The 220,706-nt window shown below is 34.8% G+C and overlaps 23 protein-coding genes, 3 non-coding genes and 1 pseudogene across 31 annotated transcripts; 14 read left to right on the plus strand and 13 right to left on the minus strand.

The window, feature by feature from the left end:
- Positions 1 to 4,537: 4,537 nt before the first annotated feature.
- On the plus strand, positions 4,538 to 7,581 carry LOC110700967 (protein MAIN-LIKE 1-like). Its single transcript, XM_021878531.1, has 4 exons — positions 4,538 to 4,632; positions 5,421 to 6,758; positions 6,839 to 7,264; positions 7,359 to 7,581. Exons 1-4 carry the CDS (start codon positions 4,564 to 4,566, stop codon positions 7,497 to 7,499), a joined length of 1,974 nt encoding a protein of 657 aa, XP_021734223.1. The 5' UTR covers positions 4,538 to 4,563; the 3' UTR covers positions 7,500 to 7,581.
- An 18,312-nt stretch (positions 7,582 to 25,893) lies between these two features.
- On the plus strand, positions 25,894 to 28,300 carry LOC110700968 (protein LATERAL ROOT PRIMORDIUM 1-like). Its single transcript, XM_021878532.1, has 2 exons — positions 25,894 to 27,741; positions 27,889 to 28,300. The coding sequence occupies exons 1-2, from the start codon at positions 26,934 to 26,936 to the stop codon at positions 28,239 to 28,241; spliced, it is 1,161 nt and encodes a 386-aa protein (XP_021734224.1). The 5' UTR covers positions 25,894 to 26,933; the 3' UTR covers positions 28,242 to 28,300.
- Positions 28,301 to 34,808: 6,508 nt separating this feature from the next.
- LOC110700970 (ankyrin repeat-containing protein P16F5.05c-like) lies at positions 34,809 to 39,102 on the minus strand. Its single transcript, XM_021878535.1, has 6 exons — positions 38,949 to 39,102; positions 37,943 to 38,030; positions 36,837 to 36,901; positions 35,616 to 35,684; positions 35,482 to 35,531; positions 34,809 to 35,289 (listed from the first exon to the last, which is right to left on the minus strand). Exons 1-6 carry the CDS (start codon positions 39,018 to 39,020, stop codon positions 35,178 to 35,180), a joined length of 456 nt encoding a protein of 151 aa, XP_021734227.1. The 5' UTR covers positions 39,021 to 39,102; the 3' UTR covers positions 34,809 to 35,177.
- Positions 39,103 to 40,200: 1,098 nt separating this feature from the next.
- On the plus strand, positions 40,201 to 43,661 carry LOC110700969. Its single transcript, XM_021878533.1, has 4 exons — positions 40,201 to 40,605; positions 41,000 to 41,154; positions 42,417 to 42,521; positions 42,843 to 43,661. Exons 1-4 carry the CDS (start codon positions 40,531 to 40,533, stop codon positions 43,339 to 43,341), a joined length of 834 nt encoding a protein of 277 aa, XP_021734225.1. The 5' UTR covers positions 40,201 to 40,530; the 3' UTR covers positions 43,342 to 43,661.
- Positions 43,662 to 44,090: 429 nt separating this feature from the next.
- Positions 44,091 to 46,515, plus strand: LOC110700971. The gene has a single exon (XM_021878536.1). The coding sequence runs from the start codon at positions 45,008 to 45,010 to the stop codon at positions 46,259 to 46,261; it is 1,254 nt and encodes a 417-aa protein (XP_021734228.1). The 5' UTR covers positions 44,091 to 45,007; the 3' UTR covers positions 46,262 to 46,515.
- A 22,390-nt stretch (positions 46,516 to 68,905) lies between these two features.
- Positions 68,906 to 71,394, plus strand: LOC110700972 (ABC transporter G family member 23-like). The gene has a single exon (XM_021878537.1). The coding sequence runs from the start codon at positions 69,371 to 69,373 to the stop codon at positions 71,321 to 71,323; it is 1,953 nt and encodes a 650-aa protein (XP_021734229.1). The 5' UTR covers positions 68,906 to 69,370; the 3' UTR covers positions 71,324 to 71,394.
- Positions 71,395 to 71,432: 38 nt separating this feature from the next.
- TRNAW-CCA lies at positions 71,433 to 71,504 on the plus strand. Its single transcript has one exon. It is a non-coding gene; the product is annotated as a tRNA-Trp (tRNA).
- A 984-nt stretch (positions 71,505 to 72,488) lies between these two features.
- On the plus strand, positions 72,489 to 76,516 carry LOC110700974 (hydroxyproline O-arabinosyltransferase 3-like). Its single transcript, XM_021878539.1, has 8 exons — positions 72,489 to 73,256; positions 73,394 to 73,816; positions 74,820 to 74,887; positions 75,148 to 75,343; positions 75,427 to 75,524; positions 75,622 to 75,763; positions 75,838 to 75,951; positions 76,167 to 76,516. Exons 2-8 carry the CDS (start codon positions 73,418 to 73,420, stop codon positions 76,218 to 76,220), a joined length of 1,071 nt encoding a protein of 356 aa, XP_021734231.1. The 5' UTR covers positions 72,489 to 73,256; positions 73,394 to 73,417; the 3' UTR covers positions 76,221 to 76,516.
- A 362-nt stretch (positions 76,517 to 76,878) lies between these two features.
- On the plus strand, positions 76,879 to 79,356 carry LOC110700973 (hydroxyproline O-arabinosyltransferase 3-like). The gene is made up of 8 exons (XM_021878538.1): positions 76,879 to 77,419; positions 77,775 to 77,842; positions 77,978 to 78,173; positions 78,275 to 78,372; positions 78,495 to 78,564; positions 78,662 to 78,733; positions 78,956 to 79,069; positions 79,228 to 79,356. The coding sequence occupies exons 1-8, from the start codon at positions 77,003 to 77,005 to the stop codon at positions 79,288 to 79,290; spliced, it is 1,098 nt and encodes a 365-aa protein (XP_021734230.1). The 5' UTR covers positions 76,879 to 77,002; the 3' UTR covers positions 79,291 to 79,356.
- A 78-nt stretch (positions 79,357 to 79,434) lies between these two features.
- LOC110700975 lies at positions 79,435 to 84,881 on the minus strand (annotated as a pseudogene).
- Positions 80,372 to 80,458, minus strand: TRNAY-GUA. Its single transcript is given in 2 exon segments — positions 80,372 to 80,407; positions 80,422 to 80,458. It is a non-coding gene; the product is annotated as a tRNA-Tyr (tRNA).
- Positions 84,882 to 95,974: 11,093 nt separating the features above from the next.
- LOC110700976 (protein SMG7-like) lies at positions 95,975 to 102,040 on the minus strand. Its single transcript, XM_021878540.1, has 8 exons — positions 101,887 to 102,040; positions 100,695 to 100,798; positions 99,873 to 100,478; positions 99,615 to 99,737; positions 99,004 to 99,137; positions 97,012 to 98,928; positions 96,778 to 96,920; positions 95,975 to 96,519 (listed from the first exon to the last, which is right to left on the minus strand). The coding sequence occupies exons 2-6, from the start codon at positions 100,761 to 100,763 to the stop codon at positions 97,044 to 97,046; spliced, it is 2,817 nt and encodes a 938-aa protein (XP_021734232.1). The 5' UTR covers positions 100,764 to 100,798; positions 101,887 to 102,040; the 3' UTR covers positions 95,975 to 96,519; positions 96,778 to 96,920; positions 97,012 to 97,043.
- Positions 102,041 to 104,111: 2,071 nt separating this feature from the next.
- LOC110700977 lies at positions 104,112 to 106,254 on the minus strand. Its single transcript, XM_021878541.1, has 3 exons — positions 105,992 to 106,254; positions 104,623 to 105,274; positions 104,112 to 104,531 (listed from the first exon to the last, which is right to left on the minus strand). Exons 2-3 carry the CDS (start codon positions 105,206 to 105,208, stop codon positions 104,434 to 104,436), a joined length of 684 nt encoding a protein of 227 aa, XP_021734233.1. The 5' UTR covers positions 105,209 to 105,274; positions 105,992 to 106,254; the 3' UTR covers positions 104,112 to 104,433.
- Positions 106,255 to 106,986: 732 nt separating this feature from the next.
- LOC110700978 (rho GTPase-activating protein 7-like) lies at positions 106,987 to 121,531 on the minus strand. Its single transcript, XM_021878542.1, has 22 exons — positions 121,131 to 121,531; positions 119,083 to 119,119; positions 118,703 to 118,779; positions 117,275 to 117,345; positions 117,109 to 117,187; positions 116,825 to 116,969; positions 116,543 to 116,662; positions 115,989 to 116,066; positions 115,831 to 115,886; positions 115,670 to 115,739; positions 114,701 to 114,788; positions 113,342 to 113,585; positions 112,254 to 112,475; positions 111,471 to 111,812; positions 110,758 to 110,807; positions 110,488 to 110,548; positions 110,316 to 110,399; positions 109,890 to 110,003; positions 109,637 to 109,773; positions 108,586 to 108,655; positions 107,878 to 108,081; positions 106,987 to 107,623 (listed from the first exon to the last, which is right to left on the minus strand). Exons 1-22 carry the CDS (start codon positions 121,182 to 121,184, stop codon positions 107,438 to 107,440), a joined length of 2,589 nt encoding a protein of 862 aa, XP_021734234.1. The 5' UTR covers positions 121,185 to 121,531; the 3' UTR covers positions 106,987 to 107,437.
- Positions 121,532 to 124,872: 3,341 nt separating this feature from the next.
- On the plus strand, positions 124,873 to 128,752 carry LOC110700979 (pentatricopeptide repeat-containing protein At4g28010-like). Its single transcript, XM_021878543.1, is given in 3 exon segments — positions 124,873 to 126,293; positions 126,295 to 127,640; positions 127,784 to 128,752. Coding segments are annotated over 2 exon segments (2,193 nt in total). The 5' UTR covers positions 124,873 to 125,408; the 3' UTR covers positions 127,603 to 127,640; positions 127,784 to 128,752.
- A 671-nt stretch (positions 128,753 to 129,423) lies between these two features.
- Positions 129,424 to 131,984, plus strand: LOC110700980 (pentatricopeptide repeat-containing protein At1g62350-like). The gene is made up of 2 exons (XM_021878545.1): positions 129,424 to 130,026; positions 131,193 to 131,984. The coding sequence occupies exons 1-2, from the start codon at positions 129,604 to 129,606 to the stop codon at positions 131,607 to 131,609; spliced, it is 840 nt and encodes a 279-aa protein (XP_021734237.1). The 5' UTR covers positions 129,424 to 129,603; the 3' UTR covers positions 131,610 to 131,984.
- Positions 131,985 to 132,049: 65 nt separating this feature from the next.
- LOC110701571 (protein HAPLESS 2-like) lies at positions 132,050 to 137,108 on the minus strand (the record flags this gene model as incomplete). The annotated part of the gene is made up of 18 exons (XM_021879203.1): positions 132,050 to 132,553; positions 132,650 to 132,750; positions 133,300 to 133,415; positions 133,547 to 133,635; positions 133,750 to 133,843; positions 133,940 to 133,972; positions 134,074 to 134,191; positions 134,338 to 134,438; positions 134,522 to 134,602; positions 134,840 to 135,034; positions 135,139 to 135,273; positions 135,381 to 135,459; positions 135,644 to 135,704; positions 135,798 to 135,855; positions 135,969 to 136,008; positions 136,140 to 136,228; positions 136,445 to 136,588; positions 136,743 to 137,108. Coding segments are annotated over 18 exons (2,388 nt in total), but the record flags the coding sequence as incomplete, so codon positions are not given.
- A 2,116-nt stretch (positions 137,109 to 139,224) lies between these two features.
- On the plus strand, positions 139,225 to 146,229 carry LOC110700983 (protein CLT1, chloroplastic-like). The gene is made up of 10 exons (XM_021878548.1): positions 139,225 to 139,985; positions 142,252 to 142,397; positions 142,523 to 142,560; positions 142,859 to 142,974; positions 143,689 to 143,788; positions 143,910 to 143,945; positions 144,396 to 144,446; positions 144,567 to 144,690; positions 145,435 to 145,560; positions 145,736 to 146,229. The coding sequence occupies exons 1-10, from the start codon at positions 139,561 to 139,563 to the stop codon at positions 145,894 to 145,896; spliced, it is 1,323 nt and encodes a 440-aa protein (XP_021734240.1). The 5' UTR covers positions 139,225 to 139,560; the 3' UTR covers positions 145,897 to 146,229.
- Positions 146,230 to 147,794: 1,565 nt separating this feature from the next.
- Positions 147,795 to 161,500, plus strand: LOC110700982 (endoglucanase 8-like). Its single transcript, XM_021878547.1, is given in 8 exon segments — positions 147,795 to 148,475; positions 148,478 to 148,542; positions 149,285 to 149,695; positions 150,589 to 150,681; positions 151,100 to 151,261; positions 159,253 to 159,364; positions 159,528 to 159,691; positions 160,694 to 161,500. Coding segments are annotated over 8 exon segments (1,464 nt in total). The 5' UTR covers positions 147,795 to 148,342; the 3' UTR covers positions 161,018 to 161,500.
- Positions 161,501 to 161,543: 43 nt separating this feature from the next.
- Positions 161,544 to 164,167, minus strand: LOC110700981 (calcium-dependent protein kinase 17-like). Its single transcript, XM_021878546.1, has 8 exons — positions 163,471 to 164,167; positions 163,221 to 163,364; positions 162,979 to 163,131; positions 162,729 to 162,844; positions 162,348 to 162,515; positions 162,134 to 162,261; positions 161,899 to 161,998; positions 161,544 to 161,812 (listed from the first exon to the last, which is right to left on the minus strand). The coding sequence occupies exons 1-8, from the start codon at positions 164,165 to 164,167 to the stop codon at positions 161,717 to 161,719; spliced, it is 1,602 nt and encodes a 533-aa protein (XP_021734238.1). The 3' UTR covers positions 161,544 to 161,716.
- Positions 164,168 to 164,675: 508 nt separating this feature from the next.
- Positions 164,676 to 167,749, minus strand: LOC110701572 (rhodanese-like/PpiC domain-containing protein 12, chloroplastic). Its single transcript, XM_021879204.1, has 7 exons — positions 167,623 to 167,749; positions 167,444 to 167,535; positions 166,737 to 166,837; positions 166,536 to 166,646; positions 165,654 to 165,762; positions 165,515 to 165,565; positions 164,676 to 164,957 (listed from the first exon to the last, which is right to left on the minus strand). The coding sequence occupies exons 1-7, from the start codon at positions 167,747 to 167,749 to the stop codon at positions 164,877 to 164,879; spliced, it is 672 nt and encodes a 223-aa protein (XP_021734896.1). The 3' UTR covers positions 164,676 to 164,876.
- An 873-nt stretch (positions 167,750 to 168,622) lies between these two features.
- LOC110700984 (putative pentatricopeptide repeat-containing protein At5g06400, mitochondrial) lies at positions 168,623 to 172,006 on the minus strand. The gene has a single exon (XM_021878549.1). It carries the CDS (start codon positions 171,742 to 171,744, stop codon positions 168,766 to 168,768), a length of 2,979 nt encoding a protein of 992 aa, XP_021734241.1. The 5' UTR covers positions 171,745 to 172,006; the 3' UTR covers positions 168,623 to 168,765.
- Positions 172,007 to 174,233: 2,227 nt separating this feature from the next.
- LOC110700985 (dihydropyrimidinase-like) lies at positions 174,234 to 179,091 on the minus strand. Its single transcript, XM_021878550.1, has 13 exons — positions 178,807 to 179,091; positions 178,486 to 178,650; positions 177,594 to 177,645; positions 177,007 to 177,276; positions 176,719 to 176,930; positions 176,155 to 176,275; positions 175,974 to 176,061; positions 175,798 to 175,876; positions 175,455 to 175,542; positions 175,320 to 175,360; positions 175,172 to 175,224; positions 174,945 to 175,101; positions 174,234 to 174,572 (listed from the first exon to the last, which is right to left on the minus strand). The coding sequence occupies exons 1-13, from the start codon at positions 178,879 to 178,881 to the stop codon at positions 174,381 to 174,383; spliced, it is 1,593 nt and encodes a 530-aa protein (XP_021734242.1). The 5' UTR covers positions 178,882 to 179,091; the 3' UTR covers positions 174,234 to 174,380.
- A 677-nt stretch (positions 179,092 to 179,768) lies between these two features.
- LOC110700987 lies at positions 179,769 to 188,447 on the minus strand. Of its 2 annotated transcripts, none has more exons than XM_021878551.1 (5): positions 188,346 to 188,447; positions 188,086 to 188,173; positions 183,269 to 183,876; positions 181,628 to 181,803; positions 179,769 to 180,563 (listed from the first exon to the last, which is right to left on the minus strand). In XM_021878551.1, the coding sequence occupies exons 2-5, from the start codon at positions 188,105 to 188,107 to the stop codon at positions 180,041 to 180,043; spliced, it is 1,329 nt and encodes a 442-aa protein (XP_021734243.1). In that variant the 5' UTR covers positions 188,108 to 188,173; positions 188,346 to 188,447; the 3' UTR covers positions 179,769 to 180,040. The 2 variants fall into 2 exon arrangements, with proteins under 2 accessions (XP_021734243.1, XP_021734244.1); XM_021878552.1 differs by lacking the exon at positions 188,346 to 188,447 and adding an exon at positions 186,166 to 186,338.
- Positions 188,448 to 191,034: 2,587 nt separating this feature from the next.
- Positions 191,035 to 198,870, minus strand: LOC110700988. Of its 3 annotated transcripts, XM_021878553.1 has the most exons (9): positions 198,516 to 198,870; positions 198,308 to 198,399; positions 197,918 to 197,989; positions 196,892 to 196,998; positions 196,577 to 196,632; positions 195,961 to 196,135; positions 194,523 to 194,618; positions 193,449 to 193,748; positions 191,035 to 192,669 (listed from the first exon to the last, which is right to left on the minus strand). In XM_021878553.1, exons 1-9 carry the CDS (start codon positions 198,663 to 198,665, stop codon positions 191,810 to 191,812), a joined length of 1,908 nt encoding a protein of 635 aa, XP_021734245.1. In that variant the 5' UTR covers positions 198,666 to 198,870; the 3' UTR covers positions 191,035 to 191,809. The 3 variants fall into 3 exon arrangements, with proteins under 3 accessions (XP_021734245.1, XP_021734246.1, XP_021734248.1); XM_021878554.1 differs by lacking the exon at positions 194,523 to 194,618 and having other exon boundaries at positions 198,516 to 198,862; XM_021878556.1 differs by lacking the exon at positions 198,516 to 198,870 and having other exon boundaries at positions 196,892 to 197,049; positions 198,308 to 198,328.
- Positions 198,871 to 204,292: 5,422 nt separating this feature from the next.
- On the plus strand, positions 204,293 to 204,364 carry TRNAP-UGG. Its single transcript has one exon. It is a non-coding gene; the product is annotated as a tRNA-Pro (tRNA).
- A 59-nt stretch (positions 204,365 to 204,423) lies between these two features.
- Positions 204,424 to 214,782, plus strand: LOC110700989 (heat stress transcription factor B-4-like). 3 transcript variants are annotated; one of them, XM_021878559.1, is made up of 4 exons: positions 204,428 to 205,773; positions 208,671 to 208,831; positions 211,904 to 212,205; positions 213,876 to 214,782. In XM_021878559.1, the coding sequence occupies exons 3-4, from the start codon at positions 211,984 to 211,986 to the stop codon at positions 214,446 to 214,448; spliced, it is 795 nt and encodes a 264-aa protein (XP_021734251.1). In that variant the 5' UTR covers positions 204,428 to 205,773; positions 208,671 to 208,831; positions 211,904 to 211,983; the 3' UTR covers positions 214,449 to 214,782. The 3 variants fall into 3 exon arrangements, with proteins under 3 accessions (XP_021734249.1, XP_021734251.1, XP_021734250.1); XM_021878558.1 differs by having other exon boundaries at positions 211,901 to 212,205; positions 213,876 to 214,781; XM_021878557.1 differs by having other exon boundaries at positions 204,424 to 205,773; positions 208,671 to 212,205.
- Positions 214,783 to 220,706: the final 5,924 nt, after the last annotated feature.

Genomic DNA, 220,706 nt, shown 5'->3' on the forward strand with positions numbered 1-220,706 from the left:
CTATGGCAAATAAATGAAAAACACTTTTTTCGTTTAAATATTCAAATTTTCTTCTAATAAGGAAACGCCTAAAACATAATCACCCTGGTGTAGTTACATCTTTGGTTCAAATTTTCTCGATACATGCATGAACAAAAAATAAGATCAAACATCACTAGGGGCACTATTGCATTGTAGACTTATGTGTATATTTCTTTTATCTTCTCTCCACCCTTGAGGTGTGAAGTTGTGACGATGTGAAGAAGTTTACGATTTCTTGAATTTGGAGTACAATATACAAGGTTTGTTACAATAGCCCGAATTTATTACATAAAACAACTATGATGATAATTTAAAAAATTCCAAAATAATAAAATACTTTGTATATAAACAATAATAAGGGTATGTTTACATTTATTGAACTGAATTGAAGTGCTTGAAGCTGAAGTGAACTGAACAACTGATTAGAGCTAAACTGAACTGGAACTAAGACTAAGGAGTGAAGGACTTTAGTTATGAGGAAATTATATATCCCATGAGGAAATAAAATTATGGAGAAAAAAATAAACAAAATTAATAATTTAACTAGCACGGGTTCTTTGGATCTACTATAGGTTGTGGGATTATAGTTGAATACGAGAGTGGTCCCTTGCTTCACCACGCTTCATCAATGACAAAGGGAAGGAATTTGGTGAATATGAAGATTGAAGCCAAACAATGTCATAATCGAAAAAAAAAAAAAAAAAAAAAAAAAAAAGAGGATTTCCTCAATTTATTCAAAAAAAAATAGTATAATGAACTTCAAATAATACATTATGACCATTCAGTTATTTTGAAGGTAATTTCTAATTTGAGTTAGAGTAAAATATACGGAAAAAAAAGGTTTGATAGTTGAAATACATTTACTTTGTAAGATGAAAGTGTTTTATTAATTAATTTAAGGAAATTTAATTTTGCAAAAAACTACCTTTTAAATCTAGTTTTTTTTGCAAATAACCACCTTTTAAAAAAAATGTTGCAAAAGACCACCAATTTTAAAATTTTTGTTGCAAATTACCACTTTTATAGCTAAATTTATCAATTGTTTTACATTGAATTGGTGGTAAGTTGCAACAAAATTTTTAAAATTGATGGTTTTTTGCAACATTTTTTTTTAAAATGTGGTTAAATGCAAAAAACAAGATTTAAAAGGTGGTTTTTTTGCAAAATTTCCTTAATTTAATTATTATTTTTTGTATATTGTCAAAATTTGCAAAATCATTTATGTGGAAAATTTAAATTTACGTATATCATTATCTAAGTTAATATAAGTTGCTCACAAAGCACCGTCTTAACGATAATACGTGCACCTAATTTAGACATGTCATGATAAAACTATGTAACAAATTAAAATAGCATACAAACAACGCTTTGCAAATTGCAATCCAATCATTATTAGCGTAACAAATTGAGTTTGATGTATTTTTTAAATATAAGAACCCTAATGTTGAAGTCATGAACAATATGATCACGGGCTTGGATTTCCTTTTACGAGTAGTAGTTATGAGATTGCTAGCTACATTGCCTACACACTAGTACTAGGATTAGACTCTAGGATTTGAACTTTCAACCTATTTCACATGTTATATCCAAAGATTTATAGCATATGATTTTTACTTCAATTATGTAATTAAATATTTAATTAAGATCCATAATCTAAGCTTGATTCTATTAATTTATAGTTATAATAGAATATTATAGGCTAATCATAAGAAAAAGTTCCAAAGCTTCTAAATTCATATACGACCAAATTGTTTGTAAGTTGTTTTCTAGCGCAAAAAATGATAAACTAAAGAAATTTAGGAAAAATAAATAAATAAATAAATAAAAATAAAAATTGGGGAGAGAATATATATTCTTCATTTTATTTTAATTATTTTTTTTTTTTTTTTTAAGCAGAAAGAGCTAGAATGATAAGCTTTGACATATAGGGCCAAAGCCCGGAGCCCTAAAAGAATTAAGTGGGGGCCCAGTCTAATTTATTTGCAGCCTATTAGCCCAATAGGATGTTTGAAAAAGACTTTGTATTTTGTCATTCTGTTGTTTATTTACTGCACCGTGCACACCAAATGACTGCCACCATTTGCATGTCAACATGAGTATTAATTGCTGAATTGAATTGATGATATTTTAAATTTAATTTTCATTTTTTAACAAGTAATTTCAAGGGCTCAAAATGGTTAAAAGTTGGATCCTATTCTTTTGAACTGTCGTGATCTGTTCTGCTGAAATCTGCTATGTTAACACCTGCTCTACTCTGTTAGAAACTCAAAAAATCAGGGTTTGACCGTGCAACTCATAGGGTTCTTAAAAAGATACGAGAATTACAATAATAATAATATATTTATCAATCAATGTTTTTAATAAGAGTAATTCTTAACATTTCTATTTTTTTTTTTTTTTTTTTTTTACATTCTTATAAACAGTCTATTTATCACTGTCTTTATTTTTGTACTATGTAGTTATACATGTGTACTAGTATTTGATATTGGTACTTTAACATTATACATTGTATGAATCAAATGAAAATCATTGTACTTCAGCTTGAATGCAAAACTTAATTTCTTATGTCCAATGATGTTCACATAAAAGACAAAATTCTATGGTTCCATTTTAAAAGAGTTTGAAGTAGACTTTATTTAATTGGTATACACTATACCCTAGTGTAGATACCACACCCTACACCCCCCCCCCTCTAAACGATATGTTTAACAATCTCCCTCATATACCCACTTTCTGCACTTGTACAGTAAAAATCAAACCACCATTTATCTTTTTTCACTTTATCTATCCTCACCCATTTTCTGCATTTTCTCTCTCTACACCCATTTTCAGCATTTTCTAATCCAAAATTTTCAACAAACTTTGCGACAAATTATCCAAAAAAGTTGTTCAACTACTACATACTTCAACAAATCAAGGTCGAAATTCAAAGGAGTAAGTGATTTTGTTCATATTTAATTCGAAAAAGAGTATAAACCCTAATTTTTATAATTTATTGTTGCAATTATGTTACAGGAACATTTACTATTTTTAGTTTTAAAACTAGTAATTTGAACAAGTACATTTTGAATTTTGAGTATGAAGTATTTCATTTTTTTTATTGCAGTATGAAGGAAATGGCTTCGGAGAAGAACATCAAAAAAAAATCTGGAGAAAAGTAAGCATTAATTAAATTAGTTCGTAGTGGTTTTTTTTTTTAAAAAAAAAAATTATAAATGTTCATTTTCATTTTGATAAATGTTCATTTATATATTAGTATACAATCATTCACATGTTAATAAATGATTAATACAAATATTTATTTATATATTACTACATAATCATTGTAAAAATCTCCTATTGTAGATCAAGAACTTTTAAAAGATATTAAAACTTATGGTATAGATGTTAACAATTCTACAATTCCGAGGTAATATATGAACATATACTGAATTATAAATGTTCATTTGTATATTTGAATCTATTTGAGTTTATATTTGACTTTATATGCCAAAATAAAAAATGTTCATTTTTATGATACGTTATGCACATTTATGAAATGCATAAATATTCATTCATGTGAGTTGAGAAACTGACTTATGCATACTATGAAATCTTTTGATCATATATGAAATTCATAATGTTCATTTACATATATAGTAATGTAAATCAATGTAAGTATTATACTATAATCTTAGCAATTTTTATTGAAGAACTAATAAATTATATCCGTACATTCTTCAGTTTTGTTGCAGAGCGAAGGAAACCGTTTCAGAGAAGAGAAACAAAGATTATAGTTCGCAGTTATTTTTATTATTATTATTATTTCTTTTTTTTATTTTTATAAATGTTCATTTTCATTTTGTTAAATGTTCATTTATATGTTAGTATAACGTCATTCACATTTTAATAGATGATAAATGTTAATTTACGTATTGATAAATGTTCATTTTCAATATATATAAATGTTAATTTACGTATTGATAAATGTTCATTTTCGTTCTTATTCATGATCAACAAGTAAATGCATTAATTTTAAAATGAATATGTGCATATACTTAAAAGTTCATTTTTATACTACTAATTAAAGCACCTAATTATATCATGATTTAGTTATTTTAACAAATTTAATAAGGAATTTCAATAAGAGTGTGTGCTATGTTGTAGTTTTCATGGAAATGATTCTTACAATTACAATAAGGAGTGAGTGCTACCTTCAAAAAATTTCAATAACAAGTACAAAATTATAAATTTTATACATTTTTCATCTATAATAATGTTCCTTAATTAAATGTTCAATTATAAATAATTGTATGTTCATTTACAACTATTAATAAAATATGTTCAGTTTTGAAATATTATATGTGCAAAATGACGTCACTTGAAGAGGGGGGAGGGTGTAGGTAGCAGAAGCTACCTCAATTGCTAATCATCGCCCGCGAATCTCCACATAAAGCCCACAAAATTAGAGTGAATTGTCACTTTTGCCCTCAAAGTAAAAAACACAATTTCTTCTCTCAATTCTCTACTTCCACTTTCTCTCTCTAAAAAACTTTCCGAGCGATGTCGAGGCGGCCCGGCAAGGAAGTGGCGGCACATGCGGCGGGTGGACAGCGGTTTTCCGGCGAGAAGGTATTTTTTATTAATTTTGTGTTTAAAAATTAAAAAAAAAAAGGTCGGAGGCGGTGGCGGCGCCTAGGCCAGACGCCACCACCACGGCGGCGGCGTCTAGCCCAGACGCCACTACCACGGCGGCGGCGCCTAGGCCAGACGCCGTGACGGTGGCGGTGGCGTCTGGCCCAGGCGCCAGAACCACGGCACCGACGTCTGGCCTAGGCGCCGCCGCCGTGGTAGTGGCGTCTGGGATAGACGCCGCCGCCACCGTCACGGCGTCTGGCCTAGGCGCCGCCGCCTTTTTATTTTTTTTATTTAATTTTTTTTTGGTTTTAAATTTGAAATTTAATTTTCGAAAATAATTATTTTTTTTTTGATTTTTTTTTAAATTTGTTTTTCTTTTTTTTAATTTTATGTTCTTGTTTATTGTTCTTGTTTTTTTTTTTTTTTGAATTAGTTTTTTTACTTAAAAAAAATTTTATGTTCCCTTTTTTTTGTTATAAATTTTTTTTAAAATTTTGATGTTCTTCTTTTTTTAAGTTTTTATAATTTTATATTTTTCACTTTGTTTTTTCCAATTTGTTTTTTTTGGGTAATTTTTTTTTTTGCTTTGTTTTTTCCAATTTTTTATTTATTTATTTATTAGGTTATTAATTTTTTTATTTTTAGGTTGTTAATATTTTGTAATGTTTTTAATTTATTTTCCATCATATGTATATTGTTTTATTTATTTATTTTAATTACTTTTTTTATGTTTATATTACATGTTTATATTGCATATTACATGTGTTGTTATTTTGTGTTAGGCATCGTATTTTCGTTCTGGGGCTGGGAAGAGTATGGACATTATGAGAAGTACGATGAACTCAATGGAGAGCTCGGGGCCCAGACACGTTAGATCCCGTGGTATTTCGGCCTCGGCTCGTAGAGAACGGGTGCACTATTCTGAGGATGATGAAGATGATGATGGTGATGAGGAGGAGGAGGAGGAGGATGCAGATGAGGATGTGGACGATCAGAGTGGACCATATGATGATTACGGTCCATTCAGTCATAGGCTTGATGATGTGTATGAGACGCGTAGGGTAGACGTGCGTAAGGGTAGAGATGGTAGATTTGTTAGTAGATCTGGCACATCATCTGCGTCCACTGTGTCTGCGGTTAGCAGAAAACGGTCGAGGGCCGTTAATGATTCTTGGGTGGTGAGGGGCGAGGTGGCTGGGGGACCTATAGACGGGAGTGTGATTCCTAGCTTTCTAGGACACATCGCTACCCGTATTTGGGAGGACCAAGAGCGGGCTTTGGATAGCGGCATTTTGAAATGCCAAACCCGGGAGAGGACTTGTAACTTCTTGTGTAGTTGGGCTGAGGCTTGGCCGGAGGAGAGCGAGATGGTCGGCCGATTGAGGGCCACTAGAGTGAGCCACCTTCCTGCCACCATGCATGAGAGGATTGACTCGACGCTGATCACGGCTTTCGTTGAGCGATGGCAGCCGGACACGAACTCTTTCCACCTTCCGTTCGGTGAGATGACGATCATGTTGCATGACGTCGAGGCCATCCTTGGGATTCCCGTAGAGGGAAACCGAGCATCTGTTGTCACAGATGCGGATCAGGCAGATTTATTGGCGGAGCTGTTGGCGGTGGATAGGGCTGCGCTGTACACAGCGGCACTTGGTGTGTGGGATCACGGCGGTGTTAAGATCGCAGCAGTTTTGCAGCGATGTTTGCACCCCACTTCACGTAGGACGCAGGACACACAGCTGGCTGCATATGTTTTTCTTCTTCTCGGGTGTACCTTGTTTCCGGATAAGAGCGGAAACAAGCTCAGGCCACGCGACATAGTTGACGCGTGTGAGCCCGACAGAGTAGGCCAGTTTTCTTGGGGGTCGGCTACATTAGCGTACATGTATCGCCAGTTAGGATTCTCGAGCCGGGCTGATGCGGCAGGTATCACTGGATGTATGACGTTGTTACAGACGTGGATATACGAGTATTTCCCGGCGTTTCGACCACACCGCGACCCGGTTCCTATTGGGGATGGCCAGCCACGTGCCTGTGCGTGGAGTCCGCGTGTCGAGAAGAAGTCCATTGACCGCCTGCGATCGATACGGTTATTGCTTGACAGGATGTCCCCATTAGAGGTAAAGTGTTTAAATTATTTCTACTTTTATAGTTTGATGTGTTTATTGTACGAATCTTACTAATTTTAAAAAATGTGCAGGTGAACTGGATGCCTTTCGGCCAGAACCCTAGTAATAGGGTACCCAGGACCCTCTACACGGGACTGATTCAGTATCGTGAGATCGTAGAGGCGTACATGCCGCAGCGCTGTCTTCGCCAGCTTGGATATGTCCAAGTTGTTCCTCCTCCACCAGCATGGCCCAGTAAGGCCGTCCGATCTGCGTCGTTGAAGGAGTACGTCGTCCAATGGCCGGCAAGCATGATTGGCACGTGGGAGCAGTTTCCGATGGTTGCCCGCATATGGATTGAGCAGTTGCAGCGGCCGCCAACTGGGGTGGCTGCCATGTGTGACCAGCACTACATGGAGTGGTACAACCGGCACTCGCACCCGAGGTTGATCAGAGACGTCCACCACGGCGACGACGCCGATGATGATGATGTGCCACCGCCCACTGCCGTGGATGCGGTACGTCTCATAAAACATTTGTAGTTGTGTTTTTTTCATATAATATGTCTCATAATACGTCGTTATTGAATTTTATGTGTTTTGTTATGTGTAGTGGATGGGAAAGATGACGCAGTTGGGACACAGACTTTTTGAGGAGAGGGACAACATGACGACTGCAACAGGCAGAGCTGTTATTGATGAACTGGAACGGGCCCTTGAGCAGTGGCAGTGGGCGTCACAGAGAGATTATTGATATGTCGGCAGTGCATTTATAAAACATTTTCCTAGTTGTTTGTAAAAGTTAACATTATCTGTTCTTATAATTATTATTTTAAGTCCTCGAGAGAGTTCTTGATGCCGTTCCTCTGAGTATCAATAGCCTTGTTTATTCTCTCGAACAGTGTATCCAGAGCAGAGGTGGAAGAATCAATCCAGTCCTTCAGAGCTCTATGAGCGCTCTCAACTCTACATGTAGTAGTGTTTCCAAAATGAAGAACTTGGTTTGTCCAATATTTGACAAACTTTTCCCTCTGAGGCACCCACTGCTGCATCACATAGTCTACGATTGCCGGGCACCATTGGTATGCATCCTTGAAGTTATCCAAGGCTCGGTCGTACTCTGCCTCCGTGGTAGCTTGCAGGATCTTCCGCCACTTACCATTTACCAATCTCTCTGCTGAATCTAAGTTCTTGTTGAAAAGGTTGTAGGCTTTGACTTTCACGCATTTGTTGATGTGCCATGTGCACAGTAAATGGCTCGACTCCGGAAACAGCTCCGCTATAGGGGCAAAGAGACCTCCCTCACAATCGCTGACGATGGCCGATGGCTGAACACTTGGGCCGATGTAATTTCTCAACTTCTCCAACACCCAACGGTAACTCGCAACCGTCTCATCCTTCATAACTGCATAACCAATCAAAAAGTTCTGGTTCGTTGGAGTCATCCCAACCATCTCAACCAGTGGAAACTTATACTTGTTTGTCTTGTACGTTGAATCGATCAGAATCACAGATGGCCAAGACGAAATCATATCAGCACAATCAGGATGCACAAGGAACAAATGAGTCACCTCCGATGTGTCTTCATCAGATTCAAACCAGTACAGGTAACCACGTGCTTGTGCCTGGTGTAGAAGCTGCTGTATAGGGTTCCTTCCCTCCGACCGTTCAAACCTCAATTTATGTCTGACGTTGTAGATGTGTCTTCGGTTTGGCTGGTCTTCAGGAAATTTCTCCAACACAGATGCTAATATTTTAGCAGGCTTCACTTGAGCATCACTCATTTCTTTTACAATTAGTTTCGCAGCAGGACTTAGGCCACTTAACTGTCGATGACCCACTTCATATGCGATCATCTCATGGTTGTGATACCCCCATTTACCGTAACTCTTCACTTCCCAACCGTCACCCCTTTGCTGTTGTCGAACCTTTACTCTGAACTGACACCCACAACCTTTCCGCTTTGTATCAAACCGAATCGCTTGACTGAAATCTCGTTCCTCCCTTTTGCGATAACGGTCGCATCTCAAAATGCGATCCATTCTACCATCCCGTTGAGATTTATGAGTTGCTACTACTAAACAAAAACCTGATCTAATTGCAACCTGTTTCGCCCAATCAACCGCTTGTTGAGCATCTTCGAACAGACCATCGTGTACAAAAATCCCACTATAATCATTTCCGTCTCCACCATAATCCTGCAACAATAACATATAAATATAATCACATAAGAGTAGATTAAATTAATACATTTGACACAACATTAGCACAAAAGCAAAAACAATAATAAATTATAAACAACAAACAAAGAAATAAACAAAAAGTATTCAAAAAAAAAAAAAAAAACAAAACACAAAAATAAAAAACATAAACAAAACTTTAGATTAAATAAATAAAAATAAACCAAAAAAAAAAACAAAAAAAAACATAAAACGAAAAAAATTGTAAAAAAAAAAATAAAAAATAAATAAATTAAAAACAAAAACAAATTAAAACAATTAAAAACAAAACAAAAAAAAAAACAAAAAAAAAAGAAAAAAATTGTAACACAAAAAAAAAAAAATAAACAAATTTTAAATTAAATTAAAAAAAAAAAAAAAAAAATAGTGGTGGCGCCTAGCCAGGACGCCGCCACCGTGGCGGTGGCGTCTAGCCAGGACGCCGCCACCGTGGCGGTGGCGCCTGGCCAGGACGCCGCCACCGTGGCGGCGGCTTCTTGGCCAGACGCCACGGTTACGGTGGCGGCGTCCTGGCCAGGCGCCAGAGTTACGGTGGCGGCGTCCTGGCTAGGCGCCACCACTACGGTCACGGCGTCCCGGCAGGACGCCAGCCGCCAATTCGTGGTTTTAGATGGCATCGTACCTCCTTTTCCGGCGTCAACGGCGTCTCTCCGGTGCATCTACCCGACGTTGAGGGCTCTTCGGTTTCACTCGGCGATCCAGTCCTGCTCCACATTTTTTATGACTGAAAAATTTTATTTTCGGTAAAAATTAAAACAAGGGCAATAATGTCAACATTTTTAAAAAATGTGGGCTTTATGTAGAAAAACGCGGGCGATGTTTAACAAATCCCGAAGCTACACCGGGGTGTAGTGTAAAATTTTCAGACTTTATTGGGTAAATTAGTCCCATGGTACCGAATTTGGGCCAAGGTTATAAGGCCCTTATTAGACAGGATGAATACAATTATACAAGGCTAATACATTTCCTTTATTTCATATCAGTAATAATTAAAACGCTTTTAGTTTTATCATAATTTTGACGTTTTTTTTTTTGGTATTACTCCCTTCGTATATTTTTAGAGATAAGAGAGAAAGAGAGGTGGTACCAATGCTTGAACCCTGGATCTAGACTTCGGGCTTGTTCTCATTAACTGAACTGAGCTGAACTGAACTGAAATTAGCTAAACTGAACTGAAATGAATATTTTATAAGAGAAGGAAATTAAGAGCTGAACTGAACTGAACTGAATTGAATTGAATTGAATTGAACTGAACTGAATTTCAACGTAAGAGAACATACCCTTCAGAGGTTTCATTCTCTGACCACTAGTCCACAAGGGAAGCTGGTTTACTCCCTTCGTATTTTGATAGGTGTGATATATTTTTTTTAACGAAAAACTACATTTTAATATTATATATTTCTCTTTTAATATCCCACCCAACCATATTACAAGTACTACTTTTTATTTATTTATTTTTTTATTAACCCACTCACTTCTTATTTTTTAAATCAATTAAATTGCCTAACACTATGTAATGGTCATAGTATAACATTTATTAAAACACGGATGAATAGTAAAAAAAATTCAAAATATTAAGTAAAAATTACATCTATGTTTAAAATGCGCGTATGCTAATGTAATACTTTGACTGATAATATTTTTAATTATCATCAAGCAAAAATTATACTCCGTAACAACTAAATATTAATAAATTATTGATTGTGCCGATTCCAATTTACTCTTAAGATTTTAATTATTCTTATGTATAAATCACAAATATTAGTTAAAGTAAGTTACCGTAATAATTAGTGAAAAAAATAAAAAAAAAAATTATTTATTAAATACGGATATTTTAACTCATTTTAATACTCCGTATCATATGACTATACTCGTACAAATAATTAAAGGGGGAAAAAACATAGGTTAAAAATGTAAGAATATTAGAATAAGGGTTTGGTGACTGACAAAAAAGATGAAAAAGGGGGTGAGGTGCATGATAGAGTAAAAGAGGACAATAGATATGTGTAAGAGATTAGATTGTGTAAGAAACAAAAAAAAAAAAAGAAAAAAATGAAATTACCAAGAGAGTTTATAATCCAAGGTTGGGTGGAGAAAAAGTAATTGGCAGAGTATTGGTCTGCTTCTTGATTAACAAACACAGGGCTCGATGTTATTCACCTCTTTCTCTCTCCTCCTTAAAACATGCCTGCATTTTCCAATCCTCTGCTCTTGCTCCTACCTTTCTTTCCCTTTTTTTTTTTTCCTTTAAATTAATTTGTAAAATTATTTCATTTTTTTTTAGGACTGTAAAATTATTTCATAGATTAATTTAATCTTGCGTCAGATATAACAAAAAAATATCAATTGATTGTTGTTGCAGTGGTAATTGAGACTGTATTCCTCCGTTTTTAAATACTTGTTTTATTTCTCTTTGCGCGGAGTTTTAGGAGAAATTGGAGAAAGTAATAAAATATAAAGGTAGTGGGGTGGATAGAAGAATAAAAAATTATACTTCCTCCGTTCTGTTAATATTGCAACAAGGAGAAAATTACGCATCCCAAAACACATTTTATATGCTAAATATCTATAATTATGTACGAGTTAAAATTATAAAAAGTTGATATTGTGAAAGTATTAAATGAGACGAATCCAACAAGATCCCACTTGACTATATTTTGGTTAATGTATAACTCATATTATATAGTCAAACAAGAGCGATGAATAGTGCAAAAAGTCCATTGTTGCAATATTAATAGAACGGAGGAAGTATAAATTAAAAATAGTGGAGAGAATTGGAGGAGAGAGAATATATGTTGGGTTCACCAGGTAAGATAAATTAATTTAATATCGTAAAAATTTTCCAAATAAGGAAATGGAGCAAGTATTTAAAAACAACCGAAAAAGGAAAGTGAAGCAAGTATTTAAAAACGGAGGGAGTATTTGATTAGTGGTACCATGCGTTCAATCTCTTATACGAGTAAACTAAAAGAGGATTGAAAGCTAATTATCTAAAACCGAGTTTTGAATCCGAATTAGCCAAAAGGGTGAACTGCCACAAAAGAAATTCTTCTAAGGTTGTCACTTGTCAAACTCATCATTAGTGTATTATGTATATTTCACTAAACTTGTCGTTTCACTATATTTGTTGAAGTGGTAAGGATTTTGGGTGGCATATAACTCGTTGTTATTTTATTTTTTAAAAGCCACTCACATGATTTATTTATAACAATAATAAAATGAGTTTGCATGAAATTGACAATTAGTTTTCAAAAAATAAATAAAAAAATGACAATTAGTAGTACCTTACCAAGTTAATAATCTTAGACCAAACCAAGTTTGACTCTTGTTTACAAATCTAGTACTGTAGTTCCAGCTAGAATCATGCAATTCAAACAGCATTTAAATAATTATACAATATAATTCCCTAATCCCAATTAGCAACATTAATAATGCATCATCTTGTTAATATAATTCCCCTATTATATAAATCCACTTGTGATAGTCACGTTGTACAATTTTACTAATGCAAGTAGATGGTAAAGACTTAAGAGCAAATAATTTATCCGATTGCCAAATATTTTAAAGTATTTTAATTTACTCTTTCTTTATATAGGCTATGTTCTGATTGATTTAACTGAGCTGAACTAAACAAAACTGAATATTTTATGAGAGAATAAAATAAAAAATTGAGCTGAATTAAACTGAAAATAATCTGAAGAGAATAAATCCACGGTAGTCATTCAATTGCTGAAAAGTGGAAGGAGAAAATCAAGGCTTTGAGACAGAAAAGTTTTTTTTTTTCAAAAATATATAAATTGTGTATAATTAATTTATTACAGTATTTAATTTTTTAAAGGCATGCCGCCGCATTCTTTTAGCCAAAAAAACTTTGGGTTTATTAATATTTATAGAAAAGAAAAATATTTATAGAAAAGAAAAATATTTGCCGTGTATAATTTGGAATGTTGATCCTTTTAATGTGCTGAGCTTTTACTGTTTTCGGCTGCTATTTCCCATGTATTTGGCTTTACCTCAATCACACTTCAATTTTCTATTTTAAAATTTTTATTATCCTTTTTTTTTTCTTTTTTTGAACAGGAAAGGTAAAATAGAGTCACTCCATAAATGGTTTTCACTAACCCTAATTTGTCCCCAAAAAAACAAAAACTAAGAAAGTTAGTTATGTAAAAGTCATTGTTATGATGTTTCTAACAACTTTACTCCTTTTAATTTTGTCATTCAACGTAATTTGTTGTATAATTTCCTTTGCAATACATAACTCGAGAGACAACATTCTTTAAATGTGCCAATAACTGTTTAGCCAATTTATTATCATCTCTTAGTTCCGTTAAATGTTATGTGCAACTTTAGAATATTTTATATCTCACAAATATTTTTCCTCAAAAAAAATATATATATCTCACAAATATTACTCTAAAGTTGCACATAACATTTAACGGAGGTAGTATTATAAATTTAGAACCATTGTCATTGAACCATCTAGGCCTTCTAGCAAGGGACATTGTGCTTTATTTTATTTGCTCTATAAATTTTACTCAAATAGTCAATAAATTATCACCCTTAAAAAAAAAACATGAATATATTGCGAATTATTGGATTATAATTAGCTAACAAAATGTCTCCAAGAGTTGATAATATTGGTCTTAAACTCTTGAAGGCTTGTTATTAAGCTGCATCTGTTGAATTAATGCATGAATTACTACGTATGAAGTAATCAATTGGAATTTGGAAATGTTCATGGCATTAGAACAGCACACAAATTAAACATTAAATTACTCAATTCTTAATCTACAAAATATAAATATAAATTCTTTGGAATCAAATATACGAATAATATTATTATTTAAAAATTTTAAAAAATAATTTAGGAGTTAACACGTTCCAAATCAAAGAAGCTAATAAACCAACATTTGGCTTAATAATCATGTTTGAGCTAAATGACAATTAAGTTTCAAATCAGAAGACACATCTCTTTCCTAAGATTAGAAAATAGCCGACATTAATAATTTAATAAAAATGATTATGTTAGCTAATTAAACCGGCAAAATTAACGTCATCCTTGTGATCAACCACCCAAACGTGCGGCTCTATGAACACATTCATTGTCACTAACAACAGTAAATTAAAGCTAGATTTTGGTATGTCATTTTTTCATGAAACATAATAATAATATTACATGATTCCAATTATTAAATTTTATCGTGATTTTTATTTTATAATTATAAGAAATAGTACTCGTAATATATTTATTCAAGGTGTTAAGAAAATGAGAGCAAATTTATAGTACTCGGTCGATTGATCCATTGATTTTCCTCAATTGTTTTCAAAGACTTTTTTCATTTTTTGTCCCTTGGTCTTATTTTTTCCTTTTGTTTAAGAGGACAAGTTTGTTGCACAAAATTGAGGCAAAAAAACTCTATTATTGGTTCAATGTTGATTAAAGTTTTTAAAGGTTATCCGTGAACATATTTCACCCATGTGGGTAATCAAGTTGGGAACATTTACACCAATGGTCCCAAATGGAATAGATCAACATAATTTTTCGTCATAATCGAAATTAAAACCGGTAACATTAGGAATCATTTCAATTAATTTTAAACGGGTATAACTGATTGCGAAGGTTTATAATTAGTTTTGCACAGTAGTTATGACATATTAGTAATATTAGACCTACTTTTTATTTCGCGTGTCTAATATGAAATTATATGGTCAATTTTGTGATTTATCTAAGAAATAATTTGAACTATAAATTGCAACGGAATCATCTCAATCCGATATTATTGTCGATTTGTTTTTATTGGTGATTATTACAATTAAAATCTTGGCGATTTAAAATTATTAAGTCATGCAGACAATTTTTTTTCTTTTTCTCAACCCTAGCTACTCCAAATATTGAAAATTGCCATATGGATAAACAAGTATGGTTGTGTGGAAATGGACCCATTTTAAAATGTACATTGCATCACTAAGGTCAGTACTCAGTAGGATGTTATATGAATCTATAAGGATTGTCATTAAAAAAAAAATAGTACGTGTAACTAAAAATAAAAAATAAAATTAATGAGTACAAATCATTTTGCGCGCTTTCTATAGTGTAATGCTTCAAAACAGTGTTATTATTTCATCAAAGTAAAACAATAATGTGACACAAATTAATAAAGACAAATATTATTCATGAGTTCACATGGAAAGAAATGAACATCAATCTTAGTGGAGTATTATTATTATACAAGTAATAATGCTTCAACACACAAAATGGATTACCCCTAGTAAAATTAGCTCAAAGAAGTTGTACATACTCCGTACTTTGTATCACTCGCTGTATAACAATCGAGTTTGAATATAATCACAATTTGACCTTTCATGATTGAAATAAATTAGTTAATTAGAGCATATTCTCTTCAGCTTAATTTCAGTTTAGCTTCAATCAGTTTAGTAAATCAAAACAGACACTTACATGATCAACTCTTATTTCCCGCAATAATGGACTAGGAAATTAAAGATGCTAAAGAACCTAATTATAGCTAATTATGCAAGTAAATAAGCGACATGTTAGGCAATGAAGCATACGTGCAAAATCATAATCTAACACTAATTAACTTTATTTGTTGCTTTTTCAAATGATTAGGCATATATGAAATCATTGACACTACCCCTCCTATTTTGTAATTTTCAGCACACTAATAATTATACAGTGTTAAGTTTTACAATTATTATTAATGCTACAGTAACAAACACTATGTTAAAGTAATTAATCGATAGAGTATTAAGAGTGTTATTATTAAAAATAATAATGTACAGTTTAAACAGTAATTGTTTCTCAACAGTAAAAGAAGAAGCCCACTTATTATTAAGAAATAAACAGTAATTAATAATAATGACTACTGTAATTACCTCCACTAAAAAGGTGACAAAGTGGGTCCCACATTAAGATGGTTTCAAAAAAGTAAGGCAAAAAATGAAGATGGATTTGGATGGCTAGGTTTATAATCATGATAATTACAGTATTCATCAAATTGTAGGGGTGAGAATTTAAAATAGATTATTAAAAGTTTGATTTAATGTGACGTGGATGAGACATTTATTTCATGGTCGGTGATTTTATTAATCAAAGCAATGGTTCTTAAATCTTACCTTATCATCAACCTAAATAATCCATGCAGGTGACTCAATCATCTTTTTATTTATTTTAAGGCAAAAGCTAATAAACACCCCGAAGCGTTAGATAAGAGAATTAAAGTATTTATAAAAAACTAAGCTACGAGTATTTATAAAAAACATTCTGCTTACAATATGATAATTTAATTAATCATCTAACAAATTAATTTCAAATTGTTATGGAGTATAAAGATCAAATTGGCCTTAAAGTTATTACAAGTCATTCTAATACACTATTACTTTAATTTGTATTAACCATTTATTGTGCTATTTTCAGTTTTAAAAGATAAACCCCTGTTCAACTAACCCTAAGCGCTAATAAATGAGTGTGGTGTGTGGATTTGAGTGTTTAAACAATTCGTTAAATTCATAAATAGGATGAAATTCTTAACCAATAGCCACTAAATCATTTTGAATTGACTAGTTGTAACACTTATTGAATTTTTGCCACCTCTATCCATATAATTATATCTAAATTATATCCTAGTTATTAACTATACTTTATACTACCTTCGGCTACTTTTATTTGCAAATTTGAAACATTATTCTATATTCTCCTTTAGCCTCAGTCTAAAGTTTTCTTAAAAATTTTAGTCTCTTTCTAATATTACGATGATTATGAAACGGAGGGAGTAAAAAACACTTGGGAAGGACACGGTGCTCAAGAAGGCGAGTAAGGGGAGGGAGGGGGCCATTATTTGTAGACAAAGCGAGCCATATTTTGCGGAGTGGGCGTGCTGTCCGCAATTCCGCCCTACAGTAACTGCTGTCCCACTTTCTATTTTTTTTTTTTAGCCTTTAATTTTCTGTAATAATTTTGCAATTAAAATTAGAAAAATGATCTACTTATATTAACCTTGATTATTCATCAGTAATTTTATTTTAGTGTATTTATATTTTGGTGGTTTTGGTACCCTACATGGTGGTATGTCCCCTTTTAGCAAGTAGATCCATTTTTTATGCTCATCTTAACCCAAATCCAAGAAATTACTACTCCGTATTACTTCTTTTTTTTTTTTTTTTTTTTTTTTTAATATATATATAAAATTGTGATAGAGATTAGAGAGGGAGTTTTGGTAAAGAAGTAAAGACTAAAGTAAATTTATTTAATACGTAAAAGATGTAGAAAAACCAACATCTAATGAAATTAAAAGTCAACTAATTAAGTCATCATTCATCGAGCGTGTATCATTTTTTTTTATAAGACATAGTTTACTTAATCCATCTTTGCTCTCTTCTTTAATTTTTTTGACAAACTCTTCTTTAATTTCAAGCAATTCAATAGAGTTACATATGTTACAGAGTATATTATACGTACAAAGTGCATGTGATATATTCCTTCAAAAAAAGTGCATGTGATATATACATACAATTGCGTTTACTTATCCTAACTAATGCATTGTATTTCGGTAACATGGATCGTATTATTGAACATTACTAGATGAATAAGCTAATTAAAACTCTATCTTACTAATCTCCTTCAATATGATTATTACTAAGGGTCTGTTCTCATTGACTGAATTCAGCTGAAGTGATCTGAAATGAATTTTTTATAAGAGAAGGAAATTAGAAGCTGAACTGAACTGAAAATAAACGTATGAGAATAAGCCATAACTACAAATGTGCAAAACAATTAAACATGTTTTTGTTTTAGTAAAATAAAATGATACGTAGTATTAAAAAAAATGTTGGCAACATCGATTAGGTCCCTTTGCTGCTGATCATTCATGTTCGATATAGTCATCCAACTTAAAAAGGAGTACAAAAAAGATGAGCTTAATCTATATATTTTCCAAAAGATATGAATCTTTACCTTTGTTTTCGATATTTCAATTTCTCCCTAAAAGTTAAGCTAATTTATTTAAACAACGTGGAAAGATATTGCTGTTTGTGCCAAAAATTAAGAATTCAGAACGAGTGTTATTATATTTTTCGATAGCTGTATGAACATCGTTCTTAACTTCATCATTAACATGTCACTACTATATTTTTGTTCGTTTTAAATTAATTACAACAATTTGACTCATATACTATTTAATTTCTTAATTTAATCGTTTTTTATTTTAAGTACATATACATATATAAAAACAAATTCTACCGTAATTAAGATTTTCTAGATTTATCTCAAAATGTAATTTTCAACAAAAAATTAACTTTACATACATAATTTTATCATTAGATAACTAAAGATATTAATAATCAAAGTTCGTTATACATTTAATTTAATTTAGAGATAGGCCTTGTTTGGCGAATGGTTGTTGGCGGTTGGCTGTTGACTGGTTCACTTGACTTGTTTGACCAACTGGAATGTTTGGTTGTTTATAATGGCTTTTGAAATTGGCTGTTTAAGTTGGTTGTTTACAAAAGTGTTTGGTAAATTAATTGGTGGTTGTTGGCTGTTTATTAGATAATTTGTGGGCCAACAAGCCAAAAGCCAACAAAAAAGCTACTCAAAGCAGTTTTTTCATTTTGGCTTAAAAGCCAACTTTTTCGCTGACTAAAAAGGCAATTACCAAACATATTTTTTGGCTGTTTGACCACCTTAAAAAGCCAAAAGCTAACCAAAAAGCCATTAAAAAGCCAATTACCAAACATGGCCATAATAATGCTTGTAATATTATGATTGATTTATCAATGTTTTACCATAAGTTGATCATTGATCCAAGTTAAAGAGAATGCAAGTAATTAAGCAAATATCAAGAAGCAAATAACGAATGTTACTTGCTAGTAAGTGTCGACCTAAACTAGCACAGAAAGTCATAGTGACATAAAATTCCACTATAGTAATTAAACCATATACTCCATATGGGAATAAAAATTTGCATACTTTAAGCTAAATAATTAACTTCTACATATAATTTATGTCAGAATTATGTTCCCTATTTTTTATGAAAAAAGAATTAATACAAATATGACCATTACATCAAATATACAAGTAAAATACAATTAAAGTACTTGTACTTTGTATAAGCTATAGTGCCCTAGCCATTAGCTCGAATTTAGCAAGCTAGCTAGCTAGGGTTAGGGTTAGGTTAGGTATGTAGGTTATAATAGGGTGAGGGTCTCCATACAAATTAATCCACAAACAATTATATTTACCTTCCATTTTGTGTCATGCGAGTGTTTGTACTTTGAAAAAGAGAGAATATTTCTTTACATCATCTGCCCACTAATTAACCGTACTAAGCTAAATGGATAGTCTAATACATAAGCTTAGATAACGGCTATCGAAATTCAATATACTATGTACAATTGTATATACAAAGTGCTCCGTATAAGATAGTGAGCAATAAGTTCAAATAAGGTTTAATAATCTGTTGTCGTCTTAATTTGAATAAGATAAAGCTTTTTATGGTTGCAAATGATTGTAAATTTGGTAAGTACTTCATAATACCCATTGGCTTAATCGATTTAGTTTTTACTTAGTATTATTCCTACCTTCATTAACTTATTCTAGAAAAGTAATGTAATCTTAAGTTTTAACTAGTCTTAATAAACCCTAATATTGTCATACAATCATATAAGTATATAGCTTGTTTAATTCAAGTAAAAATAAGCTACTCATAGGAATTTTAAGTTGGAATTTATGGCAAAAGTATCCACCAATTGTTAATCAATATTATACTTCATACTTTGTAGTAATATTTATTAATAATATATATTATTTCTTATATCGGGTTCATTTGTTTGAATTTCAGTTATTTTATTTCAGATCAAAATAGATTAATAAGAGAAATCAATTCATAAAATTTATATTGCTAATTAAAAATAACAATTAAAAAAAAACTAATGTATTAAGGTGTCATTCATCACATAAAAAAAATGTGTAAAGTCTACATCAATTTTCTATCATTTCAATCCCTCAAATATATCTGTGTCTATTTTTTCTTTTTAGTCACAAATCAGTATGAAGATTATTGGATAACCTTAAACCTTAATGCAAATATTTAGTGGTGAAATGATAATCATAGCATGATTAATTAGTGGGGACCTAAATTGGCTGTCATACTTAAGTGATTTTCATTGCGCATATATTCCAATGTCGTCATAAAATACAAGTGTTACGTCAACATTTATATAAATCAAATATCACCTTATTATTGTAATTTTAATTTTGTGGTTTGTGAATGTGCGTGAGAAAAAATTCACAACATCCATCATAGCAATTTCATTCGTTCGTGGATTAGACATTTTGGAACATACCAGATTTTAAACTTGATATGAAGTTAATATACTGAGTTTAATTTAGTAATCAGCACTACTAAATCTACTCCTAACAAAATGATTTTGAATGGAATGAAATTTGTACATAAACCCTAATTTCAAGGCATTCAAATATCATGGACACCAAGATTGATACTTCGTAATTTTTAAGAAGTTTGTTGACACGATAAGTTAATTACTTTGTGTCGTTCCTACATTAAGCGATGTTTGATGGTTAAAATAAATTAACATAGATAAAATGTACCTTTTAATCCGAGTCGGTTTGGAAAATATCGTCTATGTATAAAAGTTAGGCGATGAAGGCCATAATCTTTTGGACTTATTTTTAGATCAATACATTTTAATTTATTTTAGTGAAGTGCAGTTCAAATCTTTTCAGTTCAGCTTTACACTGCATGTATTTCAATAATTTAGTCCAACGCAATTAAAATAAGGGTATGTTTATTTCAGCTTAATTTTAGTTCAGTTCAGCTCCTACTTTCCTCTCTGATAAAATATTAATTTCACTTATATTCAATTCAGCTCAACTTATTTCAGTAAATGTGAACAATGCTTAAATTTAAAGGAACGAGATCTTTAAAAACTAGCCGTACACAAACTTACTTATGTGCGCGTCTTAAATGAAACAAACTAGAGTCGGTTTATAGTTACGAATGTACAAAAGATCGAAAAGAGAGTGTAATTAAGTAAGAATGCGATAGAGTTTTTGTCCACATTAGCTGCGTAAGTATTTAGGAAACAAATTCATAAATGGACCAGCTTTTATGCTAAAAATGTACTACTCTATATTATACTACAATGTTACTCTTAGTAGTAGCATGTAAGAAACTGCACTCAACCCAAAGCACATTCAGTTTTCTGAATTCTGAATAAGCTACTCCGTATTTCTTACAACTACTACTGTAGTATAGTACTATCAGCTATAAGCTATAAGCTATAAGCTAGGTGATGGTAAAACAAAAGCAATTAAAACGCAGATCTCAAGGGAAGGAGATGATATGATATCAAGTTAAAGCTGAAAGCTAAAGGACTCAGAATTTGAGAATCTCTCTTAATTATTTTCGTATAAAGAAAAAAAAAATAATGAAGGGAAAACAATTTCTGAATTCTTAGCTTACTTTTTATCTGATCTCTTTGGTAATGGGGAGTTGCTAGGAGATAGTACTGCTACTACTACTGTGTGATGGTCAACGGGAACACAATATTGAATGGTGATGAACAAATGTTTGTGGGGGAGAATCAAAGTCAGCTTTATGGTTTACTGAGTTACGGGTAAGGCTAAATGACTAACATGTTATAGATATGTAATACGAACATGGAATCATCATTTAAGGTTATTGCATTTACTAGGTATTACGTACAAGTGTTGCTTGGTTGACTATCGGATTATATTAGGCGGTTATAATTAAGATCATGCAAGATAAAGATAGTTGTGGGTTGAGTCAAACTTGTGTATTCTAGGCCTTGAGAAGCCTTACATATGGTTGTGCCACTCACTACATGTTGTATTGGTATATACGCTTAAATTGAATTCTACTTAAACTAACGTGTTTTGTCGTGCTATATTATATCGTGTCATGCTTCTTATAAGGGGGGGGGGGGTGGATTTAGGCCTTGCAAGCAGTAATTATTGTGCCTATTTTGTGCTCAAGCCTTAATGTATATATGTGTCATTTTACATATTCAATGTGCTATAAATTCGACCCGACTCAATGCCATCTTAGATGATGTTTGTTAATTTTAATATTATGGGGTTTCACAAGTTGACTTAACATTTGATGTGACTCCCCCTGGAAATTGTTTGTTTGATTACAAATTAAAGGTAGGTTAGCTCCTCATTATTTTTCTCTTTGAGTCAATTGTGTCAGATTGCTGTGTTCTTTTTTTCCTTTCCCTCCAAACGGGGATCCAGCTTCACAATCACACATACATTCACTATTTACTTTACTTTCTTTTTCATGACAAATAAAAAGAACAAAATCCCAATTCAATTCTCTCATGATCTCTTACATGTTGGCTGGAGTATGTATGGTTTGAAAATGATAATGATAAACCTAAAGAAAATTCGGATAAGATTCATTCAGTGTGGATCATCATCATCATCCTTCCATATCTTTCGTTTCCATAATCATTATAAAGTCATTTTTTCCCGTTTTTAACCCACAATTATTGTTTCACGTCTTAAAAAGACTTCAACCAGGAATTGAAACCTAACCACCTAAAACTGATCTTCGAATTAGCTCAAATGGGGAACTGGTGGAACACCAAAAAAAACTTCAATCAACTACGTATGAAAAAGTGATTTTAAAGGTGTTTATACTGAATAGTGTATTAACAAGATCGAGATTATCGATCATTAATAGATATAATAATAACATTGGTACAAAGAGGGTGAATTTTTGCATCAAATGATATTAAAAGTAGTGACCATGATAAGTCACATTTAGAGCAAATGTTTGGGGGTATAATTTATGTGTTTAAAAATGGAAACCTAAGACAGACTAGGTTTGCTATAACAAGGGTGGTGGTTACTCTGAGCCATAATGCTTCTACCCCTTCCATCCACAAGAAACTCCTTCTGCCAAGCATTTATTGGACAAACCTTCAATTCTCTCTTAAGGATCAACTGATAACAACAACAAATGTGCAATAGGGGACAGAAAGGGAAAACATATCCCTCCTATTTATGTAACTGTAACAATTATTACAACGACCAGTATTAACAACAGGGTTTTCGGATGGAACTAGTGATTTGAGATCAAATTTTGTCTTCATTTCGTGTCTTTATGGTTCCAAATCCGTAAAATATGCAAAATAAACACCGTAGTACGTAACAAGGATGTACTCATGCATATTATTTCAACTGTCTCATTTTAATGTTTACACTTAGCTTCTCTTTTATGTATATTTATACCAAGATAAATTTGAACTAAATTTCAGTTCAGTTCAGTTCCTAATTTCCTTATTCAGCTCATAAACAATTTTAGTCCAATTCAGTAAATTAGAACAAACCCTAAGACAATAATACTTTACTTCATCAAAATTCTAAAACAGGTAAGAATGAGTTACTTTAAAAAAAGGAACAAAGAGATTACTCGCTCATATCATATGCGCGCACCTTAAAATAAAAGGGCACTTGCGTTACTTGATGGCTTGATGCAACTTGTATTTTGTACAGTTGAAGAGAAGAAACTTTAGGCATAAGCATAAATTTTTGATAATGATGGAAGTCATACATAGTTGGATAAAAAATGATTACCTTGATGGTATAATGATGGAGAAATTATATCTTATATTCACAGAAACTACAGTTAAAAATTTGGTACATTTGTCGGTCTAGTAGTGCCTAGCTCTCAGCCAGAATGAAGCTTATACTACATAGGTCATATTCAACTAATTATAATTTCTTGAGTTCAACTAAAGATTATACACATTTCGTACCTCTAGGTCAGTAAATTAATAATGTCAAATCCAAGTTCAAAATTGAAAGAGGGTAAAAAGGAATTACAATTACAAAGCGAATAATGTCTAAGTGGTAATAATACCTCATATATGAGGTATTAAAAATAATTAAGGTTTGATCTGACTTGAATTTTTTAATCACCTCTAAATAAGCGTGGTAGTAATTAAGTACTCCGTATAGTATATATAGTCGCCCTTGGTTTATAAATTTGAATTGATGTGAGGCAGTTGAGTATGAATATAGTAGTAATTTATATTTACTTGGTGTGGAAAGCTATGCTAATAAAATCACTACGGAAGTTAGAATATTATTGCTAGTAATTGACCAAAAAAAAGGTAATTTGTGGACTGCTGTTGCCTTGTAAAATGCTAGGGTTGATGGTTGGTGGACTTGAAATTCAAGTTCACTTATTGGTACACTTATGGTGTGCAACATCTTTGGAGCTAGTGGCTAATTGAGGAATATTATTTCCAATCAATTTTACTAAATTTTGTCACTTTGGTGTAAATTCTAGGGCTATTGTATATTTATAGGTCCTATCTAATTAATTAATAGACCCTTGATTAATGTTTTGTAATTGATGTATAGGTTTATCTACCTAGCTAATTGTCTTTGACTTGTGGTGTGTTTTTGTTATGATCGGATCTTTTGGTCCATTAAGCTTCACGTTACAAGATTTTCTAAGCTTAGAACGTCATTTAAGTATACTGAGTTTTGATCTGTTCTCAGTATTCACAGTGTAATATATAATTCGAATATGTGATCCTAAGACTACCATACATAAAAACTGTAAAACCGAGATACTTAACAATTGTGAGTACCGCGGTAAAACTTTATTCCAAACTATCAAATAATTAGAACTCCTATTCATTTGATCAGTGTATCAGTAGAATTATTGGATTGGATGTGAGCTTAAACAATGCATGATGATTGGACATATTGAGCATGATAGGCAGTACATATAACTATGCAATGTAATGAGAATGTCACAAAAACAACAAATTACAAACAGTGTATGATATTAATCTTAGCAGAATCTATTCTCATTTGCTAGCTGAATTTTCCAGAAACATGACTACAAAAGATCAGATTGGTGGGGGATATTAAGGTAATAAAAAAGAGAAATTATATAAAGTCACTTCAAAAACATGCTTAGGAATAACAAAGGGGACTACTTTGAATTAACACGCTTAACTTCTCTTTTAGAATGGCTTTAAAGACTTGAACATCACTATGAATTCAAAGGACTTTTTAGTTTCCTTTGTGTTTTTGTATTGGGTGACCCCTACTATCCTCCTTTCATACTACTTCACACCTAGCTTTTTGAGGACAATTATGTATATGTATTTTTGGCTCTCTTTTTCGAATTATAGGCGGTACCACTATGGTACCATCGGAAATTTATTCACATCATTTTCATCCACCGAGTTTTTAATTCGATATGATCTAAAGTATATTAATCTTATTACATCGTTATGCAAGTGGACTAAGGCCCAAGCGAATTTTGTTCAACTTATTTTGATTAATTTCATGTGAAAAAATATCATATAAGTTCAGATTTTATAAGTTTAGATCAATTATTTTTTGGCTAAATTTAGACAAAATTACTAGTCACATTGAACATATTTTAACTACACATTGGTATTTGAAATAGCAAAGTTTTAACTACTCAATTTTAACTAATTACAAAAGGGGTATTATATTCCAATCATTAACTTTTTTCTATTCATCACTTCATTTTCTTTAACTTCAATTAATTGGTAAATAAGTAATGACATACCAATCAGAATTTAAAGTATAACTCGTGAAATTTTAATAAAACCACTTTGTATAAATAATATATTCATAACAACATTAACTTCGTTGTAAACTACTCTACACTAATTAAGAATCAGTTTGTCTCAACCTATTATAAGTTAATGCTTAGTTAACTCAAATAAATGAGGTTTAGAGAAATTTAAACAAAATAAGATGAACCAAACAAAAAACCTAATTTAACTCAAATAAGATTAAGTTAAAAATTAAACTTGTTGTAAAGGGTTTGCACAAGTTGAGGGGGATAAAAAGAAAACCACAAATGCCCAAATGAATCCCCCACAAAAGGGGGACCCACCAATGGATGGAGGGGAAGAACTAAATTCTAGAGAGAGAAAGTGAAGTTTGTACAAGTAGTGAGTGAAAGAGATATAGAGAGAGAATTTCTTTTTATTTATTTTTTAAATTTTTAAATAGATAGATAAATATAGAGAGAGGGTGTCATGTGACTTTTTGAACCCAGCTAACTTACAAATGCTACCCAACAAATACCCTTTCTCTCTCTAACCAAAACCAAATTAAATTAAAAAAAACCCCTCTTTCTCTCTCTAAAAAAACACACAATACACTTTGTCACTTTTTCTATTTTACCATAAATTCTGATTATTGGAGTTTCACTTTCTAGTATTACCAAGTACCAACAATAATACTTTCACCCCCTTCACTTTTTTTTTTATAAAAAAACATTAATTTCTAAAAATAAAAGTTGTTGATAGAATTTAGAAGCAAATATAATGAGATATTGTAAGAGAGAGAAAGTTCAGAAATCAGAAGAAGAAGAGTAAAATTCTACTACTATCAAAAAGATTAAAAAAAAAAAGTCGTTATTACCCTTTGTTTCTGTTTATTTTCACACTGATCTTCTTCTGCTCTCTACTGTCTTACTGCTTTAAAAACTGCCACATTTTTTCTCTCTGTCTCTTCTGCAGTTTTTGTAGAAGAAGAAGAACATCCAAGATTATTACAACAAATAACAACCTCCATTTTTTTTATTAAATTATATTCACAACAAATTTACCCCATTTTTTTGATTCTGTTAATTATAATAAGATAAGGAGAAAGTACTGAAGATAGATTAGCGGTGGTGGCTACTACAAGGAGATTAGCGTCGGATTCAGGAGCGTTTGCGGATTGGGTGGCGTCATCAGCAAGCAACGCAGCAGCTGATAAGAGTAACGATCTTTCTTTAGGATTCAATGCTGGCCCTGCAGCAGCATCCGCGTCTGCGGCTGCTGCTGCTGGCACTTTATGGCCTGCTTCGTCTAGGTACGGAATCTCTCCCGAGATGGGGATGTTTGTTGTCGCCCCCGCTACATCGTTCCATCAGCACGAGTCCAGCTTGATGCTGGATCATCACCACCACCACCACCACCATCATGGGGGTGGTGGTGGTGGTGGGATGAATGGTGGGAATAACGCCGCTACCGCTCTTGGAGTTGGGGTGGGAGTCGGCGTTATACCCCTCTTCAACGCCGGCCCGTGTCTTAACGTGGCCGGCGCTGGAGAGACGGGTGGTAGTAGTAATAATAATAATAATAATAATAATACATTGGATGGAAATGATTCTTTCATGAGTCGTAATCATAGAGCGGGTGCAATCCAACTCTGGCAAACTCAACAACAAATGGGAGGAGGAGGAGGAGGAAGCCCGAATTACCCGAGGAAGAGTATTAATTTCGACCCGACTGGCCCGAATTTACTCCATTCATCTTCTTCTGCAATGGGCTGCGGTGGCGGAAGTGGGGCCCTCACTTGTCAGGATTGCGGAAACCAAGCTAAGAAAGACTGCAGCCATCGGAGGTGTAGGACTTGTTGTAGGAGTAGGGGTTTTGATTGCTCTACTCATGTCAAGAGCACGTGGGTCCCCGCTGCTAGACGAAGAGAACGGCAAATGATGGGAGTCCCTGGAGCAGCAGGGACCCACGGAACTGGCGGTGGAAGTGTGGGAGGCGGAGGAGGTGGGGCATCTTCTGGCTCCACCTCCGGCGCGAAAAAACCACGCCTTATTTCCTCTCAAAATACAGCTACAACCTCCCACACTTCCACCTCCAACACCCCGCCTCGTAGCTTTGAGACTAGCTCCAGCCACCAAGGTAACTAATTACATTTGTACGACTACATACATACCTATTTCAATTATATACACGATTGTTAAAGATATGAGATATCGGAAAATATATATGTAATACGATGAAACAACAAAGTGTTGATTGTTTTGTTTGTTTGATGTGGTGAGGTAGATGCGAGCTTCAAGGACTCATTGCCGGGGCAAGTGAAGGCGCCAGCAGTGTTCAAATGCGTAAGGGTGACCGCAGTCGATGACGGGGAAGATGAGTTTGCATACCAAGCAGTGGTGAAAATTGGTGGACATGTTTTTAAGGGCTTTCTATATGATCAAGGGTTTGAACCAAGAGATGGATTTCCTAATCTATCCGAGTTACATTTGGGTGGTGGTGCTGCTGCTAGTAGTAGTGCTGGTAGAAATGGCGGAGCATCTTCGTCGTCGCCGCTTCTCGATCCTTCTGATGTCTATGGTGCTTCGGGTGGTGGTGGTTTGCTTGGAGGTTCAAGCTATGGTAACACTATAAATTGAGAAAAAAAAAAAAAAATTAAATAAAACCCAACCCTTAAAAAAAATAGGAACAAAAAAAATTATATATATACTCTTTAGTATTTGATGAAATTTTCTTTTGAATCTTTTGTAATGTTGTTGAAATTACAAAAGATTCAAAATTTTTAATCAATGTTGTGATTAATTACTACTACTATATTTCTTAGTAGTGAGTAATTAATCCGGCCTTCTTGTATCCCAATAATTAGCTTGTTTTTTATATTTTTATTTATTGGTCTGATTATTCTGATTAATGAATAGGGTTTTCAATTGGGGAATTACTTATTAATTCTTATATTTTATTATCTCTTCAATTTTGAATGAGCTTTTCTAATCCGCAAGAAAATAGTCTTGGTTTGGCGTCTTTTCAATTTCTTCTTCGTGTGTACATTGAAGTTTAGAAACTTGGCATGCAAGGAAACTGTTTGATATATATTCATATTAAATTAATTGTTTATTGCTTCTGTAACTTCTGCCATTGGAATATTAGATAGCAAGGTATGAATGATTTTCTTTGCAGGCAGACCAAAATAAAATACTGCACATTTCACAGGAGACAGTATAGTATATGGTATGAAAACATTACTTACCTTTTATTGTGTGTTACATTTTGTCTTGCTTATGATAACACTATTTTGACTCCTGTGCAATTACATTATTTTCTGATGGATAGAAATTATTATTCTTCATATTATGCTGTTATTTTTTTTTTTTTTTTTTTTGTTATATTTTGTGAACCTTATATTAAAATTTTTCATATGGTGTATTTTATGACACAGATAAAAACATCATAATATATTTGTGATTAATTCTGTAAGTGTTTCAATGTTGTTTTTATGTACTGAGACTACTACTGCTCTACCAAACTTTTTCCTTAACTTCCTATTTGTTCAGTTTGGTTAGTTTAGTTCCAGATGAACTAGATATGTGAATGTACCTCTTTCACCATTATTAGTTTGGCCTGCTGTGGACTTTAAAGATTTGGGGTAGTAGTTGCAAAGTCTCCATCATTTATTGCCATAGGAGAAAATTGTTTTTAAGGGAGCATTCCACTACGAGAAATGGTAACCCCCCTTCTTGCAGATGAGCAAAATCGTTCAATCTTAAGGAGTTTTTTTTTTTTTTTTTTTTTACCCTATACTAATTTGTAACCCCCCAAATCGATCTAGTCAATAATCGTTCATTGTGCATAACGTTCTATAGATCGAGTGAGTCCTTGTCAAGAACACCCTTACTTAATTATTATGTTAACATTTCTTTTTCAAATAGTATGGACAATATAGCTACTGCATGCATTCATCAATGCCTTGATGTACTTGTTTCTTTACCCTTTTTTGATTACTTGAGAAAATTACTGCTTTCTTTTTCTACCACATTTTCGAGTTTTTAATCTCCTAATCCTCTACCTCTAATGATTATATATCTTTGCTGGTTTGCATAAATTTGTTACTGTTGTGAAAACTGTGCATATATAGTCTGTTCATAAATCATAACATTGTGTCTAATTTGGATGCATCTAGCTTATTTACATGTGCTTCTCATAATATAAGATTAATGAGATCAGATCAGCCTAAGATAAGTGTTGTGTTAATCTCATTCGCCTTGCTTGGGATTTCGAGTTTTTGTTAATAATCTTAATTAGTATGGTGCCCACTTGATGTGATTCTATGTTTAATATATATACATACTTCCACATGTTATTGTTTAATCCTTAGTTTGTTCTTTAATAATAAGAGTTGTGATTATGCATGCATTAAGCTGTCTCTTGTTTGGGTATTATATGTTTTTTATGCCCACAAATGCTGACTTAATAATACGGGGATTATCATATGGGTTTGTCTTCAATGATTTGTTTTGTTCTTACCCTTATTTGGTACTCCTCTTGGGATGTCTGCATTTTCGTAACTAACTTCTGGACTTTATTCTCTCTAGCCTTTACCTATCTTGGAGTGATTCAATTCAATGTGTTAGATGAATCTGAGTTTCTGTTTTGTGAATGTACATACATCTTTCATCCCATAGCCTAACCACTTCTTTGACTTCCTAGAACTTGAAAGGCCATATGTAGCGCGACTAGTGGTCTTGAAGTGTGGTAGTTTTCCCCTTTCTATGAAATCTAACTAGCTAAAACCCTCTAAATAAACAAAATTTTATGGAAAGCTTGTTAAGAATCAACTGTATAACAAAATGTTATTGATATTCTAAGGTTTCTAATTCTTTTTTCTAATGGAGAGCTAGAATTTAAGCCGAAGAATGTGAAGGTAATTTTTCTAAATGTTTATGACTTATTGTGCCATCTCTTTCTGTTTTAGATTTAAAGCATTCTCTAACTAGTCTAAATTCATTTATATCAGTTTAATTTGCATCTTTTTTCTTGCAACAGCTGCAGTAAAGAGGTAATGTATGTCATTACTTCCTTTTTTGTATGAACTTGATGAATCGTGTTAATGTGGCTTGATATATATACGTTTCACAACGTTATAATATGATTCTGAATTGATCAAAATTGAAAGTATGTGCTGATAATTCAACAAAGACTAGTTTTAATCAGTGAAATCCTGTTGCCCTTTTTTGATTGACTGTTTGTTCAGCCTTGAGCTCTTGTTATCAGCTAACTAACTTATCTGGTCTTGATATCTTAGGGAAGCTGAGAATGCTGTAAAAACTAGGTTCTGCTCGTTAGCGTTAATCATCCGACATCTCATGTTGTTACGGTTTTTTCCTTTAAACTCTAGTGATAGATGATTAGTCCGTTAGTCGTCGATGTTTGAAGATCGGTTATATCTAGCTGAAGGCATGAACATATACATGTGCATTGCTTAAACATGTTATTTTGTGTTAAGATTGATTTATCATGTTTAATTTGGTTTATTGTCTTTGGTGTATGTCTTCTCTTTAGTTTGGATTAGGGAACATGTCATGCTCCTTGATCAGTTGATCATCCAATTATGTGTTTTGTTGCGAGACTAATAAATGACATTTAGTCAATATAAACAAAATGTTATATAGTTTAAATTCATGTCATGTCCATTATTAAGTAAGCGACAAAAATAACATTCACAATTATTTCTAAACGGAGGGATTATACAAATGTGATGCATGATTTTTAGTTGAAGCTCTTATTTTTATAGTTAAATGTCGCAAAATTTCTAGGTTTTGTTTGTATGATAAAGCTATTGTCCTTGTTTGCCCTGAAAGAGAGTAGCAGTAGTACACTACATCAAACACACTTTCCAGGACTTGTTTCTTTTACTTGTACCTGTTTTTATTCTTTGCTGCATTTCTAAGGTTTGTGTCTGACCAGAAAGACAAATATTTGACAATAATTATAAGCTTAGGTAGAATTAAGGTTGCGTATATGTGAACCTCTTAAGTCGATTTCTTCCATAGTTTCACGGTCGAGGTCCATATAATGTAATGAAATCATGCATGCTGCCTCTAATCTCAGCAAAATCTCTATGTTTTAATTTTTGCATGTTTCATAAGTTTATGCTTTGATGGATCCGTACAAAAGTGGGGTCATTTTGTATGTAAATCAAGATTCCAATTAAATAAGGAATTTCTTCCAATCATCTATGACTTTTGTGTGAACTTTAGGGTTAAAAATCAAATCTCAAAGAATCTTATTAAGCATATAATTTAGATTGTACCTTAGTATTATTAACAATACTTTGAAGGTTAAGATGTTGATTCTTGTTTAGAGGAAAAAAACGGAAAGTAGGCAGAAAGGGGGGCCGAAAGGAAAAGTGGTGCTAGCTTGTAGTGGGAAAATGATTGGTCCTTGTATATATTCTTGCCACTCCCATTTTTGAAGCTGGAATCACTCACTTTTATATTCATTCATTTGCCACACTACTATTAGGGTTTTGTTTCAATTTACTAGGTTCCGCTGAGTATCAGTTTTTTTTTTAACGTTTTACCAGTTAGGAATAAGATTGTGTATATCTGAACATTATTCGAATCCTTTTGTAGTTTATAGGGTGGTGATCATCCTTGCAAATAAAGAATCTCCAAAAAAAAATTACAAGTTTATGTATTTTTTTTGTTTATATAATTCCTTGGATACACTTTCATTTCATTAGAAATAGAATAAGTGAATTTTCTAGAATCATTTTTAGGGAATACCTTGAAATTATCATTATTGCTGTAAAAGTGGCAGTATGTCCTGATAATATTGCTGATTTTAATTTTGTTGGTCACCAATTGTGGAAATTGGTTGACTTATGCTATCAAGTCTTAACTTATGTATTTGTGTATACTTAAAATAATAAAAGATTCCTAGGAATGTAATTTTCTATGTTTTGTATTTTTAGGTAATGGGATCAGAGACAAATATTAATCATATCCAACTGTTGACCTTTATCTTGACCTTGAACTAATGACCTTGTAATATTCAAATCTCATGTTCTTTAAACTATAGTTTATGACTTACTCGTATAAATCAATGTCATTTAAAATCAAAAGACCAGTTCAGCTATTTCTCAAGATAATCACTTTCGATTAGCGAAGCCATTTAGAGATCGGTAGTTTCGTGTAAAGTTTATGTTATACCGTGTCACAACTCACAACCTCGTATTATTTACAACTTTATCGATCCTAGCTATAGCCTATAGAAGATCTACTAAGCTCATTTAACTTCAAACCGAAAATGCAAATTAAATTTACTATAATTAATCAGCTAACCCTAATTAAAAGTATTAACAATAACATATAATTAATAATATTTTGAAAAATGGTTATAAAAGTAGGTTTATATGATTAGGATTACGTAGGTGGTAAGCATGTGAAGCCGAAAGATAAGTCAAGTTGGTAAGCGGCTTATACTCCAAGTAGTAAATTAAAGCTTCTTATTTTATACACTCTATTGTTACCCATTTTGGGAACACCATGTGCTTTGGTACGAGAATTATTCTTCCTTTGCATTATTTTTTTTATAATCAATAATTATGTTAATTATCAAGGGTTTGAAATTAACCTCAACTTAGTGATGTTATTAGTGTATGAAATGGTGTAATTGACTAATGTTGTGTTGTCGTTTTCTGATTGATTATGAATTTGATGATGATCAAGAAGATCTAGTTAAGCCCATTTTGTAACAAACAAGTAGTAATGCTAGAGATTAAGGAGATAAACGCTCGTTTTTCTTAAATCTTTCGAGGACATTCAAATAATAAATTTAGTCATGTCAAATTTAGTATAGTGATATAAGGTATAACCAAACTCTATAGATGTTATAAAAAAAAATTATATTCGCTGTTATTTTAACTTTTTTTACGGATGAATCATTTGACTCTCTTTACCTTGACATTCCCCCTTCATCTACCAATATATCTCTCTTCTTTCCCTTTTTTTCTAATTGCTAATTTCTTTTCTATGCATTAGATAAATAATTCTGAAAGAAATCTTCTTCATTCCCGTTTTTTTTTATCTCCCTCTTTATTCCACCTTTTTCCCTAATTGATTCCTCCATGTCCCCTTTTTAATATAATTAATTTTTCTAATACAGACATCTTTATATTTTGTCAATGACATTCGGCGGTTCAAAGACTATATATTATGTTGTTAATAGTAAAAGATTATAGCGTACACGGCATAATAGCATAAAAAAAGCTAATGTAAAAGGGAATAACATATGAAATTCAAACTTTATAAAAAAGTTGATAAAGCATATGAAATTGCTTGTCCCTTTGAAACCCAAGAGGCTACATAAATATAAACATTCTAGAGTCTAAAAGAAGGTGTTTTGTTTTACATTCCTAAAATAGAAAGTTGCTTAATTATTAGCCTAACTCTAAGTGCTAGAGAATGTGGTTAAATATATAAGGAAATAGAAACTTAGCATCTTCCTAATGTGTGTTTGCTTGCTTTTGTGTTAATTACTATTACTATTGTTGGTGAAAAGGGATGACTTTGAGGAATAGTTTTCTACCTTTCTCTTAGTAGTGGAGATGAATGATGATTATACGAAGGATAAAAATCAATAATAGTGGAGAACTTGAAATAAATATCATTCTTAAAAAGAATGTTGTTTTCGCTTTTTATTAAGTGGACATGGATACACGTACTTACATTTAGTGTACCTCAATAGTTTCTTCTTTAATGAGGTAGCTCAGTCGATACTTGATAGTTATCTCATCTTTCACATTAAAAGAGAATTGGGGTATTATTATGTATCGGTGAAAATTTGAGAGTACATTAATAAAATTTAATAATTAATCATTTCATTCATTCATTCAAAAAAAAAATAAAAAATTTAAGAATATGCATAATTGTAATTCCATATATTTTTTTAAATGACACGTTTTGATTTTTTGCTGGATTCATCTAATTTACTTTGGCTAATGTAAAATTATATTAAGCTCGCTGCTAAAAGATGTTAAGATCATTCACTCCTTGTTCATTACCAGAATTTTAGTAGTGAGATAACATGCCACTAATATCATGCCATCAAACATGTTTACAGAGTTTCTTTAGATTGTCTTGTTAGAAAACTGGCACTGTTTAGTTTGCATATACAAGTATATAGTAACTAGACCTAGGAAGCCAACAGACAAAAACCTGTCATGAGCTTTTAACAGTAAAGAAAATTTAACAAACAACTAACAACTTTAGACTGTCTTACTACAAATTCAGCGATACCTCCATTTTATGCCATTCCTCTGATTCAGTTTTCACAGTGTATTTGATCCCTAAAGGCCAAAACACATATAGCCAAGGATTACATAAAGACAATTTCACAGTAGTTGCTAGAGGGCCAAATAAAACATTAGGGTCGAATCATATTAAATGATCGATGCTCAAACAAGAGTGAGAATTTGGATTTTTTTGTAGATACAATGCTCCCAAATAACTTCCGCTCGAAACCCTAAGAGAGGTCTAAGCTCTATATGGAACTTTGGTGACTTAAAATGTTTCTTGTTATGAGACGCTTGCTCCACTGAGCTCCACCTGAGCCACAGCTGAATTGATGGCATCGAGCACGTCCATCTTCCCCTTACTTAAAGCTTCGTCTATTGGTGTGCGCTCATGGCTAAATATTCAAACCATGGATTAAACTCATTACGCAGTTTCACTGGACTTTAAAGAAATTTTAACTGAGTTTTCATTTGCACCTAAAGTATGGTATGCTTCCCAACTTTCTAGCACAAGGATACAATGTTTACAATGTAATGCTTGAACATTTCAAATCGGACCAATAAAGAGAATTAGAAGATAGTCGTACCTGTTAAGGATCGCGACATTTGCTCCAGCCAAAATTAAAGTTTTAACCACCTAGATCAGAGCAGTTAATCAGCAGTGAATGTTTCATGAATATGACACGTAATACAGTGTATGAACTCCGTAATTAATTAGTACCTCAATGCGGTCATTCAGACAAGCCCAATGAAGAGGTGTGTTCTTTTCTTCATTCAAAGAATTTAGATCCTGTTTTACATGGAAGAATGACTAAGATAAATAGATGTTTCTGGAACAATACATATAAATATAAATAAGCTGAGATTTGCACAAGAACCGTAACACCCTGACCACCTCCTGGTCTCCCGGACCATTAATAGATACAAAAAGGCTGCTTCCAGGTTTAACAACAAGCACCACAGACTAAGATGTCCTTCCAACAAATTATACTCTCACTTGTGTGTGCCCAGGGAAATTTCCTAAAAGGTCACCTCCATCCCAAAACAACTCTCAGCAAAACAAGCTTGAATATGGAATATCTTAGCAAATAGGTTCTTGCATAGAAAGATACAGCTTACAGGACCATTATCTATAACAACAAATTGCTTCAAGTGCCTAGCCCTATTACGACTAATGGAATGAGTGGTGCCATGTATAAAACCATGATGATGTGCACAAACAGCCAAACTAAGTGAGTTATCCAGACCAAAGTGCCCAAAGTGAATGGCAACAGATTATGACTATGAAAATCATCAAACATGGTTCGGTGCATGATTTTTTGGTCCTTTTAAGTGTTAATACTAAGATTTATAAGCCTATGAGAGACAACTTCATCAGTCTACAGTGGGTGCTAAAATCTACCAGAATTCATCACTAAACTATGATAGAATACGCATGATTGATTATTCAATAAACCATGATTGAGTATGAATTGAAGATCTCTTTTTCACCATTTAACTACGATGGATCATCACTTTGTCTACGCACCATCATTAGTATCTTGATATGTAGCACTCACAGTGCTAAGTGAGAAGTTGGGAGCAAGGCCAGTTCTCTTCACTAATAAAATAATATTCAATACAAATATTTTAATTTAGTAAAAATAAGTTCAGTTCAAAGTTCGGTAAAACTTATTTAAGTTCAGTAAAAATAATTTGAGTTCAGCAAAATTAATTTCATCAACAAAAATGATTTTAGTTCGAAAAAAAATAAGGTGAAATGAACAGGGCGTCAGGGCCTAATCAGGAAGACGAAGTAGCAACATTTTATATATTCTCTAATAGAACACACCACAAAATTGACTAGTATTTAGGTGTTATTAAAATTCTATTGAATGATCAAGCACACTCACTAATCACTACTAGGAATAATGTAAATTATGGAAGGATTAAATCTACTTACCACACCTTTACTTATAAGGTATTCGACAATGCCATGGTGACCATTGGCCGCTGCCATATGAAGAGCTGCATTGAATAATAATAAAGACGATGAAACGAAAGACTGACATGCGAAGATAAAAGTGATGCAGACATTAATCTTAGTACGACAAGAGCTTTGGCAGAACATAGAGTCTAGTAGTCCACTGCCAATCACTTAATTGACAATACTAAGTCACTAATCACAATCATGCTTTTTCTCAAGCTTGAAGCTGGCCACACACATGTTTATTTGCCAAATGCATATGGTAAAACAATGAGGCAAAATTGCAATGTCAGGGTGGATTGGTGGAATAATCATAGAGGATATGTAAAAAAGCACAAGGATATATTAGCAGGTACACTAAGGGTACAAAGGGCTTTAAATCAACAAATAAGATAATTTTACTGCCATGTAAGCAAAAATTAACAATTTTGAAAGCAATGGGATGGTAAGTTCATGATTTGGTCCTCACAAACAATCAATGTAGTCTGGGCATGAGGCCCAATTCGATAACATTATTTACAGAGTAACGTACATGTCTTTGCCTGTAAATGGCAGAACTGACACATTTAGTCACATGAAAACCAAAAAAACGGAAAACACAAACGGCCAATAACTTTCACCTTCAGTTATAGCCCTCCCTTATCTTTCAAACTAGATATGGAATAATATTGTAGAAGGACTAGAGAAGCTAAAAGACTACAAGGTCCTCATCAACCTATCACAAATAAATGGCAGTTTTCTGGTACCATATTCACACTATGGACAGCAGCCACAGAATATACAACTTTGTTGTGTAACTACATGGTTAATAGAAATGCAAGATCAAACGAGAATAGGCAACAGAGCAACCAAGCAGTACTATGTGAAACCCAAATCAGCTCTTTGCTAAGTAACTCTGTAAGTTGTAGGAGGACAATATCCAACATTGGCTTGTTGCAACAAAGCAGCAATACAGAAATGAATTGGATTGCAAAAACTCCAGTCTAGACACGAATAAATTGATGCATGATATCATGCCAAATCACAATGATTCAATAATGCAAGTATAAAAAGCAGGAAAACTGAGATAAAGGCAATCAAACCTGTTCGGCCTTGAGAATCCTTGGCATTAAGAGAGACTCCAGCAGATTCTAACTCTTTCAGGTCATCAAGATCATCATATCTAGCCGCCTAGGAAATGGAAATAAAGATTGTCACGTAATGCAACCCATCAATTTCCGTAGTGGGAATAAGAAAATACCATCCATTTAATGAAATTCTTTGATACGACATCGCGGATTTAGGCCAACAATGTGCACAAAAAAGGGATTAAAATCCAAGTGCCACCTCCCCTACCCTAAAAATGTGCCCACGCTAGTAATAGATTAAGTGGGTACATGAATCAAAATAGTGAACGCCCACCCAAACCCCAAAGAACCATGGCACCACGTCTAGAACGAGTGAACCCGAACACAGGTGCACGAGTGCCTAGTGGATTAACTAAACAAATTATGTTCCCCCATTAGTTCCATGAACCAGAAACTGCTATACATGTTCCAGACTTCTTGCTAGCACTAAGCCATACTAACACCTATACTCTCCCTATGTCATTTATACAACTAATTAGAAGTACCATGTCAAAATTTTGTGCAATTAGATGCCTAATTCAACTACTTGTATGTATTTTAATATCACTTAATTTATTCAATTTTGATAGTGTTACTAATTATGGGTAACCAAAAACAAATAAATTAGGCAACATACTAATCCATCTATAAGCTCTCCTGATAATAAACTCATCAAACATAAGCATGAAGACACCAATTACTTTAATCAACACAAATATTAATATTTCACTCATATAACCTAAAAAACAAAAATTAATTAGCAAGATTCTTCATTTATACAAGTATACAGTAAAATTATAAAGGGTACAATAAAATTCCAAATTGGGTATCAAATTCATATGTTTTCAACATGAATCAAATAATCATAGTATGATGATGAATAGCATTGAAAACAGGGGATGATTAATTGCTTAATTAAAGGAATTTAAGCAAATAATTAAGAAATAATATAAGATAGTTTACAGTCTAAGTAAATAATTACCTCAAGTAAGGCTTCAATTTGCTCCACCATCTCCGGTGAAATCTCAGTCGCCGGAGTTTCGTCGACGCCCATCTTTTTTAAAGAAGAAGAGGAGATAAAAAGAAGAGGTTTTGGGTGAGTTCTAAGTTTGTTCTTTTTTACACTGGACTTTGCCTAAACTTTTTGTGCACATTTGCCTCAATCAAACAATGGGCCTTGTATAATCCAGCTCTTAGCCCAACACAATTTTAGCCAAGACAAAACAACTACCAAATACTTCTACGGTTCTACCAACGGAGTATTGGCTCAATTATCAATTGATTGTAGGTGCAGTGGTGATTGAGACTAAATGTGGTAGGGAGGACCTGTGTTCCTTACCGGATTAGCCAAAAGGGTAAATCGGGTGAAACACCTAAAAAAAAAAAAAGCTCACTTGGTAAGAGTCATAAGAAACTTATCTTGAATAAGAGATCTAAGGTTCGTATCCTAAGAGAGTATTTGGAGGTAGGGATGTTTGGTTTATTAAGAACGTGAGGGTTTAGTTTTGTCATGTTTCTGGATGATTTTTTTTTTATAATTAAATATATTATTGGTCAAAGTTTTGCATAGGCATAATGTATAAGAGAGGGTTTATTAGTGTAAACTTTTACATCGTATATTCTTGTGTGGTATGAAAAGAATATGGATGTGTTTTTTTTTTTTTTTTTTATTGATGTGTGTCTTTGAATTGGGTCCAAACTACCTATTTATGGATTGAATTGGATTTGAGGGAACCTTGTTAGGTTTCTCAATGAATTGGACCTAATATTTTAAACCAGTTTCTACTTTGAATTTCATAGAACTCGAGCCAAAATTCAAATTGAAGAAATTCTTTCAACCCCTACTTGTGGCTTGTTTTATTGATCATTGAGTAATTAAAATGGCTAATGGTTACTTCTCACCTACTATCATACTTCTCACCTAATATTAAAAGTGTAACCAATTTTTAGATGCTTAAAATGTTTACACTTGTTAATATTTATTATCGTTAGACGATTACAACAAGATCTCACATTTTAATGTTCACACTCTTACAATCTTATTCCAGATATTGTTACAAGAAACAATGATCAAAGTTACAATTGAAAAGGATTATAGTAAATATATTAAAGACAAGTGGACAACCATTCTACATTACCTCCATAGGAAGCAGATTGGAGCCCTAAGGCATCGAAGGCACATTCCAAGCTGAATTTTGCACCACATCCACAAAAAAATCCAAATGACCCCCAATTATTTTGGAACAATAATCAATTAATCATTAAATAATTCATTTTCAAAGGTGAAAAAAAATTAAAACCCAGAAAATTGACTGGTATAAATTAATATCAACCGCTACATTTCCAATTTTTATCCACTCAAAAAAAAAAAAAGAAAAAAAAAAGGGGGACTTTTTCCTCTTCTCCCTTCTTCTCCAATTTCTCTGTACTTTTTTCCTTCTTTTTACTTGCAGGAATCTGGAAAAAGTATAAGAATTATACCCTCTTAGATTCTATCTCCTTCCCTTTATTTACCCCCCTTTTCTCTCTCCTCTTCTATTTTTATCCTCCATTTTTTTAAAACTATGACTTCACTCACCGCCTTTGTTGACGAAACCTTTACTACCGATCTCAACAACCAGCTTGTCATTCTAGATCAGGTAAACAAAGTTAAGCTCTTTGTTTGATTTTAATTTCTGGGTCATTGATTAATTAGGTATTTTTGTCAAAAATTGATATCAATTTGTGGATTTGAGATTGTTTGTTTGATTTTAGCTTCTGGGTAATTGATAAGTTAGGGTTTTCTTTCTGTAACTGATCCCAATTTGGGAAAGTGAGGTTGTTTATTGATTTTGGCTTCTGGGCGATCGATTTGATTAGGGTTCTAGCTTAAATTGATTCCAATTCGGAGATTTTAGGTTATTTGATTGGTTTTAGCATCTGGGTTATTGATTAATTAGGGTATTTTTTTAATCCGAGCTGATCTAGATTTGGGGATTAGGGATTATTTGATCAAATTTATTGATCATTTTCCTGGGTTATTGTGTGGAACAGAAGAAAATGGAGGAGGAGGAAGAGAGAGAAGGAAGTGAAGGGGGTGAGGTTTCTGCTGTGGCTGTGGTGGTTAATGATGGTGTCTGCGCCATTTGTTTGGATGACATTGAGCTTCAAGAAACTGCCCTTGTTAAAGGTTGCGAGCATGTTTACTGGTTTGTCTCCTTTCTTATTTTTTTTTCCACGTTTTTTCATTCACATTTTGTTTTCTCTGCATTTGATTGAATTTTGTGTGTTTATATTGATCTTTTGGATATTTGGTTTTATATGAATATGATTGATTTGCAATGTGTTGTTATGTTGATCTTCTATATGAAACTTGTGCATTTTGGCAGAATTTGTGCCATTGTATTTGTACAAGTATATATTGATTTTGAGACGACAACTGCCCACAGAAGAGCGTAATATATGGCCAGTATATGTGATTATCTCATCAGGTGTAACTGATTGGATTTATTCAGATGGTTGTGATCGTATATACCAATATTAAGAATTACAAATCCTTATAACTTTCACGAATCATGCTCTGTTTTTTGTACAATATATGAATGGACAATGAAGTACAGCTCTCGCCATTGAATTGTTAGGAAGTTGAAATATTGATTTTGTATTAAGTAGAAGGGGTAGAATTGATCTTGTATTTACGAGTTTGTTTAATTAATAATGTCAACATACCGTGTTGTTGTGTAATTGTGATGAAATTATAAACTGTTGGTGAACATCTGGTATTTGTTACGACTAGGTATTTGTTACGAAAATCTATTCTTTGACTGCTGTAAAAGGAAGATATTGTTACTTGTGCACTTGGCTATTGGAGCATGGAATCTTTTTCTTTGTTAAGTATACACTTGAACTATTATGGAAGGAAAGCTTGTTATATTTGTAGGCTTCACCTGGGAGATGTGGGATAAAATGGGGCATGCTCATTTGTTGTTTAATACTTTAATAATAAGTAGTAATTATTTTAGTGCTTAGTATGATTATGAGCATTCGGAGTACTTAAGGGGATCCAGGCCATCCCGTAGTTGTTCTCATTCTTTTCTGATTCTATTATGTTAGTGTATGAGTAGTATGTCTTTGTCATAAAGGTTGTTAAGCACAGCCAAAAGATGTTCTGACACATTTTTATGCCACCTGAAACTAGGGCTTTTAGTAGAAGCTAAAGGGAAAATTTTCTTTTGGCCAGTATGCACATTATATTAAAAGGTCCATTATATTTATTAACATTAAACTACATGGAAAACTTCTTCTGGAATCGTTCAAACTGGTGTTGGATTCCATTGTCCTTTGAAGCAAACTGTCATCTTATTTTATTGTGATCATGAAAATTTTAAATTATCCTGTGATTTAACTTTATTTACCTAAGTAACTCAGGAAGTTTATTGATGTTTTTTTGGGTGATTTTCTGCATTTTCAGTGTCAACTGTATTCTGCAATGGGCAACATATCATGAGAATCCAAAATGTCCGAAGTGCAAAAATCCATTTGAATCCCTCAGTGTTCATCGTGCGCTTGATGGAAGGTATTGAACTCTTAACACATTAGTAATTTCCTTCCGACCTCTGCCCCGTCCCCTTTTAGAAGGTACAGAATATATAAGAATTTAAATATTGCAGGGAAGGTACTCACTTTGTAGTTTTTCCTGTATCTTATGTTAGCTATCTTATGATTTTTTTTCCCCTCTCACATTGGTAGGCAGAGATAAGGCATAAGGGTGTTGGTTTCACTTGTTATACACTGCTATGCTGTTGAGATAGGATCAGAGTTACACGCTTTTTTCCTGGATGCATGATGCATCATGCATGTGCAGTTTGCTTATGTTCTGCTGCTCTTCATCTTGCAGCTTGCATGACTACATGCTTGAAGAAAGCGTGTGCTTGCTTGTGAGAGCCTCATGGTTTAAACCTTTAGTTGTGGATCATCGAGATGACTTTTATGACGAGCTGGATGATATTTTCTATTATCAATACCAATATCAATATGAATATGAAGATCTCAATGATGAGGATCTTGAGGATGCTTATTTTCATAGCTCACCAAGTCTTCGCATTGGCAACCGGAGGTGGGGAGATAATGGTTACATAAGGGCAGGTCGCCAGGAGGCAAGACCCGTCCCTAGATCAAATTCTCAGAACTCAGGCGCTAGTTCGTCCCGTCAGCGCAAACAGAAAGAGGTGGATAAGGATTTAGATGCCAGCTCTTCTGATACATCCAAGAAGAAAGAGGCTGGAAAAGATCTGATGGGGCGACGTGCCAAGAGGGCACTGAAGCGCGAAGCTGCTGACAAGGCAGCTGCGGCAAAACATCAACAGCATTTGGCTAGGTTAGGTAGGAGTAGCTGATAAGGGGGTGTTGTGAAAAGTACCTTGCAAGCCAGCGGCTTTCTGTGTCAACTCACCACCAGCATCCCTTGTACTGTACCTTCCGTCTCTTAATTTCCGCTATGTAAAATAATGACACCATAGCTGACTGGTCTCTTTAATCATATACTCTGCAAGTAGTACCTTAGTTATCATCCCATTATTTCTGGGCTGGAACTTCTTAAAGAAAGATATTGCAATAACCTTTAAACTTGGTTCTTGTGAATTCTTTGGATTTGTTCTTGTAAATAATTCTTTCAGCTGACACATTTAAGAAGTGCATTTAGTGTATATCTTGGATTCTTCCATTGTCCTCTTCTTTCTCCTCTTACCCTTTTACTTGTCTGCGAATTTTCTCAGGGGAATTATGTGTTTGAATAGTATTCCATTTGAATAGATATGATTTACATGCATACGTAGTCACGTACATACAGCTGCTACGACAATGCTTGTGATATGACTAGTCTCTCCGTGCTCCATTTTTGACTATCTGTGGGTGAGATTCCGTTCACACGGGACATTTTCAACCTGTGTTAATGACTGGAGTTTGGTGCTGGTTGTTGCCCCATCATATTCCAGCATAATTTGATAGTCAAATGTCTGTGCATGGCAGTAGATATGTAACTAATCGAAATGATTTATGTGAATGAAGATCATTAGTTCCTAAAGCATAACTTTTATCACATTTTTTTTCTCTTCTTTGAAACAGACATTTTTGTTAGTATTGACACTCTTGGTGAGTGAATTGGACCATTTGCTTGCCTTGCAGCTCAGGAAAGTGTAGTAACTTTGTGAATTGTGGATGGAGATGTAATCAAAACCCTAGTAAAGGTCAATAAGTGGGACATCCCCATTTACATTTCAGTGGAGGAAGGCCTCATCACTTATGAAGTGGAAGCTGCATTGTCAAGCAAAGCAAAGGTCTTTCTCTCTCTCTTCCTCTACTTTAAATATCTCTATTTATGTTAGTTTTTGTTTTATTTATTTTTTTTTAATTTTTTTTTTTTAATATATACGAAGTATAGTACAAATAACATACCCTCTCATATAACCATTTCAATGAACGGTATTTATATTCCTGATATGTATAGGTTATTTAGGATTATTCATACAAGTATAAGATAGGAGTTAATTTGGAACGAAAAACTGTTAAATTTGGATTTTTTTGTGCATCTTTGAATTAGAAACAGAGCTATTTTGATAATAACACTAAAAAAGATGGGAAAAAGAATATAGGTCTATAAAAAGGAAGGTGAAAAGAGAAGAGTGACACTATATTCCTATAACATCATTATCTACATTCATTTTCTCCCATTCTACCTACTACTTTCACCCACCTCAACTTGCTCAAATTCCTTCCATTCCAATGTATCCTAATTGTTGTATGTCTTTTTCTACTGATTTTTTTTCTGCTTTGTCTTGAGTTTACTTGAAGTTGTTATGTTCTTCATACTTTAAGAATCACTAACTGTCTTAGAAGACTTAAATACACTATTTTTCTAGCTTCTTCATCAACAACTATTTAGAAAACTATACATCACCTTTCTCTATAAATAGATGACTTTTCTTTTACAATTCTTCCCTTTCTAGTCTTTTCATTTGTTATCCTATCTATACATATTTGACCATTATTCATGCTCTTTTCTTCATGGAGTCCTTGAATCAATCATCCAGATTCTGTTACCATTCTGATGATCCTGAAAACGGAGTCGAATTCTCAGGGAAACTAGAAATCTTTATACATCATGCTAGGAACATACACAACATATGCATCTATGACAACCAAGATGTTTATTCTAAATTCTCCCTTACCTACAACCCGGATGAAATGGTTTCGACTCGGGTTGTCGTAGGAGGAGGTAAGAACCCTGAATTTGAAGAGAAGTTGGAGTTGAATGTGAAGCAAATAGATGCTGTTCTCAAATGTGAGATATGGATGCTAAGTAGAGCTAGAAACTTGCTTGAAGATCAGCTTTTGGGGTTTGCTTTAGTCCCAATTCCTCAGATTGTTAGCCAAGGAGGTAAAATAAGCTGTCAAAATTTCAGTCTTTCTTCTACTGATCTTTTTCACTCACCTGCTGGAACTGTTCAATTGAGTCTTTCACTTTCAACAAACTTATCCTCTGTTTCACCTCTGAATTCCTCTGCAAACAACCCGTTTCGCAATTTCTCAGGGAATTCATCTATTTCTTCTGAAGTAGTTTTGCTTGATCCAAATGATTATTCAAGAGTTGAATTCCCTGATATTAATGCAGCAACAGAAGATCAAGTGATGATCTCTGAGTTTTTTAATTCCAATACCTGTTCTTTAGGCTCATTTCTTCATCTAGGCTCGGCTTTAAAAGCCGAGTATGATTATGAAATGGCAGGAAATTCTTCAGAAGAGACTGAGAATGAGAACGAGAATTCTCGGAATGAGAGTAATCGAAATTCCGGGATTCTAAGCTCCACAACAAGTCTAAGTGATGACCGAAACACGGCTGATTCAAATTCAGCCAGTGATCAACAAACACCAACACCAACACAACCCGAAACAGGGGAGAGCCAGAGTAAGGTAGATGGTGATCAAAGAGAGAAAACCAATGAAATTGAAGATTGTACAGGTGAAAGTTCAGGTTATGGGAATACAAGTCGGGTTTTTCCGAATCGAGTAAGGAATGCAGGCCTTGAGGTGGAGCAAGCAGCAATGCAGCAGCAAATTGTGGATATGTATATGAAGAGCATGCAGCAATTTACTGAGTCCTTAGCAAATATGAAGCTCCCCATGGAACTCGATTCGAGCACGGATAGTAAAACACCCGGGAATGTGATTCGGATTATGGAAAGAAACAATGATTTGGATGTTGAGAACAAGAAGAAGGATGGTTCAAGAGTGTTCTATGGTAGCCGGGCTTTTTTTTGAAATGGCATAAAGTTCTTCAATATTTCGTAAATGGTTTAAGGTAACAAGATTAGTGTTTAAAAGATACTCTAATCTAGTTAAAAATGGAGTTTGTGTTTGTTGCTATAAGTTAGTGAGATGGTTTACGAGCACTTCTATTCCTCGATGTAAAAACAAAAAAAGGTTATGCTCGGATTCACTCTAAAACAAATGCATATATGTAATCGTAATGTTTTGGTCCAAGCTTAACTCACGTACAACGTGACCTTTTTAAATGTCATTAGTGTTAAAAATTTACTGAATAAATGGTACTCCGAAGATGCAACTTTTTTTCTATTCCGTAAATAGGTTAGATTGCCAGTACGAAGTATAAAACTTTTTCGACTTGTAAACCTAAACAAGTACTTGGTGTCAAAACTAGTTTCTCTTTCGGCAATCCATTTGATTTCATCGTTCGTTCTATGAGAATAGATTTCAAGCTTGGTACTAAAGAGTAGTGTTCCAAAGATATTTGACTGGTTTTCAAGAGTGAATTTGTTTACATATAATGTGGGTTACTAAAATCTATGTTTTGGATTATGAATTGATTGACACTTATGTAATGTGGGTTAATCATTAAGAATGATAACGGAAAGACAAACGAAGTCTGGCTTTTTGTGATTTTTGTAGATTTACTTTTTTCAAGTTCATTATTGTGCCAAGGTAGTGGGATAAAAAGCAAATTGATTGTCAAGAGAAATGAGATTGGGAATTTGAGGTATATATTTGCGTACTATAATTAAGAGTCAGACATTATAAAAGGAAGAGACAGCAAGTCACAAAAGACAATAATGTAGACATTCCTAATTACGTACTTATGGGTGCTAAAAGCCTTGAAGCCTCGAAGGCTTAAAGCTACTCGAAATCTACATATATTTGAAGGTTTGGTTTGGAGAAACAAAACCTTACATTTGTCTGTTTATACAAAGTTAGTGATCACCGAGCTCTCACAATTGCATTTGGACTAGTTAAGATATTAGTATATCAAGTCAATAATCGACTTGATACTTACCTTTATTGGATTATTACTCACCTAAATATTTATGAACAATATAAAATATATTGACATAATTCTAGCAAGTAGATACATGATTATGCTTGATCTATGTATAAAGCACTAACACACTTAGTCAAAGTGATGCAAATAAATAGTGAAAAGGTAATATCATTGTATTCTGGTTTGCCAAAAGCTTTTATACTCGGATGTACATAGAAGTAGATGCACCCCAAAGCTATTTTCTGCTTACTTATATATTTTTTTTAAAATAAATAAAAACATAGTAAATTAGCCGAAAAAAAAGGGGATTTGTTAAACATCGCCCACAAATTACTACATAAAGCCCACAAAATTCACTTGGTTTGACAATATTGACCTTGACCTAAAAAAAACACTCACACTCTCATCACTCACACTCTCATCGCTCATCTTCTTTCAACCTCTCTAAAAAAAATAAAAAATTCAAACAACAGCAATGTCGAGGCGGCAAGGCAAGGAATTGGCGGCGGCGGCGGAGGGAAGGAGGTCCCAAGGAGGCAAGGTACAATTTGTATAAAAAAAAAAAAAAAAGGAAAAACCGCCGTGACGGAGGTGGGGCGCCCTGGCTGGACGCCCAGCAAGCGGTGGTGGCGCCAGCTGCAGACGCCGCCACCAGTAGGCTGGCGCCTGGGCTGGACGCCATAGCCACGGTTGTGGCGTTTATTCAAGGCGCCGCAGCCGTGGCTGTGGCGTCCAGCCCAGGCGCCAGCCCACTGGTGGCGGCGTCTGCAGCTAGCGCCACCACCGCTGGCTGGGCGTCCAGCCAAGGCGCCCCCCCCCTTTTTTTTTATATTTGTTTTAAAATATTGTTTTTTTATTTTGTGTAATATATTTTTGAATTGTTTTTATATTTTGTTGTTTATTTTTATAAATTTTTTCAATTTTGTTGTATTTTTTCTATGTTTATATTTTGTTTACAATTATTTGTATGTTTTTAGTTTATTTGATTTGAGAGTGGTAGCTATTTTTCGTATAAATTTTTGTATGTTTATATATTTTAAAATTTTGTGTAGAATTCACTGGGTCGTCATGGTGCGGGGAAGAATGTAGAGCTTCTTAGTAGAAGCTATTCAGTGGAGAGGTCGGGGCATAGACATGTCAGATCCCGTGGTATTTCGGCCTCAGCTCGTAGAGAACGGATCCACCGTCGGGATGAGGATGACGATGACGATGATGATGCTAAGGAGGGTGACCAGGAGGAGGAGCAGGAGGAGGGCGCAGATGAGGATGAGGATGTGGACGATGGCAGTGGACCGTATGATGATTACGGTCCATTCAGTCAGAGGGTTGATGACATGTACGAGACACATATGGTGGAGGTGCGTAAGGGTAGGGGTGGTAGGTTTGTTAGTAGATCTGGCACATCATCTGCGTCCACTGTATCTGGGGCAAGCAGGAAACGGTCGAGGCCCGGTAATGATTCTTGGGTTGTTAGGAGTGAGGTGCCCGGTGGGCCTGTTGACGGGAGTGTGATTCCTAGCTTTCTAGGACACATAGCTGCCCGTATTTGGGAGGACCAGGAGAGGCCTTCAGTTACGGGGTTGTTGAAATGTCATACCCGGGAAAAGACTTGTAGCTTTTTGCGTACATGGGCTGAGGCTTGGCCGGCGGAGAGCGAGATGTTCGAGCGACTGGAGGGCACTGGGGTGAATCACGTTCCTGCCGTCACGACCAGTGGGAACTTGTACTTGGTTGTCTTGTACGTTGAGTCGATCAAAATCACAAATGGCCAAGACTTGATCATATAAGCACAATCAGGATGCACAAGGAAAAGATGAGTCACCTCCGCTGTATCTTCATCAGAATCAAACCAGAACAGGTAACCACGTGATTGTGCCTGGTGTAACAGCTGCTGTATAGGGTTCCTTCCCTCTGACCGTTCAAACCTGAGTTGTTGTCTGACGTTGTAGATGTGTCTTCGGTTTGGATGGTCTTCTGGAAATTTCTCTAACACAGATGCTAATATTTTAGCAGGCTTGACTTGAGCATCACTCATTTCTTTCACAACTAGTTTCGCAGCAGGACTTAAGCCGCTCAGTTGTCGATGACCCTCTTCATATACTATCATCTCATGGTTGTGATACCCCCATTTAGAGTAACCAATCACTTCCCAACCGTCACGACTCTGTAGTTGTCGAACCTTTACTCTGAACTCACACCCACAACCTTTCCGCTTTGTATCAAACCGAGTGGCTGTACGAAAATCTCTTTCTTCTCTTTTGCGATAACGGTCACATCTCAAAATGCGATCCATTCTACCATCCCGTTGAGATTTATGAGTTACTACTACCAAGCAAAATCCAGCTGCAATTGCAACCTGTTTTGCCCAATCAATCGCCTGTTGAGCTTCTTCGAATGGACCATCATGTCCAAATATCCCACTGTAATCATTTCCGTCTCCACCATATTCCTGCATCAATTATATATTACAATAAATACATTTAACGGATAATACATTTAATTTCTATATTTACACAGAATTAACACAAAAAAAAAGCATAATTATATATAATCAAACTTAATTTTTATAAAAACCCAATTCGAATTTTCAAACTAAATTTAAAAATTAACCATTTCGAATTTTCAAACTTAATTTTAAAAAAACCTATTTCGAATTTTCAAAATTAATTTAAAAAAAAACCATTTCGAATTTTTTTAAAAAATCATTTTCGATTTTTTTTAAAAAAAAAATAAATAAATAAAAAACAACAACAAAATCAAAAAAGAAAAAAAAAATTATAAGGGTGGCGTCTGCCATGGCTGCCACAGCCGCTGGACTGGCGCCTGGCAGGGCCGCCTCAGCCAGTAGAGTGGCGCCTGGCCAGGACGCCAGTCTGGTGGTCTGGGCGTCTGGGCTGGACGCCACTCTGGTGGTTCTGGCGTCTGGCTTGGACGTCCAGGCTACGGATTGGGCGTCCATCCTAGGCGCCGGAGCCACTCCGACGGTAAACCGTGAATTTTAACGGTGACTTACCTCGTTTTCCGTCGACGACGACGTACCTCCGGCGTCCCCCGCATCTCCGGCCTGCCCTCCGGTCTCCCCCGGCGAGCCAGTACGGCTCCACATTTTTTAAACCGAGATTATTTCAATTTTAGAAAATGGGCATAATGGTCACACCAAATCATATTTGTGGGCTTTATATGGTAATTTGCGGGCGATGTTTAGCGTTTCACAAAAAAAAGCTTGGATGCACCTTGCACTGTTGCACGTAGAGCTGTCAATTCGGATAAACGGGTCAGGTTTGGGTCGAGTAAGAGTGGGTCGGATCAACTCGGATAGGGTCAATACAGATTAATTCCATAACCTATGCGAGTCAGGTTTGGGTTAAGTCATGCTTGAGTCGGGTCACGTCGGGTCATACTTCTTATCGGTTTGGGTCGGGTTTAGGTCGACTTAATAACAGGTCGGGTAACATTCGGGTTGGGTAAATAATAGGTCGGGTTTAATTCGGTTTTTCACGGGTTAAAACTAGTTAGGGTAATTCTCGGGTTCTAGTCGGGTTCGATTCAAGTCAATAATTTGCGGGTTAGAATCAGGTCGGGTCATTCTCGGGTTTGAGTCGGGTTCGGTTCAAGTAAATAATTTGCGGATTATAATTAGGTCGGGTCATTTTCAAGTTAGGTTATTCTCGGCTTCAAGTCGAGTTCGGTTCAAGTCAATAATTTGCGGGTTATAATCAGGTTGGGTCATTTCCAAGTCGGGTCATTCTCAGATTCAAGTCGGGTTATGTTGAAGTCAATAATTTGCAGTTACAATCAGGTCGGATCATTTCAAAGTCAGGTCATATTCGGGTTCAACTAACTATAAATAGATAATTATCATTTTTATCAAGCTAACTATTTCCTTTGACTATAATATATATGGAAATATACTAGGGAACTATACTCTATAATTTAGGAAGATAATTATATCCTTTGACCAAACAACAAATATATACTATATTTAACGCTTAAATTTGAGGATGATGCTCCTTTCTTTTGCTGGCCTGGACCGACTTAGTCTCCCAAGACAATGCTTTGATCAACAATAATAAGGTGGTCTAAATTGCATTAGAGATGATTTGCAACCAGGTCAGGAACAATTTGGGTTGAATTTAGATCGGGTTAATAACAAGCCGTTTTAATTTCGAGTCGGTTTAGTAACAGATCGAGTTGAATTTTTGGGTTGGGTAAGTAATAGGTATGGTAAAATTCGGGCCGGGTCAATAACAAGTCGGGTTAAATTTGGGTCAGGTCAATTATAAGTCGGGTTGATTTTGGGTAAGGGCTGTAATAGGTCGGGTTAGGAACGGGTCGGGTTGAATTCAGGTCAGGTTAGTAACAAGTCGGTTAAATTCGCGTTTTGACAGGTTAAAACGGTTTTGGGTCAATTTCAGTTCAAGTCGGGTTCGGTGCAAGTTAATTAAATTGGCCATTGTAAACGGTAAATCGATCCAAGTTGTAAACCAGTAAATCGGTGCAAGTTGTAAACCGATAAATTGGCAGTTTTAAAGTAAATTAAATGGTTCCACACACCTAATCGGACTCCCGGAGGGTATTAGGGACCATGGTTAACATTTTGGTAATTTTTATTTCCATGAGAAAAAAAAGTCAAAAATTTTTAAAATTGAAGTCCACGCTTTTTGAGAAATTTTGGAGGTTTCGGGGCCCGGTGTCTAAAATTCTATGGGATACATCTCGGGGTCATATAATGTTGTTTGGAACCATATGTGATCATTATTTGTTGTCATAAATGTTCGTGGTAGGCTTGAATTAATGAAATCAATACAAGTTGTAAACCGATAAATTGGTCGTTTAAAGGCAAATTGGATGATTTCACCCACCCAATTGGACTCCCAGAGAGTATTAGGGACCACGGAAAACATTTCGGCAATTTTTATTTACGGGCAAAAAAAATCAAAAAATTTCAAAATTGAAGGCTAATATCCACGCTTTTTGAGAAATTTTGGAGGTTTCGGGGCCCGATGTAGAACAGTATTAATATTTTAGGGTATACATCTCGTGGTCATATAATGCCATTTGGAACCATATATGATTATTATATGTTGACATAAATGTTCGTAGTATGCTTGAGTTAATAAAACTCGTGCAAGTTGTAAACCAGTAATTAAACATTTCGACAATTTTTATTTCCGGGCGAAAAAAATTCAAAAAATTCCAAAATTGAAAACTATCCACGCTTATTGAGAAATTTTGGAGGTTTCTGGGCTGTGGTGTCGAAAAGTCTATACATTTTAGGGGTTACATCTCGGGGTCATATAATGCTGTTTGGAACCATATATGATCATTATTTGTTGTCAAAAATGTTCGTGGTAGGCTTGAGTTAATGAAATTGGTGCAATTTGTAAACCGGTTAATTGGTCGTTTAAAGGAAAATTGGATGGTTCCACCCACCCAATGGGACTCCCGAACGGTAATAGGGACCACGGTAAACATGTCGGCAAGTTTTTTTTTCGGGCGGAAAAAAAAGTCAAAATTTTAAAAATTGAAGGCTAATATCCACGCTTTGTGAGAAATTTTGGAGGTTTCGGGGTCCGGTGTCGAAAAGTCTTGAAATTCTAGGGGATAAATCTTGGGGTCATTTAGTGCCGTTTGGAACCATATATGATCATTATTTGTTGTAATAAATGTTCGTGGTAGGCTTGAGTTAATGAAATCGATGCAAGTTGTAAATCATTAAATAGGTCGTTTAAAGGCAAATTGGATTATTCCACCCCCCTCCCCCCAATTGGACTCCCGAAGTGTATTAGGGAACGTGGTAAACAAAATTTGGCAATTTTTATATTCGGGCGAAAAAAAAAGTCAAAAATTCCAAAATTGAAGTCTAATATCCACGCTTTTTGAGAAATTTTGGAGGTTTTGGGGTCCGGTGTCGAAAAGTCTAGAAATTCTATGTTATATCTCGGGGTCATATAATGCCGTTGGAACCATATATGACTATTATTTGTTGTCATAAATGTTCGTGGTTGGCTTGAATAAATGGAATCGGTGTAAGTTGTGAACCGGTAAATTGGTCGTTTAAAAGGAAAATTGGACGGTTCCACCCACCCAATTAGACTCCCGGAGGGTATTTGGGACAATGATAAACATTTCGGCAATTTTTTACCCGGGCGAAAAAAGTCAAAAAATTCCAAAATTGAAGGCTAATATCCAAGCTTTTTGAGAAATTTCGAATGTTTCGGGGCATGGTGTCAAAAGCATTGAAATTTTAGGGGATACATCTTGGAGTCATTTAATGTCATTTTGGATCCATATATGATCATTATATGTTGTCATAAATGTTCGTAGTATGCTTGAGTTATTGAAATCGGTGTAAGTTATAAACCGGTAAATAGGTCGTTTAAAGGCAAATTCGATTTTCCACCCACCCAATTGGACTCTCGTAGGGTATTAGAGACCATGGTAAACATTTTGGCGATTATTATTTCCGGGAAAAAAAAAAGTCTAAAAATTCCAAAATTAAAGGCTAATATCCACGCTTTTTGAGAAATTTTAGAAGTTTAGAGGCTTGGTATCGAAAAGTTTTGAGATTCTAGGGAATACATCTCGGGGGTCATATAATGTCGTTTGGAACCATATATGATCACTATTTGTTGTCATAAATATTCGTGGTAGGCTTGAGTTAATGAAATCCGTGCGAGTTGTAAACCGATAAATTGGTCGTTTAAAGGCAAATTGGGTGGTTGTACACTTCTACCCCATATTGGACTACTGGAGGGTATTAGGGACCATGGTAAACATTTCTACAATTTTTATTTTTTGGCGAAAAAAGTGAAAATTTTCAAAAATTAAAGACTATTGTCCACACTTTTTGAGAAATTTTAAAGGTTTCGGAGCCCAGGGTCGAAAAGCCTTGAGATTTTAGGGAATACATATCTGGATCATATAATGCCGTTTGGAACCATATATGATCATTATAGGTTGTCATGGATGTTGGTGGTAGGCTTGAGTTATTGAAATAGGTGCAAGTTGTAAACCGGTAAATTGTCCGTTTAAAGGCAAATTGGATGGTTCCTCCCACCCTGTTAGACTCCCGGAGGGTATTAGGGACCATGGTAAATATTTCGACGATTTTTATTTTCGAGCAAAAAAAGTCAAAAATTCCAAAATTGAAGGCTAAGATCCATGGTTTTTGAGAAAATTTGGAGGTTTCGAGACCCGGTGTCGAAAAGCCTTGAAATGTTATGGGATATATCTCGGGGCTATATAATGTCGTTTGGAACAATTTATGATCATTATATATATGTTGTCATAAATGTTCGTGGTAGGCTTGATTTAATGAAATCGGTGCAAAATGTAAACCGGTAAATTGGCCGTTTAAAGGCAAATATGATAGATACACCCACCTAATTGTACTCCCGGAGGGTATTAGGGACCATAAAAAAAATTTCTACAATTTTTATATTCGGGCGAAAAAAGTCAAAAAATTCCAAAATTGAAAACTTATATACACACTTTTTGAAATTTTTTTGAGGTTGGGTACGGTGTCGAAAAACCTTGAGATTTTAGGGAATATATCTCTTGGTCATATAATGTTGTTTGGAACCATATATGATCATTATATGTTGTCATAAATGTTCGTGATAGGCTCGAGTTAACGAAATCGCTGCAAGTTTATAAATCGGTAAATTGGTTAAAAAAATCCAAAATGAAAGTCTAAGATCCATGCTTGTTGAGAAATTTTGGAGATTTAGATGCCTGGTGTCGAAAAATTCTTAAAATTTAAGGATTATATCTCAGGGTCATATAATGACGTTTAGAACCATATATGATCATTATATGTTGTCATAAATGTTCGTGGTAAGTTTGAGTTAATGAAATCGGTGCAAATTGTAAACCGGTAAATAGGCCGTTTAAAGTCAAATTGGATGGTTCCACCCACACAATTGGACTTCCGGAGGGTATTAGGGACCATGGTAAACATTTCGGATATTTTTATTTACGGGCGAAAAAATAGTAAAAAATTCAAAAATTGAAGGCTAATATCCACGCTTTTGAGAAATTTTGGAGTCTTCGGGGCCCGGTGTCAAAAAGTCTCAAAATTCTAGGAAATACATCTCGGTTTCATATAATGTCATTTAAAACCATATGTGATCATTATTTGATGTCATTAATGCTCGTTGTAGGCTTGAATTATTGAAATATGTACAAGTTGTAAACCGGTAAATTAGTCGTTTAAAGGCAAATTGGATGGTTCCACCCACCCAATTGGACCTCGGAGGATATTATGGACCATGGTAAACATTTCGGTAATTTTTATTTTCAAGCAAAAAAAAAAAGTCAAAAAATTCCTAAATTGAAGGTTAATTATCCACGCCTTTTGTGAAAATTCGAAAGTTTCGGGGACAGGTGTCGAATAAAAATGAGATTTTATTAGATACATCTCGGGGTCATATAATGACGTTTGAAACCATAAATGACCATTATATGTTGTCATAAATGTTCGTTGGTAGGCTTGAGTTAATGAAATCAGTGCAAGTTGTAAACTAGTATATTGGTCGTTTAAATGCAAATTGGATAGTTCCACCCACCTAATTAGATTACCGAAGGGTGTTAGGAACTATAGTAAACATTTCGGCAATTTTTATTTTCAGGTGAAAAAAAGTCAAAAAATTCCAAAATTAAAGGCTAATATCCACGCTCTTTGAGAAACTTTGGAGGTTTTGGGTAGAGCTGTCAATTCGGGTAAACGGGTCGGGCTTGGATCGGGTCAACTCGAGTCGGGTCAATTCGGATTTATTTCATAACCTATGCGAGTCGGGTTTGGGTTGGGTCATGCTTGAGCCGGATCGCGTCGGGTCATACTTCTTATCGGGTTTTGGTCGGGTTAATAACAGGTCAGGTTACATTCGGGTCGGGTGAACAATAGGTCGGGTTTAAATCTGGTTTTCACGGGTTAAAATGGGTTAGGGTAATACTCGGGTTCGGTTCAAGTCAATAATTTGCGGGTTAGAATCAGGTCGGGTCATTATCGAGTTTGAGTCGGGTTCGATTCAAGTCATAATCAATAATTTGCGGGTGATAATCAAGTCGGGTCATTCTCGGATTCAAGTCGGGTTCGGTTCAAGTCAATAATTTGCGGTATATAATCAGGTTGGGTCATTTCCTTATGTTCAAGTCAATAATTTGCAAGTTACAATTAGTTCGGGTCATTTCCAAGTCAGGTCATATTCGAGATTTCGGGTTCAACTAATGATAAATAGATAACTATCATTTTTATCAAGCTAATTATTTCCTTTGACAATAATATATATGGAAATATACTAGGGAACTATAGTTTATAATTTAGGAAGATAATTATCTCCTTTGACCATACAACAAATATATATACTATATTTAACTCTTAAATTTGAGGATGATGCTCCTTTCTTTTGTTGGTCTGGATTTGAAATCGGGTCAGGAACAATTTGGGTTGAATTTAGGTCGGGTCAATAACAAGTCGTGTTGATTTCAGTCGGGTTAGTAACAGATCGGGTTGAATTTTGGGTTTGGTTAGTAATAGGTCTGGTAAAATTCGGGTCGGGTCAATAACAAGTCGGTTTGAATTTGGGTCAGGTCAATAACAAGTCGGGTTGATTTCAGGTCGGGTTTGTAACATGTTGGGTTAAATTCGGGTCAGGTTAGGAACGGGTCGGGTTGAATTCAGGTGAGGTTAGTAACAAGTCGGGTTATATTTAGGTTTTGACGGGTTAAAATGGGTTTGGGTCAATTTCGGTTCAAGTCGGGTTCGGTTTAGGTCAATAATTTTCGGGTTACATTCAGGTCGGGTTATCTCCAGGTCAGTTTATGTTCGGGTTTGGGTCTCACATACTCGGGTGAACTCGGGTATAGGGTTGGTTTCAGGTCAGGTCAAGTCGGTTTTGGATCATTATTTTTTCGGGTTTATATGGGTCGGTTAATAATCGGGTTCGAGTTGGTATTTCGGGTCGGGTCAACTTTTGACAGCTCTAGTTGCATGGCTTGCACCTGGGTGCCAATGAAAATTTTACACTACACCCCGGTGTAGCTTCTGCTACCTACACCCCCCCCTCTCCAAGTGACGTCATTTTGCACATATAATATTTCAAAACTGAACATATTTTATTAATAGTTGTAAATGAACATACAATTATTTATAATTGAACATTTAATTAAGGAACATTATTATAGATGAAAAATGTATAAAATTTATAATTTTGTACTTGTTATTGAAATTTTTTGAAGGTAGCACTCACTCCTTATTGTAATTGTAAGAATCATTTCCATGAAAATTACAACATAGCACACACTCTTATTGAAATTCCTTATTAAATTTGTTAAAATAACTAATTCATGATATAATTGGGTGCTTTAATTAGTAGTATAAAAATGAACTTTTAAGTATATGCACATATTCATTTTAAAATTAATGCATTTACTTGTTGATCATGAATAAGAACGAAAATGAACATTTATCAATACGTAAATTAACATTTATCATCTATTAAAATGTGAATGACGTTATACTAACATATAAATGAACATTTAACAAAATGAAAATGAACATTTATAAAAATAAAAAAAAAAGAAATAATAATAATGATAAAAATAACTGCGAACTATAATCTTTGTTTCTCTTCTTTGAAACGGTTTCCTTCGCTCTACAACAAAACTGAAGAATGTACGGATATAATTTATTAGTTCTTCAATAAAAATTGCTAAGATTATAGTATAATACTTACATTGATTTACATTACTATATATGTAAATGAACATTATGAATTTCATATATGATCAAAAGATTTCATAGTATGCATAAGTCAGTTTCTCAACTCACATGAATGAATATTTTTGCATTTCATAAATGTGCATAACGTATCATAAAAATGAACATTTTTTATTTTGGCATATAAAGTCAAATATAAACTCAAATAGATTCAAAATATACAAATGAACATTTATAATTCAGTATATGTTCATATATTACCTCGGAATTGTAGAAATGTTAACATCTATACCATAAGTTTTAATATCTTTTAAAAGTTCTTGATCTACAATAGGAGATTTTTACAATGATTATGTAGTAATATATAAATAAATATTTGTATTAATCATTTATTAACATGTGAATGATTGTATACTAATATATAAATGAACATTTATCAAAATGAAAATGAACATTTATAAATTTTTTTTTTTTAAAAAAAACCACTACGAACTAATTTAATTAATACTTACTTTTCTCCAGATTTTTTTTGATGTTCTTCTCCGAAGCTATTTCCTTCATACTGCAATAAAAAAATGAAATACTTCATACTCAAAATTCAAAATGTACTTGTTCAAATTACTAGTTTTAAAACTAAAAATAGTAAATGTTCCTGTAACATAATTGCAACAATAAATTATAAAAATTAGGGTTTATACTCTTTTTCAAATTAAATATGAACAAAATCACTTACTCCTTTGAATTTCGACCTTGATTTGTTGAAGTATGTAGTAGTTGAACAACTTTTTTGGATAATTTGTCGCAAAGTTTGTTGAAAATTTTGGATTAGAAAATGCTGAAAATGGGTGTAGAGAGAGAAAATGCAGAAAATGGGTGAGGAGAGAGAAAGTGAAAAAAGATAAATGGTGGTTTGATTTTTACTGTACAATTGCAGAAAGTGGGTATATGAGGGAGATTGTTAAACACATCGTTTAGAGGGGAGGTGTAGGATGTGGTACCTACACTAGGGTCTAGTGTATACCAATTAGCCAATGTGTTGTGGGACTTGTGGCTATAATGCTGAACTGCTGATGGGCTATGTTGCTGAAGTTGGGCCATGCATTGGGCTACGGGAGAAGTAAGCTTTATATTTCCTGGGCCAGCATTTTGGGCTAAATTGTTACTGTTAGTGAGGCTTGATTTTATCTATTTTGTACTTGTACTTTTTTATTTACAATAAACTTAAGGAAATACTAGTAATAAAACTCTTAGGGAAACACTTATAGTGTGTGGCAAAGTTAGATTATGTTTAATTCTTATTAACTTTTCGCTAAGAAAACTCAAGCAAGGTCTTAAAATTCAACATTTGATATTTGTTGAATTTTGAAGTATAACAGCAATCAGGGAAATGATATGAAATTAATAAAAAAAAATAAAACAAAATAAAAAAAAAAAAATAAAAGGAAATGGGGTTGTAAAGTTACTGCATCAAATTTTAAAGATTAATAGTATTGTTGAATGCTACTCTGATTTTTACTACAAAAACCATGGCTTTACTTTTTTCAAGATATCTTATACTCCGTAACAAAGCATGATTTGATGGTATAAATTTTGACATTAAATAATTGTTCCTTTATAATACTATTTTAGTTAGCATGGTCTTCACACCTTATCTTTACTTAATTTAGTATTGAGAGTTTTTCATGAAAGTGAAAATAAAGATGAAATGTGTTTTAATGTACAAATGAATAAAAATGGCACTAGATCAGGTTGGCTCAAGGCACAGTATAACTTTGCACGATAAAACATAGAACGACGTGTTACTGTTTGTGTCGTACCATGGACCATCTTTTTTTTTGTTGACGAAATCATGGGCCATCTTTATTTGAGAGAAGCACAAGAAAGCTCAACACGACTCGACCCGGCCCAACAATGCACGCAAAATTAGTAAAATTTGAATACACGTAAATTTCACATGATATCACATAGGTTTGAGTTGTGTTCGACACGACATATAACTAGTGGGTTTGGTCTAGTTAACACCAAAGCACTTGGGCTCACATAAGCCATGGCCCGACACGGCCATATCCATGTTTACATCTTTCGGGAGGAGTACTCTTTATGATTCTTCATGCACAAATAGCACAAGTATTTTTACCTTAACAGTGAAAGACGGTGGTCAATGCTTTGAAACCAGTAATTCCAATGGAGTGGTTGAGCAAGTGAGCAACTGTGTTTAATTGGTTAGTTACTTTAGTTGGTCAATGAATTACTGTATATCTAAAGCAATAAAATTGAGGAATAAAGATAAAAGTGAGGCAAAAACTAACTCATAGAAACATAAAGCATTCATGTCCAAGTTTTGAAGCCACAATTTTTAGAATGTAATGTGTTTATACGTCTCAAGTTTATGCTTCCATTCAGCTACTTATATAGTCAAATAGACATATAGTCACATGTTGTCTTTTTTGTGTGTTAGCACTTTTAGCAAAAACAAGTAGATAAACATTAGAAGAGGTTCATTTTAATGAGATATTTTTAGCACTATTTTAAAAGATTTTGCTTCATTTACAATAGAGTTGGTCTGTGAATAAGCAACCTATAATTTTGAACAATGCATTTTTTCATTAACATGGCTTTATTTTATTTGGAAAAATGTTCTTCATATATATAATGTACATAATTATTCTATCCGCGCGTCCACGCCCTATGATGGAAAGAAATCCTTTTTATTTTGCCCATCTTTCGATTCTAAATTGATTCAAAGTAGATCAATCAAGGTAATTAACTTAACTCACCATATATATATATATTTCATCATATGTGTATTTATGTAACCGCCCCTTACTCTTAATACAGCAAGTAAAAGCACTTAGGAAACTCTATCCACAAACCTAATAAATAACATTAATTAAATTCTTGTGCCACTAATATCTAATGCCTAATACTAATCATGTGCTTAGTTAAATGAAACACTATACCGCCTTCAGTCTTCACCGATAAGAATAAAGACTTCCATATCATGAGCAAATTTTGTGATGTCACATGTCCAATACTTCGATGATTTTATAGTTCAAACGTGTCTAAAATAAAATGAAAATTTGATTTATAATACTAATCATGTTTTAAAAAAATAATAATAAATAAATATAAAAAACTAATCAATTCCCTTTCTGTTATATAATCTAGACCTTTTCATCTCAAGATACTTTGTATTAGACGTGTATCGTCTTCTCATCATTTAGACATTGAAGAAATAATGTTCACACAACTTCAAGGAGTACGGATCGGAATCCGAATCTTGTGTCTCAGCCATGAAATATATCTATCATAATAATATATCACATGATAAAATTGCCCACAACATATGTCATGGTCCCCTATTAAAGAAGCATGTCCATATATAAGACCATACTATAATATAGTCGTATAATACGAACAAACATCATATAATTGATTTATAAATGAAAGAAAAATATCCTAAAGTATAAAGATAAAGACTTGTAAACTAGGACCCATTGAAAATCATCTGCAATTACAAGTTTTTTATAAAGGACAATAAACTCATTTATGGTGTTAGGGTCTAAAATCTCAATAGAATAGGACATTTTGGACAAGAATAATGCACTTCATCCATATGGTAGTTACTTATGTTATGTAGGACGTCTCTAAACCATCCAAATGTCATTTTATCCATTGTTACACAGCAACTATGGCCGTGGATTATGTCTTGTACGTCAACACAGTTACACTTGCTTAGTTACGATGATTGTACTATATTGAATATTAAAATAATTTAAACATGAGATATGACACCATTTTAAAAGGAGACGTTAATATAATTTGTGGAAAACAAGCAGCGTATCTAGACAGATTCATTGGGATTAAAGGTAGTTTTTATGTCGATTATTTTCCAAACAGAATTGCACAAAATAATCTCTAGAATCTATTAAATACATTGTGAGATGTATAGAATAATTAGGTTTACTTAATACTTGAATGTATAGAAAGCCTTGTTTACTTTTGAAATTTTGCCTTCATTTTATTAATCAAGTTGATATAGTGTCTAATCAAGTTTTAACACAAAATTTAGACATAAAATGTGTAGTCAAACTTAGCTTGTCTTGAATCTCTTTAATCTTGTAACGAATCCAAGGCGCAAAATTTGATGTTTTTAAAAAGTGGTAATAAGATAAAATCAAGTACAAGCAAATCACATTAACATGATGATTTTGTTTGCTACATGCTAGACTTCATAAGAGTCATATATAATTCATAACTATATGTTACAAACTTTTCACTGTTGATTATAATTAAACTTTTATTGATGCTTTAATTATGCACCTTAAATACCTATTATGAGTCCATTAATTCTTTCTACTTTGACTTTTTCAGTCAAATTCTAAAATAATTGATATATGTATGTATTTAATGCTATGAAGTGTTGTCCTCATTTCTTATAACTTATTTACTTGCAATTATGCAAGTTTAAATGTGTATATTTGATTATTAATACTGCATTACTCTATCAATATCTTTTCTATTATTACATTTTGACTATGGTGATTACTGTTTAAAAACTTTGACTACACGAGTAGTAAAAATAAAAAAATAAAAAACCCGTATTATAATGAACAAAATTATATTCATGTGAGATGATGTTGATAAAAAATTCATCTTAAAATGAATATTTTTATAAAATATCAATTTTTTTGGAATTATTACTCAAATTATATTGAATGTGAAAATTAAAGATTGTGAAAATGTGTATAGAGACCGTGAAAATTAAAGTGTAAACATGAAAATAAACAGAAGGAATATTGGTCAAGGGGTCACTATTAATCAATTTCCTTCAAAAATACTTCAATTCATAAATTTCAGAGTATAGAAAAATTCACCAAATGAATCTAAAAAGATGACTTCACATAAAAATATTTACTCTATTATCATTATTGTTCAAGTGCCTCAAAAAAATTCTTCAATTCATAAATGTTAGTTTTACAAAATTCATGTTTTTTTATGCAAACAAAATTCATGTTACTAAGTGGCTGATCGACCTTGAAATTGAGTTTTTGATAAAATAGTGGTCAATCACAAAATGTGAAGTTAATGTAGCTCTTATCATAAAATTTTGGCCAATAAATTAATTTTCTTTTTAAAAAAGTGGATGAACAATTGTAATTAATTACATCATCCCACTTCAACAAAATTTCAATTAATCATATTAATTTTTATTTTTTTTACTGTATTAAAAATTAACAACAATGAAAAATAAATGAACATGATAATAAAATTAGAAGGAAGCAACAAAATCAAAATTATTTTCAAAGGATAAAATCCAACTTTCTATTTCATCATAAGATTGAGCATTACAATCAAACCACTAAAATTGAACCCACAAAAAAAAAAGAAAAAAAAAGAGAAATTATTATTATTATTATTATTAATATTGGGCCAATTTTAATCCTAAATTTTAAGTCGTTGATTTAGCAGGAGTCTTGCCATCTGACGGCGGAGCACCACCAACATTCTGTGGTCCCACATTTTGCTGATGATCAGTAGTAGCAGGAACAGCAGTAGCAGTTGATTGACGGTTAGGATTCTTCTGATTATTACCATCAACGACTGTGATCTGATCAATCAGAAAGCAAGGATCAGACGGTGGAGAATCGAATGCCATGATTTCCGGCGGAATAACTCTTGACGCTTGACGGCGATGTCGAGACATTTTCGCGACGGTTTTTGTGGTGGAGAGAGAAAATGAAGAGAGAGAAAGTGTTTTATTTTTTATAACACTAGTAAAGTGTGAGTAGTTTGTATGAAAGAGTTGGTTTAAATAAGAGGTGGAAAATCAATGTGGATGCTTTTTACGCGCTTATAAAATCCGTTGGATTACAGTTTTACATATTGATTTGGATATAGTATCATGTTTGGTACTTTCTCTATAGGAGTATTACCTTTTTTGGTCACAATCTCTTTCTATTTACCTGATTTTTACTTAATACTGAACTAGATTTACTCTAAGCAGTGTTAATTATCGACGCGTAGTGAAGGATTGATGGGGTTAGTTTGCTATTTTGTCACGTGTGTAGTTGTTGAACTAGGTTTTTTTTTACTGTTAGTTGTTGTAAATATTTATGTAGCGCGATTGAATTGTTAATGTGAGATATTTTTTTCTAGAAGGTTGATCATACAAGTACATGTGAAGGTTTTAAATGGTTTAGAAACAAGCAACAAGGAATATTCTTTTGATTTCTTCCTATGTCTATTATGAATCATTTCAGATTTTAGGCTTACAAAATAACTCTAGAGAAAAAGGCATGCAATCCCATAGTTTCAGTATTAAGACTTAATTGCGACATTGATAAGGGAGTAAAACTTCAATTACAGGATTACGCGTTATTATATGACAATTAATCAATTAAAAGACATCCAATTTTAACATGTGTCAAGAACAATTTTGTTAGCGTAACTTATAAGATCATAAGCTATTGGATGACACTTTTGAAAGAGGAGAATTAACACGCAATGGTTGCATGCATTTGTGAGAGCGAGTGAACTGACAGTTGTAAGATCTTGTATATGGTGGTATAATTAATTGAACTGATACTTTTACTAAAGAAAAAGTCATGGTATATATCATTCATCAGCTGAGAGCTAGTGAAATGACACTTGTAAGATCATGTGTAGTGTTATAATTGATTGAACTGATATTTCTGTTAAAAAAAAAAGTCATGGTATATATCATTCGTCAGCTGAGAGCGAGTGAAATGACAGTTGTAAGATTTTGTATAGTGCTATAATTGATTGAACTGATATTTCCATTAAAGAAAAAGTCATGGTATATATCATTCGTCAATTAAGAGCGAGTGAAATGACAGTTGTAAGATTTTGTATAGTGTTATAATTAATTGAACTGATATTTCCATTAAAGAAAAAGTCAGGGTATATATCATTCGTCAGCTGAGAACGAGTGAAATGACAGTTGTAAGATTTTGTATAGTGTTATAATTAATTGAACTAATATTTCCATTAAAGAAAAAGTCATGGTATATATCATTCGTCAGCTAAGAGCGAGTGAAATGACAGTTGTAAGATCCCGTGTAGTGTTATATTTAATTGAACTGATATTTCCATTAAAGAAAATTCATGGTATATATCATTCGTCAGCTGAGAGCAAGTGCAATGACAGTTGTAAGATCTTGTATAGTGTTATACTACTTCCGTTACATGTTATGTGCAATGATTAGACATTTTCCTTCTCTGCTTTATGTCAAGTCGTTGCACATAACCCGTAACGGAGGTAGTAATTAATTAAACGGGTATTTCCTTCACATGTTTACATAATTACATTAAGAGATCCTACATGATTTTTCGAGCTTGATTTTTCTTAATCCTTTTTATTTTTTATCCTAATGGCATCAGAACTAAAACTAATTAATACTCTTTGAGACTTCAATAGATTTGTAGATAGAAACGCAGTCGGAAACTTATCACTTTTTTTAAAAAAAGATTATCGAAAATAACTATGATTAAGATGAAATGGACTATCTGATGTTTAACTTATTCTAGGAAATATTTCCTTTTATTCCCTTTTTGACAACATAAGCTCTATTATACCATACACTCTAGTAATGTCAAAATATCATTAATCATATTAATTATTAATAATAATAATTAGTGTGGCCCCTTCTCTCAATCATATTTGATGTAGCCATTTATCTAACCCTAGCTCTATGTTGTTACAAGACTTGCAACTTCATTATACCATGGACATGCCGCAACATACGTATGTCGTACATAATGATAAGTACGAGTATTGTAGTACTCCCCTTAGTTCACATATTAAAGGTCAACAAAAGATCATTTTATTTATAAAATTGACTTCGATTCTAACGATGCATAAAAGTCGGGAATTTGTAAGCAAACTTAGTAGTATAATCTTGATTACTGTCAAGAACATAACCTTGGAGATCTTAATCTAATTATTTTAATTAGTACTTTATTCTAATTGAACTTATCAAGGTTTATTCACACCCCTCTATGTTTACGTAGAATCTTATCTTTTTGATATGTATCTCATATTCTTGGCACTACGATCGTAATTATTTTGGAATTGATTTTAGAATCAAGATGTGAAAGGGTGCTAAACTCTAAAAATTTTCATTTTTTTTTTCTACCTCAACGATAATAATACAAATTTGCAGTGAAATAACGTTAGTTTAATTAGTTGATGCTCATCAAATTATACCTACACGTCAAAATAAGAGTCAATTGATGAAAACCACATTTCTGTTATCATTAAAATAAGATTGTATAAAATATACTTCGTGTCCAATAAACTTTCGATCCTCACCCTTAATTTTCAACAAATTCTTACAATTTATTTATATTTATCTCGTACTCTGTATACATATTACGGAGTACTATGTATTATTAAAGGAAAACTTGAATCATCTATTTTTTGAATTAAATTAATTATTACAATGACTCTAATATAGTATGTCAATATTATTAATGATGAAACCAAACGTATTATATATGAAATCTCTTCATAGTCTCATAATAAGGGTCTAAACTGATTTACTAAACTGAGTTGAACTGAACTAAACTGAACTGGAATGAATTGTTTATGAGAGAAGGAAGGATTTGTTCTCTTCAGATTATTTTTAGTTCAGTTCAGTTCCAATAAGTTCAGTTTAGTTTAGTTCAGTTCAATTCTTAATTTCTTCTCTAATAAAATATTCAATTCAGTTCAGTTCAACTCTAATAAGTCAAGTTCAGTCAATCAGAATAGACCCGAAATTAGGAGTTGAACTGAAGTGAAATTAAGCTGAAAAGAACATGCCCTAACTTTTAATTTTAATTCCAAGTAATTAACTCATGATAGAACTACTTTATGAAAAAAGACGATTATATGATGTATCAATTCGGAGATGAAAACAAACCCAAATCCCAACCCATGAAAACCTAATCCAAAACTGAAACAAAAGCAAAGATCACCAATATATCTCTTGAAAACAAACAAAAAAGTTACTAAAACTTGTTCAACAAATGATTTAGCTTCTATAAATGGGTTTGACCATGGTAGATTAAACTTAATTAAAATATTAATGGTAATAAAATTGTACACAGACATTGAACATTGATCAACAAATCGTCCTAGTCTTGAATCAACGCATAATAATGTCAGAAGTACCCTTGACTTTATATGTGAAGTGTCTTATTCAACTGTATCTTTTTAAGCTATCACATGCCACTAGGTTGGAGATATGTCTATGACAACTCTGAGTTTTTTGCTCCCTATAAATTTTTATTTATTTGTTATAATTTATTTCAGTTGAATTATTTGGATAAACCATTGCTTTCCAATTTGAGATTTCCTTCTTGACGACTACATTTAATTTTAGCAATCGTGTAAAGGAGGGAATATATTTTTTTAAAAAAATATTTTTTTTTGAAAAAAAAAAAAAAAAAAAAAAAAAAAACAAACAAACAAAAAACAATTCTGGTAAGGTGTTAGTTGCTATTTTCAACTTAAAACAAAAATTTGGGCAAGTGAATTATGGAAAATATATTCCATAAATTGTATGTTTAATTTATATGAAGTATATATGGTTCTAAAATTTTACTTGAATAAGAAGTAAGTATTGATTATGGACGGACCACATTTGTTTATAAGAGTAATCGTTTATCCATTATTCGTTAGTATAAATCCACTTGCCTCATTTTTCCATTAGAGTAACCCCTTATTCCCTATATGAACATCGACGTAAAATTCATTACTTAATTTACTCCTTGTATGTGTATGTATTTGCCACCCCAACAACTAATGGTGTGGTTGTCTGGTTGACAACATATAGGATTTTGTATATGTATGTTGATGAAAACTTTTAGCTTCTTAGAGATTGAAAAGTTATTTGAAAGTCTTAAATGAGTTTAAATGTTGTTTGAAACTAACATAAGCCTACAAATCTACTTTATAAGTTCTGTTTGAGCTAATTGATGATTTACTTTGGGACTAAAAGATAGTGACAATTTAGGAATTTATGTAAACTAATTGCATTATTGGTATTTACCTATGTGTAAATTCTGTTTCAGCTTGATGTATTCATATGGTTATTTGGATTGAAATTCTATCCCCATTTCATTTTGGTCAAAAATGAATTATTTTTTACTAGTTGTTTAAAGTTTTACTCCTGTTTTTTAAAAAATATCTATTAAGGTGATAATTTATGGCAATTTTACATAAACTAATGCAAGAAACAAAACATTCAGTAAAAGTTTTTCAATCATTATTAGCTAACATGTAATAATGTTCTAAATGAGGAAATTTCACAGCTTAACCGGTCCGAACAGGGCGATTACCTATTATTGAAATTGAAAATGCTGGTCTTTGGTCTGGTTTGGTAAACAACCTAATTTAGAAAGTGATTTTATATGTCATAACAAAAATGAGCAAAAGAAGTAACGAAAATGTTATTTTAAAAGAGGTAAAATTTAAATGAGTTGAGGAAAGAGATCATTTCAAAGAAAAATAATAAATGAATTAATGAAAGTGATCCAATATAAGGAAAAAATAAACAAATTGAGTGATCATTTAAATTAATTCAAAAAATAAACAAATTAATGAAAGTAATCATTGTAAAAAAAAGAAAAAATTAATAAAATTAAGAAGTGAACATTTTTTTAAAAAATGTAAAGAATAAACTAACCAGGAAAGTGATTTTTTTTTAAAAAAAAAAACAGAAAAGAAAGAGCAAAAGAGGAAGAAAACAAAATAAGGAAAGTGACCATTAGAAAACAAGGAAAAAAGCCTAAGTGACCATCTCAAGAAATAAAGAAACGAGGAAAATGATCATTTTAATTTTTTTTTGGAGAGTGACAATTTCAAATTTTTTTGAAACAAAAAGAAGGTGTGGATTTTTTTTTAAATAAAAATAAAAATAAAATTGATAGTTAAAAAACAAAAACAAATTAATTAATGTGGTGATTTATTAAAAAGATATCATAAAATCAAGGAAAGTAATCAAATGTCCATACGTTACCGTTACCATGAGAAACTCAGGGGAAAAGTAATCTCCAAAATAGGGAACTACAAATTACTTTCAAACCTAATTTAACCTAAGTTTATGCTGGTTAACCAAAATAAACTAAAAAACCATTATTCCATTATTTCCATTCATACCCAACCCAAGTCTTTAGTTTAGAGTCAACTTGAGTACATAATATTTCTTAGATAACCAAACACAAGAAATTCCACACCATCAAGCAAACTTTGGTAGTTACAACTTCCAACCTCCAACCTCCAAAAATACATAAACTCCCTTACTATAAAATACTTTGCCATATATTAGTTCCAAACCTAAGCATATAACCCCCAAACAAAACCATGGCAAAATGCTTTAAACTACCCGCCACGGAAGATGACGCGATAATTCTTTTTTCGACCTCAGACTCGAACGAAGAATTATCCGGTTGCTCCTCCTCTTCCTCCTCCTCGCGCCACCACTCACCACCACCATCCACAACGGTTTACAAGTTAAGTGTCAAAAACCTTTCCTACACCCTCAAACAAAATGGGGGCCCATTTCATAAGCCCAAGCCCAACATTGAGATCCTAAAATCAGTTTCTTTCACAGCCCAAAGTTGCCAAATGCTAGCTATTGTGGGCCCAAGTGGGACAGGAAAGTCCACCCTTTTAAGGGTCATTTCAGGGAGAGTAAAAGAGAAAGAGTTTGACCCAAATTCAATCTCTTTAAATGGGTACCCAATAAAAAGCCCAGCCCAATTAAGAGCTTTATGTGGGTTTGTGGCCCAAGAAGATGATTTACTCCCTTTGTTAACTGTTAAAGAAACTTTAATGTTTCGCGCCAAATTTCGGTTAAGGCAGTTAACCTCAGAGGAGAGGAAAAACAGAGTTGAGAGTTTGTTGCAAGAACTTGGGTTACTCCAAGTTGCAAATAGCTTTGTGGGTGATGAAGAAAACAGGGGAATTTCCGGGGGAGAGCGAAAACGTGTATCGATTGGTGTCGAATTGATCCATGACCCTCCAATCTTGCTCCTAGATGAGCCAACTTCAGGGTTAGATAGCTCCTCAGCACTTCAAGTCATTGAATTGCTTTCTTCATTGATGTCGAAATCGACACAAAAGAGTGTTATCTTCTCGATACACCAACCGAGTTATCGAATGTTTAAGCGTATTTCTCACTTCTTGATCTTATCCCATGGGTGGGTGGCTCACAGTGGAAGCCTCGAATCGCTTGAGGGAAGGATCTCCCATCTTGGTTACCAAATTCCCTTACAATTAAATGCCTTAGAGTTTGCTATGGAGATAATTTCCAAACTCGAAGATAAAAAATCGACAATTTCACAAATCGAGCAACCTAATACCTCTCCTAACACAACAATTTGGAACAAGGATGAGAAATTCGACTTCCACGAATCAAGCTCATCAACAACTGATGAAGGAATTAAAGGGTATTTCTACAATTGGGGTCTTGAAATAATGATCCTTTGTTCTAGATTTTGGAAAGTGATTTATAGAACAAAGCAACTATTTCTTGCAAGAACAATGCAAGCTCTTGTAGGAGGATTAGGTCTAGGAAGTGTGTATGTGAAGCTAGGAAAAAACGAAACCGGTGTTGGAGAAAGATTAGGCCTATTTGCATTCAGTCTAAGCTTCCTCCTTTCGTCGACAGTTGAAGCATTACCTATATACCTCCAAGAAAGAAAGGTAATCATGAAAGAATCCTCAAGAAAAGCATATAGAATGTCTTCTTATATGATAGCCAATACCCTAATATTCCTCCCATTTTTACTTGTAATAGCCCTTCTTTTCTCTGTTCCTGTGTATTGGATTGTAGGGTTAAACCCTTCAATCCAAGCATTCTCCTTCTTTGTTTTCGCGGTATGGCTAATAATCTCCATGGCTAGCTCATTAGTCATGTTCCTAAGCTCAATATCCCCGGACTTTATAGCCGGAAACTCGCTCATTTGCACCGTTCTTGGAGCATTCTTCTTGTTCTCTGGCTACTTCATACCAAAAGAGATCATACCAAAGTATTGGATTTTTATGTACTATGTTTCATTATATAGGTACCCTTTGGACTCATTGATTGTTAACGAATATTGGGGTATGAGAAATGATTGTTTTTCTTGGGCAAACAATAAAAACCATACTACTAGTAATTGTTTGATGAATGGAGGTGATGTTTTGAGGAATAGAGGTCTTGATAGAGATATTAGATGGGAAAATGTTGGGATTATGATCGGGTTTTTCATCGTGTATCGCGTTATTTGTTGGATTATATTAGCACGAAGAGCTGCAACAACAATCTTGTAGTTCAATTTCATGTACAAACTCATTGATTTTATGTAATGTATTTGAATAATTGCATACTTTTGTTGGTTTAATGTTCTAATATAAATTGTCATAAAAATGATTAACAAATGGATCCGTGGCGCAATGGTAGCGCGTCTGACTCCAGATCAGAAGGTTGCGTGTTCGATTCACGTCGGGTTCAAAACCCCCGATCCAATATCACGGATATATTTTTTTGGCTAATTACAATTCACTTTATTTTTTGTTTCTTATAATCTATGATTTTATTTACATTGAATTTTTAAACAAAGATTTTTCTACAGAAACAAAGACAGCACACCCTAAAATTCTAAAAAAGTATTCATAATTTTCACGTTATATCATAATCAATTTTATTAGAACTTCCAATTACTTATTACAAAATGTTACTTACATTTGAGTTTTACTAAAAGAAGGTATGATGAATTAAAAACGCAAAGTTTGTAATTTTTTGGGTTAATTTTTGTTTTTGGAATGAACAAAGTTTATCAGAAGTTCAGAACTACGTTGTTTCAAAAAAAAAAAAAAAAAAAAAATCAGAACTACGTTTGAGGTTGGGAAGTCTAAAAAGGAGAACGATTGTAGTGTTATAATCTCATGTGTTTATTATAAAAATGTGACCATCTATTACTCTTACATAATGATAAATGAACTCACAAAAGTTTAAATTTTATGATAAGATTTTAAACAATTGTGACTGTGATACATGAAAAAAACTTCTTGACGTGTATATATAGTTGAATGTTTATAATGGCTTGTACTATGGAGTATGGAATTATTGAGATGTGAAGAACATTTTTTGAAATTACAGGGTGGTTTACTGACACAAACATTAATTTTCTATTTGCAACAAAACCCTATAGGTGTATTGAGTCTAAGACTAATCTAATTAGAAATAAGCATGGGTCGATAAGGCATGACACGAAAAAAGCTTGACTCAAAACAATTCCGTCATGGTACTAGAAATACACTGTAGGGTCAATTATTTTTAAAATATGTCATAAGCTTAAAACGTTAATCCATGTATTAGCTCGCTCGCTTGTTTATTTATTAATATATTTTTTAAACTATTTAAAAAATATTGTCACAACACGAGTTGCACAACTTGACACATGAAACATGAAACATGAGGTCCTATATAATAAAATCAACACAAGTCCTACTTAGCAAAAGTTTTGTCACTCCGCTACAAACACAATTTTTTTTTTTTTTTTTTTTTTTTGGTGTTCCATGAGTAATCCGGATTCGGGAATCAGTTCTGGGTGGTTAGCTTCCAGTCCCCTCCCGATTGTTATTGCGGGGGATCGAACACAATTTGTTTAAGTACAAAACACGCTGACATGACACTTAAGCTTAAAGGACCCGGCCTTTTGACGGGCCAGTTATTTTTGACGCGCCGCTTTACCCTAAAAGGAAAATGAGCTTTGCTCTTCTGGGCACTAGGCGCTCTCGTGGTTCGCGAGAAGAGAAAAGGACTCATCCTTTGTTGCATCTGGCACGAGATGATAAAGAGAGCTTCGTCTATCAATGAACAGCGGATTGACGGAGCGTACCGCCCCTCTTACTCTCTCTCTCTCTATAAAAAAAGCCTGCGGGAAGCAGACCGTGCCCAAGTCTAATTCCTAGCATATGCGTGACAAAAGAAAGTCAACTGTTTATTTCTGCAACCTTAATGAATAGCGAGTCAGTCCGTAAAACAAAAACCCCAGTTGTCAAGTTGAGTAACGTTTGAGACGGGGAGAATTTTCTCCTTCCCTCTCACATTCTTCTTCCATCAATATTGTCCCACTTCTCACTTTCCATGTGATTTTAACTCTTACTCCACCCCTTTTATTTTCTCTCCTCTGTTTTCTCTCTCCTCCAATTTCCCACCCTTTTCAATTACTCCTCTGCATCATCAATTCCAGAATTTCAGGTACCCTCTTTTAACTCACCATTTTTACTAACATTTGTTTTAATCAATTTCAATAAAAATTGAGAATTTCATCTGGGGTTTCAATTTTTTTCAAAATTTATTCATACCCATTTTGTTAAAATCATTTTTATGTGCAGAATTTGTTGAATGATTGAGGGAAAATGAATGGGAGAAAAAGCATAATAAACAGGGGAACTCTGTTTTTATGGGTGGCATTAACAATTGGGGTTTGTTTTGTCACTTTAATGTGGTTAAAAAATCAACCTAAAAGAGTGGGTTATAATGATCCGGGCCGGGCTGACCCGGTTGTTGAAATGCCTAAAGAACGGAAAGAAGCCGAAGGCCCGAAACCGAGGTTTCATGTAGCAGTCACGGCTACAGACACACCTTATAGCAAATGGCAATGTAGGATAATGTACTATTGGTATAAGAGGGTTAAGGATTTGCCCGGGTCGGATATGGGCGGGTTTACTCGGGTTTTGCATTCGGGCCGGCCCGATAATTTGATGGGGGAGATCCCTTCTTTTGTTGTGGATCCTCTCCCTCATGGCCTTGACCAGGTGAGTTTTAGTTTTAGTTTTAGTTTTTTGTTTGAATGATTGTGCTTTAGTTTAGTTTAGTTTAGTCTAGTTTGCTTTGCTTTCGTTTCAAGTTTGTCTTTTGGTTTATTTTTTTGTTTGGATTGGTATTTTGTGTCATTTCACTTTATGCACATGAAAATATACAGCAACCAACCAAACTAAACTTTTGGTATTCAAAAAAAAAAAAAAAAAAAAAAAGAAAAAGAACTTTTAGTAGAGGGTGATTGTAGTCATGTAGTGTGAGGATCCTCTCAAAGAAAGATTTTCAAAATTTAAGAAATTTGCAACCTCAAAACCTCATTATAATTTTTCTTAGACTAGGTAGTTCAATAAAAAATTCCGTTCTTTACTAGATTACGTAGTTGTTTGATTGACATCTAAATTTATAGAATGTTCAAATTCATAGGATATAAAAAATTGAAAAGTTGTTTCGTTGGCATATGCATTGAAGCATTGGAAGTGGAACTTTTGAATTCTACTCACCACAAAATAGGGGAAGTTGCTCACTTGCTTACATAACTCGCTTGGGTAAGTAGAACTCTAAGTTATAATGCACATACAAGTTATTAATCTAATCTTTTTTTTTTAATCTAATTATATTTGTACTTGTTAAATTATTATTGGTTGGGCTTTTGGCAATTTTGTTAATTTATTGTATGGTGATGTGGTTATCTAGTCTAGCAGAATATAGTATAGTTTACTTTGCTTTTAGTTCATGTTTCATGAAATCAAGGTCAAATAATTATATGGTTAGGTGCATAATTGCTTCTCTGGTACCTGTTCTGGTCAAGGTTTCAAAATCAGATGTACATCTTTCATCATTGACAATATTCATTGCAGATAATTGGTATAAATAATAGGTTACTTGTTTGATTTGAGAACTACTTTCTACTATTCTATTAACATATTTAAATGTATGTAATCTGACATAAAAATTTCTTATATTTGCTTGTTCTAAAGTGGAGATTTTTATTTTATTTAGGGATATGTTGTGCTGAATAGACCTTGGGCATTTGTGCAATGGTTGGAAAAGGCAACAATTGAGGAAGAGTGAGTAATTGCATCAAAACTTAAGACTTCTCCAAATCTTTGATACTTGCTCCGTCTATAAAAGTTGTCGCCTTTATGAAAATAGTAGTGGTTCGTGATTGAATATTTCACACCCGTGTAAATACTTAGGGCCTGTTCACATATCCTTAATTATAAGATTTTGAGATAAACAACTAATTCGGGATTCAGTAAGTATGGAGTAAAAACTTCCTTGACTGCTTTATTTTGTGGTAAGTGACATTTTACCAATGTTAATGTAGATATGTCTTGATGGCTGAACCAGACCATATATTTCTTAAACCCTTGCCTAACCTAGCACACGGAAAATTCCCGGCTGCATTCCCATTTTTCTACATCAGACCAGCTGAAAACGAGAAGCTTATCAGGAAGTTCTATCCGAAAGGCTCCATATCAAATGTGGATCCTATTGGAAACTCTCCTGTCATAATAACCAAGGTACATCAGCAATGAATTGTGTCACTTTGTCAAAGTTGAACTAGTAGTTTCCTTAATTTGGTATGAATTTTTTCCTGTCATAGTCCTTGCTGAAGGAAATCGCACCTACTTGGTTGAATGTATCATTGCAAATAAAGTATAATCCTGAAGCAGACCGCACTTTTGGTTGGGTGCAAGAAATGTGAGTTTGCTGATACAAGTAACAGTTTTTTATCACCTTGATCCACTATATTCAACTCGCGCTTGCTTGATATTAATGTTAATGTGGTTGTATGAAGGTACGCGTATGCCATAGCTTCTGCATTGCACAGTGTGAAGCATATTCTTCACAAAAATTTCATGGTACAGCCTCCATGGGACGTGTATATTGGGAAAAGTTACATCATACATTTTACTTATGGTTGCGATTATACCATGAAGGTACTATTAGTCATGCCTACATTAGTACATTATTTTCAGTCACTTTGCTCTGAATTACAAATTTATATATGCAGGGAATCCTAACTTATGGAAAAATTGGTGAATGGCGCTTTGACAAGAGATTGTATATAAACAGTCCTCCCCCGAAAAATCTTACCCTGCCTCCTCCTGGCGTTCCTGAGACCGTGGTATGTCTCTGACTTAGATAGCCACTTACTGAATACATCATATATCAGGTTATACACACCAGACACCACATGGTTATTTAAACAACATGACGCGTTGTTCTAATGTTCATTATTAGTGAAAACTTCCACATGACATAACCATTTTTTGTTCATTAACATTGCAACAGTTTAAATCGCTTTTGTAATGATGTGTCTATGCTGATATTTGGGTGCAGGTAAGACTAGTAAAGATGGTAAATGAAGCTACAGCCAATATTCCTGGTTGGTAAACCCTGTAATCGAACGCAGTATGTTATGAACATAGCATCTACAAAGAAATTCTTATACAAAGCATAGGTCTGTTTAGTTTTTGATGGGATGAATATACAGAAAATGTACCGAAATACTCCATATTTTGACAAACAGAGAAAAAAAACTACAGTGTATTTTGTAGAGAGGGGAGTCTCCTTCCTAATGACATACAAATTATGTTATACTTTTAACAGTTTTACCTCAACACAGAAGTAGATGCTTGAATTCAATTATGGAAGATAATAAAAAGATTTACGCCGCCCTCCTTGGTTTCAAAGTGAGCATTAGGTACTGCTTGTATGATCATGGTACATGTAAGTCTTATCCTTGCAATGGTTGGTTTCAATTACAGGTCGATACTACCACCGCCATTTTAGACTTGCATTGGTGGTCAGACCAGTGTAGTTTCGAATCAATTATTAGTAGAATTAATTATACACAACTACACAAGTCAATTGAATTTTGGTTGGTTGGTTGATCATTTCATATAATAAAAAATGGGCTAGTGTTCATTTATCCATATACTAAACACCAATTATCATATATAATCAATAATTTCTTGCAACAACTTATCTTGTCTGCCTTTATTTTATGAACTACTTGTAAAATACAAACAATTTCATTTGTTAAGCTTCATATTTTTTATCCAACCTCCTCTTCTACAATTCTGTAATTGTAATTTGGTTTACATTCATTTTTCTTGTAAAATCTTTCTAAAGTTTCAATATTTTTTCATGTGATAAACCATACTTGTACAAAAATGAATAGGAGAACTAGAATGAGCAGGGGAGCTATGTTTTTGTTTGTGGGACTAGCTATTGGGTTTTGTATAGCCTTGTGTAACTTCTCTACTCTATTGTTGATAAGAAGTCAACCAAGAGTGTTAAGTAGTTACGGGCCGGATCGACGTGTTGAACCGGTTATCAACGTGCCCACGGACCCGGATCAGGGCGTGGGCTTAAACCGGCTGAAGTTTCATGTAGCAGTAACAGCTACAGATTCACTCTATAGCAAATGGCAGTGCAGGATAATGTACTATTGGTACAAGAGAGTTAAAGATTTGCCCGGGTCCGATATGGGTGGGTTTACCCGGGTTTTGCATTCGGGTCAACCCGATAGTTTGATGGAGGAGATCCCTTCCTTTGTGGTGGATCCTCTTCCTGAGGGTGTAGATCAGGTGAGTACCATTGTGATAAATTAATTAATCTTTGAGGTATGAAGTATGATTAATAGACTCAAAATAGTAATCTCTTCTAATTTTCCTCCTATAATCAAATAATAAAGCCATCCTCTCTGTCTTTCCAAATACAAAAAAGTACTGGCACTTACTTGGTGGACCCGGGTGTACAGTGCTCATGGTGCATCAAGTCAAAATAACAACACTTGCTCTTGTTTTGAGTTATACGAAAGATGAAAATATGAAATGTATATTCTTTTGAATTAGTATATGTATTTTGGGTTCAAACTTTATTGACCAAAAATTCTCAAAAATTAATAAAGGCTTGTTCTAAATTTGATAACATTTTGTATAGGGATACATTGTGTTAAACAGACCATGGGCTTTTGTTCAATGGTTGGAAAAGGCAACAATCGAGGAAGAGTAAGTGATTTCCTTGCTTATTTTCAAAAAAAAAAAAGTGATTTCCTTGCTTAATTCCTCTTATGAAGAAGTATTTATTTTGTAACAAGCTAAGTGACATTATCAAACAAAATTACGCATAAAATCTTGATGTAGATATATTTTGATGGGTGAACCAGACCATCTATTTGTGAAGCCCTTGCCTAATTTGGCACAAGGAAAAAACCCGGCAGCGTATCCGTTTTTCTACATCAAACCTGAAGAAAACGAGAAGATCATTCGAAAGTTTTACCCGGTAGGATCCATATCGAATGTGGATCCTATTGGAAGCTCACCAGTTATAATAGCAAAGGTACAAAGTAAATAAGAAAGCAATGAAATTTTGTCCTAGTTACCTCATTTATTTTTTTATGTTCTCATAGACTAATAATGGTACACTCTACAACTTGTTAGTCATTGCTAAAAGAAATCGCGCCTACTTGGATGAATATATCTTTGCGAATAAAAAGTGATCCAGAGGCGGATAGTACCTTTGATTGGGTGCAAGAAATGTGAGTTCAAATTTTACAATCTACTTTTGGATTCAGTCGTCACATTATTAGTTCAAATAATATTATAGATGTACGTGACTATATTTGTCTTGAGATTAAGGTCGAAATGTGCTTGTGTGAAGGTATGCATATGCCATAGCTTCAGCATTACATGGGGTGAAGCACAATCTTCATGAACATCTCATGTTGCAGGTACTAAAATTATGGCTATATTTGCATAATTTGTATTTTAGCAATGTGTATATTTACTTTGATAGTATTAATGTTAACTCCTCTGTATTTATTTCAGCCTCCAAGAGACTGGAATATTGGAAATAGTTACATCATCCATTATACTTATGGTTGTGATTATAACAAGAAGGTACATATTAACCATTGTTTCTACATCATCCATTATACTTATGGTTGTGATTAAAACAAGCCAATACTATTGGCATATACCGCCTTTTCATTCTCTAGGAACCAACTGCTAGTACATCCTTAACTATAATCAGAATGAACCATGCTAGAAAATTTCATGTGCAATTTTCGTTGTAACAAAGCATCTAGCTATTTCTTTGGTCTGATAGTCACAACTATGCAGGGAGAGCTTACTTATGGACAGATCACTGATTGGCATTTCGACAAGAGATCGTTTCAAGACGGTCCTCCACCTAAGAATCTTACACTGCCTCCTCCTGGAGCTCCTGAGACTGTGGTAAGCCTCTAATTTAATTACACGAGTGTGTCTGTCAAGTCTAAATAATGCTGCAAATTTACATTATTAGTCATAATCGACATTGCATGACTTCATTGAGCTTCTTTAAGTAACTCGAAATCACATTTGAGTATTGTGGATGGCTACTCTTGCTGCAGGTAAGATTAATAAATATGGTGAACGAAGCCACAGCCAATATACCTGGTTGGGAAAATCTGTAATTACATTATAACACATTCTTTGAGGATAGCATACATTCATGGAAATTCTTATATAAAGCATAGGACTACTATTGAGATTTTGTTAAGGAGCAAAGTTACATATGAAGTGTTGCAGTGGTGCAGAAGATATATGAACAGAGAAGATAAAAAAACGCGATACAGGAGTGACAGTCAGACAATCCATTCGCGGTGCATAACTGCATTCTTATAGAAATGTGTGGGTTCTGAAATTTGTGATCAGTGTTAATTATATTTCCCATATTTATGTAATGTTACACTCCATATTACAACAAAACTAACTACCTGAAACTTTGGTACATTTTTCGGATTAGATGATCTAATCTACCTATACTGATACACTGACTATATAGGGCCTTAAGGGTGTTGTTGGGTGTCAGATTTTAAAGGTCTTGAAGTGAGAGAAGGCCTCATTTTGACAATCTGTTCTTCATGAACTCCTAACTTCTTGGCAAGTCTTGCTGCCTCGAAGAATCGCTTTACTGCATCCTCCATGTACTCCTTCCCTTGCTTTACTGTCATTCCTTTAGCTATACTCTCAGGATAACTTGACAGTATGTCGTCGCCTTTCATCACTGCTGCAAGATGCATCAGCTCTTGCTGAAACTCACTCAGCTGCCTGTTTTCATCTGCCTCCCCCTGCCTCATCCTCACCGGCATTGGCAGTTGCACTATAACCATAATACCATATATACAAACATAATTATTTATATGAAGAATGAGTTTTCAAGTAATACACGAAGACATTATGTTGTACTGGTGTAGTTTAAGAAAAGTGTGAACTAACCAGGACAATCTGTTCTAGGTTGAGTTCGGGTTTGTACAATGCCCTCAAAGGTGCCAGCCCAAGCATCTCTTTTAGTTAGGAAAGGACTAGACAGGTTGAAGAGTTTCTTGACAGTAGCTGCAATCCACGAGTGCTCGTACTCTGATGTTGGATATGGTCCTTTAGCCTTATGAACAACTGCAAAATTGTGTCACATATGAACAAGTTGAGCATTCTATAAACACTTGTGGAATAAGAAATTAATTTTCCAACCAAAAATGGAATAATAAAAAAAAATCCGACCTGCCGGAATCGAACCAGCGACCTAAGGATGTCTATTTGAACAACTACAGTCCTCCGCTCTACCAACTGAGCTAAGGTCGGATATTAGTTCTAAACTCTATGTTTACTGAACCATCATATACATATAATCATCAATTAATCAATGTTTAAATTGTTTAGAAATTTAGAAATTTTATTTTTTGGTAAATAACTATATTACTTTTAAACTATTCATTAATGCACGAAAAATCGTACAAAAGATATATCGTATATGAATTGAGCACATACATAATAACAAAATAAAACTTTAAAAATACTACGATTATTGCAAATCAAACATCATTTGTATCTTCTACAAAGAAAACTTGTAAATGGAGAAAACATGGATGTGGTAGGAAGTCAATTTACCTAACTCTTTCAAAAGGTTTACCTTCTAATGTGGAAACTCTTTGAAGTATTGTACAACTTAGGTCAACAAACTATTCAATTACAACTTTTTGTTAAAAATAATAATTATTTGGCCATCTATGTTTTTTAGGTTTCTAGCTAATTCTATCTTCAACTTTAGTTGGATTTCATTATTTCAATTATAACATTTTGCATTTCTAGCTAATTAAATAAATCTCCAATATCATCAAAATTTTACTTTGGACTCCACTTGGCCACAATGAAACCAATAATGCAATTACAAAATCCAGCTCTCAACCCATTTAGTCAAAAGCATTATCTAGATACTTTCTCTCATCAATTTCTCCAAAGTCAAATAAAAGTTGATTAAATTAAAATAAACACGACGTTGATTATATACTTACCAGTACCCTTCTCGATCCAAGGTGAAACTGCTATAGTAGGGACCCGAACTCCCAACCTATCAAACTTAAATAAGAAAGGCTCTAGCCCCACAATACCATCTGGGCTAGGGACCCCACTAACCGGGGTAGGGACATGATCGTAAAATCCACCATGCTTGTCGTATGTGATCAAGAGGAGGGTTTCATTCCATTGTGGACTAGCCCTTAGGGTTTCATACACCTCCTTTACGAACAATTGACCATGGTACACGTTGTGTGATGGGTAATCGTCGTTGGCAGGGTTAGCCTTAGTGTCCGTGTATCGTTGCTCCACGACTACGTAGCTCGGGAGCTTCCCTTCTTTAGCATGTCTTTTGAAAAACGTACCATAGGGTAAAAATTTTGTGACATACTTAAGTTTTCTTAGATTGCGGTAGAACAATGTGGCTGGAATATTTTGGTAGTAAATTCCAAAAGATTTTCCTTCACTATCCAAGTTCTCAAATATTGTCCTTTGAGGGTGCCCTGTTTAACAAATATAATCAAGTGAGGTGTTACTCATTAATCATTATCGTTATGCAACAAATCAATACTTGCAACACGTACTCCTTCCGTTGCACAATGTTTTTACACTAGTAATTTTAAATGTTTTCGCATCAACTACTAAACAAGTGCCCAAGTTCTCTAAGAAATAAAATTTCTAACTTTGTGCACACACAAACGATGCATTTAAATACTACAGTACAAGATTAATGTTATAATTCTAACACGAGTAAAAATAGGCGGACTCAAATTTAACAATTATGGATAAATAATTTTTCGGAGTAATTGTTTATAAAATACGGAGTAATGAATATGTGGAGAGCAAAAGCTCAAGTAAGTAGAAAAATTTCAGTTATAATTAACATATCGATAACAGTGAAAAAGGAAACACGCCAATTAAAAAAGAACGACAAGAGGTATACGTAGTAAAAAAAATTAATACTTCGTACTAGGAGTTACCTTTAGCGAGTAAGGCCGGGATATTACTAGTAGCCCCAGCTGAAGTAGCCGAGTGAATAAAAAGCCGGTTCGGTTGGGTCGAGGTCGGAGCGGAAGCAAACCACCGGTCGAACACGGCAAATTCTTGAACCAAAGCTTGATAAACCGGAACCATTTCCGGTCTATACCCATTCATAACATGTGTAGCCATTTCCATACTCTTAGTACGCTTGTTGAGCGAACCCATTCATAGGGGCCGGTTCAGACCCGGTTTGGTCCGACCCAAAAATCTGTTCTCTCATTGCTTGAAATGAGTGGCCCGGGTCAGGGGCGGAGCCATGTAGGAACAAGGGGGGACGGTTGTCCCCCCATTTTTCCAAAAAAAAATTTAATTTATGTTAGCTTAAATAAATGCTGTAAATAAGAATAAATACCTTACATGTATACCTTATATAACAAAGACAACATTTGGTCTGGTGGTTGATGGGCTTGAGTAAAGCTTGTATTTCTCTTTGATCCTAGGTTCGATTCTTTACCCGATCATTTTTTTTGTTTCTTTTTGCTATTTTTGGACTTTATTTTTATTTCATTTTATAGTTTATACAAAGTGCTCCTATTTAACTTCTTTTTCTTGTTTTTGGATTTTGCCATTTTTTTTTTACTGGTTTTTAAATTTCATTATATAGTATGTAATTTATATATACAAAGTATTATAAGTCTTCAAACCTCTAATTACTCTCATTTAACTGTTTAATCAAGTATCGCCTTGTTGATAGTGATTACTAATGTGTTATTAAACTATTTGTAATGAACACATGTCTCCGTATTTTTTTATCTCTCTAATTATGTGTGCCTAAATTCTATTTTTTTTATAGCTTGTTTGGAACTAAGTTTCCAATTTTATTTTTAGTCAAAGAAAGTTTATTTATTTATTATTATTTTTTTTTTTAAAATGTAACCCAAATCCCTTTACATCTACTATCAATTTGTGTAAATGCTTATCATTTGATAAATCATATTTATCGATTATTAAGGATTACATACCTTAAAATTGGGGTTTACCAGCATAAAAAAAAAATTTTGGTTAATAAATTTCTTAATATGCAATTAATTTTTTAACAACTCCTCTTTCACCATATAAGAATAATTGTCATATCTCATAAGCGATTTCAAATATATATTAAACAATTTATGTGATCAATTTCTTTTTTCTTATAATTATTGTCGATTATTAAACATCTAAAAATTGTCCCCCCGGATTACAAATCCTGGCTCCGCCACTGGCCCGGGTCCGGGTCAACCACATAATGGGCCGTGTCATTGCAATGAATAATTGGAGAACCCGGTTCAGAGAGTGAAACCCGGTTTGACTCGGACCCGTTTACGCCATCGATTTTCGGGTTGAGTTTTTTCATCCAACCCAACATGTGGTCGAAGGACCGGTTTTCCATAACTAAAATAACAACGGTTTTGATAGGTGAACCGTGGATTAAAAGAATGTGGTTATTTTGGAGGATAATAATTAGGATAAATAGAAATGAATGAATGAAATATGGGATACTCTTATTTTTGTTGTTAAACTTCATTGTTGCACAACTTTTATTTTGGTTGAGTTATGAAAATGGAGAGAGAAAATGGAGTAATATAGGAAAGTTTGCTAGGCAAATATTGGCTTTCTTCTCTAATCATGGTGCATTGGTGCCTTTATTATTTATACACTTTTTTTTGGTGTTTATCTATTTGTCCATTTTCGACTTTTTCTGTTTTGAACTATTAAGCTTAAAATTATGGTTACTTGTTTTCAATTATTTCTTCAATACAAGAAAAGTTAGTACAAACTGCTTGGTAGTTGTTTATAACCTCGCTTTTGGAGAACTTTGAAGTTTGATTTCGAACCTTATTTTAAAAATAGGAAAAATACACTTTAATAATTCCAACTATTGTCAATTTACTTACAACAATCCCAACTAAAGTATATTTTTTAACAATCCTAACTATGCACCCAGTTTTCCTCCAGCAGTCCCAAAAATCGGTTACCTGCTAAAAGGGTAAATTTTTGTTTTTTAAATGCCACATGTCATCACATGATTGGCTTAATTTTAAAAAAATTTAAAAAAAAAACAAAAGAAAAAAAAAATCGAATCAGCTTCAAAAAAAAAAAAAAATCGAATCAACCAACCCAGCCAGGCAGCCACCCCCTCCTCCCTTCACCCACCGTGAAACCCTAAGACAACCCTCAAAACCACCAGCCACCGGCCGACTACCTCCCTAACCCCTCTAAAATGGTCGGCCGGCCCTCCCAACCCCCCAAGAACACACATTCGAACCATCTCATCCCCTAAACCATTCTCCTCCCTTCGCTCCCCTTTCGTCGGAAAAAAAAAAAAATCAATGTCGCTCCTCCTCCCTTCCTACACCCTCGAAAGTCGAAACCGCCTAGGGGGGTGAATTCGGGGGTTGGGGAAGGGAGGACAGACGTTTTTTTATGGAGGGAATGTTGTTTTCAAGGGTCGATTTCAGTGGTTTGGGAATGAGAGTTTTTAGAGGTCGAATTCGGTGGTTTGGGGTGGGAATGGGCCGGCGACGGTGATTTTTGTGGTTGGGAAGGGCCGACCGGCCATTTTCGAGGGTCGAGGGGGATGGTCGGCCATTTCCCGGCGGGCTGGGGGTTGCCCCTAGTGTTTCGTGGTGGCGTAAGGGAGGGGTGGTGGCTGTGAGGATTTTTTGTTTTTTTTTTTTTAATTTTTATTTTTTAATTTAGACCAATCGCGTGCTGACACGTGTATTGGTTACCTGTTACATCAAGTCATTGACTTGGTGTTGACCGGATGGGTCTGTTGGAGGAAAACTGGGTGCATAGTTAGGATTGTTAAAAAATAAACCTTAGTTGGGATTGTTGTAGGTAAATCGGCAATAGTTGGGATGATTAAAGTGTATTTTTCCTTAAAAATAACAATACTTTAATATTCACCACTTATATTTAGAGTCTGTTCTGATTTACTGAACTGAATTGATTAGAGCTGAATGGAATTGAACTGAATATTTTATGAGAGAAAAAAAATTAGGAATTGACCAGTATTGAACTAATTAAATCTCAACTGAACTAATTAAATCTCAACTGAACTGAACTGAAGTGAAATTAAGCTAAAGATAACAAGTTCTTAATAGGGTTTATAACCCTTATAACCAATGAGTAAGAGGGTGGCCCCTACCCGCCCTAACAAAGATCCGGATTAATTTTGGATTAAGTATAAACTAAGGTATAGAGCTGTCAATTTGGGTAAACAGGTCGGGCAAGAGTGGGTCGGGTTGACTTGGGTCGGGGCAATTCAGATTAATTTCATAATTATGCGGGTCGAGTTTGGGTTGGGTCATGCTTGAGTCGGGTCACGTCGGGTCATACTTCTTATCGGTTGGGTCGGGTTAATAAAGTTCGGGTTACATTCGGGTCGGGTGAACAATAGGTCGGGTTTAATTCGGGTTTTCACGGGTTAAAACGGGTAAGGGTAATTCTCGAGTTCGAGTCGGGTTCGGTTCAAGTCAAAATTTGCGGGTTAGAATCAGGTCGGGTCATTCTCAGGTTTGAGTCGGGTTCGATTCATGTCAATAATTTGTATATTATAATCAGGTCGGGTCATTTTCAAGTCGGGTCATTCTCGGGTTCAAGTCGTGTTATGTTCAAGTTAATAATTTGCAGGTTACAATCACGTCGGGTCATTTCCAACTCAAGTCATATTCGGGTTCAACTAACTATAAATAGATAGTTATCATTTTTATCAAGCTAATTATTTCCGTTGACTATAATATATATGGAAATATACTAGAGAACTATTGTTTATAATTTGAAAGATAATTATCTCCTTTGACCATACACCAAATTTATACTATATTTAACTCTTAAATTTGAGGATGATGCTTCAATCTTTTGCTGGCCTGGACCGACTTGGTCTCCCTAGACAAAATGCTTTGATTAACAATAATAAGATGGTCTAAATTGCATTTAAGGTGATTTGAAATCGGGTTAGGAACAATTTGGGTTGAATTTAGGTCGGGTCAATAACAAGTCGGGTTGATTTCGAGTCGGGTTAGTAACAAACTGGGTTGAATTTTTGGGTCGGGTTAGTAATAGGTCTGGTAAAATTCGGGTCGGGCCAATAGCAAGTCGGGTTGAATTTGGGTCAGGTCAATAACAAGTCGGGTTGATTTCGGGTTGGGTTTGTAACAGGTTGGGTTAAATTCGGGTCGGGTTAGGAACGGGTAGGTTGAATTCAGGTCAGGTTAGTAACAAGTCGGGATAAAATCGGGATTCGAAGGGTTAAAACGGGATTAGGTAAATTTCGGTTCAAGTCGGGTTCGGTACATTGGCCGTTGTAAACTGGTAAATCGGTGCAAGTTGTAAACCAGTAAATTGGCCGTTTAAAAGCAAATTGAATGGTTCCACACACCCAATTGGACTCCCGGAGGGTATTAGGGACCATGGTAAATATTTCAGCAATTTTTATTTCCAGGTGAAAAAAGTCAAAAAATTCCAAAATAGAAGACTAATTATCCACACTTTTTAAGAAATTTTGGAGGTTTTGGAGCCCGGTGTCGAAAAGTCTCAAAATTAAATGGGATACATCCCGGGGTCATATAATTCCGTTTGGAACCATATATGATCTTTATATGTTGTCATAAATGTTCATGGTAGGCTTGAATTAATGAAACCGGTCTAAGTTGTAAACCGGTAAATTGGTCGTTTAAAGGCAAATTGGATGCTTCCACCCACCCAATTGGACTCTCGGAGAGTTTTAATAACCATGGTAAACATTACAGAAATTTTTATTCGCGGGCGAAAAAAAAATCAAAAAATTTCAAAATTGAAGGCTAATATCCACGCTTTTTGAGAAATTTTTAAGGCTTCAGGGCCCGGTGTAGAAAAGTATTAATATTTTAGGAGATACATCTCGGGGTCATATAGTGCCGTTTGGAACCATATAAGATCATTATATGTTGTCATAAATGTTCGTAGTAAACTTGAGTTAATAAAATCTGTACAAGTTATAAACCAGTAGTTAAATTGGCCATTTACAGGCAAATTAGATGGTTCCACCAACCCAATTGGACTCTGGGAGGATATTAGGGACCATGGTAACTATTTCGGAAATTTTTATTTTCGGGTGAAAAAAAGTTAAAAAAAAATCCAAAATTAAAAGCTAATATTCACGCTTTTTGAGAAATTTTGGAGGTTTCGGAGCCCGATGTCGAAAAGTCTTAAAATTCTATGCGATATGTCTCGGGTCATATAATGTCGTTTGTAACCATATATGATCGTTATTTGTTGTCATAAATGTTCTTGGTAGGCTTGAATTAATGAAATCGGTGCAAGTTGTAAACTAGTAAATTGGCCGTTTAAAAGCAAATTGAATGGTTCCACACACCCAATTGGATTCCCAAAGGATATTATGGACCATGGCTAACATTTCGGCAATTTTTATTTCCAGGTGAAAAAAGTCAAAAAAATCCAAAATTGAAGATTTCGGGGCTTTTTGAAATTTTTTGAAATCCACACCCAATTGAAATCCACGCTTTTTGAAATTTTTGGAGATTTCGGGGCCTGGTGTCGAAAAGTCTTGAAATTCTATGGGACACGTCTCAAGGTCATCTAATGTCGTTTGGAACCATATATGATCATTATTTGTTGTCATAAATGTTCATGGTAGGGTTGAATTAATGAAATCGGTGCAAGTTGTAAACCGGTAAATTGGTCGTTTAAAGACAAATTGGATGCTTCAACCTACCCAAATGGACTCCCGGAGAGTATTAGTGATCATGGTAAACATTACGACAATTATTATTTGCGGGCGAAAAAAAATCAAAAAATTTCAAAATTGAAGGCTAACACGCTTTTTGAGAAATTTTAAAGGTTTCGGGGCCCGGTGTAGAAAAGTATTAATATTTTAGGAGATATATCTCTGGGTCATATAGTGTCGTTTGGAACCATATATGATCATTATATGTTGTCATAAATGTTCAAATTAGACTTGAGTTGATAAAATCTATGCAAGTTGTAAATCAAGATTTAAATTGGCCGTTTACAGGCAAATCGGATGGTTTCACCAACCCAATTGGACTCCCGGAAGATATTAGGGACTATGGTAAACATTTCGGCAATTTTTATTTTCGTTAGAAAAAATGGCAAAAAAGTTCCAAAATTGAAGGCTAATATCCACGCTTTTTGAGAAATTTCGGAGGTTTGGGGCCCTGTGTCGAAAAGTCTTAAGAATTTATAGGATACGTCTCGGGGTCATATAATGCCGTTTAGAACCATATATGATCGTTCTTTGTTTTCATAAATGTTCGTGGTAGGCTTGAATTAATGAAATCGATGCAAGTTGTAAACCGGTAAATTGGTCGTTTAAAGGAAAATTGGATGTTTCCACCCACCCAATTGAACTCCCGGAGAGTATTAGGGATCATGGTAAACATTACGACAATTTTTATTTTGCGGGCGAAAAAAAATCAAAAAATTACAAAATTGAAGGCTAATAACCACACATTTTTAGAAATTTTGAAGGTTTCAGGGCCTGGTGTAAAAAATTATTCATATTTTAGGAGATACATCTCGGGGTCATATAGTGCCGTTTGGAACCATATATGATCATTATATGTTGTCAAAAATTTTTGTAGTAGACTTGAGATAATAAAATCCGTGCAAGTTGTAAACCAGGAGTTAAATTTACCGTTTACAGGCAAATTGGATGGTTCCACCAACCAAACTGGACTCACGGAGGATATTATGGACCATTGTAAACATTTCAGCAATTTTTATTTTCGGGCAAAAAAAATTCAAAAAAATCCAAAATTGAAGACTAATATCCACGCTTTTTGAGAAATTTTGGAGGTTTCGGGTCCGTTGTCGAAAAATCTTGAAATTATATGGCATACGTCTTGGGGTCATATAATGCCGTTTGGAACCATATATGATCGTTTTTGTTGTCATAAATGTTCGTTGTAGGCTTGAATTAATGAAATTAGTGCAAGTTGTAAACCGGTAAATTGGTCGTTTAAAGGCAAATTGGATGCTTCTACCCACCCAATTGGACTTCCTGAGAGTATTAGGGACCATGGTAAACATTACAGCAATTTTTATTTCCGGGAAATAAAACATAAAAAAATTCCATAATTGAAGGCTAATATCCACGCTTTTAAGAAATTTTGAAGGTTTTGAGGCTTGGTGTATTAAAGTATTAATATTTTAGGAGATACATCTCGTAGTCATATAATGTCATTTGGAACCATATATGATCATTATATGTTGTCATAAATGTTCGTAGTAGACTTCAGTTTATAAAATCCGGGCAAGTTGTAAACCGATAGTTAAATTGGCCGTTTACAGGAAAAATTGGATGGTTTCACCAACCCAATTGGACTCCCGGAGGATATTAGGGTCCATGGTAAAAATTTCGGCAATTTTTATTTTCGGGCGAAAAAAAAATCAAAAAAAATCCAAAATTGAATATTATCCACGCTTTTTGAGAAATTTTGGAGGTTTCGGGGCTTGGTGTCGAAAAGTATTGAAATTCTATGGGATACGTCATGGGGTCATATAATGCCGTTTGGAACCATATACGATCATTATTTGTTGTCATAAATGTTCGTGGTAGGCTTGAATTGATGAAATCGGTGTAAGTTGTAAACCGGTAGACTGGTCGTTTAAAGGCAAATAGGAGCCTTCCACCCACCCAATTGGACTCTCAGAGAGTATTAGGGACAATGGTTAACATTAAAGCAATTTTTATTTCCGGGCGAAAAAAAATCAAAAAATTTCAAAATTGAAGGCTAATATCCATGTTTTTTTAGAAATTTTGAAAGTTTCGGGGCCCGATTTAGAAAAGTATTAATATTTTAGGTGATACATCTCAGGGTCATACTATGCCATTTGGAACCATATATGATCATTATATGTTGTCATAAATGTTCGTAGTAGACTTGAGTTAATAAAATTCGTGCAAGTTGTAAACCGGTAGTTTAATTGGCTGTTTACAGGCAAATTGGATGGTTCCACCAACCTAGTTGGACTCACGGGGATATTAGGGACCATTTGAACATTTCAGCAATTTTTATTTTCGGGCAAAAAAAATTCAAAAAAATCCAAAATTGAAGACTAATATCCACACTTTTTGAGAAATTTTGGAGGTTTCGTGGCCCGGTGTCGGAAATTCTTAAAATTTTAGGGAATACATCTTGGGGTCATATAATGCTGTTTGGAACCATATATGATTATTTTTTGTTGTCATAAATGTTCGCGGTAGGCTTGAGTTAATGAAATCGGTGCAAGTTGTAAACCGATAAATTGGTCGTTTAAAGGCAAATCGGATGGTTCCACCCACCCATAGGACTCCCGGATGGTATTAGGGTCTATGGTAAACTTTTAGTCAATTTTTATTTTTCACGGATAAAAAGTAAAAAAAATTCAAAATTGAAGGCTAATTATCCACGAATTTTGAGAAATTTTAGAGGATCCGGGGCTCGGTGTCGAAAAGTCTTAAAATTCTAGGAGATACGTCTCGGGGTCATTTAATTCCGTTTGGAACCATATATAATCATTATTTGTTGTCTTAAATGTACGTGGTAGGCTTGAGTTAATGAAATCGATGCAATTGTAAACCGGTAATATAAGTCGGCTGTTTAAAAGAAAATTGGATGGTTCCACCCAATCAGGTGTACCGAAGGGTATTATGGACCATTGTAAAAATTACGGTCATTTTTTTTTCCGGACGAATAAAAGTAAAAAAAAATTCCAAAATTGAAGTCTAGTATCCACGCATTTTGCGAATTTTTTTGGGTTTCGGGCCCGGTGTCGAAAAGTATTGAAATTCTAGGGAATACATCTCGGGGTCATATAATGCCGATTGGAACCATATTTGATAATTGTATGTTGTCATAAATGTTCGTAGTAGATTTGAGTTAATAAAATATGTGCAAGTTGTGAACTAGTAAATTGGTCATTTAAAGACAAATTGGAATGTTTTACCCACCCAATTGGATTCCCGGAGGGTATTAGGGACCATGGTATACATTTCGGTAATTTTTATTTCCGTGCGAAAAAAAGTCAAAAAATTCCAAAATTGAAGGCTAATTATCCATGTTTTTTTAGAAATTTTGAAAGTTTCGGGGCCCGGTGTCGGAAATAAATGAGATTTTAAGGGTTACATCTCGGGGTCATATAATGTCGTTTGGAACCACAAATGATCATTATATTTTGTCATAAATGTTCGTGGTAGGCTTGAGTTAATGAAATCGGTGCAAGTTGTAAACCAGTAAATTGACCGCTTAAAAGCAAATTGGATGGTTCCACCCACCCAATTGGACTCTAGGATGGTATTAGGGACCATGGTAAACATTTCGGCAATTTTTATTTCCGGACCAAAAAAAAATCAAAAAAATCCTAATTGAAGGCTAATATACCTGTTTTTGAGAAATTTTGGAGGTATTTGGGCCCGTGTTGAAAAGGCTTGAGATTTTACGAGATACATCTCGGGGTCATATATTCCCGTTGGGAATCATATATGATCATTATATGTTGTCATAAATGTTTGTGGTAGGCTTGAATTAATGAAATCGGTGCAAGTTGTAAATCGGTAAATTGGTCGTTTAAAGGCAAATTAGATGGTTCCACCAACCCAATTGGACTCCCAGAGGATATTAGGGACCATGGTAAACATTTCGGCAATTTTTATTTGTGGGCGAAAAAAAGTCAAAAAATTCCAATTAGGGACCATGTATCCACGCTTTTTGAGAAATTTTGGAGGTTTCGAGGCCCGGTGTCGAAAAAGCTTAAGATTTTAGGGGATACATTTCGGAGTCATATAATATCATTTGGAACCATATATGATCATTATGTGTTGTCATAAATGTTCGTGGTAGGCTTGAATTAATGAAATCAGTGCAAGTTGTAAATCGGTAAATTGGTCGTTTAAAGGCAAATTGGATGGTTCCACCCAACCAATTGGATTCCAAAGGTGATAGGTTGTCGTACACCTGTCAAAAATAAATTCCTAACAAAGCCAACTAACAATGTAGTAGGGTAAGTAGGGTCGAATCCACAGAGAGATGGTATTCAATCTAACCTCTAAGAAATTGGAGAAACTAAACAAAGCCAACGAAATTATAAAAGAATAAAACAATTAATAAAAATACATAGGGTTGTGGTTCACCATGCTTATAGTTCTAAATCTATCTATCAATAACAATTCAATCAATCAATTATCTAGAGCAATTGCTAAGCCTACGGTCGGGTCTTAACGCTCTCAATTCCACATATGTAGTTCGGTCGCTAACATAATCAGAATTGCTAATTGTAGGTAAGCCTCTAAAAGTAAGATCTTTCAATTCAAACTCTTATTAACAAAAATTAATCAAACAATTGATCAGGTTGCAAGATTAACAATAAAACACTATCAATTAGAGAAATCAATAATCAAAATATTAAAATTATCAATCAAGATTCATAATATAAATATGGATTCTCAAACCCTAGAAATAAAATACTCAAACATGGAAGAAATAATTAAAACTAGATCTAAGGAATAAAACATAATTAAAAATAAGAGATATAAATAAAATACCTCAATGAATTAAAATAGTAAACCCAAGAATCATCCATGGAAGAAATCCATGGAGATGCCATGAGAAACTAGGGTTCAAAAGAGAAAACTCAAAAGAACGTAAAATAATAGAAGATATAAAAGGCATAAGGGAAAAATAATAATCCCTTGAGATATTTATAATATGCTAAAACTAATCTAAAAATAATTAAAGAAAAGTAAAATATAAATTACACAAGTTGTCAAACGATTGGACGATAGAAGATGACGTGGCACGAAGATGCTCAATGGAATCGAGGGCGAAGAAAAAGACGTGCTACGATGCCCCTTGCTTGCTGCTTTCGTGGGTAAACTAGAGCTATAGCTCCCTGGTCGAGTGAGCTCTCGCTCGGGGCTGCTATTGCTCGAGGCCTATGCGAGCTACCTTGCGAGCTCTCGCACGGGGCTACTGGGCATTGTGTCAATTTCACAGGATTGTAACTTCTGATTTATACGTTGTGTATAGGCGTGTACCTACTGTTGGAAAGCTATTTAAGTCTAGTTTCCAACGAAATTTGAATCGCTTCAATCCGATCTGTAGAACTCAAGTTATGATTAAAAGAGTGACCAAAGGTCTGTTTTGCCACTTTGTAAAACATCGTTTAACTTTGTTTCTAACTCAAATTCAATTTCGAAAAGTGCATAACAACCCTTGTGGATGCTATATTTATTCCTCATGCATATAAATCTCAAAATCAACATTCACAAACATGGTATCTACGATTAATAAGCTGGATTCGTCGGCTTCCATATAAATATCATCCGAATCAACTCCAAACACTTCAAAAGCGTCCAAATGTCTATCAAATCACCTGAAACATTAAGAAAAACACAAATGGAGCGTAATAGAGTACAAAACAAACAACTTATGTATTTACGACCTAAAAAGCGACTAAAAGACCTAAAAAGCAACTATAAACTTAGCATAAACGTGCCTATAAATCCTATATAAATATGATTCATCAAAAGGGCATTAGGAACCATGGTAAACATTTCGGAAATTTTTATTTCGGGCAAAAAAAGGTCAAAAAATTTCAAAATTGAAGGCTAATATCCACACTTTTTGAGAAATTTTGTAGGCTTCGGGTAGAGCTGTCAATTCAGGTAAACGGGTCGGGTTTGGGTCGGGAAGAGTGGGTCGGGTCTACTCGGGTCTGGTCAATTCGGATTAATTCCATAACCTATGCGGGTCGGGTTTGGGTTTGGTCATGCTTGAGTCGGGTCACGTCGGGTCATACTTCTTATTGAGTTTGGATCGAGTTTAGGTAGGGTTAATAACAGGTCGGGTTACATTCGGGTTGGGTGAAGAATAGGTCGAGTTTAATTTGGGTTTTCACGGGTTAAAACGGGTTACGGTAATTCTCGGGTTCGAGTCGGGTTCGGTTTAAGTCAATAATTTGCTAGTTAGAATCAGGACGGGTCATTCTCGGATTTGAGTCAGGTTCGGTTCAAGTCAATAATTTGCGGGTTATAATCAGGTCGGGTCATTTTCAAGTCGGGTCACTCTCGAGTTCAAGTCGGGTTAGGTTCAAGTGAATAATTTGCAGGTTATAATAGGTTAGGTCATTTCCAAGTCGGGTCAATCTCGGAGTCAAGTCGGGTTATGTTCAAGTCAATATTTTACAGGTTACAATCAGATCGGGTCATTTTCATGTAAGGTCTTATTCGGGATTTCGGGTTTAACTAACTATAAATAGATAACTATCATTTTTATCAAGCTAATTATTTCCTTTGACTATAATTTATATGGAAATATACTAGGGATCTATAGTTTATAATTTAGGAAGATAATTATCTCCTTCGACTATACAACAAATATATACTACATTTAACTCTTAAATTTGAGGATGATGCTCCTTTCTTTTGCTGGCTTGGACCAACTTGGTCTCCCAAGACAAAATTCTTTGATCAACAATAATAAGGTGGTCTAAATTGCATTTAAGGTGATTTGAAATCGGGTCAGGAACAATTTGGGTTGAATTTAGGTCGGGTCAATAACAAGTCGTGTTGATTTTGTGTCGGGTTAGTAACAAATCGGGTTGAATTTTTGGGTCGGGTTAGTAATAGGTCTGGTAAAATTCGGGTCGGGTCAATAACAAGTCGGGTTGAATTTAGGTTAGGTTAATAACAAGTCGGGTTGATTTCGGGTCAGGTTTGTAACAGGTTGGGTTAAATTCGAGTCGGGTTAGGAACGAGTTGGGTTGAATTCAGGTCAGGTTAGTAACAAGTCGGGATAAAATCGGGATTTGAAGGGTTAAAGCGGGTTTGTGTCAATTTTGGTTCAAGTTGGGTTCGGTTCAGGTCAATAATTTACGGGTTACATTTGGGTCGGGTCATCTCCAAGTCAGTTCATGTTCGGGTTCGGGTCTCACATACTTGGGTCAACTCGGGTCTATGGTTGGTTTTAGGTCGGGGTTGGGTCACTATTTTTTCGGGTTCAGATGGGTCGGTTAATAATCGGGTTTGAGTCGGTATTTCGAGTCGGGTCAACTATTGACAGCTATACTAAGGTACGTATCAAAGAAGGAGGTTCAATTAATAATATTTTTTAAAAAAAAAAAAAAAGAATTTTGATAGATAATTAAAGTTTTATTCAATTAAATCATTATGCAAAGGGTAATAGAAGATCGTTGTGGTTTGTGGGGCATGTGACTAATGCGGAATTGTGGTCGATTGGATAGAGGAAAGGGGGGAAAGGAGACAAAGCAGTAGAGAGGATGTATGTCGTTTTGCCTAGCTTGAGCCTTGTATTTATGGGGGTCACGTTGTCGTTTTATTTATTGTCTATCTTCTTGATTTGTCTAAATGTCGTATAACTTCTCATTTATGAATCAATCAACCTCTTAAAACAAATGATTTAAAATAAACAAAGGTAGTAAACACTAACTGTCTTTAGTATGATCCTCTACTTGTCTACTTAATCATATTATCTAAATTTGATTTCATGTATCCAAAACTGAAAATTATTGACCAGAATTGTTGATTAATGTGTAAAATGAAACATAATCTTACAATATCCTACTAATGTGATAGCTTTCTCAAGTAGAAACTTCTCTGAAAACTCCAGTATGCTCTATGCATTTTTCTCTAATCATCAAAATCAAATGAATGAAGCAGACCATTTTACAGCATTAAACAGCAGTCACCCACACCAAACAGCAGACTTGGTTCGGTAAAATCACCTATGGGGCTAGAAGTTGGAAACCGAGAGCCCGAGAGAGAACAAAAGATAGCTGTTTTATTGCATATCTCATAGAAAGTTTGATATAGCTTAGCAAACAGGAGGTTTTCAGAATTCAAATACACAAGTTTTTTGGTTCAAACAACATACTTAAGTTTCAAATAACACAAACACACATAAAAGCAAGAAACTTCATCAGTTTTCCTGATGATTATTTTGAGCAACCCCTAAGATCAGAGGTGATATGTTTTCTTCACAAACCCTCCAATTATGCATCACAACTCCCAACAAAAGCCTCCAGAACACAACCATCAGTGTTTCAGAAACTCCAGGAAGAGAACACTAGTTCCAGCCATCTTCCGGTAACAGCAGCCAACTGACGAGAAAACTATGACAAGCATCAACACTGGACAACTGTCTGCTTGACCAAACACAGCAGTTTTCTATGTAATTTATCATCCATCGAGTGACCAAATCAACCGGGATATATCATGGTCAAAAGGGGAAAAGATGGCGACAAAAATAATTTAGTTTGCAACAAGCCATTTTAATCACTCCTCCCACAAGAGGAAGCGGCAGAATCTGCATGACAAAAATGTGTTGTCAATAGCAATAAAGTTTAGTGGAGGTTTGCATTCGCTGCAAAGAGATAATAAATATTGAAGGCAGTCAAGTATGAAATTCCAAAACAGAATGTTGAAGTGAAATGAAGCACAGAGCATATCTATAATTTAGAGTAGCTTAAATGTCAACCTGGTATGAACTGAAGCACTTGAAAAACAAACCACAATGAAAGAACATAAAATTATGTTGATGGTAGTATATAAGGAGTTTACTCACAAGTTTGGCAGTTAGTCCTCGCTGGACACCTTACACCACCCATCACCTTGTACACCAAAAAACAGTGAGAACAGTACATAGCTGGGGTGTGCACTTGGCAAAGTAATGCAGGACAGGATATTCATCATATTCAATCTCCGGGCCTTGAAAAGAAGGAAATGACAGTCAGCAATTCAGCATGTATGATTTAGGTCAATGCCAAAGAACCATCACTTAGCAATGACTTATACTCACCATCCACATCGCAAAACACCACCAAAGTGATCTCACACATGATACTGACCAGTCCAGGGGGATTGTCCTTGGTACTGCTCTGGCTGAGGAGTGAACTGGTGATTCCCAGTCATAACATGCTGTTGTTCAAGCAACTTTTGCTCATGGTTGTGATTTAGATTTCGGAAAGGCTGGTAATCTGGATAGTTTTTCGGGTTCCCCCCTTGAAACTGACCAGCAGGAGCTTGCATTCCAGGAAATGGCAAGCCAGTATTTCCATTTGAGCTATTCATAGTAGTTAAGAACTGGGAGTTGGCATGTAAAACATTATTACTAGCATGATTGGGCTCTATATTACTTACTGAGGGCGGCATGTGATAACCATCCAACCAGCTATAATCGTCAACTACTAAAGACCCATTACTCCCAGGCACACCAGACATAGGCATACTAACATGTTTCGCTGGAACAGGACTAAAACCAGGTGGAGGCCCAAGATGCCTAACAGGACGGCCCACTTGACTTTTAAATGCTGCTGAAGAGAAAGATGGCGGCTTTACAGACATATTATCAGTAGACACTTCAGGAAATGCAGAATAATCCATCTTGGATGAGTGCATAACTTCTGGAGCTCTTCTGTAATCTGAGTAGATAGCAGTATCCATAAAACTAGCAGATGGTTGGGGAGGCAAATGTGAACCAGCACCCAGGATACCCAAACTTCCTTTCAATTCAGAATTCGATACATGGCCATTTTCCATGAACTTCAATCTGTTTATGCCATCTGCAAGTGAAGCTTGCTGTTCAACGAGCCATCGTGAATCATGCATATCCCTCACGGGATAAATTTGTGCAGCAACATTGCCAGATGGCGGAATACGTTCTGACGTAGCCTGTTGATAGTGCACGCTGGATACAGGTGGGGTACTCCTTCCCTGCTTTAATTCCTCATTAAAGATCCAAGTTGGTCCAGTGGCATCCATCTGCTTCTCAACAAGTGCTGGCTTAAAAACAATTTCTTCATCATCGTCATCTCCTTCGCCTAATTGCTGAATATTCTCTTTCATTGTCATAGAATTAACAGATGACATTGTAACCACTTGCTCAGTTGAAGGTGATTCAGTTAACCCCATATAGGAACTCGGCATGCTATTGTCAGATACTTGCAGTTGAACTCCAATGACAAATTGTTTCACCTTTGAATCATAGGACACAGACTTGTGATCAACCATTGCTACACTAACCAAGGCTCTGCCTGCAGCAATGATTCTCTTTACTCGAGTTCGTTTTTCCTTACTACTACCACCAACACTGATTAACCGCTTTCTTGAAAAATCTAGAATACTATGTGCAGGAAGAATGGGCAAAAACCCCCTCAACTCAAAATCCTCTGACAAAGCAAGTCGACTTTCAGTCTCCCCTTCATCATACCTGGTCATGTTAGTAAAACAAGTTTCATCCCCATCATCATCAGCTGCAACCAGACGACTGGATAGAAGCTTATTAAGCAAAGCTATGCAATGCTTCCAGAATGACGATCTAGCAGCAGTTGGTTTTTTCTCATTAGTGGTGCAAGCTGCGAATTCTGGATAACACGCTAACCACTCGAGAAATACCAGAATGCTAGGTAGAAGGAAACTAGATGAAGAATCATGAAGTTGCACAGATCTCTCGACGATAAGACTCATAAGTTCAAAAGTAACGTTACGAGCATTATCACATAGAAGATTGTGCTGTAAGATTTCAGCATAAGAGTGACCTTCATTCTTCTTACTCACATTATAAACTGTGAATATGAGGATAGCCACAAGTCTCAAAATGGCAAGCCCATTCTCCATACCATCTTTGCCAAAATTCAACTCTTCCTCTGCTCCAGAAGAAAGAAGCTCATGAAATACTCCTCTTACTGAAGAAAGAACAGCAGCAAATGTCTCCATGCTGAAAGAAGTGATTAAAAATTAGAAGATACTAAAATGATTGTTTGTCGTACCTTATATATGCAAAATTAAGTACCTAGTACGAGTGAATAAAATGCCATGAAGCCGGACAAACTGGGTACAGAATTCCTTATATTTCTCCTTGACACTAACTTCTCTGTCCCCATTGGTCTTTGTTGTCTCAATCAGCTGATTATAGTTTTGACGATTCTGTAATAATCCCAAATATCATATCAGAAACAAACTCTATTAGAATCATTCAACCAGCTAACATGGAGTAACAAATTTACCCCTGCCTCAATGCTTAAAATGAATTAAATTGTGATGATAGACAATACTTAGCTTATTCCTTACCAAGAAAACCAAAAAAAACAAAATAGTAGTAAAAATCTCATCAAAATGAGGAAACCTTGGAAGGCATTTCAAGAGATGGATCATGAGATTCATAACATACAAATCCTTAAAGTAATGAGAACATTATAAATGATAGGAAGATACTTATCCACTGTTTTAAACAAACATCCATCCAAGTGAAACCCAGCACATAGCAGAGAAAACAAATCAAGCAAAAGCACCTCACTCCTCAAGCTTGAGTGCTTGACCAAATACATCCAATGAGAGGCATGAAAACTTAAATTAAAGCACCATATGTTTACATGTAGTATGTGAGTGGTTTTATTTTTGTACCTTTTCAAATGCAATAACCAAATTGTCTTTTGCAGTTGGAAAGGGGATCTCAGCAGCCAAACTTCTAAAATAACGGTAAACAGCCACCAGTTCATCACTTGAGTATGTAGACAATATTGCAAGCTGACAAGACAACATTGACCCAGGATAAATAATTTTTAGAAATCAAACAAAAATCTATACAATATTAAGAAAAAAATTTACTATCAAAGAAATAAGAAAAATAGAACCAACAATCATATAGATAAGATGACAAACCTGATGATGTGGATTGCCGTTGGATGGCCAAAGAGACGCAGCTTGCAGATAGTAACTTGACGCTGCAGAAAACTCACGAACTCTAGATTCACCCTCCCCATACACACCTTTGTAACGTGCAAGATCACCTAGATAAATGAGACTACGATGACAAGAAACTAGTGCCTTCTTCACATCAGATGACTTAGCAGTGTCAGTTCCCATAACAGTATCACTGTCTGAATCTTCAGTAAAATGCCCTAAAGGGAGACCATACTTCGCTCTAATTTTAAGAATCAAGTCATGATAGAAGCCAGTAGCCTCAGATAGGAAGGCCTTAAACTGAACACGGATTTTTGTTATTCTGTCTTGTACTTGAGGAGCTCTCCCGCTGTTAGTTGCAGATGATCGCACAGAAGCTTGAGCAGCACTGAAGTGTCCTCTGAATTCCTCAATTCGCTTGTAATGAAGTTGCCATAGGGAAAATTCAATATTATGCTGTTCAGAAAAGGCATGATCTTCAAGAATTATTGCCTCATAGTTCTCTCTTATCTGATACCAAGCATTAGGATCAGATGGAATCTTAGCCTGGAGAGACTTCTGCCGCTTCTTTTCCAACTCAATGTTCTACAGGAAATGAATTTTCAGAGTGCATAAGATAATATAATAAACAGCATGAAAAATTGAAAAGTATCTGACATAAGACTTCATGTCCAATTACAAAAGCATTAACAGACAAGAAAAGGAGCACATGCACATTAATAAGCTCACGATCAGCAATATCTGACAATGGAGAGAAGCACAACTGCAAAGCATTGAAAATGGAAGGACATAACAACACACCTTGTTATATAACTGCAGAGCACGTTCCTTTGATGCTGAATTAGGTGTCTTTTCCATCTGAACAACCATCAATAATGACTATCTCGATTTCACTCAACATTAACCCTGATCATAAAATTTAAACAAAACCATCACAAACATCTCGACAGAGCATTTGAGGGATGGGGGTGGGGGTGGGGGTGCTGAACCTCCACAACAATTAACCATATTGAAAGCCAATACAGCAGATATTTGATGCCTTAAAAAGCTCAGAAAACTCCAAACAATTTCTAACAAGTCTAAGTTATTGGACTTTGATTCGGCAAGACATTGAAAAGGGTCCTATTGAACTAACAAACTAACAGTATCAATCCAAGCCGAGATTAAAGCCAACTTTAAATTTGCAATTACCTATCCAAACTCTAAGAAAAATAAGTTTTCAAACTTCACAAGTGCTAAAATCATGAAAATGCTGGCAACTCAGCATAATTGGAAGCCCTAGAATAAGACAATTACATATCAATCAGAATTACCAACAAGGCCGACATATTTGCAACCCTAGGCAATTCATCATCAAATTCAATACTAATCAACTTGGTGTTTCATAACACGACTTCAAAATTAAAACCCACAACCTACTAAACCCTATCAGGCTTCAAAAACCCAGATTGCACAACACCTCCATTCAATGATCGCAAGTTCATTCTCATAGCCCAAACCTATATTAGCGACTAATCCGACACCGCAGCAGATGGAACCCCATATACATTAAGCAAACTAAAACTATATTTAAGAACCTGAACAAGTCAAAACTGATGATAATGCTAATTTCAACAAACATGGAACAAAAACCCCAACATAAGCAAGATATAAAAAAATCAAGTCTTGACATAAAGTAAAGGAACCGATCAACCCAAAATTGATTTCAACGCAAAAATCAACACTTTCATCAATATAATGTAAACCCACATAAGAATCCATAAACCCAGAAAAGGGCTCAATCCAATTAACAAATTAATTATTAAAAAACCCCAAATTTTAGGGAAATTTTACATAATTGACAATTGGGAACCCAACAATTAAAGGGGAAAAAAAAATCAAATAGCATAAAAAACCAACAATGTCAATGAAAAACAACAACGACCCATGAAATAATTAGACAATCAGAAATCAAAAACAAGAAATTGAAGAAGATAAGAGTAGAATAACTTACCCCCCCAAGAAGGAGGAAGAGTGGTGAGAGACAGAATGGAAGGTGAAGTAGAGAGAGAAAAGGGTAGAAATTGTATTGGTGGGTCAATCTTAGAGAGAGAAAATAATGTGAGAGATTTGGGGGAAAAAGACTCAGAGCCTCAGGTCTCACAAAACCTTAAGAGGCGGAAGATACCACGTTTTTGTAAGAAATTTTGCAAATAATTACTTGTATCAAAAATTACTCTTCCTTTCATAACAATTAACACATTTAATTTTTTAACTTCGACTATAGTCTTATAAAATGTTTTAAAACAGATTTTGATATATTGTTTTGTAATATCAATTTAATCCGTATGATTTTTATTTAAATGTGTTAAGTTTGACCGTGTCAATTATTGTAGAACAAAAAAAGTATATACATTCCTCCATCTCCTTCTATTTCAAAACAATCGACACTACTCCCTCCAATCCTGAACAATTGACGCAGTCAAACTTGACACATATGTCAATGCACAATTTAGTTATTTAACAATACGAGTATATTTAATGATTAAATTTGTTTTTTTATATGTTAATAATAAACGAGGGTCAAAGTTAGTATATGAATGGTAAAAAAAGTCAAACGTGTCAATTATCACATAGAGTATATTTAATGGTTCAATTAATTATAACTCGAACACAAAACTAGTATGTTATAAATACATAATGTTCGTTTATATATATATATATATATATATATATATATATATATATATATATATATATATATATATATATAGGGTGAGCAGAAATTCAGGGTACCCTGATATGGAACCGGAACCTGTTCGGAACCGTAGGTTCCAAACCCGGAACCTGTTGATCAGGTTCCGGTTTCGGGTAATAAAATTAGGAACCTGTTGCAACAGGTTCCGGTTCCGGGTAATAAAATTTTGGATCTAGAACCTGTAGGGTACCCTGTTAGTACAGGTTTCCTATAGGGTACATGAAACCGGAACCTATATGGTATTAAAAATTCTAGACAATTAGTGGGTTTGTTATATTTGAATTACTATACTAAAGTTGTAAGCTTTTATTGTGATCATCTATTTTAAAAAAAAAAAAATTTGTCACAATTTATCAAGTAACTATTAAACTTACTTAGACAGACAGGGTACCCTGTTTAGGAACCGGAACCTGCAGGTTCCGGTTCCGATTCTCAATTCTTAGGAACCTGTTGCAACAGCTTCCGGTTCCTATTTTTAGGAACCTGTTGCAACAAGTTCCGGTTCCGGGTCCTGATATTTTTACAGGGTACCCTGCTACGCTCACCCCTATATATATATATATATAATATTTTGATTGATTAAAATAAATATAGTTAAATTTATTTATTCAATTTTTCAAGATTAATTGACTTATTAAAGTACAAGAAATTAGGAATGGTGGTGATACATTTTTTTTTAATCTCACACTGTTACACATATAATTATTGAATAATTGTTAATTTGTCAGAGGACAGCTTAAGATGTTGGTTGAAATTCACGATCGATTTATATACTCTACCAGATTCATTATTGAAATAATATAAATATCTTCCTACTAATGATACTAGAGAAAATACACCTTTTATATTATTTGCAACGATTGCGATTAGACATTTTCCCTCTCTACTTTATGTCAAATTGTTGCAAATAATGTGTAACGGAGGTAGTAACACGTAGTGTATTTCAAAAAAAAAAAAAAAAACATTAAAGAGCTAGTTTTTACCAAATAAATAAATAAATAAAGATAGGGGAAGAGATAGATCAATGACTCATAAAATTGGAAGGAAAAAGTCCAATAAATTTCAAACAAAGTCATAGAGTAACGCCTAACCAACCTAATAATCTTAAAATTAAAGAGATAACAAATCATTTGGAAAATGAGATACAAAAACTCTCAACCTGAGCAAAATTGCAGACAAGGTTTTCAGAGTAGGGTATAACTCGAGTCACTTGACGATGTTTTCAGGAGACTTGAACATAAAGTTGAGCTCCTACAACTCTGATTTATGCTGTCAAACTGTTGCTATCGATCGTGCTGCAGTTGCATCTGCCTTTTGGAGTGATCATACGCTGGGTTCTGTAAACTTTTGTACATATTTATGCTGTCAAACTGTTGCTATCGATCGTGCTGCAGTTGCATCTGCCTTTTGGAGTGATCATACGCTGGGTTCTGTAAACTTTTGTACATAACTAGAACGGAGGGAGTACAGAACTACCAATGAACTTGAAACTATTTTACTTCGTAATATATATGAATATATTGATAGTGTATTTACAGTACGGGAAATCATTTCCTCGATTAGCTACAAGCCTACAACAAACATGCAACATCCACCTTCAGATGCAGATAACTACCATAATCTATCTAGTGACACTAGGCTGAGACCTCTCAAACAGTTCAACAGATTAAAACAAAAGTTTGCAATGCTTTAGTATGTACAGAACGTAAAGGACAGCACCACAATTATAAACAAACTTAACTACGAAATTTGATGTATGATTGTTCATTCCATCTTCACATTTGCCCGCCAACTCCATCCTTTTCACCTAATATTGCTCAGCCATCCAAATTGAAGCAGAGATTGTCCTGATCCAAACTTCACGAGATATGTTCTGTAAGGTATGAGGATGTTCCTGAGACCTGCCAGCAAAATCAACCAGCAATTGTATCAAGAATAGGTCAACAATCAACGGTTAAAAGAAAAGTGTAAGAAAACATAAACGCGAAGTACCTTGTGTGCACATTGTTCTATAAACATGAGCAACGTGCTTATTCCCCTTAGTGTGCACTTGAGTCTTCTCTAAGCACTCCAGAAAAGCCAGATCAGCTTCCAGCAGCTTTGCTTGGTCATGAGTGTCATAGCCTATATCATGACAATAGCAACAATAATCCAACCAATCTATAGGGCGCTTGTCCCAAACATGGGAGCCTCCATCCTTCCCACTGGACCAATTTGGCCCACAGTAGTGACCATATCTTGGAAAGAACTGAGACAAGAAAGCCCGAGGTCCAGTATGCCAAGGAACCTTAGATACATAAGGCCTAAACCGTAATTGAGGGGACTGAGAAGATAATGACACATCACCAGCTCTAGATCTTGCTCGTCTTTTCAACCCTTTATTAATAGTAGTTGGCATAGGCAATCTATCTCTAAGATTGACAGCCCAAGGGATGATCGAAAGAAGAGACCATCCAAAGAAGTTGAAATCAATGGATGGCCAATTCTTAGGCGACTCTGTAACTATTAGTGGCGGCTTCAATGTTTGCTCCATCTCGCTATTCTTCCTAGGAATTTGATCAGGAAACTTGAAGCTCATCACTACAAAAAGGGATAAGCTAACCTTGAGGCGAAAACGTCCTTAACACCAGATCAAAAATTTCCCCTGTCAATTTATACACAACACCATACTGTCAATAAAACCTTATATTCACCCACAATCTTCTGAACACAAGGTCCACTTCTACCTCAGAATCTTCATTCACAACATATTATTTGTACTGCTGTATGTTAAGTGTTAACCTTAAACATTCAGCTAAGTCATCCTACACTCGATCACACCAAATTAGACCATATTCGAGATGTCGAAAATTACTTGATGAACATGACAAAATTTATGAGAATATACCACAAACTATGGACTTTCATAAAGCATGGCAAGAAAGAAAGACTTAAACACTCATCTTCTACTCTCAATCAAAATTTTGCAAAAATTCTCTTAATTTACATCTAAAATTCCAGAGAGATAACATGCACACAAATAAATAGTTTATAAATTCAATAAATTCATCATCTTCAAAAACCCAAAAACCTCACATAGAGAAAGAGAAATCCACTTCAATTATTCATCAATTTTCACCCAATTTCATAAAATTAACTGATGGGTTATTGAAAACATTGATGGAAAAAAAAAAAACCAATTAATCTTATCTTTCTCTTGAATTATCAATTCAACAAAACACATAATTCAAATCCTAAAAGGGACGTAAAACCCAAAATTCAAAAGCATTCATTCAATAATTCCCAGAAATTTACAGCAAAATTAAGATTAAAAACACACGAAATCATGCAATTCAAAATAAAAAAAATGGAATAGACTTACATGGGCAATTGGGAAAATCATCATAAGAATCGTAATCAAAAGAGCAACCAGAATGAGCGAGAGGAGAGAGAAAGCGACAATCAAAGGAAGAAGAAGTAAGTGTTGTTGAGTGGCGTGTTAATTTCCTGGTTAAGAAGAGAGAGGAAAACGGAAAAAGATGGGAATTTTGTTTTCAAAAGAATTAAATGGTGGATATTCGATTTCATTCAATCTTCAATTTTCCAATTACAAATTCAATTTGCAGATCATACGCCGCTTTTTATTGGGCATTGTGGTTTGTTTTTATGTTGCTTAACATTTTGTACCATATCTTTTTTTTATTATTATTATTATTATTAATACGAGTATAATAATATTGTCTCCGTATTGACCGTATATATGTATTGCATTATTGAGTACGGAGTATTTAAGTGGTCAATGTGGTAATTGTGGTTTACACAAATTCTCGTACACGAGATAATACTCTTGGTTGTACCATGCACAGTAGTACTGTACACATGGTAAGCTTTGTGTTTCGGATATTTATAGATTGTGCTTAGATAGAATGTATTTATGTATGCTTGTGACGCACATTTAGAGTATGTTCTTTTCAGATTATTTTCAATTCAATTTTTAATTTCCTTCTCTCGTAAAATATTCAGTTCAGTCAAACAGAACAAGCCTTTAATTGCAATATTCGAAGATGCTTATCATTGATGCATCATTGAAGAACCAAAACAGACGTATTTTTGAAGATTGATTTCAATTAGGTTGTGAGAATAAGAGGCCCATTTAAGAATGTTGCTTATCAAAGCAATTTATCATAATAATGAGAGTACAGGCTTTTATTTAGCTAAGAACAAATAAACTCATGCTAACCAGAGTTTGCACAAGGCGATCAAACTACGGTACCAAAGATTGACAAGTACTTATATTACTTTGATTACATGAAGATAAAAGATACACAGACGTAATTATATACAGAATAATAGCATATACTACCGAGTACTCCGTAATAAACTACAACATTTCCAAAAGCTTTGTATAAAGAGGATCACACAATGAAGAGTTGCATACAACAAATTGTAAGAGAACCATTCTACAATACTTACTAAAATACTAGATACATCGCTCCAGGTCTATTTTTGTTCCCTCTTTTTTTGAGTCATTTTTTCATACTGTGATACAAAACAATGATATACATACAATACAAGCTACCATTCTACATAGTTTAGAATCAGAAGAAATGGGAGGGGAGAAAAGAAAGAGATACTATCCTTATCTGCGATTCCACGGCCAAAAACTAAAGAACACAAAACTCTCTAAATCAAGAAAGGGCAAAAGCAGAGATCATTTGAGTAGAGCACAAAAAAATTACAGGAGAACTATATGCAATCAGTAAAAGGATGTACAAATAATAAACAACAGGGTTATCTCTTCGATTGTTCAAGCTGAGCATGTGGACAGTCAGCTCCATGACGGCGAAGATGGTCTGTACAAATAGTCTTGGGAGTTTGCCACCCCATAATTCAAATCCAGGTTGTGAAGCTGCTCCATCAGTTGAGATCGCCGCTCCTTGAAAAAGTCAAGCCGGGTTGTTAACTCTACTAATGTTGATGATGCTGCTGATGGATGTCGGGGAAAATCCAATACCTGCAAGTTTAACAAGTGTGATAAAATCAATGTCAGCAAAGTCTAGCTGATAATGGGTCAGGCCAGAAAATGCCATAACCCGCAAAACTTTGGCAAGGCTTAGCTGCCCTAAGACTAAAATAGCTTGAAAACAAACTTCGGGCTGAACTTGCCAAAAAAAAAAAAAAAAAGTTTAGTTACAGAAGTAGAACATTTCGAAACAGAGTGGAATCAACACATATCTGTGCTTTCCAGAGGTACAACAGAAGCCTTACCTCCGGTAATCTTGAAGTGGATGGCATAGAAGCAGAATCAACACCACCAAATTCATCAAAAGACATGTTGGCAGATGTTTCTGTGCTTTTTGAATCACTTAAACTAGTCGGTTCTAGAAACTGCTTGCGAGGCTGCCGGCTACTACTCCCAGCAGCTGATACTTGTCCCTTGACGTGATTCCACTCTGGCGGCAGCGATCCCTCCTGAAGCATAACATTGCAAGACACTTGTTAACAAGGTGGAAATAGTTCTCGGGCAACAGTGTGGAATCAAAACCGAACAAATACTGGGATTGTCCCATGGGCTATTTGTGTTCACTCTTTAAGGAGGGACAGAAGCTACAGAGCAGAGAAAACACAATTTACAAGCTTTGGGAGTTTTTTTTTTTCCACATTTAATCAAAAGCACTATACCAAACATATGGTGTGATGACCATACTGTTGTAAGAGAAAAGGCTAGTACAATTAATTTAATCCATTTCAATTCTACCATATATGACCTAGATCCAACTATCTGTCTGCTTTTCCAGTGATCAATGAAGGTAAGGCCAATATTGTAAAGGAAGGAGTGGTACCAAGAGTAAAAAAACAAGGAAAAAAAAAAGAAGATTTAAGAAGCATAAAAAAGAAAGAGACGAACAAAACAAAGGAATAAGATCTTTTAAGGTTCCAAAAAACTAGCAAAGGATCATGTCAGGGAGAATATACCTCACTTCGTTGTTTCCTTTCATGATTACAGAAAGCAAGGGTACTATCAAAATCTTGCTGAAGAAATCTCCTGCACATAGCATGATTACAGTAAGACTTCCCCCTTTTAGATCAGGAAAGAATTGACAGTTAAGTCATATTACACAGCATCCAAGTAATTAATAAATCAGACTCCCAATCAATGGGGTAATTAGTTTAACAGACCTTCACAAGATTCACTAGCTATAAATATGCTCCATCCTTTTGTGCCCCCCCCCCCCCCCCCAAAACCCTACACCCCAGAATTTAGAAACACAAATGTTGGCAAAGTTGTAATATGACCATAAACGCAAACTTAGAGGTAAACCCAGCCTCCGGAATGACCATTCTCTCTGATGGAAGAAACGGAACTAGAAGGAAAACAGCAAGCAGTCTAGTCGACGCATCACACAAATTCATACAACTTTGGTTGGAATCAAATCGTATGGTTCTCCAGCAGAAACCTTGAATTTTTTCATACTATCATTGAGTAGAACTAATCAAAATTCCTTGCCTGTTGCAACTGACTGCTTAAGCTTTGAGACCAGAACCCTAATGTTTGGCATATAGGACTCAACCAGCTTCAGCAATCTTATTTACTAAACCCGGCTTATATATGAGTGATGAATCCATTTCACTGTTAAACCATATTATCATGAGCATAGAATCAACTGAATGGTAACTAAAACACAATTAACACTGCATATGCTCAACACTTTGTTTGGATAGGAAGAAATGGAAGGAAAAGAAGAGAAGAGAAATGGAGGGGGACAAAATCTCTTGTTTGGGTAAAAGATTGGGGGAAGGAGAGGGAAGGATCCATTTTCCCTCTCTTTAATAACCATAATCTCTCCAAAATTGGAGAGATTTGGAAGGAAAATGGAGCTCACCTCCCCCTCCCTTTCTTTTCCCTTCCCTTCCTCCATTTTCCCTCCCCTTCTTTTCCTTCCTTCTTTACTATCCAAACAAAGCGCAAAGCAAGAATGAACAATAAGCAATCAATGAAGCAAAAAACAAAGATATACTCTAATACCTGTCACATGCATCAGATAGTGAACCAAACTGATGTTGCCGTTGCTGATTGAGTTGGTGGTGCAATTCTGCCACCTTTTGCTTCAACCGGGCCACATCAGCCTCAGCAAGAGCAATCTCCTCAAGCTCAGCCCTTATCTTCACATTCAGGAGAGCATAATTAAGTAAATATTATGTCCAAGATAGAATGGCAAAGAAAGCACGTGACAATTGAGAAGAAAGATGAATATCACAGACTGATCTAATGTACACACCTTGGAATCCATACCGCGTGAACTAGAAAGTTGCCCAGAGGACATGCTTAAACCAACCTCTAATGCAGCTCTAAGATCTCTTTCAGCTTGCAGCTGCTCTTGTAGTCTTTGTACCTGGCATTAAAAAGCTTGTGTGAAGAAGTAACCAACACATTCTCTAAAAAACACTAAGAGACTACATAAAAAATCACAGCAATACTGTTCCAAGGATACAGATGAACATAATTACTTCAGAAGGACCAATCAAACAATTTAATTAATAACCAAATAGCAGAAGCAGGTGAGCTTGCTTTAACAAAAAAGATTCCAATTTACAAGTTGCCAAGTCATTGGAGATTTTATAGCATACAAATTTGAGATGTATCTATTTAGCTCAATATTATAGACTTAAAAAAGATTAAAGAGTGTGAATAGAGATGAGCATACATCTTGTTCAAGCGCTAAACGCCGCTCATGCAGAGCTTGTTTCCTTCTCTCCAAGCTCGCTTGTAATATCGCATTTCCCCTTGCCTGTCAGACATGAACATAAAATTGTTTCAGCAACAACTAATTATATTCATCAGGCAAAACTATTTCAACATATTATATTTCAATAAACCTCTTTTGCAATTCTGTGTCGCAGGTCATTCTTTGTAATTTCAAGCCTCTGGATGGCATGTCTGAAAAAATTAAAAAAAAAAATAGTCAAAATATTAAGGGGGGAAAATAATTTTAAGCAACAATGATAGTAAAATCTAATAGAAGAGCAGCAGGATCAGGATAATGATAACACAATTACAAAGAAAACAGTTCCTACAAAAATCTAGAGCACCTAATACTACAGAAAGACGAAAGAGCGAAAAGGAGTTTAGAGAAAAAGAGCTCTTACTCTTCCTCTCCCGAGGAATCAACTGACTCCATAGATGGTGTTTTACGAACCTGAAAAGGAAAACAAAAATATCATCAGATTCAAACATCTAAACTAGATGGCACCAATTCATCACGATTTAAGAGATAATATTCCCTTATCAAGATTATAAACAAAATAATATGCATCAGCTAATAGGATACTCAAATCCAGCACATACAAACAATTAAGAGAGGCAAGATAGCAGAAGAAAAACCTAGTCGATTCACTAGCAGCAAAAGTTATTGTTCTAGGCGTAACACAAACAACAAATAATTCATATTTTTTTTGCTTTAATCACAACTGGAACCTTAGCTTTCGACTACTCAATGCCAGCTTTTATGCAAGAGTTATAGGTGTTTGCCAGTTAAAACTAATTGAATAATCCCACATCAAACAAGCCAATATCAAAATGCTTCCCAACCTCTGTAAAGGAAAAAACAACAAATAAAGCTTCATATCAACTTCATAAAGTAAATTCACGGAAAAAAACAAAGCTAACCAATATCAGTCCACTAGTTATAATAAAACAATCCATAAAGAAAAGAAATTATACAAGCTAACATCAGAAATTATTGCCACAATGGCTTGGGAAAAATAAAATAAAATAAAATAAAAGTTTGAGAGCATCATTTTAGATTTTAGCTATACTAGCAACAAAAATGCTTAGTAGAAAGTAAGTAAAGTGAGCTTACAGCGCCTCTGTTCCAAAAATTTGAACGCTTAGCACCAGAGCCAGTGAGTTTACTTGTAGGTTTTTCAGCACTTGATTCAGGACCTGCAACAGGTAGCGGAGGTCCCGGATCCATTGATGACAGTATCTCCCCCATTGAACGATAAGATTCCCCAGCAGTTACCTTAGGACTGCTCGTGCCATTTGTCAAGCTTTCAGTCACCTTTACTGGTTTATTTTGTTCACTCAACTCTCCATTAGAATCCCTCAATGTTTGAGTATCGCTACGAGGTTTAGAATTGACAGATGATGCATTATTCGTTCTAGGTGATCCATCAGAATCATCACCTCCAAAAGGCTGAACCTGAATGTCAGAACAGAAACCAAAGTAAGTGAACAGACATAGCCTTTTATTAATAGAACTCCAGATTTAAAAACCAGATCGTTTCAGGCATTTAAGCAGCAGCTCCAGTACAGAAAAGTAATAGTTATTACCACTAAAAATTTCACCCCATCAGAATTTATAGACTGGCATGCACACAGCCACCTTATATGGTGCACTGTAGTAACTGTACATGTGTACACTAAAGCTTGCATGCATAAAAGCAGGTAAAACAAGATATAGAGTAAAGTATTCTGAACTAGAGTATACATTCATGGCCAAGTGACACATAAATCATAAATTTAAAATTTTCAATAATTAAAAACTGGCTGCAGATCTTATTAATTACTTGGCCCTTTCTAGTATGTCTGATTGCTCATTCAAAGGTTCAAACAGGTTGATAGGAAAATAAATTGAGAGAACCTTATAGTCATAAAGGTCACTGCCTCCATATCCACTGCTCTCACTAAGTTTACCACTCAATACACGTTCCTGGTCATCATCTGTTTCTTGATCTGCTCCATTATCAGCATTATGATACCCATTTTCTTTAACCTCCAGATTTTCATCATCGGTAGAATCATCGCTCCCACTATTTTCAATCCGAGAGTCTGCTGAAATTGAACATCTCTGTAAACTATCATCCTGAAAGAGAAAAAGATATATACAATAAGTAAATAGATAAGCAAGAGAATATATAAGATAAGTAGATAAGATAGATAAGCAAGAGAATAAATATAAGTAGATAAGTAAATAACACAAAATATTACTAAAGTAAGACACAAAGCAAGAGAATATAAAAGTAAATAAATAAGCAAGAGAATAAATATGAGAACATATAAATAAGACAGAAAAATGTAAGAATATCTTATCTTGCTTAAAGCCACAACAAGTAAGACACAGCACAAGTTTATGCCCAAGACAGACATGTAGGAGCAATTAATAATTTAGCTCATATATTATAGAAGCATTCACTATATGAATATAAAGAAATAATCAAACCATGATGAACAGTTCAGAATCAGAGAGAAATTCATATTAGAGGGTTGCTCTTCCTTCCAGGGAAGAGATCAGCTTGTGGTAAAACATGAGTCCAAGTTCATGGGGTAAAAACAGTTCGTACGCCCATTGTTCATTTAAGCATGGGGATTGCAGATAGGTTTTCTGTTAACAACAGAAAGTTGCCAGAATGGTTTTTTTTTTTTTTTGAAAAATGCCAGAATGATTATTAAACCTCTAAAATCGTGCCACAAATTTTCAAGAGATTGTTATTTCATATTTTTGTAGCGTAAGAATGCACGTCCAAGAATGGAAAGAATAAATGATAAAGAAAACAGATAAACCAACAAATGAACTATGGTATGATTGTACTAAGGAAGGGAGAAGAAGCATGAGACTAACAAAAGCCTATTAACCACAGTTAACAAGAGCTGCCCACAAGTCTTGGTCAAAAAATACTTCTCATTGCTTAGGCAAGCATCAAAGCAGATAACAAACTAAAAATAACTTACATCAAAGATATTCTCATACTCCTCCAGAAGAGTTGCAATAATTGCCTGAGCATTATTAGCAGCATTTGCTGCGGCCAGAAGCTGGGCTGAATTATCACCATTCATATCAAAGTCATCATCCAGCTCACACTCGCCCGCTAAAAGAGGGCGTAGAAGCAAAGGTGCCATGCAAGCAGCAACAGCAGAAGGAGTCATCCGATTCTCAGAAGAATAAGAAGCAACTGTGTGCATCATTTTCAAAATTCTGCAAAAAGAGATGCAAAAAAAAAAAAAAACAAATTTGATCAGAACCAATGAAATGACAACTTTAACAAGATTTTTGATACTGCAAAATGCTTTATAAAGCATGCAACTTGATCAATATGAATTATAAGCAATGCTCTCAACACAAATCCAGAATGACAACTAACATTACAGATTACAGAAATGCCGATGTCTCTAATCTCTTAAAAGATACTGAACACCTTAACTCTTAAAAAAAGCACGCTTAAGAGACACACACCTCATATAAACTCCTCTAATCTAATATAGTCCATAGTACGTTTCACTCATGTCCAATTTCAATAGACACTCTCAACCAGTATGCAGCTGTATTAAAGTTCATGCAATTTGCTTCCATCTCTGGTTTTAGTGTCACTCAAAATTTTGAATCACTATCAACCAAATGACAGAAGAATGGAAAATAATCAATAATGATGTACTTAAAGGTTGGTTAGGACCTCAATACATAATTTAAGAGAAGAATATAGTATTCTAGCCTTCAGATAAGATTGTCACATAAGATGAAAACAATAGCAAAATCTTTCACTCGGCCAACAATCAGTCGACCACAGCCCAGGTTGTGAAACTCACCAAGCAAAATTGCTATCCCCCATTTTAATACTAAAGTTGTTCAAATAACAAATCTCTGCAAATCAATAAATGACATTATTCTTTCTTGGCCAGTCAATTTGTTTCTGCCACTGCTACTGTGACCATACAAATGCCAAAACCATTTATTCTACTAATCATGGAGACATTTACAATAGACAACATGCTTTAGAAGCTAAGAAAAAGAGGACGGACAGCAGCAAGCAACAATCTTAAGTGGTTTTCTTTTTGCAGCATTCAATCCTGACATGTTATATATTATTCATATTTCCATAATGCCAAGGGGAGAGAGGGAAGCTGTACCAAAAATGATATTCAGGCAAGGTACTCCAGAAGTCAAAGTAAACCAAAAGGTCATACAGATGATTACAGAAGTATAGAGATTTAAAAATATTTTTAAAAAAAATTAAAAAAAGAAATTAGAAAGAAGTCCCATAAATAAACCAAATTACAAGCATAAAAATAAGGAATAATAGATGGAGAAAACACCTTTGCAACAATCGCCTATTAGGTTCTGGAAATGTCTCCAGTATCGCCGATCGCATAGCATTCACCCGTGGTTCCTTGCGATCTATTTCTGAAAAAGTTACCAAACAGCAAATATTACCATCCTTAGCAAATAAAGCTGAAAAGATGAATATGTGAGATATTGGCCATGATTTTTACTAATCAATAACAAATGCGAGGAAAACTAAGGGCAAGAACTCCTTCAATTTAAAGCTGAAATGGTGTTGGAAAGTCCAAACAGCTCAGCATGAATGTAAACAATAAGTCAACTGGTAACATACATCAAGTTTCCCCAACAACAATCACTTTGAATGAAACCGGTCAGTAAAGAAGAGAGAAGAAAGACACATGTCCCAAGAGTTGTAGCTAAAATAAATAAATGATAATTTATAAAAGAAAACAATCCATGTAGCTGATATAAAGCACTAACTAGCAGAGATGACAGGGTTCAAATATTCACTTTAAGATTCAGTAAGTTGCGTTCAGGAATGATAAATTTAGTTCGGCATAGTTCAGGTAAAAAAAATAATTGTTGAAAACATCACCACAAATAAACTCAGGTAAGTTGTAAAGGGGGGTAGGGCTCCATTTTTCCTTTCAAATATTTTTGGTATTTGAAAAAAAAAAATACTTACCAAAAATAAAGTTCGGGTATGTTCAGTTCAGCAAAGAACTAACATGCTTTATCCATACAACTAAGTTTAGACAAGTTCAGGGGTTTAAAGGTTTGATATTAAGGCACAACAGAAGCCTGAAAACATGCAAAATGACTAAAAAATTCAGTAGACTTCACATTATAGTCCAAAGAAAATCAACAAACTAATATGAAGTAACATAACAATCTAACTAGCAAACCAGCTGAAATTTTGAATTAAGCCCAAGGAACTTAAACAGCTCAGATGTTCAAAAAAAGATATACTTCTACATTAATATACTGTAAGACAAACTTACTGTAAGCCTCAAGCAATGCAGTGCAGCAAGACGCTGGAACAGGAGAAGATGGAAGCTCGCGAAGGACATGCTGAATATTCAATGTTCCAAGAGAAAAATATCAGCCATAATACATAACAAGGTAATAGAATCAATTAACTGATAAAGAAACTCAAAATCACCTTCACACAGTCACCAACAACATGAGCATCCTCGTTGGGATCAAATTCATTATTGCCTGAAAAGGTACATATATAAACCCAATTTTGAAATGAGTACAGAATACTAATATATATAACAATAAAATATTCAGAAGTGATAAAATAAACCAAAAATGGACCTTGTTCATAATCCTGGACTCTGCGCTCCACCTCTTCAACATCTGCAGACTGTCGTAAAATTCCTTCCACTTTATTACCTGCCACAAAATAGGACACCATGAGATAAAGCATTCACTGCAGACACAACTACTAATACATTCCATTAATATCTCAACCAAATGATAAGATGTGCCTTCTATCAAGCAATAATGAACATTAGTATAGCCTCAAAACTATAGGAATCTGGCTGTAAAACAGCAGCCAGAAGTTCTAAATTGGAGTTTGAAAGTAACATTATAAAATCTAAACTACAAGAGAAAAAAGAGGGGGGGGGGGGGAGTTGCGGAGGATTAGAAATAAAAAATGGTATACTTCAACAAACAAAAGCAATCGCACTGAGCTAGAACATGTTGCAACACTGTTCATATTATGAAGAGGAATTTTAAAATAGAAAAGAATTTAAATTTGGAAGATGAAAATGCAATGCTAACAAATTCGAACAAAAAAGTGCCATTTAATCTCCCGCATGGAATGAGCAGTCTTATTTTTAAATATATACAAGTATATAACTCACCATAAGTTTCAAGAAATCGAAGAGCTTTCTCCAAAAAAGAGGGTCCACCATCTATATCCTCCAACGCAAGCAAGATTGGTCGTCCAACGACCAAAGACTTTACTGGGCGCTTGTCCCTCCCTGAAAGAAATTGAAAGAATCCATAGATCAAATGACATCCATCATTCAAAAACAAAAATGGATAACTCCCCTCTTAGAGGAAATACCTCAAAATAAATAGACAGAAATAAAGAAAACAAATTGATTTTCCAATTGCACTAAACAGAAGTAACAAATACACACATTGATTAAATGATCCATCAATCGCATCACTTGTGTCATTTCGAAATATGCCATTATGACCCATCACAAGGGCAGCACTAGGTGCCTGCGCAAGAGCTTGCTCCAAGGCTGTCTTCCATTCATATAAATCCTCTGAAGTCTCAGCCTAAAAAATAATCAGAAAAATAAAAAATAATCAGAAAAATAAAAAATAAAAGGATTACTAGCAGGAATAAAAGAATTCTAACAATGATCACAATATATCATACAGAACACATAGTAACTTGGTGACTGTCAAAAGGTACCTTAAGCGTAAATGCCCGACCATCACGTCCATCAGGGAAAAGTACTGTCAGTAACTTTTTGTCTTCTCGTACAACAACGCTGCAAAACAAGAGAAGAAACTCAGACTGAGACAAGGCAAGACAATGAGAATAATAAACAAAAGTCCCGATAGAAAAAACCACATACCTTCCCGAATTGTTCAAGTCAATACCACCCAACGTCAAATTTACTTCTCCGCCTCTTTGAGGAAGAGCACTCTAATAAAAGCCACAAAAAGTAACTATCAATTCACAAACAATGGGGAAAAAAAAAAGAGAGAGAGGAAGACTGAATAAAGTACAGATAGAATTCTGTTGGAAAATAGCATACTGTATCAAGAATCAAAAAACTGGCATTCATTGTAAATTACTTAGTCTCTATCACAGTTCATTAAAAGATATTTTGTCTCCATCACAGTTTGTATCATAGCACAGATAGACTACATGATAAGGGAACGCATGCTAAGTTAAAGAGAGGTCTAACAAAATGGCAAGGTAGAATAGAATAGAAGCTCTTTGTGTTAAAGGAGGGGGATGGCTTCAGCCAAAATCAGGGAAAGGAGAGATTACACTCCACAATCCAAAATGAAGCATGACGTAGCATGATGAATAGTTAAAAGATTAAAATAACTGTATTTCCAAGGTATATAACTTATCCCTTCAAAAGTCCATCAAACAACACATGCATCATGAACTATAATTGACAGGTATCAAAATTCATACAAACAAGAAAAGCAAAAGAAAAAGAAAAAAGAAAAAAGAAAAAGAAAAAGAAAAAAAAAGCATTCAATTCACCAAGGAGTGTAGGATAATCCTTAAGCCACTCAGACAGACTCCCCAAGAAATAGAACCAGTATCTTTTAGCCACCCCTTCCCAACCAAAAAATGCTAAGCAGCAAATAAAATCCTCTTATGATGGCCAGAAAGGGGACCTCTAAGAAATTTTCCAGTTAGTGGGATGGAATAAGGCAAGTTTCTCCTAAGTTGGATCTTAAATAAACAAAATAACCTGTAAATCCATATCTAAGTACACATTACATTCAGTAAACTTAAATCACCACTTATTCATCATTCAAAGGTCAGGGGCCAGAACCAAACCTACACAATATGGGTAAAAACAAAGGAAGCAACAAGATTTTATCGGAGAATTGTCAATCTATCATAATACATCTTCCATTTAGGGACCATTATCATTAAATCTTACTGCAACATTGAAAGTGAATAAAGAGGGAAACAATCAAAACAGGAACTAAAAATAATTGCCCAAGACGTAACTAAATGTTGAGAAGCACAATGTATCTTCATCTAGCATCATAGTAGTACACTAGGTTCAAAGGTATATTGAGATATCACGCAGTAAACCAACCAAAGGCAAAGCCTTAATTTTTTTTTTAATTTTTTTTTTTTTTTGGTTCCTTCTGATGACTCTCAAAGACTTAAATTCTAATATATCCAAATAAAGTTTATCGTAACAAAAGGAAACAAACTTAGAAAGACCAGCAATATTATTCGTTATACTGAATACCAAATGCAGAAGAGGTAACAACCAAACATTAAAGAGCTAGATGAGACTCACAGGATCATTTTTAAAGAACACTAAGGATGTGCGTGTCAGTATAAACCAACGCTTCTTCCAAGATTTCCAACCCAAACCTGCAGCAAAACAAGATAATGATCAGAGTTGCTCCAGGAATCAGAATCTAACAGAATTGTATCAAGAGGATCAAAAATCAACAAAATTCTAATCGTCAATAACTGGACCAGTCAGCAGGGGCCATAAATAGTGGTTCAGTTTATCATGGAGCCAAATTTGGAAAATATTTAGTTTTCCAGTTCAGATATAAGATTTCTCATAGGCTGTAAGATATTCCAAATGCGCACACAAATTTTGAACCAAATGGGATAAAAATTCACTACCTAGAAAGAATAAAAAAGGAAAGAAGATAATAAACCAACCTTTGGATGAGATGAAAAGTGGTCCACTCTTAAAAACCTGTAAAATTTTATGCACATCAGAACCTGTTACAAATACAGCCAAAAAAAACAGTGCAAAAGAAAAAAAAGAAAGACAATCTCTTTCTTACAAACCCACGTCTTCAATCAAGTAGATAGAGAAAGGGAGAAGAGGTAGAGAAAGAGTACAGAGAGAGAGAGAGAGAGAGGTCCAACCACCCTCATATATCTATATAAGGTGTGTTTCTGTAAGATAATTTTTGCATCATGCTTAATCACAAAGCTCATAGGTATAGACACAGTATAAAGTATTCCTTTCAACTTAGGAAAAAGTTCATAACATAGAATTAGCATTAGAGGATTTTTACTCTGTAGTGTGACCTATTCTCCCACTTTCATAATAAGTATTACTACTTCACTAGATACACCCACAGCTCTAAGTAATTTCCCACCCTTTTCTATGGTATATATGATCCCGCCTAAGGTGAAATTTGACAACGGTCTCCCAGTTTAGAGAGGAGGCAACAATACTAGAACTTGCAGATCCAGTACTAGGAATCCTATGCCCACCAAGAAAACTGTTGGCAGGCAATGGCAGCCAAAGGAATATTTACAGCATGAATGATCTAAAGAACTTAGGCAGGATGAGATCATCCTGCACATATTTGAATTACATACGGCGACACAAGCAATCATGTCAACTATACATTTACCTAGAAGGCTAGAGGTATATTAATCATAAATCTTTTCATTTCTTATATATCTATTGTAGAAATTAGACAACATAACTCTCTTCAGTTTTTAAGTATCTGTTCTAAAAGCAATCAACTAATCATATGTGCAAGGATTGGCCTGAAGCAATTATGTTTAAAGACCATATGAAACTCTATCACAATTCTCAAATTTTGAGTCACAAAATCTTAAGCCGACATTACCAATAATAATGAACACTACATTAAACAATTTTTTTTTAAAAAAAAAAAGCATGCAAGGTCTTAAGTCAATAGCATGTATAGCTGCACTGATCATTAATGGATGTTACCCAACATTTGGGATCCTCCTTAAAGTCCTTAGTAATGCTTTCCTAGCCTAAAATCATAGGTTGTGTCTTGTGCGTAACCATGCCCCGCCACACTCCCCTCGTTCACCTCCTTCAACAGTCCTTACCCCATGTGATATTTGCATACTACTCCCCTTTGAAATCTCTTTGCTGCTTATTTTTCTGGGAACGAATATTTTCTTCACAAGTATTCTGAGACTACAAGTCTGGAAGAAGTCTCTACTAGCCTCAGTTAGTTGGACTCAACATTCAAGATAACCAATTCACTATGACAATTGGACTTCCCCAGACCCTCCATACAGATTCACACTGACTGATAGTGGTAATCTGAATTATGTCATCATATTTACCATCGTCGAGATTAAAAAGTCAGGGCATCACTAATCCAGTAGCTACTCAGGTTTCCAGTAATGAAGGCATTCTTCACGCGATCACACTTAATAGTAACAATCCTTGTCTGAACTTAGAATGAATTCTTCTACACCCAAAAACCCTCCACCCTGGTAAAAAATTCTCATCCAATTCCATTTTCACTCGATTTGTTCAGAGAGCGATGCGATTTGAAGCGTGCTCAACAACAAATATCGCTGACGATTTGCAGCATACAAAGTACATTATTAATTAATCAACTGATAACAGCAAGACATACTTATTTAAAATTAATTAATTCGAACTCGACAATCATACAAAAAAATCTAGAAATTCCCTTCTTAGGTCTCAATTACCACAAAGATCACCCAATCGTGCCAATTAGTATAACAAAACAAATCATAGATTTCCATTTCCAACAAATTACATAAAAACAATAATTAACATACCTAAAATCATACCATTGCATCAATGTAGCATGCAATAAACACCAAATTAATCATTTCATACCAAATCAAACCCTTATTATTCAAATTCAAACATAATATAACAAGTACAACCCAAAATAAAGAGAAAGTCATAGTTCAATTAAAATACTACAAAAAAAACCAGAAAACAGTACCGTATTCGAAGGACCAAGTCTAGGACGTTCAAATGCAGCAATAGAAGCCGCCATTAATGGCACATCGAGAACTACAACAACAACAACTACTTCAACAACAACAACAACAACAACAGTCGAAGAACACTACTTTTTACAGTGAGAGTGAATCGAACGAGTGACTCATTGAGTCGACCCAGTACAAATCGGCGACGAATCGGAAGATCGGAGGAGAGAGAAAATCGAAAAGGGGGGGAAAATGGAATTTAGGGTTTTGATTTTTTTTGGAAGGGAGAAAGAATGGAGGAGAGAGAAAATGAAGAGATGATGATGGTGGTGGTGGTGGTGACTGGTGAAGAGGAAGCCAAAACAAAAAAGCACCCAACTGTACAACTAAAGTTTAGCAGTATACAAAAACAAAAACCCAAAATTATTTTTTTTATTAATTAATAATTTAATATACTCCCCAATAAAATTAATTTTTTTTTTCACTTTTTTTTATAAAAAAAAAAGTATATAATAAAATGAATAAATAAATAAAAGAAAATTTGATAATGGAGTGTTATTTTTGCAAGATTAGGTAGAGTGTAAAAGGGTAAGTGTATTGTTCACATTATTTTTTAGACAACTTTTTTTGGCATAAACTATGGAATGTGGGGAGAAGAAAGAGAGAGGGAGGGTATATTAATGTTTGTGGGTATTTTGTTGTGTGTAGAGTCTTTGTCAAGTATGGTCAACAGACCACTACTACTCAACTAAACAAATGGATTAGTAGTCAAGATGTTCTTAATTACGGCGTTTGCTTTTAACTTGATTGATGAGGTATTGGCTTATTGAAAAAGACTGTGGGTGTATGTACAATATGGTTTAAATTAACTTTTTTTGTGAACAAAGGCGTACATCAATTATTCGAAATTTTTATCTGTGTTTTGAAAGTTCCATAACTAATAGGCAAAATTCCATCTTACTATTGTCGCAAATTGAAATTTTTTGGGAAAAAAAATCGCTAAAAGGATTTATAACAAGAAAAAATGATGATTTTGGCAAATCATAAAATTAGCATCAGTTTTCATGTGTTGTTTGTTTACTCCGTCTCAAGGTTAAGCTTAGGGCCTATTCACGTTTACTTAATTTCGGTTCAATTCAATTCAGTTCGGCTCCTAATTTCCCTCTCTTATAAAATATTCATTTCAACTTAGTTCAATTCAGTTCAGCTCCAATCAGTTCAGTTTAGTAAATGTGAACTGGTCTTTAGTAAGTAGACAAAGAACTAATTTTATGGGAATTATTTATTTGGTCGAATAATATGTTATATTTATATTTTTATATATGGTAGATTTCTAAATATTTTCAAACAATGCATGTTTGTGATAATAAGGGTTTGTTCAAATTTATTGAAATGATTGAAGCTAAACTGAATTGAAATGAAATGAATTGATTGGAATTACTAAAATCATCTTTGTTCACATGTCTTTTTTCATTAAAAAAAATGGTTTTACTTGATTGTCTATGACATCATGATTTTTCTTTCCAATTATGTATTTTTCCAACAAAATTCAAACTCAAAAAGCAAGAAAAAAAACTTAAAATAAAAGTGTGAATATCAATCATCAAACCAGTATTAATGACTTTTCTCTTCCCAACCAACAATACTGTTTCATATACCGTAAGTGATTTTTTGCAAAATCAATTACGACTAGTTAATACTCCCTCTGTTTTAAATACTTGCTCCATTTCTATTTTTTGCACTATTCATCTATCTTAATTTGACTAATGTTTGTGATTTATACATAAAAAAAAATATAGTCTTGTGTGTACTTGTTGGAATCATCTCAATGAATAGATTATTAATTTTCAATTGTTAGAATTTATACTTATTAATAATTAAAGATATTAGTGATCAAATATTAGCATCGATATACGTGTCCAAGAGAAATGGAGCAAGTATTTAAAAACGGAGGGAGTAATTCATAATATAATACTCCATACTATTTTATTTTTAAAAAAAAAAAATATATAAATCATGCATTGTACAATTACTAATCTAACAACATTAATAAAAGAAAGAAGAAAAACACAAAAATAGACTAAGGTTGCATCAGTGTTGATTAATTTTTAAAAAAGCACTATAATTTAGGAGGGGGCCAAAATTCCATGCCTTGCCTTCACGGGTACCGGGAAAGTTGTACAATATTGGACCCACTTTACTGACTATCGCTTTAGAATGTAACATAGTCACCGGCTAATCAGTAAAACCATCTGTTTGATGTGGATTATTATCTGTCTAATGTAACTATACATTTTTTTAAAGGGAAAAAAAAATGTAGTGTAAGTTAAAAAAGCAGAGCCAAAAATGTGAGAGTTGTTAGGTTTTTGGAGGTTACTGGAGATTGTAGATTGTTTAGAATGTATTTGTTCCAAAGCACGTAATGTAATTCCTTCGTTTTTTATTACTCCATATTTGAATAATTGTTATACTTATATTGGGATACGACTTTGACTATTAATTTATCTAATCATATATTAATAACATTATAGGAAAATTGATATTATTAAAGTATACATTATAACGAATCCAATAATGTATTATTCAATATGATTTGTTTTTTTTTATATATTAGTACATTAATCAAGTCAAGACCATTACATGAATAGTGGAAAAAGTCAAACTGTAATACTTATTAAAACACGGAGAGAGTACCTACATCACAATACTTGCAACACATTACAATTAAAAAAGTACTTTATTTGCACTAAATGAGTATATATGGACTATAAGTGAGATGTATGAGAAATTTAATTACGTAGGATTGTGTATAAGCAAGTGCACATTTAAGATAAAGTTGTAATCAAAATGTTTTATATAAAGTACGAGTAGTTTTTTTTATTTATGGTGATGTCTCGGTATATTGATTGAACATGTTTTGTAACTGTGGCAATGTCTTGGCATGTTGATTGAACATCGATTATGTTATATGGTATGATCCTCTTCTACTCGACTTAAATGATATAAACATATGAGACATCATTACATATCTTACATATCTCACATAATTCCAGTCAATATAAATATATATATTTCTCACTTAATATGATTTTTTACAATTATAAAACAGAGTAGTACCCAGTATTTTTTTTTTATTTTTTTTTTGGAGAACTGTTTGTAAAAAAAACTTTCAAGTGTACATTATTGTTTAACAAACCTCAAAAGTATACGGTGCATTTTTCTAAACATTGGGCGTACTTGAAACAATTTTCTTTATTTTTCTTGCAGACAGAGTATGATAGATTATGAGCTATAAACATAATTGACCGAGGAACATGACAAAAGAAAATTATTTAAAATTGTTACATAAATGATTTAAATTTATCGCTAGGTTTTTATGTTTCTAATGTTGCCAGATAATGAGTTAGGGCCTAATCACATTTATTAAACTGAGATGAACTGAACTGAATTGAATATTTTATGAGAAAGAGAAATTAAGAGCTGAACTAAACTGATTGGAGCTTAACTGAAGTAAATGTGAACAGGCCCTTAGGGTCTGTTCTCATTGATTGAACTCAGTTGAATTGAACTGAACTGAGCTGAATTAAACTGAATTAAAATGAATATTTTATAAGAGAAGGAAATTAGGAGCTGAACTGAACTGAAATGAATATTTTATAAGAGAAGGAAATCAGGAGCTGAATTGAACTGAACTGAGCTGAGCTGAAATGAACTGAACTGAATTTTAACGTATGAGAACTGGCCCTTAGTAAATAAAAACTATTCCTAAATAATTTTTAGCATAATAAAAATATTTTAAAATTATCAGAGTCATAATTACATAGAATCATAAATTTCCTATACGATTTCATACAAAATAGCAACAGAGAATCCCCCTACTTCCAATACCATTTTGTAGTTAATAAGGTTTAAACTCGTGACCTCAATGTCACAAAGTAAGTTCTCCACCAACTCCGTATCGGAAAACACTTTATTAGTGATTCTATAAAACCGTATAGACTAGAGAGACGGTACTTTATTAAACTGTTTTTTAAAAAAAAAAATAAAAAATAGACTGTGGTCACTCGCTACTGCTCGTATAAATTTATACTCAACCGTGATCATTCAGTCATTCACCAAGTACATTTTCCTCATCAAAATAGGAACCTTTCCCTGTAATCTGGATTATAACACTCGAAATTCCAAAGGTATGAGTTTTTTCCTTTCAATTTTGTCTTAATCAACGTGTATAAATTTATCTTGTTCGATAAAAAAAATCAAATTGAGTTTATGCCCACCAACTGTTTGTTGAAATGCTTCAGAGACTACTTTTCGACAACCCTCGTTCATATCATCGTAATTATGCCCAATACAACTTAATATGCACAATTTCATCTCTCTCAACTCATTTTTCTGGGGAAAATTCAGTTCAGAGTGATAGTATAGATGCCCAAATAGTATCATTATGCAGAAAAGACCAATCTTTTGCAGCAGCAGCTGCATTATTTGACAATGCCTTTAGTTTAGGGACAACCCCTTCTGCCCAAACATGTAATTTCCTCGTTAATGAGCTTAGGAATGCAGGGGAGCATAAATTGGCATATTCGGTGTATAAGAAAATGACCCATGTTGGTGTTCAGCCACTGTTCTATTCACTGGCTGCCCTGGTTGAGTATTTGGTGAGATCGCCCGAGCCTGCTTACGCTTTAGGGGCTGTTGCGCTGTTACGGAAGCGTGGTTTTGGGGTTAAAGTATACCTCATGAATATTGTACTAAAGGGTTTGTGTCGAAACGGGGAAATAGATAGAGCAATGCAGGTTTTGCAAGAAATGTCGAACAACTCTATAATGCCTGATAATATTAGCTACAATACAGTAACCAATGCTCTTTGTAAGGCAAAGAGGGTGGTGGATGCGTCAAATTTGATGGATCAAATGAAGAGAGCAGGTTGCTGTCCTGATGTGAAATCGTATACTATTATTATAGATGGCTTGTGTAAAATGGGTAAGGTGGAAGATGCGATGGGATTGATGGAAGAGATGAAGGAAAACAATTTTGATGTGGATGTTGTTGCTTATAGTGCTCTCATCAAAGGTTTTTGCATACAAGGAAATGCTGATAAAGTTGAAGAGCTTTTTCATGAAATGTTGGAAAGGGGATTGACTCCTAATGTGATCTCTTATTCGTGTGTGTTGCATTTTTTTTTCCACAATGGGCCAGTGGAAAAAAGTTGCAGCAATGGTAAAAGAGATGACGGGAAGGGGGATATATCCGGATGCAACTATATATTCAGGTCTAATTGATGGACTTTGCAGAAATCAGAAGACTACAAAAGCTATTGCCATGTTGAAGTTGATGCTAGAGAAAGGTGAAGAACCACTTGCTGCAACGTACAATAGTGTGATCAGTGCTCTTTGCAAAGATGGTTTGGTATCTGAGTCTTTTGATATATTGAAAATGATGATGGATAAGGGGAGGAAGCCCGACATGCTTACATACACTACATTGCTCAAAGGTCTTCTTGACATTGGTAAAGTTGATGATGCGATAATGATTTTTAATTCAGTATTTGAAGATGAAGCTTATGTTCAGCCAGATGCTATGGCATTCAATACAATGATCATAGGGCTTTGCAAGGAAGGTTGCCTTAGTAAGGCTGAAGAATTTTACCGTAAGATGGTTGTAGCAGGAATCTGTGGGGATGAGGTCACTTATACCACACTCATTGGGGGGTATCTGAAGGCAGGAAATGTTTATGAATGTCTGGAGATATGGAAAAACATGCTCAGGGAGAGAATAGTTCCAACTTCATACACATATGGCATCTTGATTGATGGTTTCTGCAAGTTGCGTATGATTAACATTGCGAAAGGTCTTTTTTTGAAATTGAAGGATTTTGGTTTGAGTCCCCGAGATGTGGACTATAATATGTTGATGACAGCATTGTGTAAAGAAGGTAGTGTGGATCAGGCAAGGATGTTATTCAATAATATGAAGGAAACAAACTGTGAACCATGTATTATCTCATTTATGGTGATGATTCACGGAGCCCTTAAATCAGGTGATTTCCATTATGGCAAAACACTACTCACCGATATGCTTCAAAGGGGTTTGGCTCCTGATGCTATTTTGTTTTCCACGCTAATTGGGAGGTTCTCAGATGTTGGACTGATGGATGAGGCCAAGCAACTTTTTGAAAGGATGGTTGCTAAAGGCTTCACACCTACTAGTGATGTTTATCAGAATTTGCTTATGGGGTATTGTTTAAAGGGTGATATGAATGAAGTTATTAATTTGCTTCATCAAATGGCAGCTGAGAATCTTGAGCTAAACTCAGAGATGAGAGCAACAATCTTGACATGTCTGTGTCATTGCACTGATTTGAATATGGTGGATCTTCTTCCGACATTCTCTCAAGAAGCTCTAAAAGAAGATGGCATCCCTTGCAATGATTTTCTTGAAAATCTTCAGAAGTTCCATTCTAAAATTCCAAAGCTTGCTTCTTAATGCCCTTCCTGAAGAAACTTTAGCTTGTGTGATGGCTAGTAAGTCCATTCTCTTATTCTGTCATTGTTTATTTTTGATGTCAATAAACCTCTTTGCATCTATGGTTCTCTCTTTTTGTGTACAGTTGTCTGCCTTGGCTGCGGATACATATAGAACTCACCTTTTTTTTTTTGGTCTTTAGGTGGGCTCTTTGTTGATTGCATTCTTCACTTAACCACAAGTAACTTTCTGTTTGGATTCGACTCCTCTAGAAATAGCAGCAAATGAGGCAGCGGTTCTTGAAACTGAGCGCAACACATGCAGATGAACACAATCAAAAGTTTTGAGAGATAAACGAGGTAAGTATGGGTCAGTATCCAAACATTGTTGAGGCATCTGAGAGTTCAGAGACACAAATTGCTGCTCCACATCAATTGACAAACAATGTTGTTGTACATGAAATTCAACACAGCGCTCTTGCTGTTGAAGCTATATAATGTTTACAGGAAATGATCAATAATGGTATGAGCCAGAATTTAAATCTTGATATTACATGTTTACCGAATTGATTGATTAGGCTTACGGGACTAGGCTCACGCATCATGAGCTTGGACAGGGAAATAACCATCTTATAGGGTAGTAAAGCAGAAACTATTCCACAGGAGGAGTCAGATTATTTTTAACATTGACCTTTTTACTGTCTAGATCATTTTTAGTGCACATTATGTCCTATGGTCCAGAATATTGCTCATGATGATTTTTCTTTGAGCTTTTTCATCCATCCATATTGATTATGTATATTAGCTGTAAAAGACATGATTCTGTTTACGGAAAGAGTTGCACATCTGATGACAGATATTACAGAAAATGATTACACTAATTCACTAACAGCTGATTTTTGCTGAGATTAGAATTGTTGAACTGAAAGATAATTAATTATGAGACGTAATTACACAACTGCCAATCTGCCATCCCTCCGGAGTCTGGAGAGCGAACGGAGATAATTAATTAGCAGATGTTCATGTTATCATGTATGCAAATAGTAGATCTTAATTTATCAGTTTTTGAGAAATTTCATATCCAATCTTATGCTAATGCTTCAATCTGTTAAAACTTTACTTAAGCTTTAGATTATCGGCGAAGTCCACTGATGTGCAAAATTTGGAAACTCCATTACACAACTGTTTCCAGGACACAAGCATCTGAGATGTGGCAGCCTCTAAGAAGTTTCCTTAAACAACAGGTTCATAAATCAATCAGGTCTTAACAAAATGCTACAATATCCTAGCAAAATCAACAAGCCTGCTTACATTGTCAAGACTTAGAAAGCTGCAAATGTAAGGACTGCCTGAATAAGCTCATCAATTAGAGCTTCATTTTCACCACAATCCTCAACCCCACGACAAAAATTCCCTTATTTATGTGTGGTATATTCTTATATCGCCAAATTTCAAAGAATAGGTGAGTGATTGTGAGACCCAACTCAATAGAAAACAACGCAAGTAACTTTGGACACTTGAAAGTAATAAAATGGGATAAGTAAATTAGAGCAAAGGGTAAAAATATCACAAATGACTATAATTTTATAGTCCGTATCAAGCAAAATGACGTACATAAAAATTGATCCAAATCTTACTTATCATAAAAAATAAAAAAGAAATAAAAATATAAAATGTTGTAAAAACACAATTTCAAATCTTGAGTGTGGAGTGTCATCCCTAATTCTTGATTAAAAAATAATCAGGTCATTTTTATTTTGGTTTAAAGTTAGACTTAGGACCTATTGAAATATTTAGTCAAAATCTCGCACAAGTCAATCAGACTCGGGTTATAATCAAGTCCGAAATAGCAAGTTGATATAAGGACTAGCTTACTGCTCGTACTCCATCTTGATACAGTTGAGTAGAGACTCGTAGTAATTGAAGTTATCAAATTTCTGCTAATTTGCTGCCATTAATGAAACTAAACAACTACTAAAATTCTGGGAATTCAACAAAAAAACCAAAGGTTGATTCATAATCCATGTTTGTTTATACTCGTTCAGCAAAATCACTTCTTCGAGCAATTTCAATTTCAACATCAACAACAAACCCAGAAACAATTTCTCTTCTTTTCCCTAAAACCCTAAACCCTAATTTCAACAACAATAAATTCGACGTCGAATTTCAATGGTTAAATCGGAAAATTAGCACTAGTTCATCGGCGGCGAGAGGAGGAGGAGGAGGAGGAGTGTGGCGGAACCCTAATAGTATATCAATATGGAGGAGAAAGAAAGAAATTGGGAAAGAAGGTTTAATTGTTGCCAAAGAATTGAAGCGTCTTCAATCAAACCCTGTTCGTCTTCAACGTTGTATTCAATCTCATGTTTCTCGCCTCCTTAAATCTGATCTTGTTTCTGTTCTTGCTGAGTTTCAACGCCAAGATCAAGTTTTTCTCTCAATGAAAGTATGGTTTTTTTTTTTTTACTCTTATTCTAGTATTTTTGGGTGTTAAAATTTGATGATTTGTTGGAATTTATGTTGTGGTTTTTTCTTGTTGATTATGGTTTGATAATATGTATTGGTTTTGGACTTTTGGAATAGAATCTCTGCAATTTGTATGAAATGAGAATCAGCTTCACCTTAAATTAGAGCTGCACCTTAAATTAGTTCTGATCAATATTAATCAATTTTCGTTTACAAATAATCATTACAGTTCGAATACAATAATTGAAAATTAGGTTTGATTGGTGTAATAATTTACAAAGTACAATTTTGATAAGAAAAATCGATTGAGCTTAGTAGATACAGAACGAAACTTTAGGCAATTTACATGATTTAGAAAAAAGATTGATGACTCTATGTGGGGTTTGTAGGATGGATGCCTGTATCTTGAGTTGGTTTGGCATTTCTTCCTGTTTAATGTAGTTAGATGAAGATGGGTTACACATTATGGTAATATTGGTGTAAAAACTCTCTTGGTAGTACATCAAGAATTAAATTATGTATGGTATTGTTTTTGATTGGCTAGAACTAGATGGTTGTGGCCTTCGGGCCTTGTGGGAGCATCCATCATAGGTTTGGAGACGTTGAAGGTCTGATTCTATGTTGGATAGCTACTTTTGGATAGATTGATAGATTTCCTTGTTGAGATGGGTTGTGTATTATCAAAATGACATAAATTTATATCATTAAGTTAAACCGTCAATTGTAGTTTATAGATAAATGAGTTATATATCTGAAGATAAGTACTCTGTAGGTGGGATTCACTTTACGAAAAAGGGGTAGTGCCTGGGTTACCTACTGACCAGGGGAGGGGGGGGGGAGCATGGCCATTTGCTATAGCCACTCCTGCAAGCTGCTGTCAGATTTCAGGTGTAATGGTTATGACTTGTAAGGGTTCTCATTATGATTTATCTGTAATCAGGTATACCGACAACTAAATACTGGTTTTCTAATTTTCAGCCTGATACGTTCTCTATACTTGCTTGATCTATGATTTGAAAATAAACAATGTGACCTGGTGGTGCATTTGTAAGAGTTCAGCAATTCATGCTTCTTTTATTAGAAATGTGAAATATGTATGGTAGAACAACTGTTGCTGATTTTAATTTCTGGTTTTCCCTGTCACAGTTGTATGATGTAGTGCGGAAAGAGATATGGTACCGTCCAGACATGTTCTTCTACAGGGACATGCTCATGATGCTTGCAAGGAACAAAAAGGTAGATGAAGCAAAGCGGGTGTGGGAGGACTTAAAGAGGGAAGAAGTCCTATTTGATCAGCACACTTTCGGTGACATTATGAGGGCCTTTTTGGACAATGAACTGCCAGGTGAGGCAATGGAAATATATGCTGAAATGAGGCAATCCCCCGATCCTCCTCTTTCACTTCCTTTTCGAGTCATTCTGAAAGGGCTTATACCATATCCTGAATTGAGGGAGAAGATCAAAGCTGACTTTCTGGAGCTATTCCCTGGATACTCGGTTTATGATCCTCCTGAAGACCTCTTTGAAGACCAAGACTGGAAAACAGAGAGTGATTTGGATTAGTGAGGTAAGCTTACCAACCTTAGTTGTTTTAGAGAGAGAGAGAGGGGAGATTTTTGAGTCTTTGGGACCGTGAGTATTTATGTTCCTTGGAAAAAAGAAATAGAAAAAGTTTTTTTCATTGGTTGAAACCTCAACTGAAAGTCTGTAACTGGACAAATTTGTATCTATGTTTTACATGAGAAAAATTAAGCCTAAAAGGTACTCTGTACTGTTTATATGCCAAACAATTGAGATTGCTGTAATACAATACACCTGGTGAACACATTCTCTCAAGTTTCTAAAGGTAATCCATTTTGTACTTAGATATTAACAACTCTACATAAATTTTCCGCAATCCCACCTGTGGGTATGAATGAAATTTGGAGTTTTTCTTGCGCTTAAGGGAATTTCATCATAGTCTTTCATTCATGTTTTTGCGCTTGATGTATACTTCTCTTGATACAAATGTTCTCATCATCAAAGAAAGGAAGGTTCACTTTCGTAAGGCTCATGAATATCTTCCTTGTCATATATTTGAAAATCGGATGTCCTTTCGTTGGCTCTCCTTCCTTTCCTATGCCTGTGATGCCGAATCAAATCACCCTGATTATCCAAATGCTGGATTGCACCGGTGCTACTTCGATGCTTGCCATGTTTATGCTTATCTTTATGGACATGATGCAAATACTGATTATAATCGCTTGATCGATGTGCTGCATGGTGATGAACTTGTTCATTGTCCTTCTTCCTGTGCCTATGCTTTACTTCATGCATGTTGTGATGATGGTGTGTTCGGTGATGGTGAGGTTGGTGTCTCTTGTGATGAATTCGGTGATGATCATGCTGAGCTCTATGCCTTGGTACTTTTTTGTGCCTCGGCGTACCTTCCCAGCAATGATCTTCCCACCAGTCGTAGAGAGGATCAAACAGTCCTTTTTGATGTAAAAGCCATAGAAGCACAAGCACTAAATGCCAACAGAAAATGTTGCAATTAAGGTTAGTTAATTGTTATTGGATTCAAATGCTGAAGTAATGATGCAGAGAAAAAATAATTTGGTTACCTGTAGGAAAGATGGACAAAAATAATCCAAACAAGATGACCCAACTCATGCACACATATTGAATGTGACAGTGGAAGTCGAAGAACCCTGAACACTTGCTTCTACTCAAAACAACAATGTAAAATAAATGTTTAGATTCATTAGAACATAGAATGAGAAAGCAGATTTTAACACTTTTGCCTACAGAAGTACAACTACTATATTTAGTTTCATAATTTGAAGCCATCACAATTATCCAAGATAAAATCTAGCAGGTAATGTCTAGAGACATGGGTTACTGTTGTTGAAGTTGGCAGAACTGTCAAAATTTTCGTTCCTCACAGTTCGAACACAATTTAGTCTGAAGTTTGAACTCACAGGAATCCTCTTAAATGGACTTTTAGGCTTGCTTTGTTATTCTGATGATATTTTTTTTGTTTGATGTTAATCAGTCTATGCCGAAACATTAGAATCTGGAGTTTATAACTCACAGAGATCCTCCAATATTAGTTTTAGGCAATTTCTTGGCTTTCTGACAAAAACTGCTAGTATCAATATTTTAGTGAAGTGTATTCAGTTTGGTTACTCTTTTTTAACATGGGAAACGAAAAAACTGTTGCAAAATTATGTCACATCAGCAAAATTTTCAAGGACATACTCCAAACAAATACCTGCAATTCTTTCCTGTGATGAAGTCTAATAAACCAGCCCAAAACTTGTTCCATATGTCTTTGATAATTCCAAATAAACTTGCTGTCTCAGACTTTGGTGGCTGAAAGGGGGCTCCCTGTAGTATATTTTGTTGCATCAGTTATAATCCGCACACAAGCGGTCTATAATGTGTAAACTCGAGTGTGAGTGCATAAAATTGGCATTGTGAAGAATCCTCTTAAAGTGCACTGTGAGAACATTTTATACCTGTGTTCCATTGTCAAGCACAGTGGCTGTAGTGGTGAACTGACATTCAGCTCTATCGACTTCATTAAATTCCGAATCTTTTAAAATTGCTGCATTCAGGGAATCACTTAAACTGAATAACATGTGATACAAATCTATACCAAAGCACAGCACAAGCTTGAAAGCAAAACAATCAGGATCAGCAAAAAGAAATAAATCTGTACCAGAACAGGCATATTTTGAAGCTTGATCAGAAGTTGGATAGATTTTGAATGATCGATTACCAACCTCTTCAGGCTTCATGATAAAAAATTGTTCCTGCAATCATATGTTTGTGAACATAAAATCCAGGAACTCAGAGTAGTCATGAAAATGTAAGATCAATAATCACAATGAAAATTTCGAATCAAGTACCTCCATCATTGTCACACCTTTTGAGCATTTAAACTGTATAAAATATACAAAAATCAATTTACAAACTGTCTAATGAAGTATGAGAATCCAAAGAGGAAAATTTGGGAACACAGATTATAGTATCATTGGCATACCGTCAAGCTGTATGAAGCTTCCAATTTTCCGGTGTTCTTTGTTTTTATATCTGCAGTCCCATATTGTGCAAGCGCTTCAAATGTAGGGACAGTAACACCTAAAATCTTTCCCGGGCTCCTACAATTACACAAAATAAACTTTAGAACATTGCAGTAGAAAACTATCATATCAGAAATAATTCAGACTATAGCAGCAAAAGACAAGAACAAACTTTAGAATGTGGCAAGACTTAGCCAGCATATTTAGTAAAAACATACACTAACCTCTGATAAACATATTCTATGTCATCAGCTGCTAATTCTATCACAAGATTAGTGTTAATAGCTTCAGAAATCCCAAAGGAAAATGTACGAGGCCCTGCACCCTGTATGCCTTTTCAGTTAATGACAGACTGAGACTGACAATAATTTTATAGTTGAAAATGTAACGCAGAATCTGTAGACGTACTGGGTGCTCATTTATCCTTTCAAACCTTCCTACCACACCATACAACGGTGGTTGATGCCTAGCAATTCGATTCTGATCAGCCTGTGAAACATTAGTCAGAACGCTTTCAGTCTCACCAGACAATTTCGGGTTAAAACATGCCAAAATACAGAGAAGACTATAGATAGACGAGCACAAATTTAAAAAACAAACAGTTTTGTACAAACATATTGTCTATATTAACTCAATTAGATCAGAAAAACTCAGGAATAGAGAAAGGACATAAGATGAAAAAACCAGTAGTGCAGTTACTTCTATTTTTCAGCTCGAGGTACTAACTTCATAAAAATTCCACAGCTGGTTGTGCAAACAACTCCAGTATGGGGAGGTGCAGAAATCTGGCTGACCGTTGAAAGCCTCATAACCAACTCCAATTTTGTTGCATTCAAGGCCATCCAATGTGAACCTCACTCTCTCAAGTAGCATATACATAGAAAAATTACGTCCTAGGTCTGGAGGCTGGCCTGGTCCATGCTTCAGACACAAAAGAGGAAAAAAAAAAGGTCAGTCTTAGTTTTCAGTCCAAATTCATTGGTAGCATAGCCAAAATTAAGGTTGCACAATGGCAAGCAACATACCACCCTCGGTATCACTAGGTAGAAGTCCTCAAATGATGGTATATTAGTGTAACCACCAAAATCGCCAACAAGATTCACTCTGAGAAAGCTGTCACTGGACACAGCTGTTCGGTTATCAGGACCAACAATCACTTCCTGAAGGTGAGCCAAGAATCCAACATAATAGCCATATGATTAACAATAAAGAAGGAGAAAGAAACCAACAAATTCACTTAACACAAAAATGTTATGATGTGACTTACTGATACTTTAGATCCAGTCTTGACTTCAACCCGAACACTAAATCCTATAGTTCTCTGCCCAATGCCAAATATATGGAACCTAAAAACATTATCAAGTTCATTATGTTATCTTGATAATATTAGGCTCGAAAATAGCAGATGTTCAACTAGCTCACTCTTTTCACCACATAAATCCACTAGACTATAAGATTATTGACATCAGAAAACTTTATCTTGAAGCAATTCAGGTTCATCAGTAGGCAACAAGGAGTCAGTTGGCTTACCAATCACCAGGAAATCGTAGACAATGTGCAGTATTCGCTTTCCCCTTTACCAGCTTGTCAACTGATAAGCAAACATAAATGATAACACATAAGCTTACAGTCAATCCCTATGGACACAAATACTGAACTTGTTCGAATAGTTTCAGAAGCTTACAGAAGTTTCCACATGAAGAAGGTACTCGTCTTCTATCACCACAAGGACAGCAAACCGGCTGGTGTTGGGCATTAAGATAAATTAAAACCAGGACAGTAATTTGATTACAAATTTCGAAAATTGTATATAAATTTACACATTGTAGTGTTCAAGATCAACAAATAACTATACCTGAGAGGCTTCAATAACATGACCTTGATCATCCTTCAACCTATAAATCGAATGACAAAAGAAAGGAGTCATCAAAACATAAAAAAAAACATAAATCTGTATAAGCCACAACATAATCAAAGCTCGAATTATGGGACTAAGGGCAAACACCCCCAGAGTAAGTAGGATTACCTCTCACATATCTTCACAACATGAGCATCAGCATCCGGTTCACATTTTCGCGTCTTGACATAATACTCTTGAGGTTTATATGGGACATCCTGAAAATTTAATGGTGAAAAATGTCAATTACCATCAAATTTTTCTCTACAAAAAAACACAACAAACAAACTTAAGATTCCTAATTATACAAGAAAGTTGCTTAAAGTTTCAACACAAGTAATGTTAGGCCATTGTAAACATAGACTACAATCCATGCCAAGAACACACATCAGCAATGACACGTGTTATTATAAGCAGATACTAATTAGCCATACTCGTATATAAGTAAGATCAAACACGGCATAAGCAGCAGATTTATTGACAGTAATCACAGGAGGCAATCGCAAAGTCTGCATCTTATTCGTCGAGTTTTCCTCCACCTCTGCAACCTCTGCCACCATCGACGCTTCTCCTCCACTCTTAAAAAAAAAAAAAAAAACCATAATAAGTGAGAAACGAAATTTGTTTTTCATGGGGTATTTTCGTGAATAAATTAACAACTTTTTAATTATTGTGGGCTCTACAATTGAATAAAACACGACAATGAGTTAACAACTAAAACAACCAACTTACAGAGTTGCTAGGAACAGCCATGTTAATGATGATCTTGCGAGTACAATTAAGATTACCATCATTATTAGAACCATTTGCTTCTGTAGGAGAAGTCTTCTCACATTTTTCGAGTTTCGATTTCGAAAGTATCTGAATTGCCTCTCCATATACAAATCCATATCCAAATCTTCCTTCATCACCGCGATTTTTTACTAAAAATGGGAGGATGTTTAACAAAAGCAAGGTTAACAACATCATCCTACAAACCCTTTGCATTGTTACACCATACTCCAAGATTTTCCAAAATATAAGTAGATTTTTTAATGTGTTGATATAAATTCGACTGCAAACATAAACCAAAACAAGGTATGAGTATAAGAAATCATATTGCAAAATAATTTATAGCAAGTAATAAAGTAATGAAATGTAGTATTAATAAGCAATAAACCAAAATCATGAACTAAACAAATACAATAACTTAAAAAAAAAAAAAAAAGAGAAAAAAAAAAAGTGTTAGTTGAAGAAAACATACGATGGTCTGATGAATAATGGGAGGGAAGGAAGGAGATGGATATAACTAACTGTCACTTTATTTATTTTTAATTTTTTGAAATATTATTTTAGAAAAAAAAAAAAAAAGAAAAGTGAAATGGTTTCCTTTACTTCTGTTTTGTACGGATGTAAGTTATAGATGTAACTTAAATATGTTGTGTAGGGGTGAAAGTAAATTGGATAAAAACCGAAAACCGAACCAATCTAAACTGAATAAGCAATTCGGTTCGGTTTTTTCGGTTTTCGGATTGGATCGGTTTGAAAAAATGGGAACTGAAATATTTCGGTGTGGATTCGGTTTTGGAATTTGAAAACCGAAAACCGAACATCGAACCGAAATTTATAAGCCCACTAATCCAGCCCTTTTTATGACATATATATACCCAAAACCCTAGATCTTTTCGTCCCCTCTTTTCCTATTTCCCTTTCACAGTTTCACTTTCCCTCACCAAAACCCTAGATTTTCCCTCCTCTCTCCCTCACCACCTCACTCCGTCCGTCCACCACCAGTCTGGTACTTCGGTATCTCACCGCCGCTCAACGCTCACCAGTTACCACCACGTTCGATTAAGTGAAAGGTAAGAATACCTTCTCTTTTCAGATTTCACTTCTCTTTTCCTGCTTCTCTACAATTTTGTGAATTTGATGTTTTATAGTTCGAATTGGTGAATTTTCCTTTGTCCAATTGTCCCTAGATTTCCTTTATTCTATTCGAAAACTTCGAATTGGTGATAGATTGATTGTTTGGTGATATTTGATGTTCGAATTGGTGATAGATTGATTGTTCGGCGATAATTGATGTTCACCCATAGCCTCTGTTTGATATGTTTTAATAACAACAATTATTATATGATTTTTTTTTTCATTATTTCATATATATTATGTAACTTGTTTTTTTGTTTCTGTTATTAGACTAGAAATTTGACACAATTGGTGGTGGTCAAAATAACCAAGAGTTAAAGCTGCCAGCCAATTAAGCTGCTGCCATTGTTTCATTAAGCTGCTGCCAATTGAATTAAGTTGCTGCTAGTTGGACTGCTATTTCATTTTTAAGATTTCTATTATGTCTGTAATTTTATTCTAATGGCTGGAATGTTTTTTTTTTTTTTTTTTATAATTATTATGCTATTACTTAATGTGACAAATATTAGTCTTAAAGACTTTAGTTTTTTCTTAAAAATTTGTTCAGGAAACGTACAAAATTTAGGCCTTTAAAGTGACTAAAACGATAGGCCCAAATAAAAGCCCAAATTTAAGGCCCAAAATGATAGCCCAAAAAAAATTCGGTTTGGATTGGATTCATTTTTCAAAACCGAATTATTTCGGTTTGGATTGGATTGGATTGAATCCAAATTTGGTTTGGATTCGGTTTTAAAAATCTGAAACCGAAATAATTCGGTTTGGAGTAAAATCCAAACCGAATACCGAACTTTCACCCCTAATGTTGTGTGATATAATGTCTTGGTTTGAAATAAGTACGGGTTTAGATAAGTCTAAAGACGTTTTTTTAAACCAAAATTCAAATCTAATAGAAATCATATGGTAAATCTTATACAAATCATAAATCCTACAAAATTAGGCTCAATTGTAATTGCCCAAAGTTTGATTTTGATCAAGTAATTTTGATCGGATCGGAGTATTATTAGTTTAGAGCAATTCAATTAAACAAGTTCATTTTAATTGAAAAAATTATTCCGTACAAAAGTTCATTTTATGTACTGATATCTCATTTTATTAATCAATGGACAACTTGTCCATTAGAACATAAGAAGAAATAACAGGGGAGCAAAAGTTCTCCCAAACTTGTTCTACACCATGAGGTACTAAACTAGCAAGGTGATGGGCAATAGAATTCTAACAATATAGAAGTATGCTATTGATCCCATCAAATTCTAACAATATAGAAGTATGCTATTGGATTTTTTCAATTGAATTGAGGGAGTATAAGCGTACAATTAGATTCCCCAAATAAATCACTCATTACGTCATCATCAAATGTATAATTTTCTATTTATTTTATTTTAATTTTTTTTTTTATCAAATGTATAAATTAGAAAGCCGTCAAACATCTCAATTCATTTTTCTCCTCTCTTTCCCAATCAATTAAAATATTCTCAGTTAAAGCCTTTTCGATCTCTTTTGTTTTTCTCCATTAAAATAAATTCCCACTTTTTTCTTTATTTTTTATTTTTTTATTTTTTTTCCTCTATAAATATCTACACTTCTCTTCATTTTTCCTTAATTAATTAAAAAAAAAAAATCAGAGGAGAGAAAAACACAGTGAACTATGTCGGCGATTTCCCGGCGACTTTCTGCCGGCGCCGGAACACCACCACCGGAATTCCGGCGATTCAGCATGCAATTCCGACAACCACTAACAACTCTCCGATTATCACGAAATTCGCCGACATCAAATGATAATCAATATCAACGGCCACAATGTATTCATCATCAGGTCAACGTCAACCGTTGGATTGAGGTGAGATCGGACGGTGGAGAAGAGAGATGGAAGAGGAAGAAGACGACGTCGTTTCGGTGTAAGGTTGGAGTTGGAGAAGTTGATGAGATGGAAGAGAGAGATCGAACAGTGAAGGTGATGGTTGCAGCTGGAGCTACGGTAGTACTGGGTGTAGCGAATCGGGTTTTGTATAAGTTGGCTTTGGTGCCTTTGAAACATTACCCCTTTTTCCTCGCTCAACTCGCCACTTTCGGGTATTTTCTCGTTTTTTTTAATTGCAACGTGTTTTCACATTATTTATCAATGTACTTTACTATAAATATTCCGCGGTAAAAGTAGATATTGAGGCGAATCTAACAAGCAACTCGAGTATTTATTTATTTATTATATATGTTTTGTTGTGACTTTAATTACTCCGTAAGTTCGTATTTTCACGGACATCAATGTACAATTTGGAGTATAAATTAAATTGTTTTATTTAAAGTAAATATTCTAATAATGAGGTTAAATGTTCCGTGATAAAAGTAAATATTGAGGCGAATCTAATAAGGAAGTCGAGTATTTGTTTGTTTATTTATGTTTTGTTGTGACTTATATTAAGATCGTATTTTCATGAAAATTAATGTCCAATTTGGAGTATAAAATAAAAATAAATTGTTTTATTAAAAGTAAATATTTTAATAATGAGGTGTTTATTTAGTTTACGTTTTGTTGGACTTAAATTAAGACTTCGTATTATTCATAATTTATGTTTTGTTGAAGTAATTGAAATTACAAATATCAAGTATAACGGATTAGCGGTTTTATATATGGCAAGACTACGTAAGATCAGCCCATATAATCATTATTCATTACAGTAATAATTAATTTTGTCGTAATAATATAAAGTAGGAAATGTTTTATGGATTAATTTTAATGCTAAATATTTGTTATTTATGGTGATTTTTTACTTAATTAGATGAATTTTGTTGCTCAAGTTTATTCATTTGTGCGTGTGATTTTTTGCAATGGGGTCATGGTAATATTCTTTATCGTGTAGTGGGGTCAAATAAAATGATGTTCTGATTCTTATAATAAGAGAAGATGAACTGTGGTGAAAAAGATGGTTCTCCTCGATTAAATAGCTTTTTGAATGTTTTGGAGGTTAAATTCCTAACTTTGTAAAAATATAATTGATGATTTAATATGGAGTCAAATGAAGTAGAATTTATATTGGGAACCCTTTGAACACCGAAAAACGCTAAGAGCCTTTTGGTAATATATTCAAATGCTATGGAGTAGTAATGCATTGCCGAGCATAATGAAGTACGAGTAGATGTCTATTTTTTACGAGAGCATAATGTATGTGTCTAATGTGTGGCCATGTGGGAACTAGGGAGAGAGTGTGCATTGTTGATTCTTTATGATCTGTTTAGATTACTTTTACCAAAAGCAACAGTAGGAATCGTTTAGAAAGTGGAAACGTAAGCTTTATAAAAAACAAGTTAAAGTTGAAGTATAGTTGTAATGATTTACAAGACTTTGTCTTTTGATAGAAAGGAATTTTTTTTCTGTAAGTTATGTAGTTGACAATTTGATGGTGGAGGTGGCTGGTTGGTGTGGTTGATACTAATTTTAGAGCGATTCTGTATGTTTTTGGAAAGCATTTTTGGTTATAACAAAATGATTGAAATAACTGCTCGAGTGAGCGGCTCAAAATCAATTTGGGTGTGGTCCAAACAGGACTATTTGAAATCTTAACAACTTGGCAATGAAAGTTCTTTCAATTTGTCAAAATTAGAATCAGTGAATGAAAGTTGCACAATGTGCATTTTTACCAATCAGCATCTAGATCAATTATACAAAGTATAATTTTTCTACTGTTTAGCTTGCACACTGTTTGTAGTAATTTGTCTCCTACAATCTGCTATGTTTTTCAGGGCTTATTGTTAGGAACTTTATTTATTTTTGGTCATATGGTCCCGCTGTCCACCATCTTTTGATCTTTTGACTTGCAAAAAGTTCAAATAATGCCTGGCACCAAGAGAAATGCTTTTTTTGTATGTAGAATCCTTAAGAATGGTGTGCAAGGTTATACAAATGATTTTACCAGCAATTACTAGGCATGAATTGCTAACTCTAACTCAACTGTTACTCTGAACTCTTTTGCTTCCTCTCCTCTGCATTTATTTATAGTTGATTACTATCTCGTAGGAGATTGAAATGAAAGATAGCATTCTACGAGAGCTTACTCTGGATAGTTTCCTGGATTTGGTAACCAATATAGTATGCTGTATATTAAAGCCATGTTCTTTTCACTTGAAAACTTCTGAACTTAACTGAATTGATTTGACCTCTGAATTTAACTGAACTTTGTTGCAGAGTGAACTTATTGACTTTATCTAAGCTTATTAAATGTGAAAGTTTATTGTTGATTGGTTGTAGAACAGGGCATAAGTTTCTGTAGAGTTGGATCTATAACGATATTAGGCTGTTACTATGTTACATTTATTTATACTTTAGCTGTGTTTCTTTATACAGATATGTATTTGTATATTTCTCTATCCTGTATCTTCGGCATCGTGCGGGCTTTGTCACTAAGGAGATGCTGTCATTGCCTCAAGTTCCGTTTCTCGGAGTTGGGTTATTAGAGGCTCTAGCAGCGGTATCTGGAATGGCAGCGGCAAGTAAGGTTAATGTGTTACTCTATTTGAATCATATTTTTGTTCTTCAGGAGTTTCATTAGAAGATCTTGAATGTTTAGGGTTTAATTTAATCTGATGATTTTCAAATTTTTTGTGGTTTTGAACAGCAATGCTTTCTGGTGCATCGATTCCCATTTTGTCTCAGGTATAATTTATTGAAATATCCAGATTATGTGGGCTAAACTCTCAAGAAAGTTGCAAATATAGCTTTGTATAAATTTTAAACCATAATATACATACATACCAAAATGCATTATTGTATTCGAGAATATTTTGACTTTATGAGTATGAGATGGTCATCAACATGTCCGTTACATGTGTGTTTTGACATATGAAGCAAAGCTTCAGTTGCAAGCTGCAATACGTTAGCAGTCATGGTTGATTGTTGGTCAATCCACTTTGCAGTGGCGGTAAAAGAACTAATGTGTCCATCTTTTCTGCAGACATTTCTTGTTTGGCAACTTCTCCTGTCTGCTATATTCCTTGGAAGGAGATATAATGTAAATCAACTAGTGGGTTGCTTATTGGTCTCTATGGGCGTAATAATAACTGTAGCTAGGTGAGTTGCGTTTCTTCTGCATTATACATTATTGTCCTGATTTTTTTATTCGAACTTTACAACCGTTTTGTATTTAGGATCTGAAGTTTGAGTGTAGAATCCTGTTGTCAATAAATGTTTGGAAACAACTTTGAATTGATAGTATTAGAAATTCCGTTACCAGAAATCAGAGGTTCATCACTCTGTTTTAAACTTCAAGATGCTTTTTTGTATGTTACTTGACCTACCAGTAATAGAACTTGTCTCCTTTCATGCATTTCTGTCGTGCTGTCATAAAAATGTGGATTCCATTTCCCAAAATGGAGGACTGGAGACATCACAGTAATGTTCTCCCAAGTTGGTTGTATGGATTGTACATCTTAAGTTCAACTATGTTCTGCACTAACTTTTCTTTTACTAATATCTGCTTTTGATGGTACTAGTTATAATGATTATTCGAATGTTTAATTTTGCCATGAAAGAGCTCTATATGGGAAGCCATTCCATTTGGACTAATGATATTGATTGTTCGTTTGAACTGTTGTCTTTGCTCCCTACTTCCTTTTTTTTTTTAATGTAGAAGAAGGTAGACTATGATCTACCAGTATTCACTTCAATGGAATCCCTTGCACTATTCTGTGAGTAGAGATAGAAATAGTTTTTGCCACTTGGTGGATTCAGACTTAAATTGTTGTTACTAACTAGATACTGAATGCTCTTGATATTGTATTGCAGTGGATCTGGTGCTGGTCCCTCCTTGAATGACACCGGCCTATTCTGGAGTTTTTTGATGATTTTTTCATTTTTTTTACAAGCAGCTGATACGATTTTGAAGGTAATTATAAACTACAAACCGATATGCTGAACTTGTTATTTTATCATTGTGCCTCCTGTTGTCAAGTTTTGCTGGTTCTATGATTATGCAATATCTGATGGACTATTGCATTATGTTTTAGGAAGTAATTTTTCTGGACGCTGCTGAGCGATTAAAGGTATATCTGTTGCTGGGTTTGTACCATTTATAAGTGCTTTCCTCGCCGTAAGATTCTGATCTTTTGATGGTTGTAATGTGAATGGTTGCGTTATGCGGCTTGAAAATCGGGTGATATGAATGAGAAGTTGGAAAATGAAAGAACTGGAATACTGGATACTGAGGGAGTAAACCAGATACTTGACTCCATATATGTTGGCACTTGATATAATAAATTATAGAATGGTCCTTGAGTTACATAATGAAGTGAATAACTGAATAAGTTAAGTTGAACGTCCCAAACAGATTTTGTAGGCATGGTTCAATATCTACTTTAGGCGTATTACTTCATCCATGTGTCATTATAATGATAATGAAAAAAATGTTTTTTTTTTTAATCTCTTTGTCCAAGGTTTTTGCTATCTGTTATCTTGTGATAAATTGTAAAAATGAATGTTGGTCCTTGTCACAGGGAGGTTCAGTTGATCTATTTGTTGTAAATTCGTTTGGATCTGCTTATCAAGTAAGTATCTGATAACATCAAGACATTTTAATGATTCCTTAGTGCCGCAAGTGGTTTCCATGGGTTACACTACTCATGTTTGATTTCTGTACCTGAAATTTGTTTCCTCACGTCATGCAGGCACTCTTTATATGCCTTCTTCTACCCTTCTTGTCGAAATTATGGGGCATACCATTTAATCAACTTCCGTCGTACCTTAAAGATGGAGCAGCATGCTTTCTCAATATCAATAGTCTCTCAACGGGTACGGCTAATATTAAAACATATTTTACTTTGACCTCTCTTCCCTTGGAGTGTTTTTGAAAGCAGTCTTTCTGTTCAAAGTGGGGTTCGTCTCATGCTTTCAGACTCTGCTTCGGCAGGATCCTTAAAAAATGGTTATAGTCATCGTTCTTTTACGTTATACCATTTGCAACATGACCTTGCAAATTTTGTCTATTAATTTGGTTTATTGTTATGTCACTATATCTAACGAAGTAACAAAGTATATTAGTGTTTGAGAATTCCATAGGCTGATACGTTTGGAAATTATTTTCTTATTGTGCCATAAATATAGTTTAGGGTCATCAATTACATATTAAGCATCTCATATTTACTAGGGCCAAGGGAGCAAATATGCATTGCAATACGGAAGAGGTAAACTATTTTCTTTGGGGTGAGTGTCTTGTGGAACTAGTAGACGAAGTTCTCTCATTTTCATTTCCTGCTCTAGTATTATGAACTATCGATACTTATTTTGGAGTTTATCCTTTCAGTGTTATCATGAACATTTTTAAGGTTGTTTTGAAGCAGAAATAATGATTTATAGACAATTTTTTGCCTGTCCTTTTCAGTAGTACATGTAAATTTTGAGTGTGTAGGAATTGGGCGACTTGCTTTTTTCAAACCTTCCAAATTAATGCTCATCCTTAAAATTTTGTTCAATTTTGTCTTGACACTATTATAGAGTGGAACTTCTGAATAGTCAGTGTTTTTGGCTACTCTGCAGGATGCAATGGTGCTCCCTTGTTGCCTTTGCTCTTTATTATCGTGAACATGGGTTACAATATATCTTTGCTGCATCTTCTTAAAATCTCCTCAGCAGTGGTATCTTGCCTTGCCTCTACAGTTTCAGGTACACATTACATATTTAATTAGTTCAAGCTTTAAAACAGGCATTGATGTTCCGTTTGTTTGATTCTGGAAATCCTAATCACATGTACCATGCAAAATTCACCTTTTGCTTATTCCATGAGAGTCTTCAAGGTTTTGACATTGATATGCTGATGTCCCTTGTAATTTGAATGCAGTGCCCTTGTCTGTGTTTATCTTCACTTTGCCTCTGCCGTATCTTGGTGCTGGTACTGCTCTTCCTCCAGGCTTTGTGGCCGGTGCTGTCGTCCTTGTGCTGGGATTGTTTTTCTACTCATGGAGGCCCGCGATGGTGCCTGCCAGTGCAACCACTTCATGATTTAGTTAGCTCATTAGTGAGAAGAATATTACCATTGTTGTAGCTGCTTTGATGTGCTTGTAGCAATTGTTTGTTTAGTCGTAGGGGGCTTACTGATTATTTAGAAATAAGCATATGTTTAGTGATAGGAAGATTACTGAAACTGACAGGATGTAGTCTATTCCTTGGCATCAAGAAATGTTGATGTTTCATGTGCAAGTTCGGTTTATGACATGTAGGGGGAGCACATATAAACATTCAATTCATCAATGTGTTACGAAGGGTAAACACTTGGATTAGTATTATGCTACACAGGGTTGCACAAAATGCAATACACTGTGCTTCACTTGCTTACCCAATTGTTTGTGTGATGTGAATTCGTTGAGGTGCGAGCATGTGCATCAAATACGTTGGTGCGTCAGTGCGTGCATATAGGATTGCATGCTCTTCCACTCTTCCAGAATGAACCTTATCAAAAATTGATGACTAGAGGAGATATACAATTTTAAACCAAATGATTGTTATACTCAAATTGATACTACTATAGTCTAGGCATCAGTAACTTTAAGATTCAAAAGGACTTGCAAAATGATAATCATATTCAAGTTTTAAGTTGTAAAATGAAGGTCTACAATGGGCCACTTTGTGTGTCATAAATGAGGCTATGTGTTCGGCCCACTATATATGGACCTGGCTCATACATGATTTTGGGCTCTACTACTTAAAAACACTTCGTATAAATAAATATTTATTTTTATTTTTATTAATTATGTAAACTTTTAAGTACACACCTAAGGTTTTTTACCCTCATTTTAAAAGACCTCCAATTGAACCAAACAAAAAAAATAACAAAATGGTATAGTGAAATATCATGTACTGCGACCTTTGGGTATACAAAATAATCAATTTCTCAAAAGAGATTATAATATATACTTGGGTCAAAGTTCACCAAGGGTATATTATTTTGCTCATTAAAACGGTTATTGCTCATTTACTCATCAAATAAGCTAAAAAAAAAAAATAACATTTAGTGCACTGGGAGTTAGGGTGTTAAAAACTTGCAACCGACCCGACCCAAAAAAATTAAATTCAGATATCGACTTGTTTGAACACAATAATTTAGCGTGACTCAAAAAGATAGACCCGACCCGACTTCATCAAATCTAACCCGAACATCCGAATTGACACCTCTATTTGGATATATGTAATAATTTTCAATATTTTTAAGATAAGAAAAACCTTGATCAAATCTTTACTCTCACAATTTATATTTTATTAATTTTCATAATTTTTATGGGCAGATACTTGGAAGTAGGTGGTAAGGTGGAGATCGATCCTCACTTTCAAACAATCTCACTTGGATTATATGAGCAAAATTTGTAAGAACTTGTAAATTTGCAACTCAAACTTTAAAAACTAAGAGTTTTTCTTGCAATACATTGAGATCGAAATTGGTGTGAAAGAGAGAAATAAGGTTGATAGTGGTCTGGAAATTCACTTGTCCACCTACAATGTGTGTAGTGAGTTGGCATTCCCAAATGGCGGTGCCCCATGTTCTCTTAGGAACTAGATTTATTGTAAACTTTACATCTAAAACGGAGTGGGTGATGATTGATGAACCCATGAGAATGAGAACTAGCGCATTATAGTCTGATCGAATATCCGATCTGAAAAGAAAATCCCAGTTCGACTCTGATTATTCACAACCCTACTTAATGTAAGTTTATATGAGGTACTATATTGAGCATTAAGAAACACCTAGACAAATTAAATCAACTTGTTACCCAAAATTTTGGCCGTGTTTAAGGTATTGTTGACTCGAAAGTTAAAATGATTCAACTTAAAAGTAATGTTGACATAAAATTGTACTCCTAATTGACCATTTTTCCATGTCTAATTGATAGAGATCATATAACTATCAGATTTATAATTAAAGATTATATTAGTAAGTTTGCAATGACAAACATAAAACTCCCTATATTTGAATAAGTGAATGTGATTACTCATACTCATTTTTAGTTGTCAAAAACATGAATTTGATATAATTTGCACTATAATATACGTAGTCAGCAGTCCTAAACTCCTAAATTCATAATCACTCGTAATTGATCAACCAAAATAACTACCAAAATAAGAAACTTTAAAAAAAAAAAAAAAAGAGAGTCGATTAAACAGAAATTAAGCAAAATCAAGGCCCCACAAAAGAGTCAAACAACCAATAGAATGAGTCAACCATAGCAGTGATTGAAAACCTTATCCATTCACGTTTAACCACGTGTCCACCGCAGTTGAAACCATACTTTCTTACAAGAATCCAATGAATTAAAACTCTCTTTATACAACGACACCATAACTCCCCTTATTTTACCACTCCATACTCTTCCTATATAAATAACCCGATTCGGGCGTTGTTTAGCAATTCACTATAAATACATCCCTTTCCTACTAATTTCTCCACAAACAAAAAATGGCGCAAAATTCTACATTTTCTCTCTTAATTATCCTCTCTCTTCTTTCTCTCTCTTCCCTATGTTATGCCCATAATTATATGGATGCTCTTAGAAAGAGCATTCTTTTCTTTGAAGGCCAACGCTCTGGTAAACTCCCCCTGATCAACGCCTTCATTGGCGCCGTGATTCCGCTCTTCGTGACGGTCACTCTATCGGTGTATGCTCCCGTCTTTTTTTTTTCAGTTATCGCATTACTAGTTTAAATTACACTATCAACGACACAAGTCATTTTGATCTCGTAGTAACATTGCATGTATTTTAAATTTATAATGTAGTTTATTTGACCTAGCTTTATGTGTTAAAATGTGGGTGGACATTACTAGTGATAATTGATAATTACAATTTTTTTTTGTTGATTTGGTAATTTTGTAGGCATTTCATTAAATAATATAGGTGATGACTGATGAGATTTTTTTTTTTTTTTTTTTTTTTTTTTTTGGACTCAATTTACTGAATTTAGTAAGTTTTTCTTCCTAGGATAGCTGCATTTTGGTTTTGATTTCACTACTTCAGAATGAACAATAAATAAAAATAAAGTAACCAACGTTGTTTTTTTTTTTTTTTTTTTTTTTTTTTTTTAATAATTGCTAATTTAAGACCAATAAAGCTTCTTTAAGACCAAAATCATTGATGTTAATCATAAATAGTGTAAGGGAAATGTAATTTACCTAAGGTGCTAAAAGTGAAAATATTTAGACAAATTAAACATTAATCACGCTTTCTATACTTGTGATTTTGTCTTGCATTTTTTTTATATATATTGTATGATAAAATAACATAAATACCTTATACTAGTAGTTTAAAAGAGTAACATTATGAAAATTTTAATGTTAGTATATTTTACTTTTAGTTATCTTATCCACGTCTAATTAATGAATTTTTTGTGTATATAATTTCAGAAAGATTTAACCGGAGGATATTATGATGCGGGGGACAACATAAAGTTTGGATTCCCAATGGCGTTTAGTGTCACACTCCTATCATGGAGTGTGATAGATTTTGGTAAAAATATGAGGAGTGAGCTCCCTAACGCGCTCAAAGCAGTGCGTTGGGGAACTGACTACCTCTTAAAGGCCACGGCCGAGGTACCAAACATTATGTACGTTCAAGTTGGTGACCCGTACTCGGACCATAATTGTTGGGAGAGACCCGAAGATATGGACACGTTAAGAAGTGTCTATGCCATTGATCGCAACCATCCCGGGTCCGACGTTGCTGGTGAGACTGCCGCGGCATTGGCTGCTGCCTCGATCGTGTTTCGGTCTCGTGATCGTGCCTATTCTCGTTTGCTCCTTAGTCGCGCCATCAAAGTAAGTATTATACAAGCGGTATTTTTAATGCTGATATGTAGTCATAAGGGTTATGTATAGCATATTCCTTAATTTATTTATTACGGAGTAATATTTTTTTTTTAAGTTATCACAATTTGTTATTGGTAATTAACTGAATCTAGACTATTAAATTATATTGCAATTGGGTTTAAATTAAATGTTATTCTGATTTCTGACATATGGTTGATTTGTTGTGGTACGCCACTCTGTAGGAATGGAGAATTATAAAATTCTCTGTTTTTAACTTTCTAATTTTGTTATATTGAAATATTATCTCTAAATAGTCTAATTTGATTTGATTATTAAATTCGAGTAGAGGATATAAATTATTGTGGAGTACTCCGTACTCTTTTTATAAGCATATACGGAGTAATGTTGTAGTGTAACACGTAAATAAACAAGAGTACAAGACGACATATAATGTAATCAATCAAAGCTAGCTAAGTACAGAGCAATTAGTGTCATAAATCAGGATCGGGGTGCAAATTTATAGTGTTTAATTAAAATTCTTGAATTCATGATAATTGTTTTTTCTTTTGAGTAAAGTTTACTTGATATTAACATAAAAGTAGAATTGCACAAAACTGACAAATTGGAAAAAAGGACAAAGTAAATTTATGTAGAGCCAAGAGAATATAATTTGCTTTGGCGCGTAATCAACGGCTCACTCTTTTGGTCATGCCCACTAATAGCGGGGAATAAAATTGACAAAATTATCTAACTACGAAGATTATACTGTACACCCGAGCACATAAATGTCATACTCTATATGTCCACGAATGCAATAACATGACTATATCTTTCTTTACGTATATCCGAGCTGAAAATTAAAATTGCTCGATAATAATGTTCGGGTTTGGTGCTATGTATAGGTGTTCAATTTCGCAAACAAACATCGAGGTGCATACAGTTCGAGTCTAAAAAGAGCAGTTTGCCCGTTTTACTGTGATAATAACGGCTACCAGGTAAGCTTCTTAATTTGCACTCGTATACTTGTACTTGTAGTGTACATGTCAAGTGTCAACTTTTATTCCCGTTTTTCTGTTTTTTTGGGCACTTCCAAGTCTTTTTCCCGTTATTATTATCCTTATTTATTACCTTTGTTACTTGTACGGAGTAATAAATAATTGTAAGTTGTATATATCGATAATTTAAAGATTAGTGTTACAATTTGTTGTGAATATCTATGATTTAATGTTTAAGGTTGTATCTATAACCTACAGTAAATTTTTTTGTTCGAAATTAGTTGTCATATTTATATAAAGTAGAATGTAATTAGAAGTCGTAATATGTAATGAGTAGTGTACTCGGGAATAATTAAATGAGGACGACGGTGATTAAAATGATATTGTATGTAATTTTTGGAAATGGGGGGATATGCAGGACGAGTTGCTATGGGGAGCAGCATGGTTGCACAAGGCCACAAGAAGGCGCAAATATAGAGAATACATAGTCAAGAACGAGGTCATATTAAGAGCTGGAGACACTATTAATGAATTTGGATGGGATAATAAGCATGCTGGGATCAATGTCCTCATTTCCAAGGTATTATTTTTTATTCTTAATTTTTTAAATTAAATTGCAAGGTGTCAATTCATCGGGTATAATACTCCGTACAATTAGTAGTTTTAGTACGGAGTATACCGATGTTAAAAACAGATCTAACTTGACTATAGTAGTCGACCTAATTCGATCTAGAATTGAATTTGCCTGGACTCAATGATTTAACATATTCTAACATAACTCGACCTAGTGACTTAAATCGACACCTCTTATCACTGTTAAAATGTAATATCTGTGATTGAATCTCGTCTATTGCATTGCCTCTATGCCACTCTTCTCCATGGCCATATCGCATTATTGCTTATACCAAGTAATTACTACGTAATTAAGTAGAATAATTGTTATAAACGGAACTGCGGGAACAAAAACAGTAAGAACAAAGTTACCGAAAAATAGACTGAGTCGCGGACTATGTCGCTTTCTTTAGAACATTCACGGCACTGCCCTGAAATGGTGCAAGCAGTTCGTACTAAACCGGATGTTCCCCAGGATAAAACAGCCTTTCTCTATTGAAATTATACCGGTGGAACTGCACAAAACCACCGGGCAACTAAACACCCAAAAAGAAAAGAAACTGCTCGAGGGTTTTGTTTTTGTGAGGAAAAATAGAGAGGAGAAGAAGATTGCTGTTCGTATTTTTTGTGTATCAAAAACAGGAAATCAACACGCCTTTTATAGGAAAAATTGCAACGTAACTGCTGCTGTTTAATTAGGCACTAATCACGCAATTAAAACGGTCATAAGTTGAACGTTCAAAACGGTTACAGAAGATTAATGCGTGGCAAAACGTTTAGCAAAAAATCAGGTAAAACGTTTGCATGATTAACGCTCCATTAATCAGTTTTGAATAAAAACGGTCAAATGCAATCAGTCAAAAACGTTTAGCAAAAATCAAGGAACTAATCACGCAATTAGCCTTGTCCAAAAAATAAGTTTATTTAATAAACCCGACCCGACCCAACCCAACCCGGCCCGGCCCGGCTCGGCTCGGTTCGGTTCGGCGCGCGTGTGTGTGATAGATGGTTTACCATATAGGTCCTCCCTCTCCACAAAATGTGGGTAGCCCAAGGGCCACACCCCTTTAGCCCACTCTCTATATTATAAAGAGAGTAAAACTCTCATTTCCCACCAATGTGGGACTTTGAGTTTTTTCACAAAATTCACACACTACACACTACACAGTTGTTGTTCCAACAATCCCCCACTTGAATTTTTTGAAAACATTTTCGAGCAGAATCCATACATATATAGGTTGCGCATAAACAGAAGTGTTTTTCAACTTGAACTTCGACGTAGTGAGTACGATTCAGATTCAACAAGGGTGACTCGAAGTTTTGAACCCTATCTCTGACAACGTACCCCACACAACCTACTCTTGGTGTTGTTCTAGACCCGTGCTATTTCGGCCATGCACGTCTATCCCAGTGTAGTGAATGCTCTAGAAATGCTGCCACACATTTCATAGGAAGCGGCCTAACTTCCACATTCACATAGGTGAATCTATCAAGAGTACTCCTGTAGCTTGGTACTCCACTCCAAATTGGAGTATAGATTTCATTAAGAGTTCCTATTAACTCATCCTTGATCGCTTCAGGAAATTATGTCTTTTGAACATATTCAACTCATAACACACCATAACTTGTTATTACCCTTTGAACCTATTTCTTGGGATCTCCAGTTCATAGGTTGGGTTACCATTATGTGTGGTTCATTTCAATGGCAATAGTCCCATTTTCTTAGAAGAAAAATGGACTTTCTCCCTAGCTAATCCTTTCGTCAAAGGATCAGCCAAGTTATTCTCAGTGCGTACGTGATCCACTCTAACAGCTCCGATAGAGAGATATTCTCTCACAGTGCTGTGCTTACGACGTATTTGTCGTCTCTTACCGTTGTAATAACGGTTCTGAACTTTTGCAATAGCCGCGGTACTATCGCAATGGATCAAGACAGCCGGTAATGGCTTTTCCCATAGGGGAACTTCACCTAGCAGGCCTCTTAACCAACCTGCTTCTTCACTAGCCGTAGCTAGTGCTATCATTTCTGACTCCATGGTGGACTGAGCCAAAATAGTCTGTTTCTTAGACTTCCAAGATACAGCTCCACCGGCTATAGAAAAAATATATCCACTAGTAGCCTTAGAGTCATCTGATAAGGTGTTCCAGTCAGCATCACTATAGCCTTCTAGTACAGCTGGAAACCTTTCATAATGCAACCCTAGGTTCATGGTCCTCTTAAGGTATCTCATGACCCTTTCAATAGCATGCCAATGCTCATTACCAGGACAACTAGTAAACCTGCCTAACAATCCCACGACATAGGCAATGTCGGGTCTAGTACAATCAGTGGCATACCGAAGGCTGCCAATGATGCTCGCATAATCCGATTGCCTTACGGCATCACCAGTGTTCTTAAATAATTTAACACTGGAATCATAAGGTGTACTAGCAGGTTTACAGTCAAAGTAACTATATTTCTTTAGGATCTTCTCAATGTAATGAGATTGATCCAAAGAAACTCCATTTTCTGTCCTAGTAATCTTAATTCCAAGGATTACATTAGCCTCTCCTAGGTCTTTCATATCAAACTCAGCATTCAACAATAGCTTTACATTATTCACAGCATGAATGTTCGAGCCAAAAATTAACAAGTCATCCACATATAGACAAATTATAGTGCATATGTCATTCTCAAATTTTACATATATGCATTTGTCACTACCATTTATCTTAAAACCATGTGAGATGACTAAGTTATCAAATTTTTCATGCCATTGTTTAGGTGCTTGTTTGAGACCATAAAGAGATTTATCTAGCTTACATACCAGATGCTCTTTTCCTTGAACAACGAATCCTTCCGGTTGATCCATGTAGATTTCTTCTTCCAATTCACCGTTCAAGAATGCAGTCTTCACATCCATTTGATGTACTACAAGATTAAAAACAGAAGCAAGAGATATTAATACTCTAATAGATGTTACTCTAGTTACAGGTGAATAGGTATCAAAGAAATCAACATTCTCCCTTTGTCTGTAGCCTTTAGCTACTAAACGGGCTTTGAACTTATCAATGGTCCCATCAACTTTCAGCTTTCTTTTTAGGACCCATTTGCAACCAATTGACTTGCAACCTGGTGGCAACTCAGTTAGATGCCAAGTTCGATTAGACTCAAGTGAGTCCATTTCGTCGTTCATGGCTTCTTGCCATAAATCTGCATCCACTGAGGTTAGAGCTTCTTGGAGGGTAGAAGGATCCTCCTCTACATTCAGAACTACAAAGTCTGGGCCGAAGTCTTTTGCTACTCTAGCCCGCTTGCTCTTTCTTAGTTCGGGTTCAGCATCCAAGTCTTGTGAGTTAGACCTGTCTTTAGGAATAATAGAGGAGGACGTGCCCCCACTATTTCTAGATTTAAAAGGAAACCTGTCCTCATAAAAATCAACATCATTAGATTCAATAATTACACGAGCATTTAAATCAAAGAATCTATATGCCTTACTGTTAATAGCATATCCAATGAATACGCATTCATAAGCTCTACTAGCTAATTTGACTCTTTTAGGATCAGGAATCCTAACATATGCTAGACAACCCCAAGTTCTGAAATAAGAAACGTTAGGTCGTTTATTACGAAGTATTTCATAGGGAGAAACCTTACTCTTAGTCTTTGGAATACGATTTAAGACATAACAAACAGTTAGTAGAATTTCACCCCACCAATGATCAGCAGCACCAGAATATAAGGAAATAGCAACTACTAATTCTGTAAAGGTCCTATTTTTCCTTTCAGCCTTTCCATTCATTTCTGGGGAATAAGGAGCTGTCCTTTCATGTATGATACCATGTGAATTATAAAATTCTACAAAAGCATCAGTACCATACTCAGTTCCACGATCACTTCGTAATCTTTTTATTTTCTTGTTAAACTGATTCTCAAATTCTGTTATAAACAACTTAAACATTTCAAAAGCATCACTCTTATTTTTCATCAAATAAATACAAGTATAATCAGAACAATCATCAATAAAGGTGATAAAGTATCGTTGTCCATTTCTGGTCAACGTCCCATTTAGTTCACAAATATCCGAATGAATTAAGTCTAATGGTTCTGAATTTCTAATCACTGATTTATGAGGAGTTTTTGTAATCTTAGCCTGACTACAAGAATCACATTTGTCAAAGTCATTGAGAGAGATATTTGGAATAAGGCCTAAATTGCTCATATTTTTTATGAGTCTTTTGTTCACATGACAAAGTCTAGTATGCCAAACATTAATAGTAGAACACAACATATAAGCAGAATTAGAAATTTTATTAACTTCAACATTCAGTTTGAACATGCCATCAGTAGCATATCCTTTTCCTACAAATATTCCATTCTTAGTTAAAGTAAACAAATCAGAACCTATGGTTTGTATAAAACCAGCCTTATTAAGCAAAAAACCAGAAACTAAATTCTTCCTCATTTCCGGAGTGTGTAACACATCTTTCAGAATGAGAGTCCTGCCAGAAGTAAACTTCAACTCAACATTTCCAACACCAGCAATGTTAGTGGAATGGGAATCACCCAACAGTACTTTCTTATCATCGGTCTTTTCAGTGTATGTTTTAAACATTCGACGATCATAACAGACATGGCGTGTGGCACCAGTGTCTATCCACCACCCATCTGATCCACCAGTAAGGTTGATCTCAGTAATCATAGCCACAAAAGGCTCTTCAATCATGCTAGCCTGCGCTGGCACAGGGTTAGGCATGTTCCTGCACTTTCGTGCCATATGGCCTGGTTTTCCACACCGATAGCACAGAAATTGACCAGTACCATTCTTAGGGGGTTGTGACTGTTGTCTTCCATTGTTCTTTTGAACATTCGGTTTATTGAAGTTATTCTTCCGGTTCTGAGGTTTGAAATTCTTACCAGCAGGTTTAAGTACTGCAGCAGATCGCCTAGGAGCATTATTAGCAGAGATTTGTAAAATCTCTTCCTTTAGATCCTGTTTTCTGGATTCTTCTTCTATACGTAGCCGAGTGATCAAACTCTCTAAGGAGAATTCCTTAGTCTTATGCCTGAGATTATTTTTGAAATCTTTCCAGGAAGGAGGCAACTTGTCAATAATAACAGCAATTTGAAATTGTTCATCAAGGGCCATACCTTCGGAAATTATCTCATGGGCAATTTTCTGAAGGTCGTGAGACTGCACTTCCACGGACTTATCATCAGTCATCTGGAATTTTAGGTACCTACTGACAGCATACTTTTTGGCACCTGCTTCTTCAGTATCATACTTTTTTTGTAGGGCATCCCACAAATCCTTAGCAGTGTTTTCCATATTATAATAGTCATAGAGGTTATCAGACAGACCATTAAGTATATAGTTTTTGCACACGAAGTCAGTTTCATTCCAGGTTTCGATTTCACTATTCAAGTAAGCTAATTCATCTTCAGGAGCATTATCAGGAATAAATGGCCGAGGGGCTGTTAAGGCAGAATTAACTTTTTTGACAGTTAAGAAAAATTGCATTTTTTGTTTCCATCTTTTAAAGTGAGCTCCTTCAAAACGGAAGGGCTTGTTAAGGTCAGCAGACATAGTAATATCTTCGGTAGACATATGGTTCTTACAGGCAGAAAAAGATTGTTCTAAAATTGTTATAAACGGAACTGCGGGAACAAAAACAGTAAGAACAAAGTTACCGAAAAATAGACTGAGTCGCGGACTATGTCGCTTTCTTTAGAACATTCACGGCACTGCCCTGAAATGGTGCAAGCAGTTCGTACTAAACCGGATGTTCCCCAGGATAAAACAGCCTTTCTCTATTGAAATTATACCGGTGGAACTGCACAAAACCACCGGGCAACTAAACACCCAAAAAGAAAAGAAACTGCTCGAGGGTTTTGTTTTTGTGAGGAAAAATAGAGAGGAGAAGAAGATTGCTGTTCGTATTTTTTGTGTATCAAAAACAGGAAATCAACACGCCTTTTATAGGAAAAAGTGCAACGTAACTGCTGCTGTTTAATTAGGCACTAATCACGCAATTAAAACGGTCATAAGTTGAACGTTCAAAACGGTTACAGAAGATTAATGCGTGGCAAAACGTTTAGCAAAAAATCAGGTAAAACGTTTGCATGATTAACGCTCCATTAATCAGTTTTGAATAAAAACGGTCAAATGCAATCAGTCAAAAACGTTTAGCAAAAATCAAGGAACTAATCACGCAATTAGCCTTGTCCAAAAAATAAGTTTATTTAATAAACCCGACCCGACCCGACCCAGCCCGGCCCGGCCCGGTTCGGCGCGCGTGTGTGTGATAGATGGTTTACCATATAGGTCCTCCCTCTCCACAAAATGTGGGTAGCCCAAGGGCCACACCCCTTTAGCCTACTCTCTATATTATAAAGAGAGTAAAACTCTCATTTCCCACCAATGTGGGACTTTGAGTTTTTTCACAAAATTCACACACTACACACTACACAGTTGTTGTTCCAACAATAATTATTTTAGTGGTAAATCCAAGCTGGACCTACGGAATTGTTGTCCTAATGTAATGAGACATTATTCTTCTTGTCCTGTGACTAATTTTAGGGTCTAGGGGAACTAAATTGCGAGGGACCCACTCTTGAGCCAATCACGTGCTTGTGGAATATCTATCTGATTATGGTTGGTTTCGGGTTTGGGTCTGAATTTTTCTACCCTATTTATGGGCTACAACTTGTGGGCCCAATCCATTTGTTATCCAATTACTTCTAATCTAAGATTTTTATAATCATGTAATTAACATTTAGGATTAAAAAATTAGTCAAAAGGTGAAGAATATAAATAATACGAGGAGAAGAATTTATGTAGATATGATATGATTGCACATGATATTAGTTGTGATATTGTGATTTTAGATCTTAGTGTAAAGTGTACAGCTTGGATTTTGAAGCATAAAATTATGTTTGTGTTTTCTTCTAATTTTAAATATTTGATTAGTAAAGTTTTTGATTCTTTAAACATGTGAAATACATAATTATTGGTTTTTTCCAACATGTAAAAGAATAACAATAATGTCACACTATGATATCTTATATTGCTTCCTACATAGTCTTTCATCAAAATTCTAAATTTCTAGTTTAATGTTATGTAGTTCTTACTCCGGAGTTAACGATCGATGCATCAATTAATAACACATGTTAGAGAAACTTGTTACACAACAGAATCTCAAATAACTATGTTTTCTCTTTACATATACTCGTATAAATCACTAATCGTGAATAATGTAAAAGTCATTATAGTATAAATCACTAATCGTGAATAGTGTAAAAGTCATTATAATTTTACATTTGTGGAACACATTATGCTCTTTAGGGCTCTAATCATGCCACTAATTTGGGCGCCTAAATTTTTTTGTCTATTTGATAAAAAACATGTTGAAATTAACAAGAAAAAAATGAAAAGAAGTGAAATGGACTGACCAACTGATTGAATCAATACATTGTTATATGTTGTGATATGGAGGACAGTGCATTTTACTGTAAATTTTTTTTACTATATTAATTCCTTGGTCTACCCAAAAGTTGATTTTCCCAATTGGTCTAAATTAAAAATTATTACCATATATTATATGAGTATTTATTTTTGTAATTATGTGGAAATATAGTGGAGAAATAATTGGCAGATGCATGTGGTATAAGGCTGAAAAATGCAGTAGAGAATGCAGAGCTTCCCATTCTGGCCATTAACTTCTGCTTCATATAATAGCTATGTTTGACTTATTTTAGTTTCCTTTATTTTTCTTTTTTTCACTTTATTAATTATCAATTGTCATTATTAAAAAAAAAAAAAAATTAAGGTGTAGGGTTTATGTTCATCATTATGTCATTCAATCATTCTTTAAAAACTAATTTGAAACGGAAGAAATATATAGATGTACCTTTAAAATGTTACCATAAACATGCTAAGTTTGACATCAATGTATCGGACTGTATATTGTTTGTTATAGGAAGTGTTGATGGGGAGAGCCGATGACTTGAAAAATTTCAAGAACAATGCCGATAACTTCATATGTTCAGTGATTCCCGGTGTTGCTCATCCACAAGTACAATACTCTCCAGGTAAACTACAAACACGCGTTAATTCAATTAATATGAATACTATATACGGAATAGTTTGTATCATTTACACATAACGCTACGTGTTACACAATTCACGAATATGAATTGTACTAAATTTGATAAGATAACACATGATCAATCGTTGCAATTGATGTTGTTGTAGGTGGGTTGATCTTCAAGACTGGAGGAAGTAACATGCAACATGTAACGTCTCTATCTTTCCTACTTCTAGCTTACTCTAATTATCTAAGCCACTCCAATCACCAAGTGCCATGTGGCGGAATTGTAGCTTCTTCTCCTCTCCTAAAACAGTTTGCCAAACGTCAGGTATGTATAATTATTCTTGGATTCTTTTAACGTTCAACTTCCTACATTATGGTGTACATATACCAACCATTACTTAGATAACATTATAACCTAAGCTTTGGGGACCAATATTATTAACCATACAATAAGTTTACCGTTACATTAATAAATGCATATGAATGTAGCTTTCACTTGAAATTATTTTCACATACCACTATTTATTCATGTAAGGATAGGAATAGAGTATGTAACTATATATGTACAGCCGGGTGACACTTTCATGCAACGTTAGTTTAAAGTTGAATTACTGAATCGTTATCACTCATCTTTTTTAGACATGATTTGGAAAATCAATTTGATTCCGGAGTCAAGTTAATGAGCTAGTTATGACACGAACTAATTAAACCTATTATCGCTTGTTTCACTTATCATGGTAAATTAATTACGGTTTGGTGTAACCCTAACTACCCAAGTCACAGTTAAATAGTTAAGGTAAAAAAAAGAGGACCACAAGAGAGAATAATTTTTGGACTGAAAATGGTAGGCAGTACATTAAATCCAATGATAATCCTACAAAGTCAAGGCATCTATCTATATCTATCTACTATCCAACTGTATAAAATTTGCTTATTCATTTTTAGGACACTTTATATCACATGACAACGGATTTATTTTTTGACTTTATTATATACTTCTCATGATCTATCATGTTCATGTTCATGCCCTTCATATTAGGTTTCTGATTTTATTTTGGAACTTTGCCATCACTTTGCTGTAACAGCACAATTTCATGTGACATGAAATGAAAACAACTTAATAATTGGATTGTTAATTCTTCACAAGAATTCCTTTGTCCGAAACTAACTGTCACACATTGTCCTAGTTGGTAATTCTTCACAAGAATTTTTTTACAAGGACTATTTTCACTTTCATCTCATTACTTTAACATCGACGTGCAATCACTGCACATACTATTACTGTTTTAGAAAATATGACGTTTTCTGTACGAACATTAATTGGCAGGTGGATTACATACTAGGGGATAATCCAATAAGGATGTCATACATGGTGGGCTACGGGCCGCGATATCCACAAAGGATACACCACAGGGGCAGTTCTCTTCCATCAGTCCATGTTCATCCGGCCCACATCGGCTGTAAAGCGGGCTCTCGGTACTTCCTCAGCCCAAACCCTAACCCAAATAAGCTTGTTGGAGCAGTTGTTGGTGGGCCCAATGTCACAGATGCCTTTCCAGATTCCAGGCCTTACTTTCAAGAGTCTGAGCCCACTACTTACATTAATGCTCCTCTTGTGGGCCTTCTTGCCTACTTTTCAGCCCATCCTTGATACCTAAATTATTAATTATTAAAGATTTTCTATGGAAAGTAGGGCAAGGTTATAGAGGTGAGCAAATTGCCACCCTATGGAAAATTGTAATGTATCACATTCTTGCTAAAATGTCAATGATGTTTCAATTTGTTAACATTGGTGTCACCGTACGTGTCATCCTAATTATTAATGATATTATTCTTATTCGAAAAAAAAAAACCAACGGTGTCAACATATTGATAGTTTTATTACCTTGCTTTTGCTAGTATCAATGTCTTAATAAATCTTATCAGCAATAATGTAAAATCGAACCTTTTGTTTTCGGAGTTAGAACTTTGAAGCAAACGAATACATCATAATGAATCAATTACAACAACAATCAAGAACAAAGGAAGCGAGTTCTAAGCATTAGTTTACAAAAGAGTTAGATTGCACTAATATACACTTTGCGCAGGACAAGATTAAAAGGATGACCCAAAAACAAGAAAAGGAATGAACAAAGAAAAAAAAAAGCAGCACCCCAACACCACCCCGACGAGCCACAAGACAGCCCACGAGCTTTTCTGCTTCTTGTTCTTAGCCCCTCTACCCCTCCTTTCTTTGGCTCAAACATTCAATACACAGTAAGCATTTATACAAGCACCAACTTCTCAGAAGGTTTTTGTACATGTTAAGATGCATGTTGAGCAGCTCAATCACTAATAGCCTCCAACGCGCTTAAATTGCCATACTGCGTCTCTTCTTCAGATTTCCTGCCTCAGGATTTCCTTTCCTCATCATAGCCACGAATTCATCGTAGTTTATTCTACCATCCTACCAAAAAAAAGTGTTTGTATGTTAGGCTAATTTATACATTCCAAACAAAACAAAATAGTTGATGAACTTTTTATTTTACTTACATTATCACTATCCACTTCAGAAACTATTTCCTTAATGTCCCTTCCATCATGCATGCCAAACTCTTGTAAAGCTTGTTCGAGTTCTTCCATTGTAATGTACCTGAGATAACATAAAAATTTAGAAGGAAATAATGTATCATTTCTTGTAAACATGATCAAATTTCCTTTCAATATGATCATGAATATATTAACTGCTAAGAACAAGGCCTAACAATGTCAAATGTTATATCATTACCCGCTGTTATCTTTGTCAAAGTACTGGAACGCGGTATACAAGTGCTCTTCTCTGTCCATTCTGTTCATGTGCATTGTCGCGGTGATAAACTCCTCATAGTCTATAGTTCCATTTCCATCTGCATCCGCCTGTTGATTCAATAAACATTAAGTCATTTCCTCATTTTTAAGAGAAAGTTAGTATATGCACGAGTTTAGAGCAAAACAATACTCACAGCTTCCATCAACTGCTTGACCTCATACTCGGATAGCTTAGTCCCTTGCTTTTGCATGCCTTGCTTTAGCTCTTCGAGAGTTATACTCCCGCTGTTGTCAGCATCCATGCTCTTAAACATCTCTTTAAGTCCCATGATTTCTTCCTCCGATAAACATCCAGCAATAACCTATATCATTACACATCTTTTTCAGTCCCTATAATTTCTCAAGAACTAGCTATGATAACATTTCCAATTGAAAATTTATCAGAACTAAACTTTTCTTCCTGGTATTTGGAAATTGACTATGGAAAACTGAAACTATGTTTTAGCAAAGTTTGGTTTTCACATTAAAATTTTCATCATGTAAAAAAAAAAAAATGTTCAGGAGAATGTACTGACCCTTAGAGCAACTTTCTTGAACTTGTTCATTGCTCTGAACTGTTTCAACCTATCAAGGACCGCGTTGTCAAGAGGAGTATCAGGAGCTTCTCCATCCTCCTTAATCCACGGATGATCTAACGAAGAAAACCCCATAATTTGTTAGGAAGAACTATGTAAAATCCTACATGAAACATAATAGTGCAAGGCAACTAATATATGAAGAGATCAATTTTGAGAAATTACAAAAGACTATTTCCTAGCAACTTACTGAGAACTTGATAAGCTGTAAGCCTTTGTTTTGGATCGGCGTTCAACATCCTCCTAACAAGATCTTTTGCTTGAGATGAAATTGATGGCCATGGATCAGTTGTGAAGTCGATATGAGCCCTTAAGATAGCATTGAATATACCATGTTCGGTTTCTAGTAAAAGCAGAACATTCACATTTCAATCCATTCTTCTAATGGCACATAAAAAAGGGGTAAAAAAGAAAATATATAGGTAAAATTACCAGCCCAAAAGGGAGGAACACCACATAATAAAATGTATAACATGACCCCAACACTCCATATATCAACTTCTGGTCCATATTTTCGCTTCAACACTTCTGGTGCAATGTAGTACGCGCTCCCCACAATGTCTTTGAATGTATCACCTGTCGAAAACACAACATAATGTAAGAAAAAAAATGTAGAAACATTTTTGTAGTCATTGTTATCTTTCTAGATAGAGCAAAGTCATGATCATCAAGATTCATTTACCTGACTTGTAAAAGACAGAAAGACCGAAATCTGTGGCCTTAAGAGGGGAATTCTCATCCTTATTCAAGAGGAGGAAATTCTCAGGTTTCAGATCACGATGAATGACACCCATAGAATGGCAAGTATGCACGATTTGAACGATGGTCCTAAGCAACGAAGCAGCAGCACGTTCAGTGAAGTGACCCTTGGCAATGATGCGATCAAACAACTCCCCACCGGCACAAAGCTCCATCACCAAATGCACCGAATGCTTGTCCTCATACACGCCTTTAAGCTCCACAATGTTAGGTTGACCTGTTAGGTGATGCATGATCTGAACTTCTCTCCTAACATCATCAATATCCTCCTTATTCACCAGCTTTCTCTTGGCAATGGTCTTACATGCAAATAGCTCACCCGTTTGCCTGTGGGTAATCAAATGGGTCACCCCAAATTGCCCTCGGCCTAGCTCCTTACCAAAGCTATACGTGGACTTGACATCCTCCATAGGCCGGCCTAAGACAGGCCCGACTTGGATAGGCTTGGAGTGCTTGTTGTAGGAAGATGTAGGAACAGACGGCTTAGTGGAAGCCTCCGTCTTATGGGGGCTATGGTTATTAGCAGCATTGTTATTATTGCCGGAGGTGGAGGTAACACCCTTTTGATTATCCAAGGGTTCGGTAGGGGCTGCGTTGCCTCGAGGGCAACAATTGCCCATGGAAGAAAGGCAGAGATAACAAAGGAATATCGGATGCTTAGGAATAAGATGGGGGGCTGCTTTTCTTTCTTAGTCTTTTCTTTGGGGGGGGCAGGGGGTAAGAGAATCAAAGGAAAACTGGGTTTTTTGAAGGGAGAAGTTGAAAGATTAGAGGATGAAAGAGGAGAGAGAAAGCGTGGCGAAAGAATAAGGGAAGATACAGGTTGGATTCAAGGAAATTTTGCAAGGAAGAAAGAAGGGGTTGATGCTGAGGAATTGTAGGAGAAAATAAGCAAATTTTTAATTTTTTCAGAAAAAAAGCCCCTTAAATTTTGGTTGAGGAGGATTTCGCGGGAATCTAACTGTTTTTTGCATGTATTTTTTTTTTCCCCTCCAGATATCAACATCTATGTAATCTTTAAGCTTTTATTTTACTCATTTAATTTCTTTTCTCTATTTTGGGACATACATAGTTTTGTACCCAGATAAATACTCTGTAATTAACAATTTACGTTACTACCGCAAATTATTGGACAGTTTAAAATCATTTCTCATAAAATAAATTATTCAAATAAGAATTCATTGACATTACAACTCCATCAAAATAAGAGTTCACAAATAAACTATGGCGCCTATTTTGGAAACTCTTGATGGTAAGGGGAAAAGGACATGGAAGTCCAAAACAAAATTCGCGGTTTCTTTGGTTGTGATACTGCTACCTCTTAGTTTCCTAATAGGTTGGAATTGAAGGATCCACATTCACAGCGTAAGAATGAATACCTCCAGCTACATTGAACACTCTCTTGAAACCCTGAACAAGAGATTATTCATATCAGCAAAGAATACATTAATTAAAACTTTTCTAAAGCTTACAATCAAAGATACAAACAGGAGTAAAAATGAAAAGATCCAGTAATCCTCATAACTACTTAAACTCAAGATCTCAATTAGATACAACTCCATAATCAATAGCAATAAGTATAAAGAAAAAGCCCAAAAAACCGTGACAAAACAAAAAAAAATGGTAGTTGAGAGTACAAGCACCAATTTCACTAAAACAAGTTAACAAGAGGAAAACAAGCATAGGCCGCAACATGCTTAAGGACTATAAAAATTAAACCGCAGCATCACTCGAGAATTACATAAAATTAGCCTATCATATATATCCATTAAAAAATGAGTGCCTTATAATGAGTTATTTTCATGGATTTGAAATTGCATTGGTATCAAAGTTTAAACAGATAAGTAATGAAACATTGATATAATAAGTGACAAATAATATAAAATTAAAATAATTGCTCCCGTAAAGTAGATAGAAGAGTCAAAATGAAGGGAGTAGCAAATAAAACTAATCAAAGAGAAATTTACCTGTGACTGCAGCCATCTGGCAACTTGCATTGATCGCATCCCATGGTGACACTGGATCCAATTAATAAGTGTTAGTGCATTAGGCGCAGATAAAATTAAAATTTAAGACTTGTACTTGTGACTGAAATAGACCACTGACCATAACATAAGTATCATTGTTAGGATCAAACTTGGTTGTAATCTCGGGTCCCCAAGTTCCAAATTGTTGAAGAGGAAGAACCTGAAAACTTGGTAAAGATGCTTTGGCACTGCACACATTATATCAAAGTTGTAGATGAATTTAAAAGTTCAAAGATCAGATCATTGTGCATACAAACACCCAATAGAAGCTTAAAGAGTGATTTTTAAAGGAACAAAGCCTACAAAGTTTTAGCACAAAGTATCAGTTTTTCAAGTAAATGGAAGAAAAGGATTTTAATTCTAAGATGTCAAAGTTACAAGTTGCAAGCAATGCTATCACCAGTTCTCATACTTCTCAAAACAGCAATTAACAGATAATTTAGAGCACTAAGCATTAATACTGCTCCGTGTTGACAATATATCTTCTCTTACCTTGAGTGACAATAAAATATAGTGGCATTCAGAAAGCTGCTTTGTCATGAGATCCTAAATGGCATAGACTAAGGATCCTGTTTATAAACTACAAGGTCTACAACCATCCCGATAGACAAAACCATTCCTAAAAACAGTTTTACTCTGTGACTAGATCTATTTTCTGAACTTACAAGCTCAATTCAAGATTCCCATTACCCAAACTCCTGAAAAGAAGTTTCAAACAATCAAACCACAAGCTCAACTTTTAAATTTCAACACACGACTGCCTCACATTTTTCAGAGACCAAGTATATATATGTTTGTGTGTCACCAACATCATAAACTCAGAATCGTATGAAACCAAAGCATTGTCTATGACGAAGTTTATTGGGTAAAATAAATATGGAAAAATAACTCAGGGACCAAGAGATATTGATCAGACTGTAATACATAAAACCATCAAAAAGTGCAGCAGAAAAAGACATACATTTCTTCTGGCTCTCGAACATCGATCAGCTGTACTGTTTCTGTGAAGTTGGGATCTTGCAATCTCTCATGCAACTCACTTGGTTGAACTTCACCAAGCAACGATCCTTCCCTAAAGTAATTGCATATAAAAAGGTACAGAATCAAGTAAATCAGTAACTTTTCAGAGCTCAAAAAGAGGTAATATCTTCAATGAACTTACCTCTCGGATACAACTTGCAGCAAGTGCCATCCAAACTTGGTTTTACACCGTACAACCTTGTTTAATGGTGCAGAAAATGCAGCCTCTTCAAATTCTGGTACCTAGTAAGAGGAGGATGATTCAAATCAGCTTTCATTCGGAAACATAAATACTTAAATAGCTTTCTCTTCACAAAAACATTCAGAAACATAAAAAGCTTTTTCCAAATAAATCATTTGCTAGGAATTAGCTCAGATCAGAGAGATTAGGAAGATGATCAAGCAGAAAAAAATAGCTAAGTACCAGATATTTGTATTGATGATCAGAGTGATAAAACAATACAATCACTCTTCATTCGAGAGGAAGAGCAGCTCCCCAAAACTAAGCAAAGCTTAACAATATTTTCAGCATGATCATTATTCCTCCTAATGAGGCCTATTTATAGAAAAAGTCTCATAACTAACTCTAACTTATTCCTCAAGACACTACTAATAGGCTCTGACTAATGTGCCCCTCCCTCAAATATTGATTCCTTGCATCATTTGGAAACATGATAAGTTTTCTGTATACAGAAAAGTATCAATTGCTTCCAAACAACATAGGGTATTAAGGGAGGTGAAGAACAGTTATAAACTGATAATATAGGGGTCAAATTTCTTAAGCAATATCCATAACAGCAACTTATCTGATAGCTTTGCAAGAAACAAGTGCCTAAACAATCAGCATACCATTTGTCCTTTTCTAACCCAACCAAGCACTCCACCCTCTTCTTTTGACGGACAAATAGAGTACTCCACAGCAAGATCACTTAAATCCTCCCCTAGCATTTGACAACAGAAATTAGCATAAACCCATCAATCATATCCACATACACAATCACTTGATAACAATTTCAGCAAAAGCATACCTCCTGCAACCCTTTTTTGAAGTTCCACTAAAAGGTTAAGGTCATTTTCTTTGACAAGCAAGTGCTGCACCAATAGTTCCCTATCACCACCAGAGCTACTTCCAGTTGTAAATGCTGTTAAATGCATTCAAAATCATCATCATCAAATCAATTCACATTACATCACATAAACTAGACTGTGTATCAAAAGCAGGATCCGATTAATAATATGTAACTCCATCACCAACATTCATCTTCATCATTACTTGTATCACCTCAAGTACTAATGTTGGATACTCTATAGTCAATACTCAGACATGGATATGAAGATGGACATTGACACAGAAAAGGGAAGTGGGGAAGATGATGAAAATGCGAAGGAAGGTAGATGATGATGATGAGAGTAAGATACCCTGCTCAACATTTCGTCTGCGTTTTCTGCTGCTCAAATTTTGATGGTTTTCTTCTTTTGTTGTCTTGCAATGCAATAGAGGAAGAGAAGGAGTAAAGGGATGTAATTATGCTAACTAGCCGAGGGGAGACTGAGCTAGGGTAGCTTGGGTTCGACTCGCAATACTTTATTTAAACTCGAGCTAAGTCTCATTTAAGACGGGGTTTGATGATTATGATATTTTGACTCGAGTATCATACACGTATTAGCTCTTAATCGTTGCAGTCAACAATGATCAAGTTGATATAAAGTATGTTTAAGTGAATTAAGGGTTATTGTAACTGTAAAACTAGAAGGACCATTCGAAAGATTGTTGTAGGTCTTAGTGGTTATTGTGGCATCTATCAATCTATCATCATTCATCATTCATCAATTGCCTTCTTTGGGTACATGTTTTTTAAAGTGGTCAAAACAGTCAAAAGTGGGAAGAAGAGAAATGCCTTGTTTAGATAAACAAAAATACATCATCTAAAGATTCAATTCTCACTTATGGTGCGAAATTGGGATATGCCATATGCATTTAAAATTAAAGACTAGTTACTTCATAACATAGAATACATCACAATGAAGTGAAAAAAAGAATTGTATAGCTCGCTCATTAGCATGGAAATTAACAGTGCTAGGAACAATACCATGTAACATACTCCGTACAATTTAGGAGTCCAATTCCAACAAGGAAATATCAACAAAGCTGCATCATCCTTCAGGCACAACTATGTTGAGAATTTTCGCTTATTTGCAACTGCATGCTTTAGTTGCATAATTCTCTGTGCCAAATGTTGCTTACCTTCTCTATTCAACCCAAAAAATACAGTCCGAAAATTAACAGTGCTAGGAACAATACCATCATCCAACATTTCAGATAACAACTGCATTGCGACTTCAGACTTTTCCATCTCACAATAACTCGTGATCAACATAGAGTATGCTTTGAAATCTGGAAGTGGTCCTTTTAGTCTCATACGAAGGAACAATTTTCGAGCATCTTCAAAATTTTGTGAGTTGATATACCCACTTAGCAATGCAGTATAGGTAACGACGGTAGGATAGCAGCCTTCTTGCCACATTGTCTTAAAAATATCCAATGCTCTTTCCATCTGCTTTTCCTTGCAGAAATGTACAATTAATGATGTATAAACATGAACGGTTGGATGAATGCCTACCTGTTTCATAGAATCTATTTTGGCCAATGCCTCATCTAATTGTCCGCTTTGTAAGAGACCATGAACTAGGCTCCCATAGATGTAACGGTCAAGTGTAGAGCGCTCTTCTTTGACATCATTTGCTAGAGCTAAAGCTTCTTCTACTTTCCCACACCGAAAAAGAGCCCTGATAAGCAAGGAATAGCTCAAAGGCTTAGTATAACCAACCTTCTGGATATATTCCATACACTTCTTCGCATCTTCCAATTTACCTGATTGACAAAAACAATTGAAGCAAACTTCAACCAATTCTTTATCTGGAACTAACCCTGTGTTAATCATCTCCTTGAACAGGTTTATGGCTTCGTCCAACTTCCTACCCTTTCTTCCACAGAGTGACAAAAGCAAGTACTTGTATGTACTTGCTGTTGGCTTCAAACCACTAGCTTTCATATCATTGAAGTTCATTAATGCAATATTAGTCAGGCCCACTCGACCATATAGCAATATCATGATTGTCCATGTATCAGGTGTTACCAAGCAACCGTTTCTTTGCATTTCAAAGAAGAGATCTCTCATGTGTTTAAAATCTTTTCCTTTACCAGCTATTTTCATTGCCACGTTGTAAGAATCTGTTGAGTGTCTGTAACCAGGCTGATTTCGAACCCATGAGAAAAATTGTAGGGCAGCATAACCATATTGACTGCAAATGCGTAGGATCTCAGTCACAAGATCTGGTGTATAACAAATTTGGAACTCCTCCAAAGCTTTTTGCATATCATACCAACCCTTTGGTGATGACAAAATGGCACAGATTTTATGCAGATCTTTGCTATTGAAAGATTGTGGTAAAGGCTCTAACAACAGAGAGTCTCCATTTTGCTCAATGTTGTTTGACTCCAGATTATGCACCTTCGTCTCAGAAAATTCAACAGTTTTAGATGGTTCAACTGCTTCATAGTAATCCCCCCAACATTTTAGCATCTTCTTCACCTCTTCTGCTTTCTTAGTTTCCCTTTTCCTCTCCAAATAAGATATGACGCAATGGGAAATTTCCTTACTAATCTTAATTTTATTATCCTGCATTTGATACAAAACATTGATCATTTCATCAGTCTTTGAATTCCTACAGAGCTCCTGGATGATTACTAAGTAACATTTTTGTGTGGCCTTAATTCCTTCCTCCTCCATACTTTCGAATAGTTTCCAAGCAGCAGAAATAGAGTCGTTGCGTACATGACCTGCAATTATCGCAGTGTAAGCCACAGAATCCAGCTTCACGCCTCTATCCAGCATCTCATTATAAAGAGCACATCCCTTCTCATATTCGTTCAAGCTAAAGAAATGCTGCATCAACATTGTGTAAGTTGAAGTCAAGGGTGTAATACCAGCATCCTTCAACCCCTGAAACATATCCAAAGCCCTAGCAAAATCATTTTTTCTCAAGTACCCATTAATCAAAGCTTCATAAACCACCTCATTAACAACATTTCTTTTCTTCATAATATCAACAATCTCCAAAGCATCATCCATCCTACGAGCCTTACAAAGTCCCTTCACCAAGATATCAAAATACTCAGAGCTTAACGTCAAATTCTTAGTCTTAAGATCACGAATCAACTCTAAAGCTTCTCTTATGCGTTCTGACATACAGAAGCTCTTTAAGACAAAGAAGTAGACATTCTGATCCGGAATCTGAGAGACATTAATCATGTCATTTGCAACTAAGTAAACCCCATCAATATCTCCACAACCAGCAAGACAATTGAGCAGCATTGTATACTGTCTAATATCAGGCCTATAATCCTTTTGGACCATCTCTTTGTAAAACTCCAACGCAATTTCACCTTTCCTAGATTGACAAAGTACGCGAATCAACCATCCGTAAGCTTCAGCATCAGGTTCAACACCCAATTTCTTCATTTTTTCAAAGATCAACAAGGCCTTCCCAATCAACTTTGCCTTTCCATAATGCATTAATTGGATGGTCCAAGTCCTAATGTCTTTCTCACAACCAAAACTCTCCATTTCCTCAACCAACCTCTCAACTAACTCGAACTCTTTAGCTTCCCCTGCTAGATACAACATAGTATTGTAACTTTCAGTTGTAAGCCAACTCCCATTCTTCAACTTCACCCAACTGAAAAACCTGTTAGCCAAATGTGGGACTTTAAAGCACCTCTTTAACACGTTTACAACAACATCGGAACTAAATTCACAGCCCGAATCATCCAACCGTTGTTCCATTGAAATCCCAACATTACCCTGCCTTACAATCTCTGTTATCTTCTGTACAACAAAACTGTTATCATCATTTCCAGTCAAGTTTCCTACTTTATCACTATTAACAAACACTTCTTCACTTTTACCCTCAATTTTCTCTTGGGCATTTTCACAAACACCTTGTGTGCAATCCCCATTTCCAGAAAAATCTACAGGAATTGCAACAGGGACAAAAACCCCAGATGGAATTTTACTAAGAGCAAGATTTCCAGTTCCCAATATCTCAGTAATTTCACTAAACAAAGAATCATGATCATCTTTTTTCATTAATGTTTGATTCTTATGTCTAGGTTTCTGGGTATTTGGAGATTTTGATTGGGTTTTTTCTCTTTGAAATTGTTGAAAATTGGAGGTATATTTGAGAGTTGCGTGATTGCGCTAATTTGTTGAATTGAGATACGCGGGTAATTGACATCTCTTCTTGATTAAAAACCAAAATTAAAAATCCAACCACTGTATATATAAAAACTAGTGTGAAGAAGAGTTTGAGATGTACTCAAAGGCTCAAAGCGCAAGCTAGTTAGCTACACAAGAGTTGGCCACAGATTGGCTAGGCCGAGTCGGGCTGGATAAGCTCACGTGCTGTGTCAGCAAATCTCATGCTCAATTGTGTTGTGCTAAAAAAAAAAAAATGACATGCTTAGCTCGTGTCAATTTATCATAAGTGTGAAACTCATGCACGAACAATCTGCTAATGAGATATCCTAATCTTGTACGATGTCGATTATGTACATTTAAGTTATTAGGGTAGAAAAAATTTGTAATGTACGCATGATAATGAAATATGTCGTACCATATATATAAAAAGCCAAAAAAGCTTAGTTAGAATTTCTTCTCTTTATTTGTTCCATTTAATAAAGAGAAAATTTGACCATGATTAATCGTTTATATACATAGTATATAAGAAAAATATATACCAAGGATATATAATATATATATACTTGTGTAATAATCAATGGTTGTACATAATTAAAGATATAATTAATAGAATATATGCATTAAAACGATGTAAATAAAAATTAAATAAGACAACATTAAGGAACAACAGGGTAAATTCCTACAATTTTGGGGACAGAAACAACAATAGAAAAGATCAAAAACGGAAAAAATTTATATTCCCGCTTGTCAAGCAAACACACAGATCAACATCACCAAATTTAGACAGAAAGATTTCTAATATCATTGATGACATGAAACCAATGTACAAATTCTTCTTCTTCTTCGCGCTTTGCCATGGAAGGCCGTGGTAAAGTAAGTAAATTCCATCAACAAATGTACAAATACCAACATGTTTTTCATCATTCTTCCTCTTCCTTGCGTTCCTTCCATTTAATTCTTCAAGTTTCATGATCTTCGTGTACTATGTTTATGAAACTGTTTGATTGTCTATTCCTGTGATGTCTTGCAACTCTTATTATAGCTGATGAATGGTTGAATATGTCATGTATAGCTAATTATGTGTCGGGTTGTAGAATCGAGTATGCATATGCCCTGCCTATTTCAGAGTAGAAAATGTTAACCCGAACCAACCAAAATCAGAATGATTTACTCAGGCTGTACACCCGGCTGACATAATGAAAACTCAAATCAGGTGTAAATCTGCCCGGTCAGGTTGCGCCATACATAATCATCTTGAATGGGAAATCATCCATCTCTAATATGCATGAATAAGCTTATGCTTCATATGACATGTCGTCATGATATAAGAAATAGATACCTGTTCTGTTTATAACAGCTAATCTGAATTTCATGGTTTTAGAATGTATTAAGTATTAACCATTACAAAGTCCCACTTTACTAGTTAATGAACATATTTTACAAGATGAATTATGATGCATTACAAATTTACAATACACTTAATAACATTACCTTAAAAAAAATTTCCCCACTAACTAAACAAATGAAACATGCAGGAAAAGGAGTGGAAATCAGTCCCTCAGTTCGGAGCCTGGGATCAAAAAGGAGAAATAAGTCCTAACTATTCCATGGTCTTTGGCCAAGCACGAGCTCACCGAAAACAAGCCAAGATGGATGTTAAGCATGTTGGCCTAAAAAATGAACCGATCTTTAAAGCTCCACCGAATCCTCATGTCCATCACCACCACGATCACCAACATACACACCAAGATGATTCTACATCCATGGTAACTCTCTCATCCAAACATATAAATTGTGCAAGGTTTCACAGAAATTTTATTGCTGCAGCAGCAGTAACATTACTGACATAGGATTGGCTGGTTGGGTAGTAAGCTGATCAAGTAAGCTCAGCCAAGCCTGATTTTACAGGGCTTGGCCACTGTTTTCAAGCTCAAATTCTGGCTGGGCTCAAAAACCAGCTGGCCGTTTAGGAGCCTGTCCTGACCCGACTCATGATCAACTATTAGAGGAAATAGATTTGTACTTGATTTTGATATTGATCAATAGTGTCCTTAGATCAATACAAAAATCAAGTATGATCATGAAGTGTAAATTGCATTTCCCAATCTGATACTTGGAATACTATTTTTTTGCAGAAGAAAAACAAAATTATGGCGTACTGTTGCATAATGCCTTACTAAGAAGAAGAATCACTGCTGCAATTATTGTCAAATTCATGTAAAATCATAGCTACTATAAGGTGATTAAAAGCAAGACATCTGTTATATGAATCAGTAAATAATATTTTTATGCAACTGAAAATCAAGGCTTGGTCAATTTTTGTCTAACTAAATTTTGTTTATTTAGAAAAGTTCAGAAAAACTAAAATGCATATGAGGTTTGTGTAACACCACAGGAACCTTTTTTTTTTCCATGTATGATCCAAAAATTTTAACAATGATGTGCATTGTTCATACTTAATTCAGTTCAAGTAACTGATGCAAGTGAAATAAAGGCGAAACTTTCTGTACAAAGTATTTACAGTTTTAAGTTGAAGATCTGGATCGTTTTACCGGAGCTTGGAGAGAAGAGAGGTAATTGCTATCTGCTTTTTCAATACCGTCAAAAACATAACTGAAAGGAGGCATCTCTACATATTTTCCAGAACCTGGGAAGGCTTTCAGCTCCCCATTCTTCCAGACAATCTTTCCTCCCGCAATAGTCACTTCAACCTTTCCCTAAAAAAAAGGCAAACACGACAGGAAAAGGCTCAGAAAATACAAGGTTTTTATACATAACACTTATTCCATCCCTATATAATAGTCCATATTTCAATGAGTTTAACTTTTACATCACTATACCAATGTAGTCTTTGTTTAAAATTTTGAGATGTGCATCATTTAGTGTAGTATGGGAAGTTCAAATTTTAACTCACTAGATCCAGATGATAGACTTTTGAATTGGGGCAGACAAATAAAATAGTGGTAAACAGAGGGACAGCCGAAGCAATATAAAGATAAATTGTTTCTGATTGTGAATTGGTTCTCAATATCCGTACAATAGTATAGAAAACATAAAAATAAAGATAGAAAAATTAGCAGCAGATTTACCTTGCCTGTTACCCCCTCATAGACATTTGTGTCAGTCCTATACTGATGTAGTTTTGCTGAAATTGTGAAACTTGCATTAGGATTGAGTATTATTATGTCTGCATCAGATCCTGGGAGTATTGCTCCTTTTCTCGGGTATATGTTAAAGATTTTTGCACTGCACAAAGAAACTTATCAAGAAGGACGGACAGATTAGGAACCGTAAGTTTTAAGTGTCAAAAAAATACCATTCTGTGCTTGTTATCCTAACATAATCACTGGCTGATATCTGCCCAGATTCCTGAATAAAGAAAGGCACAATCACACAAATTGAAACCTTTGAGCTTTTCTTAAGCAAAATTATATTCATGGAGGCTACAATCTTTGGCAACTTACCACCATCGTATCCCAGACTAGATGCATCCTCTCCTCAAGCCCTAAGGATGAGATAATAGCAAGAATTCACATTTGAATTATTCAATCAAATATGATTGCTGTTGGAAAAATAGATAGTATCAATATTACGCTTACCATTAACACCATTTGGAATTTTTCGGAAATCATCAATTCCGAAAGCCTTTTGTGTTGAACTAAATGTACAGTGATCGGTTCCAACTAGCTGCAACATGGTAAATTACAATGTTCATCATCTTATGTTTATACATGAATGTCTAGAATGAAAAGATGTCTTCAGCTTAACTAGGATGAGAATCATCCAAACTATAGAACAACCAACAAAATAGTCTAGATGCTAAATTGGATTTTTTTTTTTTTTTTTTGTGAAATTTCGAGTCAACATGTTCCTAAATGGCAGTTTCTTTTTTTTTTTTTTTTTCGGAATCAACATAAAATTTTCTCTTGCAATGGATGAAACCTGAAGGACTCCAGATGAAAGAGCACCCTGAAGCGCCTTAGCATGACCAGCTGCCCTAATAGGAGGACTCATGACATATCTGATCCCCATCAAAAAAAACACAGAACAAAAAATAAGTGAAAAAAAACTGGTAGTTTGATGGAACGAAAATAAAGCAGATAACAAGAGGTACGTGCTTCGATGCAATGGAGAAGTCAGGATCCCAGAGCACAGAATCATTCAGGATTAATCCAGAAACCACAGGCTCGCCGATGACTCTTTGCCCTGTAACCAAGAAGAAAGACAATAAGTAATCAGAATAAGAGGATTGTAACAATTGACAAGACCTGATCCTCAAAATAACCCTAAGCTGTGAACCTGATTTTCGTGCTTTGGCTACTTCTTCCATGGCATCAATGCTCATCACATGAACCACATATAGAGGTGTGTTTACAAAACGTGCTAGTCGAATAGCTCGAGCTGTTGCCTCTCCTTCAAGCTGAATGACCGTGAAAATTATGACAAATTAAAAAAAAAAAAAAAAAAAAAAAAAAAAAAAAAAAACTTCATTTTACTTCAGAAAAAGAATCCCAAAGATATTTGCAACCACTAGCTATAATGTGCTGGTTATACTCTCTATTCACAAATATATTAACCCATGCCTCATGGTGAAGTAGATAATGTTCTAGGAATGATGAGCTCCTAGCTTTCATAAAGATCTAAACAATATAACTTGACTCATCAGAAATAGAAAGTTGATGCACAGAATAAATCCAGGAAGGTAGATGATCAGTGAATAAGAAACAGGTGAAAGAAGTAGGTTAAAATTTGCAATTACTCAAATACAGAAATATAAACAGAAATTTGAAGTCCAAGAAACTCTTCAACTATTGAGAAAGCATTCAACAGTATGTAAATACTGAACAGATGCTAAGATGTTACCAGAGGAGGTCTTGAAAGAGCATGTCCCTCAGGACCGGTGATGCCAAGTTCTATCATTCGCTTCTGTCCTTCAAAAACAGCATCACCATTTTCTGCATGAACCATAGGCAAGGCACCCAAAGACTTGCACTTCTTGAACCCCTCAATCAAAAGCTCATCGTTTATCATGAAAGACCCCTTGTACAACATGAAGAATTTGAAAGAATTTATACCTGAAATATGCAAAGCAATTTTTATACCTAATTTTTAACTGTGAAGGATATGAACCTGAGAAACAGAAGCACTAACCTTCCTCCTTTACCATCAAATCCATCTCTTTTGAAACAACTTCATCCCATTTTGTAATTGCCATATGAAAACCATAATCCATACATGATTTTTGAGCCTTTTGTTTGTACAACTTCAAACCGGCAGTCAAGCTTCCATCAACAGGTATGACAAAGTCAATATGCATTGTCGTACCACCAGCTAATGCAGCAGCTTGACCACTAAAGAAGTCATCGATAGTCTGAGTACCCATGAACTCCATATCCAGGTGAGTGTGAGGATCAATGCCTCCTGTTAAGTGTTTAATACATGAAGTAAGCTAATGGTACACATTATTTCCTATATCATAATACAGTTTACACTACCTCCGACCCAAAATGGTAAGCCACTTTAGTTCTTAAAATAACAGGTCACATTATAAATTTAGCAAAACAAAGTTTAAACCATATTATACTTAAACCTTAAAAGAATTCCAAAGAGAAAACAGATTGGTATGGTGGAGATGTAAGAAAATAATTAGTAAAGAAAAGTTGTAGTATTTTTAGCTCATTTAAATGATCTCATATGTGGCTTATTATGTAAAAATAGGAGTGATAAGTTTGAAGTACCTGGCATGACATACTTTCCAGTTGCATCAAGCACAATGACATCATCACCCACCTGTTTGCAGAATTAAAATTTGATTTCATAGTTCAGTTTTAGATAAAGAGTACTTCAATACAGGACAACTTAAGACCAATTCTGTCACGTGGAGAGGCCTTTCCTAGCTCGTGTATTTTTTATTTTTTTTACTAGGAACTCCCCTAACACAGTGGAGAGGCATCTCATAGTTCCCACAGAGTTTCTGCACTGGTTTACTTGACACAATTGAGAGGCCATGCCTACAGATCTACGACTGTGCTTTTTTGCATGTTGTATGACGTAGCTTCTTCTTGTCTGTCAGATTGTATTAGTACTTTCGAGTGGATTTTTCCACCTCCACACTTTTGTGTCTTCTCCTCCACTTTCAAATTTCTCAATTGTTGTTCTTTGCTTGTTCTTTCAAATTACTTAAATTTACACCAATTGCTCTAACTTCTCCCTTGTGAGAATTATATGATAATCATGGATACCACGTAAGTTTCGTAACACTCTCTAGCTATGATCACTGCACTCTCTACCCCTCACTCATTACAAATGAGGATACCATGACTCATGAGACATCAACCACGGTCCATCACTACTTCTTGATATATGACAACTTTTTCCGAACATCTCAACATAGTACTATATGTAAATAAAATTTCTCAATGTAGTAATGACAGGCCAACAGACTGAACATCATGATCACTGGAAAAATTAGCACCCAATGTCCCACACTCCCACAATAAGATTGGCACACAACAAAAACAATCACAAGAACATCATTTAGGACACTAATTGGTGATTATTACAATATAATACTCCATAAATTGATAACTTTTTCTAATAAAGGGTAAAAAATGGGTTGATGATAATTACCTTAATATTGGGTTGGACAGCAATAATTAAACCATCTTCCACATAAACATCAGCAACTTCTTGATGATGAGAATTAACAACTGTTCCTCCTTTAATCAATATCTTTGATGATGACGATGAAATTTGACACCCACTTTCTCCATAATCAATTCCAGCCTCACAAAACTACCCAGAAATTAAAACCCATCAAAATTTCATATTGTAAAACATGATAATTATCTGCTAAATCATAGATTATATGAAAGTTGACAAAATTCATGAAAATTATCAAAACCCCAGGATGAATTAACAATTTTATTAGCAGAAAAATGAGGAACTTACCTGATTGGTGGCTGTTGCAGGTAGAAGAGAGAAAGTTGCAAAGAGATTCACCAAGATTAGCAACTGAGTGATCATCCTAATTTTGTTCTTGAGAAAAATTGGAATTTCTTTTAGTTATTTTGTTGAATTCATTTGATTTGATTTCAATTGAAAATGAGTAATTGACGTTGAGTGTTGAGACTTTGGTGAAAGGATTTTTGATGCTTTGTTGACGTTTTCTTTCTGGGGTTAATGAGCCAATCATATCATTGATTCCTGGAATTTGCTCCTAATTTTTTATCTATGATTTTTTTAAGTAAAAGATGGCGTTCTAGTTGATTAATTTATGAACCTGGGTTATTTATTAAATGACAAATTTGTAAATAAATAGTCAAAAATTTGCGTGGTTTATGATAGAATCGCTAACACCATTAACGATTTTACCATAATATATGCAGAGTTCATGGTCGGACCTTAAGATCTATATTAAAACGAGCAAAAATTAATTAAACACAAATATTATTTTTGCGTATATAATTCTAACTTTAGATGTGCTTAAGCGTATAAAAGATTTTGCTTTGGAGAATAGGTCATACGGAGTAGTGTCATAAGAGACATTTAACATTTTAATTCCTCATGGAATATTGGAATCAAATGGTGACAATTAACATTGAAATTAGGTTCATTGGGGTTGAAATTATTGCTGTAGTATATCCAAACTGTAATTTAAATAGTGACAATCCCTCATTTGATGAGAGTTGTTTCTTTTCATTTTTTGCTCAATTATGATTTGCAAAAATCCGAACACAAAATACTCGAATAATGTATGGTACAAAGACACAAGGCAAACAAGCAAAGTCGCAAACACCAATACTTACCCTTGAGTGCATGGCAGAACCATGCCGCCAACAAAATATGCCTGCATTTTGCAAAATGCAAGTTTCAAGATCATCAACAATTTGTAGAGGATTAGAGGTAAAGGATGCACATAAATAGATGCTATCTCATATATCAAATTATTTAGAATAAAACTGAAATTCATGTTAATTTGCATTATCTCTGCACATTGTCCTGTATAAGCCCATTGTCCCTTTACTAACGAAGGCGTTTAACATAATCTAACAAGCAGAGGCTACGGTATCAAATTCATTACAGTCAGGACCCATGAATTCACACATGAGATGATGACACTAAACTTTCTCCTCGTACCAGCAAGCTGAACATGATTTCAGTTTATCCCCAGGGCACATTGACTTTAGGCAGGCTTAGCAGAATCAGAAGCAGAAACCCACTTGAAAAACTGACAAGCAGGTCCCTTGTTAGCAGTCCAGTTGCCACAACCGAAGAAGAAACAACCATGATTAGGTCCAGGGTTATTGTTCATCCGCTTCATACTTGTTGCCCCGCAATAGCAGTAAACATAAGGCTCTTTCCAAGGATTGCCGGCTTGGATCGGTTGAAAAGGAAAGACAGTAAACCAAGGGGAAGTATTGTACATTTGGGCTTGATAAGTTAGATAGCTTTCAGAAGCAGGGATCTGCTGGTACTGGGGAACAGCATTAGATTCATCAGCAACTTGCCACCAAATATAATTTGTTATCGATAATTTCAGTCCCAGATGCATAAGGTGAGCCAGCAGGCGAGCAGTGTTTTTAGCATCATCCAGTCCACAATGGGCACGACCTTCCCAAGTGAGCCCAGCAAGCTCCACAGCTTCTTTCAAGTTACGTTTAGCAGATCCAAACATACTGTTAAAGGGGATTTTCAAATTAATCCACCTGAGAAAATTCAAACCAAAATGTCATTACAAAGGAGAATTCTATCCAAGTCCAAACATCAAACTAATAATTACATCTTTTTATACAGCTTCCATAGTATTCATAAATGTAACAGACTGTCCAACAAGTTTATTTATAGAAGATTGACTTGCTCAGTTTCAGAATACTTGGCATGCTCATGATGTAAATTGAAACATCTCCAAGAATCCACACCCAGTTATGATACATTACAAGTACCTGACATGGGTTCTTCAATTCACTTAAAAACTCAAGTTTATGGTGATGGTATATACTGATAACTACATTGACTCATTAAGTAACAACCATTGTTAGCAAGACACTTGACGAAATTAAATAGGTTCAAGGTAGAAAAACACAGTAAGAGGATGAATGATTATTAATGCCAAGTCACTGTCTTCATATTAAGCCTGTAATCAGTTAAGTATTTTTGTGCAACCCACTAGTTAAGCACATCAAGACTTGGAAGAGCATGCTAGTAGAATAGAGACTTAGAAAGTGACTCCCCCAAAGCAGGTTCATCTTACCTAAATAAGGCTTTTCAATCAGATAGATAGTGTCTTCAGCAAATTCAATGGGATCTGTCACCAACAATCTAAAAGAAAACTTATTTACAAAAAGATGGTTTAGCTAAAAATTTGTATATGGCTGTAATCAGTGTTATAGAGGTCCTAGTTGCTCATTAACTCATTCCAAGACTAGAATTTTATTGATGTCACAGACTCCCCCCCCCCCCCAAAAAAAAAAAAAAAAAAAAAGAAATCTAATTTTCTCCGATACTCTCTAATTCCCAAATTTGTATCATTATCCTTTATTTTATATACTTTCTTCTTTAGCCAGCTCATACTTAAGCGGTTGACCCATAATTTGAAGTTTGCAGCTTATGATGATGATTTCAGCTAGAAAGTCAAAGAGAGATGTATCCATGCAGGGCTCTACACAAAGAACAAACTAAAAACTATAACATAAAATTCTGTTTCATCTATTAAAAGCCTGAGATTTAAATAAAACAAAATGAATGTAATCGATAAATTTTCTTTTCTTACCGATTAAAATATAGTGGCTTTTCTATCTTCTTGAATCGGCACTCTGATTCCAACATCACTCGACAATCCCAGCTGGACCAAGTAACTACAGCAAAGTTTGTGTTCTTGATGCCCTTGTCTTCAAGCCATTTGTCATGCATGAGCAATGCTTCACTCAAAGTAACACCTTTGTCCACCTGAAATCAGTTTATAAAATTCAGTCACACAACTGATACAAGCAATTCAAACCAGTGCATCATTTAAAATCATCATGGCATGCTAATGAATAAATAATAATCATTATAATCCTAAATTAAAAAACTGCAATATTCAAAATAGGCCAAAAGGCAATCCTTTGACAAATTTGAAATTCTTATAAAAATTGGTGCACACGCTAAGCTACTCCTGTTCTTCAATTCACCTCAAATACCCATGTCGGATTGCACATTGTTGTCCCACGACCCACTTATATACTTCGTTCCAGTTCCAGACCAAAATCATTCAGAAATATTATATAATGGTATGTTTAGTCTAACACTTGTACATATATCTGGGTCCAACACTTACACTTCCAGCCGAGGCTCAGTAACATTAATGATAACATAAAGGAGCTTGTCTTAGGAACAAAATGCAATCATTTTACACTTTTGGTAAGATTAAAAATCCAATGTAAATATTTTCTTTTATGCAATAAAATTAGAAGATTAATAACTAATATTCTTAGAAATTTATTGTAATTTGTGCACAGTAAGTTATTTTTCAAAACTAAAAGGAGATATTTCAGCTTAAGTTTGCTTAGGTCTTTTTCACGAACAAACAAGGGGGAATATTTCATGAATCATGCAGAGATTTAAGCCCAGAGTTAATAAAGTGTGAGAACTGCTTGCTTAAAACAATAATGAACCATGTAAATCTCTTAATTCCAAGTGTTCTAACTTTCCTTAGACAGCTAAAGAAGTTGGTAAACAGTTTACTATGATAAACCCCCTTTAGAAATTTCATCTGTGATGCTCTTCCATACAAATCCTTGGTGATGCAACTCCTTTTGTTTGGCCTAAGACACATCAATTGGTCTTGCAACAATACAGTTCTAAAAGCTGTTTGTAAGTTGCTTCACCAATTGATGTTCTCATCATGTGGTGTATAGATGAGAGGATGTCCGAAGGTGCGTGATATTTTACACTAGTTTATTCCACATAATAGGTCTAAATTTACAGAAATTGCCATCAGGCATTTGTTAAATGCAGCTACATCCACAAATCATCAATGCATCTTTGCTTCTAAAACATGCAAGGTTTTTTTTTTTTTTTTTTTAGGTTGTTGGTAGATAAGGAGAAGGGCCAGAGAAAAGGAAAGTGGTATGGCCAAAATGACTATTCAGTTTCCACTGAAAGTTGATGGGACAGCAAAAATCTACACATACACTTTCATCAGCATTAATGTTAAAATCATACAGAAAAAAGATGTTCATTGCCAAAACCAGTACCAAGATGAGAACAGCATCAAGCTATCACTTTTGCTGACATACAAAAAGACACCAACTAGAAGACTTGATTTCAAGATCAATCAAAATTCACATAAATACAAATCATATACAGAGTATTCAAGTGATGAGAACTGATATTGTATAAACATAGTAACAAGAGGTGTTATTAAGCAAACCTGAGACTGGTGAATGCCAGTAAGATCTTTACAGAAGTTAGATAGAAGCTGATTATGAGTAGGACGCACATAAATCTGAAAACAGTCCTCCAGTTGTCCAGTTCTACTGTTCACCAGCACAGATGGGAACTCAATTATTTCCTGCGGATGAGGGTTTCTTTCTTTATCACAAGTAGCCTCAAAATCGATGACCACAAAATACTCAAAATCTTGGAGCATATAATCAGGTGAGTAGCTCTGTGGAAACATCTGAAAAGGGATCTGGGGAAACCAGTGAGCTTGGAAGTAGTGCGCATAATTTGCTGGGTAAAAGCAGCCATCAAATGGATGGGACTGGCCATGCACATCCTTCAGAATAGTAGGTGACATTGCTGGCCAAACATAATGATCTTCCTGTCTCACTGGTCTACCACATCTATCACTCGGGACTGTTAATTTATTATGACTCAAGGCTCCATAATCGGAGACAGCATTTGCTTGCTTTCCACCATAAGTATAATTGAACTCCATAGTCTGTCCACTGAAACTCCTCGGAAAAGTAGGGCCATACAAAAAGCTTTTAGCTTGGACGCATCCAAGGGATGCTTCAAGGCCCTTCTGCATAGCGTCTGCAGGGAAACACAAAAGTCAGCCATGGAACAAATACAAAGAAGACAATAAGTATCATGCCTTTGTTGAACCTTATTTGAAAGAGTTTAAGGCAAGATATAATACTTAGCCAAGCTATTATTTAATACAGGAAAGAACTAAGCCAATAAACAAGCAGGTATCGTCTAAACTAGGAACTTTTAAAATTTCTTTACTTCCTTTTATATCAATAAACTCAGATCTAATTAATTGTGTTGAGAAAGGGAAAATCCGATAACAGGAGGTAGGCATCAGAAGTAGAATCAAAGAATTGGTGCAAAGATTCAGGGGATAGCCAACATCAATCAATGAATAGAGCGACAGAGAGAACAACCAACAAGAAAAAGTCTTGAACAACCAACAATACTTCTTAGACAACCATAGATACCCTGATGGTATGTTGGGCTATCAAATGAAAGGCAATAACTTCAATCAAGGTTACACATAACAGGGGAAAAAAAAAAAAAAAAAAGCCATCAATCGATAAAGAGGCTAACAGATCATGCAGAAATGTCAATTAAATTAAACCCTAATAACATTGAAAGCGACACAGATCATTTGGAATTTTAATAAAATTCTGTTTATGGGATTCAAACATCAAGGAATAAGTATGTCCTTTGACGATCAAAGAAAATAACATAAATAGGTGTAAAAAGGCTAACAGATCATGCAGAAATGTCAATTAAATTAAACCCTAATAACATTGAAAGCGATACAGGTCATTTGGAATTTAAACAAAATTCTGTTTATGGGATTCAAACATCAAGGAATAAGTATGTCCTTTGACGATCAAAGAAGATAACGTAAATAGGTGTAAAAGAGAAGGGGGGGGGGGGGAGGGGGGGGGAGGGGGGGAGGAGACAGAAAAATCAACAGAAACAATCGATACACCTGAAGTTTCACCAGGAAAGCGATCAACAAACTTAAGCTTAAAGTCATCTTGGAGTTTAAAGCGCTGCGGAATTGAGGATTGAGAATTCTTCATCTTCAACAGATCTATCACTTACACAAATTGTTATAGATCTTGAGAGAAAGAGGGTAATGTAAAGGATGAAGTGGTGCGGGGCGGATATTAGGTCTATATAAGACAGGGTGAATGCTCAACGGAAAAAAGTTGAAACGTCAAAATTCAGTTTGGCAATTGATGCACAAGGAAGTAATTTAATGCTAAAAAATATACTACCTCCGATTTTTTTTTTAGTTGCAACTTTGGGGTATTTTTTGAGAGATAATTCAAAGTTGCAACTAAAAAAAATCGAAGGTAGTATATATAAACAACTACGGATACACAAAACAAGTCTATTTTTTTCCAAAAGATCAAGTAAACAAATAAGAGTAGAATAGCCTTCAACCAAGGCCAAACACTATGAATCTAATATTTCTAATAAATAAAATTTAATGGTATACAATAGCCACTTATCAATGCTGATTCTGCCCATAAAACCTGAGACTAGATATGAATTTTGAACAAAAATGACAAACACGAGATATAACAAAGATGCATGAAAGACTGTCCAAACCAAACCAATTAAAGCTTCCATCATGACAGATGGGCACTCCAAAACACGGAAAAAAAAATGAGATTCCTGGACTAATTATTGTAGATTTATTTCCTATTGAGATTTTGGATAGAAATGTTGGATCTCATCCTATTTCAATAGATATAAGATAATGTTGAAGGATATACAAGTGAATTAATATCATGTTTGTAGCTTATTTGCTGCATACTTCCTCCATTCTTTTTTAGTTGGCACATTTCATTTATCATATTTACCAATGCACAAATTCACAATCAATATATTTAATTATTAATGTTGAAAAATTATACATAGTTGATATTATGAATATATACATTGAGATGTTTTTAACAAGATCACACATGATTGTATTACATCATAAAAGTCAATCACAAAAGCTAATTAAATTAGAGTACCAAGTTACTATATTTTGTTGTTGTTTTGGCTGATAAGATATTGTTTAAGAAAATAAAAAATTTACCTGAACCATATAGAACCCCCAAAAAAAAAATTCAAGAATTTTAAAAAAAAATACATCAAATGGTTTTGGCATTATGGTAGAGTTGGTGATTTCAAACTCAAAATAAAGAAATAGAGAAGGGGGTAATTACAAATGCTTGTAAGTTCAGACACTACCCAACCATGGTTCCAAAGCGCATTCAACAAGTGGTTTGATCCTTTTTCCGTTTTGATTTAGATAGGGCAAAGGGAGGAAGGAAAAAGATTGAGTTAAATTAAAAAAGAGCTGCTCACCCCATTTTATACCAATACTCCAGTGCTTCCGATGAAGCTCTTCACTCTTGCCTAGGTTGTGGTGGATTTAACAGCTTTTCACTAAATCTAAAAGATTTAGGTTGTCAATTCGTCACAGTAAAGTGAATGATGATAAACTCAGCCCATATTTCAGCTTCCTAGCGCTTCTTTCCCTTCATCATCAAACATAGCCAACAAATTGTGACAGTACATTAGCAATCTGTCTACTGCAGCTTATTTCTGGTATTTAAGTACTGAGCAATCTGATAACTTTGACACTTTGCTCATAACTATAATTATAAAATGAAGCTCTAACATTCTTGTTTCTCTATTGGTGATACAAAGATCTTAGTGTTATACAGAACAACTGGTCGGATCCAAATCAGTCATCAGCTGCACTATTTCGTTGCTGCAATTACCAAAAACCTCTACCCAAAAAACAGCCCTCTCGCTCACACAGAATTTGTGAAGGTCTAGCTAGCGGGTCTTGTCATCAATGTCAAATACAAAAGCTTCACAAAAAATATTGTGTAAGAAAAGCATAACTAACCCCTATAAATATAAACTATCCATGTGAATTGTCTGCAACTCCACATACTGAACCTGCGTCGTCTGAATACTTTGTACCCAAATCATCCAAAAGAAAAAGGTTAAGTTTCTAATGCATTGAACAGGAAGTGGACTGCAATGCATTTCCAAGGTGCCCTGATTCCAATTATGAACGTTGAAGAATAGACAGCTCTTGGGACACCCCAAAAAACTATGAAAAATAAATTTTAAAAAAAAAAAGGGATAGAAGGGCTAAGAGGCTAACACAAAACAGCCTACATTCGGGAAACTTTTCTTCATAAGCATATGTTGATGTGAGGATATAGGTACATCCGTACATCAAGATAGAAAGCTGTATAATAACTTATCTACACCTGCTACAATTTCTTCAGTGAGCAAAATGCTCAGCAACCCCAAAAATAATTAATGGCTTGAATCTATAAACGATGAGTCAATGATGAACAAAGTTCAGCTATCCTTTACAATACCTATAAGGTATACAAATAGCCAGCAACATATGCCAAACAAGACATCATTCATCCAGAACACAACACAAGCTCACAAATTAACAAATGCTAATCAAATCCAAGTCTACTTATGTCAGCTACACACTCATCTTTTTAACTTACCACTTACAGGCAAAGGATATAATCTTCATCACATAGCTAACCTTCAATGTCGACCCTATAAAATGCGCAAAACTAAATTATATACAGCCACCTGTAGCCTCCGCCATAAACTCATGACTCCTTCAACTAACACTAAAGCATCAAATTCCATCCTTGCAGTAAGCATTCATAACCCCAAAAAAATCAAATCAAATTACTTCTAATAACTCATTCAACAACCTCGAACCCCAAGAGAAGGTAATTCACTTCCAAGAGAATGAGACATAGATATGCAATTCTTTTAAACTCCAAAGATAAGAAAGGGAATTTTTTCTTTGAGTAGTGCCCAATGTCACTTAACCCAAACACAAATAAAAGCTATATAACTCAGTTGAATCATGTAAAACACGGGAAAGTGTCCAAGCGTCTAACTCGACTATATTATGAAAAGATAGGTCCAATTTGAAGTGTCTAAAGTGTCCACATCCATGTCCGCGTGTCAAAGATCTAACACATAGGTAATTGAGGTGACATCCAAGTAAACATAAAATAGAAACTTGATCAGTGAGAAACCCAGATAGTAATTCCAACTCCAACCCCAGAAAAATCAAAAACCCATGTAATTAGAAACTACAAACACTGACATTGTCACAAACATAACTGTAAAAAGATCCCAACTTTCAATAAATTCCAAAAAAATTGAAAAAAAAAAACACAATTGCTAATTTTAATAATAAATAAGAAAAATATAAGAATTTCTAACCTCGATTATCAAGGGCCATCATGATCTTGTGAGTCAAAAAGGTTAATTAGCGCGAACATCAGATCTCCCACCAAAAATATTTCTAAACCTGTAAAATTACCAACAATTTAACAAAAACCCTTTTTCTAAAATCACCCACTAAAATATCAACCAAATTACACCAGAAAATCACATTCGTATTTACATTGATTTCTTAATATTGTGTTAAAATCTAATGGAAATACAAAGAAAATTAGTAAATTGGGTGAAATTTTGCTCACCAGTTACGATTGTGGGGAGAGAAGGCCACAGAGAAGGAAGAAGAAAGCTTTGTTGTGACATGAGATTTTTGGATTTATACCCCATTATATATAAAAATAAATTATAAATAAATAAATTTATATTTATTATTTTTATTGTCATTTATTGGGATTTAATTTATTTTTAAGATTTTGAAGAAAAGAATCAGGAAGATGTAGAATAGGAAACAAAGAAAGAGTAGACCCCACGAAACTTGGGTTTTTATTTTATTTTATTAAAAAAAAATCTTTTTTTGAGGGTTTTTTTATTTTTTAAAAAAATAATCAATTAATTTTGCGTGTAAATTAAAGGGTATTCATTGTTTGGAGTTACTTTCGCTTCACTCTTCTTGCAAGGATGTATGTACTTGCCTTTATTTTTCTTTTTGGAAACTTGCCTAAAATTATTGACCAACACTTTTGATCTTCATAAATCGTAGTAATGGAAATTAAATTCTTAATTTTATAAAGTTATGCTTTTTATCTCTATTTAATTTGTACATTAGTAAAGGAGGTGAATTATATTATCGCAACTATGAAGTAATATGATAAACTTATGGTTTACACTAAATTATAATATTAATAAGAGATATAGCAATCGAAAAAGAGTATTAAGTTCTCATTTTATTAAAAGATTGAATACACAAAAAAGATATAATTTCATCTAAATTTTGATTATTGTCCCCTACATATGCTTTTTTTATCTATGTCATGATGAAAAGAAGATTTTTGTTTACACGAAAAAGAAAGGAGGTGAATGCTAGAATTGTCCAAATCTATATATTTGATTAATTGAATATTTACTTATCTCGGGTAGTTGAATAACGGCCCATGGACTGACCCAACAATCCAACATAGCCTACTACTCGGTTTTCAAGTACTTGTTTACGCCACGTCGGACAAATATAAACTTGAGTTACGAGGTTTATGACACAAACACTAACATAATTCACCCATTGTTCTATTCAAGCAGAAACTTTTTTTTTTTTTTTGGTTGGTGTTCCACCCTTTGGGCTAATCTGGATTCAGGGATTAATTATGGGTGGTTAGGTTTCAGTTCCCTCCTAATTGTTGTTGCGGGGGATCAAACACAGGTCCTCTCTACCAAGTGTAATCCCAATCACCACTACACCAACATCCAATTGGTAGCGGAAGCTTGTTATCTATGAATGTAGAGAACTTTGTTGAAGATGTTGCATCATAATCCCCAAATCGATGTTGTCTCTATAATGAACTAGGAAAGATAATAGGCTACCACAATAGTGTATGTTTTTTTAATAAGTGGTTATTGAGTAGTGAAATCAACTGGTACATATACAAAGTTACAAACAAACTACCTAAAAAAAATTGTGGTATGGGTTGCACACTTGCACTGTTGCGTATTACCTAAAAAAAATTTCGTTAGTCTACAAAGATTAGACTTTTTTTTTTTCTAAATGGCAGATTCGAACTTATGATATTGTGAACTAAATTGGAAAAATTGTATCACCTATAACAATAAAATTAGATAGTATAACTAGTCAAAATTGGAATACTAGCACAATTGCATCATGAACACAATACACAACCAAAAAGCTTTGCTCAGTCTTCCGAAAACAATCTTAGTTTGAATTTATTCTAAAACAATCCCGCATTTGACATTAATACCCTTTTAACAATCCTTTTGACTAATAACTCGATTGGAGAATCAGCACAAGTCAAACTGTTGAGGATGGCAACTCCAATTCCCTTCAGAGGTCGCACTCTCGCTCACTCGTCAAGCTATGTTCTAACCATATTTTGGGATAATTTAGCCCTAAAATTGGGTTATTACACTAATTAAGCATTTTAATTGCACAATGTCATACCAATTAGGTCAATATTGAAGCTAACTAAACAATCCCTAAAATTGACACTTCATAATCCAATTTTAGCTCCTAAAACATGAAAATTGAAACGCAATTTGATTATAGCAAGAATAAAAATGCAAAAAATAGAAGTTGAAGAGAGAGAGTGCCTTGGAAGAAGGAAGAGTTTTGGAGAAGAAGCAAGGAAGACCGCCGCGAGACTGGTTGGAGTGATAGGAGAAAGTTCGGAATACAACAATGGTGGTTTTCGGGGTGGTGGTTATTAGAGCTAGAACTTGTAATTTTTTTTAGAAGAATTTGAATTTAATTTATACTATAGGTTTGTAAATTGTATAATGGGGATAAATTTGAAACTAGTTTCAATTCATAAACCAATTTGTGATGTCTAACATTATCAGATGAAAAACAAACATAATTACAACAAAAAAAAAAAAATTGATTTAGAAAGAATAAAGTTTATGTCTGGTGTGACAATCTCCTCGCATACAATTGTACCTAGTGATTTTCACTTGAACCCCTCAAAATATAAATTACGAGTATCAAACAAGTATATCTCGCAATTTTATACAGTAGTAATAACGAGATAGTATTATAGACTTATTCTACTCCAATTCCTTGTAAATACTATATACGGAGTAATTTGAAGCTAATTTTAATTTCCAAACACTTTTATGTGATTACATATCACGCATCAATTTAACTTACGACATCATCTCGGACACACATTAGTTTGGAGCTTTAAAAGGCAAATAGGTGGAGTCTGTGGAGAGAGTCGAGGGGTACTTTGGGAAAACAACATTAACAAACTAACAATCCCCTTTTTTATGGGAAGTACAGTGCCTGACAACTTCAAAGTCAGTACAAGTTACAAAAGGTCAAAAGCAACAGTAGTAGTACAAACTGAAAGATAACATGAGTACAAGTTTCCAAAGCTAGTACCATATCATCAGCAGCAGTACAAACTCAAAGATGAATATGTTGTACAACTCCCTAAACTAAGTACCATATTATATCATGCAGTACACTGGACTAATGGAGTACACATGTACTAGATTTCCTAGTTGCACTATAAATTCCAACACACAAATCCTCAGCTATAATCACCAGCAACCATTCATCACACTATCACAAGATTAATTAAGAGGTTCGAGTTACAGGTGGCGAAGTCCTACAGGAGCGATATGAGAACACATGAATGAGGCATTCTGCTGCCCCTTCCCAAACCAGATCACCAATATATGGGTGATTTGGATTCACGTTTCTTGGGGAGGTTGCTATCCTGTACTGCTCATGTGTTCTCAGGTCGCCCCTGCCGGCCTTCTTCCACCAGACGATTTAATACAGCTATCGGCGTTCAAGATCCACGTCACTTGACATTGGCCGAGAGGTACTGGCTGTTCATAAAACTGCAATAACTGGTACAATTTCTTCAGAGGTACATGTCATTAAGGTAATCTTAAAGACGAGCATGCATAACAACAAATAATTTATCATTGGAAAAAACTGTGGTAGCAAATAACCCAACGCAAAACCAAAACTAAACTCTAAAATGTGATTAACTTACAACAAAATTCGGATACGAGTAGTCCATTAGTCAACTCATCTCATATTCACTAAAATGCTGATGCGGGATTTGATGTCTTGAAGCTCTTGGTATCCCACCTTTTGCCAATCCCCACCAATCAAAAGTAGACCTTTTATCCCATCAGATGTTGCAATAGAATTTGAATTATCTGACTTGCAGAAATCGGAATTCTGAATCTCTCTCATCATCTCCTTGCTCGAGTCATTTATTGTCTCAGTATCACCGCTATGTTTCCTTTTACTGCAACTCTTTAATTCGAGATGTTTCTCGGAATCCGTTGAGTTCAAAGGCCCCTTATTTTCACAATCAACAGCATGGTCAAGGACAGGTGGACATCCCGACGAACCTACATCACGAGGCAACATTCCTATAGGGCATGGTTTCCATGATTTAGCAATGACCCAAATATTTGAATCTTCCACAATGTCATCTTGACTGCTACGGATACCTGCATTGTTAATCTTACGACGTTTAATCAATTCCAATTTCTCAGCAGCTTCATGAATATACTTGTCTTGACGTATAAGATCATTGGGGTTCACATCTGAAGCACCATCTTCAGCAAGTCTTGGATAAAGTTTAATGAGGGAAGACAATTTGCCAAGCTTCTCACTCAGATAGCTATCTCGAACCATTTCTGCCAGCAGCATGGCTGAATCCAGAAGGTCCCGGTTATCAGGGTCTGCGATGTGAAAGCATCTCCTCACAAGCTCAATCAACGATATCTTAGGAAGATAACCCACGTCATCTGTTACTTCGTGTTGAAATAATTTAAGACCTTTGAGAACTAGCACCAGGCACTTAAATAGCGAAGATAGAACTCCAATTCTTTGCATCTCTGGATCATACTGCAGTAGGCTGATATGTTCACTGCCTAAAGATGCATAAAGTGATGTTTAGATAATCAACATAAAAAAAAATAAAAAAATAAAGAAAAAAAAAGAAAAAAGAAAAAAAAAATGGAAGATCAAATTGATAATGTATTTATATCAACGGATAACTATCATATATACACTGAATTATACTAAAATTGAGTTAAACACTTAAACAGTCTAATCTTGTTGCCCCGTTCATTGCTAATTAACCGTATAACAGCAAAAAAAAAAAAAAAAAAGACAATAGTTTAGTCTTAAATTACTTGAGTAAGGCTGCTTTTAAATTGATCTGCCCAGCAAATGTTGTTAAATTAACAGAATATGGCAATACGCTTGTAATAAAAAGTTAAAAAAAAAAATAATAATAATAATAAAATAAAAAATCAAATCAGAGGAAAAGAAGAGTACTAACATCAGAGAAGGCATCTAATTAATCCCATCTACTAGATAACCTTGATTACAAAGAGACATAATTGCATAAAAACACTTGTATGTGACAACAGATCACAATAATGCAGTATTGGAGTACCAAGATTAAAATTAGGCGGTCAAACAATTTGCTGCCAAGAAAAATAATAACAATGAAGAGGTGGTGTCAAGCTAAATGCAATAAGGATGTTTCAGCTGAAAAGGATCAGAATGGCCCTTACCAAAATGGTATAAATCTAACTTTGGTTTTAACAGAAGCAAAAAAAGTTGCTGATATCTCTTATTATCTCTACACAGAAAAGGACATCAGATCAAAACAACAAAATTAAACGAAAGGCTTAGTAATTACCAAAATCATCTCTAATGAGTTTTCGAGACTCAATCATGTCAAGAACTGCTTTTAAGAGACTCAGAAGTAGCTCTGGTTCCTTTTTGGAGACCTTACTTATCACAGGTTTCCATTCATCAAATACAGCCTCAGCAACATCTAAGCTCAACTTAATCTGAATTTCTTCTGGAGCTTTCACCAAGTCTATTGAGTTTGATGCATTAAGTAAGAACTCCAGCAACACTGCGACCACATCTGATGAAAAGAAAGAATATAATCTAACAAGGCTTTTTAAAGCCCTCTTTATCTGCTTCTTAGATCCTGAAAACATCAAGAAAACAAGTGTCATACTATGCTAAGGTGTAGTAGTTTATCATTGTTATAGCATTTGACAAATGCAATCAAAATCCAAAATACCTATTGAAAAAGAGTACCAATTCTAACTGAAAAAAGCTAATTAACCAACCAAATCAGTAATAAGATTGTGTATACACCATTAACAAAAGAATTTCATAGTTGGAAGGTGATGAGTTTCGGGGAAATTTTAGGTCTTACAGGTTCAACTACAAAACAAATTAATAGACCCTAGGAATTTAACATTGTGTGCATTTGCGTATGAGTGTGTTGGGGGGAGCAGTTGGGAATTTCTCTTTCATTTTGTTTCTGGCATATCACCTGTTTAAGAATGTATACATGACAAGATATAATTTCATTTTATTAAATTATAATATACACAAAATTGTTAACAGTTGATAAAATTCACAAAAAGGTGACACAAGTTGGGACATTAGATGGTATGTATGGTTTCTGATCTCCAATTCGGCAAGAACCAGTGCAAAAAAAAAAAAAAAAAAAGATGACAATAACAGTAGAGGGTTCTGAATTTTGCCAGGGGCGAAATTGAAAATTAAAATGTGTGCAATAGAAGTCAGAAAATACTTTCAGATGATGAGAGAATCAAATAATATCAACAGCACAGAATCACATACTTGCATACACATAACATTGTTTTGTCATGTCATTGCAATATAATGTTCAAAAAGGTGAGGGGCTGCATACAGTACATTAGTACAAAGCAATCCAAAAATGACTTACCTACATATTTAGAGGATTGGACTTTCTTAGCCACAACGGACAAAAATTTATTGCGTCTGTGAAAAGCACCAACTATTTGTTCACGATGTTTAAAACCTATATGAGAGAGGCTATATCATATCAAGCCCTAGCCGCTATACGAAAGTATGTAAGCAAATTGAGACATTATAAAGCATATACAGCAATGCAGATGCGCTCCTTATCTAATACAAACTACACAAATTGCATACCAAACACAGGATCGAGAAGAGGCATACTAAAAGGGCTGTGTTCATGGCTTTCTGAAGATAGAGGCATGAAGATTACCTAAGATGGAAGTAAGATATACCAGCAGGCCCATCATGTCACATAAAAGAGCTATTCACTAGTACAGATCAGCAAAAAGCTAATTAATTAGCTATAAGTTAAATTACAAGGGAAAATACCTGTATATCCTATGTGCTTGTTTAGATGCAAGCAAATATAGGGGGGACTGTGAGTTCCTAAGTGCATATATGAGATGTTGTTTGGTTGGCATAAAATGGTTGAAATGGGGAAGTGGAGCATCCTTGAGAGGTTGGAATTCCCATGGGACATGGGAAGTGGCTTACCTACCCTCCTTTTGGTAATTCACAATCCCCATGTCAATTCCCATGAACTACAATATCTACAAATGCCTAAGTGTCAACCATACTACCAAAAGATCAGTGAAAAAACTTACTCCAAGTACATAACTATGCAGTCTGATAATAATGAAGCAATGTTTAACTATGAAGGTGTGTAAGGGTTCTATCAGCTGCAATGTCTGAAACTTTAACTTTTGCACCCTCCTCCTTCATTTACACAGATAATTGACATGCCTATGGGATAACATAAAAAAGACCACAACAATTAGATAGAAACAACCCCAATATACAATCATTAGCTCTTCCATTAGAGCTTAAAAGTTAGAACCTTAGACCAAAAGAAGTATCCTGACCTCTCATGTCTGCAAAAGTGCAAATCAAAAACATTTCCTTTCAAATGCCATCTAAGACCCAGTAAGAAAATCCAAAACTATTAAACTTAATAAGTCTGTTCCTCTCCCCTGGCCCCTAGGTGCCTAGTTTTTTTAGCGCTCCCGTATGACCGTACCTATAAATTGAACTGCTCATGGAGTACTTTCTTATGCAATCAATCAATAGACCTCAAATACCTAACAATGGTAACAATCTCCAAGTTTCGGCAAAAAAGTTAAAGTGAATCTAGCTAAGCTATGATTTAAGAAAAGACATGGTGAGCACCTCAGGTCCTATAAGACAAAGGTTTTCAAGATAAGCAAGGCAATACGGCAATCACAAGATACAAAGTTGGCAACAATATGATAAATTATCCTGACATCATACAAAACCAAAGAAAAAAAAAAGTGGAGCAATGGTACACAAGAATTCTCCAGAAGGTTACAAGGTTGATGACATACGGTTCTCCTTTACTTGTGAAGAATTTGATCCAGAGCTGTGCTTGACTTTCAAACTGACGGCTAGATCACGTAGCTTGGACCTGATTTCCTTCCTGACATCAATACTTTTCCCACTCAGGTATGGAATAGCATTCTTTTGAGAATCCCAATAGAAGGATTTCAACCAATTGAGTGCCTGGATATGTTAATACAGGCAAGACATTAAAACAACTACTCAGTAAATATTAAAAAATGATTATGCTATAACACATATCCAAATATCATGAATAAGCATCTGACAACAAAGACAGCTTATCAATACTATAAATAATGTGCTGGGTTATCATATCTTGTAAGCTTTAACAGAAGCTTCCATAAAATGTGAATCCTACACTATGAAGTGCAATGTAGCTTTTGAAATGTCAGAAGGCTGACAATGAGCACAAAGAGGTCAGAAACTCACTACGCAAATGCAGATCCAGGAACAAATAAGCTCATGGTGTACAGCCAAATTCATCCTTACTAAATACTTTGTATAAGTTTTTTTATCGTCAACCAACCAAAGAAAAGTGCATCTTAAGCTTTCAAACAATAAGTTCCTCATTCAGGCATGCAATAGGTAGAAGGAAGGTCATACCTTAGTAGAAGCTAAACGAAGTATCCGAAGGGAAGGAAGCTCCCGGTGTGAACCCTCTACATAAGGCGGAAAAACCAACTAATATAAGTCAGATTTCATAGGCATTACAAGAAACAGAAAAACAGCACAAGCCCAACAACCAATGGGACACAACCTACCAATCTAGCCTAGAAGACAACCCATAATTAGTTTTATAGAATAAGTCAAAAAACATATGGGTAATCGCATACTTACTACAGATTACATATTAACTTGACAACAGAAGAAATGAAATAGTGAATTATAGCCAAATTGCATTTCTCACAGGAATTTTACCATGACGAACATCGACCAGCATGCGTGGCATGCCGATTTCTACAGCTCCATCAGCTATTGACATATCAGGTTTGCTACGTGTCTTCTCAATAACTCCATTCACAAGCCTTATAATAGCAAAGTAAAGTAGGTAAGCCAACCATTACACTGGATATCCACTGCAAATAATTTGCAAGTACAATTAAAAAAAATGAGCCAAAGAAAAAATCATGAATTCCAATATTCCATGTACCATCGAATAGCATAGACATATGCCAAGACAGTTGGAAACAGCAGAAAATTAGCATATGGTTGTATAATTGTGCTTAATTCTCTTTTAAAGCCAAACCATGAAGAATTGTGTAAATTACATAAATTTCCTGTGTTTTATACTTGAATAAAAACAGTGGAAATTTGGTACTCCTCCCCAGTCCCTCCATGGCTCCATCCCAAATTAAGGTCCCATTTGACCCAAAAATCTTTTCTTTAAATAAAATTCACATTTTCTCTACTATGTACAGTCTTTTTTTTATTCACCTTCACTAATTTGATCAACCAAACTCCATTGTCTTCTTTATTATTCACCTTAGATCATGTCTTCTTTATTATATCCATTATTAAATTCATTCATAATCAACCAGACCCCACTATCTTCTTTTCGTATTCACCTCTTTAAAAAAATAAAAATGTGTGCACAAGACAAGCAGAGGGAATACTTAATTATACTTCCTTTGTCGGCAAAACTTTGGAAATTGATAGTTAGTTAACTGAGGATTTGCACTTCGATTTCCTCTTAATTAACCAAACCATGCAGAATTGTATAAATCACTTTTCTTTTTCTATAGTCCATGACATAGAAAAACTAAGCAAGATAAACCAGTAATTTTGACACTATCCTAGAGTTTTCCACAACTCTACTTTTCCATAGATTTTCACATAAAAGTGTTCTCAACAAATGACATTCAAGAGGCTAAGCAATCACAAAAATGTAAAATGACACTAATGTTCGGAGTATATAATTCCAATTAATCGTCCTGTCAAGCTCACCTCATAATAGCCATGGTATAAAGCATGGCCAGTATATCCTCTGAATCCGAAGCTCCATTACTTAACTCCTCCCTGCAATCCAATTAACAAAGAGCAATTAATGAAACAACCGCCAATAAGATACATAATCACAAATTCAAATGCAATAATAACTTATTGTTGTCAATTTACAATGTTACATTCCGGTTTCGATTCAAACACTCCTAACAAACTTTACATCGCGCCCATAGTACAACCGGTTATACCACGCACACGGACACACGGTACAACCTCACTCGATTTTATATTGCTCATTCTCTTATTTAGGAGCTTCCCAAATAAACACAGCTAGTTAGCCTAATTATACAATGGAAATCAAACTAAATTTCAAAATTAGAAACACATAATCACCTAAAATAAGGATCTTTTTGCTGAACTTCGACAATCGAAGCCGTAAATTCAATCACAATTGGTAAACATCCTCTGCATCGCCAAGCCGCAATCTGCTCCTCCCCAAAAAAAAAAAAAAAAAAACACAATTAAATCAATTTATGCTGAAATTGGAGACTATAATTGTTAATTTGAAATTGATAAAAAGAGGAATTAGGGTTTTTCATACTCTACGAAGAGCTTTGGCAATGGAATCGGGAGAAGAAGAGAAGAGAGAAAGTCTGACGAAATCCCATTCTTCCCAATTTAACCATGGAACCAATTTGTGATTTTCGTCGAGGTTATAGTTCGTCTCTTGTAACCCTAGCACTGACTCCATTGACGAAGTTCTTCAAGAGAAGCTTTCAAGCTTCAATTTGGTTGATTTACTGAATTTCTTAAACCCTAAACCCTTCTTTACCTAAACTATCAACTCTAATCTTAATATTTTTTTTATTTTTTTTTTATTATTATTAGGGAATTTTGTGTAAAACTACGTCATTTGTGAACAACTACCATTTTTTTTAATTTATTTAGAACTACCCACAAGTTTGGAAAAGTTTGGGTAGCACTACCCACTAACGTTTTTCATTCCATTAAAACGTTATTTTAGCCCATTTTTTTACTTTTTTCAATTACAATGGTCAATTAATGCTAAAATAAGCAAAAACCCCAATTCAATTAAATCCCCAAACCTTAGAAATTAAATCCCCAAATAATACTACACTCATGAACCCTAATATAAATTATGATTAAAACCTTAATTAGGTTAATTAAGGTAAATTAAAACCTTTATACAAATTGGGAGAGTTAATTGGGTGACAAAAGTGGAAAAAGTGATCTCCGATAACGTCTTAATTGGACGAAAAATATTAATGGGTAGTGCTATCCAAATGTTTTCAAACTTGTGGGTAATTCTACACAAATAAAAAAAATTAAAAAAAAAAGGGTAGTTATTCACAAATGACTCTATCTTTAGGGTAGTTCTACACAAAATTTCCTTATTATTATTATTATTATTATTAACATATACTACGTACTACGTATAAGAAAAACTATCCTATCGAAATCACTCTTACAGACTTACATTGTCTCACTATTTAGTACTCCGTATTTACTACTCCGTAGTCAATTGAATTCAATGGACAAGACACTTTGAGAGTGGGTTCGGCTCGAGATTTTAACAAATTTAATTTCTAGCACCCTTATTCACAAACTCACAATGTCCATGCACCACGTTGAGTTGTTAGGTGAACTTATAACTACTTAGCTCAAAACAACATACTCCCTTTGTCTTTATTTGTTTGCCCTATTTTTCATAAAAAAGTGTCTCTCAAATTTTGTTCCATATCATATCATAAATATATATAGGGCCATAATTTTACTCGCACAAAATTACTCTAGATTCCACCACTTTTTTCTCTTATCAATTTCACTCAAAACTTTAAAAAGCGACATAGGGACATAGAACAAAGTATTAAGAACACATGGACTATACACTAAAATCTCCCTCCGTCCCATAATATTAGGTAAGCAAATAGAATCTGAAGTACCTACCTTTGTTTACAAACGAGCACTCGACTCGTAAATGGGAAATTCATTGTACCAACAATTGTACATACAAGGTTAATTTTTGTCTATAATGTAAGGTATAGTCACATAGGCTAATAAGTACTCTTCGACTCTTTGTTGTACCAAGCAAAAAGTGTAGATCGATCTTGTAACGATATTCTAGTATATAAAGTCAAATTAGTTTCAGAAAATGATATAACAAAAGATAAAGTCGTTGCTATATATCAAATTAGTTAGTGATGGAGGCTGATAGTTTGTATGTCACTACAACACTAAAAACATAGATTATATAGAGTTCATATTAAGGCGCGTGTCATGAAATGTTTTCATTTTGTGTTTTTTTGAATTAATTTATGGAATATAGCAATTTTGCTTGTATTATGACTTGCTTTTACACTTTTATTACCCAAATACATTATTATACTAGAATTTGCTAAGGGAGTGCTCTAAGGGCCTGTTCTCATACGTTGAAATTCAGTTCAGTTCAGCTCAACTCAGTTCAGTTCAACTCCTAATTTCCTTCTCTTATAAAATATTCATTTCAGTTCAGTTCAGTTCAGCTTAGCTCAGTTTAGTTCAGCTCCTAATTTCCTTCTCTTATAAAATATTCATTTCATTTCAGTTCAATCAATGAGAACATGACCTAAATGTGTTTGAAGATGAATTAGGCAACAAACTTTTATCATGTTGTCATTATAGAAAAGTATATAATGAATTAAGTACTTAGGATTTGAATATTGGGGTTTTGGAGGATTGTGGTGAAATGTTACGAGATACTCCCTCCATTTCAGAATACTTGAAACGCAGGGTGGACACATAATTTAAGGAAACTATAAACGAGTCCATTTAAAATATTTGTTTATTATAAAATGATTTTCTTTTGTATTTTTATATTATAAGAAAACAAAAAGTGAAAGAGGTGGGGGTAGCGAGGTAAGAGAAAAAGTAAGATTTAGGCTCTGTTCACTTCACCTTAAAATTTTTTTAATAAAAATAATTCAGTTCAGTAAAAATAAGTAGATTTGAAGAAGAAATATAATAGAAAATCAAAGTAAATAATTTTAGTTCTGTAAAAATAATTTTGATTCAGTAAAATTAATTTCAATTCAACAAAAATAATTTGTGAAATGAACAATTTTGTAATTTAGGACGCCCGATAATGAAAACCGTGTCAAATATTTTAATACGAAAGGAATATAAAATTAGATTTCTTACCCCTAGTGGTATCCTTTCGAACTCAATTGCGCGCCACTATAGTGTCGAACTGATGCGAAGATAGAATCTGGGTTTCTCACCGTCTCCATCAAAAGGCGATCATTCTTCCTGATTTCGGCGACGAATTATCGGTTTCACACTCAAAACTACTAAATTCCTTTGCTACTTTATTATGTTGATTTATACATTGCAATTATTTTCAATTTTAGGTTAAATTTGAAAACATGCCTTTGATTATGACTACATAAATTACGGTTTCATTGGATAACGTTTTGAGAATCTCATGTGGTTTTTTCTTGGAATTTTGATTTCACTAAATATAATCTAAGATTTGTTTATACATGTATATGATTGTTATTTTTTCAGTGGAACATTTAGGTTTTTGTTAAGCATTTGGTGTTATTTTGAATTTGTGGAATTATGCTACATCAAGCTTAAATAGATAGTGATTAGATGATTAATACAATTGAGATAATTGTTGGAGTTGTTGTAATGTCTTGCCCTAATTGCTTCTTCTGAAATTGAATAATAATAGGCATAGTACATAGTACTTCGGCATTGTATTATTTGTTTGTAAAATTATGCATAATTATGCTTTGAATGAGCTGTGGAAGCTTTTATAGCTGTTGTTATGTGCTCGTTGCGAGGAATTACGTCTCTGGAGTACGTAAAGTTGTTTATGGTTTGTCCGGTGAAGACATTTTGATTGTTACAGTAATTTATTCTTGGCTGTTGAGTTGAGTTTGTTGTAATTTCTTACACTAATTGCTTCTTTCAAATTTGAATAATACGGAGTATAGTACTTCAGCATTATGTTTATTTGTGTGTAAAATTATGCATAATTATGCTGCTGTGGGAGCATGTATAGCCGTTGTTATGTGCTTGTTTGGAATTATGTCTATAGAGCATGTAGAGGTATATGTGGTTTGTTCAGTAGCAACATCTTTGATAGGTAATTTACACTTTGTCTGTTGAGTTGAGTTTGAGACCTTTAGAGTTATATTGTCTGGTTGTGTCTTGTTAAATCAATAGATGCGGAATTTACATTCTTGGTTTGCAATTTGGTCTATGTGTGTGTACATGAACTTCAATCTTGAATAATGAATTACTACATCTGTTTCTGTGAAGCCCATCAGCATGCTAAAATAAATTATGTTGTTCCTTCTTTCGAAATTCCAATGGCTTGCATAATGTGTGTGGTTGCTTGGTGGTTAATGCCTAGTATTTGAGTGATGTGTATTACAAATTAACTATTGCTAGTTGGCTGGTTCACTTGAGAAAGATTCTATATTTTGTCATTCTTTGGAAACCTATATTGAGCCGTTTTGTTTTACGTCTCATTTTGTGCCATTTAGTCTGGCAATCTGTTAAATCAAGTCACCTGATGTTTTAGCAGGCTTATCTGGGTTTCCTGTTTTCTGATGATCAGAGAAACAGTGATTGAATTGAATTACTCCATTATTGGAAATTTAAATAGCATGCCTAGATCGAACAGTGATGTCCAAAATTAATCCGTCATCAACTTTCTTTGTTAGTTGATTTCTCTTGAATTACAAAATATAATTAGGCAATGCAGTTTATGTTAAATGCTGAAAGCCTGAAACAAAACAATGATGTTCATCAACACTTTCACTTTGCCCCTTTTTTGAGGACTCCCTATATCTATTCTTTTGGTTATGTCTTGTGCTTCCTTAAACATCGTGCTGCCAGGTTTAGCCATTTAATAGGAAAGATCTGGTTCTTGATTTCGTCGAACAAAGATACACCTCTATATGTGCTTTGGCACCATAATGTCTACTTGCACGACCTTTGACCACACTTTTTGTTTTGTAAACTGTTACTTGTTCCTAGGATGTTGAACATTTGGATTCATCATAGCTAGATGCTCAATTGTTTTTTTTTTTTTTTTTTTTTTTTTTTTTTATCATCAAATTGTGTTTTGCATTTACCAGGAATGTCTCAAATTTTGCCTGTTCTTTTTACGTGTTACTGCTGTAAGCCTGCATCTAATAGTACTTGTTTATGGTCTTCTCCATAGAAAGTTATCCAAGGTTTATTCTATGGCATGTTATGCTTATTTATTCTTTACCTGTCCATTAAACTGACATTAGGAACATTAGCTGGTAATGTCTCTGTCTTTCTCATGTTAATTGCTTGTTCAGAGTTGAGAATGAGTAATCTGCAGTGGTTTTGGGGTAAGTAATTGACATTGGTCGTAAAGTATTGATGGGGCCTAAACTACAAATCATTATTGCTCTTAGTTAGCAATTTGGAACGTCTGTTTTGAGATAAATCAGGTATCGATCTACTTTTCCCACCCTTATCAATTGTTGGTAATCTTACATTGCAATCTTATCTCAGTGTTAAATAAGGGATCATTGGGTTTCTGTCATCATCATCAAATGGATCAAATGGATTAGCATTGGCCTAAGAGCTTGGAGATAAAGACAATTATGTGAAAAAATAGATGTTTCCTGTCCTTTTGCTGCAGCTTATTGAGACTAGATGCCTGAAACTATCATTTTGCATGCATCATCTTTTTTTTATAACTTGCATATGTTGTGCTAAGATTAGCTGCATTGCTGCTGTTCAATACATGTCTATTTTAACAAGAATTATAAAGAACATGTACCAAACAAGAGATATCTTAATTTCTCGATGAGTAAAGTGTGGCTCTACCATTATCTCTTTTCAGTGCTACATTATGCTCTAATTTCCATGTGTACCGCGTATTATAAAAGACAAATTATTATAGAGAGGTCTAATACTCGCATATTAGGTAACTCTACTCCTTCCTATTATTGTAAGATAGTTTTTCATCTTTCTCGATGTATTATGGGCTCTTTTGTTCCCCATAAACTGCTTTTTCTATCTTAATGATTTTTAGGAATAGTTAATAAGGTTTTAAGTTAGGTGTCAGCTATATACAAAAGAAGGGCTTTTTGAAGAACTGTCTTGGTGTCTTGTTGAGGATGGTGACTCGTTTCTCAAAGTATGGTTTTGTTTTAAGGGTCACCTCTTTTGTTTTCTTAGCTTGCTTGGATGATTGGTCTTTTTGCCTTGATAATGTAGAATTACATTTTTATATATGATGCTAGTTAACAACGATGACAGAAGAATCATTTGTATATGATTTATTTCTGTATTAGGATTAAAAAACCCTGGACCAATCAAAAGAGTGGGCATTTGGTCTAGTGGTATGATTCTCGCTTTGGGTGCGAGAGGTCCCGAGTTCGATTCTCGGAATGCCCCAAGCTCATATTTTGGGGAATTTTCATTCAGTCACACTCTGTATGCCTTGAAAATCTGGCAGTTTTGTTTTAGTGTGAACTAGTTGAAACTTCCATTTTCTAACGTTATAGGACTGGGCTACTTTATCTATAAGGGCCCACAGAAGGCATTCCTCCTTCTGGAATTTCTCCATGGTCGTCTGGAGCTATATTGCTTAACATGTTATGGGGTATTGTGGTCCTTAGGTGATGACTTTTGTTTGAATCAGACCGCTGAATAGCAGTGTCTTCTATAGTTCACCTCACTTAATCTATAAGGGCCCATGCTGCGTTAATTCAAAGTATTTATTTGTTAAATACTCCGTATAAGATTTGAAAATCTTCATTCTTGGTTCATTGTGTAGAATTGCAAGTATGCTACTACGTTTATCTGAATTCTATTATGGTCCAACTCCATCTTCTCCTTGTCTGTATTCTCCTCTCAGTAAATGGTAGAAGACATGTTATAGTGTGGTACCACATCTTAGTCTGCCTAGGCCTAACAAATCATGTTTCATGTGAAGGACCCTTTTCTTGGCAGTTTGAATATTGAATTGCTTATCATTTTTAGGCTTGTTTGGACTTTAGCAGTTAGTAAATGCAGAATAGAATAGATAGCTGATAGATTATTGGCAGGTAGAATTAGCAAATACTCCATAGCAGATTGATCCGCAAATTTCTGTAGTAGAGCGTGTGCAAATTAGTACTTTGTAGTTTCAAATTATTAGCTATTTATTTGAATATTAGGAGCTATACACAAGGAGATTAGTATATTTTACTTTGATCAGTGATTAAGGAACAATTAAATTATGATGGCTAATTGGGTAATTTAATCTTCTCTTATAATTGACTTATAAGGAGATTAGTAATATTAACTATCTGCTCCTTTTCCCGCATCTGATTATCATCAAACACCCTTATAGAAGAAGTCATATGGACCAAAGGTGAGGGTTTGTAGAATTGGTTTTATGTTTACTTTAGCTTTGGTGTGGTATCTATTGTTAAGGCTGCCTAAATCGTTGCAAAGGGGATTTTCTGGCTCACCTAGTGCAAACATGGACTTGTAGTCCCACCACTCAGTTTCTGTCAAGTCTCAGTCATATTTTTCTTAAACAATACTGTAATTTTTACTTTGTATTTCCTAACTTTTCTTCAATTATTAGGTGCATTTTGAAAGTGAATACTTTTGTGTGAATAACATTGCTGACATGGAATTATCTTAGAATCAGATTTGTATTCCAATTTCGCTAATCTATTCTAGCATTTTTTGATTAGGGAAGTTCGGATAGCTATCTGGGTCGTCATTCTGGTGGGTTTGAAACAAGTGATGGCTGTGATGATGGTTTGGATCAGTTGAACATGGACAAGGCTGTCAAGATATATGAGACATGGGTATGTTAATTTTTGCTTCCTGTTATAGTAATTAACAAATTTAACCCTGATATAATAACCAGTATAGTTAATGTTGTTATTTTTCTCTGTCACTCTGATGTGTTTGATTTCCTCCTTGATAATCACATCTATTGAACTATATGTAGTGCTATATACTAGTTTAGTCGATTGATGTGGCTAGTGTACTATTCAAGATGAATTAGAAACTCACCAAACCTGTCGTTTTATGTAATAATGTGCTGAATTTTGTTTTACCCATGGCCTTTTCTAGTGGGTTGATCCATGGAGTAACAAACAACCATGTCATGACACCCCTTCTCTTATGTCTATATCTTGTCTTCACCCAACATTTTAAATTTAGTATACCATGACACCCCTTAGCTTCTTCCATGTCTATATCTTGTCTTCACTCCACAACGTTCAACCTAGTGAGATTATATTCCTCTTTATATATAAAAGAAGTTACCACAGTTACGATAATTTACCCCAAGTTTAGACATTGTAACTTCATGGGAAGTTGAATAGCGTAAAGTTGTTGGGTTGACAAAAACTCTAGCTAAAACAAGTGGAACTTCAATTCTCACATGAATTTAACTTCAATTCCATCCGTTAATCATGCTGTTTTCTACATTTCTTAAGATATGAATCCCATTTTTTTTTTTTTTTTTTTTATTATTATCTGGAAATGTAACCTCCTACATTATCCGATTATTCTATATAATAAGATTCTAATTCTTATCCTAAAATAATAAAAAAGAGGAGAGTAACTCAGTGACATTCTTACCGTAGTAGCTAAAAGATGGGAATTAACACTACACCCTATTAAAAACATACCATCATCCCTAGATGCTTTCCAAAGTGAATGAAATTGCTTGCACGTGCTAGCCTGTATTAGTAGTTAGTATAATAAACATGCATACAAAAACAAAAACTGAAGGCTGCCACTGCTTATATCCACAGATCTCTAGAAGAAGTGGGGAAAAAGGAGGGGTTGAAGAAGAAGAAAATCATATGAAAATTTCTCTTTCTATCTCTTTTCCGGAGTACACAACAATCCATGAATTTTTCTAATGCCTTGTTAGGAGCTACTGACTGACCCATATGCTTTGTCTTTCCTACGAGTGAAAAAGAAGAAATGTTCTTCTCTAAAGCATATTTTGTTTGTCTTTGAAACTCGCATCCACCACAAGAGTATCTTTTTTTATCTTCTTCCTTTGAAAACTATATAATATACGAGTAATTTATTAAAGGTGTATAAGTGTAAAGAAAATTATATGAATATAATATGTCATATAGTCTGTTTCTTTCTTCTGACCTTCTCTTTGATATTCTCAACTCAAGCATCTCTATGCTCACTTTCAGAAGCGGGGAAAAGACTAAAGATATCTTTGAATATACTAACAGCTAAATTTAGTGGGCCTCACAAATCCACACTTGTTAGAAAGATTGTTTTTTACTATTAGTATAATTTTAGTCTTTCGTCCCATTATTCTAGATTTGAAGAGTATGATATGGACATTGATTATGATATGTACTATTTTAAAAGTTAGGCTTAACCAGATCCTTAGCATGTGAGATTTTATAATTATTCTGGCATGAACGTTTGTTAATTTGTATACATGGAGCCTTCACTGTTAAACCTTATTTATTAAACTAGGGCACCCTTTAAGAGCTAATAGGTTGATCTCGGGAATTGGCAAAGTTTTGTTGTTCTTGAACCACTTACAAGCCTCTAAAGTACCATTTGATCCTTTTGAAATATCACTACAACCATCCAAAACACCACCACAATTATGTATCGCCACTAATCTCAGGAGTAGCTTCCTACAAATCTAACGTACCTCTGAAAATAAGGGTTTGAGTTTTTTTATTTTTATTGATCCCTAAAATCAACTAGGAGCTGTTGGGCTTACTGTTATGCAAGAAAGTTGCTGTTAGAGATATTTAATTTGCACTCTTATTGATAGTCTTGACTACTAACTTATAAAAGGACAAAGGAAAATTGTATAATGGGTTGAATCTCTGATCAATATCTTTCCCTTCAGGAACTTAAATAATTTTGTCTTGTATTTCTGTGTTTTATTGTCTGATTACATCTTTGTTCTGTTCTTAGACCACAATATTGGGTTAAATTAAACACTTTTGATGTTTGCTGTAATTTGTCCTTTTGACTCTTTTTGATCGTACTCCTTATGTTTAAATAGTCTTGTACAGCTATCCATTTTGATTCTTAGGAATGGTAAAAAAATGAAAAAATACCAGCATATGCACCATATTAATCATCTATGTGCATTTTCTACCGTGTTTGGCATCTAAGTCTAGCTTGCTCGCCAGCATATATGTTAGTGACTCAATTTGTGGCTGGCTTAAAGCATATTGTTGAATCGTTATTGTGTTGTAGAAGCACTTTTTATGTTACTCTATGATGACAACCTTTCAAAGTATGGGATTTGTATCTGAAACAAATACTTCCATGGATTTTAAAACACCCTAGTTACCGAGTACATAGTGCGTATTCATATGGCTGCCAGCCAGCCACTAAATTGCTTAGGCTGCATTCCTTTCACCTTATCTAAACGTATAATCGTTGCATATTGAACTTGGGTAGCCCTATATGTAAATTTTGGCCTTAGTTTGACTTATTGTCCAACACAATTACACAAACACAAAGTTCGTCTCAAAAAGTATCTTGCTTTATGATGTTGGTTCATATGCAGATATATTCCCTCCCCCTGAGTATTCTCACCCTTTTATTCTGCATATTGAATTGGTAATTAATTTGAACAACTAGTCTTACAAGAATAAGGAGATTTCTAATTATAGGTATGCTTCTTTTGTTCCACTGACTTAAATAACATAAGATTTATATTGACTTATAGTTCGTGTAATGCATACAGGTTTAAGATAGTAGTGACAGTGACCAGCAATAATTGTGGAGAAAATGCTATGAACGTAAAGCAACAAACAGAAAAGGAAACCCAAACCCAAAAAAAAAAAAGAAAAGAAAAAGGTATGCACTGAGGTCCACGTCCGTGTCCAAATCCATGCACATATTGAGGTAACTCTTTCTCTCTTCTGACCCCACACTCTGGTAAATGAGTGTGTGTATGTTTGTCTGTGGTATATGGAAGTAGTGCAGTTTATCACATGGAGAGAGATTGGTCATGTGATGTAATGCATAATTTAACCCTGTATTCTCTGAGCCTACAATGAATCAGTCAAATCCAGAATAGAATCTTCCTTATTTTTCTAGCTCACTCTTAACATTACATACAAGATGTGAAGTTTTTTTAGACAAGATGAAAGAAAACAAAATCATTCTCAACGGGAAAAATTAGGATTTGAGGATACATAATATCTAGGATGTTCTTTACTTGTGTTGAATTTTTTTGAGCTAATAAATAGTCTAGTGATATGATCGTTCGGAGAATTGAAGAAAGTGACAAAAGCGATTGTTTTGATATATACTTATACATGTTATAATAAGGTGGTAGATAGAACCTAGTAATAAGTTTATGGGGAAGGAAGGAAGGATGGTGTGGCCGAGTGACGACATTGACATTATTAGTTGTGCTAGATATGGCCTTGTTGGGAGATTGAGTCTAGGATAAGGTGACCAAGGAACATTGACAGCTAGTGATGGGCTTTTGATTCAGACAAGTTAATGTGTATGTATGCTCGTAGTATATGCTATGAATGTTAAAAATGACTTGGTTAACTACTTGTGGAACAATATACCTTGTGTAAGTTATAGTTAACTTCGATTTTTTTATTCATTAAGATCTTACATTGTTATCTCTATTGAGGGATGATACATCCATCTTAGAGAATGGCCTGGAAGATATGATCCAATTCCAGTGACATTGTTACTAACATAGGTGGTTGGATGGTGCATTTTAAGGTACTTGAATGATTTTGCCTTTCTCTGAGATGAAGTTTTCACAAGTTAATCCCCATCTACCAGTGCTTTATTGAACTATCATGTTGTAATTCCACTCACTTGAAGTGTGGTTTAGCTTCTTTAGCTTACTTTTGAGTATGTGCATAGAACAATATGTTAAAATTTAACCCTTATGAAGATAGTAAACTTTATTTGTTTATTTATTTATTTTATATATTAGGAAACAATAGAAAACTAATCGCATGTGATGTAATCAGTTGTTTCTGTATCTTCTTTGGTTTTTTGGGAGTTTGTTTATTGATTAACAAGAATAGGGGGTAAAGGAAATCGGTAAGTATAGCCTACCATTTCCATCAAATGATGATGTTAATAACTAGGTAATTCATCATGCTGTATTTTTTTTCTTCACTACTTTTTCTGAATTCATTATTATTTCTGTATCAAATTCATAAAAAGCTGATAAATAGTACAAATCACTAAATTACTTGTAGTCTTGATCAATTACAACACAACATATTGAATACTTGAGTTCTTATGTCATGACTAATTTTCTTTTCATCTACCAATCGATTATATATTTATAACATACTACGGACTTATGGAGTACTAAATACTCGTATCAACTTTTATTTGAATGGGGATTATAATTAAGGATGCTTTGTTGGTTTTTGAAGTAATTTTCATATTTAAAATAGTAATATGGACCCTACTTAGGAGAATCTAGATGAGTTCATTTGTTACAGTAGAACTGTTTAACTCCCCACATAGGGAAGCAGCTGTTAGGACATAGTCCCACGCCCCACTAGAGTTGTGGCCGAAAGAGAGAAGATGAAAAGTGATTTTTTAAGGCAAAGGGTTGAGAGAAGGAACACGTTCCAACCCTTTCTCTTTCTCTTTGTAGAGTCACGGGTGTACCTTGAACAACGAAAAAACAAATGAATTAATAATAAGATTGGGATATCTACTTACTGTATACTAAACTCATATCATATGGTAGGAGATAGGAATGTTCCTTATTATAACTTTTTTCATATAAAAATGAATTTTGAGCTACTATATGTTATAATAGTTTAATAGAACTTGGAATAATATTGTCCCTTTCTCTCTCATCCATTGTCCTTTGCTTCTATTTTGAATATAGGATGACCCAAAGAATATTGCAGAATGTACCTTGTTTTCTTAATTATAATGCTGGTTTGTTATTCCTAGTGTATATATGTAGATTCCAATGATTCATTTTACCTCCAATGTTATGTGAAAAATGTGTTGGAGTTTTTTTCTTTAGTGGAAGAAGAAAGGAGAATAGAAAGATACAAACTTTGAAAAATGGTGATGGTAAAAGTATAAAAGGGTGAATTATAAAGTAAGATACAGACCCCTATTACTCTAGTAAATTAGTATCTTTAAAAATATAAAATGTGTTTTCCTTTATTATTACCGCGAGGTAAAATTTGTGTACTCACCATTTAAGATTAGGGGATAATTCTTTTATATGTAAATTAATAACTACAGTATTAGTTACGGACCTACAGGAGGATCAGAAATTTGTGAGCATGTCTTTATGTGCTTAAATTTAATTAAGTTTATGGTTGGTAAGGATTGAGCCCAAATCTCATTTAAGCCAGTGTAACACGAATAAGTTGAGTTGAGGTCCCCATTCCTTTAGTTTTCAAAGGGAGGTGTAATTTCTATACTATTTTTGCTTAACAGTAAAACAAATTCTCCTATATATTTACAGCTTCCAAGGGGGACAATCAATAGCTTAATAACTTTGATTGGATCTCATAATAGCCAAATTAAAAATACCCTAGACTTTTCTGACATGGTCATATGCTTCTTAAAGTTAGAAAGCCAGTGAGAAAGAAAAATAGAGAAGGGAAAGGAGAGTAAGAGAGAGAGAAAGAGAGAGAGAGAGAATCACTGCTTTTATTTTAGTGATTTTGTCATATGTTTCTGCTTCTTAAAGTTAGAAATTTATGATGAGAGAGAGAGAATAGGAGTATGTAAATAGCACTAGCTAGGCAGCAGTAATAGTAGTGAGTGCAATAGCTGAGCAACAAGTAGAGCAGCTGGAGAGCATATCATATAATCCCCTCTTCATTCTCATTTCCATCATACTATATATTATATCATCATCATCATCTTTATATCATAGTACATGCCCTAAGTTCTTATCATCTTACATTATTTCAAAGAATTTATCACTGACTACAATGGCATTTTTAGTAGAAAGGAGTGATCCTCTTCTTCACCATCATCATCATCACAGCATACATCAACATCATCTTAATCAAGAACAACACCAGGAAATGGTGTTCTCAGTGTCAGAGTCTCAGAAATCAGTTCCTGCTCCTTTCTTAACTAAGACTTACCAACTTGTTGATGATCCTCGTACCGACCACATTGTATCTTGGGGTGAAGATGAGACCACTTTCGTTGTTTGGCGCCCTCCTGAGTTTGCTAGAGATCTCCTTCCTAACTACTTCAAGCACAACAACTTCTCTAGCTTTGTCAGACAGCTTAACACCTATGTATGTTAACTACTATGCTCAACATTCATTTCTTAACACAAATATTTGCATGCATTGATGCTGATACTAGGTTACTCGAATTCGAGTTCGTTGATGATGTGTTAGAGACGGGCACATGTCGTAGTGTCCGACTTGGCTATATTATAAAAAATATCAATGTTTTTGGTCCAAATTTAAGTGTCGAGTAATGCTCATATCCATGTTAGAGTTGATATGGGTATTTGAGACGAAATGAAGATACTGAGTAATATAGCATGAATGTATGCACAACATGAGTTCAAGCCTATGTTATGAGATTATTGATTTAATCACTTTTGATTCATTTGTTAAAAAGCATTCCTAAGTCATGCAGTGTTTCAAGAGAAACCAAAAATGCTGTGAATAACCATGTTTCTTGAACTTTGATGGAATCTTTGAAACATATATCAAAGCATTTGAAAGGTTTAGATTCAGTTACTTTTAGGGATTTTGTCTGTATATCTGTGTCTAACTTGGAGTCTCCATTTGTCTTGTTGTATCCTAAATACTGTATTAAGATAAACCAATGTGATACAAAGAGTCTGAGTAATAACCGAGAAAAAGATCAATAAAACTAGTTTAAATGTGGTGGAATCTGAACCAGATTATTTCATCCTCAAATCTTTAACTTAAATAAGTTTTGCATATTTTTTTATACTTTTATTTAGAGCCTTAAGAAAAGTTTATTTTAAATTGGTGATCTGATCATAGTTTGAATAACCTTAAATTTAAAAATGTTGCATTATTTTTGTTAGATTTATGAACCCAAGTTGTACATACTTAGCTTGGTTTATTTTTCATTTTTATTTCCCAAGGGAATAATTGTTTGATGATTTTGTTTGAATCGATGTAGACTTTTGGTTCTCTAGGTATTTGGTAAGAAATGTCTGTTATATACATATAGATTTGTGCTACTAATTACTAATGAGTTTTTTAGTGTTAATATATTCATTTTTATTTGAAATACCATGTGAACTGTTAGTGAGATCTCAAGATTCTCTTGCTTCTTTGTCTTGATTACTGTCCCTTATGCATCTGTATCTTATCCTACTAAATATTATTCTACGTACAACTTTCTGTTATTAGTATATGCACATTTCTATTCTTTATGTTTCTCTTGACTCTTTAATATATCCATGTTTCACTTTTAAACACCAAAATGTGGTGGAGGTTGCTATGTGGGAGCACTCTTCCGGCGGGTTTGTTACCTACACAGCTAGTCAGCTACATTCGTCGCTGGTATCTCTGAGATGTAGCGGGATTGTATACATACGTACGAAGTACTCCGTATTAAATAGTTATGACAAAAAAGAAATGTGTAGTACAATAATTCATTTGAATAAAGCCATCAAATCTAACTATAACCATTGGATCTACAGTACATGTATTTCTTGTCTGCAAGTCCCAAGTGACACAATTATGCACTGCTTCCATTTAGATTCCGTTGTCACATTTGTAAATTATCATCATGATATAATTATTTTTGGACAAAAGGGATATTGAAAAAGTACTATTTGAGAAACAATTTGCATTCATGTATTTTCTTCATAATTAGTGTATTGCATAACTATTATTGAGATTTGATTACTGCTAATATAGTAATATCCCATTAGATTGAGTAATATTAACACCCTTTTTCTTGTTTTTTTTAGGGTTTCAAGAAGGTAGTTGCAGATAGGTGGGAGTTTGCAAATGAGTACTTCAAGAAAGGGGAGAAACACCTATTATGTGAAATTCATAGAAGGAAAACTCCACAACACCACCACCAAATTCACTACCAAGACCAAGTATTACTTCCACCACAGTATCTTCCTTCACCGCCCGAGGAACATGGATCTTGGATAAACATTGATCAGTCTTCTCCGTTACCTTCTCCGAAGCCAAGTGGCGGGCCTAACAACGATATCTTAACGGCGTTAACGGAAGACAACCAAAGGCTAAGGAAGAGGAACTTCATGCTCTTATCTGAGCTCAACCACATGAAAACCCTTTACAATGACATTATCTATTTCATTCAAAACCATGTTAAACCAGCTGTGCCTAACAATGGAAATGACCAAAATCGCCCTCCTAATTATAATGCAATGGCAGCAGCACCCCCTAAGCTCATAGAATTGGATGATCAAGATAATCAAGGCGACGCGAGCAAGAGAGAGACCATCAAGCTGTTTGGAGTCCCTCTTCAGAGCAAGAAAAGAATGCACCTAGCAGAAGGAAACCTTTGATATGATGATCAAGACGACGAATATTAATTAGTACTAGTATTATGTTAAGCACTGTTATTAGCTAGATGGCTAGGTTTTAACTAGTAGAGTTTTCATTTTTACTTTGTAAGATCATCAGATGTGAAGTTTTGATTAATTACATAAAGAAAGTGCTTAATTAATTAATTTCATCATTTTCATGGATTATTGCATGAAATTTAATTCGGAGTATGTATTATGTGATAAAGTATGCCATTAGTGGCATGCATGTGTCTGAAAACTTAGGAACTAATTCACTAATTATGTTGTTGGAAAATAATTATATATTTGTAACAGGAATGAAGGTCCTTTTTTTGAATGTTCTATGACTTTAATCATCAATGACTTTGGTGTATAAATGTAAGTAAGTATATCTTGTTGTTGGTCCAAAAATATTCTATTGCATCTTCTTTCTTTCAATTGGGATTTACAAAATTTGTGCATGGCAATAATTACAAGGTATGTTAAAATTGATACTATTGTATATGCCATGATTCCCTCCTCAAAAGCAGGGGCCACTTATAAAGATCTTTAATGGCCCAGTATCTGGAAAAGTTTTCAAGGGTGAAAGCTGATTTTATAATTTTATTTTTTAAAAAGAAAAAAAAAATGTTAGGGTCAAAATGTGTTAAGAAAGCTTTAGTTGATTTTATTCCTGCTTTATAAATAAATCCAAAAGAAAGCTCATTGAATTTTATCCATATATCATGGCAATAAAGTTGCTTTGGCAAAAACTTTAAAAAAAGGGATGTTTTTATCTTCTTTTTGCAATTCTTTTGCTCTTGATTTGAAGTTTCTTTGTTGGCTGACTATCAAATTAAAAGTGCATTATGAGTTGCAAATAAACGTACCAATATCTGGTTGTGAATCATTTGCTTTTTCTTAAAATTCTATCTGAAACTCCATGCAACCCCTTTGCTTTTATCAGCCTATATGATTTCATGACTCTCTACGATATATTCACTTCCTGGCCCCGTATCTCTACTTCCTGCTCTTATATTATTCGGCACACGCTACACTTTGGTTGTTTGGACTCCTACAATATTATTTGCAAACACAACCTCCATGTAGAATAGTGTAATTCTCATTTGTGACACAAAGGTCACGAGCTCAAATCTCATCCGCCCCTCTTTCAAAGTAGAATTAATTTGCACCAGGTATGGGTGGGCCTGTGTTGCATCCACATTTCAAGCCCAAAGGGCCTTTCATGTGAGGGGAAGTGATAGAGTATAAAATATATTCGTGGGCGTCAACCATAAGTTTAAGCTTTTGGTTGAGTTGGTCCTCTAACACTTCGCACTTACGTACTAAATGATGATGTTAGTTAGCACCTTAGAGGGTGTTGAAAACGCTAAGTATGGGATTCGGCCAAGGCATGAAGCCTAAGTGTTGGGGTATTGGATGGTGCATCCCAGCAATGAGTTAAGGCACGACGACCATGTTAACGGCAGGCGTAAAAATACATCATCCTTAAAAAAAACACTTATTTTTGACAAAGTAAAGACTATATGCAAGGCTAAAACAATTTTAAAAGGCCAGTAGCATGCAAAGCAAGACAAGCAAAGGCATTTTAATTAAGACATGATGATTAAGGGTGCATCAAGACATGAATGAGATGATTTTAGGCACCAAGTAGGACTCCTAGGGCCATTTGGAAACCCCACAAAGCACCTTAATGCATAATAATCTTATCGAGTAAAAGAAAAAATCTTAAAGCCAAAATTGTAGATGTATAATACAATTTCGGATGTTTGGGGACTCGAGGTAGGAAACCTAGGGAATTGTAGGGGATACATACCTAGATCACATAATGGTGTTTTGAACCATATACATACAACCATTAATCAAACACATAAAGACTCGTAGTGGCCTAATAGCCAATTAAAGGTAGTATATATAAAGTCGTCATATTGATTGTTTAAAGACAAAGTGGACAATTTCAACCACTCAAAATAACCTCCTGGAATGTTATGGAGTACAGAAAAACACCTTGACCTCTTTTCATTTTGGATCAAGAAAAATCCAAATTTGTCTAAATTTAAGGGATTTGTTAAACATCGCCCACAAATTACTACATAAAGCCCACAAATTTCACTTGGTTTGACAATAATGCCCTTGACCTAAAAAAAAAACACTCACACTCTCATCGCTCATCTTCTTTCAACCTCTCTAAAAAAAAAATCAAACAACGGCAATGTCGAGGTGGCAAGGCAAGGAATTGGCGGCGGCGGCGGAGGGAAGGAGGTCCCAAGGAGGCAAGGTACAATTTGTAAAAAAAAAATAAAAAAAAAAAGGAAAAACCGCCGTGACGGAGGTGGGGCGCCCTGGCTGGACGCCCAGCAAGCGGTGGTGGCGCCAGCTGCAGACGCCGCCACCAGTAGGCTGGCGCCTGGGCTGGACGCCACAGCCACGGTTGTGGCGTTTATTCAAGGCGCCGCAGCCGTGGCTGTGGCGTCCAGCCCAGGCGCCATCCCACTGGTGGCGGCGTCTGCAGCTAGCGCCACCACCGCTGGCTGGGCGTCCAGCCAAGGCGCCCCCCCCCCCCCTTTTTTTTATATATTTGTTTTAAAATATTGTTTTTTTTTTTTTTTGGTGTAATATATTTTTGAATTGTTTTTATATTTTGTTGTTTATTTTTATAAATTTTTTCAATTTTGTTGTATTTTTTCTATGTTTATATTTTGTTTACAATTATTTGTATGTTTTTAGTTTATTTGATTTGGGTAGTGGTAGCTATTTTTCGTATAAATTTTTGTATGTTTATATATTTTAAAATTTTGTGTAGAATTCACTGGGTCGTCATGGTGCGGGGAAGAATGTAGAGCTTCTTAGTAGAAGCTATTCAGTGGAGAGGTCGGGGCAAAGACATGTCAGATCCCGTGGTATTTCGGCCTCAGCTCGTAGAGCACGGATCCACCGTCGGGATAAGGATGACGATGACGATGATGATGCTGAGGAGGGTGACCAGGAGGAGGAGCAGGAGGAGGGCGCAGATGAGGATGAGGATGTGGACGATGGCAGTGGACCGTATGATGATTACGGTCCATTCAGTCAGAGGGTTGATGACATGTACGAGACACATATGGTGGAGGTGCGTAAGGGTAGGGGTGGTAGGTTTGTTAGTAGATCTGGCACATCATCTGCGTCCACTGTATCTGGGGCAAGCAGGAAACGGTCGAGGGCCGGTAATGATTCTTGGGTTGTTAGGAGTGAGGTGCCCGGTGGGCCTGTTGACGGGAGTGTGATTCCTAGCTTTCTAGGACACATAGCTGCCCGTATTTGGGAGGACCAGGAGAGGCCTTCAGTTACGGGGTTGTTGAAATGTCATACCCGGGAAAAGACTTGTAGCTTTTTGCGTACATGGGCTGAGACTTGGCCGGCGGAGAGCGAGATGTTCGAGCGACTGGAGGGCACTAGGGTGAATCACGTTCCTGCCACCATGCACGATAAGATTGACATTACGCTGATCACGGCTTTCATTGAGCGATGGCAGCCGGATACAAACTCTTTCCACCTTCCGTTCGGTGAGATGACGATCATGTTACATGACGTCGAGGCCATTCTGGGGATTCGTGTTGAGGGTAAACGACTTTGTGCTGTGGCTGATGCGGATCAGGCAGATTTGCTGGCGGAGTTGTTGGCGGTGGACAGGGCTGCACTGTACACCGAGGCGCTAGGTGTTTGGGAACACGGAGGTGTGAAGATCGCATCCGTGTTGCAGCGGTGTTTGTACCCCAGTGCACGTAGGACGCACGACGCACAGCTGAGTGCTTATGTTTTTCTACTCCTCGGATGTACCTTGTTTCCGGATAAGAGCGGCGGAAACAAGCTCAGGCCACGCGACATAGTGGAGGCGTGTGACCCCGACAGTGTAGGCCAGTTTTCCTGGGGATCGGCTACGTTGGCGTATTTGTATCGCCAACTAGGATTTGCGAGTCGGGCTGACGCGACAGGTATCACTGGGTGTCTGACTCTATTGCAGACCTGGATATACGAGTACTTTCCTGCATTGCGACCACATCGTGACCCAGTTCCTATTGATGAGGGGATGCCGCGTGCTTGTGCGTGGAGTCCGCGCTCGGAGAAGAAGTCCGTTGACCGCCTCCGATCGATACGGTTATTGCTGGACAGGGTGTCCCCCTTAGAGGTAAAGTTTATAAATTGTTTCTACATTTTATTATTTGCACATATTATATTCATGTTATTAAATTTTAAAACTATGTGCAGGTGAACTAGATGCCTTTCGGCCCGAACCCTAGTGTTAGGGTACCCAGGACCCTGTACACGGGACTCATTCAGTATCGTGAGATCGTCGAGGCGTACATGCCCCAGCGTTGTCTTCGCCAGCTTGGATTTGTCCAAGTTGTCCCTCCTCCCCCGGCATGCCCGATGAAGGCGGTCCGACCTGCATCGTCGAGGGACTACGTCGTGCAATGGCCGGATATCATGACCGGGACGTGGGACCAGTTTCCGATGGTGGCCCGCTTATGGACTGCGGAGTTGCAGCGGCCGCCCTCTGGGGTTACTCCCATGTGTGACCATTACTACATGGAATGGTTCAACCGGTATTCGCACCCGAGGTTGATCGCAGATCTCGACCACAGCGATGATGATTATGTGCCACCGCCTACTGCCATGGAAGCGGTATGTCTTATATTATATTTATCGTTGTGTTTTAATTAAGTTTTATATGTTGTTATTGTATTTCATCTTTTGTTTTTTGTTGTATGCAGTGGATGGGAAAGATAATGCAGGACGTACATAAACTCTCTCTTGAGAAGGACAACATGAGTGCAACAGGGAAAGCTGTTGTTGATAGTCTGGAACAGACCCTTGCGCAGTGGGAGTCGTCGTCGAGGAGGGATTACTGATGGTTTTGTCATTTTATTTATAGAGCACTTTAAATATCATCGTTTTAATTTATTAAATTGGACATTATGTTGTAAGTTTGTAACATTTTAGATTGTTCTTTTAGCTTCCAACTTAAACATATTATCATTGCTGTTTTTAAATTTTGATATAACCGTTCGTGGATCCGCGCAACTTACCCATGCAACATATAGAATGCAGTAAGCAATACAATATAAAAGATTAATGTTCTCATTAACAGAGTAACGTACAAATAAGATTACAAATAAATAATGTAAACATGAAAAACTAAAATGCAGCTAGGGTGTTCCATTCGTGGATCCGGTCATGATATAGCGCATCCCAACCCTCTACGCTCGCTGTGCGAATGTTGTACCACCGAGGTATAATCGGTGGCACTGGAAAATCGGATGACATGTCTAGTCGGATGAAATGTCTGTATGACGACCCAAGAAACGCAATAGCTATCTCTCTGACCGGTGTGGTGACAGTCTCACGCGACCGCCAAGGGAGAACCGTGGTACAAGGATAATAAGCTTGACTATGCACTCCCAGGCCGAAATGCATGACTGCGCATTTGTAAATGTTTGCAACGGCAAACAGATCTAGGGGCGCGTCAAAATAATGATTTTGGCCGCAAGGTCCACCTCCCCACCGGATACGCCGCAGAGCGCCATCCAAGTCATCCTGGTACACATGACGATAAACATTTCGGTTAGAGGCAATTTCGCTGTACATCAACTGACGCACCAAACCGTAGTTGTCTTCGCCCATTTGAAAAACATCAGCCACGACCCGGAATCCGCAGTTACCATCTCCGACTACATCATTCCACCCTTCCAAGTACGACATGATGATCGCAGGTATCCTTTCCTTGTACGGAAACTGATCAACATCGTTTCTTCCTATTCACCATATAATTATAGACAGTTAAGAAGGCAGGAGTACCACTTTAAAACTAAATTTAAAAATATACCATTTCGAATTTTCAAACTTAATTTTAAAAAAACCTACTTTGAATTTTCAAAATTAATTTAAAAAAAACCCATTTCGAATTTTTTAAAAAAATCATTTTCGATTTTTTTTTTTAAAAAAATAAATAAATAAAAAACAACAACAAAATCAAAAAAGAAAAAAAAAATAATTTATAAGGGTGGCGTCTGCCAGGGCTGCCACAGCCACTGGACTGGCGCCTGGCAGGGCCGCCTCAGCCAGTAGAGTGGCGCCTGGCCAGGACGCCAGTCTGGTGGTCTGGGCGTCTGGGCTGGACGCCACTCTGGTGGTTCTGGCGTCTGGCTTGGACGTCCAGGCTACGGTTTGGGCGTCCATCCTTGGCGCCGGAGCCACTCCGACGGTAAACCGTGAATTTTA

This window comes from Chenopodium quinoa, unplaced genomic scaffold (assembly GCF_001683475.1).
Source record: "Chenopodium quinoa cultivar QQ74 unplaced genomic scaffold, ASM168347v1, whole genome shotgun sequence".
Taxonomy (NCBI): Eukaryota; Viridiplantae; Streptophyta; class Magnoliopsida; order Caryophyllales; family Amaranthaceae; genus Chenopodium; species Chenopodium quinoa.

Coding starts and splice junctions, on each gene's coding strand:
- LOC110700977 (XM_021878541.1), bottom strand. CDS start 105,208: ATGAGCTTCAAGTTTCCTGATCAAATTCCTAGGAAGAATAGCGAGATG. Junction 104,532..104,622: donor TAGAACAATGTGCACACAAG/GTACTTCGCGTT, acceptor TTTTGCTGGCAG/GTCTCAGGAACATCCTCATA.
- LOC110700980 (XM_021878545.1), top strand. CDS start 129,604: ATGTTTGTTTATACTCGTTCAGCAAAATCACTTCTTCGAGCAATTTCA. Junction 130,027..131,192: donor AAGTTTTTCTCTCAATGAAA/GTATGGTTTTTT, acceptor TCCCTGTCACAG/TTGTATGATGTAGTGCGGAA.
- LOC110700983 (XM_021878548.1), top strand. CDS start 139,561: ATGTCGGCGATTTCCCGGCGACTTTCTGCCGGCGCCGGAACACCACCA. Junction 139,986..142,251: donor GCTCAACTCGCCACTTTCGG/GTATTTTCTCGT, acceptor TTCTTTATACAG/ATATGTATTTGTATATTTCT. Junction 144,447..144,566: donor CGTTTGGATCTGCTTATCAA/GTAAGTATCTGA, acceptor CACGTCATGCAG/GCACTCTTTATATGCCTTCT.
- LOC110700970 (XM_021878535.1), bottom strand. CDS start 39,020: ATGGGCGTCGACGAAACTCCGGCGACTGAGATTTCACCGGAGATGGTG. Junction 35,685..36,836: donor ACCTTATAAGTAAAGGTGTG/GTAAGTAGATTT, acceptor CATGTAAAACAG/GATCTAAATTCTTTGAATGA. Junction 35,532..35,615: donor GTCTGAATGACCGCATTGAG/GTACTAATTAAT, acceptor GCTCTGATCTAG/GTGGTTAAAACTTTAATTTT.
- LOC110700969 (XM_021878533.1), top strand. CDS start 40,531: ATGACTTCACTCACCGCCTTTGTTGACGAAACCTTTACTACCGATCTC. Junction 40,606..40,999: donor AGCTTGTCATTCTAGATCAG/GTAAACAAAGTT, acceptor TGTGTGGAACAG/AAGAAAATGGAGGAGGAGGA. Junction 42,522..42,842: donor CATCGTGCGCTTGATGGAAG/GTATTGAACTCT, acceptor TTCATCTTGCAG/CTTGCATGACTACATGCTTG.
- LOC110700971 (XM_021878536.1), top strand. CDS start 45,008: ATGGAGTCCTTGAATCAATCATCCAGATTCTGTTACCATTCTGATGAT.
- LOC110700976 (XM_021878540.1), bottom strand. CDS start 100,763: ATGGTTGTTCAGATGGAAAAGACACCTAATTCAGCATCAAAGGAACGT. Junction 100,479..100,694: donor CTCTGCAGTTATATAACAAG/GTGTGTTGTTAT, acceptor CATTTCCTGTAG/AACATTGAGTTGGAAAAGAA. Junction 98,929..99,003: donor ATTTTATTCACTCGTACTAG/GTACTTAATTTT, acceptor CACTTCTTTCAG/CATGGAGACATTTGCTGCTG.
- LOC110700968 (XM_021878532.1), top strand. CDS start 26,934: ATGGGGATGTTTGTTGTCGCCCCCGCTACATCGTTCCATCAGCACGAG. Junction 27,742..27,888: donor GACTAGCTCCAGCCACCAAG/GTAACTAATTAC, acceptor GTGGTGAGGTAG/ATGCGAGCTTCAAGGACTCA.
- LOC110700973 (XM_021878538.1), top strand. CDS start 77,003: ATGAATAGGAGAACTAGAATGAGCAGGGGAGCTATGTTTTTGTTTGTG. Junction 78,734..78,955: donor GTTGTGATTATAACAAGAAG/GTACATATTAAC, acceptor ACAACTATGCAG/GGAGAGCTTACTTATGGACA. Junction 79,070..79,227: donor CTGGAGCTCCTGAGACTGTG/GTAAGCCTCTAA, acceptor CTCTTGCTGCAG/GTAAGATTAATAAATATGGT.
- LOC110700984 (XM_021878549.1), bottom strand. CDS start 171,744: ATGAAAAAAGATGATCATGATTCTTTGTTTAGTGAAATTACTGAGATA.
- LOC110700974 (XM_021878539.1), top strand. CDS start 73,418: ATGAATGGGAGAAAAAGCATAATAAACAGGGGAACTCTGTTTTTATGG. Junction 74,888..75,147: donor AAGGCAACAATTGAGGAAGA/GTGAGTAATTGC, acceptor ATGTTAATGTAG/ATATGTCTTGATGGCTGAAC. Junction 75,764..75,837: donor GTTGCGATTATACCATGAAG/GTACTATTAGTC, acceptor TTATATATGCAG/GGAATCCTAACTTATGGAAA.
- LOC110700988 (XM_021878553.1), bottom strand. CDS start 198,665: ATGGAGTCAGTGCTAGGGTTACAAGAGACGAACTATAACCTCGACGAA. Junction 196,633..196,891: donor GCTGGTCGATGTTCGTCATG/GTAAAATTCCTG, acceptor CGCCTTATGTAG/AGGGTTCACACCGGGAGCTT. Junction 196,136..196,576: donor TTCGTTTAGCTTCTACTAAG/GTATGACCTTCC, acceptor TAACATATCCAG/GCACTCAATTGGTTGAAATC.
- LOC110700985 (XM_021878550.1), bottom strand. CDS start 178,881: ATGATCACTCAGTTGCTAATCTTGGTGAATCTCTTTGCAACTTTCTCT. Junction 177,277..177,593: donor TGGAAAGTATGTCATGCCAG/GTACTTCAAACT, acceptor AACACTTAACAG/GAGGCATTGATCCTCACACT. Junction 175,543..175,797: donor TTTCATCTGGAGTCCTTCAG/GTTTCATCCATT, acceptor ACCATGTTGCAG/CTAGTTGGAACCGATCACTG.
- LOC110700967 (XM_021878531.1), top strand. CDS start 4,564: ATGTCGAGGCGGCCCGGCAAGGAAGTGGCGGCACATGCGGCGGGTGGA. Junction 4,633..5,420: donor AGCGGTTTTCCGGCGAGAAG/GTATTTTTTATT, acceptor ATTTTGTGTTAG/GCATCGTATTTTCGTTCTGG. Junction 6,759..6,838: donor ACAGGATGTCCCCATTAGAG/GTAAAGTGTTTA, acceptor AAAAATGTGCAG/GTGAACTGGATGCCTTTCGG.
- LOC110700978 (XM_021878542.1), bottom strand. CDS start 121,184: ATGGCGGCTTCTATTGCTGCATTTGAACGTCCTAGACTTGGTCCTTCG. Junction 117,346..118,702: donor TGTTCTTTAAAAATGATCCT/GTGAGTCTCATC, acceptor GGCTTTTATTAG/AGTGCTCTTCCTCAAAGAGG. Junction 114,789..115,669: donor TGCATTGCTTGAGGCTTACA/GTAAGTTTGTCT, acceptor TAACTTTTTCAG/AAATAGATCGCAAGGAACCA.
- LOC110701572 (XM_021879204.1), bottom strand. CDS start 167,749: ATGCATTTAACAGCATTTACAACTGGAAGTAGCTCTGGTGGTGATAGG. Junction 167,536..167,622: donor TCAAAAAAGGGTTGCAGGAG/GTATGCTTTTGC, acceptor GTCAAATGCTAG/GGGAGGATTTAAGTGATCTT. Junction 166,647..166,736: donor CTGCAAGTTGTATCCGAGAG/GTAAGTTCATTG, acceptor CAATTACTTTAG/GGAAGGATCGTTGCTTGGTG.
- LOC110700972 (XM_021878537.1), top strand. CDS start 69,371: ATGGCAAAATGCTTTAAACTACCCGCCACGGAAGATGACGCGATAATT.
- LOC110700987 (XM_021878551.1), bottom strand. CDS start 188,107: ATGATGGCCCTTGATAATCGAG. Junction 183,877..188,085: donor GATGGCCCTTGATAATCGAG/GTTAGAAATTCT, acceptor GTTTCCCTGCAG/ACGCTATGCAGAAGGGCCTT. Junction 181,804..183,268: donor CTGGCATTCACCAGTCTCAG/GTTTGCTTAATA, acceptor AACTGATTTCAG/GTGGACAAAGGTGTTACTTT.
- LOC110700981 (XM_021878546.1), bottom strand. CDS start 164,167: ATGGGCAATTGTTGCCCTCGAGGCAACGCAGCCCCTACCGAACCCTTG. Junction 163,365..163,470: donor TTCTGTCTTTTACAAGTCAG/GTAAATGAATCT, acceptor TGTTTTCGACAG/GTGATACATTCAAAGACATT. Junction 161,813..161,898: donor CTGAAGTGGATAGTGATAAT/GTAAGTAAAATA, acceptor TTTTTTTGGTAG/GATGGTAGAATAAACTACGA.
- LOC110700989 (XM_021878557.1), top strand. CDS start 211,888: ATGGCATTTTTAGTAGAAAGGAGTGATCCTCTTCTTCACCATCATCAT. Junction 212,206..213,875: donor TCAGACAGCTTAACACCTAT/GTATGTTAACTA, acceptor TGTTTTTTTTAG/GGTTTCAAGAAGGTAGTTGC.